Raw genomic sequence first — 276,458 nt, 5'->3', positions numbered from 1 at the left:
AAGGAAAAGCAAAGTACAGCTCCTGCCACAGCAGCATGGAACTACCCCAGTATGAGCCAATAAGGGAGGCTGGTTAAGTTCTGTGGTTCATTATTGCTGTCTTCATTAATCTCGTCTAGCTCAAAGGAATATATGTAAGAACCCTTTATATTCACTAACAACAGCAGTGTCATTGTGGTTTCCACTCTACTCATTTTACTATCTTTATCATGGTTAAGGTGATCTACAGCTGAGTCTTTAATATTAGAATATTTTAAAATTGATTTTATTTATTTAAAGGACAATATTGGGGAGAGACGGAGTGAACTCTTGCATCTGGTGGTATACCCTCCAAACTGCCTCAACAGTCATTGCTGGGCCAGGCTGAAGTCTGGGGCCCTCTGGGTGCCCCAGGTGTCCCCTCTGGGTGGGGTAGGGGCCCAAGCACTTGAGCCTACCCAGCTACATTAGCCAGGGAGCTGGATCCGAAGTGGAGCAGTCAGGACTCCAACCAGATCTATATGGAATGGTGACATTGAATATAGGCCTAATCTGTAACCCAATGCCAGGTCCCGTAGAACTCAAGGTTTTATTTAGTATTTGATCAGTCTTTATGGCAGCACTGGACATGTTTTAATAGCTAAAAAATCAGTAACTGAAAACAATCTGTACTGTTTTATCAACCAGCAAAATTGTGATCTTCATAAAGACTTTGTTACCATTCCTCCTCTCAATCTAAGGCAAATGAATGAAAAGTGGTTTTTCAGAGAGTTCCATTTAACTAGATGAAACTGTTAGCTCAAACCATATTTGAAAGCTGAGCTAGATTTTCACAGTCTGTTTTAAAGCCTATTTTAAAATAACCTGTTAGCAGAAACATAGTCCGTATTTATCTGCTAGTGGTTAAAAGGGTAATAGATTTGCAGATGGCAGCAAAATATCAGAAAAAAATTACACCCAAATTTTGAACATACTAAGTATGAAGTATAGGTAGAGAAGGCCCATGTCAGTAAGATTGGCAGTATGGTGCTCAACTATAAAAGCTTAAAATGATACAAAAAAGTAAAGCTATTTGATAAGAATTGGCTGTGCAAGTAGATGGACATATCTACCTATGTTTTAAGAATTTAGATGTACATTGGTGTTAAAATTAAGTCTTAACTTCATAGTGGGTGATTGCTGTCTAGTATATAATATTGCTTACTTGAAGTTCTGATTCAGAAGCTTTGAAGTACCAGTGCATTTGTTGGCACTTGAAGTTTTACAAAATCCTGAAGCCAGCTCTTAAAAATTGGAGAACAGATGGAAAACTTTAATAGGGAAATGAACAGATAATTCACTACAAGACTTTCACAGATCCTAAAAATCTATTTTAAAAATTCAGACCCAGTGGGGCTGGCTAGCATTGTACCACTGTGGTTGGGCCAGAATCTGTAGTGCCAGAATCCCCTGTGGGTATCAGTTGAAGTCCTGTTGACTGTACTTCTGATCCACTCCCTGCTGACACACCTCAGAAAACAAAAAATGGCCCAAGTCCTTGGGCTCCTGCACCCACATGGGAGACCCGGATGAAGCCTCCAGCTTTGGCCTGGCCCAGCCCAGCCATTGTGACCATTTAAAGACTCAGCCAGCAATGGAATGTTTCCCCCCTCTCTCCCTCATTTTGTTTACCTTTCAAATAAGTAAATCTGTATTTTTAAAATTCAGGCATGAAATGGCAGGTGTTAGTTTGCTATTTATCCCTTTTGTCTGTGTATTCTGTAATAAATACCTTCATATGCATAATTTTACTTTAAAAAATTTTAAATGATGGGACAGACATTTGGTGCAGAAGTGAAGATGCCAGTTGGGATACCCACATCCCATCCTAGAGCTCTTGGGTTCCTCTCCCAGCTTCATTCTAACGCACACCCTTGAGAAGCAGCAGTAATGACAAACCTCCAGCCTTGCCGCCAGTGTTGGGAGACCTGGATTGAGTTACATTGTTGTACGTGGCACAGTCCTGGCTTTGTAGACGCTTTGTAGACCTTTGTAGACCTTTGTAGACGTTGGGGGTGGGGGGCAAGGAGCAAAGGGTGCAGCCAGCAGATGGAAACCAAAAAAATGAAAATGGGTAAATTTTTAAAAGAACTTGTTAAAAATTCTAGCAAATTAAAGCCAACATGCCATTTCTTACCCATGAGACTGGGAAGAACATGAACATTGGATGAGTTGGTAGAAGTGAAAACTACAGCTACCTTAGGGTGGGAATCTTGGCAGTATCTAGCAAAACTGCATATATGCTTAATGTCCCAGCAGTCCCCACCTAGGAATCTCCATGATACTCTCCAAGGATGCAACAACACGTACACAAGGTTACTCTGCAGCATTGGCTGTTGTTGCAGAATACAGTATGTAGAAGGGTGGTTTAATAAGCAATATATAGCTCACATTTTTTTAAATGTAAGCTAGGAAGTCTTATTTCCCAGATATATTCAGTGAAAAATGCAAAACACAAGAATGCAGTTTATTATCCTTTGTATAGGGGGAATAAAATGTATGGAAATATACATATATCTGTCCATTTGTACAGAAGAAATTCAGGAAAAATAAATCAGAAGCTGATTACAGAGTAAGAAAATTGAGACTAGGATGGTTGGGATGAGGAGAAGTGACATTTCTGTCTGTCCCTTTTTTTATAGCTCTTGTTCAGAACTGTGATGATGATTCCCTTACCCAAACAGTTACAACCAAGGTATGGTTGTACGCGTATTACAAATAGATAATGTTGGCATGAGCACTTGCGTGGGTAACTTTGCACAGTAGTATTAGCTATATACTGTAAAGGCCAAAGATGAACTGTGCAGATGGTAGTTAAAGGTTAGGGGTTAGCAATGATTATAATTTTTAAATTTTTATTAATGTTTATTGGAAAGGCAGATTTACAGAGAGGAGAAATAGAACAATCTCCATTTGCTGCTTCACTTCTCCCAAGAAGCCACAACGGCTGGAGTTGAGTTGATCCAAAGCCAAGAGCCCCTTGGGGTCTCCGACATGGGTGTAGGATTTAGGTCATCATCCACTGCTTTCCTAGGCCACAAGCAGGGAGCTGGATTGGAAGTGAAGCAGCCAGGACAGCAACCAGAGCCTGCCGGTACTTGTGAGGATTAGCCAATTTCGCCATTGTGATGGCATCAGAGTGTAGCAATTCTAAAACAGCTATCTGAATAAACTTAGATTGAGCAAATAAGAAAATAACTGTGGGTGACTAAAGGGTCTTATCATTGAGAAAGGAGTTGGAAATAACAAAGTCTCAAACTGTCCTGGTGAAGATTTGAACTTGTGGGTTTTATTGTATGTAGAAATGCAGAATTGGAAATACAGATCTATGAGTACACATACATGCATACATTTCCCAGCTTTGTCCACTGAGAGGACTCAGAAGCAAAAACATCTCAGTAGCAATGAGCACACCTCCTACCCAAATAGTCGGTTTTCAAGTTCATTCTCAACAGATGAAGAGTTCTTTGAAGAAGTGGTAGATATCTGAGCTAGGGCAAAAGAATTAGGAAATGGAAATATCTTTTGATGCCAAGGAAAAACAAGAAAGTACTTATAAAATGACAAAGGGGAAGGAAGATGTCAAAGAATGCAGAAGCCAACGAACTGCTTCATATGACCAACTCTAAGAAAACCAATGCTAGTACTGGCTTGTAAGCCACGGCATGAAATAAATACCGCTGTTTTTATATTAATAGAAATGATGGACTAAGTGAATGAGAAAATTAGAATACTAATAAATAGCAGCTGGTGCTGTGGCATAGTAGATTAAGTCTCAGCCTTCAGTGCCAGCATCCCAATATGCTCCAACTTGAGTCCCAGTTGCTGCACTTCAATGGGCCTGGGGAAAGCCGCAGAAGACAGTCCAAGTCTTTGGGCCCTGCACCTACCTGGGAGATGGAAAAAGCTACAGGCTCCTGGTTTCAGACTAGCCCAGCTCTGCCATTGTGGCCATTTGGGGAGTGAACCCGTAGGTGGAAGATCTCTCTCTCAAAATCTGCCTTTCAAATAAAAATAAATAAATACATATTTTAAAAATACCAATAAGAAGATGGAATGAGGGAGGAAGAAAGAGAATGATGTAAGCAGAAAATTTCCAGTGTAATCATTATTAGAGGGATGGATCAAAGAATATAAAAAGTGGGCAGAATATGTGCAGAGTGAAGTGTCTCCTTATGGGGCAGGCAGCTTATTCTGCTTTAGAGCATGAGAACACCTGGGTCTGAGTTTTCACTCCACTACCAACACCAGCGTCTATCACGCACCCTGCCATGCAGCCGATGATGGCTCAATACCTGGAGCTCTGACCCCACACCCAAGAACACGATTGAACTCTGGCCTGCCGGCTTTGGTCTGAACTGGTCCCAACTGTTACAGCCGTTTGGAGAATGGATGGAAGCTCTCACTCTTGCTCTGTCTCAGATATAAAATAATCAAAATAACTAAAAAAAAAGATAGCTACCATCCCACAAGATACACAAAAGGAAAAATGCTAACTTGATGATAGAAAAAAACCTGGCAAACACCACCTTGATCACATGACAAAACAGCCCCAAAGATAGCACATGCCTCCTGAGGGGCGCGCTGAGGACACAATGTCACGGTTACACCATAGAGTTACAGGCTCAACCCACAGATGAGGAAACATTGGACAAACCCAAATGGGGCCACATTCTACAACTGGCCAGTGCTCTTTACCAATATCAAGGTCATGAAAGAGAAAAAATGAGGAAGAGGGACAAGTTGGAGGAGATAGAGCTATTAACTAATGCAGTGTGTAGTATCAGCTGGATCTGGGAAAGACCCTGACTGGGAAACCCTAAAATGTTTCACCTGTAGACCAACAGCATTTGGTTTTTGATCAGTGCTAATTTCTTAGCTTGGACAGTTGTCTTAGGGTTACATGGAAGTCTAACTTTAGAAGAACATGAATGATGATACATGGAAATTGCTGTTCCTGAAACTTTCACAAATCTAAAGTCATTTTTTTAAATACTTAACTTGTTTATTTAAAAGGCAGAATTAAAAGGAAATACAGAACCTTCCAACTGCTGCTTCACTTGCCAAGTAGCCACAGCAGCTGTGGGATGGGCCAGGTCGAAGGCAGCAGCTTTGTCCAGGACTCGCATGTGAATGCAGGAGCCAGCACACTAGCAGGGAGCTGGATCAGAAATGGAACAGCTGGAACTGGAGTCAGTGCCCATGGGGGATGCCAGTGCTTTACTTAGCCCTCTAAACCACAGAACCAACCCCTAAAGTTATTTTGAGATCATATAAAACATCATGAAGTCAGTAAATTCAGCACTGCATAATAAAATCAGATTACTTCAGAAGGATAAAGGATTCAGTGCAGCTCTGGATGTAATTGTATAAATTAGTGCAAAATTAATATTTACAGCATGTTCAGTGAAAGGTTCTTCCTCTGTGTTCCTGTTGTGGCTTGATTATATTCATTCATTAATCTGAAATGCAAAGAGACAAAAACAAAATTTCTCATCTGCTGGTTTGCTGCCCAAATGCCTATAAGAACTGGGGCCAGCTCAGGCCAGCCCAGGACATGCACAGAAGCCCGACCTCTCTCCATTGTCTTCCACATGAATGGCAGGCATTTAGCTAGTTATTTCAGTCATCACTACAGCTTCCCAGGGTCTGCACTGCAGGAAGGTGGAGTCAGGAGCTGGAGAGAGGAGCTAGAGTCAGGCGCTGGAGTCAGGAGCTGGAGTCAGGAGCTGGAGTCAGGAGCTAGTGTCAGGGAGTGAACTCAAGCATGCACACAGGCTCTTAGCCACTAAGCCAAATACCAATCCCTGGGATGCCTTTATAAAGTCACTTGTGCTGCCAGCATCCTATACAGACACCGGTTCATGTCCCATCTGCTCCTCTTCCCATCCACCTCTCTGTTATGACCTGGGAAAGTAATAGAGGGTGGCCCAAATCCTCGGGAGCCTGTATCCATGTGGAAGACGCAGAAGAAGCTTCTGACTCCTGGCTTCACATCAGCTCAGCTCTGGCTATTGCAGCCATCTGGGGAGTCAATCAGTGGATGGAAGATTTCTCTCTAGATCTGCCAAAAATTAATAAATCTTTTTCAAAAAGTCACGACTCCTGGTCCTGGCACAGTAGCCTAGCTTACATGTGCCAGGATCCTAAGTGGGTTCTGGTTCATGTCCCAGCTGCTCTACTTCCCATCCAGGTCCCTGCTTGTGCCTGGGAAAGCAGTCGAGGATGGCCCAAACCTTGGACCCTGCATGCGTGTGGGAGATCCAGAGAAGGCTCCTGGGTTCAGATCAGCTCAGCTCCAGCCATTGCAGCCTCGTGGGAAATGAACCAGTGGATGGAGGTTTTTTGCCTCTGTCTCTCCTCTCAGTAAATCTAACTTTCGAACAAATATAAATAATAAATATTTTTAAAAAGCAAACCACAACTCTTATCTAGGGTTATACTGCGTGAATGTGTGCTCTGGATTACAAATTCTAATGGGAAACACCATCACTTTTAATCTCTAGCACTTGGCAAACGCTTTGCACACAGTAGGCTTTTCATTCCTGTTGAATTTAATCATGTTGGCATATTGACTGGAATCTTACACTTGGGAGATGAGCCTTTCCAACCTCAATTTCCCCCAGCAGCTTCTCAGCCAGAAGGAGCAGAAACCATATGGTAGGTGGAATCTGCCTTGGGCACTTGACAATAAATGAGAGAACAGCAGAGCAACCCAAAGGCGGTGCTTGCTGGTCAGTTCCCAATGCGAAATGGAGTTCATCCTCTACTGGCTGAGCCCCATGGCCCCAATCACAGATGTTACATGAAAGGACATCTTGTTAATGCCAAAGATGAGAGGCTGGGAGATGAGAAGGAGGAATTCTGTGATTGATGGCAGCAGTAGAAAGAGCAAAAGCATGAATTAAAGTTCATCTCCTGGCAGTGGAAAGAAGGAACAGATTAAATTCCCAGACTGGGGGATAGTGAGTGAGTGTGTGTCTGTGCATAGGGGCATGCTGGAAGAAAGAGTAATTCACAGGTGACTATTTGCATCTTCAGCCCCTGAAAATATTATGGTGCCCAATAAGTCACCAAAGTGCAACAAAGAGGGGTACACAAGCTATCAATTCCAATATTCCTCTTAGAAAAAAAAAAGTAAGACCTGTATCTCATAATTTGACAAAATGTGTTAAGAATAAGTGAATAAGGCCCCAGTATGATAGTGTAGTGGTTAAAGTCCTCGCCTTGAACGTGCCAGGGTCCCATATGGGCGCCAGTTCTAATCCCAGCAGCCCCGCTTCCCATCCCTCTCCCTGCTTGTGCCCTGGGAAAGCAGCTGAGGACAACCCAAAGCCTTGGGACCCTGCACCCATGTGGGAAGCCTAAAAGAAGTTCCTGGCTCCTGGCTTCGAATTGGCTCAGCTCCAGCCGTTGTGGCTGCTGGAGGAGTGAACCATCAGACGAAAGATCTTCCTCTCTGTCTCTCCTCCTCTGTGTATATCTATCTGCCTTTCCAATAAAAATAAATGAATCTTTAAAACAAAAACAACAACAAAAAAAACACACAAGTGAATAATTAGGGACCCAGTATGGTAGCCTAGAGACTAACATCCTCATCTTCCATGCACTGGGATTCCATATGGGTGCCAGTTCGTGTCCTAGTTGCTCCATTTCCCATCCAGCTCCCTGCTTGTGGTCTGCAAAAGCAGAAGATGTCCCAAAGTCTTAGGACCTTGCATCCATGCAGGAGATCCAGAAAAGACTCCTGGCTTCAGATCAAATCAGTTCACTTCCGGTCATTGTGGCCATTTGGGGAGTGAATCAGTGGACAGAAGATTTTCTTCTCTGTCTCTCCTCCTCTCTGTAAATCTGATTTTCCAATATTAAATAAATAATTAATTACACATTTTTTAAAAAAATAAAGTGAATAATTATGTTCTGGTTGAAGAAAGATGAGCACAAAAAATACTTACTTTTATAATTCTATTTATTTGAGAGAAGCAGACAGGGAGAAAATCCAAGCACGACTGTGCACTGATTTCACTCAGCAGATGCTTGCTGGCAGTGAGGACTAGGTCAAGTCCAGAACCAACAACCAAGTGTCCTGCATGGCTGTCACCTTCTCTTCCAGGGGCTACATTACCAGGAAGCTGGAGCCAAAAGCCAGAACTCGAATTGCACCCAGCTAATCCATGTGAGATGTGAGCATTGTAACCACAGGCTAAAAACCTGTTTCACAGAAAACATTTGACAGATCAGCACAAATAAGTAGTTCAACTACTTACTACTTGCTACTTTCAAAAATATATTTGCCTAACTTTTAAAAAAAGCAAGCTTTATTTATTGAGAAATAAGTTTTAGGCTATCTCTGTCTCTGACCCAATCAGAAAGCTAAACAAATATAGGAAGAGGCTAGTGCCATTCAGCCATGAACTTGACATTCCAGGACGGACAGACTCCTGAGAATGTTCTCTGCCCCTCTTACAATCCAGGGCAAAGGTCTTGGCATGGGTCATCTTGTATTAGGCTTGCCCCTAACATGTCCTGTTTGAGCAACCCCATTCATTATCCCTACCCCCAGAAATCTAACACTTTGTCCTGTGCACCAGCATCCTATATTGGCACTGGTTTGTGTCCCAGCTGCTCCACCCTCTGATCGAGCTTCCCGTTATGGCCTGAGAAAGCAGCAGAGGATGGTTCAAGTACTTGGGGCCCCTGCACCGATGTAGAAAAGTTCCAGGCTTCTGGCAATAGATCAGCTCAGCTCCGGCCATTGCAGCCATTTGGGGAGTGAACCAGCAGGTGGAAGACCTCTTTGTCACTCCTTTTCTCTGTGCAAAATCTGCCTTTCGAATAAAAATAAACAGATCTCTTTTTTTAAAAGATTTGTTTATTTTTATCACAAAGTCAGATATACAGAGAGGAGGGGACAGAGAGAGGAAGATCTTCCATCTGAGGATTCACTCCCCAAGTGAGCACAATGGCCAGTGCTGCACTGATCCAAAGCCAGGAGCCAGGAACTTCCTCCAGGTCTCCCACGTGGATGCAGGGTTCCAAAGCATTGAGCCATCCTCGACTGCTTTCCCAGGCCACAAGCAGGGAGCTGGATGAGAAGTGGAGCTGCCAGGACCAGAACCAGTGCCCGTATGGTATCCTGGCGCATTCAAGGCGAGGACTTTAGCCACTAGGCCACGCCACCGGGCCCATAAAAATAAACAAATCTTTTAAAAAAAATACAAAAAGAAAAAACTTTGCAGAAAACCTTCAGAGCTGTTGCATTAGTGGGTTTCAAGCTTTGCAACTTCCAGGTACTACCATCCTCAACCAGAAGCTTTTCTGGCTCCAAACTTCAAAACACAGAAATGGTGGGAAGTACTTTCATATTCTGCATCTCCTTCTTGTTGTTGGCACCAGCAAGTCCTCCAATGAGACAACATCAAGAAACACCTAAAACAGAGAAAATCAAGTTGGCAGAATAGGGTAAGGACACATTTAAACAGATGGAGAAACGTTAGCCATTGTGAACCAGAGATGGCACATTCCAGGAAATACGAGAGGACAGAACAACAGCAGAGGGGCACCTAGAAACTGACAGACACAGAAAAACAGCAGACACAACTGTGGTGTTGTAGTGATTTCAGCTAGCCGCGATCAGAACTATGTCAGCAACAAGGTGGGAAGGGGTGTGCACTGGGAACTCAGGAGTTGAACCCAAACAACTGCCCGTCCTGCTGGTCTGCTTATTTGACCAGGAGCAGAGACAGAGCAGCAGGTCCCAGACGGACAGTGCGGGAACGGGGTGGATTTCATAGCCCAGTCTACCTCCTAGAGCCGAGTTAGGCGCCATTTTGTATAGAGAGGCAAAGGCTATGGGACAGTACTATGCATGCACTGAGCTGGCAGTGAACTCATTTCTGGTTCACTGAACTGTACCAATGTGGCATCCTACAAGTTCCATCCAAGACAGGTTCAATTAGTCCTCAGATCTAACAGCCAGCAGATCAATAACTCTAGCAGTGGCACATCAGACACCATTTTGCACAGTCTGGAAAGACCGCAGGGACAACAATGAGTTATGCATGCCCTGAGCTGCGAGCAAACTCAATGAGCTCAGTGCATTGCATTGGTCCCACAGTGCGTCATACAGGTAACCATGTAATGGAGACTATCATATCCACTAACATGTTATTTAACTTCATGGCATTGTAAATTTTCTTCTTTAATTCCTGTTGTTTATTTTGTATTGTGGCTCTTCATTTAAGGGGATGTATAGTAACTGTGTAATGCAGACTATCATATCCAGATGTGAGGATACAGTGCAGTACACATCTCTATTTCCAGATCAACGATGGACTCCCAATGAAGCTGTTAACAGTATCTTGACAATAGGATGCTGGACTCTGCCACCGTCCATGGCCGCAATGGTAAACATGTGACTGTTTATGAAGAACTATACTATAGCAATAATATAGGGGAACTCAGTGGGGTGAGGGGAGAGGTAACTTGGGGAGGGGATAAGGGAAATCCCAGGGCCTATAGAACTGTGTCATAAAATGATCATTTTAAAAAGTATTAAAAAAAAGAAACACATAAAACAGAGCCAAGCACAGGAAATCCAGTAAATGTCATTAGTAACAAATTCAACTACAGTAAAGGTCCAAATTTCTACTCAGATTATTTTAAAAATAGAAGTGTGTGGGCTTGTGCTGTGGCATATTAGACTAAGCTTCTACTTGAAGTACTAGTCTTGATACGGATAGCAGTTAAGTCCATGCTGCTCCACTTCTGAGCCAGCTCTCTGCTAATGTGCCTGGGAAAGGAACAGAGGATGACCCACGTACTTGGGCCCCAGCACCCACACAGGAGACCCAGAGAACTCCTGGCTGCTGGTTTCAGATAAGTCCAGTTGCAGCTGTTGCAGCCATTTGGGAAGTGAGCCAGAGGATAGAACATCTTTCTCTCTGTCTTATTTTCTCTATGTAAATTTGCCTTTTAAGTTAAAGTAAATAAATCTTGGCATAAAGAAGAAACCAGCCACATACAGCAGAGACATACAGAGAAAGCAACATGCCCAAACCAAGGCAGGGACTAGAATGAGGCAGCTGTGTGCCCAGAACTGCTGGAGCAACTGGCACCTGAGGAGAAGTGAGGAAGGCTGAGAAAGCCCTTCTTCCAAGGGACACGGCCCTGCTGACACCTTGACTTGGCACTTCTGGCTCCTGAACCACGAGACAGGTCATTCCCATGGACCACCAGCTGCCCTTTGTGATGGTGACTGCAGGAATTGGACACACAGCCCTTAGAACCTGAGAGTACAGGCGGGAACCGCCACATGCGGGGGAAGGCTCCGGAAGGCTGGCAGCGGCTTCGCTGTATCGGCCCTGTGAGTTCAGCCTGAGGGAAGCAGAGTTCCTCTCTACCAAGGTGCTTTTCCTAATGTCCAGCCCCGTGCTCATTTAGAATCCAGGATGCTACTCAGAATATCAAAAACTACCACATAGGCAACTTCAAGAAAAATCACATGTACAGCCCATGAAAACTTCTTGACTTTTTGACAACATAATGTGTTATATGGCTCACACTCAAAATTCAATTTAAAATTACAGCAGGGGCGTGCAGTGTGGTACAGTCTGCTGAGCTGCTGCTTACAACCTCAGGAGCTCATATCAGCTGCCTGTCAAATACATACATAATGGTTAATTAATAAGCTAATTAACTATTTAGAGATATTGGCAGTCATTCCTGTAACACCTCTGTTTCGAGAGTCTCTGTTTTCAAAATATGAGTTTTGTTTCGACATTTCTAAATTTAGTGCATTGTAATGAGGGAATTTCATGCTGTTTTACTTTTTATTTGAACAGAACTAAAGCACTTTCCATTAACTTGCAGTTTTGTCAGTTATTTTTATTTACCAATTACTTGGTTTTTCCATGTATATATCTCTTAGTTATCCTTTAAAAACAGCCCTTCTCTTAAGTGGAAAATGAAACTCAAAAATAATAGTAAACATTTGATTCAATATGAACAAAATCCAATGAATACTGGATATCACAAATGCAGAAAATCACAGTAATATTTGATAATATGTGCCATTCTTTCATATTCAGAATGCAAATTGTTGAAAAACCATAATGCTCAGAGTCCTTGTGTGTAGCTGACTAGCCAAGTTTTCCACAGGGAAATCCATGTGGTTTAGTTAGCTCTCCAAGCAGGTGGACTCCGGACAACTTCTGGTAACTTTGTCCTACAGACAAATTGTGCGTGATTGACCATTTAGCTCCTTCCAGCCTAGGCACACTGTGAAGTGTATCCTTTTTTAATTTTTAATTTTGTTCATTAGAAAGGCAAAGACACAGAGATCTGCCATCTGCTGGTTCACCCCCCTGACTACCCGCAGCAACCAAGACTGGGCCAGCCACAGCCAGCTGGACACTCCCTGCATGGCCACCTGCGGCTCTGCAGGGTGCACACAGCAGGACGCTGGAGCCAGGAGAAGGCTGCGACTGAACCCAAGCACTCCAGTGGGTTGTGGGAATTGCAAACAGCATCTGAACCACTGAGCAAAAGGTTTACCCCAATATGTGTTTTTTCTGTAGGCCATCTCCACATCTGCTTAAATGCTTTCAGCTCTTCCATCTTACACCAACTTTCTTGGTCCCTCTGGACCTGGTTCCCACCATCATTCATTCCTTTGCTTTTCTTTTTTATGTCCTTGGAATGTTTACTGCACCAGCATTTGAAATAGCTGAAGTTGGGGCCCAGTGCTGTGGCCTAGCTATTAGAGTCCTTGCCTTGCACATGCCAGGATCCCATATGGGCACCAGTTCGTGTCCTAGTGGCCCCACTTCCCATCCAGCTCCCTGCTCCTGGCCTGGGAAAGCAGTTGAGGATGACCCTGGGCCTTTGGACCTTGCACCTACTTGGGAGACCTAAAAGAAGCTCCTGGCTCCTGGCTTCGGATCTGCACTGCTCCAACCATTGCGACCACTTGGGTGTAAATCAACGGATAGAGGATCTCCCTCTCTGTCTCTCCTTCTCTCTATATATTTAACTTTCCAATAAAAATAAAATAAATCTTAAAAAAAAACTGAAGTTAAAAATAAGTTCAACCTCTCAATAAGGAAATTTTAATACCAAGTTTTAATCTAGTCTGCAACTGATCAACAGAGTGATCTTAATTAAGCAAGTTAATGCTGTTACATCTTGGTTTCCTTAACAAAATGGGGATAACAATAATGCCTGTTTCATGGGGAGATTGCAAGGACAAAAGGAGCCAACACTTCTAAAGCATCACTATGACACCTTATTCACCGTAAACAATACGGACAGATTGCTTAAACTGAGACTTGGGGAGGAGTTGGATCTCATAATCTCTTGATCAATTTGGGCTACAATAATAAAAATACATCCTAAACATCACTTTCTCACAGTTCCAGAGGCTGAGAAGCCGAGACTCAAGGTGGTAGCAGACCTGGTGTCTGGATGGAGTCATTTGCTCATTGTGTCGTGGCCTAAAGAAAAAGCCCTTTCTCTTGGGACTTCTACCACAACTTCATCCAAATCTATCTGGCCCAGAGACCCTATTTCCTAACAGGGTCCCATTGGAGGTGAGCGTGTTGACACATGAGCTTTGCAGGAGGCAGGGTAGGGGAGGAACAAGCATTCAGTCCTAGTGCATGGAACACTGAAAGAATGGCTGTTAGAACAGAGTGGAGGGGGCAGCACTGTGACTTAGTGGGTAGAGTTGTTGCCTGTGTCACTGGCATCCCAAGTGAGCACCATTTGAATCCCAGAGCTCCACTTAAGATCCAGCTCCCTGCCAATGGCCTGGGAAATCAATGAAGGATGACCCAAGCGGTTAGGCCCCTGCACCCATGTGGGAGACCCAGAAGGAGCTCCCGGACCCTGGCCTCAGTCTGGCAACACTGTTATGACCACACCCATTCGAGGAGCAAATCAGGTGGAAAATGAATGAGTGAGTGAGTGTGTGTGTGTATGTGTGTAACTCTGCCTGTCAAATAAATAAATACATTTTTTTAAAAAGACAGACAGTGCTTAAAACATTTTAAGTCTCGGGCCCAGTGCAGTTGCCTAGCAGCTGAAGTCCTCGCCTTGTACACACTGGGATCCCATATGGGTGCCAATTTGTGTCCCAGTAGCCCCACTTCCCATCCAACTCCCTGCTTGTGGCCTAGGAAAGCAGTCAAGAACAGCCCAAAGTCTTGGGACCCTACGTGGGAGACCTGAAAGAGGCTCCGGGTCCTAGCTTTGGATCGGCTTAGCTCTGGCCGTTGTGGTCACTTGGGGGAGTGAACTGACAGACAGAAAAGCTTCCTCTCTGCATATCTGACTTTCCAATGAAAATAAATAAATCTTACAAAAAAATTTTTTTTCAGTCTAGATGGCCCTGTGGAAATTCCCCTCCAACAAAAAAAAAAAAAGGAGGAGGGATCAGAGTTCTGTTTCTAAAATATACTGTTAAGTAAAAAAGTACTTTGAGACTTAAACTATATATAAATATAGATATAATTTAAGGTTCACATGTAATTTACATATCTATCTTTAAACTTAATAATATATGGTATATTTAAGATATAATTTGAAGTTATATATGTCTACATATAAGCAAATTATATAGAGATAAATCCCTTATATAAGTAAATAACTAAATATGTGTGCATCTGTGTACACAAAGAAAACTATATGGAACACTATATTCTGGGCTCTGGTGCTACAGTCATGAATTTCTGGAGCTAGCTGGAGTTTTTATTTTTAATTCCATGCACTTCTATATTGTTTGAATTTTTATGCTTATATTACATAAATATATTGACTGCTTAAGTGGAAAATTATTTTGGGGAGAAAAATTAGCAAAGAAAATGACCAATCCATTTAAAAAGTCCATAGTTCACAACATTTGAAAAGACGTTCAAATCTGAGAAGTAGGGAATGACACCATGATATAGTAGGCTAATCCTCCACCTGTGATGCCAGAATCTCACACAGGCACTGCTTCAAGTCTGGCTGCGCCACATCCAATCCAACTCCCTGCCAATCGCAAGGGAAAGCAGTGGAGGATGGCCTAAGGCTTAGGCCCCTGCACCTACATGGGAGACCTGTGGTCATTTTTTTAAAAATATTTATTTTCATTGGAAAGGCAGATTTACAGAGAGAAGGAGAAGAGGAGAGAAAAGAGGAAGTGATCTGCTGGTTCACTCCCCAAATGACTGCACGGCTGGAACAGAGCTTATCAGACACCAGGAGCCAGGAACTTCTTCCAGGTCTCCCACACAGGTGCAAAGCCTCAAGCACTTGGGCTGTCTGTTACTGCTCTCCCAGGCCACAAGCAGGGAGCTGGATGGGAAGTGGAGTAGCCTGAATAGAATCTGGTGCCCATATGGAGTGCCTGCACTCAGACGTGAAGGATTAGCCAGTTGAGCCAACGCACCAGCTCCATCTCTTGGTTTTGGAATGGCCTGTCTCTGGCCATTGCTGCCATTTAAGGAATGAATCAGTAGGTGGGATATCTCTGTCTCTCCTTCTTTCTTTTTGCTGTAACTCTGTCTTTCCATATCAAAGTTTTTTTTTTTAACTTTTAAAAGCAGATCTATAAAATATAAATTGAAGGTACAAAAAACAAGTTTTGCGAAATTGGCAAAAACAGGTTTTCATTTTTAAGATTTATTTATTTGAAAGGCAGAGTTACAGAGAGAGAGGCAGACAGGAGAGAAACATCTTCTATCTGTTGGTTCACTCCAGTAGTCACCACAGCCAGCCTGGCCAGGCTGAAGGTCTCCCAGAGCGGTGCAGGGGCCCAGGGACTCGGGCTGTTCTACCCTGCTTTCCTAATCTCATTAGCAGAGAGCTTGATCAGAAGTACAACAACTGGGAATCAAACTGCTGCCTGTACGGGATGCTGGTCTCACAAACAGGGGCTTAAAGCACTACACCACAATGCTGGCCCCTAGAAAAATAATTAATAAATCCAAGATGTACAGGTTTACTTATTTATTAAAATGGTGATGACATTTTAAAGAGAAAATTTAATCTATGAATGTGTATGTATATGTGAACAAAATGACCGAATGATCTCAATTCTATTTTTAATCCTGCAGAAATTTTAGCACAAATTCGTGAAGATGAATATATGAAATCCTTATGTAAACATTACTTGTAATATTAAAACCACCTACTTGGGCCCAGCACAGTGGCTAGCGGCTAAAGCCTCGCTTTGAACGCGCCAGGATCCCATATGGGCTCTAATCCCGGCAGCTCCACTTCCCATCCAGCTCCCTGCTTGTGGCCTGGGAAAGCAGTTGAGGATGGCCCAAAGCCTTGGGACCCTCACCCGTGTGGGAGACCTGGAGGAAGTTCCTGACTCCTGGCTTTGGATCGGCGCAGCACCGGTTGTTGCAGTCACTAGGGGAGCGATTCTTCAGATGGAAGATCTTCCTCTTTGTCTGCATATCTGACTTGCAATAAAAATAAATAAATCTTTTTAAAATAAAAAGACCCTACTTTTTAAATGATTTATTTGTTTTATCAAAGGGCAGATCAGATTTATGGCACTTGGAGAGTGAAATAGATAAATTCTCTCTGCATATTTCTCTCTCTGTAGCTCTGTGTGTGTAGTAGTAGTAGATGGAAAAAAACAAGCATTTTTAAATAAATGTGGGTGTAGGTGCAAGGGTGTGTATGAGATCTCTTTGTACTTTCAGTTTTGCTGAGAAACTAAAATTGATCTAAAAAATGAACATCTACTGTTTAAAAGCAAAAGTTTAAAAATTATGCTAGCCATCCTCTGCTACTTTCCCAAGTCATAAACAGAGAGCTGGAGTGGAAGTGGAACAACCAGGACATGAACTAGCACCCATGTGGGATGCTGGTGCTACCAGGCAGAAGACCAGCCCACTGTGCCACCACATTGGTCCCAGTAAGCTTCATTCATGGTTGCCAAAACTTTGAAGCAACCAAAACCTCCTTCAGTACGTGAATGGATTATCAAATGGGTACCTTTGTACTATGGAGTATTATCCAGCTCTAAAATCATGGTAAGCTGCCAAGCACAAAATGCATGGAGGAATCTCAAATACATGGCACTAAGTTCAAGAAGACCCTTTGGAAAGGCAACATATTATATGGTTCCAACAGTATGACATTCTGCAAAAAGCAAAATCATGGAAACAGTGAAAAAGACACAGCAATTGGAATATCACTATTGTGAGTGTTGCTTGTCCTACATTTGTCCAAACTCAGAGCACAGCATCAGAAGTGAGCCCCACTGGCAACTACTGTGTGTGGGTGCTAGTCACGTATCAGAACGTGCTCAGCTGTCCTTATGCATTCTAGATGTTAATAGGAGAAGGAATGGGGAGTCCCCAGAAAGAAGGTGGAAATCTTTCCATAAACCTGAAACTGATGCAAAACTAATAGTCTGTTAATTAGAAAAAATAATAACAAGGGGCCGGCATGATGGCTCCATTCACTAGTGCCCTTTAGGCACTGGGATCCCATATATGGGCACCAGATACTCCTTTCCCAACCCAGCTCCTTGGTTACGACCTGAGAAAACATTGGAGGTTGGCCCTAGTCCTCGGGCCCCTGCACTCACATGGGAGACCCAGAAGAAGCTCCTGACTCCTAGCTTCAGATAGGCTCAGCTCCAACCACTGTGGCCACTTGGGGGAATAAACCAGTAGATGGACGATCTGTCTCTTCTTCTCTCTGTAAATCTGTTCTGCCTTTCCAATAAGAATAATAAATCTTTTTTTTTAAAGAGAAAGAAAAATAACGAGTAAATCTAGTGAGCTTTTTTAAAGGCTAAGCTTGAAGTCCCTGTTTCCCAACAGGTCTCCTGATTGGAGAGTAGTAACTGACAACTCAGTTTGGGTCAGAGGCACACCCAGATGCGTGAAAGAAGCTACAAATGGCAGGCAGATTTAGTGGGTGTCTTCGCATAAGCAGAAGCCCTATCAGAAGTCATTCTTTCAGCTCCTGAATGTTCCCTGCAGGTGACTGACCCCTTGCATTCTTACCCGGCTGGAACCAAACGCTGTTGTCAGACTCTTGTGTGCAGACCTGTTCAGACACCCAAGACCTTCAGCTACTGGCTGAGTCTGTGAAGAGTCCTTTAAGACAAGGCAGCTGCTCTGTTTCCAAATTCCCGTCAGGTTTGTTTCCTGCATGCCTGTTGTAAACCTGGATAACTGTTGGCCTGCCGGGCCATCTTCTTCCTTCAGTCCCTCCTAGGGGGTTCCCAGTTCATTCACTTGGAACTTGACAAGGAGGCCCAGTTTCCAACACAGTTCCAACAGAATTTAAACTCTGAGAAGGCAGCCTGAGAGATTGTCACTATTTTGTACTCTAATGCAAACAGCTCATTTACAGAAAAGTGATAAAAAGTTTGACAAGTGAATAAGAAAGGAAAAATACACAAATTTTTCCAGGCTGTTATTTTTGGGGAACAAACATCTGGGGGAGCTGAATGGTTAAGTGACATTTGGTGCAGCACTTAAGACACTAGTTGCAGGGTCTCAGGACGGGGCATCTTGCTCGGATCCCAACTCCAGCCACCATGTGCACATGGTGAGCTGTCCCTTGGTGGCCAGTGCGCCATTTGGTGCCAGGCTCTGCCTGCTGGCAGCCCGGCTGGGGAGCTCTGGGGTTTGGGTTCTTTGAATCACTGCTTAGGTAGCTCCAGGTTGATCCCACAGTGCTTCTGGGATGCGAGTCAATCCTAAAGATTCCTAATGACAGTAACTCTTCTTTGAAGAACTTGTAATCACTTGACAATGCTGAGCACCAAACACCAGCTCATGCAAAAGCTAAGGCTCAGGGCTTGTCCTGCAGGATATGCTATTACCTGACATGATAATGGATCAGCTGACGGGTCACATTAGGCAGGCCCATGACATTAACTAGCACTTGAGAACCATATCCGGGGATGGATTCTGTGAGGGATACGTGGGCCATGCCCTGTGGAAATTCTAGTCCCACTGGTTAGCTCAAAAGTTTGGGTGGTGATGGACTAAGCTAGGTATAACCAAGGAGCTTGCCATCAATCACAGGTAAAGGAACCTGCAACAGTCTGGACTGGTCAAAGCAGCAGCACCTGAATGTGCATCCTGAATAGGGTATGGGGTGGGCCGGGCTGCAACATTCACCAGCTCATACATGGCCAAATGGAAGGCCAGACTGAGCTGGGCACTGGCCTAAAACCCATTGGCATGTATGAGAACTGAGCTGGGGAGTGGATCAAGTGGAGGAACTTGGGAAATCCCCTGGCGAGTCATAGCTCCTGCTGGTGAACATGTGGTCCAAGACCTGGGGGTTGGACAAGCTGGGTAAATTAGCTCCAATGGTTGGCCATTGTATGAATTAGTAATGGAGCGCGATGTACTGGGCAGGACCGAGCAAGCCTTGGCTTGCTGAGCTAAGCTGAGCTAGGCTGTTGCACCTACTAGTCTGCCTGAGTCAGGGACACTAAGCCACAGTGTCTAAGGCAGAAGTCAGGACAGGTGACAGTCTGAGCTAAGTTGAGTCAGAGCAACCACTGGCATGCGTGTGATCTATGGCTGGGAACAGGCCCGGTTGGAGAGCTAAGGGGACACCCTAAGTGGGTGGAGATTCCCACCAAGGGGCGCATGTGCTGGAATAGGGGCTGCATTCTGATCGGGATACAGTTGTAGTCTCCCTTGGCACAAGTGTGGACCGGGACTGGACGCACCAGACCGGGCCAGACCCCAACACCCTCTGGTGTCCTAGATGACCAGGGCAGATGTAGGACGGACTAGGCTAGGTCTCAACCCTAATGAGCCATATGTGAGCTATATGTGAGTATGGAAGAGCCATGGCTGGGCTGAAACATTCAACAGCAAGAACCAGCTTGGGCTGAAAGCCAGTCAGGAAAAGCCAATGTTCCTGCTAGGACAGGAGGTGAACTGAGTAAGTCTGGCTCGTGGAACCCCTGGTATGCACAAAATCTGGCACTGGGAGGGGGTTCTAATGGAGGAGTCTGGGCAACTCCTCTGGCAGGACACAGTCCCTGTAGGTAAGTGCAAGAAGCATGATAGGAAACAGCCCAGAATAGGCCATGGAAAGTGTCCCACTGGCACACATTTGGCATGGGTCGGGGGAAGACCAGGCTGAATCAGTTCACATCATCCACTGGCAAATCCAAGCACCAGAACAGAGTGTGGGTCAAGCCAGGTTCAGTCGCAACAAAAACCAGTGCACAATAAGGAATGCCAAGGTAAGGTTGTCTGTACTGGATGTGACCACAACACCCAACCAGTACACGTGAGAACCAGGAAGGAAGGGAGCAGAACCGGCAGGAGGAATATGGAGGGTTCCCTTGCCAGACAGCTACTCCCACTGGAGAGCATGAGCTGGGATGGGGACAGACCAGACTAAGCAGGGCTACCACACCTGTGCACCTCATGTGGACCAGATCAGGGAAAAGCCAATCTGGGCTGATTATTCCTACTGGTGCAAGCATAAATTAGAATGGGTGAGTGTTGTTTGGACTTAGCCACAGCATCAGCTGGCAGAAGCTGGCACTGGGGGCTGAATCTATCAAGTCAAACCACAGAACCACCTGAAGAGTGCATAAACCGGGAGTGAGAGAGACCTGGGAGGGAAATAGTGTGCTCTTCCCTCTTGGGTTACCACTCCCACGGGAGGGCACGAAAACCAGTACGGGGGCTGGGGTGGCTAGACAGAGAGGCACTTAATAACATCCATGAGGGCTGGATAGTTGAACCTGGTTAGATGGAACTAAGCTTCAATACCCACTGACACGTACGTGAGCCAAATGGAATGTGGGACAGACTGCACTAGTCTGCTACACAGACTGGCAAACCAGGGTAGGGGGCAGGCCTGGTGAGGGTTATTGTGGGTCGTCCTGACTAGGCTGCAGCCCCCACTGCTTTATATAATGGCCAAGTATGTGCTGGGCAGAACCAGGCTGGACTGCAACACCCACTGGTTCCAGTGGAAGTCGGGTCTGAAAACAGAACCAACCCAGCAATTGCAACCACCAGCTGATCGGGGCGATGGACTGTGCTGGGCCCTGTGCTTGCCAGAATACACAAGAATCTGGTCTGGGAATACCTCAAAGTTTCTTTGGGGATCTCCCCAATCAAAATGTCGGACTCAGAACCCTAACCAAGAAAAGACAGAAGACAGAACAACCCAATCAACCACCTCAGCTATTTGCTGGCAACAAAACACTGGGCAAATGGAGACTCTATGATGGACTATGTCAATTAGTGCATTCTTCAACGGCCTCATCGTGCTTGGAGTGGCGAGATTGGCAACAATTCATAACTGGTGAACTATAAAAACCACTTGAGCAAGTATCTCAGAGCATGCCCCACATCCTGGACTTGGGGTGGGTGGGAAACTGCGTGGGGCTTCTCCCTCAATATCCCCCTTTACCTCAGATGCATGAAGGAAACAATATGGAAACAATAGTCTTACCCACTTCCCTATAGCCCTTGAACCTTTTTACCCTAATTAACTATGTAAAGATTGTCAAAAATATAATTAAAAAATTATTTTGTTAAAAAAAAGGATACTAGTTGCAACAGCGGCATCATGTATCAGAGGACCTGGGCTTGGAGCCCTAGCTGGTCCCCAATGCCAGCTTCCTGCCAGTGCACAGCCTGAGAGGCAGCAGTAGGTAATGGGTCAAATACCTGGGTTCCAGCCACCCCCTTGGGGAATCTGAACTGAGTCCCACACTCGTGGTTTCATCCTAGTCCAGCCTCCACTAACTGTTACAGGTATTTGGGGAATGAACCAGTGGATGGGAGCTCGCTCTCATGTGTGTATGTGTCTGTGTCTCCCTCTCTCTGTAGCTCTTTCAAACAAATAAATAAATCTTTTTTAAAGTTTATGATCCAATATTAGCTTTTTTTTTTAATTTTTGGGATTTTTTAAAACAAAATTCCCAAATCCAAACATACATAACACTCAACTTTCTTACAACTTCATTGATTTGAAAGGGAGGGAGGCAGAAACATTTGGAGATAGAAAAGGTGGGTCTCCCATCTGCTGTTTGCTCTCCTAACACCCACAGGGTGGAGGGGAGGGAGAGGGCATTGGGCCAGGCAGGGTAGCGGCTGAGCCAGGCAGGAGCCAGCAGGACTGAACTCAGCCCAACTCTCCCATGTGGATGACAGGAACCCAGGCACTCTCACTTCTTGGGATGTATGGTCACATGATCCTAGAATCAGGAGCAGAGGTGGCACTCAGTGCAGGCACTCTGATCTGGAATGGGGGTGTCCCTAGCAGCCCCCAATCCTGCACTCAAATATTTGATGAAGAACTTACATGGAATTTGCAAAGCCTGTCTGCCACGACATTGTTGAAGGCCCTTATAGCTTGCACTGTCCTCCAACCACAAACTCATCAATGCTTTCCCTGCCGCTGGCTTCTCCCACTCTGATCCAGTCTCACTTTTCCCCAGTTACATGTCCATATATACATTTGGGTTTGCCCTGGGCAGGGGTGGATGTGTGCTGGGGCAAGTAGCGAGAACCTCCCCTGCACCCTGATGCCCAGTTGGCTGGGCGCAAGTGAGGTATGTCTCCCTGTGTCAGATGCTTGCGGCCTACTGTGGCCCAGGACAGGACGGAGTTTGTGATGGAGTACATCATGCTCCCCAAAGCACAGGTGGATGCCTTCACGTGTGATTGTGGGTTGGGGTGGGGGTGACTCTCATGGGATTGGATTTCTTCTAAAAGGAAGAACTGGTTTCAGAGGCTTGGCAGATCAGGCAGTTCTGGGCTCCTGGCTTTGCACTGACCTAGCTCTGGCTGTCTGGCCATTTGCAGAGTGGCCCTCTCTTTCCACCACTCTACCTTTCAAAGGAATAAGACACAGCTTTTTAAAAAAGGGATTTCCTCAGATGAAGAATAGCTATATTGAGGCATCAGGAATATAAGCTATTATGCATTCTACCAGGCAGTATGAAAGGTCACACAGCCTTCCACTCGTATCATTGAGAAGAAGGGCTAGCCACCGAGGCGGCCATGCACAGTGCTGGGGTGTCTTTAATATGGTCCGTGAGTGCCTCCATGCACACACACTCACACACACATGCACTCCCTCCCCCCTGCACACACATCACTGATTACATTTATTTTGTGGGTTTTATGGGTTTTATTACTGTGAAGAAAACCGCATGATTTGACACTAAAAGCTATTTAAAAGAACAAAACCAAAGCCACAAAAAAAAAAAAAAAAAACCAATGTGTGTATGTATCATTTTTATTCTGGGGACCAGTTTTATTATTTTTGGAACGATTACAAGACTTCTGTGAAACATGTTGAACGTTAAGAGGAAACAGACTCTTGGCAAATGTGGAAAACCAATTACAGAAAACGTCTCTGCTAGAGCTAGAATAACATGAGGGAGAGACTGAGCAGTTTGCCCTCGCCGCTCCTGCTGCCGAAAACAGAAGGGGGAATCCCAGCAAGAAAAATACGGCTGCTCATTGCTGACTTGATTTTTCTCTTTACAAGCAAAAGGCAGTAAAATGATCCTTCTCAGTGTAGTCTACTTATAGTATGGTGGAGTACAACATGGACCTTTTTGGAGAGAGATGGGGAGCTTCCCTCTGCTGCTTTATTGCCCAGGTGTTCAAGGTGGCCTGGAGCTGGGATCCAGGAACTCCTTCCAGGTATCCCACTTGGGTAGCCGGAACCCAACTACTTGAACCATCATAGCTGCCTCCCAGGTCTGCACTAGCAAGAAGTTGTAGTTAAGTACCAGAAATGAAAATCAAATTCAGGCACTCCAGGCCCCGTATGGTGGTGGCTCAGCGGTTAAATCCTCACCCTGTACATGTCGGGATCCCAGTTCATGTCGGCTTCCCATTCAACTCCCTGCTTGTGGCCTGGGAAAGCAGTAGAGGACGTCCCAAAACCTTGGGACCCTATACTCGTGTGGGAGACCAAGCAGAAGCTCCTGGCTCCTGGCTCCTTGCTTCCAATCGGATCAGCTCCAACCATTGTAGCCACTTGGAGAATGAACTAGCAGATGGAAAATATTTCTGTCTCTCCTTTTCTCTGGTGAAATATGCCTTTCCAATAAAAATAAACAAATCTTTTTTAAAAATAAAATAAAAACAGGCACTCCAATATGGCACTTGACCTACTAGTGTCTCAACCACCAAGACAAACATCTACAACTATAATTTGTTTTATAAAAAGATTTACTTATGTTTTTATTTTTATTTTGGAAGACAGACTTTACAGAGGGAGGAAGAGACACAAAGAGAAGGTCTTCTATTCACTGGTTCTCTCCCCAAATGGTCACCATGGTCAAAGCTGAGCTGATCTAAGGTTTGCGGCCATGAACTTCATCTGGGTCTCCCACCTGGGTGTAGGGTCCCAAGCTTCTGGGCTATCCTGTTACTTTCCCAGGCCATAAGTAGAGAGCAGGATGGGAAGTAAAGTAGCTGGGACTTGAACTGGCACCCCCAGGGGGTACCAATGCCATAGGGCAGAGAACCATGCCAGCCCTAAGAATTACTTTTATTGTAGCAAATTTATTGTAGAAAAACAAAGGCCTTTGAAAATTAATATTGCAGAAAACAATTACTTGCCATACAAAAATAAAAAGCTTCAGCATGAGTAACCAGTTTATATCAAATGCTAAAATTCTTGAGTTATAAAAATTATGTAGCAAGCTTTCATGTAAATATTGACTAAAAGCATTTTTTAAAGATTTCTTTTTTTTTAAAGAAAGAACTAGAGGGCCCAGCGTGGTGGCCTAGTGGTGCCTTACCTGTATCAACCCTAAAACATAATTTTATCTACTTACATTATGATATATTTTAATAAATGAGACTTTAGTTGATTAAATTCTGAAAAGCAGAAAGTTGGTCCAGAAAAAGAATGGTGGAAACAAAACTTATTTCCAATAACCATTCTTTTAGAACTTTATGATCACACACCACACATGAGACACGATGCTCTGAAGCACAGAGGCTACAGATGAGCAAGACATGATCTCTAACTTCCAGAAACTTCCAGTTTTGTAAAGGCAAAGCCCCACATAGAAAATGAAATTTGGGGGCCCAGCGCGGTGGCGCAAGTGGTTAAAGGTCCTCGCCTTGCACGCCCAGGATCCCATATGGGTGCTGGTTCTAATCCCGGCAGCCCCGCTTCCCTTCCAGCTCCCTGCCTGTGGCCTGGGAAAGCAGTCGAGGACGGCCCAAAGCTTTGGGAACCTGCACCCGCGTAGGAGACCCGGCTCCTGGCTTCGGATCAGCATAGCATCGGCCCGTTGCGCTCACTTGGGGAGTGAATCATCGGACGGAAGATCTTCCTCTCTGTCTCTCCTCTCTGTATATCCACCTTTCCAATGAAAAAATAATAAAAATAAATCTTAAAAAAAAAAATGAAATTTGGTTAAAGCAATACTAGAAGCAGTGTCATCGAAGCAGCTCAGGAAAGTGCATAGAGCATTCTTTTTTGAAAATGTGGGCCCTGCGTGGTGGCCTAGTCCTCACCTGGAACGCACCGGGATCCCATATGAGCACCAGTTCTAATCCCAAAGGCTCGGCTTCCCATCCAGCTCCCTGCTTGTGGCCTGGGAAAGCAGCCGAGGATGGCCCAAAGCCTTTGGGTCCCTGCACCTGCATGGGAGACCCGGAAGAGCTCCTGGCTCCTGGCTTTGGATCAGCACAGCTCCGGCCATTGCAGTCACTTGGGGAGTGAATCAGCAGACAGATCTTCCTCTCTGTATGTGTGTGTATATATATATATATATATGTATATATATGTATGACTGTGCAATAAAAATGAAAATCTAAAATATTTGAAAAGTAGGAAAAACAAGAGAAAGCAAGCCCACATGCTCCCATTTGAGCTGCCATGGCTGATTTACTCCCCAGTTACCCACAAAACCTGGAAACTGGCAACTCAGTTGAGTTCTCCCACGTGGGTAGAGCACCCCTGCTTTCACATTCAGTACAGTATTTGGTAAAAGACACCAGGTATCCTTTATTATAAGATAGACTTTGTGTCAAATGCTGTTGCCCAACTGTGGGTCAATGAAAGTGTGCCAGGCACACTGACGGTAGCTTGGGCTAAGTCAGTATGTAAGAGTAGGCCAGCCGTAGCCCATGCACTGTTTTAGCTTAGACAGGTTATCATCCCAAACTGAGGAGCATCTATAGCTGGATTTATGAAAGATCAGATGTTAAAAGCTTAACACCTGGAGGCCAGGTGCTTCTCCGTGGTGGGCCTGCAGGGGCACCTCCGCTGCCACTCAGGGCACCACAGGCATTAGGGTCCTGAGCACAGCCTTGGGGTTACCCACCAGCAGCAGTGAGGCCAGCCAGCGACTGTCCTTCCTCCACACTGCACTGACGGCTTCCATGCCAGCATTGCATGAGGGTGAAAAACCCTTTCCTGGCCAAGAATGAGGAACGCTAAGCGCTAAATACAGAGGAGAGTGGGAGCACCGGAGCAGACAGAACATCAAATCCTAACACTGATCCTTAATCACAACAGTTAAACAGCCGCAGCCAACTCAATCAGTGCTAATGAGCATCAGAAATCACACATATTAATAAGTCACAAATGATCCCCTTCCAGAATAATTTTATTCCTAACGTCTTAACTCTCCTTATATAGGCCTTGTAAACACACAGCAACAGGAATGATTTGAGACTGCCCGTCTCTTTTTCTTCCTTTCTTTGGCAAAGCCACAGATGAGCACTGTACTGGCCACAAACCGAAGAGCCAGGACCTAAAAAGATCCAGGGGAATTTGAGCAGCAGCAATACACCAGCCTCGTCTGTCAACACAGATGGACCACTTCTCAACCAAAGGCACAGAGTGGATAAACCAACAAAACTTCTTTAAGGCCCGGGCCTTTGTCAAACCCAAATCCCTGTCTAGTATTGTCGATTCCTCCTCCCTTTACCGTCTTCTCTGAAGATCTGGGTGGTTCTAAGCATCTGGCCAACATTTAAACAGCTGAGAGCACCAGCACCCCTTCTGGGACTGACACATCAGTGCCATCAACACAGCCACCCGGCTGGAGAGGATAAGCAGGTGGCAGGGGGAGGAGAGGAAGGGTTGAGGGACTGGGGGGCAGAGGGTGGGGAGACTTACCCTCAGCACCAGATGTCTGCTTGAAAGAGGTCAGAGAGGCAGATTTGAGGGGGCATTTCCGTTAGGCATTATAGGGATGTTTCACTTTCCGTAGCAAAATAAATACAAGCTGGCAGTCTATTCATAGGCTCTAAAATAGAAATAAATGAGAGGCTAATGCAAAAAGTGTTTGAATGAGTAAGCTATCCAAAAAGCCTAATTATGGATTAATAAACTCTGTTTAAGAGTTCTTTAAAAGGCAGTGTTACAGAGAGGAGAGGAAGAGAGATCTTCCACCTGTGGCTCACTCCCCAAATGGCTGCACTGGCTAGGGCTGGGCCAAGCCAAAGCCAGGAGCCAGGCGAGTCTTCTGAGTCCCCCACATGAGTGCAGATGTCCATGGACCTTTGCCCTCCTCTGCCGCCTTTCTGGCCCATTAGCAGGCAGCTGGATCGAACTGGAGCAGCCAGGAGTTGGACAGGCATCCACACAGAATGCTGGCATTGCAGGTGGCATTTTAACCCAATTTGCCAAAATGCTAGCCGTGAGTAACTCAAATTTTAAAAACAAATCACTATAGCCATAGAAACACACGTGCTTAATAAGCAACTGAAAATGCACGACCACATGGCTTTGAGCAGAAACGTAGGATTTGGGGCTGGAATCCCAGCTTTATACCCAACTGTCTGGCCTGGAGCAAATTATGTACCAGCTAGAATTTCAGTATCCACATCTTTAAAATGGGCATAATAAGGACCAGCATTGTGGTACAGCAAGTAAAGCTGCCCCTTGCGACACTGACATCTACGTTGGAGTACAAATTGAATTCCAGCTACTCTGCGTCTGATCCTCCTCCCTGTTGATACAACTGGGAAAACGGCAGAAAATGAGCCCCACGCTTGAGCCCCACAGGGGAGATCCAGAGCAGTTCCTAGCTCTCACCCTCGACCCTTAGCTTCACCCAACCAATGCAACCATTTGGGGATTCAGAGGATGGAAAATCTCTCTCTCTCTCTCCTGCCATTCAAATAAAAATGTAAATTTTTTTACCTTAAGAAGTAAAATGGAGATAAAAATGATTTTACAAAGATACATAGAACAGTGTTTGCCCTATACCAAGAATTCTGTATTACTTCATGTTGCTTATGCCTATACATCAAATACCAAAGCAAAAATCCTAAGCAAAGGAGTTGCTAGACAAGTCTGAAATTTATTTTGTGAGGCATTCAAAACCTTATAGCCTAAAGGTTCATGCAAAAGAGAATTTACCTTTTTTTAGGTTCAAAAGAACTTTGAAGCCTATGCATCATTCTTATCACACGCTCCACGCACCTTGCAAAGGATCCTTGAATTGCCTGCTGCTTGTGTTTATTAAAACTTTTACTCAGCTTAATCTCTACATGTAATCATGTATTCAATAACAAGTAAAAAATCTGTTTGATCATCATAATAAATGCTCAACGTGTAAATAGAACCAAATTTGCTTCCCCCACACAACTGTTTATGTTTCATTTCCAGGGAGAGCTAGAATCATTATGTTGATTATTTCCGCTTTTTTTATTCCTTTATGATAACCAGGGGGTGGAGCCCAGAAATGTTACATGAGGAAGCCACACAATGTTTTGAATATTCCTTGTAGCTCTTCCGTCTTCACTACTTACAGGGCAAAAGACATATTACATTAGTATAAATTTAAGGAAAGCCTATGAATGCATTTAACATCCAATCTGGTTTCGTTGGAAATTCCTCTTGTAAGAAATGAGGTCATGTCTCTTGCAATGAATCATGTCATTAAATTTATCTTTTTGGAAGCTTTCCTTCCGTCATTTGTTTGTCATTTCCAAGTCTTTCATTCTTGATTACTCAATCAAATTTTTGAGGAAGGCATAAAACTGAAGCTAAAAACATCTCTAGCGGCACAGATCTTGACAGTCTTTTGCTATCGAGCTTTCTGAAAAACAACTGGCAAGCTTCCTCAGGATATCATGAACATTTTCCATGTTTACATCTCCGTTTCAAGTCCCTCTACCTTGCTATCCTTCCACCCCTTTAATCCTGGGAACAAAATAGCGCGCCCAGCTTCTTTATGATCTATGGGATGAAAGGAAGAACCCTCCTCTGCACACCAGTAACTCGCTCATTTCCACACGCTTCCCCCTCATTTTCCTTCACGCCACAATTACACTCTGGCAGATTAAAACTCCAAGTTACTCCCCCATATTTTCAAAGATAACCAGAGGAGACCTATAATCTCATGGACTTTGAAGGTCTTGAGAAGGGACCCAATACGCAGGGTATACATAGCAAGGCAGCCTAGAGTCGGACTTATTTCAAAACTGGGAGAAAACTCTGAAAGCCATCCGGAGGCGCATCCTCCTTTAATAAATGTGGAAATTAAGTCCAGGACAATGAAACGTCCGCGTGTGGATATAATTCCGCTTACATTTTAAAGGACGCTTGAAGACAAAGCTATCTTTGCAACAGTTGGCCCTTTTCCATTTATTTTCAATGTAAATGAAATCTTCATGTCCAACAATGATTTCACTTCCTTACCGAGGACGATTTGGTATTTTGAAATACCACCTTTACGCCATCCTCGGAATCAGTGGTTATTTTTAAAAAAATTTTAAAAGAGTTAACATTTTCCCACCGCTGCTGGGAGCTCGCTGGACACAGAAGGCGCCGCCCCGGACCCCCGCTCTGCGCCCATTCTGCTCCGCGCCAGGAGGGGCCAGGAGATAGGGACGGCCGCGACCAGACAATGTCCTGCATTCACGGCGGCCGCGGCCAATCACGGGCCGGCGCCTTCCGGCCCCGCGCCCCGCCACGGCCCCGGGCGGAGCCCAGCTCGCCCTCGGCGGGCCCAGCGGCAGCCCTCCCGGGCCCAGGCGCGCGGGGCCGGAGGAGGGGCTCGGGGTGTCCCTGCGGGGCAGGGGTCGCTCCCGGAGGGCGGGACGCGCAGCCCGCTGCTCCTCCAACACGCGCTGTCCCTTTAAGACGAACCTCCTCGCGGGCGGCCCCGCCGCGGGGGGCAGCGACATCCGGGCTACCGAGCTGGCAAAAGCCCCGGCCCTTCGGCCAGCTCCCGGTCCGCTCCCGGGACGCTCGGCTCGCTGCGGCTGACGGACGCCGCGCGGCCACACCGAGCGTTCTGTGGTGGGGACAGGACCTCCTAGTTCGGGGCCTCCTCGCCGGCCACGCCCGCCTCTCGGACGCCCGGGCTAGGAACGGCGAGGCCGGCACGCGGGTCACGGACGCTCAGTCCGCGGGGGCGTGCCGCGAGCGCGCGCCCGCCTCGGGGCCGCCCCACCCCCTGCGCGTGCCCGGTGAGGGCGGGGCGGCGCGGAGCTAGCCAATCAGAGCGCGGAGGCAGGGCCCGCCCCCAGGGCCTCGCGAAGCGGGGCGGCCGGAGGAGAAGTTGTGGGGCAGCGCGGCGGCGGCGGCGGCGGCTGAGGCGAGCGGCCGGTGGGGAAGCGCGGGAGCGGCGGCCGAGCCGGGCAGCCTGGCTCCGAGCCGCCCGGCGCTGACTCCCGGAGTCCTGCGGAAGTGGCAGGGACGGGAATGGCGGGGAGGAGGACGCGGGGCGACGCGTGAGAACCGGGAGAGCGAGCAGGTGGAGCGGCGGGAGGCGGGCGGGGAAGAGGGAGGGAACAGGGGCGCAGGCAGGTCCCCGGGATGGGGGTGCTCACTTCACGACCGCGCCGCCTGAGGCTGTCAGCAGGTTGGAGAACTCGGTTGAAGTGGTGCACTCACCCGTGAGGGACACCTTTCGAGGTCTTCCTCCACGCTTGCCCACTCCCCCGCCCCCCATATATATGTGTGTATGTGTCTGTGTGATTAGTTATTAAAAAATTGAAATGACGGTGGCTGAGAGAGAAACAAAATGCATTTGAAAATTCGTGAATTTTTCTGTGCCAACATTTTGGGATGCACATAGGTTTCAGCAACTAGGTGCGCGGAGTTCATTTGTAGGGCGGCAGAGGTGAGAACTATAATTCCTCTAAAGATCCGCAGCCCAGTGGTCACGAGTCAGCCCCCGACACAGAATTCTCATTTTCCCTCAGACTGAGAGCCCTGATCCGCCGCCAAGGTGGATTTCCCGGGGCTTCCTGCCCCCGCACCGCGCCCGCCCTGAAATGCAGGCGGGTGGACCTCGGAGCCTCTAGAAAACTTCCAATTTTCCAGGCCCGCAGCTTCGGCACCTGCAGGGTCTCCCTAAACTGGGTGTGCGGCACCCGCAGCCCTCCCGCCGCCGTCTCAGCCCCGGGACTCTTCTCCCAGGCGTGCTTCTCGTGGTCTGGTGGCCGCCCCTGCCACGCGCCCACCGACCCCACGCAGGCCACCGCTGCGTCCCACCTGCACGACGGCTGACAGCCGCTGCTCGCCGCTCTCCCCGTCCCTGCTCGACAGGGGCTTTGTGTTCCTGTTCAGGTTTCCGTTGAAAAATCTTGCAAGGGTTCCCTTTGTGGTGACCCTCAGCCTACCCGTCTCCCGCGTTCGCCTTACAAGGCCCTGCGCCTCCCGTTTCCGCTTTCGTCCTGGGCTGGATCTGTTACCTCAGGCCACTCATCCCCGCCCTTCCTAAACTCCGGGCTCCCTGATGGCGGGCTTTCGGGTTTGTCCCCTCCAGCCGCTGCAGCCCGCTTCCCTCTCCTCACACGTTTCCTCAGATCGCGGGCTGGGGGCGCCCGGCGCATCCACAGCCCCTGCCGTCCCGTCTGACTGTGCGCAAGGCTGTATAGCGCTCCCCATCGTCCGCGTTCCCACCGTGGTCCTGGCAGTGGAGCACAGTGACCCTTTGAAAATACACAGGGAAAAGTGAAAACAGGTAGGGGCTTTTAGCCATCAGGTGAAAGAATCATTTGGTATTGGCTGAGTATTTTCAATGTGGAATTTCCCCCCTCGCTTACATCGTTTTTCGTTCAGAATCATTTTTTTTTTTTACTTTTTCGAACTTATATACACACACACGTGTGTGTATAGACATAGATGTGTGTATATGTGTTGTGTGTGTGTGTGTATATACATATATATTTGCTACAATTAGCTAGAACCCTCTTTTACAGGAACTATGCCATGTGGTTTGTGAAATGAAATTCTAGAACAGTGGTCCACTGTCTAGCACAAATGAGCAAAAATATTCATTTGAAGGTCAGACCCCGACACTTTAAAACTGAAGTTCCTGCCTCAGGAGAGGACTGGAAAGAAGGGATATCCAGGTAGGAATTCTAGTTCTTTGTGATGACTAACCTCAAGGGCAGCAATTATCAACATGTTAAGAAATTACTCTGATTTTTTAAGAAAAGAAAATCCCAGTGCTCTTCATATTTTTCTTCTGTTTGTGTGAGATGTCACTGTAACAAATTGAAACGCTCATGTGCCTCTGCTCACTCCCAGCCAGCAATGCTAACATAATGTACCTTTAGATCTGTAGTATTTCTAAACACAGCCCTGCTACGCACTTTCCAATAAAGTTAAACAAGAATTCTTTGTTGAGCGATGTAATATTTAGAGGGGAGGATAGGGGAATAAATCTTAACTCCTGCAAATTGTTTCCTAGCAGACAAGCACTGAAGGAGATCCTTGTTGGTTTTCTCATTGCTATACAACCAGCCTCTGCTGGCTTTGTTACACTGTGCTGGGAAGAAGTAGAATGTGGTCGGGGAGAAACGCAGAAGGGATGAGTTTGTTTAATAAAATAAGCAAGCATAAAGTAAATGAGTCATACACAATACCAATAGTAGAACTGAACGAAGTACTCTGAGCTAAAGACAAACTAAAAGAAGTTGTTTCTATGCTTTTTTCCATAATTAATATCAGAGCTAATAATGCCCTATTTTGTTAGTGAAAATATTTAAAGCAGAGGAAATGTGCATCATAATTAATCTTGTTTCTATAGAAAAATATTCTCCAAGTATGGGTCTTATCCGTGTGCAAGACATGCCAAATGACTGTTATAAACAGATGATAAGAGAAAAATAAATGCCAGAGAAATAGCTTCTCTTTCAGATGTAGACTGGAACAGTTGAATTTAGAAAACTTTTTAGACACTCTGGCGTGATCAACATGCTACAAATACAATTTACTTACATTTCTGCTACCTGCATTTTTCACCTTTAAAGTATGTTTAAATTTTGTATTTCCAAATCGGGTGGCAAAGGATTTTCTTTTTAATGTTTAAGGTCAATTTTTTATATAGCTAATTTGAAGAGTGTGGATACAGTGGAGATAGGTTTTAGCCTTATTGACACTTGTCAAACCTGTTTTCATGAGCACTTAAAAGAAACACATGTTTAAGATGAGATGTAAGATTGCCATTTGTTACATTGGTTGATTTTAGCAGAGATTTCGAGTTAATTGGGCATTGAATATAAACCGGCAGCCTGGTCTAGATGCATAGGTGGAGATGCTGGAGCAAGAGAGAATGGTCACAATGGGACGTGAACTGCGTCTCAGCTCCAAGGCAGGCAGTTTCAGTACTAGGCAAGTGATGTCCAGGACTTAGATTCTCCATTTATGCATTGGGCAACAATTTGCCACCACCCTGCTGTGCTGATAGGAGCACCAAATGGGAATAAAATATACCACAAACATGAAAACACTGGGTGAATAGCACTTTTTAACACTATTCTACGTATTCTACTTTAGACTTGAAATTAAGGGAAACCATATAAAATACACACTTATTTATCATAAATAATACAATGAGCATGAGAAAAATTGAAGAAGAAAGTGAGCTACTTTTTCTCCAGCTCTGATTCTCTAAAATTAGTTCGTGCCCACATATACTTGCAGTTTTTACTTGTGGGAAACAGCTGGTATTAGAGATTGGGTGGGGCACCATATATTAAGAAAACCTTCATCGTGATACTTTTGAAGGGGATTTAGTGCAAAGCCTTATGCGAGAGTAAGGTGATATGGGTATATGCAGAGGAAGCTAATAAAAAAAGAAAAACAAAAATAAGGCAAACAGTTAATTAAGTGTCTCTTGTTCGGTGCTCACTGTCAAAGGTTAAGAAAGCAAAATATTCCCTATGGACAGTATTTATTAATCCTTGTTGTCTTCATCCAAGTTTGAAAAGCTTGGCCCGAGGTCAGTCATCCCTTCCTAACAGGCTTTGCTGAGTGTTTACTACACGCAGAGGGGTCTAATCGCCTGTGTGACTGGAAATACGAGCAGAAAGTGCAGTTCTTCTCCAGAGAGCCAACACTGAGTTCCCAAAACAAAACCAAATGGAAGCCCGACAATTGTGAGTGAGCCCCCTCTCCTGCAAAAGGAAGCAGAGCGTGGGTGAGCATGGGCTGAGCCTGGCGGGTGGTTTCTCCAGTGTGGCTCCTTGCAGCCTTCCAGGAAGTCTGAGGAGCAAGCCTCACCCACTCATTCTGCCATTCCTGCGTGAGAGTCTTGTTCTTCTGGCTGGATTTGTAGGATAAGGGAATGCGAACGGTAAAGGAAGAGGGTTGGGGGAAGGACGCTTTGATTGTGTTTACCAGGACATAGCCAGCTGAGTCTGTCTTGTGTCACCCTGGCATGGCACCTGGGGTCCCAACCTCAGCTCTCTTTTTTCTGCCCATACTCTTTGCCTGTCAGCTGAATTCAGGCTCCCTGGGGTGGATGTGACTACCAGAAGGAAAAGGCACCAAGGATCACAGAATGAATGCTCGTTGCTTCTGAGCCACTCATACTTTCTACAGACCTCAGTTTCCACATTATCAGTGTGAGGCGGCACATCGTCATCTTCTGCACTGGGTGTTTCTATTTTCCTTTTAATTTCTCCCATCCACTCTTTTCACAGTAATTAGATGTCTTCAACAGCTGATCTAAAACCTAGCCATCCGCCAGACATGAAAATAGTTCCAATGACCATTGACAGAGAAAGAGATAGACAAAATATGGGTCTCTACATATAATGGAATGCCACTTACCTTTTTAAATTTTTATTACAAAGTCAGGTATACAGAGAGGAGGAGAGATAGAGAGGAAGTGGAACTGCCAGGATTAGAACCGGCGACCATATGGGGATCCTGGCGCATTCAAGGCAAGGATCTTAGCCACTAGGCCACGCCACCGGGCCCATTTACCTTTAAACAAGGAATACTCCAACACATGCTATAATGACTAAGCCCTGTTGTAAAGTGCAACAAATCAGACACAAAAGGACAAATATTGCATGATTCCACTTAGAGAAGGGATTACTTAGAGTAGGTGAAAATCATAGAGATAGGAAGTAGAGCAATGGCAGAGAAGGACTGGGAAGTTATTCTTTAATGTGTACAAGATTTTTGCTTGGGGTGATGAGAAAGTTCTAGAGAACACGGCAATGTCGGGCAACAATGTGAATGTACTTAATGCCACTAAATGATAAACTTAAAATGGTGGAAATGGTGAATGTGGCATTATATTGCCAAACTAGCCAGGAAGTGCACACTGGGCAGCCAGGCTGGGAGCCTGTTCTACGCAAAGCACCTAACGCTCTGCACCTGACTCGCCTGTGTGACTGCCTCTGTCTCTTGCTGGAGGACATGACCTGCTCCTCACTCTTCCTCCAACACCTGCTCCAGGGCCTCCTGTGTCATTTGCATTCCCTCAGCTCTCCTCACACAAAACTCGGTGGTGGTCCTGTGGCCTCATCCTGAAGCCTTCCAACCCCAAGTCTCCTTCCCCTAGGTGCACTGAGGCCGTCCCTGAAAGTGTGCCATTTCTGCAGGTCACCCTGTGTGGCCTGTGGCCATGGCTTCCTGTCCTCCAGAGGGACTGTTTTTTACTACACCTGCTCTCATATGTCACGGAGGCTGCTAGTTGCTCAGCCCCTCTCCTTGCACCTGTACCATTCTGGCACAGCTACATCTGCTCCCCTGTCATACATCTAGCTTCTCGTCTACGAAAACGCTGGAACCTTGTTGGGGAGCTACAGTCTCTGCCTGCACAGTCCCACTGTGTATTGCATTTTGCCACCCCAAGGGAAGTTTATCAGTCCTTTCCTGCAACTCCATGAATGACTTCCTCTTCCACTCTTTTAAAACTTCACACTCTAGGGTCCAACGCAGTGGCATGAGGGCTAAGTTCTTACCTTGCAAACACCGGATCCCATACGGGTGCCATCCATGTCCCGGCTGTTCGACTTCCCATCCAGCTCCCCGCTTATGGGCCTGGGAAAGCAGTGGAGGATGGCTCAAACCCTTGGGATCCTGCACTCACATCTGGGACCCAAAGAAGCTCCTGGTTCCTGGCTTTGGATGGGCTCAGCTCCAGCCATTGCACACTTGGAGAGTGAATCGGTGGATGGAAGATCTTTCTCTCCTCTTCATAAACTTGATTTGCCTTTTCAATAAAAATAAATAAATCTTAAAAAAAAAAACCTCAACCTTCTCACTCTAAAGTTACATTGTGTGAGCCACTTCAATGCTGCAGAAGAAAGCACTCTTTTGCCATTTACTGGCTAGCTCTGCATGCTCCGAAAACTGCTATGTGCCACCTGTTCCATATTCTTGACCCAGCAGCCTGAGGAGGCTGTTTATCTCATTTTTGTCAAACTCCTGTCTGTCCTTCAGGTCTCATTAGAGAACTCAACACTGAAAAACTGACCCGTGGTCCTGTTTCCTGGATGCAGAAGGAGGGGGTGTGTCCACAACCTCCTCTGCTTCTTCTCACTTCCATAGTTCTATTACTTGTTCCCTGAATGTTAGACACAGCCATGAGGAGTAGGGCATTGCTAGAGTCTGATACAGGGCTTCATCCAATACATGTTGATTGAATACGTTAGTAAATAGACTTTTTAAAGATTTGTTTTTATTCATTTGAGTGGCAGAGACACACAGAGAGAGATCTTCCTCCTGCTGTTTCACTCTTCAAATGGCTACAAAAATCTAACTAATCCGGCTGAATTCAGTGGTCAAGAGCTCCATCCAGAGCCCCAACATGTCTGGCAGAGACCCAAGTACTTGGATCATCTTCTGTTGCCTTCCTAGAAGCATAGCAGGGAGTTGGGTTGGAAGTGGAGAAGCCAGGACTAGAACCAGCACTCTAATATGAGTGGCTTAATCCATTGTGCCACAACACTAGCTCCAGTGAATACAGCATTAAGAAGAATCTGTCATAAGTTGATCTAATTGATGGTAACTTGGCTTGTATTTTACTTCTGTCACTTTATTATATTCATACAAATATAATCATTACCAAGTTATACATGATCTGCTTTTCCCCCATGAGTATTTACTTTTGCTACTTAGCATATTAATTAGAATTAAGTTTGGTTGCAAGTAACAAAAAACCCTCAAGTAACATCAGCATGAATACAATTTAATAAGTTTTATGCCAACCTGTATGACTTGAAGGACAGAGCAATAGTTTTCCTTCCCTTCTATTGGACCAACTTTATCATACCGTGGGGGAGGCTGGGATAGTTCCACCTTTGTTCTAGAAAACCAAGGGTTCAGCTGAAAAGTTTACTCATCCAAAAGGAGAGAAGCAAGAAATATTAGGGTATATGTCATGCCTGCATTTTATTAGACTTATTTATTTATTTGAAAGGCACATTGGCAGGCAGCAAAGAAGAAAGAGAAAGCTCCCATCGGCTCATTCACTTCCCAGTCACTAGGGCAAAAGCCAGGAGCTTAGAACCAAATCCAGTTCTCTCACATGAGTAGCAAGGGCCCAGAAACTTGGCCACCATCTGCTTGTCCCTGGTGGGTTAGCAGGAAGCTCCACTGGAAGCAGAGCAGCTAGGACCCAAGCAGGGCTCCCATATGGTGATGCTTCCACACTGCATTTTATAAAACATACATTCCAATCCAGATGACTCTAGATTTCAGACGTTTGCTTGCCAACTCCATGATTCTCTTGTTTTGGAAGGTCATGACACTTAAACTCAGACTTTTTCACAGGACGTAAGCCACTACGTTCCAGAATTTTCCCCCCTCTGGGTAACTAGTCCTGTGCCCTTGTCACTGGAATGAGGCGCAAAGATGGGTGAGCGGTAGTTGGGACTGAGAAGCACTGGACCCAAGGACTCAGCACTTCCCGAGAAAGGCTTTAGATCCTAAACTTCGTGTTAGGACCTCCGGCTGATGAATCCCGCCGGCTGGCCATGCTTTGTCCAGTTTGTCAACTCAGGTCTCCAGGGAGTGCTCCACGTGGGAGCCCTGCCTGAGCCCGCAGTTCCACGCCAGGCAGCTGGGGGGCTCTGTTCCCCCGCGGGCCACTCTGGACGCGGGGTTATTACCGGGTGTCGTTGGCTGCGTTTCATTAATCACCCCAGAAGAGGCGTGTTCCTGGGCCAGAGAACAACCTCCCTGCTGCCCAGGGCGCAGGCGGCCCCCTGGCTCACTGCTCCCACTGCCCGGCTGCGCCACAGGACTCCGTAGGACCTGCTCTGGCTCATGATATCCGGCCTTGTCATCTTGTATAGCCACCGGCCGGGAAGCCCAGCTCTGAGCTCACCTGCTCTGCTTATCGTCTTTCCAATACTTTCTCTGTGTGTGCTTCCTACTGTCCCATCTGACCCGTTCTCTTTCCTTCACATTGGCTTTCACGGTTCTTCCTCTCAGTTCTTCCTCTGGTCCTGTTTTTGTCTACCAGACGAATCCAGTTTAAGCTCGCATCCCAGGTGTCACTTGCAAAGGCAGCACTCTCTTCCAGCAGACCCTTTGCCCCTGACTGGGCGTCTTCCATCACTCTGTAGGCCACTTCCTTTCTTCCTGCAGTCTTGCAAGAGCTCCCTGGCTTTGCAAAAGGGCTTCCTTGTGTTCGCTGCCCTATTCCTTTTCCTCCTTTCATCACCAAATAAGGAGATGCACAGCATCCTCTGCTCCCATTGCTCCGCCAGTGCTGCCAGCTCTATGCCCTGTCATCTGGGAGCATGCACCACATCTTTATGAAACTTGCATGATGATGTCACCAGTGACCTGCAAATGACCTAACCCTCCAGATTACCTCATCGGATGAAGGCATTAGGTTCTTGGATAATAAAACGACCGAATTGCTTTTCCTTGTTTAATATTTTATTTCTTTTTATTTGAAAGGCACATTCACCTAGAGAAGGAGAGACAAAGATCCTCCATCTGCTGGTTCACTCCTCCAGTGGCCACAGTGGCTGGAAGTGAGTTGATCTAGATCTCCCATATAGCCTCCCAGTAGAGGCTTTGGACCATCCTCTACTGCTTTCCCAAGCCACCAGAAGGGAGCTGTGTGCCAAGTGGAGCAGCCAGGACAGGAAGTGCATACATATGGGACGTCTGCTCTGGCAAGCAGAGGATTAACCAGTTGAGCCGTCATACCAGCCCTGACAATGTAGCTCTTTCATCAATTTTTTTCTTGCTGTCCATCACAGTATAAATCTGAATTCTTTCCTTACCTCTGGTGACCATTCCTTTCAGTGACAAAAGAGCGATGCCTATAACTGACATTTAAGGGCCACTTACTTTGTGTCAGCGAGAATACAAGGCACTCACTTTAACATGCACTGTTTCCTTTGACCTTCACGATAACCCTCTGAGATACATGTAATTATCCCCACTTTCCAGATAGTGCAACTGATACGTGGAGGCCTGCACAGGTCAGTGATGTGTCTGAGATAAGCCAGGAAGACTAGAGCCCTGGCCTACGGAATGCCAAAGTGGTTATTTCTCCCCTCAACCCCAGCTTGGTACAAATTTGGCCTCCATTCTGAAAACCTGCTGTTCTGTGTTTTCTGATTTTGCTTTAAATTTGACCAACAGCCCTCCCTTCTGCATCCGCTGCTCACCTGCCTACATGCATTTACTGTCACAGGATGTGTTTACCTTATTGGGGATAAATCCCTTATCTGTTTTCCCCCCATTTTTTATTATGTAAAATTTAAACATACAGTGGTAGGCTTGCCTTTCCCAGAGTCATCACCTGACCCTAACAATAATCTGTTTATAACCAATGTTCTTCACCTGTATCCCACTGTCTGTTTTTTTTTTCTTACTGTTGTTAAAGCAAATCTTTAACGCCTCATGAGTGAATGTGTACATCCTAAAAAATGAATCCTAAAGATTCACTTAAAAATGCCTAAGGAGTCATTTATATGCCTAGAAAAGTGAATACTTGATACGAGCAAATACATAGTTTGATCAAATTTCTTCAGTCATCTCACAAATTGTTTTTTAGTTGGTTTGTAGAGGTCAGGATCTAATAAGATCCATTAATCATGCTTGCTTGAAGTGGTTCTTAAAATCTCTTTTAATCTCTAAATTCTCTTTTCCTTTCTTCTTACAGTCAAATTCTTGTTATTTTAGAATTATTTTACTTATTTGAAAGGCAGAGTTGGAAAGAGAAGGGGAGAAAGAGAGAGAGAGATTCCATCCTCTAGTTCACTCTAAATGACTACAACATCCAGGGCTAGGCCAGGCCAAAGCCAGAAGCCTGGAACTCCATCCAGATCTTTCATGTGGCTGGCCAGGTCCCAAGTACTTGGACCACTTCTGCCACTCTTCTGGGCTCATTAGCAGGCAGCTGTATCAGAATTGGAGCATCGGGGACTAGAACTGGGCTCATAAGGGATGCCTGCATTACAGACAGCAGTTTAACCTCTGTGCCAGAGCTCCAGCCTCTTACAATTGATTTGTTAAAATGCCAGATCATTTATTCTATGTAATATATCATCTTCTGAATCTTGCTGATCTAATTTTCATGATGGTATTGAATGTATTCGTCTCCCCCAAATACCTCATTCATTCACAAATATAGAGGCTTGATTTGATTCAAGTTTTTTTTTAAGTTTTATTTTTATTGCAAAGTCAGATATACAGAGAGGATGACATTCCATCCAATGATTCACTCTCAAAATGACCACAACAGCTGGAGCTGAACCAATCCAAACTCAGGAGCCAGGAGTCTCTTTCAGGTCTCCCACACAGGTGCAGGGTCTCAAAGCTTTGGGCCATCCTCGACTGCTTTCCCAGGCCACAAGCAGGGAGTTGAATGAATGGGAAGCATGGCTGCTGGGATTAGAACCGGCGCCCATCTGGGATCCCAGCATGTGCAAGGTGAGGACTTTAGCTGCTGAACTACTGCAAGGTTTTTTGTTTTGTTTTGTTTTAACATTCTATAGGTAGTATCTATGGAAATTAAATAAGTAGTTTCCATCAGAAAACTCACTTATATTGTGCTTATATTATTTACTTATAAAGCTCACTTACTTGATTTTATGCTAAATTCTTTAATATTTGGTTTTGGTATTCTGCCCTTAAATTACCATGTGTAAAACCAAATTTCTCTCTACCCTTGCCCCTTGGCTCCCCCCTTGGCTCTTCTCTGCTTATGTCCTTTCTATTGCTCCTTGAAGCTGTGTGGACTCAGGCCTCAGTCATCTCATCCTGAGCTCCAGGATTAGACCATTAAGATACCAGATCTTTCTCTGCATCTTGGCACCTTCTCCTTTCTCATACACACTGCTCTGGTACAACCTCTCCAAGCCTTACAAAGGTCTCTCATTCATCTCTTTTTCTTCACTTCTATCCAAAAGTTGCTACTTCACCAATTACCCATGGAATCATGTGTACTTTTTCATGCACCTCCCAGTCACAAGCTTTCAATGACTATCCAGTACCCTGAACCAAACTGCAAAGTGCTGAGCCCAGTTCGACACAATCTGCCACACACCGTGAGACTAAGCATCACAGGTGTTTTCCATGGCGTGGAAATCAAAGGACTTGAATATGTTTGGTCCCATGTTACATATGACATCCTATGTTAGTGGTGACTCCAGGAGAGCCAGATGAGCTCTCCAAAATTCTAATCCTAGAGTAAGGCAGTGCTTCTCTGCAGACAGCTCCGATTTTCACTCAGGGAACACTAGGGACAGGGAACGCCTGACATCTGGCAAAACACTGATTACTACCTCCCTCAACTTTCATAATAGGATGTTCATACTCCTTCCTGTTTAGCTGGTTCCTAAAGCATGTGTCTTGCTATGGACCAACAATGCAGAAAATCAACTACCTGGGCTTTGCCCTTTTGCCATCCACCCTCTGGCTCTGATGACAAACTGAACACACAAGTGTTCAGCTGCACAAAGAACTCCCAATGCAGAGAGGTCAGGGACAGTACTCCAGGAGACATGATACTCATCCACACTCTTACCTTTGTCTAGGTAGACCAGGGGTGACTGTGTTCTGGAATACCTCTCCTCAGATGTCCTTGAGTGCAGCTGGCACCCTGGCACAGTAATTAAGCCTCTACCTGTGGTGCTGGTTTGAATCCCAGTTGCTCTGCTTCCAATCCTGCTCCCTGTTAATGTGCCCAGGAAAGCAGTGGGTGATAGTGCAGGTCCTTGAGCCCCTGCACCCATGTGGAAGACCCAGAAGAAGTTCTGACTCCCTGTTGCCATTTGGAGAGTGAACCAGCAGGTTAAAGGTCTCTCTCTGACTCTCTATGACTCTGCTTTTCAAATAACTAAAACGAATCTTTGAAAAAATAACCTCATGTTGCTGTTTGTCTTATAAAATGCTTACCATACATTTGGTGAAGAATTGCTGTGTAGATTCAGTAAATAAGATACCATCACATTCCTCCGCCCAGGCAAAGTCAGTTGATTACCTCATGAGACTCCAGGTTTGTGCAGAATATTAAGTGTCTTCTAATTGAACTGGTATCCTGCCAGGCTCTTCTGCTACTCCTCCCTAGCCCTAAATCCTACGCATGCTGTATAGGTCATTGAAAGACCTCACATTTCTTCCATGAGTCTCCTGTCTGCCCCAGCCTAGAGCAAGGCTTCTGTCCTCTGAGAGCCTCTCGTAGTTTGCACACTACTCATTTAGCACTTATCACATATCATTTTTCCTTGTGAATTTTATAAAATTGTCTTAAATTTTGAAAAAAAAGAGGATAGCTGCAAGAAAAATATTCTGTCACCCACAATCTTCCAACCTAGAGGCATCGATTTTGTCTATCATTCAAACACAACATATATACCGACCAACATGCATAAATAAATTCCTCTACATATATGAATATACTAATTTATGAGAGCTCTTCAAAAAAGTTATGGAAATTGGCTTAAAAGACAAATTTATTTCAGTGCAAAAAATTAAAATCCAAGCAGTTTTTTCATAATACACATTTCTATTAATTTTCTGAAGATTTCCAAATTTTTCCAAGAAAATAAACTCTTAGTTGAATTTTCTGTGAACTTTTTGAAGTACTATGATATGTGTATATGTACTTCCTGTTTTAAACTTTTTTTTTGGAAAGGCACAGAGTTCCCCACATGTTCTGATTCACTCCTCAGATGCCCATAAACTGCAGGGCTGGACATGCACTGAGAAGGCATGAGTCTGGAACACCGTCCAGATCTCCCATGTGGGTGCAGGATCCAGCTACTTGAGTCATCAATCGCCTGCTGCTTTGTAGGATGGTCATTAGCAGGAAGCTGAAAGTCAGAAATTGAGCTAGGATGCAAACCAGGGACTCTCTGGAGGGCAGGCATTCTAACCGGCAGCTTAACTGTTGGGCCAAAGACTTGGCCTCTGTGTGTGTGTGTGTGTGTGTGTGTGTGGCCATCAGCTTACCATATATATTTTTTAGCACCAAGATTTTCCTTTTTTTTTTTTTTAACAGTATAGCTTGTCTATACAACCACATCAATACATACATGACTAGTGCATTCTTTATTATACCTGTATAGTTTCCTTTGTGAAGGCAAATCAAACAGTATTGGTTAGTTTCGCCGTCATGGCTTGTGTTATCTCTCTGACTAAATGAATTCTTTCTAAGGGCAAAGGAACAGATATGTGTACATGTCCAGTGTGGCATTCTCCACCAAAAAGCCAAATGAAGTAACGTGTCTTTTTCTAAAAAGTATTTGTTTATTTGAAAGGCAGAGAAAGAGAAAGAGAAAGAAAGAGATCAATCTTCCAGGTGATGGTTCACTCCCCAGACGAGTGTATCATGTTGGGAATGTGTCAGACTGAAGCCATGAGGAGCCAGAAACTGCTTCCAGTTCTCCCATATACGCAGTAACAACTCAAACACTTGAGTCATCATTCATCCCCTTTCAGGCGCATTAGCAGGAAGCTGGATTGGAAATGGTAGAGCCAATTCAAACTGGCTCAAAGACTTGGGATGCCAGCTGCTGGACTTTCTACCATTGTTGACTATACCTACAATGTCATGATACACTTAAGTAGCAGAATCATGAACTCATGACTGTTGCTGAAGGAATGTGGTATCGTAATAATACTGTGAAAATAGTGGAGGGGGTGAGTGGAATGGAGAGGTGGCAGGGGAAATCCCTGTACCTATGGAACCACATCATGAAAATAATTTTTTAATTAAAAAAGAAAAAAGATTTGGAATGCAAGCATCACAAGTAGCAGCTTAATCCACCGCACCACAATATTGTTCTTCATTTGACAATTTTTGTCAGTAAACAGTCAAGTACCGTATTCTGTTTTATAACATTTAGGAATAATCTAAAAGAGTGTCACAGTCTTATCAATCAACCATAATTCACTGAAGTTGTCCAGGTTATAATGTACCTTGGTTATTATTGACAGTATGCATCAGAAAGGCTTGACCTTGGGACTTGGTGCGTTTGAGCACCTCAGTTTATAAAGAACAAGGTGGATATCTCTCTCCCTCTTTTGAGAGGCATCCCGTTGCCCAGCTGCTCTCCGGAGGTGCTTTCCCCTTCTCTCTCCCTTTCCTGCTCACCGGGTCCCTTCACAAATAAACTTTTCTGACTGCAAATAAATAAATAAATACAAACAAAGAGCAAGGTGCAGCCTGAGGGGCATGATGCCATGTAGTGGCTTCCAGGAAAAGCAACAGGTCCAACAGAGACAGGAGCAAAATCAAGAGGCTCTCTTCAAGGACAGAGAACAGTGGAGTACAAGAAAAGCAGTCCTGATTTTGTGTCACCACGGAGTGGGCAAATGGACAAGGTGAGCTGAGGTGAACCAGTGTCAGAAGGAAGAAGTTACTAAGTAGCAGGACCACGGGTGGCTGGATCCTGCTCTAAGAGGCACAGGGCCACCCCCCATGCTCGTAAGAGAAAGTGGAAGCAATCTACATAGCTATGGACAGATGGATGGATCAACAAAGGGGGTTATATACATCCAGTGGGGTAGTACATAGCCTTAAAAGGAAGAAAATTTTTAGCCATACTCCTGCGTGAATGAATGTTTAAGGTATTGTGCAAAGTGAAACAAAGCACAAAGATCATGTATCAAGTGAATCTACTTACAGAGGTCTCTGAAACAGTCAAATGCATTAGAGACAGAAAGGAGAATGTTGATTGCAAGGAACTGCAAAAGGAGAAATGGGGGGATTTTGTTTAATGGGTATACAGCTTCTATTTGTAATGATGGAAAATTCCCAGGAAGGCATAGTTGTGGTGGTGTATTTAATGCTACTCACTTGCTCCACTTAGAAATGGTTAACATTGCATATTCTTATGTATTGTATATTTATCTGTTTACTACAATAAAACTATGAAGCAAGGGAAACACATACACTGTAGAATCTAGTGTTATTTCTCCAAATTCAGTCGTTTTTGGCCACTGTCTTCGTTTCGGCCACCTCTAGGTCCACGTGTCCTACTTAACCTTCTGTGAGTCCTATCTTGCAATATCACATTTTCTTTTCCTGGGAGGCAATAAGCGAGTATGCTGTCAGTATAACCATACTTAATGGTTCAGACCCAGGTAACTCAGGGTGAGTGAAGGGTGATGATTTGAGAGGCTCCCATAAACAGTGACCATGAGGACTGGGATGGAATGGAGGGTGACAGTGTGTAGCCTTACACCTGAGTCAGATTCTGCCTGTTTGAGCGCATGAAGCTCTCCCACGTGAGCCGAGGTTATCAGCACTATCATGCATCCAGAGATGAGCTTAGAAAATGTCTACTATGAATCTATGCATGCTTGCTAAATGAAAACCCCAGTAGAGCAGCCCAATCATATTATAAACACATTATAAACATATTAAAAAGTAATTACTTTGGAGGAAGTTAACCACGCTAAAACACAAATGAAGATAAAATTAGGAACATTTCTACTTCCAGATGTAATTATACACAATATTTTTTTAAAACAGGACTTTTGTCTTTTTATTTCCAATCATTCCAGCTCCTAAATGCCACATGAGTGTATGCCCACTGCCTTCTGTAGATCAGGCTCTGTGCTAGGTGCTGGCACTGGACCATGTGGGTGCCCGTGTGGCCATAGTTCAACATGGAGCAGTTAGGCAGAGCACAGTCAGTGTTTCTACCCAAGAGAAGGGATTCATCATAGTTGTTGCATAATTCTCAAGTTGGTCTGATTCTGAGCAATGGCCCAAGACAAGACTTAATGGAATCAAAGTGCAGCATATCTGTTGAACGTAGTCTTCCCCTCTTAAAGCAGATGGAAGTATTAAACAGTTGGTTGAAAAATTGATCCACTTTATAGTGGAGTAGGAGGAAGACATACAGCCTCTGGTAGTTATTAGATTTCTGCTTGAGGATGAGTTCTGATCAGAGGATTAGAAGACCTAGGTGTGGATCCTATTTTTGCCATTCACAGCACAGGATGACCTGGGACGACTCTAGTCTCACAGTCTTCTCTTGTAAGTGTGCAGGATACTTAAGAAAGCTCATGGAAAATGAAATAGAAAGACAGTGGGATTTTTCTGTGGAAATACATTTTGAAATCCATAAATATATTTATATGCACATTATCTGCAAAAATAAAATTCAATATTGTATCCATTGTGAATATTTTGACTAAGGAGTAAGGAGCCTGGAGTATCATGTGCTAGCAAAAGATAATGGCAAATATCTCAACCAGAGTCAAATCTAGGAGCATCAAGATATCAAAAACATGAAATATGAAATGAAGCAGGTTTGTGGTTGGCATTGTGATACAATGGGTTAAGCTGCTACCACCAATGCCAGCATCCCATCTTGGTTCACTGATTTGATCCATGCGTGCTCTGCTCCAACAGCTCCCTGCTAATGTATCTTGGAAAGTCGTGGAAGATGGTCCTAGTGCTTGGACCCCTGCCACCTATGTGGGAGCCTCCTGATTTCAGTTTGCCCCATCTCCAGCCATTGTTGGAGTGGACCAGCAGCTGAAGAGTCTCTTTCTTTTGAATAAATAAAATATTTCTTGGAAAAGAAATTCAGACAAATTTATGTTATGTCCTATTCATACCTTTACATATCAAAGCACAGCTTTGAAGCTGGAATAGCTTGACCTAGAATTATCCAAGAACTTACAGTGATGCATCCCACTCTATGGCAAAGACACAATGAGTTCACTGGTGCAAAACAATGTGGTGTGGCTCACATTGGCCACCATTTAACCAAATGTGTCAACCAGTCATCCTGGGACGAATGGAGTAGAAGCAACAGGAATATGTGTCATTATTCATTTTTTCTGCTAACACATTTGTTTCCAAAAGGTGCCAGAGGAAGGTGAAGGTCAGCAATTATTATATATCACATGTGCATTCATACACAGCTCACATTCACTATTTAAACTGAGGATACATGATTGTGACTACACCTTTGCTTTAAGTAACAACACAGCTCTACTGCTGTGGACTTTACCCTGTCACTGGCTATGTGGCCAGCAGTTCCACTGGGACTCTGAAGAGGGGATCATCTCACCTATTTCTGTTTCCTCTTTCTCTAAAAGAATTCTTATCATTCTGGCAATTAACTATGGATATTCCTTTTTTCCCAGAGGGCTAACTTCACTTAGAAAAGTTGCATGATAGGGGCCAGCATTGTGGCACAGAGAGCTAAGCAACTGCCTGACACACTAGCATTTCTTATGCGCTCTGATTTAAATCTTGGCTGCTCCACTTCTGATCCAGCTCCCTGATAATGCATCTGGAAGAGCAACAGATGATCATCCAAGTACTTGGACTTTTGCTACTCTCTTAAGACAGTAGATGGGGAAGATCTCTCTCTGTCTCTCTGTTACTCTTCCTTTCAATAAACACAGAAATCTTAAAGACTAGAGAGATTTGCATGATAACTTGGTACTGCTATCATTTCAGCTCAGAGTTCAAGGAAAGTCCTTTTGCTTTTTTTTCCCCCTGCAGCCTCTTCTCTTAGAAGTTTCCAAACAGGAAAACTTTCCCCTTGTCTCCTGATCTCCCAGCACATTTTAAATTCAGAGGGTGACGAGCCACTGAATTAACAATGAGCAACTACTGTCAATTAAGTTGCTTAACCTATTACTAGCTCTCTTCACACCAACTGCTAAGTTCATTGCCAATTTCACTCACCTTTTTTTATTTCAGAAAAACAGGTATCACTATTCTCACCATCCCTGCCCCGGGGCCCCAAATCTTACAGTCTTAGGGACTTGACCCCTGCCTGTCTCTGAGTCCTTCTTCCTCTGAAAGGACGCTGATTACTCTGACATAAAAACAATCATAAGAAGATAAAGGCAACTCCCCAAAACTGGAGGTGGCATTTTGGCACAGCATGTTAAACAGTTACCTGAAATACCAACATCCCACATGAGTATTGGTTCAAGTACCCACTACTTCTACTTCTGATCCAGCTCCCTGGTGATCAGAAGGCAGTAGAAGATGGCTTATGGGTTTGGGCCTCTCCGGTCCACATGGGAAGCAAAGATGGAGTTGCAGGGTCCAGACCTCACTCTGACCCAGTCCTGCTATCATAGCCATTTGGTGCCTGAGTCAGCAGATGGAAATACCCCACTCCTCGCCACAACTTTCAAACAAATAGCAAATAAATATTTAAAATAATAGTAATAAAACAAAAACACCATACTGCTATCCCTTCTGTATAGGCTTCTCAGATACTGCCTCCACATCACTGTTCATTTCCACACCAACTGTCTCCAAGTTCTTCATTCCCATTGCCTTCATACTATTCAGCAATCTAACTTCTGCCCTCAACACCTGAAAGATTGACAATGACCAAGGCCAATGAAGACTTTTCATTCATTCCCCACGTGTTGCCTTTGTGATCTTTGACACTGCTGCTCCTTCCGTTCTAAAAACTCTTCTGTTTTTCTTTTCAGATTGATCTGGGAGGCTTTCTTTTGATGGCTGCTCTTTTGATATCTGCCTTTCTTCTTATTTGTTTCTGTCTGTCTCTTAGAAGGTGTTTTACAAGGATAAGTAATATTTCTCAGTGCATCAACTGTCTGGGTGTATTCTAATCTCTTATGTGGTGATTCTGGACTTGACTGTAGGTCTTGTTTATGCCAGTGGAACATCAGCAAACCTGAAGCAAGCAGAAACCTGGTACGTCCTGTGTCCTGGGCTTGCCTTTTTGGAGCATTCCTCACCTAATCATAATGACAATGGGGAAAAACCAAGTAAGAAAGAAAGAACTAGCTTCCAGCTTCTCCAACTGACTCTAGTCAACCCATAAAATGAATTATAATGTTATTTTAAGTCATTAAATGTTGGAGTGGTTTGCTAAACAATGCTATGTAACTGGAAAAGATTTCGTTCACATGCTTTGCTCAGCAATGTTATCTGTTCCCATGGACCTAGTGCCAATGAGACTACAATTCTTACATCTACATCTCTAAATCAATCTCCTAAACTTTCAGCTCTCAATGAATGAGTCTTTCCACAAATGATCTTGAATCTTGCGCTCTGCAAAATGCTATGTTCCCATTTCTTTATCTTGCTTAGTGATGTAACTGGCTACCCAGTTAATATAAAGTAGAAGACTAGAAATTAATTTTCAGTTCTTCTTTCATTCCTTTCCAAATAATCAGTTCCTCACTAAATCTTTTTTTTTTTTTAAGATTTATTTATTTTTATTGGAAAGACAGATCAGGTTTATGGAGAGGAGAGAAAGATCTTCCATCTACTGTAATGGCCGGAAGTGAGCCAATGTGAAACTAAGAGCAAGGAACTTCTAAGTCTCCCACATGGGAGCAGGGTCCCAAGGCTTTGGGTCATTCTCTACCACTTTCCCAGGCCACAAGCAAAGAACTGGATCAGAAGTGGAGCAGCCAGGACATGAACTAATGCTCATATGGAATCTTGACCTTGTAAAGTGAGAATTTAGCCATTGAGTGATTGTGCTGGGCCCCTTCACTAAATCTTACCATATATGTCGTACATAATATCTTTTCTGTGTTCCTTTGTCCCTATCGTTCCAAAAGCTTCCTGGTCAAGAGCCTTGTCTTAGACCATTATTTAAGTCTACACAGTAAAGTTTGATCCACAGGCAATGCATATAACTTTGAGTTGATTTCATAAAGTTCATCGAAAATGGAATTAGAACAAAAATTTATATTGCTATAACATTTCTAAAATATATGAATAGTTTTTTAAAATAATTATTTCATTTGAAAGACAGAGAGAGGTAGAGAGAGAGAGAGATCTTATAACAACTGCTTCACTCCTCAATAAATGTAATTGCCTAGGCTGGGCCAGTCCAGGATGTAGGAACTCAACGTAGGTTTCTTTTATAGGTAACAGGGATCCAAGTACTTGAAACATCATCTGTTGCCTTCCCAGGTGCATTAGCAGGACGTTAGATAAGAACCAGCACTCTGAAGAGAGATTTCAGTATCACCAGTGCTGGCTTAAATGGTACAACGCCAGCCCTTGAAAAAAAATTATATTAAAATAAGCGTATCTTTTAATTCCATCCTAATGGATGGAAGTATGGATGTATTTGTCCTGATTGTTTTCCTGCTATGTTTTTGTGGTTCTTGATGACCTTATGGGCTAAGATAAATAACTTTAATTGCTACAAAACCCTTCCACCCGCACTTCCTTCCCTCTGTGTACCATGCTCCGAGCCAAATTACTCATAGCACTGCTGTCAGCCATCTGCCCCATGCATGTCTCACTGGCTTTCCTGCCTGGTGGGCCTCCCTACCCCTTGCCATCTGCAGAGTTCTTCAAGGCTTGGTTGAAACGTCATATCGTCTGTGAAGCTCCCCTGCCTCTCTGGACACAAGCAGAATCATTCATGTCTCCTGAGCGATCTCTGTACCTAATAATACCTCAAGTGTGTACACTTTGATTATAATGGCATGCTGAAATGTCTGCCCCCACCCAAGAGATTCACAGAGCTCCCATCAAGGCCAGAGTGTGCTTCATTTTTATGTCTGCAATCCCTAGCCTGCTGCATAATGCACACAATATATACAATAACTATAGAATGGATAATATACCATATTTGACTTGAAATATTTTTTTTGCAAAGATCTATTATTATTGTTGGCCAAGCGAGTGACACAGTTTTCCACCCGTTGGACTACAACTGAAGATAATGAGAAGTATTAGGCATGCCCAGTATTGCTTAGCATGAGTTGGTGATTCCAGGTCACGGAATATTTACCTGGTTCTGCAGGGGATGAGGTTAGGTGGCTCAATACAGGGTAGTGGCAGCATCACTAGGGACTTACTGCTACAAGTACAGGTCGTAAGTTGTAACTAGACAAAGCACTGCCTTTCTCCACCACAGGGTGCAGCAGTTTATCATGTCTGCCTCCTTTTCCCCACTGGATGCAGGCCACCTTCCAAGTAATACCCAGGTAGCATGGACAAGTTGGCAGTTACTTTTATATTGTTTCTTTCCCCATTTTTAAGGGTCCTCTTGGGGTAGACATTGGTTAAGGTGCTACTTGGGGTGGCTTACTCCCACATCTGAGCGTGTGGTTCAAATTCCAGCTTGGCTTTTGATCCCAGCACCTTGCTGATGCACACCCTGGGAGGCAGCCCACAATGGGCCTGGGAGGCTCCAAGTACTTGCAGTCCCATCACCCACAAGGGTAAGCCAGCCGCTTTCTGACTCCTGGTTTCAGTTTGACCCATTCCTGGCCATTGTGGGTATTCAGGTAGTGAATAAGTGGTTGGAACATCTTTTCTTCTTTTATTCCTTCTCTCTCTCTCTCTCTCTCTCTCTGACTCAAAGGTTTATTTCTTTACTTGAAAGTCAGGTAAGGGTGTGTAGGAGAGAGCTCTTCATCTGCTGCTTTACTCCTAAAATTGCTACAATGGCTACGGCTGGACCACATTGAAGCCAGGAGGCCGAAATACTTGAATAGTTATCCACTGCTTTCTCAGGTGTGTTAGCAGGGAGCTGGATCAAAAGTGGAACAGCTGATAGTCTTATGGGATGCTGGCATCACAGGCAAAGGCTTAAATAGCTAAGCCACAGTGCTGGCTCCTGGCAGATCTCTCTCTCTCTTTCTCTCTCTCTCTCCTCTGTCACTCTCTTTGTATACTCCACACCAGTACACCTTTCAAATAAAAAGAAACTAAAAAATGTTCCTCACATTTTTCCTGGTCTTGAGTGTAGTTCTGCACAATCTTGCTCTTATCTGAGAAGAATCATTCTGTGTGCAGATCTGACTTTTTACTCTCCTTTTTTTAAAAAAAGATTTATTTTTATTGGAAAGTCATATTTACAGAGATAAGGAGAGACAGAAAGATTTCCATCCACTGGTTCACTCTCCATGTGGCTGTGATGGCTGGAGCTAAGCTAATCTGAAGCCAGGAGCAAGGAGCTTCTTCAGGGTCTTCTGTGTGGGTGCAGGGTCCCAAGGATTGGGGCCACAAGCAGGGAGCTGAATGGGAAGTGGAACAGCTGGGACACGAACCGGTGCCCATATGGGATCCCAGCACATACAAGACAAGGACTTTAGCTATCAGGACACTGTGCCAGGCTCTCTATTCCATTGTCAAAGATGGCTCAGTGAGTGACTTTCACCTTTAGGGAGAAATCTAGAGCTTTACTTTGCCCTTTCTCCGCTCCCCCCGCCCCGCCCGCGCCTAATGGCTTATTGTTTTCTACTGCAGAAACTTACTCCAAAAGTAAGCACTGTGGATCTCTGTGATACCTGAGAGTGCTGAAAGGTAAGACACAATTATTGGTCTCAGTTACTCACAACCCATTGAGAAGAGAGGATAAGGCTTACCTTACGGCTCACCGTAAGCCTGTACTGATGAAGAAGGCCGTTTTGGGAAAACAAAGGAGGAACAGCAGAGCCTTGCTGAAGATCAGAGAGTACTGGGCAAGCAACTCGTCCTACCTTCACTCACGTTCCAACTGTGAGTCGCTGCTCACAGTAACCTGGACTTCTTGGCTTTGGGATCGCAGGATCTCAGTCCTCTGTTGGCAGTCCTGCCTGCCCCGCTGGTTCTGATGGCTTCCTGTGCTGCTCAAGACCCAATGCCTGGCTTCTGCAGGCAGCAAAAATCACTCACTGTTTATGTGGCCATACCCTTTGAGAACAGGGACTGACCGTGTCCTATGGAGTATAGCACACTGTAGGCATTAAGTATGTTGGTTGGAACTGGTGTGGCACAGTGAGTTAAGCCTCTAGCTATGATGCCAGCATCCCATATGGTAGCTTGTTTGAGTCCCAGCTGCTCCACTTTCCATCCAGTTCTGTGCAATGGTCCCTGGGAAAGCCTCAAAAATGGGTCAGGTATCCCTGCCATCCACCATAAGTACTTAAAAGCAGCTCCTGGCTTCTGGTTTTGACCTCTCCCAGCCCTAGTACTGCAATCTTGTGGAGAGTGAACCAGTGAATGGAAGATCTCTCTCTCTCTTTCTCTCTCTCTCTCTCTTCTGTCTCTCACTCACCCTCTGTTTCTGCCTCCCTCTTTCTGTAACCCTTCCAACTAACTAAATACATCATTTAAAAATACACATGTTTGGTTAAAGAATAGCTAAAACTTAGCTTAACTTGCTGTTTTCTTTGGGATATACCACTTGGAGGCCAAGTCCAGCCCAATGGCCTTCCTTTCCCTGGGATCCTGACCATACTGACTTTAGTTAGCAGTTGCCAGTGGGAGCTCTCAGTAGTCTGAACTAATAGAGACAAATTGTGAATTTCATCTGATGATTTCTAAGACAATATATTCTCTGCTTGCTTATGAGAAACTGGGGGCTGACTGCTAAGAAATTCCATACCATGTATGCCTGGTAAGTGCAAGAACACAGGAAAGCATCCCAAGTATAATTTAAGCAATAAATAAATAAATAAACAAATAGATAAATAAACTTAGAAAAGTGATTAAGTCAACTCATATTCATATGCTATCTATGCCAGAAACCTGGAGGAATAAACCTAACAAAGAAGTAAATCTTTATGCAAAGTAACCAAAACAAGGTACACATTCATTCGCATAAGAGTTAGTACACAATAACTTGAAACCAGTGTGACAAATAAGGAAAAAGGAGAAGCTATGGTTTTGCACTATAAAATAAAATGAAACTTTTGAATATAAAAAAATGTGCCCCATTTTCTAACAACTTTATCTGCTACTAGGTTGTTCCTTTAATAATAAAACTGACAGGATCCAATTATACCATTTCTGTGATGCCGTAGCATGGGTTTAGACTTTTCATTGGGTACTTTGTTTAGCATCTATAGCATTCTAAGCAGCAGTGCCTTTATTTTCCTTTGATTCTTAAATATTAATAAATCTTCATCACTAGCAAACATCACTGGGTACAAATTTGATAAATGAGGAAAAAGAAAACAGTCCTCGGTGGGGAGTGGGGGAGAGGAGCATAGGGCCCCAAATAGTTATATTCTAGAACTTACAAGTTAGTTCTAAACACAGTTTCAGAAGTCAGCTTCTAAATATGCTTCAAAGCTTGTTCTCAACACTGAAATTAGTGTTTATATAACATTTCTTTTAAAGTTCAGGCATTGGAAAAAGATAGGATTTGAGTTAATAAATGTTCTCAAAGTTTAATGTTTCTCAGTAATTTCAGATGGCATCTTATTCTGCCCTCTCCTGCAAGTGTTATAGGACTTACACATTACAGATATTTTCCCAGAAACACTTGCCATTTAAGCTGTAAAGTAGTAAAACTGTGGGTCAGTTAGCATGTCTGAGAGTTCAGAAGACCATTTCCATTCGCTCCATAGGGCGTGGAAAATTAACATAAATAAATATTCAAATTCAAAGACATATTCAAATACTATAAAACAGCTGTAATGCATAAAATGTTTGTTATAACATAATAAACATATAAACAATATATAATATATAACAATATATTTTAACATATCATATATTAAAATATATAAAACATATTCCATATATTTTATACATATTATATATTTGCATATATTTTATATAGTATGTATAATATGTAATATTATAACATATATACCTAATATATTATATATTAAAAAATTAAAAGAGTTGGTAGGGTACAGAGAGACAGAGAGAAGGGTGAGAATTTTTCATTCTTGCGTTTACTCACCAAATGGCTACAATGGCTGCAGCTGGACCTATTCAAAGCCAGGAACCTAGAGCCCAGAGCCTGGGGCCTGGAGCTTGGAGCTTTTCTCAAGTGGGTACAGGGGCAGAGGCCCAGGCATTTGGGTCATTTTCCACCGCTTTCCCAGGCATATTAGCAGGAAGCTTGATAGGAAGTGGAGCAGCCAGGACTCGAACTGACACCCATATGGGATGCTAGTGCTTCAGGTGGCAGCTGCTCTGAGCCATGCTGTTTCTGGTATTCACTGCTTTCTGCCTGTGTCCATGCTGACCCCTAGTGCCCACCCCCTAGGTCCCCAGGAACTCTCTACTGCCCTCTGGCTCCACTTCAACTCTGCCCCATTCCCCAAATACTCAGACTCTAAAATGGATCGTTCTCTCACGCCCCTAAATGAAGATGACCACCCCACTCGACTGCACGCTCAATGAGGGTGGGGCACCTTGCCTTCTTCGTTCACTACCGTGTCTACAGTCCCACAGATCCGTGCTGACGGTGTCCCTGGCTTTCACTGCTGAGTGCGGGACTGCGTCTGCAAGGTGACTCTCAGCTGGGTGTCAGGGGGAAAGTAACTGGAGGAACTTATTTGCAGTGGCCTGTGAATAACCAGGAGTTCCTTTTCTCACCCTAATGCATTTGCATTTGGAAAGATAAGGCTTGTGCATTCAAATCAGTCTCTTTGGGACTTGCTTCAATGGTGAAGCAAATGGAGAGAAAACATTGCAGGCTAGAGGGTAGGAGAACCGGGCTTAAATGGGCCCAGGAGTTTGCCCCCAGGCTTTCCTCCTCTCCAGCCCTTCACTTTCTCACCTCCCTGCTCTGTCTCTAACACTTAGGGACTTCTTGATGGCTCTGTATGAGGCTCGGCATTCAGAGGGGCAGTAAGTCGGAGGGGCCTTAAAGGGCTCTTCCTGGGCTGAGCATGCACTGTTATTTCACCACTGATGGGGTTTTTCAATTGGAGATGGCCCAACTTCTCATATGCACTCAGGCACCAGGTGAGCTACTCGCAGTCACTGAATAGCATTTGTTGATAACAAGCTAACAGTAGTATTAATCTCTAACTATATGTAGATGGCTTTTTCTCCCCCAGCTTGCAAATGGCCCTGAAATAGACGTACTGTTGACAGTGAATTGAGGCATCATGGAAAAGAAGTGATTTCTTTTATGCTCACACTATGATTTTTCAATTTACTCAAATACAACAAGGCATTGGTGATTTCTTTTCTGGATACTTTGCTTCAACACCCCTCTCTGTCCCTCCTGTTCTCTCACACTCTCAGAAACAACCCCATATACTTTGAGAGAAATAAAATTCAAGGCAGAGATGCCTCACATGTTGATCATTGGTTCATACTATGAAGCTAAAAAAAAAGGGGAGAAGTGGACTGAAGTATCAGTCTTCCTGCTGGTTACCTGTAAACTCTTTGATTAAAACATTCCTTTGCCTTTAAATTACAAATGTATGATGAAGGAAAGCTAAAAGCAGTACACTTTAATAAACTACAATATAATGTAACAACTCTTACAAAAATGTTACTAATATTAGGAAATGCTTTTGTGCTTAATTCTGAAAAAAAAAATCACCAACTCCAAACTTAGTTATTGAATAGTGCTGGTTATAGGAAAGAGATTTAATTTTTTGTCAAAATAGAAATATTGTGATTATAGGCTTAGCAGTTTAAGCTGTGTAACTATCAAGCAGCAAATGTGATCGCGTTGGTTTTCATTTTCTTTTTATTTTGGAGTCCCATGACATCAAGACTCTATGTTGTTGGACAGAAGTCCTTTAACCCAATAAAGTTTACATTTGCTGAGTTTTAAAAATAACAGTTGCCTAGTATTTTGCATGCCCAAAGAACTCAACGTTTGTAGCTTTGTGTCTGAAAAGTGAAATTAGTTAAAAAACAAAAACAAACCCAAAACAACAAAACAGCCATTTTCCCCGAGTTGAATGCTCTTTTCGTATCAGGAGAATAAGAGATCACGATAGTTAAGGATCTTATAAAAGTGCCGAATTGGCCAAAGAATAATTAAAACATTCTAGTCTTGACACGTTTAATAATGGGCACACATCCTATTTCTTTGTTTCATAACCACTACGCTCTCTCCCCTCTCTGTTTGGCATGGTAACAAACCTAACAACAACAAAAAATCAACGCCACCTAGCTAAAACTTTCTGATTTAGGAATGGATCTGGCGGTCCTATCACAAAGGATGTAGGAAAAACAATGTGGAGAGGCAGGCAGGGATCTATCTGGCAAAGAAACGCGTCCGGTCTCCATGCTCTCATGTGGGAAAATAATTTCAAGTTGAAGGATAATTGCAGAAGAGGCGTCCAGACACCTCGGGCCGCGCCGCCTGCGCAACGCGGGACGTGTGTGTTTGTGTGAGAACGCGGCCGGCTCCCAGTCGCCGTTTCCTGCCCCGGGGCGGCGCACCCTGACGCCGGGAAGGTGCCGCGCGGGGAAACGTGGCACCCTGCGCACCCGCGCCCCGGGCGCCGCGGCCGAGCGCTCCGGGCAGCCCGGCCGGAGGGGCCGCCCCGAGGGACGGGAAGTGGCGCCCCGGGCCGCCCGGCCGCCCGCCGCAGCCTGCGGGGCCGCGAGCCCCGCGCCGCCTCCTTTCTCTCGGCCTCTCCCTCGGCCTCCGCCACCCCGGCCGAATTCTTGCATAAATTATGCCAGGCGCGCCTGACGTCAGGTGGCGGAGCGCGGGCGCGGGCGCGGCGCGGAGGGCGCCGGTGGCGGGGGCGCGCGCGGCCCCGCGGCCTCGGGCGCGCGCAGGCGTGCCGGGCGCGCGCAGGCGCTGGCGTGCTGGGGCCGCGGCGGCGGCGGCGGCGGCAGCGGTGGCGGCGGCGGCGGCGGCGGCGGCGGCGGCGGCGGCGGCGCAGGGGTTGAGCCGTGGTGGTGCGGACGCGCTCGTGCTCGGGAACTATCGGATTAAACTTGAATCGAGTGAAATTACACAAAGGAGCGCCGCGGAGGAGGCGGCTCGGCGACCCGGAGACCCTGAAAGTCGCCAGTGCCCGGATCGCCCCCGGCCAACTCCGTGCCCGTGGATTTCAGCGCCCCCCCCACCCCCCAGCGCCCTCCCCGGCCGCGGCCGCCGAGCCAACTCCGGAGCCCGCTCTCGCGTTTTGTTTTCCCTTCGGCACAGGGCGAGCGGACGAGCCCCACCGATCCACCCGGTGAGCGCCAGAGTTGGCCGTGCGCCCCCCGGGAGGGGCGGCGGCGGCGGCAGGAAATCGCTCCGGGCCGGGGCCGCGGCCGCGCGAGGAGTTGGGAGCGAGGAGTTGGGCGTGTGCGGGGCGCGGGGCGCGGGGCGCGGGGGGCCGGCGCAGGAGCGCAGCACGGCCCGTGCCGTGTCGCCGCCCGCGGGCTCCGAACCCGCGCCCCGAGCGCCGCCCGACGCCCCAACTTTTGCCTGGCGTCCGCGGTGGCGGCGGCGGGGGCGCGCGGGGCGGCCGAGGGTCACTTCCTCGCATGTAAATGGCTTTTTGTTGTGCTGCCGGCGTTGGTGGTGGTGCTGGTGGTGTGTGTGTGTGTGTGTGTGTGTGTGTGTGTGTGTGTGTGTGTGTGGGGTGGGGGAGGCCGGGGGACAGGAGGGAGCGTGTCTGCGCGCGGGGGAGCGCGAGCGCGTTTCCTCCCGCCGGCGCCGAGCACGAGTTGCCGGCTCCATTCGAGAGAGAGAGAGAGAGAGAGAGAGAGAAAGGAAGGAGGAGGAAAAAAAGTTGGGCTGCAACTCAAGTGCGAGCGGGGCGATGGGCGCGCGGGCGCGGGGCGGCTGAGCGGCTCGGGGACGGCGGCGACCCCCGCCCCCCAGCCCCCGCCCCCCGCTCCGGACCGACCACGCCGCGCTCGCCGGGAGCGGCGGCCGCACCGGCGTGAACAAAGTGCGTCCCTGCCGGCGCGGCGGCGGCGCCAGCCCGCGCGGGGACGGCCACCGGGCGAGGTGGGTCGGCGGCGGCGGGGAAAGTGCGCGGGGCGCCGCGTGGGGCGGGGGCGGCGCGAACACGCGGCGCGGGGCTTGGCGGCGGGGGTGCTGTGTGTGTGTGTGTGGGGGGGTGCCCGTCCCGGTAGCGGCTGGCCACGGACGCGGAGTTGCGAGCCTGGCTCCCGGGGGGCTCCCGGGGCTCCACGGCGGCTCCCAAGTGCGCGAGGTGGAGAAGAAAGGAGCGGGGCCGGGACGAGCGCGGGGAGGCGCGGCCAGGAGGGGGACCCCACCTTTGCCGAGCTGGCCGGGCCGCCGGCGGCTGCGGTGTTGGTGGCTGCATAATAGCCACTAGAAGCCCCGGACGCCGCTCGGTTCCCCCGCCTTCCCTTCCTCCCCCCGGCCGGCTGGGGGTCAGCGCCGGCCGGGCGGGCGGGCGGGCGGACGGGGGGGGGGTGTCACCAGGTGGCCCCCCGAGTTGGCCCGGCTGCGCTCAGCCCCTCGCGGGGAGCCGCGGCTCCGAGCGCGAACGGCCGAGGTGGCTGGAGGCCAAGCGGTCAGCGGGGAGAGGAAGGAGGGCGGCGGGGGACGCGTTGTTTGTTTGGTTCGCACCGGGGACTGGGCTCACCGGGGGCGCGAGGCTCGGGCGGGGGCGCGGGCACCGGGTGGGCTGCGGTGCGGGGCGGGCGCGGCGACGGGGCGAGCGCTGGCGCGGGAGGGGCGGCAGACCCCCGGGCAGCGGCGGCCGTACTGGGGTGTGTGTGTGTGTGTGTTTGTAAGGAGGGGGGTGGTGGTGGTGCTGGTCGCGAGGCTCCGGGGAAGGAGCCGCCGGCCCCGAGCAGCCATCATTACCGAGCCGCCTTTCTCCGGATGCCTCTGCCTGGAGGAGCCCCGCGCCGTGGGAGCGCACCCCAAACTCCCGGCCGGTCGCCCGCTTTGTGAGCGCCCCCGGCTCGCGGACGGCGCGGGGAGTGCTCCCGCTTCTGGGTCGGACTGTTTTCTCGGAGGTCACTTTTAGAGAATGTTCACACCTCGGTTTTAAACTAGTTTTCCCCCCTCCTGTTCTGAACAGACAATGGACAAAAGAAAAGTAGCAACCCACATGGAGAGTTTCCTTTTGAATTGGTAGAATTAGAAACACTATCCAGCTCTCCACTTGCCTAGTCTACTTTTTAGTTTCCCGTTGTATATTATCTAGCAATCGATTTAAATTACTTGGCTGAAAATGTGTTCGTCCTCTGGGCTTGATTTCTGGCTTACGTTTTAAGTGTCTTAATTTATTTTTTAAAGGTTTATGTGAAGGCCTTGATTTTTATTTTGTAAAAAAAAATTTCATTTTCTCTATCCTCTTTCAGCTCTTAAAAAAAAAGATAGTGACACCTTTCTCCAAGGGTTGAGTGTTTTTTACCTCTCCCCTCCCCCAGATCCTCAGTAAGGGGAGTGAGTGCTCAGGATATGTAGTAATCAAGTCGGGGAAAATACGTCTCTTTATTTCTTCACAGATCTGTTCTAACGGTGATTAAAACGCAAAGCAAAACCAAACCAGAAATCTTAGTGACTGGGAGCTTACCGGCATGGGTACCTGGCTTGTCCCAGTTATAATTACGTTGTGATGGTGGTGATGTCTGTGCGCGAGGTAATTCCGATTTCAGAAATAACTTGAGCCGTGATTCCGTGGAGTTGGGTCCTCCCCCGGCCCCCAGAGTACATCTGTCGCGCAGTGTTTTTGTCTTGCTGTTGCACAACAGAAGCCCTCCAGTCTTTACCCTAAAATGGCAGCTTTCATTTGACTGGGGCCCATTCATGGAGAATGATAATAAAGAGGCTGAAAGCTAGATGCTCGGGGCACGGAGCCCTGTTTGCCCTTCTAGGTGATAAGCAGGGAGACATTTTATGTCTTCCACTTTGCTCGTGAAAACTTTTTTTTCCCCCTCCTCTGAAAAAATCCTCACTTTAGAAGACAGTTAAACAGTAAAATGGGCATTTGGAAATGGAAGAGGGCTTGAGCAGCAAATTTTAGCAACTAGATTTTTTTGTTTTGTCCAGTCGTGAAGATACAGCACTGTACCACTTCCCCCTCTCCCCCTGCGTTTTTGGGGCAATCTACTAATCAAGGAATGCAATTGGTTTTTTTGTGGGCTTGTAACAGGTGAATTTCCTCAGCTTGGTACTCAAGAACCTGGGTTGGTTTGCAGCACCATGAGTTGTATTCTTGCCATGGCTTCCTTAAATTTTCTGTGTTAACACCCTGTACAAGTCACTAAATTGTGGCTTGATGAAGCCTATTCTGGATTAGGCTTTGAATATTTGAACGAATTTTACCACAAGCAGTGGATTACTGTGGTGAAAAAAGGGTGGTGTGAGAATTTTGAGCTCCAGTAATATTGCTTGTTGATGAGTGAATTTCTCTTCAAATTAGTGTTTCATACTTCTTAAAAACATACTTCCTTCTCTGTGTCTTGGTGTGGAAGGCAGAATAGAGTGAGTGTATAGTCACTGGTTTAAAACTCAAGCAGTATTTTCCTTTTTGAAAGAAAAACAGTAACACTTTCCAAACTGAAAATGTATATGAACCTTTCCAAAACTTTTTTCCTTGAGCGTCTTCTAAGCTAATCTTACATTTGCCAAGTTAAAACAAATGCTCTGAAAAGTACCATTATACTATTGTGTAAAGAACATTTCCACTTTCTCATGCAGCCACAGAGCCAGGACTTAAATGTGTACAGTTTGTTTTTTAGCAATTAGGACAAAAACAGGAATATTTCCACCTGTGGGGGAGTCCACTGCCAGTGTCCCTGTGCCTGCTGGGTGGCACAGCGCACACATTCCTAGTTTACGGTGGTTATTTCAGACCAGGCTCATCACATTTTATTCCTCATGCTTGAGAATGTTTGTTCACCCTCTATTTTCCTTTCACTTAGTTGGTTTTGATTCAGCAAACCTTGACAAGCCTTCTGGGTGTGAAACACCACAGAAGCCCAGCTTTCCTTCAAGGAGTTTGGGGCAGAGTGCTATGGGTAACCAGGTGCTTGCATTGGACGTTTAAGAGTAACTTTGGAAGTAGTAATCTTTCATTCATCGTTCAAAGACAGCTTTTTGGGTCTGATAGTAGACACGTGGCCGATTTATAAACATCTGCTATAAATAAGACATTGCAAGAATAAAAATGCCTAGTCAGGGTTGAGCAAAGTGTATGACAACCAAAAAATGGCTTTGAAGACAGATATTGTAAGAAACAATTCATTTACTTCACTTCAGTATTTACTTCACTTCAGTATTCAGGTAATTTCCATAGGTAAACAGGTAAACATACTGGTTGCATAGCGAAATTCACTGAAAAGACAAGAGAATTGTGTAGGTGATACTGAGGTGGTGGTTCTGTGTGTCTGAGTAGTCTTGTTCATTTATCTGGACACTTGCTTTAAAAAAAGTGTGTTTGTATCAATAGAAAGTCAGAATTTAGCATTATTTTGTCTTAGCAGGTTCCTGAAACCATTGTAGCTTCATTAGCCTGAGAGGTAAAATTTTCCTTTTTATTAGAAAACTTTATTTAGTCTTCTGCCAGAATGTTGACATGCACAAATGACTGAAGGTGTTGTAACGTAAAATAGAGAGGAAACAGGCCCTTAGCTCTTTTCCCTACAAACTATAAACATGAAATGATTTACTTCAATGTTAGCATCACTTGGGTTGTGATTATAGAAGTTGATAGCTGAATTTGGTGGTAGTTACTAGAAAGGTGATTACAGACACCGTCTCACCACTCTTAGATATTTTTGTGTTTGTCAATATGTGAAAAATTTAAGTGAAGTCATATCTGTTTGACAAAATAGTAAATTGAAATAGAGCATAATCGTACTGTCCAGTAGTAATTCATGTTATTGTGAGAGAATCTTTTAGAGTGAGGGCCGTAGTGGGCTGGGTAAGTGTTCTCACTTGGCTGGCTAACGTCCTGAAGCCCAGGGGAGCTGAGCAGGTGAACTGCCCTTGGCCGCCAGCCGGTGATTGCCGAGCTGCCCTCAGTCACGGTCACCATCCTGGTGCCTAGGAAGATGCTGGTGCAAGGAAGGCGCTGAGTTTGTCCACGGGATGACTGGGCTAGCTCTGGAACAGTCGACTTAGAAGGGCCTTCTTGCTCGAGAATCCTTCAGGGTAGGATACCATTGCTCCAATAGGTGTCCTTAAGCATTAGTGATTTGCCTCCACCGTTTTTGGAGTTTGTTGTCTTTATTTTTAAAAACAGAAAACCAAAAAACAATGATTATCCATCTACAAAAATGCAGAGATAATTATTTCAAGATTTGATTACTGTTTTCATTTTAGAAGCACGTATTCATTACCGTAACTAGATTCATGTACCCTTTAATGTTGGGTGTCTGCAAACATGACTGTTTTCTCACAAAAATATTTGCAGGGGGGCGTGTTTTATTTTTATGGACCCCACATTTGACCAGGGCGTTCTGTTTTGAAACATTAAAACATAAAAATAATATGAAATGTTAGTGAAGATCCATTTTGGTAGTGATGAAGTTGATTTGTGCTTGTGTGCCACTGGAGTGTGCAGTCTGAGACAGCCTTTAGTGCTTTTTGAACTTGGCAGTACCTCTTGGAGGTGCTGGACTTGGCTCTTATGGCAAGTGAATTGGACTATGATTAGCTTTTGTGTTCTGTCCATTTGGTTGTTCATGAATTCATCTGCATACTGGATATGTACTGCCTGAATGTGACGGTGTTAACAGTGGAGAACGAGTTGAGAACGTGAGAAGGCGTGGTGGGCCCACTCCAGGAAAGGAAGCTGCTCCAGCACTGTAGACCACGCAGTAGTCACCCGGAGGAGTGAGAGTTTAGGACTTGAGGACTTAGCCTGCCATGTGGGGCATTACCCCTGAGAAAACGGCTTTCGCACTGCCAAGCGGAAAAATGGTAGAGGAAGGCTGAGGGCATCCTGAGCATCGCCAGCTGACTTGAAAACAGGCTGCGTGAGGGCTGCAGAGAGCTGTGAGATGAGACGGGTTAGGCGGTATCCAGTTTCGGCAATGCTTTTAAGATAAGGATTTTGGGATATTTGATGAAAGCAGTAGGAAATCACCGATGAGTTTTAAGCAGTGTTTGGGCATGAGCAGGATTGTGGTTTTGAAGGGGATTGAATTGAGGAGTGGAGAAAACAACTTGTGCACAACGTCCTGCTACTTTCCTTGGGAACTATGGAATGGAGAAATGGCAGTGCTTTGGGCTACGGTGGGGACCAAGAGGATAGAGAGAAATGCATGGGTTTGAGCACTGTAAGATTTTGTCGTGTAGGGCTTGGTGATGTCCTCTTGGAGACATGGTATGGGCGTCTGGCATGTTTTCTGCTGGGCTGGCAGGCACTACTGCTATGTTCATAGGTAGGGGGCACCTGACAGGCATCCTACTGGAGGAGGAGGAAGATCTTGAATTCTTATAATTTATGACTGAGGTAGCAAGTAGTGGACCATAATACCATTGTTTTAGCTTCTGTCTGTTGCTAATGTTTCACAACTTTATAATAATCTCTAGCTCACTCCGAAAGATGTTGGTTTATTCTGATTTTGGCATAGATTGCTGATTGTTCAATGAAATTGGAGTGAAGAGAGAACTTTTGGAACTTGTTTAATATGTAGCATTTTACTTGTTACTTGTGTGATATGCTGCACTTTGCACTTGTCTCCTGGAAGACTGCTTGCAGAATCCCGTGAAAAGCAAACCTAGCCACATTCAGTACTGTATCTCAGTTTCTTCCCGTGAAAAGCAAACCTAGCCACATACAGTACTGTATCTCGGTTTCTGGAGGCTGCTTTCTACTGTTGGTTACATATTGGGACAAGGTCCTTGTGCTCCCAGCAGATCGGCAGTGCCTGCCACATGCCACGTGCTTGCAGTGATTGGAGGCAATACACTGTGTTTCAGAATGTGGTTACAGTTGTGCATTAGGTGTGATACAAAGGATTGCATTAAAAAATATAATTGTGGAGAAAAATGAAAGCTTTGGTCAGGATACCAGCTAGTTTTTAGTGAAGGATGTATAAACTAATTTAATATGTAAATTGTTTTCGGAGTTACTTTGTTGAATTTTATAAAGTAGATTATACAGTGTGATTTACTGGTAGCAAATGAGAAATGCCTATTGATAAGTCAAGGAAAGCTTCTGAATTATTTTAATATTATGTAAGATAATTGATTATGAAAATCCTGAACAGTAATATTGAAGCAGTTGTTTTGAGATGAGTGATTTTGTTTTTGCCAGCTTATGTAGGTAATAAAATTGTCCAGTTTTGGGTTTGTTAAATAGGTTTGGCTTTGTTCTTGGTTTTGTGCAGAAAGGTACCCTTGCTGGGACCCAGTGGCTTTGGTCAGGGCTCTTCCCTGCTAGGCCTTCCTGTAGGGAGCTGCGATGCAGCAGGGTCTCTGGAGGTGGCAAGACGCTGTGCCCTCATTAGGCATCCTGTTGGTTATAGGAACATGATTCATCTGAACGTTTTACCTTTGCCTTTAATGGGCCTAAGTGATGATTTGAATCCATTTCAGTGCAGGGAGGTAAAGTTTCTGGCGTGTGGAATATTAGAAGAGTTGATGGGCTGACTTCAGTTGCAGATGACGTCATATCAGTGCCTCCCTAGCAGCTTATTTCTAAGTGTTCCCTCAAAGTTGCTAACCCTTCAGGACACCTTCTGTTGTTGGATCTGGTCCACAGCATGTTCTTATGGTCTAAGAGCTTTTCTGCCTCAGCTGCAGGCGTTAAGTGGAAAGTTGCATGCCCACTCTACAGGGAATAGGGGTGTTGATTTGGGGCTCGCCTCCCCTCACTTCAGTGCGGCCAAGGAGGCAGCAGAGGTCATGTGTTGGCTTTGAGTTTTCCACATCCTATTGCATCAGTGTGGGGGATGGGAGCAGGCAGCAAAGCCTGCTTCAGAGCAGGGACTGGACTGCAGACAGCCGCATTTCCACACCCAGCCTGTGCCTAGGAAGGACAGGGCTTCCACACGTGTGTTGATTATTACATGACAGCTGCTCTCCCTGGCATCCTCAGCTGAAACCAGAGGTTCCCACACTGTTTTTTCAGAACATCTACCTTGTTAATGAATATTCTTCTAGTTCTGCAGCAAGTTTGGGGGCAGCCAGTTTAGAGTGTACTTTGTCCTCTTTATTCTTTTGAAAGAAGCCATAAATGTTTATCTTGGAAGTCTGGTTTGGTTGATATTGAAAGCATAATTACAAATGCACATACTATTTTGATACACCTAAAAACCACTAAACCTTTTTAACTTGATACTAACTAGGCAAATAGTGAAACATTGCTTGAACAATTACAAGTTTGTCTTTAGTTACCAAGGCAGACCTTGCCAGTGCACTAAATGAATATAATAAAATCAATTTGAGCACAGGTACAGAGTAAAAACAATAAACAAACAAATAAAAACCCAACATAAGAATGAAAGCCAAAAGCCTTATTTGGTGGTGATATTTTAAAGTGTATGGGCCTAGCAATTACTTGCTGATGGGTAGGACTGGAGATATATTGAATCAAGTCTAGATCCTTAGGAAATTGAACTTGTATTATTGTAATATTTTATACTCTCTATACATGATCTTATTTGTGTTTGAAATTTTTTATCTTCTAATTTTATTTAATAGAGAGACAGCAGACAGGGAGATATCCCCCATATGCTGGTTTGTTTCCCACATGTGTGAAATTACTGGGACTGGGCCAGGTTCAATCCAAGAGCTGGGAATCAATCTCGGTTTTCCTTTGTGGGTGACAGGGCTCCAGTCACTTAAGCCATCACTTGATGCTTCTCAGGCTGTGTACCAACATGAAACTGCAATAATTGGGTGCAAGACTGGCACTTGAACTCAGGGGCTGTGATTGGGATGCAGGTGTCCAAAATGGCCTCTTAACTGCTAGACCAACTGTTCTGTGCCTGTGATTAAAATTTTGCTTAGGGATCACCATGATGGTATAGCAAGTTAAGCTGCTACCTGCAGCACCAGCATTCCTTCCAAGTGCTGGTTTGAGTGTGGGCTCTTCTAAAGTTCAGCACCTTACTAATGCACTTGGTAAAAGAGTGGAGATGGCTTAAGTACTTGGGCTGCGGTCACCCACGTGGGAGAACTGGATGGAGCTCCTGGCTGTGGTCTCACATTCTTCTGGACCTTTAGGCCTTTTGGGATATAAAAAACAGGTACAAGATATCTAACTGAGCCTTTGAAATGAATAAAATAGATCTTTAAATTTTTGTTTATTTTGAACAGTTGTCTCACTCTGAGAATCTTAAAATCTTGGTTGAATCTAGATTTTCCCCAAGTAAGAGTGTGTTGAGGCAGTCAATTAAAATAGTAAAAAAAAAAAAAAAAAGAACAATTTAAATAGAACAGTAATAACCAAGCATATCTAGCCAACCATTATTGAGCATTTCCAGTTGGCTAGATATTAAGTTGGGCTGTTTCATTTACTCAGTAGAACAACTCTAGATAATAGGAACTTTTGCAAAAACAATTTCATTGATTGATTTATTTGAAAGGTAGATCACTAGTGGGGAGCAGGGTGGGGCAGGGGAGAGGATGAATGAGTGAGTATTCAGTTATATATCTAGTAATTCATTCCCCAAATGGCTTCAAAGGCATGGCTAGGCCAGGCTCCAGCTAGGAACCTGGTCCTCCATTTGAGTCTCCCACATGAGTGTCAGAGGTTTATATACTCTCGGGCCAGCCTTGCTGCTTTCACAGGTGCCTTAGCAGGGAGCTAGGCTGGAATCAGAGTAGCTGTGATCAAACTGGTGCTCATGTAGGATGCCAATTAAGTGACTTAATTTGCTGTATCACAATGCCGGTACCAAATCAGTATGTTTCTGTCCATGCTTCCCCTGTCTGTGCTTTCTGAATTTGTGAGCTCTGTGTCTTTGAGTGTCTTGGCATCTAAAATGACTAGGGTCCTTAGCTTTTCATCCATCGGGCTCTTTCTTTCCCACAGAGGGAGAAAAAAAAATTGTTCCCATGAAAATTTTATTCTCTGGTTGCTGAGAACTTAAGTTCTGAACTCTCATGAATCAGGGTGTGAATTGTATGTAAGAAGGTGAAAATGCTACCAGCTGCTGCCCAGGGTGATGGTGAAGATTAAGTGAGCTTTTTCTACTGGAAGCATTTGGTATAAAATACAACACATTTATTGTAGTTCCTGTTTACATTATCTAGTTATTTGTCATGGAACTTACCAAACTACTTGTCTTGATTCTGTTTCTAATTAAAAAGTCCTGCAAACCATAATCCTAAACTGTGATTGGACAAGAGTTGAGTGGCCTGCAGTGGTGGTTTTTCACTTTTGCCCAGGAGTGGACATCTGGAGATTAAGATCTGTGTACACTATTGTCCAGTGATAGAGCTTGATGTCATTTACCTTATCCTCTTGCTAATTCAGATGTCCCTTGTACCCAAAGTGACCTGCCCAAGGGGAATGTTCTTTGTAGGTATCAAGGTGTGTCACCTGTTACTCACGATTTAGTGGCTGTCCCAGTGACCCACTCATCCTTCCTGTAAAACAGAGATTGTCCAGGCCTGGGGTGAAGCTGTGCTGGAGGGTCCATGTGAACCTCAGCCTGGAGACCCAGGGTGTCCTCATCTTACAGGAACACCTACAACACCTCTGGGGCTTCCAGCTTCCAGATGTTTATCTCAGTGCTTTCCCCCCAAGTCTGTTTACTGTGCAAGGAGTAGACAAGTTCTTGTTTGGGATCTCTCGCCAGGGTAGGTTTTGGGCTAAAAACATGAAAAGGCTCCTTCCCCAGGAAAGGAAAGACTCGAGTCCCTCTCCTGAATCCTGCCCCCTCCAAGACTGGCCAGGAAGCAGAAGGAAGGGTGCACAGATGACTTGCATCACTTTATCTTCTTTACACTGAGGGAATAATCAAATAAATGGAGCATAATGTAAACAATTGGTAAGGGAAAGAAAACAGTGACTCGACAAGATTGATCCCAGTAGCTAACTTTTGTGCATTGTGGACTTTGTGTGAGTTACAATTTGGCTAAACTGCTTACTGGATCTGTTTTCACTGAATCCAGCAGTAAGGCTTAATCAGAATGCTGAGGTTGGAACATAGCAACCAGTTTATAGGTGAGGAAATGTAGTTTTAGAGATTAATAAATTTGCCAAAGGCCACTGCATCGAGGGTGCCATTGGAACTCAAAATCGGCTCTTTTAGCAGCTGACAGCATTAGCTGCTCTGTAGAAATTGCTCTGAGTGGACCTGTCAAAATAACTCACATTGGAGAAGGATGGGAAGGGCATATATCAAGACCTTAACACACCTGTGACTTCTAGACCAGCTCCTGGATAGAGATGAGAGGTTGAAAGCTGTCTATTAATGGATAACCATCATTGAGGCTCCCTTTTCTCATAGGCCATTGTTTTACCAACTGTATATACTTTCAACGTGAAGGACATGATGTTTGCAAAATATACTGGTGTTTCAATCTTGCTTTGAGTTGTCAGTGCAGGACACCTGCAGCCTCAGTATTTAGCTTTTGGACTTGGTCTCCGCAGTTTCTCCCTGACACCCAAGATCCAGTTCACTTAACATCTTTTTCTCACTTCATGGGATTAGAGCTGTTATGAAGACACCAGGATGTTATGTAGGCTGATTACAGCACTGATTCCCGTGTCTCCTGGACGATGTATGGCCTTCATAAGGTACTCACAGACAATAGCAGGCTCTGCTCTGCAGCTGTGTACCCTGTCACAGATACTTGTGTGATGCATAATATGTTTTGCTGAACTGTGGATCACATGTGGTGTGGTGGTACCTTTAAGATTAGATTGGCTTTGACATTGTATCCATCCTAGTTGATGTGAAGCACGCTGGATGATCATCACTTAGGAATAACATCACAGTCTTTAGAATGTTTCCGTCTTGTGAAGTGACACAGGACTGGAATGAAGTAAGTTATAGAATTCAAACTGTAAATCAAAAGACTTTTTATATACCATGGGGTGTGTAGATGTTTCCTCGCTAAAGGCTTTGAAACAATAAAATCCCAAATCCTAATACTATTTCTGGATTTATGCATTTATACTTTTTTCCTTCACAATTGAGTCAACTGTAGATTAGTTAATTGCAGTGAGTTTCTAAAACAAATTTTGCTCTTTCTGATGTTCTTAACATTTTCATTTTTGTCTCAGTTAAGTTCCAGAGTTATGCTTACTGCCAGAATTTAGCATTTTAAGCTCCCCCTCCCCCAAGTCAATAGAAGACAGAAACAAAAATCTGGGTTAGTGTGTGAAACTGACCTGAAGTTCACGAGGAACTTTGTGGTTAGTCTGGGATGCTGGGAGCCCTCCCATGAAGTTCCAAGGGGCCAACAGGAATAGAACTCTGTGCTGTCCAATAACATGACATAATTCAGTGAGGAGTGTAATGTTCCCAAGCTGTTGATCACATGACGATACTAGAGCTGAGCTGCCGGTTAGTTGGCCATGCTGCTGCCATGCTATTCTGTGCTAGGGAATGTGTGCCTTTGCTGGTGAGCTGTTGCCTTGGTGTGGTGGGTGAAAGGTGGATGGCCCGTGTTTACGAGGCATGCAGGCAGGCCATCCTGAGCAGGATGGTGGTCAGTGGGGACTGCCTGTCGTACCCCAGCTCAGGATTTGCGGAGCTCAGGGACATTTCCATATTGGTGGTATTTTGCTGGATGGATCACTACTGTCTTAATAGTAACAGTAACATCTTTATTCGAAAAGTGACTGCGTCTCTGTAACAGACTTGGCTTAAGCCGGATAGTCACCCACCACTAAAGTGAAGTGGGAATTGAATTTTTTAATGTAAGGCATATGGGCTTTTATTTTTTTGAGTTGAAGATAATATTTGTTTTTAAAATCATGGGGAAAGAAAGCAAGTGAGAATATCTTCCATCTGTTGATTGGCTACACGACGGCTACCAATAGTCTGTGGTGGGCCAGGCTGAAGTCAGGAGCTTCATTACGGTCTCTCGTGTGTGGCAGGGCTCCAAACGCTTGACCTGTCTTCTGCTGCTTTTCCCAGGCCGTTACCATGAGCTGGATCAGAAGTGGAACAGCTGGGACATGACCTGGAGCCCAAGTGGGGTGTCGGTGTTGTAGGTGGCAACTTTACATGCTGTGGCACGGTGCACACCTCAGCATTTGTCATTACCAACTTTACTTGCACATTCCTACTCTTCAGGTACTTGGTGTTAGGAAGCTCAACTCCTTGTCTTTCTGCTGTTTTGAGACAGTTTCTCAGACTGTGCCTACTCAGTGTTTACATGAAAAGATGAAGTCATAGCCGCTCCTTGGGTTGGTGAGGGCGGAGGGAGCAGGGATCCAGAGCCGAGGTTTGCGTGTCCGGCCAGCAGTATCTTCTGCTTTGCCAGGACTGGAGAGGTACAGTGCTGATTTGCAGAAAAGATATAGCTGAAGGTTAGGATGGTGAGCTGTGTTGAGGTAGCTTTGGTCTGTTTGTCCAAGGAACCTGTAAAATGGGTCTGCTGCATAGTTGGTTTTAAGGATCTTTTGTGATTTCAGAAGACATTCTTCTGGTGAACTTAAAATGACAAAAATAAAAAGAGATTTAATGTTCTTTAGAATAAACACAATCACAGTTCTTGTTAAAAATGCCAGTTGAGAGCCCGGCGTGGTAGCCTAGCAGCTGAAGTCTTCTTCTTGAATGTGCCAGGATCACATGTGGGCTTTGGTTCTAATCGCTGCAACCCTGCTCCCCATCCAGCTCCCTGCTTGTGGCCTGGGAAAGCAGTGGAGGATGGCCCAAAGCCTTGGGATCCTGCATGCACGTGGGAGACCTGGAAGAAGTTCCTGACTCCTGGCATCGGATTGGCGCAGTACTGGCTATTGTGGTCACTTGGGGAATGAGTCATTGGATGGATCTTCCTCTCTGTCTCTTCTCTCTGTGTATCTGACTTTGCAATAAAAATCTTGTAAAAAAAAAAAAAGCCAATTCAGAGCCTGGCATGGTAATCTAGTGGCTAAAATCCTAGCCTTGCATGTGCCAGAATCCCATGTGTCCTCCAGTTTGTGTCCTAGCGGTCCCCACTTCCTATCCAGTTCCTTATCTGTCGCCTGGGAAGGCAGTCGAGGACAGCCCAAAGTCTTGGGACCCTACACTTGTGTGGGAGACACGGAAGAAACTTCTGCCTCCTGGCTACGGATCAGCTCAGCTGCGGCCATTGCAGTCACTTGGGGAGTGAATCAACGGACGTAAGATCTTCCTTTATGTCCCCCCTCTGAATATCTGACTTTGCAATAATAATAATAAAAAAAGTGCCAATTCAACCCTACGCCAGATTTGTACAATTAAAATTGCTGGGTGACATATAGTATTAATTTCTCTCTCTCTTTCTCGCTTAAGATTTATTTATATTGGGAAGGCATTTCTTCCATCTGTTCGTTCACTCTCCAAATGGCCCCAATGGCTGGAGCTGAGTTGATCTGAAGCCAGGAGCTTCCTCTAAGTCTCCTGTACAGGTGCAGAATCCCAAGGCTTTGGGCCGTCCTCTACTGCTTTCTCAGGCCACAAACAGGGAGCTGGATGGGAAGTGGAGCTGCCAGGATATGAACCAGCACCCATGTAGGATGCTAGCATTAGCCCACAGAATCCCTGCACCAGCCCCAGAATCTCAATTTCTCTGTGTGTTTTGAGATACTGGGAAGTTTAAGAGGTCACTTGTTTGTATCAGTATGTCTGTTGTTTAGTGAACATACTTTGGAAATACGAGACATTTAGAAAACGGTAACACATAAATCCTTACAATGTTGTTTTTACATTTAATGAGTACCACTGGCTGGCATATCACCTGCACAAAGTGAAGGAGGGTTACTGCTTAAAGGTTTGGAACCATATTTTTTAAAGGTAGTATTGAAGAGATTGAGGGCAGGTGGCTTTTATTTATCTGTGGAATTCTGTTTTCATTCCCCACACTGAGTAATTGTAAACTTGTTTGATGCGTAGCTTTGGCTTCCATGGTTCCATGGACAAATGTAAAGCTGATAGAGTTGATTAGCAGCAGTAACGATTTTGAAGTGACCCATTTCAAGCCAGTGTTATTTCCAAGGGCATGTGATGGATGTATTCCAAAGCAGAATCTTTATTAAGGGAATTTCTTGGATGGCTTGGTGCTGCTGTGGAGGACTAGTTAGCTGAGTTCTGTATCAGGACGGTTGTAAGCAGAGGATGCTCCTGTGATGACGTTAAGGCAGCATGTGCCCCTCCCTCTGGCCTCCTCTGACACTGGCCATCCTGCACTGTGGCACAGACGTGTTGTGTGCCTGCTCTGTTTGTCTTGGATGCCACTTTTGTTCTCTAGTTTCTTTTTCTCCACAGCCAGTCTGTGCTGAGGGGTTTGTTCTGTGCCATCTGTAGGGTTTGGGTCACACCTGTAGCTTTAGGTCTTGTTGCTGTGAGATTAACTCCTGATCTGTGTTTCCATGTCCAGTGTCATTTCAAATCTCCTATCCTTAATACACCCAGCCTGTCTAAAACCAGTCGTTGCAACTGTTCCTCCTTGGTACAGAAGTGTTACAGGCTATGAAACTCCGTATCCTGAGTCCTCATTGATGTTGGTACCTTCTGCTGCCCCAGGCTGTTGATCCTCTCTTGCTTTGGGCATGCCATGTCCCTGTGTCCTGGCATTGGATGTCCCTGTTCCCTCCACTGTGTTGCACCAACATTGACACTTGGGAGGTGGCTGTTGGAGTGCAGTTCCATGTGTGGCAGGCCAGTACTGATTCCACGCTTTGAGAGAGTAGCGTGTGCTGAGCAGTGTTCATGGTAACCTCCCTTTGCTCCCTTCCTGCTCGCTTGAGCAGGGAGTCTTCCAGCAGTCTTAGAACTCATTGCGCTGTGGCTGTGAAGTTCCCGAGAAATACCCAAGCACTTTGCCAAGTGATACTTCTGCTATGTCTTCAGAGAGGGCCCCTGCTTCATGTGCTCTGGGCAGGCCTTGTAGTACAGCCTCCATGGGGAAGGTCTGTGTATGCAGTTGGCCCAGACAGTTCAGCGCGGAGGTTCTCCTCAGGCAGTGTGAGGTCACCCCGGCCTCCGCAGTGACAGAGGTGGCCGCCCCTGCTTGATCCTTTCACAGATGGTTCAGAATGTGGGCAGGGAAGAGGAGGTTAGTTATTCTAGCCTCCTAAAGTCCCATTACAACATTCCCAGCATCTGATGGGGACAGGGTCTCCTCTTGTTGTGGTTAGGTACTTAAGGGACACCATGAGTTAATCCTGCACTTGTGTGGGTTAGGGCAGGAATGTTTGTATTAAAATGCCATGATGGAGGGAAACTATAAACCAGCAACTGCAGACCTCATGGGGAGTTGCTGCTTGCTGGAGGGAACATGACCTGAGGAACTGTGTGAGATGTCAGAGCAGTGCAACCATGTGATGACACCATCATTGGGACAGACACCTGCCTTGCTAGCAGGCTTTCAGGAATGAGTTTCAGAGAACTGGGCCTTTCCAGATGCATGTGTGAACTTACTCATGAAAGACCGTGTCTAAGAAGGACAGTAACGAATGCGAAGGCATGGCTGTTAAACACAAGACATGTTTCAGATCAATATCTCTAAAGAGCAAATGGCAGTTTCACTGTGAGGCTTGTAACAGTCTTTCTGGCTGTTAGCAACCTTAATGTGTCTGGTGAAAACTGCTACATTGTTTTATTTATTTATTTATATTGGAAAGTCAGATATACAGAGAGGAGGAGAGACAGAGAGGAAGATCTTATGTCCATTGATTCACTTCCCAAGTGAGCACAGTGGCCGGGACTGTGCTAATCCGAAGCCAGGATCCCGGAGCTTCTTGTGGGTCTCTTATGTGAGGGCAGAGTCCCAAGGCTTTGGGCTGTCCTGGATTGCTTTCCCAGGCCACAAGCAGAGAGCTGGATGGGAAGTCGGGCTACTGGGTTTAGAACTAGCATCCGTATGGGATCCTGGTGCGTGTAAGGTGAGAACTTTTAGCAGTTAGGCTACTGCGCCAGGCCCTACATTATTTTATTACCCTTCCAAGGTGGATGTGAATGAGTATGCAAATCTTTGGGATGTCCTGGCTGAAGTTTTGATGTGACTTGAGTGTCTGTAAAGGTGTACTGCTGTGCCTGCCTTTTGTGGGAGGTTCTGAACACATTAACCCGTGGAGAACCAAGGTTAGCACAAAGGAGGGAACTTCAGAACGTTTATGAGAAGTGGAATTGAAAGGTATGTTTATTTTGGTGTAAAGCTTTTGAATTCGAGTGTAGTTTTTTATAATGTGCATTTTTTCTTTTTGAAAAAATTTTTAATTTTTATTGGAAAGTCAGGTATACAGAGAGGATGATATTCCATCCGTTGATTCACTCTCCAAGCAGCCTCAATGGCTGGAGCTGAGCCTATCCGAAGCCGGAAGTACGGAGCCTCTTCCAGGTCTCCCATGCGGGTGTAGGGTCCCAAGACTTTGGGCCGTCCTCGACTGCTTTCCCAGGCCATAAGCAGGGAGCTGGATGGGAAGCGGGGTCACTGGGATTAGAACTGGTGCCTATGTGGGATCCCAGCACATTCAAGGCGAGGACTTTAGCTGCTAGGCTACCACACTGGACCCTGTAATACGTATTTTTCACAACGTCGTCTGAGAACCCCTTTTGTGACTGCCTGGATCAGGACAGCACAGTATGGACTTGGTGCTTAGGAGGCATAATGCATGGTGCTCAGTGTTGTGTACATGAAAGGGCATAAACAAGCATGCCCTCCGCTCCCCAGAACAGCCTCCCCTGTCCAGAGCTGTTTTTAGGGGCCAGGGCAGGAGGGGGCTGGACAAGGGCTCAGTTGGCCAGAGAGAAGAAGTACAGCCACTGCTTCACCCCTGACTCCTCTCCTGTCACCTGTCAGCCCAAGGAGCCACCCTCCAGGTCAGGAGTGCAATGAGACTTAGAATGGGAGAAGGGTGGTGGGTTGACTAGGTGGAGAGAGGTTGGACCATAGTGAAACAGGAAGATCGAGCCTGATTGGGATCCTGACTTACATTATGTGATGGAAATGGAGATGAAAGGTTAGTTTGGCAACATGTGATGGATTGCAGTTGACTGCAGGCAAAAAGTCAGAGGCTGTTGAAATAACCCAGCTAGGAGGTGGTGGGGCTTTAGCTAGGTCAGGAAAATAGAGTGGGAGAGGAGGAGAGGCAGCTGTGGTTGCCCGGGGAGAGCCAGGGCGTTGGGAGGACACAGTGCCGAGCCAGCATGAGGGGCATGGAGCAGAGATTACCTTAGAACGCCTCTTCTCAGGATAACTGAGAAGTTGTTATTTAGGAGTTAGATTTGATCCAAAAAGTGCAAAACATTTTAGCAGGACAAAATGAATAGATACCACATTAGGACTATCCCCAAGTCAGTGCACTTCATTGACAAGATTGTACAACTCAGAGTGATGAAAAGGTAAAATATTTAACATAAAAAAAAATCAAGGTCAGGGTGACATAACATGATTTTGGAACTATGTTCACATGTAATTCGACTTATAATTAGCATTGGGTATAGTCAGTAATATGGCAGAATCCCATCGAATGGTAATATTATATTTTCAAGAGTCCAAGGTTCCAGTGACAGTTGAGCATGTGAAAGGGCTATGCTGTATGGTTAATATAACCTCAAGTTTAGCAGTTCGCTGTGTTCCAGTTTCTTTTGAATGTGTGGGTTCTGACATTAGGAAAGGCTGTCTCATGTGTTTTGTACTTTGATGACTCTAATGCTTGCATAAGACTCTGTTAATAAAAAGTCACTGCATACTCAGAGAGATGCAGTAAGCAGTGCAGTCCAACAGGAAGCCAGAGAAGGACAGAAATAGGTAATACACAGAAGGGAACTTGATTGTCAATAAAAGCAAGGGTTTCCACATTAGAGAGTAATAAAGAGAATGCAGGCTGAGGTTCCTTTTCACCTTCTTGTCACTATCAGACTTAACAGATATTCTGCACGCTCTGTGAGTACTGTGAGACCTGAACCCTTATGGCGACCTTGAGTCCACTAAGTGCAGACATTTTGAAAAGAAATTAGGAGGCTGTGCTTAATGGTTTTTAATAATGGCCAATCTGATCATGGGAAAGATCTATCCCAGAGGAAAATCTGAAATTCTGTCAGCTGTTGTGAATAACAAGTCATGACTTTTTTTTTCTGACAGTGAAAAATTGAGAAAGGTTACATTTATGCTGGATTTATACGTAAGACTATTGTGTTGCACTACAGCAGGTTCATTGCATCTGAGAGGGCCACAGGTCATGTCAGACAGTTGCAGTGTAGCTTCCCACTGATGCTCCTGGGAGGCACAGGGGGTGGCCCAAGCGCTGGGACGCTGCTGCCCTCAGGGAGGTGTGGCTGGAGTTCCTGGCTCCTGCCTTCTGGCTTCTGGCTTGGCCTCTCCGTGGCCATTCGAGACGTTTGGAAATTAGCAGTGAAGGGAGATTGCGCTGTGTTACTCTACCTTTCAAATAGATGAACAAACATAAAGAGGTATTGTACAAGCATTAGAAATTATGTTTTTGAGAAATGCAAAGCTTAAAAGAATGGAATGCAAAGCAGTGTCAGTTGTGGTTCTGTATAGTTAAATTATGGGAAAAGATGGGAGGGTGTATGTCAGTTTTGAAAAATGGTTGGTTCCAGGGACTGGCAGTTTCACTTGGTCAAAAAGCTTTGACTTCAGAGTTAAACACATCTGATTTGAATCCTGCCTGACCACTTAACTACTTTTATGAATATGGAAAAATGACATATTAACTCTGTGACATATTAGTTCAGACTTAATTTATCTAAAGACTGATTTCCTTCAGCTGTGACATAGGACTAACAGTTCATTTTCTCATAGGTTTATGCAGATAAAGTTAATAATGGGGGGCTGGTGTTGTGGCACAGCACAGTAAGTCACTGTCTGCAGTGTCAGCAGCCCACAGAACCCTGGTAATGTAGATGGCCTAAGTGCTTGGGCCCCTGCATCCACTTGGGAGACCTGACCAGGATAGTTTCTAAAAATTTTAAAAATACGATACTGATTGATAAATTCTACAGAGTGTGGAACAGTTTGTTGGATTATTAGTGTTTAGTAAATGTTAATGGCTTTATTTCAGTTTTTTTTCTTTACATTTTAAATATTTAAAAAAAACGTTTTATTTATTTGAAAGACAAAGTGACAGAGGGAGAGGGACAGATCTTCTGTTTGCTGGTTCACTTCCCAAATGCTTGCGATAGCCAGGGCTGAGGTAGGCTGAAGTTAGGAGCTGCTAGCTCAGTCAGGCATTGTGAAATCTGAGAAACTGACAGTGGAAGAGGAGGGACTTGGACAATTTTTCAGTATTTTTGTGAAGTTAACAAGGAAATTAAACGTTTGTCATGCTTTTTTTTTTTTTTTAAGAGTTACTTGTTTTTATTGGAAAGGCAGATTTACAGAGAGAAGGAGAGGCAATTATCTTCTGCCTTCTTGTTCACTCCCGGGTGGCTGCAATGGTCAGAGCTGAGCCAATCCAAAGCTAAGAACCAGGAGCTAGGAACTTCATACCATTTCTGGGTCTCCCACTTGGATGCAGCATCCCTAAGCTTTGGGTCATCCTCTACTGCTTTCCTAGGCCACAGGCAGGGAGCTGGATGGGAAGTGGAGCAGCCAGGATGTGAACCAAAGCCTACATGGGATGTCAGTGCTTTAAGGGGAAAGATCAGCTAATTGAGCCATTGCACCGGGCCCATGCTCTTTCATTTTTATAAATGCGTATGTTTATTTGAAAGGCAGACATACACACATCCACCCACCCACCTGCCTTCCATCAACTGCTTTACTCTCCAAGTGTTTACAGCAGGCAGAGTTGGGGTAGACTGAAGCCAGGACTCTGGGACTCCCATCCTTGCCTGACAAGACAGTGGCAGGGAGTGAAGTACCTGGAGCCATCATCTTCCTTATCTTATTTGCAGAAAGTACTTTGATAAGGAGCTGGATGAAAAGCTAAATAGAAGGGACTTAAACTGGACTCTCTGATGTGGCCGTTGGGTATCTCAAGTGTCAGCTTAGCCCACAACACCTGCCCAAGAAGTTTCTTTTCAAAAGCACTTTAACCATATATATGAAACAAATGTGTACACATAAACACACACATCATATATGAAACAAAGACTTTCAACTCTTTCCTGTTAGGATTTTTTTTTTCTAACTCATAGCAGTATTTGACTTATTTTTCTTATCACAGAGAAATTTCATTCTGCAGCTAGCTGAATTTAAGAGGAATGCTTCAGCTGCTGGCTTATTTATTTGTCCATTTTCAGTTGTCTGAAGTCAAAGAATGCAGGGATCATTTTTAAAAAGTGCAGATGAGATGTGAATTTTGGTAATATTAATTGCACATTTAGCAGTGGGATTTGAAACTTTTTTGGTGTTAGCTTCTGTACATTGAAACTAATTGTTTAAATATGTGAGCATGATTTTGGTATTTGGGAGATGGCAGAAAAAGCCCTGTTTGACTTTGAGCTTGAGTTAAAAGGCTTACTGTGTCTTGGGGTAAGTTGATGTGGGTCAGTGGGAAGACTTCAGCATCTGGAACTCTTTCACCTTGGAATTGCCTCTTCCTCGTAGAAAAACACACTTGGGCTGCGTGCAGCTTGGCAGAGCTTATAGGCTGTATTTTCTTCTTAAGAGGGTCACAGCTTTGCACTTAAAATAAAATAGCTTGAAAGTTTTTGTGTCCTTGCAGATATAGTACCTTCAGTTTACTCTCAGTGTTTGGTGTGTCGTTGCTGACAAACAGCAGTAAAAACAGAGACATTATTAATGGTGTTCCTTAAATTGTCAAAAAATCAGGTTGAGGGTAACATAAACCTTGAAAAGTACATGCAGCCCTGTCTCATAATTGTATTTTGTAAAAAATACAAGTTGGTGTCATTTATAAAGTCTTTCTTATTTCTGGTTTATTGAAATGTTTAGGAAGATTTTTTTTTTCTTTGAATTGAGAAATGAGAAAAAAAAAAAAGGAACACAAACGTTTTCAGTTATCTGTGTTTTCAAACTTGGTGGAAGGACAAGGAAGCTCAGCTGGAGATATCTGAGGTTGGAACTTAAGCCTCAAGGCTTTAGCAGGGAGGTGTCCCAACTGGACCCCTGGGGCCATGTGCTACCTTGCTCTCTGCATCATGCACAGCATGTAGATTACAGCATAGATGGCCTTTCAGAGTGACCTTGCTTGGCTCCTGGACTGAATGTAAGCGGACATTGGGCCATTTTTTATAGTATTAATCTGCCAGACTGCTGTCAACACTTTGGGTACCATAAAACAGTGTCACTAGGATTTCCACAAGAGTGATGCCAAAATCCATTAAAACTCACAATAAAACGAGAAATATGCTGGTCACCACTGACAGGCTAGCTGGACGGAAGTCAGGTACAGCTGAGTGTAGATTCTGAGCTTAACACCATGTTAGCATCCGTAGGGTAGTTGGAGGCAAACATAGGAAAAGGAAAGTTTCCTCTTTATGGATTTTTAGCTCCCATTGTTCAGGTATGTAGAACCAGGCAAAGCCTCCCTTAATTTTTTGTGTCTGGAATGATTTGAGAGGATTTCTCATCAGGTAGTGTGAGGCCAGGACAGACAGAATACGGGTGAGTGGACTGCTCCAGGTTCAGATGTGGACCAGTTACAATGACATCCCGGCGTCCTCCGGCAGCCAAGGGGAAGGATAGTCACACTTTCAATGACAGCAGTTTAAAGGTTTATTTTTTGTATGCTTTTGTTTTTAACCACAGTTGTGGAAGAGCTTTTCATTTTAAATAATTAATGACTTTGAGCCTAGTGCGGTGGCCTAGCAGCCAAAGTTCCTCGCCTTGAATGTGCTGGGATCCCGTATAGGTGCTGGTTCTAATCCCAGCAGCTCTACTTCCCATCCAGCTCTCTGCTTGTGGCCTGGGAGGGCAGTTGAGGTTGGCCCAAAGCCTAGGGATGCTGCACCCCTGTGGGAGACCGGGAGGAAGTTCCTGGTTCCTGGCTTCGGATCAGCACAGCTCAGGCTGTTGTGGTCACTTGGGGAGTGAATCATAGGACAGAAGATCTTCCTCTCTGTCTCTCTTCCTCTCTGTATATCTGACTTTGCAATATAAATAAATCTTTAAATTAATGACTTCACAATTCATTTGAGACATAATTCTTGGAGCTATACATATGGAATGCATAAAATCAGTTTTGTGTTGACAGTAAAAAAAATAACTGTTATCACTGGTTAACCCCCAAATACCTGTCATATCTGGGACTGTGCTGGACTGAACCTGGGAGCTGAAAACTCAGTCTTGGTCCCTCATGTAAGTAGCAGGAACCCAGCTGCTGGATCCACCATTGCTCCCTTCTAGGGTCTGTGCTAGCAGGAAGCAGCCAGAGCTGGGTGTTGGACTGAGAAACTGATATGGGAAGCAGGTGTGTCTTAACTGATAGGCTAAATGCCTGCCCCCAAGGCTTCTACAGTGTGCATTTAGAGTAAGAAGATAGTATGGCCAGAAGTTTCCAAGATTGACTATCTGGTTGACAACTTCCAGGTACCCCGGCCAAGTAACCTTCTGTACCTTAGTTGTTCATAGGATTCATCATATATAGCAGCTTCCTCAGTGCTTGGCATATGCCAAGCATTTGTTAAATTGAGCTAGCACTACTGTTATAAAGGCCTGCTTTGTTTCTTCATGAGGAGAGCACAGGCATGAGAGGTGTGAAAGCCTCGCAGCACCGTGTTCAGTGGTAGCTAGCAACTGTGGAGCTTTCACCTAAGGATAGTGGAGAGTGCTCCGCTTGGTGCGGCAGTGAGCATTATGCAACTCGAGACAGATCAAATATTAACTTTAAAAGCAGAGATTAAGGGGATGATTGTGGCAAGCATTGCAAGAACACTTTGCTTATAGTGTCTTGTGCAGTGTTTTGGATTTCCCCGTGTCATGTGGTTAGAAGTAGAGTGGTTTCAACACAGTGTGGATTTAGGTAGTAATGATGTTTAGGAACTGTGCTTTGTACAATCGGACAAGGGCTTCTCTGTTTTATTGCATAGATGCCTGTATTGTAGGTGATATAACCAAATATGTTAATATCACCAACACCTTGAATAACTATCCAGAGGAACTGCAACTGCTTTAACATTGCCACACAGTGATATTTTAACTGTTTTGGTTCTGATCACCTCATGTGAATTGGGGCTGTATAGTAGGCTGCAGTTGGGCTTTTTAAGGCCTTAGCTTGTTTTGCTGTAGCCAGCCCAGTGTCATTCCCCTTGCCATGCAGCATGCCATAACATTTCTGTTTTCTTTCCTGGAACCTTGCTTGACTGTTGAGCCAGGTAGAGGAAGGCACAGAAAATGAGAATAAGAAACTGAGCAAGACTCTATGGAGCATATATAGATCATCTTCTGCCCATGCTCCGCTGACTTCAGGGATCATTCTACAGGATCTGCTCTCTCAACTGTGTAATTAGGTAAAATGTTTCCTGGTTTCATAGGTAGAGATTACTTCTATGGAAATACTTGCAGTTCCAGGCTGCCAAATTTTGAAAGATCATCAGGAATAGAACTAAGTAGTAAATTAACAATTGACGATTACTTGCCCTAGACCCATCGTATCCGTGTTGGCAGCGTTTTTTCCTTCACATGTTGTATCCACAATATTTCTAGCTGCTGACCGTTTCACAGTATTTGAAACTGCTGATGACTTGAAGCGGGTAAATGTTAACTGGTGCTGAGACAGTGTGCTGACCTGAGCACCAAGGCTTCCTTCATATCTCCATCCATACTAGCTAAAACCAGCCTTAAAGCCAAGGGACTCAGGACCATACCGTTTAGAAGGACTAGATTTTGGCCTGACATGAAGATGATCCTATGTGAAGTGATCAAATAGTTGTAGAACTTTCAAAGTGTTGCCACCTTGTGTGCTGGCCACATACCTGTCTAACCAGTTGAATTGCCTATAAATGACGGTTTAAACGCAAGGTCTGGTGTTGCCAGCCGTTAGAGGCAGTATAAGCTAACACTTAAGAGCATGAGTTCTGGAGTTAGAACCTGGTTCTAATTTAGACTCCTCCGGCTTCCCTGTGACCTTGGGAGGCTGCTTCAGTTCTGACGAGGAGAATAAATGCCAGATGCACATACTCCAGCCAGTGAAGACGATGATGTTGACAATGTTGAGGGTGGCAGGATTGCAGCTTTTTTTTTTTTTTTTGGTCAGGCTTGTTGCCTGAGAAGTTAATACCTTTCAGAAGTGGTAGACTGGTTTCACAGATTAGAACATTCTGGTTATTTGAGTGAGGGCCTAGATTTTGAGCTGGGTGAGGTTTGTGAATAATGTGTGTTAAGGCTGGAAAACAGTTTGATGGAAAATGAAGACTGTACACACCGACATGAACTTGTGTGAATTCACAGTGTGTTTGTGGTCTTAACATGTTGCAGCAGTTTGAGCAAATCTTCAGGCTGAAGGTAAAGTGAAAAAAAAAAAAAGCAGAAAAAAGCAGTCCCAGTAAGCAGGCATTACCAGGCGAGGCCACAGTGCCAGTTTAGTCAGCGGCTGTGGGAGAACAGCTAGGATGCCCACAAAGTCGGACATTCCTGAGGGCCCTGTGAGCCTTTGTCCTGACGGAAGACATTACACTCGTCTTTCTCAGTCCTTTGGATTCATTCTTCTAAGAGACTCTTACGGTCTTTTTTTTTTTAAAGATTTATTTTTATTATTTTTTCATTGGAAAGGCGGATATACAGAGAGGAGAGACAGAGAGGAAGATCTTCCATCCGATGATTCACTCCCCAAGTGAGCGCAACGGCCGATGCTATGCCGATCCGAAGCCAGGAGCCTCTTCCGGGTCTCCCACGTGGGTGCAGGGTCCCAAAGCTTTGGGCTGTCCTCGACTGCCTTCCCGGGCCACAGGCAGGGAGCTGGAAGGGAAGCGGGGCTGCTGGGATTAGAACTGGCGCCCATATGGGATCCCGGGTGTGCAAGGCGAGGACCTTAACCACTTGCGCCACCGCGCCAGGCCCGAGACTCTTACGGTCTTAACGTCATTATTTGAGGACTGTCCTTTAGATTTCCCAAAAGTCAATTTAAGTCTCCTATGGTTAGTTATTTTTCAGTGCAGTTGTACTTGGAGGCTTGGTTGGAACTGCCAGGGATGTTCTAGAGCAGGTTTTTGTTTTTTAATGTTATACAGTGGCTTCCTACATATATAACTATTATAGTGTGGACTGTTTATTGATTCACAATCCTTTTTCCTGTGTAGTTGTCCACATTAAATAATGAGCGTATTTTTTTAATGTAATGATTTTCTCTTGGAACAACTTTTTATCAAACTCTTAAAATACTGAAATTTTAGGGGAAGGGTAGATTTGGAGGAGGAAAAACTGCTTATTTGATGGGCCTAGCGGTTAGGCCTAGCAGCTAAAGTCATCACCTTGAACGTGCCAGGATCTCATATGGGCGCCAGTTCTAATCCTGGCAGCTCCACTTGCCATCCTGCTCCCTGCCTGTGGCCCGGGAAAGCAGTCGAGGACGGCCCAAAGCCTTGGGACCCTGCACCCATGTGGGAGACCCGGAAGAAGTTCCTGGCTCCTGGCTTCGGATAGGCATAGCATCGGCCGTTGTACTCACTTGGGGAGTGAATCATCGGACAGAAGATCTTCCTCTCTGTCTCTCCTCTCTGTATATCTGACTTTCCAATAAATAAATAAATCTTATAAAAAAAAACTTGCTTATTTGAAAGTTTTATATTTAGCAACAGCTCCAAGTGAACTTAGGAAATAATTTTAACTTTCCTGAGAATTAAAAAAAAAAAAGCGAAAAACAAACTCCAAGGGGGCTGACTTCGTGGCATACTGGTTAGGCCTCTGCTCACACTGACAGCATCCTATATGGGAGCGTCTATTCTAGCCTTGGCTGCTCCGATTCCTCTCTAGCTCCCCGCTAATGTGCTTGGGCAAACCGCTCAAGATAACCCACCTGTTGTGTCCCTGCCACCCGTGAGGGTGACCCAGGAGTTCCTGGCTCCTGGGTAACCCGTCCCTGTCCGTGGTGTTGCTGCGATTTGGGGGGAGTGGGAGCAGTGGTGGTTCTAGCAAATGGAAGATCTAGCACATTCTCTTTTTCATTCTCCTTCCGGCTGTTTTTTTTTTTAAAGATTTATTTTTATTATTTTTTTTATTGGAAAGGCGGATATACAGAGAGGAGAGACAGAGAGGAAGATCTTCCGTCCGATGATTCACTCCCCAAGTGAGCGCACCGGCCGATGCTATGCCGATCCGAAACCAGGAGCCTCTTCCGGGTCTCCCACACGGGTGCAGGGTCCCAAAGCTTTGGGCCATCCTTGACTGCTTTTCCCGGGCCACAGGCAGGGAGCAGGAAGGGAAGCGGGGCTGCTGGGATAAAACTGGCGCCCATATGGGATCCTGGGCATGCAAGGTCAGGACCTTAACCACTGCGCCACCGTGCTGGGCCCTCCTTCTGGCTTTTTTAAAGCAAGCAAGTTAAGCAAATAGATTAATTAATAAAGAAAATGACTTCCCCACCCCTGCGAGGAGGTGCCCGTGGCCAGGGGCGTTTTTAATTTCGCTGTGAGGAGTGTACCTTGGTGGAGGGACATTTACTGCCCTTGTTCTATCCTCAAAGTGATGGCCTGTACTTCCTTCCCTGCACTGTTATATTTTGGAGATAGGAAAAAAAAAAAACCCTGAAAAAAAGCAAGGACTTTAAAATGAATGAGACCTAATATTGAATACCAGCTACTTTATTCACAGATATTGTGACGTTGATGTCAGTGTTGTCATCTGCATGTGGACAGGGCGTCACTGTAGGGATATGAGGAGCAGAAGGTGCGTGTGTTGGGCAGGGAGGTTAAGGGTGTCACAGTGACAAAGTACTTGTCACTGTGAAATGGTAAGTGCCCTTCCCCCACCCCCATTTTAGTGCCAGCTTTCCACGTGTGATTGGTATATAAGCTTTCAGGCTAGGTAGTACCTTCCTGACTTTTGTTAGGTAAATGATGCACATCACATCACGTCTATGTGTTGTAGCTCCTGTTTTGTTTCCTCTTTAGCTTGCTTGTTCCAACTGCCTGGAACAGTTGGAATCCACTCAGTGCACCAAGTAAATGAAAGTTTTTATACTGAAGCCCTTTAGTGACAAGTTTGTGAGAAGGTGGAGATTTTTAATTTGTGTACTTAAAATTCCCTTTTTTTTTTTAAATAGAGAAGCTTTTAAAAAATTATTTGAAAGAGTTATTGGGGGTTGGGGGTGTTGGAGAGAGCACGGGTGAGTGAGCTTCTATCTGCTGGTTTACTCCCAGTTGTCTGCAGTGGTCAGTGTTGGGCCAGGCCAAAGCCAGAAACCAAAAGCTTCATCTGGACTTTCCGCCTGGGTACAGGGACCCAAGTTCTTGGGCCATTTTGTGCTGTTTTCTTAGGCAATTAGCAGGGTTCTAAATTGGACGTGCATTAGCTGGGACTTCAACTGGTGTCTGTATGTAATGGCAGTTCTATAGATGGTGGCTTAACAAGCTGTGTCATGCTGCTGGCCACCAAACAAAATGTCTTACACTGATGCCCTCCTTGTCAGGCTTTTAATTTGATGGTGAATGGAATGTGAAAGTGAGAAGAAATTTGCTTATACTTTTATGGATATACAGTAGAGTCTCCTAATGAATCTTAGTTGTTTGTTAATGTGTAAAAATTTATCCTGATACCTGGTAACTAAAGTCATCTATTGGTTGGGATTTTGTGTGATGGCAATTTGGACTGGTCTCAAGTGGACTCCTTCTGCAGGTCTGGTTAACTGACGATCATTGGCCTCACTTAATTGACTGGCTGTTACTCTGTGTGTGTGTGTGTGTGTGTGTGTGTGTGTGTATGTACATTTGTGTCTGGTCAATCTGGCAGATTGGCAGGCTTGTTGAAATATAGTGAGGGATAATCCTCCAGTGCTTGGGCACTTTGAGAATGTGTTTGCCTGAAATTTGCTTTTGTCTGTCTGGCCAGAGTGAGGAGGCCATGAGTGCACTACATGCATGGTCAGGTAGGAGGGACTGGACTGCTCTGGGAAGTGTAAACATCTTATCACAACAACCATCTTCCACAGTGAATATCATCATGATTCTCTTTTTCCTCTCCCCCTATTCTTTTTTTTTTAATTGTAGTAAAATACACAATATAAAACTTGCCATCTTAATAATATTTAAATTTGAGGGGTCTTCAGAAAGTTTGTGGAAAAGTGAAGTTAAAAGATTATGCAATTTTTCCATTAGCTTTTTGAAACAGCCCCCCCCCCCCGCAGTTTGGTGATATTAATTACGTTCATCATGTTATGCATCCATCACCACCACGATCTCTGTAACTCTTTTCATCTTGTAAAACTGAAACTTTATACCCATTGCACACTAACTTTCCATTTCCCCCTCCCCATGTGCAGGTCTCAGTTCTATAAACTGTCTTTGACCAGCATGATTGGTCATAGCACTGAAATGAAAGGTTTGTGGGAGAGCGCGTTGAGATGCATCACCTTCTCTTCCTCTCGTTGGTCAAGGGAGTGTTCTGAGTGGGAAGGAGAAGAAAACCAGATGGGGATGGAAAGCCATTTGGTCATTCATTTTCCCCATCATGGCACTTAATTTTAGAAGCCATTTTGGAAGAACTTCTTGTTATTTTGTGTGGTTAGCGCCATCAACTGAAGTAATAACCTGCACTCCCCTCTAGGGAAGAAAGCATCACGAGGACCTGGAAGCTGCAGCCGACTCAGACTCTCCTTGGTTAGTGGCATTCTTCTCTGAGTGGAAACTGAGCACACTTTGTGGAAGGACTGTTCTGTCAAATCAGAACCCTCTGACGTCCGTGTCATTGTGGACGGCTGCTCCAGGTTATAATCTCTCAAGCAGCTATTCTTCCCTTGGCTCAGCCCTTATCCAGCTTTGGCTGCTGTCTGCCCGGTCTCTGAGACAGTTGTAAACCCCTCTCCCCCCACCCTAATCCAACTCTGTGCTGCCCAGCTCGTCTTGATCTAACCACGTCTGAGCTCCTGGATCTGTGAAGTGAAGCTTGCACTGCTTCCTTCAGGACCCTGTGCTGCTGCCCTGGTTCTTCCTGTCCTCCCAGCAGCATCACTTGCACCGTTATCTGAGTTGGGCCTGATCTTGGCTTTTTTCCTGGTATTTAGCATTTTACTTTACTTTTATTTTTGTAAAGATGACATCAGTTTGGGGCTCCTTATATCTCTCTCTTTTTTTTAAAGATTTATTTTTATTTTTTTTTTTTATTAGAAAGGCAGATATACAGAGAGGAGAGACAGAGAGGAAGATCTTCCGTCCAATGATTCACTCCCCAAGTGAGCGCACCGGCCGATGCTATGCCGATCTGAAACCAGGAGCCTCTTCCGGGTCTCCCACGCGGGTGCAGGGTCCCAAAGCTTTGGGCCGTCCTCGACTGCTTTCCCGGGCCACAGGCAGGGAGCTGGAAGGGAAGCGGGGCTGCCGGGATAGAACTGGCGCCCATATGGGATCTCGGGCGTGCAAGGGGAAGGACCTTAACCACTTGCGCCACCGTGCTGGGCCCGGGCTCCTTATATCTCTTAATGAACTATCCTCCCACCCCTTAAATTTTTTTTTTTTTAATTTGAAAGGCGGATTTACAGAAAAAAGGAGAGACAGGAAGATCTTTAATCTGCCTATTCACCGCCCCCAGAAGGCTGCAACAGCGGAGCTGAACTGATCCAAAGCCAGGAACCAGCAGCTTCCTCTAGGTCTCTGACATGGGCACAGGGTTCCAACAACGCGGACCATCCTCTGGTGCTTCTCAGATCATAAGTGGGGAGCTAAATGCGAAGTGGAGCAGCTGGCACATGAACCAATGCCCTAATGGGATGCTGGCTCTTGAAGGTGGAAGATTAGCTTGTTAAGCCATGATACCTTTAATAGAAAGGCTTTCATTAGAAGCACTCATAGGAAGACTTCTCCCTTGTCTGAGGTTCTTCAGTACTTGTGCTCATGTACACACCCTTCCTAAGACTGGCTTAGCATCAGTTTCCTGTTTGTTCATTGGTCCCAAAGAGTAATTATGAGAACAAATGGGCTGGGGAATATGTTGAATATAAAGAGGTGAACAAAATCGTGCCATGTGCCCAAGGCTAGTTTGCTAGATGAACATTAATCAAATAATGGCACAAACTTGTAGAAGTGGAGCCAGAATAATTGGGGGAAAAGGAACAGTATGTAGTAGTCTGTAACTAGTAGCAAGCTTTGGCTTAGTTCAGGAGCTGCAGAAAGATTGGCTTCCCAGAGGATGGTAAGCTTGAGTGGGGTCCTTCTGCCCAAGATTCTTTTGCTGTGCTGGGAAGAGGACAGTTATGATTGCACCATGCACATGGATTGGAGGAGGCTGGGACACATAGTTGTATAGTCTAGTTTGAGAGGTGACACAGTGGCGTGAGGTAGTATGATGACCATGGGTGCAGGCCATGAGTAGTGGGTGGATCTAAGCAAGCTGTAGCAAGCAAAATCAGTAAGATTCACTGATGTATTGAGTATGGGGAGCCAGCCCACATAGGAACATGTCTTCTGCCTTGTGTGACTCTCAGAGTGCTCATTTGCCTAGGTGGCTAGTGAGTGACTGATGTTTCTGGGGCCAGCCCTAGCCCAAATGGTGCCTCTGCAAACTAGCTGTAGCTGCTCTTTCTCCAGGACCTGTGGCCTGGCTGGGAGAGTAGTGGATGGATTTCTACAACCACTTGCTTTCTCCAGTTCTTTGTGTGATAAAGGGGCTGTCCGCTCACACCTGACTGCAGTAGCCCTCAGCCAATCACAAGGGACAGCTTAGTTTCTTTTCTCCTTTTAAGCCAGGTGAGATTTGTCCACTTTTTTTTTTTTAATGAAATGACAGAGATTTATGCGTGTTAAAGCAGGCGTGGAGGATCCAATTAGAGAGGTGGCCTATAAAAGACTCTCTAGTAAGTCTTCAAGGCTGTAGGATGATTGAGGGAATGAGTTCTGAAAATGAGAGAATCTTGGAGCCCAAAAGTGGAGGATTGGGTCTTAGCGGTAGGAGCACCACTGCCCTGTGGCAACAAGAAGACAGGAGGCATGAACAGTGCAGGTGTGCATGGCACTGTGCGTTTGGCATTAAAAAAGGCCTGCATTTAAACATTGAAGGTGCCCTGTTTTCTCTGCAAAGTGGAAAGTGAAAGTACTTAACCTTTGTCTTGCCCCTCTGACCAGTTCTGTAGAGGAAAAAGGGATATCTGTATATACATGCTTATTTGTTCTTGGATTGCATTCATTTAATGGTTACTTACTAGTTGCAGCTGACTGAAAAATCAGACTCACTGAAAAGTAAACTTCTTCTCTGAGGCTAAATGTGAAATTGTATTCAAAAAGTAACTCAGGCAGGTGAAGGTTGAGCCACTTGTTAGAATGCCTACATCCCATAGACAAGTGCTGGTTCAGGTCACAGCTACACCATGCTTTTGATGCAGCTTTCTGATCACACCTCTTGAGTAGGAGCACATGATGGCTCGAGTGTTTCCTAGTAGTCCATCCTAAGTGGCAGCATTTGTTGGCTCAAGGGCTTGGATCCTTGCTACCCAGATGGGGAGACCCAGATGGAATTCTAGGCCCCTGGCTTCAGCCTTGTTCAGCCCTGGCTGCTGTAGGCAGTTTTGGGAACTAATCAATGAATGGAAGGTCTATCTCATTCTTGCTTTCTTGCTGTCACTGAAATTGAATAAAATTAAACATTAAAAAATGCTGATTCGTTTTGTTTTCAAGTATGTAGAAATACTAAATGCTGTCAACATGGGTCATATTTAAATATTCTGTACTTCCTAAATGATGCAGACTTAATTGATAATAAGATATCTGTAAGTAAGTCTCAAAGAATAAAAATGGGAGAATTTGTGAAATAGCTTTTGCTTGAATTTTTGAGAGATGCCCACCACCCATTCTTTGAGATTTAGAAATAAAATACGGTTATTGGTGACACGTGTAGAAGAGAGGAAGAGAGACAAGCCATGTGGCATTTGGCTTTAGTTAAATCCCTGTGCATTGATCAGCATTAACCAATAAAGGAATCTTGTTTTTAGTGTGCCTTATTCCTTACTGGTCCTGTAGTACAAATGATACTGTAATCTATAAAGGCAGGGTGCCACTATATAGAAGAAACTGGGCTTCTGCACATGGCGGATGGCTGAGGCAGACCTAATTCTGGGTCTAAGGACCATGGGCATCCCCAGGTCACATTTCTCTAGTGAACCTTCATGGTACAGTTCCAGATAACATGGAGAATGTAATGGAGGCACAGAGACCCTCTGACACTGTGGTAGTGGTGATGCTCCTTTCATGTGATTGCTATTGAATGGCAGAGCTGGGCTTTTGTTTTAAATTGGCTTTAAAATTGGAATTTGGTGGGAGAGTTGAATTGTTATGAATTGCTTAGTTTGAGTCATGTAAGTAGTTAGGAATAATTTACAGAATTTACTGTTTTATACACTTGATAAAAAATAGTGAGTTTTATGATGCCAGAGAGTATTTTTGTGCTTGACTAGAATTTTGCATTTGGTTTGAAAGATAGGTGAAGGAAGAGCAAAGGGTGGTGCCAGGCCACTTGTTATGTAATTGTGGGCTAGAAAACATCTTGTTAAGGAGGGTCTTGCTCTGATTTGGAAATTCAGCACAAAATAAGAAGTAAAGTTGTAGCATATAAAAAAGATGAATTAGAGGGCTTTGGATCGGCGCAGTAGCGGCCGTTGAGGTCACTGGGGAGTGAATCATCAGATGGAAGATCTTCCTTTCTGTCTCTCCTCTTCTCTGTATATCTGACTTTGCAATAAAAATAAATCTTAAAAAAAAAGATGAATTAGTAAGCCAGTTACCCTTATTATAGGCACAGGACTATAGTGTTTTATTTGTGATTTGGTAATTTCAGAAATTTTAGCTTTCAAGATGATTTGAAAGTCAGTGTCACAGAGAAAAGGAGAAACGGTGATCTTCAATCTGCTGGTTCATTCTGCATATTGCCTTAATGGCCAGAGCTGAGCCAGGTCAATTCCAGGAGCTTCTTCTGAATTTCCCATGTGGGTAGAGGGGCAGTGAAGGTCTTGGGACAGCTTCTGCTGGATTGGAAGTGCAACAGCCAGGGCCTGAACTGTACCCATGTGGGATGGCGGTGCTGTACTTGATGGCTTAACTTTCATCCACTGGTTTACTCCCCAAGTGGCTGCAACAGCCGGAGATAAGCTGATCCGAAGCCAGGAACCTGGAACTTCTGGTTCTCCCACAAGGGTGCAGGGCCCCAGGACTTTGGGCCATTTTCCACTGCCTTCCCAGGCCACAAACAGGGAGCTAGATGGGGTGTGGAGCAGCTGGGACACCGTATGGGATTCTGGAGCTTGTAAAGCAAGAATCTAGCCACTAGACCACCGCTCAAAGATCTTTATGTTTTAAAAACATTCAAAGATGCTACGATAAATATGCGTAGAGGCTCCAAACCTGACATAAAATCTGATAAATGGTAATTAGAAATGCCTTTTGGTGCTCTCTGATATAGCTTTGAAACTTGTTTATTCCTGTATCCACAGGGGCAGCAATATACAAATATTGACAAAACTAGATTTATTGATAGTGATTTCAATTAAAATGTTGAGTTTATGCTTCCAGTAGCCCTGCTTGACTGGCAGCTCCTTCTGTGGAAAGGAATTTGACTGCTTCCCAAGTGGCTCTTCTAGTCCTGCTAGATTTGAAGATAATAATTTACTGTCCTAAACCTTATGTCCTTCACTTGTTCCCAAGAAGCAACTACAACATGTCTCTTAATGTTACAGACTCATTTGTTGATTAATAGATTATCCAAAAAAAATTTACAAATTGCCTACTGCAAGACTGCTTTGAGGGGTTTCAATAATTGTGAATAATGGCTTATTAGAATTGGGCTATATTAGCTAACCTTCCACCACTGAGGGGAGGGCAGGGCAGGGCAGGGTGTCAGGCCTGTACAGATGGAGACTAGTGCATGTGTGGTCTCAGAGCACGGAGGCCAGGTTTACTGTATGTGGCTGGTTGAAGTACAGCGATGAGGCCCAGGAGAACTAGCTTTTGTGCAGGGCTGATGGGATATGTGCTAGCTCGAGACAGGGGCTGTGGCGGCAGAAGTGGGTCGGCACACATGAGAAAACCATCAAAATTTTAGGAAAGAGGAAGAATTGGGAGTGAAAGAAGAGATTTGAATGAGCCTAGGTGTAGGCTTACCATCGTGGGAAGAAGGGTGGTGGTCGAGCTCTGCTTTCTGTCCCACATGGACAGAGTCCCGTTCACTTTCTCTGCAACTGCCCTCCCCATCTCCCAGGAATACAGTGGCCACTGTGTGACTCAGTGTCCCCTTGTTGCCCTCCGTAGCTGGAAGGCTGGCTGAGGATTGCATTTCCCTGGTGTGGCCCTCATGGCCCTGCCCACCTGTCTGTCTGCTGAGCTGCTGCCTCATCTTCCCGCATCCTCCCAGTAGTACTGCGGCCGGTCCTGCTTCTGCCCTGTCTCTTCACCCTGCTCTGTGCCAGCATTGCCTTCTCCTTTCCGAATGCCAGGGAGCCTGCCTCTGCCTGCAAGCCTGCCTCCGCCTTCCCTTCCTGCTGACCTCTCTTCCTGTACTGTCTGTTTTTTTCCACATATATCCCTTCATTGCATTTCTCTGGATTATTTGTGGCACCACACACAGTGGTCCCCTCTTTTGTGCCTCTGTTCTTGCTTTGTCCTGTTTCAAATACCATTTTGTCCCCTCACATTTTGCTTATGAAGATCTGCCTTTTCATCTGGGTCTCTGTCAAGTACTGTCCTGTCTGTCTGTACACAGGTCTGGTTCTTTTCTCCTTAAGGCAGCTTCCTCAACCCATGTTTTCTTTTGAATCTAGTTAGGGCCTGAGCCGCCAACCTGCACACCCCCACCCCAGCCCGGTGAGGGGGACCCCAAGGTGAATAAAGTAGCACCTTGCTGGGGTTGAGGGGAAGGTGGGGGCAGTGGGGACCCATGTTGGCCGTTGCCATACTGAATCACCTGCATGGCCCGGGGCTCCTCGCCTCTCACTGTGCCCGTCCTTTGGGAGTATCCCTGAGTCTGTGCTGCAATTTGTTATCGGAGTTTCTGTTTTCTCCTTTTGTGTTATAAGGTTTTGAAGGCAGCCTGGATTTATTTTAGTACTTTTTAGTTAATGTTTTCTTATTAATGGTTGAAGTATCATTTCTGAGGAAGAAATGTGGTTGCCTGCGTTACTTGATCATTACTGTACAGCTGTAATATTTTGATTCTTTTGAGGAGGTGGTGGATTCTCTTAAAGAGGAATCCTTTGTGTGCTGGACTGGAACTCAGGCAGTTGAGAGGGAGGCAGGGAAAATAAACACGGTGTAAAAGTAACTGAAGCTTGTTAACTTTATTTTTTGTTATATCAGCTAGCAAACAGCCTAGAGTAGTAGTAGGTTTACAGGTTTTGTTGGATTGAAACTTACCAAAAATAAAAAAAAGTTGAAGGAAAAGTTAACTTGTTACTAACTTACCGCAGTAAATTACATTGTATCATTATTCATTTCTTTCTCTGAGGTGATTGAGTTCATTCAGGATGTCTTTGTACTCTGAACACCAATTTTGATACATTGTCTGCACATTGGAGTTCTGAAATGGAAATTGAAACTGAGGGTGAAAGAAAACCTCAGTTACAACTTACTCCTACCTCAAAGCAAGGTGGGGGCAGGGGAAACTATGGGAGGCATTATATGTAGTAAATTGTTTGTAGTAATTATTTCACTCTGTGTACCAGGCCTGAGTGTGTGTAAGTGCTGTGGATCTTAAACACATGCCAATAGAATGATAGTAGAGCTGCTTTTGCCCCAATCCCAGGGCAACAAACCCCTTCTCCCTTTGTTTCTCCCCTGACCCCAGATGGGGGGGCGGGGAGAGGGGGAATGGTATTAGTGTGGAAACTATGGTCTTACCCACACACACACACACACAAAATGATAGTAGAAAGTGACATTCTAAAGTGACTGTTTTGCTGAGTTTGAAGTGTGTCTTTGAAATGTGTATGGGAAAGGGCATTTGGCACAGCTTTTATGCTCACACACTCTCAGAGTGCTTGAATGCTAGCTCTCGGTTCTGCTTCTGATTTCTAGTTTCCTGCTAAAGAGCAACCTGGGGAGGCATTATATGTAGTAAATGTAGTATATGTAGTAAACTCTACCTGCCTAGGCTCAGGTTGAGTTCTGACTGTGGCCTGGCCCAGACCTGGCTGCAGGTGTTTGAATGCAAGATCTCATTTGTTGTAGGCAGTTGGTGAAGATCCTTCTCTGTCTCTGCCTTTCAAACATGAAAATAAGTAAATTCGTAACTTAAAAGTATAAACATTTAAATGTTTACAGTTGTTATCACTAGTGAGGTGTTTAAGACTGGAGATTCACAAAGTTGTGTTGCTGGGAATGATTTTGATTATTATTTTAAATTTCAAAGTTTAATTCTTTAGTAGCATTGTTTATGATAGCTGTTCTTGGAATGATTACATAAATTCCATTTTTGGGAAAAGAATTCTCCCAATACCAATTTTTTCTTTACATATTGTTTAGTTGAAAGGCTTCCCTCTGTGCAGAAGCCTGTGTGTGTGGCAAGCCCCTGAAAGAAATTTTCCACATCAAGATATAATGTTCTTAAATCATTGTACTTCTCCTGCACTTCTTGATCACTTGAGCTTTTCTTTGTCTTAGTCTGTTGCAGCAGCATTCTTCCCAGGAGCAGGAAACAGTGCTGGACCACGTACACTCTGCCTCTTGGCCTTGTGGAGACAAACATCTTTTCTTGTTCACTGTCCCAGCAGTATTAAAGCTAGCAAAATATTCTGACTGACATTGGTTTTGCTAAGCTTCAAGTGAGGTTCTAATTAAGGTTCAGAGATTGCATCTTTCTTGAGAATGTAGATCCATTGCTGCTGCTTTTTGGGGCCGGGGAGAGTGTTGGGTCTTTAAATATATATATATATATTTTTTTTTTTTTAATTTTTATTGGAAAGACATTTACAGAGAGAAGGAGAGACAGATAAAGATCTTCCATCTGTTGGTTCACTTCCCAAGTGGTCACAATGGCCAGAGCTGAGCTGATGCCGAGCCAGCAGCCAGGAGCTTCCTCCATGTCTCCCATGAGAATACAAGTTGCCCAGTAATTGGGCCATCCTTCTCTGCTTTCTCAGGTTACAAGCAGGGAGCTGGATGGAAAATGGAGCAGCCAGGACATGAACTGGTGCTCAAATGGGATCCTAGTATGTGCCAGGTGGGAATTTAACCCAGGCCCAGATCCATTGCTTCTTGACTCTGTCAGCGATTATGCATATAACATCGCACATAGTTTCTTAATCCTGGGTTATTTTATGTGTGAGTAATTGTATCATGGACAGTTCATCTTACAATCTCTTCGGTTTAAAAAGGATGCGTTTAATAATGAATGGAGTGCAGTGTGTACCACATGGCAGTGTGGATGGCAGAGGTCAGTGACAGAACCGTGCTGGGGAACGTTTGCAGCTGAGTGAAGCTGAGTGTCTACTTTCTATGTTCCCTGCTATAAAAAGGAATGGGAAGCATGTGATGAACGCGTGTGTGTGCGTGTGCAGGCAAGGAAAAGTTGCACTGGAACCTGGATTGAGTTCATTATCTTTGAAAAGTAAGGATAGAGAGGTAGAAGAGGAAAACCAAATGTACTTGTCAATTTATAGTCATCTCTGCTATGTTGTTCCTTGTTATGTCACTGATTACACTTGGTAAAACATGCCAGTTGACATTTGAGCACAGCGGGATCCAGTGCCTAGCATTCTGTTGTTTTGCTCTTTTGAGTGGCACCCCCAAAGTTGTGTGGATATAGTGGAGCTATTAAAGACTATCCAACTCGAAATTGTTAAACTGTGTGTTTGAGGGCAGGGTAAGTCCTTGCTTGGGACTTCCACCTCCCATACTTGGCTTGAGTTTCTAGCTACTGTGGTTCTGACCCAGCTTCTCAGCAGTGCCCATCCTAAGAAGCAGCAGGTGTTGGCTCATGCCTGCCACCCATGTGGGGGACCCAGGTGGAGAGCCAGGCTGCTGGCTCCAGCCAAGCCCTGTTGTGGTTACTGACAACATTTGGAAAGAGAACCAATGGGCAGAAGATCTCTCTTTCTCTATTTGTCTCTCTGGCTTTCAAATAAAAAAGAAAATGAATGTTTTAAAAAGGAACATTTACTAGCAGACTTGTATATAATCCCACATTACAGAAAAAAGAAAAAGTAACTCCTGTAAGGGAAAAATCCTTGAGACCTGCGGAATTGCATTTTTTTCCTAGATGAGAAGATTCTAATGGAGTCCAGAGCAGTTTCAAGGCAAAGAGTAGCAGCCTCATCAGATGCAGCGTGGCGGCCTCATGACTTATAATGAGGGTGGCATGTAATTAGAAATTGTCCCTGTCTTTTCTGAGTGCTGATGAAAACCATGGCTCAGAGGTTAATTCAAATAATAATTAATATTGGTCTCTGTCTGTACAGGGTGGTAATGAAATCTTCCGTTATTTGATGACTTTGACTTCAGATGTTGAGCAAGGAGTAGAAATGGTGTTACTCCTCACACTTCATTGTGGGGAAGTCCGATAACGACACAGTATGGTAAAGTGTGCTATTTGTAAGGTGTTGAGTAAAAAATTTCTTAGTAGCCAGTAAGTTCCTGCAATAGAAACTATCATTGACATAGAGAGATTAGCATCATTTTATTTCCTGAAGTGATATATTTTTAGGATGAAGTATTAGAAGGGCACTGGTAATTTATCCTGCCCTTGTGGACTAAGGGAACTTTGGTCCCTCCTGTTTTCTCCTTAATGTAGTGTGCAGGACTTTAAATCACCTGTTAAATCTTAGCCAATTACACATGCACATTACTTTAGAACCCAAATCATCAAAGGGCTGGTTGACCAGAGAACCCGGGGTGTCCTTTTCAACCCGACATTTGGTGATTGTGTGTGTTTGAGCACCCTGGATGCTGAAGATTTTTCATATGTGGAGGTGGGAATTGCAGATGATGAAGATAAAGAATTAAGGCAAGATTATTTGGAAATGTGTGAGAATATGCTAACACAAATCAACTGTAGCTTTGAAAAGCTGTTTGGCCAAACCAATTTTGTAAAAAGATTTATATGTATTTTTAAAAGTTTTTAAGAATTATTTTATTAGAAAGGCAGATTTATAAGAGAGAGGGGAGGCAGAAAGATCTGTCAGCTGATTCACTTCTCAGATGGCTGCAGCAGCTGCTGAGCTGAGCTGAGCTGAGCTGAGCTGAGCTGAAGCCGGGAGCCAAGGTTTCCCATGTGGTGCTGGGTCCCAAGGCCTTGAGCTATCCTCTGCTGTTTCCCCAGTCCTTGGAAGGGAGCTGGGTAGGAAGTCTAGCACCGGGACATGAACCACTACCCATATGGGATGTTGGCTCTTGAGGGTAGAGGATTAGCCTGTTGAGCCATGGTGCCATTCCCTGACAGAACAGTTTCATTGGAAGATGGATGGTAAGGCAGAGCTTAAAACAAACAAACAAACAAAGCAGTCTTAATTACTTCATAGACTAACTCTAAAATCACCTTTTAAAAAATGTTTGTTGACTGCAGTTACTGCTGCAACTGATTTCACACAGTGCTGTATCACTTAAGCAATATCATCTTTTAGAGGGAAAAACAGTAAGATAAAAGAAGGGGAACTCAGATTGAGTACTTTGAGATGCTGCACAAACTGGAACACCAGGCTCTGTCTGACGTGCGGCAGGAGACAGAGTAGCTGGATCAGCCCTCCTCCATCCTCACCAAGACCATCAACTGTGGCCAGTTTTACTTAGTTCATATCTTCACTGGCTTCCTCTCTGGTCAAATTTGGGGTAGCACTTGTGTCACTAAGGGGAAAGAATTCGTTTCAAATTAAATTGCTAAAGAAGTTTGTGTGGGCACTTTAAGGCTTTAAAAAAATTTTTAATTGAAAGGCAGACCTATATTTGAGAAGGGATTTGCAGGCATGTTTTCTCAGCTAGGATAGAGTGGGTGATAGGCAGTTGTTGAACAGTTAGGATCAGTGGGTTTAATTTGATTTCCGGAGCAATCAGAGAATTCTGAAATGAGAGTGATGGGGTCGGAGCAGGATTTCATCTCTGTCTGGGAGGTGGTCAGCGGCAGTGCAGAGGTGTTGGGCTGCTGCGCTGTGTGGGGGCAAGGCAGCACCCACTGTGGGGGGCTGTTGGGGACCAAGCACTGCTGTCACCCAGGGCGCTTCTCCCCAGTGCACACGTGTCAGCCTCTAAGTGCCTTCCTACAGGCCAGGAATTTCAAAGTGATCGCCTTTCTTTCCAGAAATGCACTAGTAGTTGAGAATCTTCAATAAAAAAGTATATATTTTTTCTTAACAGCATATCTTCCTTCCAAAGTCTCAGATTCAGGCCCCAGGGATACTTGAGGGTAATGCTATGTACCACGAAGCAAGGCTGTCTCAGGTGGTGATGGTTTAAGGAAGCTGCGTAACCATGCCCTGAGGTCAGCAGGGGGTTCTTAGCTAGTGAGGGGTGGAGCATGAGGTGCCTTGAGTGTCCAGGCTCTCTTGGGACAGAGAACTCAGGCATTGTGCTGAGGAGGCCAGCTCTGGAGGAGGGTCACTATGTCATACAGATGCCTCTGGGTCATCGCCAGCCTAATCTCCCGCTCTGGGGATCAGGGTCTCCCTGCCCCAGAAGCTTAGTGTGGAGCGTGAACCTGCTGCCTGCCCCTCTTGGTCAATCCAGGGCTCCTCAAACTTCCTGGATCAAAGTGTGCTGATGCCAGGAGGCCAGACAGGTGGGGAACGAGACCTTGGACGGTTAGGGTGATGGGTGGGACCATCTGTGCTATCTTAAGGAGGCAGCTTTGAGGCAGGCAGTCTCGAGCTCTGTGTCACCCAGCTCGTCCCTGAGGATGGCTGCATTCTCCTCCTCTCTGGGCCCTTGCTCTGTTCTTGGCCTCTGGTGCTGTAGAGGCAGCTCCTCCTTTCACAGCCTGCCTGCTTGCTGTCCCTCACCTGGCTGGCTCCTGCTCTTAGCTTATTGTGGTCCTTCACCGGGGCGCACTGTCTTGGATGCAGCCCTGGTCAGCTGGCCTCAGCAGCTGGCCCTGCCTTTGTGGTCCTGTAGCCCAGTCATTGTGTATTTCCACATCCGACAGGGAATGGATTGGATTCAGAGATCATTAGAGTTTTTCAGTAAATGAATGGGTCACCCTCTGTAGGAGGACAGGAGGGAGCATTTTGCTGGTAAGCAACAAAAACTGGAAGGAGACAGAAGTTTCCTGAATCAGGCTTATTTTCTGAATTGGTGAGGTAGTGAAATGGATACATCCTTTGATCAGTTGGGAATTTCATGGATGATATTAAGAAAAAAGAAAAACTAGCAACATTGACAAAATTTGCTTCCTAGGAGAGATTAGAAAAGGGCTGACAGCTTTGGGCTAAATTTTTGAGTGAATTTTTTATTTGTTGAGAGGGATAAAACATTACTGTTTCTCCATTGTCACACGTATCCTTCACAGAATCAAGCATTTTCTTGGAGAACTTTGCGTAGCGCCTTGTCTGTGCTTGGTTTCTGTGCTGCCAAAGCCACTCTTGTCTGGGGCGGTTGCTGTGTGAAGCTTGGTGAAACAGCCTGGAGTGAGTCTCCCTTTTTTGTATGTGCTAGTCCACGGCCTTGGAATAGAAACTGGAAACCTTTCAGCAACAGCCACAGGACAGAGCGTAATAACCCCTAAGCCTGGGATGGGAAGTCTCCGCTTCGCTTTTGTCTCTGACACCACATCACACAGTCTCTGGACATAGAGCCCCACCATTCGAGCTCTGAAGTCCCAGTTGGTTAAAGTTGGTGACGCTGCCCCTTCGCAGCCCACGTCAGAACACTCTATTGGAGCAGAAGCAGTTGCTTTTGGTTTTTACGGGAACCCTGGAACCATCCTTGATTCTCCTCTGTCTTAAGCGTGGTACATTAATATTTGCCCTCAACTCTTGTGAGCTCTTCTGTCAACAGGTGTACAGGGCTGTATCTGCTTGTTCCACCAGGCACCCTCTGGCCTGTTTCCTTGTTCACTGAAGTCTCACTGCAGTAGCTGACTGGGCGCTTGAGCTCTGTTCAGTCTCTATCTCACACAGGGTCAAAGTCCCAGTCACATCCTGTCCTTGGCCGACACTTGACTGCCTCAGCCTCACCAGCAGGGACACCACACCCTTTGGATGCTCTTGGCTGTTCTTTGAGTGGGTGCAGGCCTGCCTTGGGATATTTGTTCTTAAAGCTGTCCTGTCAGGTCCTGCTGGGTTTATTCTTCAGTCCCAACCAGAAGCAGCATCCAGTCACCACCCATTATAAAATCACGTCCCCACTTCCTCCTGGCATTCGTCACTTGGGACATGCATTTGACACAGCGGTTAAGACTCACATTCCAGCTTCCTGCTAACGCACGCACACTTGAGAAGCAGCAGATGATGGCTCAGAGACTTGGGATGCTGCCACCCACTTGGAAGACCTGAGTTGAATTCCCAGCTTCTGGTTTTGCCCCAGGGCCAGGCCTGGGTGTTGTGAAACTTTGGGGAGTGGAGCAGCAGATGGAAGATCTCTTTCAAATAAAGAAAAACACACACACACAAACAAAAAGAAAAACAAAAATCTTCTGATGACCTTCGGTCTTGTCTTTCCTCTTATACTTACTCTGATTTGGTTACTTAGGTGTTACTTATTTTGGAGCTCTTCTCCCTGGAATGTAAGTGAGCTCTGTGTAGGATAGAGCTGTTGTGTGCAGTGCTGGCTGTTGCATCCCAGGTACCTAGGACAGCCTGACTGGGAGGTGTTGAGTGTACACCTGTTGGCCTGAAGCAGTGGAAGGAAGTTATCATAAGGAACACATCTTCAAGCCTCTGCAATACTTACTCTTTGGCATTGGAGCTGAGAGAAGCAAGCAAGGTAACAGTTGGTTATGCTGTAGTGGATTTCAGAAGCGGATGGCAGCTTTTCTCGTTGTGATAGTTCTAATTAGCAAATCAGACTTTTTCCTCAGGACTGGATTGAGCTTGAGCCCTTTGTGGCTGCACCAGGGCTTGGGCAGCGATGTTTCTTCCCTCAGGGCAGTGCATCAAGGCGCATCCCCTTGTCATGTTCATTAGTGAGGTCTAATTTTGACAATTTAGATGTTATTCATTGTCTCTTGGGAAGGAAATTAACAAATTTCTGTTCATAACCCCAGTTTTTCCTCAAGGCAGGTTTGTGGTGATTTGTGTGCTTGAAAATTGTGGAAAATAACAGTATACCATGTTTTCATTTGATTAGTTGTAAGGCTCAGTATACAGCCTTTCTGAACGCGCAGGTTATCTCATGCTTGTTACTTCAGCTTATTTCCGGCACTGTGTAATTTCTTTACAGTGAAAGTAACAGGCTTTTTGTGTAGATGGGTCCTCAGCGGTGACTCAAGCTTGTGCGGTGCTAGATTTTTAAGCATTTTTTATTTTAGGGGCTGTGGGATGGGGTCAGTGATGCCCACAATGGCTGGCGCCCATTCAGTTTAAAATAAGGAGCTAGGCACTCAGTCTGTGGTTATCCAAGTAATCAAGTCATCGCCTGCTGCCACTCAGGTCTGCAGTAGCAAAAGGCTAGCTCGGGAGCCAAAGCAGAACTTAAACCAAAGAATTCCAGTGCGGGATTTGATCCACCACACTAAAGGCTTGCTCATGTACTGACACTCTACTTTCCTTGGCTACCTAGTTAGGCGTTGGTGATGTGTGGTCCGGGTAGGTGGAATGAGTTGAAGATGTGAAATAAGTAGTCCTGCAAGTCGATTGATTTAAGTTTGTGCGTTCATGGATGGCAGTAGCCTGCCTTTAGAGCTAATGCCTGAGGGATGCATAATACTATTTAGATATGGGAAAGAATGTTTCACCAAGAGGATAGGGAGTTCTACAGATGGCTGGTTTTCTTTCTTCAATCAGATAGTTCTGAATTATGATTTCAAATGTGGGCTGAAACTGTTTTCTAAAGCTCCAAAGCAAGAATATAGGGGGGTTTTTCACATCCTTCATTTTGAACGTCCACAGTTGCATAGACACTCCAGTAGGTGCATTGGTTTTGTGACTGCAAAATGTTTGGAGGGGCAGGCATCTGGCCTAGTGGTCAAGGTACCCCTTCGGACACCCACACATTCTATTGGAATGCCTAGAGTTGAGTCATGGGTCTGCTTCTGATTCCAGCTCCTTGCTGTTGCACACTGTGGGAGGCAGAGGGTGGTGATGGCTCCTTGTCGATCACTGAATTTCAACTCCTGCTTTTGGGTTGGTCCAATGCTGACAGGCTGTTATATGTATGTGGGGAGTGAGTCAGTGAATGGGAGATAATCTATTTCTCTCTCTGCCTTCCAAATAAGTAAGTAAAATTTAAATATGACAAACCACTTTAGGTGGTAGGTAATTAGGGAGGGACAAATGGTGAGGGGTATTAGCCAGAAATACGAAATTTGGAGCGTGTGCGAAAGTCCAAAGATTTATAAGTGTTTTCTCCAAAATTGCCTTGAAAGTAAAATGTATATTGGTTTTGGACCCATAATACTTAGGAGTATTGATTAAATATGTGAGAAACTTACTTTGTCTTACCCATAAATTACTGATGCACCAGGAAGTGTAGGGCCCTGGGGTGGTAAGGGTGCCTGGGCACACCTTGCACCAGAGGCCTTGGGAACCCTCCTCACACACTCAGGGGAGCGCTCTGACAGAAAGCTGGGGCTCTTTGAGAGCAGGTGGGCAGATACTCTGTCTCCTAATCCCACAGGCATCCTGCTGCCTGCAAGGAAGTCCAAGCTTTGTGAGCAGGTTTACCAGCCAGACAGACTTGGCCAGAAGCCAGATCTGCTCGGCATAGGAAAAATAATTGTAATGATTTATTTTTCTAACATCTGGCTGATTGTAAGTATGCTTCTTTCAAAAATATTCAAAACCATAACACGTTAATAAAATAGTAAGCGAAAGCCTCTGCACCCACCCCTTCCCCAACACACACACACACACACACACACACACACACACACACACACACACACACACGCATAAACTCAGGTGCAGTAATTATCCTTTGAGACTTTGGTGGGAGAAAGGGTTCAGGATGTGTTTTGTAGATGTGTGACTCTTCTCTTTGGAAACTGTGGCTGATCTTTTTCTGTTCATACACAGAGCTCCAGTTTATCTTTTCAACTAGTCAGATAACTATCCCATGTAACTTCACTTACGTGTCCATTTTCAGTGGGCATTCAGATCATTTCAGTGCTTTGCTGTTAAAAATGATGCCAGCGGTTTATGCAGTTCTCTGTACAGACTAGAATGAACTCCTAGAAATAGTGATGTCACGAGGTCCCAGACTGCGTGCTCGTTTGGTGTCTGGCATTTGCACTGGCGTTGGCTGAAGAAAGGAAATATCTGTTCATAGTCCTTTCAGTGGTATAGGTGGTACCCATACCAAGACTTTGGATGGTACTGTCCTTGTCCTTCGCCAGTTGGTGTCACCAGTGAAGCTGAATGTTCCACGTGTATTTTTGGCCTTTTCTATTTCCATAAGGTCTGCCTGCCTGTCTGTAGTGTGGCGGTGTTATCTGGCCCCCAGCTCCTGGGATGGCTTTCTGTTCCTGAAGATGGAACCTGAACCCGGGTGACAGTCAGGGCTAAGATGGCTCTGAAAGCAGTCTGGGGATTATTCTCACTGCTGTTCCTTGCCAGCAGTGGCTTCTGGACAGGCTGCTTCTCAGCTTGTAAGATTCAGTTTCCATTCCTGTAGTGGGGACAGCGGATATGCCTGGAGTCATAACCTGGCGCCTGTGGAAGTGTGCACTTAGTGTTGGTCCTTGTCAGCGACACACACGAGTGGACCTCTTCCCCCTCCTCTCCTGTCTGTAGGGCTCCCGCGAGGTCTGCCAGCTGTTTTGGCTCTATGTCCTGGAGCAGCAGCATTGCCGTGGACTCTGAATCTTTCCTTCTGGTTGATTTTTCTGTACTGACTTGTGCTCCCAATTCAGAGGTTGCATTCCCAATCCCAGCATGCTTATCTGGAGCTGGAGGCTTTATGGAGGTGACTGAGGCTAAAGGGAGTCCTCGGGATGGGATCCTGATCCATTGGGGTTGGTAGGTAGTTTTGTAAGAACTGGAAAACTAGAACCTGGCTCTCTGGTTTAGAAGGAGGAAACCATGTGTGTTTACTCTGAGATGCCAACTGCCTACCAGCCAAGAGACGAGGCCACAGAATGAAATCCACCTTGCCAGCACCTTGGCCTTGGACTCTCAGCCTCCTCGGGTGTGAGGATAAGTTTCTGTGAATGCCTCACTGCCTGATGCTTTCTTAGGGTTCTTTAGTAGATCAAGGTCCGTGGAGGGCAGATGGAGGGGGCCTGTCTTGTCTCTAGACCAGTGGTGTGTGTATCAGGACAGTTGATACAACATAGTTGTGCTTTGGACTGAAGGGGTCTGGAGTGGTGTGAGAAGTTGTGTTTGTACCCAGTGTCCTAGTGCGCTGATGCTATTGGTGCCAGAGTATATTTGGGGAACCACCTTTGGTTTCCAGCAGCTCATCAGACTTGAGTTAGGGATATTGGTTTTTCTCACCCAACCACAGAAGTCCTTTAGACTCTCAGCACATCTGTTCTCCCTTCTGTAAGCTGGAGCTAGTATTTATTCTGCTTATCTTGTAGTATTATTGAAGCTAGATGCTGGATGAAAGGTAGGTCCTCTATGAATCTTCAGCAAGGTTAGGATGAGTTAGAGATGCTGTGTTTATTTGCAGAAGAGAAGCAGTGGATACCAGTATTCTTGATATATCTTATACTACATATTAAATCTGAGAAGTTGAAATATATTTAATCCATTTTAAAATAGCACTGTATCCATTATATGTCAATGCAAGTTACAAATTGCATGACTTTTGACACAGTCATTTTTCCAGAATGAAAGTTTAGTGAGAATGAGTGACATTGCTCTTTATTTTTGTAGATCTCTTTACTTTTGTATTCTGTCTGTTGCAAAGTATTGTTTGGTTGAAAAACATGAAGAAAAAAATCTGGCCTCATGCACACATGAACTGAAAAGGGAGAAATACTTCAATAGCCATTCCAGGTAATTTGACACCACACCAAAATTCTGAAAAGCGGTAGTTTCTTAACTGCAGATTGGTTGTGCTGCAGAATCTGTGATAGCGAGTGAAATCCCTGGTTGACTCAGAAATTCACGGGTCTTTCTTGCACTTGGACTGGATCATTTATCCACTCAGAATTTTGTAATGTCATTTGTCGGTAATTTGGGAAAATATTGGTTCAGTGAGTTGCATAAATATTTCAACTCCTGATTTACTTTACATGCTATTGCTTAAACATCATTTGTTGAGGAGACATGTTTATCCTGATTTGAATATTACACAGTGTACATGTATTGAGATATCACCTGGTACTCCATAAGTTTATATAATTTTTATGTATCAGTTAAAAATGAAAAATCACAGGTGTTGCTATCATCACCTAGCTAATCAGAAGAGCCTTTAAATATTGGAAAACTGTCACATTGATTGTAGTGGAGACAGATTTTCCAAAATTCTGATACTCGCTTGAATGCTCAAATGTTATCATTGGAAAGCAGAACTGTCAATTGTTTTTCTTGAAGTGACAGATTATTTTGTTCATTTTTGAAATGCCTGCCAAATACTCATGTCTGCATAACCATAATGTGTCATTTTTTTTCAAGTAAGAATGGTGTTTTTCCTTTTTTTTAAAAAACAAGCTTGCACCTCAGTCATTCATTTTACTTGTAAATTCCTGAATGGAGTGATTTCTGCAACTAAGCACTGTCCAGAGGGAAGCAGGGCAAGTACCCAAGGACGTTTTAGGGAAGCGAGTACTCTGCAGGTTAAAAGAAAAAAAATCCTCAAAGCTTAGTTGACTTTAGTACACTCCATTTGCAGAAATACGGGAATGAATCTTGTCTCCTTTATCATAGTGATCTTGGAGGCAGGATACAGCCAGTGACAGGTGTGAGTGGTGCAGTGTGTTTTGTTTGTTTTTGCAGGATTTATTTGTTTGTATTGGAAAGAGTTACAGACAGAAGGAGAGACAGAAAGATCTTCTATCCGCTGATTCGTTCCTGAAGTGGGTGCAATGGCTGGCGCTGAGCGAATTCAAGGTCTGGAACCAGGAGCTTCTTCTGGGTCTCCCATGTGGGTTCAGGCTTACAAGGCTTTGGGCCATCCTCGACTGCTTTGCCAGGCCACAAGCAAGGAGCTGGATGGGAAGTGGAGCAGCTGGGACATGAACTGGCGCCCATAAGGGATTCAGGCACATGCAAGGCGAGGACTTTAGCCACCAGGCTACTGCACTGGGCCTGTACAGAGTGGTTTTTAAGATGCCATTTTATGACATCTGTTCGAGTTAAACTTACATGGCTTCAGGTGTTAGCCTCTTCTCAGCTACGCTTGTTGAGTTGTCCAATCTGAACACCGCTGTTTACATTATGTAGCATCTTGAGATATTTCTTAATCACAGGAGGACCCAGAGATGAGGAGTCCTAGCCTCTGCTCTTCCTCTGATCAGCTGGATGACCTTGAGCAAAGTATTTTCTTTCTCACTGTGAGGTCAAGTAAGTGGCTAAGGTTTTCCGTCTTTAAGTTCTCTTGTTCTGAAATTTGTATGTTTCAGTTGCATGAAAACAGGGTTCCTTGTTGATCTGAAAAGGTGGCCCCACTGGGGGCTTGCTTTGCAGCTTCCTGCCCTTGCAGCCAGCCCTGTCTTCGGTCTAGCAAGGCAAGAGACTTCCTGTGGTTGTGATTCTTTTTTTTTTTAATATCCATTTTTTCTTAAATTAATTTATTTATTGGAAAGGCAGATATACAGAGAGGAGAGACTGAGAGGAAGATCTTCCGTCTGATGGTTCACTCCCCAAGTGAGCGCAATGGCTGGAGCTTAGTCAATTCGAAGCTGGGAGCCAGGAGCTCTTCCAGGTCTCCCATGCGGGTGCAGGGTCTCATGGCTTTGGGCTGTCCTCGACTGCTTTCCCGGGCCACAGGCAGGGAGCTGGATGGAAGCAGGGCCACCAGGATTAGAACTGGCGACCATATGGGATCCTGGCGCATGCAAGGCGAAGCGAGGACCTTAACCACTATGGTATGATTCTTAATGGGAATGTTTGATTCTTACTGTGGCCCCAGGGTTCAGAATTTGGGACAAGTACATTTGAGTCTTGTAAACTGTCAGCTGCTGTAGTTGCAGCCAGTATGTTTTGGGAACAAGGAAAGTTGGGCTGTTCATCGAGGTTGGCGTGACACAGGGCAGAGGACACTGTCAGCCGTGCGCAAGGCCTTGTGTGAATGGCCACTTGTGAGAAATCCATGGAAGCACGTCTGAGCAGCCCTTCCAGTGAGGTGATGAGATGGGAATCTTCATAGGAAGCTGACACTTCGAGAACTGCTGCAGCTTGCCTCAGGCGGGGAGTGTGTTTGGGCCAGATAGCTGGCCTTGTCGCTGGGTGTCTGCAGGTTTCTGGAGCCTGCTTTTTGCTCCCCTCCCCCCCCATACACACAAACGCATGAACGCCGTTTCTTGTCTTGTTCTCCCCTGTGGCAGTTTTAAGCTTTTCTGAAGTGTTGGGGGTGTGCTGCCATCGGAACTACTGGAACCATCACTGTTGCCTCCCAGAGTATACAGTAGCAGGAAACAAATCAGGAGCCCCGCTGGGACTTGAAGCGCAGAGGTTGAGCTGGGGGGCTAACCCAGGTGGCATCTGAACTGCCAGGCCAAACACCCACCCCACAACATGCTGCAGTTTCTTGATGAGAAACCTCTAACGTCTGTGCCAACAGAATTCTGAGACAAGGAGTCCATCGAGACTTACATTGTTGAGCATAATATTTTAAAAAATGTTATTAACAATACTTTTAGTAGGAATTTGATGTAATTAAGTCATACTCAGCATTTGTGGTAATTTTGTTGACACTAACCTCTTCTGTTATTGGAAGAAAGAACTTCTGGAGATTATATTTCTCCCAGTTGGTCATCAGATAAGTGGGGAATGGTAAGAACATGTTTGAGGTCTGGGTTTTCAGAGTTTTCTCAGTACAGCCAGAACTTGTGTTTTGCACCCTTGTGTTGTGATGGGAGGGTTGCAACCGTGTGGCAGAGAGCTGCCCGTGCTGCTGCTCAGGGAGAGGCTGTATGGGATGCAGGTGTCCTAGGCCTTCTCCCAGAGGTGCTGTCTGCAGGCTCCCGGGCTCCGACTCTCCTTTTCTGTAGGTGGGCTGCAGTGGAGGGATTTCCTCTAATGTCCCCTCATGGGATTACAAGTGAAAGTGTTCTGAGAAATGATGCTCTCTATGACAGTTAACATCAGAAGTACATGATTTTACTACGAAAACCAGATGGTAATTTAAGGAGGAGCAGTTACTTTAGAATTATTAATAGTTTCCTGATAATTTTACATTTACAACAGGAGCTTTGTGAAGGAGGGTAGGAGGGACAAGGGGGAAAGAGAGAGGGAATATTATTCTTAAAAACTGTGTCTGAACTATATTGAATCTGTTAAAGCTAAAAGAAAAACCCTAAAATAAATCGCTAAACCACAGGATATTCACTAATTATTTGTATAACCTGTACATTGCAATTAGCAGGAGAGTCACTTTTTATCAATTATCTGTATGTCATTGTTTTTCTATCCCTGGGAGTGTGTGGATTTCAGATGAACAGCAACTATATTTAGAGCATTTTATGTCTTTTAAATTTATTTGTGTCTGAAGGGCAGAAAAATAGAGGAGGGAAGATGGGATGGGGGAGAGGAAAAGAGAGAGAGAGAGAGAGAGAGAGAGAGAGAGAGAGAGAGAGATTGAACTTCCACCTGCTGGTTCACTTGCTAAATGCCAGCAAGCACCAGGGTTAGCCAGGTCTCACATGTGTGTGGCTGGAGCTGAGCTGCTTGAGTCACCATCTGTTGCCTCCCAGGGCAAGCACTGGGAGGAAACTAGAGTGGAGCAGGGCCCAGGGCGCAGCCACTCCAAAAGGGGACTGAGTGTCTTACTGCTGAGGCAGAAACTTACCCTACTTAGCATATTTCTAATGGGGAAGCTAAAGCTAGTTAACATCTTAGAGTGGAGGGACTTTCACCATCCTTTTCAGCCCCTTCTCTACCTCCCCTCTCTACACCTGGGAAACGAAGTGTCCGAGAAGTTAAGCCTGGCTGATATATTTTGCATATGTGGAAATTTCAGGCTAAAGCAGAAAGTGTTTGATCGTCTGCACTAAGAGTTAATTATATATTAGGTGCTGTGGTAGGTGCTTTATGTACACAATCTGATTTTATCCTCAATTAGAAGTAGGTGGTATTATTTGTATTTTACAAATGAGAATAGAGGGTTCTAGGGGTGACTGAGTTACTTTAAGTCTGTTTCAGCCCCTCAGTGGGTTTGTAGCATTCTATGTGATTCTGTTCTCTAAAACACATCATGGCCACTGCCTGCCGTGAATCATCGATCAGCATAGTCATGAGTGACCCCACAGCCACCGCCTGCTGACGTGGTCCGTGTGGCTGTCCTCGCCGCCCTGCTTCCGCCGGCTCCGTGCCTCGCTGTTCACACATTGGTTCCCTGGATTATGCCCCTTCTTTCCATGCCCTTTTTATTGTTCTTCCTCTCTCTGCTTACTTCTGTTAGTGTTCATTTGTGTGAGAGCACTCAAAAAGCTTATGGAGAGTAGAATTAAAAGGTACATTTATTCTGGTGCAGAAAAATAATCTGAAATCCATGGCTAGTTTTTTCCTAGAGCTCATTTTCCATGCACCTTTTGAAGTGCCCTTTTGTATACTACCTAACAAATGCTTATGCAGTGCTGAGTGGCAGGCACTGTGCTGACTGCTTTACAAATACTAATGCACTTAATTCTCTTAATAACCTTCTGAAATAAATACTGTTATTATCCCTGCGTTACCTGAGGCACAGAGAGGTTTAGGAACGTGGGCAGGGCTCCCTGGCTTGTGTGGGAACACAATCCTACTTGCTTTATGTTGAAGAAGCAAATGTTTCTCTCCGTCCTCACCTTCTCAGCTGACTGTGCGGAGTTACTGATGGTCGGCTCCTTGTCGCCTTTCTCTCCGCTTCCACCTCCACGGGTTTTTGGGAACTGCTCTCAGCAGAGCTGATGATAACCTACTTTTTGAACCTGATGGATTCAGATTTTCATTTGAAAAGCCGAGAGATAAGAGACAGATCTTCCATCCAGTGGTTCATTCTCCAAGGACCTCCACCAGCCAGCGCTGGGCCGGGCTGAAACCAGGAGCTCCGAACACCGAACACCGTCTGGGTCTCTTATGTGGGCAGCAGGAACCCAAGTATTTGAGCCTCCAAGAGTAATCAGAAGCAAAGCTCAAACTACTACTGGGTTACTCAAACCCAGTACTACCGTATGGGATGTGGCTGTCCCACGCTGGCTTAGCCACTCTGCCAAAAGCCCACCTGTGATGGGTAATCTTTCTTCATTCCTTATGGCCTGTGCATCTACTGAGCGCTCCCTCTTTGAAACTCATCCTCGGTGTTTGCCACCATGTTGGGAGCCCCACTGCCTGCTCGGAAGCTTTAAGCTTTTCTCCTGTCATCCACAAGGTGTTCCCTGGGAGGATGGCATCTACTTGGAGGCTTTGTCTTATACTGTTGATGAGCATTTGAATGTAGCTAGTGATAGAGGAATTGGATTTTAAAATCTCAAGTTTAAACGTTTTAATTTTTCCTAAGGGGAGGTATAATGGAAGCGCAGCGGAAGTAAATATGTCCATAGGCAAAAACAGAAGTATATCCCCCTGCTTGCAATACAAGGATGGTCTCACAGTGAAATGACAGATAAGTCTCGGCATTGCTGGGAGACGCCTCAGTGTCAGTATGTTGGACTTCTGAGGGCACTTGGAAGACACCTGGTGAAAGACTGGAGAGGAGAACATGGGGGGGGAGAACCCCAGTGCCTATTAAACTGTGTCATAACATAAAGAATTTTTAAAAAAATTTAATTTGCATGTTTTTTCTTTTTTTTTGAAAGGCAGGGGGGCAGGGGCAAGTGAGGGAGAGAGAGAGAGAGAGAGAGAGATCTTCCATCCACTGCTTCACTCTCCAAATGCCTGCCGTGAATGGAGCTGCTGGGTGAGGCTCGAACCAGAAACCAGAAAGTCAGTCCAGCTCTCCTGAATGGGTGGCGAGGATGGGTGAGCAGGTGGCCACCTGATGTCTCCTAGGGTGTGCAGTGGTGGGCAGCTGGAGCTGGGTCTGAAAACTAGGCACTCTGGAACGGGATGTCCGTTTTCCAAGGGGCAATGTAGCCACTGAGCCACATGTCTACTCCACATTTTATTTAATTTTATTAACTGACTTCATGGTGCTGAGCACTATGGCGGAGGGCTGCCTTTTCTGTACATGATATGGACTATTCAGTCTTCGGTGCCTGGTGTCTTTTTTCAGCATTGTTTTTTTTTTTGTTTTTTTTTTTACCAAACACTTTGTCCAAGAAAAACAAAATGTCTGGTAGAATGGAGATACCAGAAAATTCATAGAAAGTGAACTTAAAAACTCAATTTTTTTTTTTAAAGATTTGGTTATTTTTATTGGAAAGGCAGATATACAGAGAGGAGGAGAGAGACAGGAAGATCTTCCGTCTGATGGTTCACTCCCCAAGTGAGAACAATGGCTGGAGCTTAGCCAATTCGAAGCCAGGAACCAGGAGCTCTTCCGTGTCTCCCACGCGGGTGCAGGGTCTCATGGCTTTGGGCCATCCTCGACTGCTTTCCCAGGCCACAGGCAGGGAGCTGGATAGGAAGCAGGGCCACCGGGATTAGAACCGGCGACCATAAGGGATCCCAGCATGTGCAAGGCAGGAACCTTAACTACTACGCTATTGCACCAGGCCCTAAAACCTCAAATTTTAAGAAGACATAGTATATTAGTTTGCAGAAACAATCATTTTTACTAAGATTATTGTTTTGTCAAGAACCATTCACATGGTTACTTGATTTATACTGAATTGCATCAGAAGTGTTTAAAATACAAAGCATGGACTACAGGGCCGGATGAAATTAGAAGTCAATATTTATTTCAAGCATCTTACTGTTTAATCATGCCAAGTAATATCTAAGTTTGTTTTAATGACAGTTGATAGGGGTTTGTTAGCACAGGTTGGTGGGGCTTAAAAATGGGCGAGAAAGCTGTATGTGGAGAACTTTGGACTTGTCATGAGTAACACGTTGCACCTGAATGCATGTTCCTGGGTGCTCTCAGGTAAGTAGAAGAGAAAGTGGAGAGGTGAGGTTGCCATGTTCTCTGGCCTGTTGATAGGAGGCACCCCAGGTTTATTCTAGAGGCTGGCAGGCCGTTAAACCAGCAGGGGTGATACAGCCAGAGAGCTGGTACCAGTGCATAGTTGCACTGAGTGACACTGGACAAGTGGAGAGGTGCAAGATGCTTTAATCCTTGCCACAGCCAGAAGCTTTTCTTCTCTTGTGTGAATAAGGCTTGAACTAGGACAGCTGTTGATCCTGCCATGATTTTATTGATGGAAGGGGAGGTGTTAGCAATACATTGAGATGTTATGGGAGGCTGATTCCACAGAGTTTTTCTGTTTTTTTAAAGATTGATTTATTTTTATTGGAAAGACAGAGGAGGAGAGGTGGAGAGGAAGATCTTCCGTTCATTGATTCACTCCCCAAGTGAGTGCAATGGCCGGAGCTGAGCCAATCTGAAGCCAGAAGTTTCTTTCTGGGTCTCCTGCAAGAATGCAGGGTCCCAAGGCTTTGGGCCGTCCTTGATTGCTTTCCCAGGCCACAAGCAGGGAGCTGGATGGGAATTGGGGTCTCCCAGGACACAAATCATTATCCATATGGGATCCCGCACTTTCAAGGCGAGGACTTATGTTGCTAGACTACCGTGCTAGGGCCTCTTAATTCCACAAACATTTTTAGGTACTGGGTCTGACATTGAGGGTATGAAGTGACAGATACAATATGTAAGGCATTCTTTGAGGTGCACTCATCTACCTGCAGCTCCTGGAGGACATGTGAAGTGGTTCCTGATAAAAGAAGTATTGAAATATAGTATGTATTTACAGGCTAACTTTTATAAAATACATCATTTGTTCAAGGAAAACTGGGAAAATGGAAGCGATTCAACAGTAAAGTAATGGAAAATTTGCATTTATTTTCTAAATATGCTATGCATGGGACTGGATAAAAGATATTGTCATTTTTTAATTTTAATTTTTATTTTGAAGTTTGAATTTTATGGTACAATTCCATAGAGTCTGGGATTCCCCACCCCAAATTCCCACCCCCCCAACTGATTTTCCCCATATTGTTACAATAGTAAAGTCCTTCATAAGGAGTTATAACTTCATCAGTCTGTTATTTAAGTGTGCCCCAACATTGCAGGTACAGACAATGTCAGACATTCCAGCATCCCATTATCTAGATATGTCCAACAGTTTCATTGCAAGTCCATCTTTGATTTGGAAGTCTGGATGCATGTTGCATTGTGTCTTCACATGTGGATATGGTAGTCTCTATTACTCCATATTTGCATGGTGGTTTCATTATATTAGAGAGACCAGATGGTATTTGTCTTTTTGGGATTGACTTATTTCACTGAGCATAATGGTCTCTAGTTGGGGCCATCTAGATGCAAATGGTACAGTTTCATTATTTTTAATGGCTGAGTAATATTCCATGGAGTAGATGTACCGCAGTTTCTTTAACTACTCCTCTTTGGATGGGCATCTGGATTGTATCCATGTCTTTGATATTGTAGATTGTGCTGCTGTAAATATAGGATTATAGATCCCCTTCTCATATGCAGTTTTCATTTTCTTTGGGTATATTCCTAGGAGCAGGATTGCTGGGTCATATGGAACTGCCCAGTTTTTATGCAGCCAGTCAGTTACTTGGGTCCTGATGGTATAAGTAGTTTCTAGGGCAGGGTGGCATTTAAGAGCTTTTGCATTGGCTCTCACCATTGCAGTCTGGCGACTTTGTCCCCTCAGGGCTGTGGCAGTGGAGTACACAGAGCTCCAGAGAAGTGCCCAGGCAGAACACAGTACTTGTCTGAAGTAGAGAATTGATGTACTTGGCCTGTTGGGGGAATTTCTGCTCTATCCATGTGTGGGAAGTACTCTGGGAAACAAATCGTAGGCTGTCTCATATTTTATGGGACACTTTTATTATACACGAAATTTTTGAGGTTGATTTAGAAAATTTGAGATCTCTTTCTCATAGCGGTTTGTCTACAGGCACTTAGTCACATAGAAGTCTTGTTTATATTCCTTGCAATTATTTTATGGGTAAAAGTGACTATTTGCAAATTATCTGAGAAGTGGGGAAATGTATTTTTAGGGATGGTGCTACAGGAGGATACTTGAAACCATAGGGCAAGCTCAGTGTGTGAATACTATACTGGCGGAAAATATGTAGGTGTTTAAAGATCTGGGGCTTTGTTTTGTTAGTAACCGGTTGGTAGCAATTCAAGCTGTTAGGACCATAAAAGTGGGCAAGTCCAACAGTCTGAGGCCGTGGTAAACTCTGTACTCTCCAGCTGAGTGGGGCCTTGTCCTGTTTTTCACTTAACCAAATACAAAGTAGAATGATAAAGATTCACAGTAGCCTTAAGTTATTTGGCTCCTCCTCCTTACATGAAACAAATGTCACTGGTGGTAGTTCTAGGTCTTACTTTCCTTACCTTTTCTAATAGTCTCTTTGAGGTGTTAATCATTAATTATTTAATTACTAATTTTTACTAATTTTATTAATTATTAATAGTTTGCTTACAGATTAATTATTAACCTGTGATCAAAATAAACAGAAATTAGAGATTTGTGACTTCTTAAGAAGGATCTGTTTTCAAATAGAGGTACATGGTTTACCTAATATCAAGAATCACGTGTACTCCTGTATAGCTGCTTAAAATTAGAATTGGCTGGTCAGATAAGTCCCAGGAGAATGCATGAAGCTGACACATGTGATTACAGCAGCTTCTAGTGACGTACGGTAGAGCAGCATGGTGGCATGGGAAAACAAGGGTTTGTGACAGAAGGTACTGCAACGTTTGTAAAAATCAGATTTGGCGTGTGAGGTGTTTCACTAAGTCACCTTTCCTTACCTGAGGAATGGGTGCACACTCATTCTGGGGAGGGGGAAACACAGATTTCTGGATGAGGAGAAAGGTCAGTTTAAGAGTAAGCCTTTTCGGGCCCGGCGTGGTGGCACAGTGGTTAAGGTCCTCGCCTTGCACGCTCGGGATCCCATATGGGCGCTGGTTCTATCCTGGCAGCTCCACTTCCCATCCAGCTCCCTGCCTGTGGCCCAGGAAAGCAGTCGAGGACAGCCCAAAGCTTTGGGACCCTGCACCCGCGTGGGAGTCCCGGAAGAGGCTCCTGGCTTTGGATCGGCATAGCATCGGCCGTTGCGCTCACTTGGGGAGTGAATCATGGGACGGAAGATCTTCCTCTCTGTCTCTCCTCTCTGTATAACCGCCTTTCCAATAAAAAAATAATAAAAATAAATCTTAAAAAAAATTTTAAAAAGTAAGCCTTTTCTGTAGACGTAGGAAAATCCTGAAGTTGCAGAGTTTACGGGTAGGGTCTTTACCTTTTATTAGTTTGATTCACAGTAACAGGCATGTGCAGCCTCAGGAAACTTAGTTTTGATCGTGGTGGTACTGTCACACCCACTTGTTTTTGTGTTCATCGTCAGTACAGAAAACATATTTTCCAATTTGATTTTAAGTTGAAGTGATTTTCAAATAATCGGTGTGAGACTGTATAGATTCCAGCCTCCATTCCATGTTCAGTATTTTTAAGATTCATTTTTTTTTTATTGGAAAGGCAGATTTACAGAGAAGAAGAGACAGAAAAATCTTCTATCTGCTGGTTCACTCCCCAAGTGGCTGCAATGAATGGTGCTGAGCCAATCCAAAGCCAAGAGCCAGAAGCCTCCTTTGGGTCTCCCATGCAGGTCCAGGATCCCAAGGCTTTGGACCATCCTCGACTGCTTTTCCAGGCTGCAAGCAGGGAGCTGGAAGAGTAGAGGAGCTGGGACACAGACGGCCATATGCATCCAAAGCAAAGATTTCAGCCACTAGGTTACTGCGCTGGGCCTCCATCTTCATTTTTAAATATAATTTATTTGAAGCACAAATTTAACACCGCAGTCACTGAATAAAATACTAATTTTATTTTTTCACCATTCTGTAGATTTATCTTATTGATATTATGTGTTGTTTTCCAAAAATTCTTTCCTCCAAAGGCCTCCTCAACCCTCTTTTACAGTTTGGTTTCACTGTTTTATCACTTGATTCTCTGATGGCAATTTGAATTTTTATGATTTGTGTGTTTCTTTTGAATGTGATAGGGCATCTTAACAGGCACGCCTCCTGGAAGAGCCTTCCAGTCGGCCACGTGACCCTTGTCCACTGTGTCTTCTTACATCTACCTTTTGTTTATTTTTTTATTTTTTAAATGCTAGACAAGGCCTCCTCTCGTCATAAATGTGCTGTTGTATCTAAGAGAAAAGACAGATTATTCTCAGCTGCCATGTTGCTCAAGAAGGTGGTTTCTTTTTTCCTCCTGTAATGAAGAGAATGCAGGCCATGTGTCTGAGGAAAGACTGCTTGAGGGACCCTCTATTCCTGTCTTTGAAACCAGATAGGAACCAGTACACTGCGAAACTTCACCTGCAGTATGGAGGAATGAAAAATCTGTTTTCAACTTTATAGACCCTTTTGACACATTAAAGAATGTAGGAAATTGTTGTACCAGTTCATCAGTGACTGCTGCACTAAGGGTACAAAGCACATGGCTCTTAGGAGAGCAGTGGGCCGTGGGCTGCTGTCTATCGCCTCAGCAGGTTGTTCCTGCCTCATCTTGACCATCCCCAGCAGGTCGGTCTCAGCTTTAGCGAAGCTGGTGGTTGCTGGGGAATCGCCAGACACAGTGTGCTGGGCACAGCACAGTCCTCCCTTCTCTTTTCTCTACACACACTCTTTCTCTGTCAGCTAGACACTGCCCAGATGTTCCATGCGTGAGTGTTATCAAGCCAGTAGCTTGAAATAGGTCTAGAACCAATGGGAAAAGCATTTGCTAGTGGAGTTTTTTTTTGTTAGGCTAATAAACATGTGGTGTCATTGGCCTTTTTATACTCATCAGCTTTCATTTGTTTAAAATATCCCAGGATATTTTACTGTATTTTGCATGCTACATCCTAGTGGTCTGTAAATTTATATTATTCTTCCATCAGTCTGCACTGTAAACATTCTTGCCAGGTAGGTTGAAGCACAGTTCAGAAATTTATCCTTTTCCTGTTCCAAATAACACAACTTAAAAAAATCACCATTACTTTTGACTGGATCTGTCTGTTTATTTACTTTTCCCTTCCACCATTGAGAAACTGAAATTGATTAGGAGAATAGTAAGAGGTTTGGAATGGATGCACATTTTAAACATTTTATACATGTTCTTTATAGACATAAATGATATAAGCAGATACAGCTGCCTTTGGTGCTGAGTGCTACAGTGTTATCAGAACTGGAGCCAGTGTGTGTTCAGCTACATTAAGTTGTGTATAGGACTACGCAGGATGTGTTTTCCTGGTGAGCCCTGGGGCCGGTGACTCTTAGGATCAGGGTTCTGGCTATTGGTGGGCTTACTGTGCATAAGAGTTAGCTTCAGGGAGTGATATTTGAATATTGAGTGTCAGTGCCTTTGTCTCAAGGACGTAATATCTGTGATTTTTCAGCTTAGTGGTACAACTTACATGTTCGGCCATAATACTTACTCCTTTTGATCCCATAGGTTAGAACCATTAGTACTGTAGCATAAGCATGTAGCCATGTGTCATGCCATTATTTGCTTTGAAAGGAAGCACATGAACTCCAGGACTATGTGGAGGAAGGAAAACATCTTTATCTGAAAGGTAGCTGAGAATATGCAGACTCCTTAAGGTCATGTGGAAATAACTGAAACAAATTCTGCAAGAAACCGATGAAATAGCATGTTATGTAACATACAGCATTAGATATTGAGGTTAACTGCATTTTTTATTGTATTGCAAAAATGATTGGCAAACAGACGGGCATATCTTTAAGCCACCTTTGGAGGCCCACTTCTTGTAAACCATTACAGATTAAAATTTGTCACTAAAGGTATTGTTGCTTACAAGTGCAATTATTACCTGTCCTTCTTGAAGTGCTTTTTTTTTTTTGTCACTTGACTTTTGTTTCTTAGGGACAAGTCTCATTTGTTGTTAATGACTCCTCTTGTTGATGGTGTGGTCAGTTGTAGCCACAAAATGGGAGGGCCTCAGAATCTGAGAGCAGAACTTAGCAAGCTTCCACAGGCACACACGTTGTTACCTCGGGCCCTTCAGGTTCAGCAGATCGGGGCGGGTCTAGGATCCTGCATTTTTCATGAACTCCCAGGGAGCCGGTGGTACTATCCCAGGATCACAATCTAAATGGCTTCAGTTGACAGAGAGAGAGAAATGCAGGTAAACAAAGAACAGTAGTGTGCTTGGTGCTTTTGTAACTCTTGTGTGGCAAGGGCTTCAAAACGGGCTTGAAGAGGGAGGGCTTGAAGGTCAGGAAGCTTTCCAGACAGACGGCTGGTAACAAAGAACTGCCTGGAAAAAGAGGCCAGGTTGCACAGTGAGGGGCCTGGAGTAAGGAGGCCAGAGAAGAAGAGAAAGCAAGTGTGAAGGGCCGGAAGGTATGAAAAAGCAAAGAGATGATTGAAAAAACTCGCAGTGGTTCACTGTCCCTCCCGAGGGTACTAGTGAGTGCTCCAGGGAAGGAGGGCAGGGAGAATACAAAAGGTCTTTACCCACAGTTGGAGCATTTGGACTCTGTCCTCGAGGTTATGGGAAGTCTTTTAGGGATTCTCATCTGGAAGGGACACGATTGCAATCTGCTTTAGAAGGTCATTTGATTAGCAGTGGTAGGAGTGTTGAGACCAGACTTGGGAGAACCAGTTAGACTCCTTTCTCTTGTTTTGTTCTTCACTGAAGGGAAGGAATGACTACATCAGAGATAGTGTGAATGGGAAGAAAGGGGAGATAGGAAGTATTTAGGAGACACCAGTAGGGCAATGAGTCAACTGTAAAATACCTCAGAGGGGACCCAGCATGGTAGCCTAAAGTTCTCGCCTTGCACACGCGGGGATCCCATATGGGTGTCATTTCTAATCCCGGTGACCCTGCTGCCTATCCAGCTCCCTGCTTGTGGCCTGGGAAAGCACAAGGCCTTGCCTGTGGTCAGTGCCTGTTAAGTGCTTTGCCACAACCAGACACACATGAAGTATTTTTTACATGAATGTTGTTTGGCTAGATGGAAGGAATAGCTAGAAACATCCTTCGCTGCCATAGGGGGTGCTGACATAAATGGTAGCATTTCTCTACACGATTCAATTCAAAGCATAATTCTCCCTACTAAAAATATGCCTCTTCAAGGAATGTCAGCAAATGCAGAGGTGATAAGGATGGAAATGGAAGGTTATCAGTGTAGTCTCTTTTTAATTTTTAACTAAAATTTTTAATATGACACTTTGATTAACCTGGATTTCTGAAAAACTCCATGTTATACTTTTTAAGTATTTATGAAATTTTGTCACCAAAGACCTGATAAAAATTATTTATTATGGTTCTGGTGTGATGACTTAGTTGGCTAATCCTCACCTTGGAAGTGCCAACATCTCATATGGGCACTGGTTTGTGTCCTGGCTGGTCTACTTCCATCCAACTCCCTGCTTGTATACTGAGAAAGCAGCAGAGAATGACTCAAAGCCTTGGGAGCCTGTACCCATGCGGGAGACCTGGAAGAAGCTCCTGGCTCCTGGCTTTGGATTGATTTAGCTCAGCCATTTTGGCCTTTTGGGAAATCAATCAGTGGACAGAATATCTTCCTCTAAATTTGGCCTTCCAATAAAAATAAATACATCTTTAAAAAATTTCATTAAAAGTAAAAGTATATTTTGGGAGATATTAAGGAAAGGAGAAGTATAATTCTCCTTATAGAGTTACAGAAGTGTAATTTTAACCTTAGAGAAAGGTTAAAAGTATAGGTAACGTAGACTGGACTATATGGGAAGCAGGCTACCTGTTTCCTCATACATGGGTAGTCAGGGGACCTTTGAAAGAATATTCATCCTCAAGAGAAAATATGTTTCATGAAAAGAGGTTGCTGCTGTTTCATGTGATCTTTGAAGGTGTCTCCTTCAGGAGATTCTTGTTGGTGCCGCCAGGAGAGCTGTCTGCGTGATGGCAGACTGTGCACGGTCCGCTAGGTCATCACCAGCCACGTGTACCTGTGGAGCACTTCCGGTGTGCTTGTATGAGAAAGGAACAGAATTGTAATTAATTTAAACAGCAACATAGGGGTGGTGGCTGCTAAGGAGGGAGTAAGTGTGATCTTGGCCAGGGAGTTTGCAGAGGGCAGCATTTGGTCCATGAGGCAAATCTGGACCTTCACTGTGGTGAGCTGGTTCTCTGATGCCGGTAGCTCCTGGGGCCTCATTGGTTGTATGGATATCAGCAAGCATAGACGTTTGTCATCTTGTCCCTCTGATGGTTCAGCGGCTGCGGTGGATACTGGCTGACAGGGCTTCCATTTGAACACAGTTTAAGCAGTGTATCTTTTTTGGTTTTTTTTTTTTTTTTTTTTTTTTTAGGATTGTATTTTTTTTTTTTTTTTACGATTGTATTTTATTTTAATCTGAAGATCAGATTTGCAGAAAGGAGAGAGAGATTTCTCCCAACTGCTGGTTTATTCCCCAAATTCCCACAACTACTAGAGCTGAGCTGGTCCAAAGCCAGGATCCAGCAGCTTCTTCTGGGTTTTTTATGTGGGCACTTGGTCCAAGAACTTGGGCCATCCTTTGCTGCTTTCCAATACCATAAGCACAGAGCTGGATTGGAAGTGGAACAGCTTGGACACAAACTGGCACACAGATGAGAGGCTAGTGCTTGAAAACTTATTGAGCCATGTTGCCGGCCCTGCCCTTTATCATCTGTGTCCACCTGTCAATATGTGGATCTTTACTCTGCTCACTAGCTTGTTACCTGAATGAGTGAGCAGTGTCTTCGCTGGGTGGTGAGGAGGTGTTGTGCTATTTTTTTCAATTTTAGATTCTTGGAAATTCTGATATGTACTTCACGTCTCTGGAAACAGTGTCACAGTCCTGTTCTGTGCCTGTTCTGGAAGGGGAGAGGGAAATTGAAGGAGAGCAATTAAGAATTGAGCAATATAATAATAGAATAGTCTTTAGCATCTAATAGTTATATGTCCCATGATTTCATGCTTGCCCTTGTGTGTTGCAGGTTTATGAGTGAAGTTACCTTTTTTTTTGTGACAATAAAAATCATTTTTAAGCCATTTTAAAACAGGATAGCTTAGAGATATAAACTATTTGCAATTCTTGTTGTGCCCCAACAAGGTTCATATAAATACTTTCTTCTTGCTTCCAGAACTTTGTTTCCATTATTAAAAAAAATCCATGATAAATTTGGGAATCCATTCACATAATATATACGATGCACTTAAAAAATTTGCATGGACTTTTTTTTTTCTTTTTGTGTCCCAGTATGAAGTACAGTGCTTCCCATGGGCTAGGTTGTCAATACTCAATGACACAGAAATAGCCAACACCAGCAATCTGCTCTGGGTAGACTGGGCAGAATTTCTGTACTTGCTGGCATCACCATGGAATTCATGGTCTTCAGCTTTGCATTGATGTTGCTTTATCGAGTTATCCTTGGGTGAGTAGGGATACCATTGGGAGGTGATTCATGGTAGAGTGGCTGTGTCTCATGGCCTAGGCTGTTTCCCAGAACTCTCTTCCCTGTATGCTTCCAGTTAGTGGGGCCACAGGAGGCACTGGCCTGGGAACTGGAGGGCAGAAGTGAAGCAGCAGCATACTTTACGCGTGGAGGGCTGGTGCAGTTCCTGCTGGCTCACCTCGTGGCTGTGGGGCAGCAGTCATGTCCACAGCCAGGCCTCAGCTGCTTCACCCTCCCCAGGATCATGAAGTTAGCTTTGATAGCATCTTATGAACATAATTTGATGCAGAATGATTGAAGTATGGGAACTATTTTGCAGAAAAATCATGTTGCATATTCACTATCTTCTTGGTAGTTTCCAGTGCATTTTTGTGACACAAAAATATTGTCCAGCACTGTGGTGCCAGATTGAAGTCCTGCTGCACAAATGCTATTCTACTTTGAAAAGATTGCAACAGCTCAGAAGTGCTTGTAATCTCTTGAGGGGACAGTAGTTCACTTCAGTATGTCTATATATAAATTTACATCAAACATATAATTTAATAAAGGTTAAATTTTAATTTATAATTTGATAGCAAGTTATCTTGTTTTTTTCAAGATATACGTATTTTATAGCTTATTTTTTTCTCAGTTTCTTGTGCATCTATTTTTTTTCTATCCCCATTTTAAAATTTTTTCTTTGTGTCATTTACTTATTGGATTAGCTGCTTTTCATCCTGCTGCTAAAAATTCACCAATTCACCAGCTTGATGCTGAAACATGCTTGTTTCCCAAGTTAGGTATAGTATAATTTTAAAATGCTTCTGTTTAGTGATGGCAGCAACTGTGTCAGTAACCCATCCAGATTTCATGTAGGCTTTTAAGATTTGACCCTCACCATTCAGCTGCCACTATTTTTTTTTAAAGATTTATTTTTATTGGAAAGGGAGATTTAGAGAAGGGAGAGACAAAGATCTTTCGTTTTCCACTGGTTCACTCTGCAAGTGGCTGCAATGGCCAGAGCAGAGCGGATCCAGAGCCAGGAGCCAGGAGCTTCTTCAGGACTCCCACATCTTCTAGTGCTTTGTGGGTCACAAGCAGGGAGCTGGGTGGGAAGTGGAGCAGCTGGAACACAAACCAGTGCCCACATGGCATGCCAGGGCATGCAAGGTAAGGGTTTAGCCTCTGGGCTATTGCACAGAGACCTATTTTTATTTCCTTGAAAGGCCTAGGAGGAGTGGCAGAAGGGAAGGGAGAGAGAGAGAGAGAAGAAAATCCTTCATCTGCTGACTAACTCCCCACTTGGCTGCAAATTCTAGGACTTGGCCAGACCGAACCCAGGGTTCTAGAGCTTTTTCTGGGCCTGGCTTATGGGTGCAGGAGTCAAAGGATATGAACCCCACCCTCTGCTACTTTCCAAGGCCATTTGCAGGGAGGTGCATCTGAAGTACAGAACCAGGACTCAAGTGGCATTTTAATGGGATGCCTGCCTTGCAGGTGGTAGCTTTACCAGCTATCCCACAATGCTGGCCCCTGTTCCATCCATTCAGTTCTGTCATTTTGGGAATTGTTCATCGCGAAGATACATTGTACAAGATATTGAGTTCTCTTATTCTATAAACATCTCCCCCATCTGTTGAATGAAGAGGAGCTTGAATTAGAAGGCGTTCAGATTACATGCTAGGTCTAAAATATTTGTAACTGATTTTACAGTGTGCATCTGCATATGGGGTTCTGTAGTTAAACAGTTACATTGTGCCTCCTCTTCCCCAAACACATGCCTTACCAACTGTCAACTTCAGCTCATGTCTTAAATCACACTTGCTAGTAGGCATTGTGTAGAAGTTCCAATGTCTTCCAAGAATTGTGCTGTTTACTGAATGAAATCACATCTGTTTAGACCGTAATTATTATAAATTGTCAGGAAGTATTTGTAGATTTGTGTCAGGCATTTGTATAACATCACATCTGAGATCCTACTTCTCATTTGAGAAATGGATATTTACGATTCAGTTTGCTGGAAACCCTGTGAGGACAAGAATTGTCTGTGCGATTTTACTCACTGGTAGCACAGAGACCCTGACCTGGGTCACAGGAAGTACTTGAGACACATATATCCTAAAAAGAGTAAATGTGGTCTAGGCCAGGCTGGAGCAGGAATCAGGAGCATGATCCAGATCTCTGCCATGGGTGACAGGATTCAAGCACTTGGCCATCTTGTGCTGTCTCCCTAGGCCTTAGGAGGGAGCTGTATCAGAGGTGGAGCACCTGGCTGTCAGACCTGTGCTGTTATGGAAAACCAGCATGAAAGGTGGGTGGGATAGCCCACTGTGCCACAGCGCTGGCCCTGAGAGTTAAGTTGACTTCATATCAAGCCAAGTCAGGTATAAGTGCAATTTGAAAATTTATTATCCAGATGATAATTGTGAGAATTATTTGACCGCTGTTAATTCATTGTTCCTGTTTCTTGTTTTTTAACACGTTTTATGGTAGACAAAAATCCCGTGTGTGCATTTTTCATGTGAGACGTATAAAATGCATACTAGGTTTCAAAGACTTACAAAAACCTGTAAACTGTCTCATTTGTGTAATACCGATCACGCGCTGACATAGCAGCCTTTTGCATTTTTCGAGTTACATAGAAATTACTGAAATCAGTTTCAGCTCTTTGGGGCTATATTTAAAATGTAGCTTTTAGAAGCAAAATTACCTTTGTGGCTCTCATTTGTGGCCCATTGAATGGTGTTGGTCTTGATGTGCAAAACACAGGCACAACACGTAGAGAAGGGAGAAGCCTTCAAAAGGAGTTTTAAATTTGTGTCCTTTATAAAATCACAAAATTATGTGTTGCAGCTGTGACTTGGGAAAGTGAACATGCAAGAAGTCTTTATCAAATAAATGAAAAAGACCAAAATAATTTAATTAGATTAGCCCAAATCAGAAATATGGAATGCAGCTACCAGATGGATTCCTGGCATAGTTGCCAGCCGGGCCTTGAGGTCAGAAAAGGGGCAAGAAGGCGTTGGTGGCTGGCTGAGTGTGAGCGATTCCTGATGACAGATCATTGACAGAGCTGCAGGTTTTTAATTTCTCTGTCTGGGGCTCACCTCGGAGTGTGGTTGAAGTTGGGGTGTGGTGACATGTTTTATTGATAGCATGTAATACCATTTTTTGTCACGGCTACAAGAAATGGGTTCTTAGCAGGAAGGACTAGGGAGATGGAAGGCTGAAGCGAGCATCTTGCCATCTCTGAGAGCTATCTTTCTGTCCCTACCAGTGCCTGTAGGCAGCTTCTTTCCCCCTAGTTGCTGCCTAATAAATTTCCATCGTTGCTTCTTCAGGCTGGCACTGCCCCTACCCCTGACTCTGGGCTCACAGAGAGGACCACTGAGTCAGGCCTTCCTCCCAAGGGAACAGGTTGGAGCCACTATTCAGCCACTATCATTTCCTGGTGGCCCTGGAAAATGAGGCCCATTTTCTATAAAATAAGGCCACCCAGGACATATAAGCAGGCATTATTTTCTTTAAGGTGATTTGAAAGTTTATGTTGATGAGTTATTTTGGCTAGTTTAAGCTACTGTCATTTCCATTCCAGTATTTGTTCCCTTGAAGGTCAGAATGAAATGAATACATTAGGAGTGACTCCTTAGGCTTTGTAGGAGTGAGTTTTATTTGTAAATATTTGTTGTCTTTAGCTCTGGAGATTTCTACTTCTTCAGTTTGGATTTTTGAGCAGTTGAGTAGTAAAGCAGCATGTTTTTAGTAAGACGGCTTTCATACCCATCTTATTTTCATCCATCTGACCTCTGTATTTGGAGGAAGTAGATCAGAAAATTTGTGGCAGTTAGCAGCGGAGTGAGGAGACCTCTGGCTCCAGCTGACAGCTGTCACCTGGAAACTGCAGACCTGGAGACCCTCTCAGGTGTTAGGGCTGTAGTCCTGACAGTGAACAGGGATGCTGTTTACATTTTCTGTAAGCAAAACTGCCCCCTTGTTAGGAAGATGTTTGAAGAGGGCAGGCGGAGAGGGAGTTTGTGTCTGTCTGACTGCTAAGTCCTCAGCAGTGTTGGTTAGCCTGTGCTCCTGTGGAAGCGTCAGGGAATTTATGACTGAGCCTGTTTATAACATTGCTTTGGAAGTTCTTCAACAAGAATTTTTTTTTTCAAGTGGGCTAGTTTCACACAATACTTAATATGCTTATAAAAGAAGAAGAAAATGAGTTGAATTCCAAGGATGTCTAAGATTTCAGGCATTTTTTCCCCCTGTGAATTAGTTCTTTATTAGATAGATGGTTGATTTCATTAGCACCCTACAAACACACTTGGATTGTTCTGGCCCTCTCCACATTGGTTATTTAATCTGACACACAGTCTGTTAGGAGGAGTTTGAGTGCAGTATGGAGTGTGAACCGCTAGGATGCTGAAGGCACCGGCTCACTTTCTGTCCACCTGAAAGGGGTCTGGATTTTCTTCGCAAGAGCTTAGGGCAGCACTGAGAGTTAAAATATTTTGGCCTCGTTGGGTTGGGGGACAGTTCTGTGCTTCCACTAATGAGAATAGTCACTGTGTGCAAGTGTGCATCCAGCAAGAGTTTCTCTGAGTGGTCACATGGGCTCCTGGTCCATCACCAAAGCCCAGCAGGCCTGTGGGTGAATAATGAGACTGGTGATTGGGCTGCTTCTGCCGGCAGCACAGATTGGGAGTGTGGTGGGCCTGGAGCCATGAGAGAAATTGGTCCTCTTGGAGAACGAAAGCTTTTCTTTTAGTCTCCTTCTGAATCTTGTGTATTTCTGCCATTAAGCATAATGAAGTTATGAATTTATTATATGGTCCTCAAGCTTGCTTTTCACCCTCATTACGGCACCTCCTCGTCAGATGCCTCTGTTGCTGTTACATGGATTCTATGTGGGTTGTAAATATCTAATTTGTACAAAATGACTGATTTTGGAATTTATATAATCCTCTAGTCAATTTAACTAAGTTGAGCTTTTCACAGTCCTCGGTGCTCTGCTGCTCATCTGATTACACTGCTCAGGGGAATAAGGTTAAGGGCGGGCTGTTGGTAACCAGAGCATTTCCAGGGCTTTAGTTCAGCAGATGGGCTGCTTGACTATATTCATACATCTGCTTGCCTGCTGTGGCAGCTGCTGCTGCTTCATGTTGTGTTCTTTTGTTCTGTTCCATCCAAGAATGGAACGCTAGGAAGTGTAGTGAATGGATTAATTTAAGGTTAAGGTTAGTGTTTTGCTTGCTTTCTAAGTAACCGATCATAATAATGCTTCTGGTAGAAGCTAATGAGTTTCTCTTAAAGTGAACTAGATTTATAAAATACAGCCCAGCAAGGGGGCTAGATTAGTATTGTTGATGGGAACCAAATTCAAATGTGTAAAATACAGGCCGTTTTTATCATTTGTTCCTAATTCTTTGTTTTCTTTCTTCCTCCTCCCCTCCTCCCACTACCTTCTAGGACCTATATCCAGACTTTGCCTGACACTGCAGGGTCCAAGAGAATTAAGGAAATATGGAATGACATGAAGAAGATTAGTTAAGGATTAAAGGCTTTGAGGACAAACACCTCAGTGAAGTGAAGCACAGACAAGCTCCTGAGCTGTAGTTTGGAGGAGCCGTGTGTTGGAAGAAGATGGCGGATCCAGGAATGATGAGTCTTTTTGGCGAGGATGGGAATATTTTCAGCGAAGGCCTGGAAGGCCTTGGAGAATGTGGTTACCCTGAAAATCCAGTAAATCCCATGGGTCAGCAAATGCCGATAGACCAAGGCTTTGCCTCCTTACAGCCATCCCTTCATCACCCCTCCACTAATCAGAATCAAACAAAGTTGACCCATTTTGATCACTATAATCAGTATGAACAACAAAAGATGCATCTGATGGACCAGCCTAACAGGATGATGAGCAATGCCCCTGGGAACGGACTGGCGTCTCCGCACTCGCAGTACCACACCCCTGCCGTTCCTCAGGTGCCCCACGGGGGCAGTGGCGGCGGTCAGATGGGAGTCTACCCTGGCATGCAGAATGAAAGGCACGGGCAGTCTTTTGTGGACAGTGGCTCCATGTGGGGCCCCCGGGCTGTTCAGGTACCAGACCAGATCCGAGCCCCCTACCAGCAGCAGCAGCAGCAGCCACAGCCGCAGCCGCCGCAGACGGCTCCGTCGGGACCCCCTGCACAGGGCCACCCTCAGCACATGCAGCAAATGGGCAGCTATCTGGCACGTGGGGATTTTTCCATGCAGCAGCATGGGCAGCCACAACAGAGGATGAGCCAGTTTTCCCAAGGTCAAGAGGGCCTTAATCAGGGAAATCCTTTCATTGCCACCTCAGGACCTGGCCACTTGTCCCACGTGCCCCAGCAGAGTCCCAGCTTGGCACCTTCTTTGCGTCACTCGGTGCAACAGTTCCATCACCACCCCCCTACTGCTCTCCATGGAGAATCCGTTGCCCACAGTCCCAGATTCTCCCCAAATCCTCCTCAACAAGGGACTGTTCGGCCACAAACCCTTAACTTTAGTTCTCGGAGCCAGACAGTCCCCTCTCCTACTATAAACAACTCAGGGCAGTATTCTCGATATCCTTACAGTAACCTAAATCAGGGATTAGTTAACAATACAGGGATGAATCAAAATTTAGGCCTTACAAATAATACTCCAATGAATCAATCAGTACCTAGATACCCCAATGCTGTAGGATTCCCATCAAACAGTGGTCAAGGACTAATGCACCAGCAGCCCATCCACCCCAGTGGCTCACTTAACCAAATGAACACACAAACTATGCATCCTTCACAGCCTCAGGGAACTTATGCCTCTCCACCTCCCATGTCACCCATGAAAGCAATGAGTAATCCAGCAGGCACTCCACCTCCGCAAGTCAGGCCCGGAAGTGCTGGGATACCAATGGAAGTTGGCAGTTATCCAAATATGCCCCACCCTCAGTCGTCTCACCAGCCCCCTGGTGCCATGGGAATCGGACAGAGGAATATGGGCCCCAGAAACATGCAGCAGTCTCGTTCGTTTATGGGCATGTCCGCGGCACCGAGGGAGTTGGCCGGGCACATGAGACCAAATGGTTGTCCTGGTGTTGGCCTTGCAGATCCACAAGCAATCCAGGAACGACTGATATCTGGCCAACAACATCCTGGTCAGCAGCCGTCTTTTCAGCAGCTGCCCACCTGTCCTCCGCTGCAGCCCCACCCAGGCTTGCATCACCAGTCTTCACCCCCTCACCCTCATCACCAGCCTTGGGCACAGCTCCACCCGTCACCCCAGAACACCCCGCAGAAAGTGCCTGTGCATCAGGTAAGGGGACACTGAACTGCCCTCATTGCACTGTAAAGTTCAGCATGGCTGACTTCGTCTAAAAGAATTTCCTTGAACCTTCAGGAAAAGTCTTATTCATTATGAGTACCTTCATTTTCGTCTTGTAGGCTGCCTCAGGATCTCATTTCCCCCATTACTCCCTTTCTTTATATTCATTCACTTATGTGCTTATGCATTTATTCATTCATTCCTGAATTCTTGAATTCTCCCGTCCCACGAGTTATGCTAGATATTAAGGATCTAGCTGGATGATAGTTCCCTGAAACTGGGTCCCTGCCCACAGTGGACTCACAATACACAAGTGATTTTTATTTTCTTGTTGTTTCTCGCCCTACCTACCTTCTTTTAAGAACATAATGGAAGTTTGGTTTCTAGCGAAGTATTAGATGTTGGTGGTAGTCTGCCATATCTCTCCTTTCATGTTATGCTTGTTTTTTTTTTTCTCTTGAGGGAGTTGTAGTATTCATTCTTATGTACTACTAATTTTGTTATCTGCTGAATGTTTGAAACATAAACTGTGAGTTTAAGTTGCATACCATAGGAAAAAAATCACAGTACACAGTAGTCTACAGAAAGAGTTTGATCTCAGTACAAAGTACTGAAGGAGTTGCCTTTTTTTTTTTGTAAATTGAATTTTTTGTTATCCTTCAAAGCTTATAAGAATATGGATTAAGTTTTAAGTGATAGCATTCTCAAAGATACTATCTCATTGTAAGTTTTGGTGTTTGCACTACAGATCCGTGGACATTTAAATTGCTTTTAAAATGTACAAGTTGTTCTGAGTGCTGTTCAAGAATATGTGTTGATCATTTGCTAGGATTGCATATTTGGTTTGGGATGGCACAGTGAATGATTTTAGAGCTGCAGGCATAGTGTTTTTCCTTTAAACATTAAAAGAAGAGAGAGAGAGGTAGATAGATATGGGGTGCCCATCCATAGGTTTCTTGCTGCAAATGCCTATAACAGCTGGAACTGGGCTGTGGCAAAGCTGGGAGCTGAAAATTCAATCCAGGTCTCCCTTGCGGGTGACAGGGACTCAATTATTTGAACCATCTGCTGACCACAGTCCTGGAAGACGTTTCTGGTGGCTTACGTGATTTTTCTACACACATGTTGCAGTTGATCTTGATGCACAGAAAAGAGATGCAAGACAGGCTTCCATTTGGAAAGTATTGGTCGGGACCAGATGTTGGATTCTTGCATTCTGTCAGCTTACAGGATAGATAGGGGAGCAATAGTTGAAGTGTGAAGTGTGAACCTGTTGTCTATACTAACAGGCATGGTTTAGGTGTGGGATCAGCTGTTGGGAGCAAAAGGGGTTGAAGCAGAGTAACAGGAAAAGTCAGAGAACAGGGTCCCTGGGGCATCTCAGTGAAATAGTTCAGTGTAGGGATTCTGAGGTTTCAGTCTCAACCTTGCCTGGGGACATGAAGGTGGCAAGTTAGGCAGATAACTGTTGACACACTTGTGTATTCTCAGAGAATCCGGAAGTCAGCTCTACAAGGCAGCAGGAGGGCTCTGGGCGGGACCTGCACTGTCCGGGGCAGAAGGGGAACACGCGTTTAGGTTCTTGGGGAAGGACTACTGGGACCTTTGGCCCAGGCTGTCGTCAGGGCTTGCTGGGAATGGTGGGAAAGGCAAAGGGGCTGGTCGGCTGCGCAGGTGCTGCGGGAGAGGTGGTCTGGACATTCGGTGTGGATTTGGTTCTTTCATGTTCACCTCGGGAGGAACGACCCTCCTGAGAACAGACTGAGTGGTGTCATGAAAAAATTGTGATAATTTACAGGAATTTCTCTTTTTGTATTGCTTGAAAGTTCCTCACTAAGAAGGGATTTCCCACAGTAGCAGGTTCTCCCAGTTGACGTTCCAACACCTCTTCTGTTCTCCTGAGGACTGGTGCAGTTTGAAGTACCGCAGGATGAGCACCGTGGCTATCCCCAGGCCTCATGGGGTTTGAGGGTGCGGAAGCCTCCACTGCGCTTCCAGAGGTTGGGTGTGAACTTGCAGTCTGTGCTTTAGGGGTACCATGCCACAGTTCCCTGTGGGCGCCCTGGGAAAACCCGGGCGAGGTGGCTACCTTGGAGAATGAGTAGTTACAGACAAACTCAGAATTCGTAAAGGAGCGTAGACAAGGACATTTGAAGGATTTTCGTTCTAAGTACAGTTACATTTTCTGTTCTGTCCATGCTATTTGTCTTCAATTCTGGCTTAATTTGGCTTCCTGTTCAGATTTCGAAGCTTTGAAAATAATACTAGAAAGAGCACGGACTGACATTCGAAGGATGTTTGAACTCCAGCACCACTACCTACTAGCTTGGTAACTTCAGGCAGTTGATTTGGGCTCTTTATCTGCAAGATGAAAAGAATAAAACCCATTGTGAATAATGTTGCCACTAAGTGGGGTGGCGGATACTGCATCCCCACAGTGGTGTACACTCAGTGGTGCACAGGCTCCTCTTCCTCTTCCTTAGTTTCTTATTTGAACTGCAAGCAATACTTTATTATCATGTCATCTCACACATAGATGCAGTGGAGCATTTATTTTGTTTTTAAAGGAATAGGTTAAATATGGACCACAACCTCAGGGAGTATTAACTGTGATCTGTGGAGCTGTCTCCTCCCTTTCATCCATGTGGCCCAGTGTGCAAGGAGGATGACACGGGTAACTCAACATGCCAACACGCTGAAAGTGTCTCCTCTTTCTCCTAAAAACGACGTACACTGTACTCTAGTGGATCTACCTAGCCAGTGATATTTTTGTGCTATTAAAATTGTCTTATTTTTCATATAAGATAAAATGCTGACTCCAAACTTTGCTAGCTAGCAGGGGAACTGCTAGAATAGGTTGAAATACCCATGGAAGTTTTCTAAGTGTTTGCCACATTCAGATAGGCGTGCTTACTGTTATTTTCTTAAATTTTTTAAAAAATACAAGATACGTTTTTGTCTTAGGTTCTGAAACCCAAGTTGTGTTTTGTTTTTAAGATTTATTTATTTATTTAAAAGGCAGATTTACAGATGAAGAGACTGAGAGAGGTAGTCTACGTACAGTTACAGAGAAAGAGCAAGACTGAGAGAGGTCCTCAAATGGCCAGTGTGGCCTGGATGATGCTAATGTGAAGCTGGGAGTCAGGGGATTCTTCTGAATCTGCCATGTGGATACAGGGGCCTAAACATTGCCAGCTTTCACTGCTTTCCTAGGCGCATTAAAAAGTAGCTGAAAGCCCATATGGGCTACAACAATGCAGATAGTAGCTTAACTCACTGTGCCACGGCAGTGGCCTCAGAACACATATATCTTTAAAGATAAACTTAACATTTTTTTTTAATTAAAAATTTCTTTTTAGTAATGAAAGAGACAGACCATCCAACTGCTGAGTTTTTCCCGAAATGCCTGTAACAGTAAGGGCTGGTCCAGGCGCAAGCTGGGAACTTGGAACCCCGTCCAGGTGTGTTTCCTGGGTGACAGGGCATCATGTGTTACCTGCCCAGCTTGCGCATGAACAGGAAGCTTGACTGGGAGCAGAGCAGCTGAGACTGAAGCCAGGTCCTCTGATACTGGATGCACATGCTGCACAGTGGCATCCTCGCTCCCCTGCCAAATGCTCACCACGTTGAGCTTCTGTCGAACAGCCAGCAAAGGGAAAGCTCAGTAAAAGGCCGAAGTTCATTGAATCGAAACACTTAAAACTGTTCGTTTTGCTTTGTGAACGTAGTCTTTCGTGGGAGCTCCAGCCTTTTGACTGAGGAGATTTACAGAGAAGCGGAAGCAATAGCTGGTTAGAATGGTGGCGCTTAAACTTGTTCATTTCAGATCCCTATGTGTTCTGAAAAATTACTGGCGAGTCCAAATAACTTGTGTTTGTGGGGGTTATGTGAATAGATATTTACTGCCTCAGGAATTTTGACTGAAGAAAGTTTAAAATATTGATTTGTTAAAATAATGAATCATTGTATGCTAATATAAAGAAAAATTTTAAATGGAAAATAAAGCAAAGAGTTGATGAGGTTGTTTTGTCTTCTCAAGTGTTAGATTCTCATATCTGCTTCTGAATGCTGTGTGTAAGTCATGAACTTCTGGAAATGTCCACTGTCTGTTCACAGGGAATGAGCATGAAGGGCAAATAACATTTCAGTGTCGTGTAGGAATAGTTGTGGCCTCACAGCCCTTCTGAGATCCTAGGTCGAGGCTTTGGAGTCCTAGCTTTTCAGTGGAAGTACCACTAAATGATTGCCAACCTGTTGACTTGGGGCAAGTCATTTAGCCTTAGGGCATCAGTTTTGTTGTCTCTGAAGTAAGGGTTTTAGGTGAGGTTGGCAGTAACACCTTTGAAGTCCTTAAAGTGATACTCAGAGACGTGATGCTGCTTTAATGGTTCAAGATGGCCTGTTTTGCAAATCCTTAAACATAATCTTACCTTATTTCAGTGTCAAATATCATAGTGGTTTGACTTTGTTTTCCTGGCTTTCAGGAACATTTATCAAATATTGAAGTTCCCCATAGCTTCCTATTTGGGGAGAGAGAACAGTTTTGCTGGAACTTTGGGAATAAAGTGCCAGGGCAGAATGTGCTATGAAAAGTCCATAGCAGATGCCAGCAGTGGGTGACCCTGTCTTAGGGGAGATGGAACTGGGGAATGGGAAAGCTTGTACTGGGGGAAATGGTAGTGATATCTTTGCTGAGATGTGAAGGATGAGAAAAGTGGGAGGAGTTTGAAGTTACTAGAATTGCAGGAGCTAGGTATGGACCAGAAAGCTCCTGGTCCTGCGCCTGTGTCCTTGCACTGGGAACTTTTCCTCCCTGTGGGGCATCCTACAGCACCCAGGGGTGTAAAGAGAGGAGTGGGACCTGGTATCTGTGTACTGTGAACTTGGATGAGAACAACCCTAAAGGAAAGCATAGACTATGGCATTTTGTTCATTTGAAGGGTTTATCTGAAGAAAGAAAGATTGATTAAGTGTATTGCCCTTCAGGTTACTGGCAAGTTCTTAGGTTTCTGAATAAATTAAGCTGCAGAGTGTACATAGGGGTCCCAGTGTTCATGGACTGCAAAGCTGGCATCCTGTATGGGTACCAGTTTCTGTCTGTGCTGTCCTGCTTGTGATCTAGCTCTGTGCAGATATTTCTGGGAGAGCTGTGGAGGATGACTTGCGTGCCTGGAGCCCTCCCACCTGTAAGGGAGACCTAGATGAAGGTCCTGATTCGTGGCTTCTGCCTCACTGGGCCAAGCTGTTGAGGCCGTTTGGGGAAGTGAACCAGTGAATGGAAGATCTCTCTGTGTCTACTTGTATCCTTCAAATAAATGAATGAATAAACAAATAACAAAAGACCTAGAAGAACTGGTGGTTAAGTTTTCAAAACTGTGCTTTCCACAATGTGTAAACATTTTTACAAATAGTTTTTCTGTGGAAACCCTCTCCAAGAACATTTTGAGTAGAGACAGAATTTGAAGTATTGAAGTTGACTGTTTACTCAGTAGAAACAGAATTCCAGGCATGCGCAGTCATTTGCAACAGGTAGGTGAGCTCAAGGAAAACAGTGGGCATGCAACGTAAGCATCAAATGTGCAAGTTGTGATCAGAAAGAAAAATGCCTTCTTTATGATACTAGATCATTCTAACTTATTTTCCTCCTAAAAACGTATTTATTTGGGCCCCAGCACGATAGCGTAGTGGTTAAAGTCCTCACCTTGCACATGCCGGGATCCCTTATGGGCACCGGTTCTAATCCCGGTGACCCCATTTTCCATTCAGCTCCCTGGCTGTGGCCTGGAAAAGCAGTTGAGGATGGCACAAAACCTTGGGACCTTGCACACATGTGGGAGACCTGGAGGAGGTTCCTGGTTCTTGGCTTTGGATCAGCTCAGCTCCAGCCATTGGGCACACTTGGGGAGTGAACCATCAGATGGAAGATCTTCTTCTCTGTCTCTCTTCCTCCCTGTATTTCTCCTCCCTGACTTTCCAATAAAAATAAATAAATCTTTTAAAAAGTTATTTATTTGAAAGACAGAGTTACAAAGGAGAAACAGCAATCTTCTATCCATTGAATCACTCCTCATTTGGCCACAGAGGCTGGGGTGTGCCATGGGCTAGGAGCTTTATTCTGGGTTTCCCACATGGGTAAAGGAGACCAAGTGTCCAGGCCATCTTTCACTGCTCTCCCAGCCACATTGGCAAGGAGCAGGATCAGAAGTGGAAAAGCTGGCACACTCACTGGTGCCCCAACCAGTGTGGCTTAATGCATTATGCCATAGCACTGGCCTCTCATCTCTGCCTTTGACATCACTCACACTTTGACACTGCTGAAGTTGTGTTGGGAAAATGAGGAAATAAAGAAGAGGGACCAGGTTTCATCTAAGATATTGGAGGTTTTTCCGTATGCACCTTAGAAAACAGGCTCCCTAGTTTGGACTTTTGGGAATGGAGCACCCCTCTTGTGCTCACAGAGAGAAAATCTCTTCCTGCTGCGCTGGTGACTGCTATATGTACTTCCTGCAGTTTTGGGTGATGCAGGCCTCCCAGCCATTAGTGTTCTTCATGTTGGGTCAGTCACTTCTCAACAGTGCGTTCTTTTTGATGGAAGCTTTGCAGTATTTCCTCCAACTACCTCGGTTTGTGTGTACTACACTTAATGCATTTCACTCTTCATTTTCCTTCAACATAGTTGGTTTGTCTTCAAGGTCAGTATTTCCATAGGTTAAAGCAGAAAATATCAAGTGTGTCATTAAAGCAGTGGAAAAACTCTATCTGTCCTTTCACTTCAGGGTCTGAAAGCATGCATGACCTGCACCATAGCCTTACTTTTTCTACCGCTTTTCTTTGGAAAGCAGTGTTGCTTACTGTGAGCATAAGGGATACTGTTGGTGATAAAAATTTAGTGTTTTTCTTTAAATATACATATGCTGATTTGAAATACAGAGTTAGAGGGTGGGGGAAGAAATACAGAAATACAGATCTTCCATGAATTGATTCACTCCCCCATTGGCTGCAGTGTACAGTACAGTACAGACCCTTTCAGTACTTTTGTCTTTAGTCAAATTGCTTCTGTTGGTTCTGCAAAGGTAAGAGAGAAAACCTTTGTTTTTTTTATTATGATTCAGGCCTCTTTTAATTTTTTTCCCCTTTCACTTTCTTCTTAGCTGCTCTTGCCTTCCTTTAACACTCATTCAGAAAGGCAGGCTCTGGACTACAGAACCATAATTGACAGAAAAAAGATAATTGTGAAATGAGTTGGGGGACTGTTGGGGAAAAGGCATTGCTGGAACTAATCTAGAGAATTTAGTCTTGACATCTTAATGTTATTCTCCATTCTCTGTGGTTACTGCTGTAAATCTATAGATAATCTCCAAGTAACCACAGAAAGATGGCCTTCATTTTTCCTTTGTTGTCGAACTTGTACTTTTGCTTTGTAAAACTTGAGCAGGTGACGATGTGTCACTAGGAGTAAGATTTTTTTTTTCTTCCCCTAGTGTGAAAAAAAAAAAGATACAGGCAAACAGCTAGAACTAGCTGTAGATGCATTTAGACAGTCTTCTTGGAAATCCAGGCAGATAAAATCTTACTTAAATAGTCTTATCTTTTCCATGCTGTAGCAGAAGTAGGAGCAAAAGTAGTAGCAGAGAATTTAAAGGAAGTTGACAAAATGACAAAGAATTGACACCATTTTAAAAAGTCAACATAGTTACAGGAACACTCATCATCCTGCTTGTTTTTCTCTTGGCCAGTTTCCAGTATGAGAGCAGTGGTCAGGGAAGGCTGCAAGGCGTAACCTTCCCTCTGATTTTAACCACTGCAAGGCAGTTATTTGAAGGAAACATGTCTATTTTGATGATCCTTAAAGAAGAGCATAATGTTTCTGATCTCCTTTAAGGTATGTTTTCCCTGTTTCCCACTGCCTCCTGTGTCTGATTCTAAAGTTATGTATCACAGGTTTCACGAGAATTCCTGGATTTTTTACCCTTAACTGTGCAACACAGTCGTCTCAAGGTATAAGCAGGAGTGACTTACCCCAAGAGCTCCAAGAGCTCTTGTTTTGTTTGTTTGGGTGATGACGTTAAGAGTTGAGGAAGGGCAAGTAGTGATGCTGGAAAACTTTGTTGAGAGTTTCTTGAATGGAGGTGTTTTCACTTAGCTGCCCTTCCCATCTCATCCCGGGCTGGCTGGAGCACTTTCTGACATTAGCATTTGGTGAGCTGTGAAGTCTCTTGTCAGCTGCTGCTCAGTGTAAAGGTTTAAGAAGTTGCAGTGTGCATTTCTGTGATAGTGAATAGGCAAGAAATTTCATCCTTTTTCTGAAACTGGGTTTTGAAGGAACACATCTCAATGTGCTCCTTGATGTAGGGGGAGTATACAGATAAACATCGTGATTATAGGACTGTTTAAAAATTCAGCTGTTCGCTCATGCATTTGATAAATTTTCTCAACAATTTTTTCTTTTATTATTTTCGAAAGATTTATTTATTTTTATTGGAAAGGCAGATTTACAGAGAGAAGGAGAGACAGAAAAATCTTCCACACACAGGTACATTCTCCAAGAAGTGAAGTTGTAACAGCTGGAGCTGAGCCAGTCCGAAGTTGGGAACTCCTTCTGGGTCTCCTACATGAGTGCAGGATCCCAAGGCTTTGGGCTGTCCTATGCTGTTTTCCCAGGCCACAAGCTAGGAGCTGAATGGGAAGTGGAGCAGCCAGGACATGAATCCTCAAGACAAGGATTTCAGCCAATAGGCTATCACGTGTGGCTCGTTAACTTGAACATTTTCTCTCTCTCTCTCTTTCTCTGTGTAATTATGAAGTTATTTAGAGTTATGTGTTCGTTTCAACTGTTAATTTTAAGAAAGCTTCTGAATACCTGTCAGTCTGTAGAAAGTCCAACCTTAATACTACTTTGGGGGCTGCCAAAAATGGACAGTGAAGAATGAACTTGGAGAATTTACCTTAGTTTTAATGTCTTAATGTTACTCTTCATTCTCTATAGCTATAGCTGTAAATCTATAGTTAATCTATAAGTAGCCACAAAGAGAAATGGAACTGGAACAATAAATAAGTAGATGTGCTGACTTTGCTTTAAATTGCACCATTACTGAGCTGACTCCATTTTTGGCTGGCAGATACAACAAAGGCATTTCTGTGGAGGAAAGCTATTGAAATGCATGGAGCATAACTTGTCTTTAAGAAGGTAACTCAGTTGTTTAGGGAAAATGCTTGATGATTTAATAAGTGAGTAGTATTTTATTTTTGTCAGCTGTTCCTTTGAATATCTTCTCTTTTCACTTTAAATGTGTTCATCCAAACAATGGGACATGCCAAGAATCTGGTCCTCTTTACATCAGATAAGATGCTTGGCATCCCCTGTGCTCAGCATCTCGCCTGACTTGACCTCTGAATCAATAAGGTGTGTGTTTTATTTGGAGACAGCGGTAGAAGACTTAGCTCAAGACTTAGCTCAGTCTAGGATAAGATCTATTCTTAGCCAAACGCAAAGCTTACAGCTTTAGTTTTTGAAAGAAAATTAAAAACCAGTGTTCATATTAAGGTCCTTAAGCTAGGGTAACAGGGGTAAGATTTAAAAAAAAAAAAAAAAAAGCAGTGTGGAAATGATTACTCCAGCACAGTGGAGTATCAGTCTACTCCTGTGCCCTGGGATACCAACATCCCATATAGGCACTGATTCATGTCCTGGTTGCTCCACTTCTGACCCAGCTTTTTGCCTGTGGCCTTGAGACTCTGTGTCCATTTTGGACTCCAAGAGAAAGTGCCTGGCTTTAGATTAGTTCAGCTCTGGCCATTGTGGACATTTGGGGAGTGAACCAGTGGATGGAAAGCCTCTCTGTCTGTCTCTCTCTCTCAAATCTGCCTTTCAAATAAAAAATAAGTAAATCTTCAAGAAGACTAGCCATTCCTTTATTAACAGAACAGAAAGTGTCAAATTATAAAATTTGTTTAATAAATTTTTCATGTTGACTACTTGAGGCATGTTAAATACTGAAATGAGGAATAAATAAATGGTTAAGGGATGAAATATCATCAGTATATTTCATTTAGTGTTTCACAATTTTTTAAATAAAGTTTGAGAGACAGATTAGAAGGCTCCAATCCTTTGGTTTACTCCCAAAATACTATAGCTAGAACTGTGAGCTAGTCTTACAATCCAGGTGGCTTCATGTGACTGGCACGGAGCCAACTATTTGAGCCACTGCCTTCCTACATTTTATTATTATTATTTTTTTTTTATTGGAAAGGCGGATATACAGAGTGGAGAGACGGAGAGGAAGATCTTCCGTCCGATGATTCACTCCCCAAGTGAGCACAACGGCCAGTGCTATGCCGATCCGAAGCCAGGAGCCTCTTCCGGGTCTCCCATGCGGGTGCAGGGTCCCAAAGCCTTGCGCCGTCCTTGACTGCTTTCCCGGGCCACAGGCAGGGAGCTGGAAGGGAAGCGGGGCTGCTGAGATAGAACCAGCGTCCATATGGGATCCCAGGCGTGTAAGGCGAGGACCTTAACCACTTGTGCCACCGCACTGGGCCCAACCTTCCTACATTTTAGCAGGAAACTAGAATCAGAAGCAGAGCCAGAACTCCACTTGGGCATGCCATTATGGGATACAGGCACCCTGACTAGTTGCTAACTATTAGGCCAAAAGTCTTCTCATGCCATTTTTTCTTTTTCATTTATTTAAAGCCATGGCAATAGAGACACAAAGGTAAAGATCTTCCACATACTCACTGATTCGCTGTTCAGTCTGTGTCTCAGTTATCTAGAACAGTGGCTTCGCGCGCAGTACTGCGATGACTGCACTGCGTTCTCTGCCTTTTTCTGGCATCCACTGGCGAGTACTGTCAGGTTCTTCCGTCTGTGTTGGCACAGATTGCTAGGGAAGCACTAGGTAGAGTTGTAAAGACCTCAGGCTTCATAGGCACTGAACCCGATTTGCATAGGGTCTTCCAACTTTTTATTTAGTCATCTTGAATACTTTCTTAACATCCTCTAAACCTTTGTTTCCTGAGAATAATAATTATACCAATTGCACAGGATTATTATTGAGAATGAAGCAAGATAATGGCTGCAAAGTTTTTAGCACAGCGTGTGGTGTGTGATAAGTGCTCAATAAATGTGAAGTATTTTTATAATAACTGCGGTGACAGTGGTTGTTGAAATAAGGTTTTGGAATGCTTTCTTTTTCATTTTCTACCCTTATATCTACGTTGAAAAGACTTTATCCTTATTTTGTGAAACAGGACATTATCAGCGTTTTAAAAATCAATTAGTCATGTTCTCCATAAAACAAATAAATGTTAATCATGTTTTTCTATTTGAGGAGGGAAACAAAAATTACTGTCACATTGCTGTGTTTCTTTTGAATTGTATCTCTACAATCTTACTAGGTGTAAAATATTAACTGCTTTCTCAGTATTTAGTTTTTTCCTAATTTTAATCAAGGTGAAAACCATCAGTTTTCAGAGATTTCAGGTGACAGATCAAGTTGAGCTCTTGCTTAATATGATGAATAAAAATTGTCTCCAAAAGGTAAACTTCACATATTCAAAATGAATGTAAATGGTCTTCTTGGCTATTTTTAATTTTGCTACCAAATAAAACTGTAATAATCCCTTACATTTGTGTTTGTCACACTTTGAAACAGCGGAAGTTCCTTTTTATGGGGAAAAATTCAGATTAGGGTAAAAAAACAAGAAATCAGAAAGATCTAAGCAGTGCAGCCTTCCCAAATCCTGCAGCACAGTGCCGGCGAGTGGGAAGCCATTCCCTGCACGAAAGGGCAGCAGGCCGTGAAAACACAGGAAGGCACTGGGAACTAAAAAGTGAAGTGGGTCACTGGATTTTTAAGGTTAACATCTGTAACTTTAAATTTGCATTTAACAAAGCAAAAGCTTGTTTGTGTGACTCCACTAAACATACTGTGCAATTTAAGAACTAGGAGAGACCTGCTGGAATTGAGCTTAGAGGCCCTAGTGATGTTCTTTTGAAAAGAGCGTAGTTAACTCTTTGCTGTTAAATATAAGGGGAAAGACTCTTGCACTCATTATCATCCTTATAATCATCTTCACTACATTTTTTAAATGTATGTTCATATTTTAATGTATTTTAACATTTAAATATAAATGTGTTGAAGAAAAATAAGGTTGAAAACAAAATAAATGGAAAGCCTGCTTGTTATCTGATATCCATCAGATGTTACATACTTACCAAATATGGATAGTATTTTTCTGTATTGCCTTATTGAACCATAATCTATACATAATGTCTGTATAAAGTAAAGTTATTCCTTTAAATTTGTCAGAAAGCTCTTATTTCTTATGAATATTTCTTATGTATAGGCAGAGCTAGCAGGAGAGACCAACAATGTAAGGACAAATGAGGATACAGAACAGAAATTCAACCACTGATTGGCTCTCCAATGCCTACAGCATCCTGGGCAGGTCCAGACTGGATGTTGGTATGAAGATCCCAGTCAGCGTATTAAAACTTTGTTCCAAATGCCCATCCAAGTTATTTATTTATGTATTTATTTATTTACTTACTTACAAAAAGGTTTGTGTGTACTTTGTTATGCTAATAATGACTGTTTGTGCAAAACGTATAATGGAACACTCAGTGTCAGTGAACTTTCTGTCATGATGAAAATGTTCCATATTTGTCCTGCCCAGTATGGTAGCCAATAACAACTAAATGGTCTTTGAAATTGGCTAGTGAGACTGAGGAACTGAAATTAGTGACTTCCTTATAGAACCACTCAGGTGGAACCAAACAAGACACACTAGTTAACTTACCAGAATATACAAGATGCAGCACACAAGCAAAACTAGAACACGGGGTTGTTTGTTGTGTGGGTAGCCAGTGTAACCTTTATGTTTCTGCTTTTGTTTTCTTCCCTCTCTTACTGAGGGGTACCTCTGGCCCATTAGCCCTGCCAGACTATGAAGGATACTGTGTTCTTTAGGTAACACTAATTCAGCTCATTTTTAAAAGTTTGGAACATATCTGCTATGTCAATTTGTACACATTGCATACTATTTTAAGTAATAATCATTTTAAGATGTAAATGGTATTTTTCAAAGTTATTAATCACAAGTCATAGTTCAAATACTTCATACAAAATATTTAAAATGCCTTGGATTGCATTGCATGTCTTAGATAATATCAACTAGCTTTTCAACCTAGTAATTCTGCTACAAACAAAACAACAGTTAAAGTAATTTGACAAATTATTTATGTCTTCAAGAATCTAAATTATTGTGAATATATTAAATGGCTCTAGATGTTCCTTTCAAAATACTTAATATAATGTTTATGAGTTTCAGTAAAAAGATTTTAAAGGACCAGATTTCATATCTATTTGCTCGAGAGAAGAGCTTTTTCTCTTGTTTGTTTGTTTTGGAAACCAGAGAAGAGGATTGTAAAGTGAATATTCTGTTTACAAAGTTGAATTCCTTCATTCTTAGAAATTTCCATCTTTGCTGGCAATGGGGCCATACCACTGACTGTAGGTAAATCTGGGACTTCTCTTGGAAAGGAATTCCCTCTTTTAGTGAGTCAAGGTTCCAGAGTCCCTCAGACTGGTGGAATTTTATGGCATGATGGAAATGTTTTCTTTGCCACCCTAGACAGTAGCTCATAGCCACTGTGGTTAGCAAACTGTTGAAATGGGAATTATGTAATTGAATCTTATTTAATTTTTGCTAATTTAAACTTAATTAGCCATATTGGGCTGACTACCACTGTACTAGATAGCATACTTCAGGTGTCATGGAGTCATAATTAATAGAGTAGAAATCTCTAAACATTATTGTCTTCAACAGAATCTTTAAGTCCTTTAGAAAAAAAAAATGGAGCTTATTTTTCACTTCATCGAAATACGCTAAAATGCATTTGTCTGCATGACAACCTTTTCACACAACAGGCATTTCTCTCCTAGATGAATTGAAGCACTTTCCTGTGAGGCATTTCTTACTACAATCCCTGCTTTGCTTCCACAAGACTTCTGTTTAAAAGACTAGTGTTCCAGAAGTTTTCATGCTCTAGGGAAATACACTGTAATGAGATTTGAAATGGTAAGGAGAAGTGATAGTGACAGGGAATGTGGAAATAAAGGAGAAGCAACAACTAACCAGTAAACTTGAGTAGGGAGTCGTTGTGGTTCTTGGGAAACTGGAAATGATTCCAAGTGTCCCTGCCCCTTGGAAACTCTTCAGGGTTCTCTTATTTTCACTTACCCTAGTTGGAAGACCCATAGAGTGGTTCGTTTCAAATTTTAGTATTGATTCTTAATGTCTTCTGTACACCAGGATCACCCAAATATTTTCTAATCTCAGATACCTAAGCTGCTGGCTTCGTCCGTATTTTGAAGGTCATTAGTTGATTTTGATGTGTGTCAGCAGCTGTGAAAGCTACTTTAGTGCACAGCGAAGGCAGTTTTGGTGTTTACATACTTTAGAGCAAGGCCACCAGTTGCTGATCTTGGTGGAAAATCTAGACTAGGTGTCCTGTGGATTGTTTTTGTTTTCAAATTAATTGAAAAGAAAATGAAAGAAGGGGAAGCAGAGCAAGAGGGAAAGGAGAGGGAGACAAGAAGAAATGGAGGAAGAGCAAGTCATCTTGCATGCAAAGATTCACTGTCCAGATGCCTCCAGTTGAATGGCTCGGGTTGCTCCAGGCTGAAGCTGGGAGTCAGGAACCCCATCTGGATCTATCACGTGGTGTAGAATCCCAAGAACTAGGGTCATTATCTGGTTTCTCAGGTGCTCGCACAGGGAGCTGGATTGGAAGCAGGCCAGCTAGAACTCAGACCAATGCTCTGCATCGAAGCGTGCATCACTGGCTGGATTGGATTATTGGATTGTTGACTAGTGTTTTTTGCTAGCACCTTCATCAAGGTGAGTTAGAAACCAGAGCCAGGTAACTGCACAAATGGACTTACTAAGGAAACTTAGTATTGAATTAAAGACTAAGTGTTAAAAGACAGTGTCAGTTCAGATAGTGTAAATTTTGAACTTTTGTCTTTTGACATACACATACCAAAATACCATAATCAGATGAAATTTGAGCCTAAGGATGCTTCTATGAGGCAGGGATGCATTGGTCCACATCACCAGTGCTTGTGACAATACTGTCCTCTCTCACAGCCGTGTGTTGTTTACCATGGTGGTCCCCAAGTGCTTTGGCTCTACAAACTTGATGCTCTTTATTGATAAGCTTATAGCCAGTGCCATAGCGTATCAAGTTAATCCTGTACGTGCACATGCCAACATCCCACATGGGTGTCAATTCTGGTTCCAATTTCTCCACTTATGATCCAACTCTCTTCCTAGCCTGGGAAAACAGTGAAGAATGTCCCAAGGCTTTGGGTCCTTATTCCTCTGTGGGAAACCTGGAGGAAGCTCCTGGTTCCCAGCTTTGGATCAGCTCAGCTCTGGCCACTATGGCCATTTGGGCAGTGAACCAGGGGATGAAACACCTCTCCCTGGCTCTCCCTAAGCTTCTCTTTCTGTAACAAAATCTTCTTTTGAATAAAAATAAGTATTTTTTTTTAATTAAGAATTGGGCCTGGCGCTGTGGCCTAGCGGCTAGGGTCCTCTCCTTGAACGCCCCGGGATCCCATATGGAAGCCGGTTCTAATCCCAGCAGATCCACTTCCCATCCAGCTCCCTGCTTGTGGCCTGGGAAAGCAGTCGAGGACGGCCTAAAGCTTTGGGACCCTGCACCTGTGTGGGATATCAGGAAGAAGTTCCTGGATCCTGGCTTTGGATCGGCATAGCATCGGCTGTTGCGCTTACTTGGGGAGTGAATTATCGGACAGAAGATCTTCCTCTCTGTCTCTCCTCCTCTCTGTATATCTGACTTTGTAATAAAAATAAATGAATCTTAAAAAAAAATTGGGAATCCTAAAGAGCTTTTGATTTTTATGATTTTATCTATTTATTTACCACATCAGAATTTAAGGCTGATGTGTAAAGCTTTGTTAAGTAAAGATAACAATAGTAAATGTTTTTAAAATAATTTATGTATTTTACTTAAAAGTCCATTACACAGAGAGGGAGAGAGATCTTCATTTGTTGGTTCAGTTTTCAAATGGCTACAATAGTCACAGCTAGTCTGGGAGCCAGGAGCTGCTTCCTGATCTCCCACGTGGTTCCTAAAGCCTTGAGCTGTCCTCTGCTGCTCTCCCCAGCGTTTAACAGGGAGCTGAATAGAAGTGGAACAGCCAAGGCTTGATCCAAAGCCCATGTTCGATGCTGGTGCTGCAGATGGAGGATTGGCATGCCATCCCTGCCCTGGACACTGATAAACTCTTACATTAGCATGAGTGATATTTTGAAAATAACAATTAATGCTTTCAACAGAAATGTATAGAGGAGAGGAACACTGCCTGGTGTGTTTGCCCACTTTTAATGTCCAGCCTGTTACGAGACAGCTGGATCCTGTGTTTATTGCATGATTCAGTCTGCTGCAATATGTTGTGTTAAATGGTGTATATGACCATGATCTGCTGTCACATGGAGAAAATGTTTTTAAAAAGAGGAGCATTTTAATTTTTTTTTCCAGAAAAATGTGGATTGTTTTCTGTGACATTTGAGGTGGATTTTACTGAGAGTCTGCTGGTTCACTCTCTAAGTGGCCACAATGGCCAGAGCTGAGCTGAGCTGATCCAAAGCCAGGAGCCAGGGATTTCTTCCTGGTCTCCCATGTGGGTGCAGGATCCCAAGACTTTGGGCCATTCTCAACTGTTTTCCCAGGCCACAAGCAGGGAGCTGGAAGAGAAGTGAAGCAGCCGGACCATGAACTAGTGCCCATATGGGATCCTAGTGCTTGCAAGGCGAGGACCTAGCCATTGAGTCATCACACCAGACCCTATAATACTGTGTTTAAAGAAAAAAAACATGAGTACAGTATTAGCCTACCAAAAATTCTTAAAAGATTAGGAAATTTTTTTTCAAGTTCTTAGTTTTCAAAATTTTGATTTTTGCTTGAAAGCTCCTAGCTTATTGTTCAGCATAAACACTGTCAGTTCCCTTGAAGTGACAGCCTTAGTTTGTTTATTTCAAGAGAAGTACTGCCAAATACCAGAATCTGAGCGACTGTGGTTTGTTTTTCAGTTGTTCTTTCAAGTAAAAATAGTGTTCCTTGAAAAGAGGCAACTAGTTCAACTTACAAGTCCAGACAAGTGCTTTTCTTGGCCACTTTTTCTGGTTTACAGAGAAATTCATTTGCAAAGTTTCTTTACAAATTTATAAATTTTTAGAAAAAAATCTAAGCTGTTTCTGGGAGTCAGAAGGTAAAGTGAAATTGAGGTGCTGGCTATCATTTGCAGACCCTATATTCTTTTCCTTTTTAAAAGATGCATTTCTTTATTTCTTTTGAAAAATCTGACTATATAAAGAGACAGATCTTCCATTTGCTGGTTCATTCCTCATGGCAGCGGTGGCTGGTATCGGGCCAGGCCAAAGCCAGGAGCCTGGAGCGCCATCTGCTCTATATGCTGCTGCTTTCCCCATGTGTAAGCAGAGAAGTAGAGCAGCTGGGACTCAGACCTGCAGTTATATGGATTGCCAGCTTTGCAGGTGGTGGCTTAACTTGCTTCACTGTCCCCTTGGATCCCGTCTTGAGCTAGACAGAGGGTAGTGCCTGTAAGAGAAGGGGGCAGATGGATTAGTGTTGAGGAATCTGTAGGCTCTGATGCTGTCTGCTTGTGTTACTTTTTTAAAAAATAGACTATTTTGATTCTTTTAAAGATTTCTTTTTCTTTTTTTTAATGGGAAAGATTTACAGAGAGAAAGAGACAGAAAGATCTTTCGTCCATTGGTTCACTCCCCAAGTACTTAGCTGCAGTGGCTGGAGCTGAGCTGCTCCAAAGCTTCTTCCTGGTCTCCCACATGAGGGCGTGATCCCAAGGCTTTGCGACATCCTCTGCTGCTTTCCCAGGCAAGTAGCAGGAGCTGAGTAGAAGTGGAGCAGCCGGGATACAAACTGGTGCCCATATGGGATTCCGGTGCGTGCAAGGTGAAGATTTAGCCGCTGAGCCATTGTGCCAGACTCATGCTTCTGTCACTTTTTAAACTGCCTTTTGGTAAGAGAGGTTTACAGTGAACATCTTACTATAAACTGGACCGTTGGACTGAGTAACTGGGAAGTGTTTCTGTTACTTTGCAAAGGTGAGCCCTTCTCAGGCATGTCTGTCTGTGGTCATCCCAGGGAAGTAGAAAATGCTGTGCGTGCTTCTCAGGAAGTCTCTAGTTAATTCTGGAATTGAGTCTCTTAGTGACAAACATGTGTTGAAATAACTTGTTTAAAGCTAGAGTGTGAAAAATAAGGATGTTGAGAAAGATGGTCCAGCTGGCTGTTAATATCGTTGATTTGTTTGTTCATTTGTACGACCATCCGTCCCTCCCTCCCTCCATCCATCCACTTATCCAGTGTTTATTGTCACATACTGCCAGGAATTTGAGTAACCTGAGGACTGAATCTTAATCAATTTTGGTTTTAAAACAACCTATTCTGCATTCTTACTGACTTGCCTACAACAAATAAAGTCAGCTCATTTGTTTTTGTTCCTTTTGAATTACAGAATTCTGAGTTTGAGGTTGCAGTTCACCAGGAGATACTTAAAATAGCACCTGTCGTCTTTGATGTACCTTGCTGTATTTGCTACTGAGACACAGAAAGAAATGAGAACACCCCTGTAAGCTTCCCCGGTTTGTAGTAATCTTGGGAAAGATTTGCAAAGTGGTTTTGGCCATTGTGTTTCCCACCTTCCTACTGTGAATACAAAATAAGCAAGCAAACAAATAAGTTTGGCTGTGTGTGGAGAGTGTGTTTTGTGGTGCTTGAATTGACAAACATTTCTTTAAAATGTCACACTTCATCTTTATAGTGAATATGAATTTCCCCATCGACTCAAATATGTCATCTTTGCTTAGCTGTGAAATTATTTATCCCTCTGCTACTTCAGATACTCAAGACAAAAATTCTGATGCTTTTTTGAATTGCCCTTGAATATCCCTTGGTATATGTGCTGAATATACTCTGGGGCTGTGCTCATGCTGGTGGTTTGTAACATTTGTATTTGACAACCTTGTAAATTAGAAATCTTGTTAGCATCCAGAAGTAGAATTCATTTAAAAATATAGACCTCAGACAAAGTAGATAAGATCCTCAAAAGGCTTTCGCCAGTACCAGTAGAGATCATCTGACTGAAAGTTTCTTTAGAAACCTGGCATGCTTGGGTCTCCCCTTGGCAAACTACTGAGGCTTTGGCTGGGCTAGTCAGTGTCAGTTGTGAGGATTAAAGTATTCCTTTCTCCATCTTTGTGTTGGAGAACTGACTTCCTATTTTTTATTTTAAATATATATTCACTTACTTGAAAGAGAGAAAAGAGCAAGCGAGCGAGCAAGCATGTCTAAGTGCTGGTTCACTCCGCATTGTCCACAACAGCCAAGATTGGGCCTAGCAAACCCAGTCCAGGTGATCCCTGTGGATGGCAGGACCCCAGCTGAGCAATCACCACTGCCTCTCAAGGTCTATGTTAGCAGGAAAGGAGAGCCAGGAGTTGAAGGTGGGAATAGAGCCCAGGAACCTTGTAGAGCACAGTCTTCTTCCCAGTATCTTAAGTGCTAGGTTAAATGCCCAGCGCCAAGCTCCACCTTTTTTTTTTTTTTTATCATTCTTCTCATCAAGCTCCAGTATCATAGTTTGTGTCACTTTTTCATGTGCATCTAGCATCACGTTTGTGAGCAGGTCTTCTCAGAAAGTTCTGAATCAAAGATAAACTCTTTTTCTCTTCCTCAGGCAAAGTGAACTGATTTTATTCTTCACAGTCTTTTAACGTCAGAGTTTTTGGCCCCAAACATGCAGCATTCATTTAGAAGTCCCTTTGCAAGACCCTCCTCCAGCAAGGATGGAGCTTGCAGTGCTGTGCTCTTTGGGTGATGATCACTTGTCAGCTCAATGTGGAGAGCTGCACAATACAGTGTTGAGGGGCATGGCCCAGGAGCCCTGCTCCTTTCAGTTAGTGAGCTGTGTAGCTCCTTGGGCCTTAATTTTCTCCATTTTAAAATGGGAACCATAGGCCCAGCACGCTAGCCTAGCAGCTAAAGTCCTCACCTTATGGGCACTGGTTCTAATCCCATTTCCCATCCAGCTCCTTGCTTATGGCCTGGAAAAGTGGTCGAGGACAGCCTAAGACCTTTGGACCCTGCACCTGTATGGGAGACCTGGAAGAGGCTCTAGGCTCCTGTCTTGGGATCAGCACAGCTGCAGCCGTTGCGGCCACTTGGGGAATGAATCATCGGATAGAAGCTCTTCCTCTCTGTCTCTCCTCTGTATATCTGACTTTCCAATAAAAGTAAATAAATCTTAAAAAAAAAAAAAAAAAACGGGAACCATTCTCTGACTTACCTAATAGCATTGTTAAGAATATCAAGTGAAAAGTTCTGTGTAATGCCTAGAATAACATCTAGTAAAGAGTGGTTAAAGCTGTGCTATTACTATTTTTACTGCTGTGGGGACTGTACTTTTGCTGGTGTCCTTTACCACCTATTCTATTTTAAGTGGAATGAGCTAGGAGCCATTATGTTCTCTGTTGTATCCCCTGTATGTTGCACATACATTTTATAGGTATTTGTTGGATGTGTGACATATTCAGAGGTAAGGGAACAAAGAGGAATCTTGAGGAGTTTGAGGATAAGAGTGATATTTAAGGATATTTGTTGGAGGAGGTTATCTTCTAAGAAGTTCCTGATGGCTGCGAGTGATTCAGGACCAAGGGTCACCTTCATCAGCTAGGAGGGCTGCTGAGGAAGGTGGTTGGATAAGAGGGGTCCACAGAGGTAAGGCCAGCAGGTCTAACCAGGCAGCAGCACTGTGCCCTGGGTACACGGTGTGAACTGTGCAGGCTGTATAAAACTGTCTAGTCACCACACTAAAAGAGCAGAAATAAAGAAGCATAATTAATGATAATATATTTTACCCAATGTGGAATATTCCAGAATACTGTTTTAATATGGAATTATTTGAGTATCATTTCAAACAAGAAATAGTGTAAAAGTATTGATGAGCTATTTTTGTATCTTTTTAAAAAATCAAATCAGTTAGATATAGTGTGATCTAATACAGCATATTTTAGTTCCAGCCGGATGCATGGCATGTGCCTGGAAATCACATGTGGCTGGTGACGCTAACAAAGGCCTTGGGAAAAGATGCCTGGTGACAGGACTTGAGTTAAGACAATGCCTGTGTATTCTGGAGAGTTCAAGGAACCTAACTGAACAGATTAACTACAGCATTTCTTGATTGCTTAGTAGACAAGTGGTGGCTTCCAATTTACGTGAAAAAACACTGGGGGGAAGAATGCAGGGATTATTTTTGGTTTAGAATAGAGGTGTAGGAAGGTAGAGAATGAATTAAGTCTTAGAGTTTGAGGTATCAATAGAACATTGAGGTTTGTTGATATGGAACTTAGTTATTAGTTTTGTGATCTTGCTGCCTGGGTAGTAGAACTGATGCTCTTTAAACTCAATAGAGACACCGTGGGCTTTCCCATCCCCTCCTGCCCTATTGCTGTTTCCACCTTTCCTCTTAGAGTATCTTAGTGTCTTAGCTACATAATCCTCCCCTGATCCATCCAAAGTTGGTCAGAGGAAAAAAAAGACAAAAATCCTTGATTTAAAATGACTGGAATATTTCTCAGATCATTTAACATTTGAATTTTAATCTTTAAAGTTGTATACAGTAAAAGCATAAGCCATATTTTGATTTTAAAAAAGCATAATGAATGCAATTCAGCTATTATTGGAAACCATCTATACTTAACATATTTGTTGAGGCCAGATTCTAGTATGCTTTTCAGGTCTGTTTCTAGGAGGTGCTTTAGTTTGACAACTTGTTTTGGGGAATCACATGAGTAATCATAGTTAGTTCACAGTAGGTAGGCCTGTTGTTTCCTATTCAGGATAGTAAAAAAGGCAAGAACCTTGTTTATCTGTTGATTCTTTTATCAGTCGAAATTGTACATTTACAATGTGCCAGTTGCCATTATATAATATGCCAAAGCTATAGAGATAAGCTGTTGTTGTCCTCCTTGAAGAATTCCAGTTGCCATGCGTTGATGTAACTGTAATGAAGACTTACTTATTTGCATAGTCAGGAAGGTGTTGCTTCAGATTATTATTTTTGGCTTAGGTAAGAGGATGACAGACAAAAAATCTGTGCAAACATGGTACAGAACATGTACTTTTAGAGGATGGCACACATCTCGACATTGTCTTAGACTACTCACTAAAATACGTCTCCATCTCTGTATGCATTCATTAGCTGAACAATAAATAAACTGAAGGCATTGGGTAGCAGTAAGGTGCTGTAAGGTGTAAATGAAGGTGCTAACATCTCTTTTTCTAGAACATAGTGCACATGAACAACTTGCTGTGACCGGACTGAGGATGCCATGCTATCTGTCATGATATTTGAATATATGGAAGACTGAGATATTCCACCCACAATTATTAAGCTGATGGAACATGTCAATCATGGTGTTGGGGAAGGATGGGCGTATTTAAATATATGTACACACACATACATTAGGAATATGACATGCTGCTGTCCTTTAGGGGCTCACAGTCCAGAGAACCAGAGGGTTTAGTAACAAACGGCAATGTGACCAGTGTAATTTGGCCTGTAACAGTCCCTGCTCTGCTGGAAAGATGAAGGGAGGTCTCAGGAAATGGACTTTCAAAGACTGAGTAAGAATTAACTGAGTGAGTGGAAAAGAGTATTCTGGGAGAGGCAATGATATTTACACAAGCTTTAAATTTGGGAAAGAATGAACTGCCTTTATGTGCTTGTGGTTGTTAGACTTGGGCTCAGTCGATTATGGAGATGTGGGGCAAAGAGCTGCAAAGGTGGGCTCAGGGCAGACCCTGAGCAGCCATACCAAAAATTTCAGTTTTAGGCGTTTGTTCATAGGGAATCATCACTTAAATTGTACAAGATCATAGACAATCTGAGATCCAGAAGAGGAGATCAGTGGGAAGAAGTCCTTTGTTACCGGCCCAGACTGGAGAAACATAACCAGGGGAAACCAGACAGAACCTCTGAGAGGATCTGAAGGGGGGCTAGCTTCAACCGCCAATTGAAAATGAGGTTTGTATCTTGGTTGGGTTGACTGGGTATCATTGTGACATTATTAACCAAGGTGGAAAGATGGAAGGGGGACGGACACATTGTAGTATAGCAAGTAAAGCCATGACCTACAGTGCCAGCACCCTAGGTAAGTACTGGTTAGTGTCCCAACTGTTCTGCTTTAAACGCAGCTTCCTGTTAATTGCCTGGGAAATGCAATAGATGACCCAAGTGTTTAAGTCCCCGCCACCCACATAGAAAACGTGGATGAAGCTCTTGGATCCTGGATTTGGCCTGACGCAACCTTGGCTTTTGTGACCATCTGGGGAATGAACCAGCAAATGGAATATCTCTCCTTTCCCTATCTCTCTGTAACTCTTTGAAATGAAGTAAATAACCCTTGAAAAATGAAGCAGAACAGAAAATGGGAAAGTGTGAGGAGATGTGGGCAGAGAGCATGTGAGTCTTGAGATGCCAAGAGGAAGCAGTGCAGTCAGTGGTGGAAATAAACATCCGTGTGTGTCCTGTTGAGAACAGGATTTTGAGGCCACTAGAATCAGAACATGAGAAAGAATGACGGAAGAATGCTTGGTGACAGGCATAATATGGAATAGCAAATAATTTTTCCCCTCCTTTGATTTTTAAAAATTTCTACTTGAAGGAATAATACACTGAACACCTTGATTCTCTTTTGCCTAGAACCAACAACTGTTGATATTGTTTCCCATTTGCTTTCTCTGCTGCTCCTAAACCTGCCTGAAGGAAGCAAAGGTCATTGCCATACTGATGTTTTGGAAAAGAGCTCATGGAAGAGGTGGCCCGTGTGGAGGCCCTCAGGTAGAACGAAGTCTGTTTTGTTTCTTGATAAAGCCCGGCATCTGTGTGCTGGAGGAGAGGACAGCAGTGGGATCATAGGAGACTATTAAGGAGGAAGCAGGAGTCCATATTGCTTAGGGTCTTGTAAGCTGTGATAAGAACTTGACATTTTCCTGGAATGAAGTGGGAATGTAAGAAAGCTCATTAAGAGAGACATGGCAGGATATGGTTCACATTTGTAAAGGATCCCTCGGATTAGAATGCAGGTGAGACTAGAAACCAGGAGAAATGGAAGCTGTTTCAATAGTCCAGGCAAGTGCAGTAGTGGGAGAAGGGTATTTTCTCTTGGGGGTGGAGGTGGAGCTAGCATGATTTACAGAGTGTATTAAAGTCAGACAGGACTAAGTGGAGCTCATGCATGATGATGCCAGGTTTTAGCTTCTGCTGCTCCTTGTAGAAATGGAGTTGGGTAGAGAAGTTCAGCAACTGTTAATGTACATAAAGCTTGAGAAGCTGTCAGGCAGAGATTTGGATGAGAACTCAAGGTGTAGTGGTCTGGGTTGGAGAAGGCACTGTTGTAGGGCTCATCATCTTACGGTGACTAGAGTGTGTGCACTGGGAGCATGCATAGAAAGGGGACCCAAACAGGTCTGAAACACCACACATGAGAGATGAGGGAAGAGAGTGGAGGAGAGGCCTGTCCTGGATTGTCCCTGTCCCAGATGGAAACAGAGCAGCTGTGTCAGCAACTGCTGGTAAGTCAGGTGAGGTAGGAAGGACAAAAGAGATCCTGGGAGGTCACCTTGATGTGAGCCATTTTTAGAAATGATAACGTTGTTAAAGTGAGTAGATGAGGAAGTGACAACAGTAAATATAAGAATTCTGCTTTGCAGGAGAGCAGAGAAGCATGGCAGCAGCCAGAGAAGATGTGTCTGGAGAGACTCGATAACTAGTTAGGGTAGCAGAATAGTAGATGGGGAGAACTGGTCAGGCAAGAGGCAAAAGTGGATTAGTACATCAGTTTGGAGGAGATGGTGATTTGAATTATTGTAGGAAGCAGACTTCTTTTAAAGAGTGGCACGGTAGAACAGAAAAGGGAAACTTTTTTTGCCCAGGACCATTTGGAGGTTTATAACATGATTCACAGGCTCTACAAAATTATCATTGTGAAAATCAGCGTGCTGTAGGTGCACTGAATTTCAGGTTCCACCTGCACCTATGGTTACCTTGGCACGGCTAGCCTGAATGATTTCCCAAACCTCACACTGCCTGTGGACCCGATGAACCCCATCCCTGCTGTGTTTGGGGCAGCTGGCAGCTGGTGCTGGCACAGACGTGGCCTTAGTTGGTGTTCTGAGGCTCATGGCCCCGTGGTCCTGAGTATCTGAGCCACATGCTCAGCTGTGCTCTGAGGAATTTTAGTCCCTGCAGGCTTCCTCGCCCTGCAGTCAGCCCTGGCTCTCTGTCTGAAGTCCCACAAGACCTTTTGGTGTTAGACTTCTGTCCTATGGCCCTCGTGGCTGGTTTCTTATGTGTGTTGGGGGCTCACACTGGTTGACTTCTGGTTTCTCTTCTTTCTGCCCTGCCATCCTGTATTTTTCCTTTGTTGCTTATTTGTTATAGAACTTCAGAGGCTTGCAACACACGTGAATTTTGTGTACCTGATATTCTGTACAAAGTGAGCTTATCTAATGAATATTATTTTATGACATTATATGACACATTCATTGGGGACTGAAGTTACTCTGAGAAAGAAAATAGACGTTAGGTTTCTGTGAAACGAGATTATGCAATATTGGAATGCTTTGGAAATTTTCCTTTTTAATGGAAAACTGTATTTTAAGAATTTATTTAAATTTTATTTAATAAAATTATTATTTATTTAATAAAATTATTTCATTTGCTTCTTCACATCCCCAGGTTTGTGCAATAGCTGGCCAGTTCAAAGCTAGGAACTTAACCTGGCTCTCCCACGTGAATGAGAACCTAGTCACCTGAGCCGCCATTGCGGTCTCCCCAGGTCTGGGTTAGCAGGAAGCTGAAGCTGGGAGCCTAGGCTGGGAGTCAGTCCCGGGTACTCTGAAAAGAGAGGTGGACATCTTGACTTGTAGGCTGAGGCTCTGCCGTCACATTTAAATGTCCAATTCTGTTGTATTTTTATTTAATTGGAGATTTTCAACTCAGTTTTATTTATGTTTTGTAATTATCTGAGGACTTGTTTGTTAAGATTTATTTTTATTGGAAAATCAAATATACAAAGAAGAAGAGAGACAGAGAGGAAGATCTTCCGTCCCATGATTCACTCCCCAAGTGGCCACAATGGCCAGAGCTGAGCCAATCTGAAGCCAGGAGCTTCTTCCGGGTCTCCCATGCAGGATGCAGGTGGTGCAAGGTCCCAAGACTTTGGGCCATCCTCACCTGCTTTCCCAGACCACCAGGAGGGAGCTGGATGGGAAGCAGGGCTGCCGGGATTAGAACCTGCGTCCATATGGGATCCCGGGCGTTCAAGGTGAGGACTTTAGGGGCTAGGCTACTGCTCCAGGCCCTGAGGGTCTTTTTTTACTTCCCTCTGAAATTGTTTGTCTTCCCCACCCTGTTGTACAAATGCCTCATTCATCGCTTCCGTAGACATATAGGCTTGTTATGATTGCAGCAACACTGAAAGCAACTCTGGGAGACACTTTATAGATTGGCTCATCTAACTTGTCTTAAATGAAAAACGGAGGCTTCTCAATTCCTCCCAAACCTAATTGTTCTCCGAGTTCTTTTTTGTTTTCCCTCGTGTCTGTCTTAACAACATGTCTAAAAGACACTCCTAGCGCATAGAAAGGTACCCCTGCACAGGAGTGCTCTGCCCAGTCCTTGGGTCAGGTAGCCACTGACCGTGCATCCGTGTGAGGACTCGGCAGCGTTCCGGCCATGTGGGCCGTGGCTGCTGTGAAGCGGCCCCGATCTGGGTTGCTTTCCTCCTTCCTAATTGGAGGGAAATCTGTTCTTCATGCTGTTTCCTGTTTGCCAGCTGTCCCTGGGGGTGGTGGTCGTGGTTACAGGTACAAAAGCCTGTGGGATTTTTCCCCAAATAATTTGTTTACATTTGTAAGTTTGCTGTAGGATAAACTAGAGAATATCTTTAGGTTCTTGAGTTTAGAGAACTGTTGGACTAAATACTTGATATGTGTTGAATTTTGATTTACAGAGCTTATTCTAGTAACTTTGAATACTAGTGGTAAACTACCATGAAAAAATTGCTTTGTGCTGATGCTCATAGATACGTGTTGTTATAAGTCATCAGTTACAGTCTTATTAATCATCTCTAACTCATTTTTAGTTAGGATTTTAGAACATAAGGATTTGTTTTTATGTAGAAATGAAAATACTCTGCCACAGGTGATCAGAAGCGGTATTTTGAAAACATAATGAATTTCTTCTTTTCCTAATTTATTTATTTGAGAGGCAAAGTAAGCATGCTCCTGTCTGTTGTTTGACTCCCTAGATCTCCACAACAGCTAAGGCTGGGCGAGGCCAAAGTCAGGATCCTAGCACCCTGTCCAGGTCCGCCTCGGGAGCTGTCATCCTTGCTTCCTAGATCTGCATCAGCAGGAAGCTGGGGTTGGGAGGTACAGCCAGGAATGAGCCCCCGCGTGGGAATCATGTGCTAATATAGGAGGGGGTGTCTCAACTCCTGGGCCAAAGGCCTGCTCTAAATTTTCAGTGTAACAAGTTGGAACAGGAACAAATAATCTGAATGTAAATCTTCGTATAATTACATCTCCATAGTGTTTTCTCCAAGTGTTTTCAGAGTCGTAAGTATTTAGGAACTCTGAGGAAGGTGTCTGATACTAGGGCCAGACTAAATCACACAGCTGTTTAAACTGAAACAGCTTAGTTCAGAGGGTACTGCTGTTTTATAACCATATTTAAAAATCTGTTCCTCTTTTACTCCCTCAAACGGAGTTCAGAGATATAATGGATCCCATTATAGGTAAAAGGTCTGTGACTCAGCCATCGAGCTACTCAAACTCTTGGCTGTTTTAATTGCCACCATTAAAGCTTTAGTACTTTTATCTCATAAAAATAGATATCATTGATGTAAAATGTGTGCCTATTGAAGATACATGTGTACCTCTGCCCTTAGAGTTAGCTAATCAACCATTTGAGTTTAAAGGTAGTTAGGTTTTATGCAGATAAGAACATGATAAAGATTGCATATTTGTTTAGATTTAGTCATTTAATTAAGAAAAACTCCATATAGTAATAGGACAGTGTCTAGCTTTAAGGTCTCCTAAGAAAAAGCTTTTTTTTGCACTTTAACTACATTTAATTGATGGAATCATGCATTTTTACTGAGGTCTTTTTGAACTCAAGAGAGTAGTGTTTCCTAGTCGTAATACTGTGATTTCAGTAGCCAGTCTTCAGTTGCTATTTCGACACATCTGTTTAAGCTTAAATATGCCTGTTGGACGTACTTCTCTGCCTATGTTCTGGTGTGTATTTTAGAAACAAAACAAAACAGAAACAGAGCCCTGGAAAAGGAAAAAATATATGTTGATATGTGAAAGAAACTGCAAAGAACACAATGATGAAGGCCTCATGTTAAAATGTAAAAAGTTGGTTTGTTCTGGACTTTTGGTTCTAGTATGCTAAGGTGTCAGAATCATTGGTTCTTCTTATTGTTGTGCACAAACAAGGGAAGAGATCTAAAATGAGTACCTTTCCAGAAAGTTTAGGCTTCTGCTCACTCTGTATGTTTGTATGTGAAAATGGGTTAGCACACATTTGGTGGGGTACTTCATCAAGTCTTGCCTTTGTCCAGTTGTAATTCTGGAATTCTATTCAGGTAGAAGCCAAACAGAATCTGAGTGTGAAAGAGACTTCCATCTCAGCATTTGTGAGATCCCTATCTGCCCTCGGAGCATTTCAGTTAACATACGTAGCCGGGCTTCTGTTCTTGCCCAGCTGTGTAGATTCAATTATAATAATTTTCTCAGTTGCATAACATTGCTGTTTGTTTATTACTGCGTTATTAGTCAGTGAATGAACCTCCCTCTTTTTGACCCCTCTGCAGTGTTTATAAAATACTTAATTGCATTGATATCTCTGTTTCATGTGCAATTCCAGCTGGAAGGAGTCATGGGGACGCAATCCTTTTAGGTGTTAAACTGACTGTTTCTAATGTGCAATAAACTTACTTTTAAAATAAGTGTCAGGAACTCTTAATATTGCTGAGAGCTCAGTTTCTTAGATTTTTATTTTTACACTTGGGAAATGGAGACGTTTCTTTAAAAATTTTCTCCCGGTGGTAGTTGAAGTGGTAGGTAACGTGAAATGTCTTGTACCCTGGGTTTTTAAGCAGTGATTTGCCTACAGGAGGTCCTTTCTCTCCTGGGCTCTGCCTGTCCCAGTGAGTCACGCCTCTGTCCAGTTGTTACCTCTTCCACCTGCTCTTTGTGCCATTGCATCTTTTAGGGGGGAGAACCTTTAACAGAGCCACATGAGCCACAGAGATTAGGTAGCAGGCAAAATAGTTACAAGTTGGATTTTGCAGAGAGATTGCCTGGTTTGTACCCTGATTATTATTAGTCTTTCTTTTCTATTTTTTTAAACAATTTTTCTTAATATACATCTCTGTTGAGTTGGGGCATATTTCTTCACCTCTCTGAGTGTCTTGGTGTGTCTGTTTTTAGAAGCGGATAACTTCATAAGGTTGCTATAAACCTGGAATGGTAGTGCTTGGCACACCGCTGCTGTGTTCTCTTCATGTAGAAAGATCATTATCTTACTAGGAACGTGGAATCCTGTGGTTGTTCTTGCTGTTTGTAGGTAAGGATTTGAGCATAGTTCAGCAGATGTGCTGGTCAGTGGTCAGGACCTCAGGCTGTAACTGTGTGTTTTTAGGGCTGTGTTCACAATGGAGTGTCGACTGGGGAGGAATCCACTTATTGGTCCATTCAAGTTGCAGACAGATTTCATTTCCTCTCCTATGTGACTGGGGAATTGGGTGCTTGCTGGTGGTTGTCGGCTGCCATCAGCTCCTGGAGGCTTGCTGCCAAACCTGATTGTGTTGTGTTCTCCACTGTAGTTGGTGCCCCAGGAAGCACAACCTCCACTCTTACCTGAAACCTTCCCTGGCTAAGTCTTGTTTTGTCAGTCTGAGATCATCACCCCTTGGAATAACCCTATGCCTTGATCATATCTGTGGATTTTGTTGGTTTGAAGTCACACGTGCCTCTTCACTCATAGCTAATGGGACCATCTTAGAGTTCTGCCTCCCACGAGCTGTGAGTTTATAGGACTGCAGCAGTCTACCAGTAAGCATTTATTGCAAACCAAGTTTTCTAAATTCTCAGCCCCCGAATCTTGAAGAACTTGCCTGAAGTGTATAAATTAACGTTATCACTGAGCTTTTTATAAATTGATTTTTTTCCCCCTCATCAAAGATTGCTCTGTTCTCAGTTCTGTACAAACCCCTGGGAGTGTTCGGTGTTAAAGACTCACCTTCTTGTCAGTCTTTGAGATTTGGCTTTTTAAGTTCATAAGAACAGCGTAGCAAATTAGGCTTAGTGTTGACCTTTTAAAAGTAGTAGAAAGCTAAAGGTAAATGTGGTATAAATTACCTTTCTAGAGCCCAACTGTACGTTTTGCCTTTCTAGAAGTTTAAAGATCATACTTACTTCTGAAGGACCAGTGTTAGAAAATAAAATGCTAAACGTACAGAAAAAAATTTACATATGGCTGTGGGTGGGGCCATTGTCTTCAGTATATGTGGAATTTGTGTGTGCAAGCCATTTTGACAGCCAGGAATCCCTGTTGTCTGTTAAGCTGGGTAGCTTCATGTGTAAGTGGCCACTGCTGAATTCAACCTTCCATACTTGCCTTCAAGGGTAGTAGAACCTTAGGCCTGGGTTGAAGTAAACAGGGCCTTTTTGTGCAACAGGAATTGGTTCTGTAGATTGTCATTCATTGGTAGTTTTTGAAGTAAGCCAGCTAAGGGATGGTGTATATATATATATATATATATATATAGATAGATAGATAGATAGATAGATAGATATATGTATGGTATATATACATATGATTTATATATATACATATACACACACACACACCAGGTAATGAATAAAAGGAAGAAAAAAGAAAGGAGAGATAATAAAATTTACCTGATAAGTACCCCGAACATATTATCATTGCCTTTTTTACATCTAGAAAGAAGTACTGATAAAAGACAGCATTTGCTGATTTCTACCCTAAGAAGCATAGACATACATAACTATTAAGAGGGTGAGAGTATGACTGTCGCTTGGACAGATCCCTCTGATGGTTCAGGATTTGGTTTATGTGCTAAGTCTGAGACATTCTGATGTTCATGCTGTGGATCCTGTGTTTGCTGGGAGTATTACTCTTAGAGGGGAATGGGCAGGCAGGCCTGCTGCCTAGAGGGAGCTTCCCTATTGCTGTGGCGCAGCTGGCCTAAAAAGCTATTCACCAACACTGTGCTCAGTGTTGAATTGTGTTAGATTCGTGGTTGCTCTTGTTCCTCCCCAGCTCAAAGTAGTGATGGATTTTTGTTTACCTCTCTGTGTTTCTCCTCTTATTCAAGACCAGGAACACAGTGTGATCACCAGCATATACTTTTTAAAAAAACTAGCACATGTATAAACATCATTCAAGCCTCTTATAAACAATTAAGCTAATTTTTCCAAGCATTTATGAAGTAATGGAGGCACATCAAGCAGCACATACAATTTAACGTCAGTTCAACTTTATGCCTCAGGGTGTGTGCACAAACAGGCTTTTTCAACTTTGTGACTCCTGCCTACGAGCCTACAACTTCTGTTGGTTTTCCTCAGAAGAGGTGATTGATCTTTTAAAAAGCTAGAGAAAAGGACTAGTTAAATGGGGCTGGCATTATGACATAGTGTGTTAAGCTGCTGCCTATGACATTGGCATCCAATATCGACTCTGGATTAAGACCTAGCTGTTTCACTTTGAATCCAGCTCCCTGTTAATATACCTGGCAAAGCAGCTAAAGATGGCCAAGGGCTTGGACTCCTGTACTCACATGAGAAACCTGGAAGCAGCTCTGGGCTCCTACTTCCGCATGGCACAGCCCCACCTATTAATGCCATTGGGGAATGAACCAGGAGATGAAAAATCTCTCCAGCTCTCTTTCTCCCTGCAACTACCTTTCAAAGAAGTAGTAGAAGAAGAAAATAGCTAAGTTAGAGTCCTTGGGATTCACTTGTTCAATAAAAAGTTACGTGAGGGTTCTTAAGAAGTGGTTTGTGTAGTTTTCAAATAGGGCAGGATTAAGCTTATTTTTTTCTACTTTTTGAGAACACAAGCTAGTCTCTGGGACAAACTAGGAGTCTTAAATGCTTTCTCTTGTTATTGCAGAATACCTGAAACTGGGTAATTGAAGAACAGAGGTTTGTTTAAGCTTATGGTTTTGGAGGCTGGGAAGTTGAAGATCATCTGCAGCACCATAGGATGCATCATAATGTGGTGTGTGACGTCACATGATGGGAACACGTACATGAGTACCTGCAGATGCTTGTGAGAGAGCTTGGGTGGTGTCAGCCTATCCTGGTGCAACATGCTTTACTGAATGAAGTTCTCATGACCTGATTACCTCTTTTTTTTTTTTCTATTTTATTTGGAAGGCAGACAGACTGACCCACTGAGATCTTCCATCCATTAGTTCGTTCCCCAAATGCCTACAACATCCAGAATGGCCAGGCCAAGACCACAGACCACCATGGGTAGCAGGGACCCAAGTATGTCAGCCATCATCCGATGATGTACAGTAGTAGGAAGCTGAATTGGAAGAGGAGTTGAAACGTGAATCAAGACTGTGACAGGGGATACGGGCAGCCCAGATGCAGTCATAACTGGCTTGCCACAAATCGCACTACTCATTACCTCTTAAAGGTCTTGTTGTCTCTCAGCCTCATGATATCAGAGACCCAGCAGATCTCCAACATATGGATTTGCGATGGGGAAGGGTTAAAACGTGTTGAGATTACAGCAGTGTCTCGGGAGTGGTTGAACTGAATTACAATTCTATTGAAACACTGACCGTGAGAATTAGCATCTAAAAAAGATGACAAGAATGTCAGTTATCTACTTTTTTAATATTTGGGGGAAAGCCCATGATTATTAGAACTTTTCCTCCAACCTTTCACCCTTACAATTTATTTTTTCTTAAATTAAAAGCATCTTAACTGGAGGGTTAGGGTCTTAGAACTTAGAAGAACCTAGAACTTACTGGTGTTGGAGAAAGACAGCCAGCTGCTCCCCACTCTATGCTGTGGCCACAGCCACCGCCTACAGTGGTAGATCCTACCTGTGCTGGTTGTGTCTGATCACATTCCAAAGCTTCTTAGCAGAGGCTTGGTAAAATGTATGAGTTTTGTAGCCACATGTCTTGGGTTGGAATTCCAGTCTTGCCATTGTCTAGCTGTGTAACTGAGTACATTAGTCTTAAAGCTTCAGCTCCCTCATTTTTGTAGTATCATTCACTTTACCATTCTCCTGGAGTTTTTACAGGGACTGAAGAGCATATAAAGCACCATATCACGTGGAACATGAAGTAACTACAAGAATGTTTGAAAAAAAAATGATGCTCAATGACCGAAATGGCTTACATCTTTTTTTTTTTTTGTCTCTTTTTTTCTGTCTTTTTTTGAGGGGTTCGGAGGGGGGGGTCTGTCACAGCAGGTGTGTGGGCCTTCAACTCCCACTGTCCTGAGGAGGCCCAGCTTAAAGTAGCCCCACTGGCCCTGTAGCCTGCCTCCTTGTCTACGAGCTGGCCATTCCCACGGGCAGATCTAGGGCTGCAGTGCAGCATGCAACCCATTGTGTCCAGCCCGGTCAGAATTACTAGCAGCCAGAACAGCAACTTGTAGTGAAGGACCTGCGGACAGACACCCTGTCCTCCCGCACAGGAGGGAGCTGCTCTGGTTAGTTTCTCAGGCACATAGCAAAGCATTGGTGGAATTTCACTGCTGTGTGACTCCAGTCAACCTGGCTGCAAAATAGCACAATGTTAATATTTTTGCACTAAAAATGCTGTTTGTTTTAGTTTTAGTTTCTGTGGTATAACTCCTAAATATGTAGAAGATGCTTACTGTTCTAAATCTTTATGAAACCATTTACCATCAAATTGTATGTGACTGCTTGGCTCATGGTATGGGTTCATGGAAAAGTTCCTGGAAAATGGGGTTAAAGAAGTTTATTTGGGTGTAAGTGTTTTTGGAAATGCATGCAAATGAGGAAGGGTCTTCAGAAATTTTATAGAAAAATGCATTTTAATGTAAAATATTCATAGATTTGAAAACATTTTGTACCGTGTAAACTTAACTTTACTTCCACTTTTCATGGAATTTTGAAAAATCAGTGGATATGTTGAAAGCATTGCTCACTGTTAACATTTCATGGCTTTCTTATTCTGTTTGACACTGCTAATTAGTTGAGGTTTCAAGACTAGAATTAAGGCAAAACATGGTGCAATAAGATAGCTCTTTTAAGTCAGAAAATGTTGATGAATTTTGGTAGTAAAAGACGCCTGAAATAAATGTTTAACTTTGTTCTGTTTTCTTTTTCTTCTACTGGTGCTCCTCAGCGTTTGTGACCAGGCTTGTTTAAGAGCACCAGAGGGGCTGTTGTCCTACCCTTCCCACCCTAGCTCTTTGATTAATATTCATCCTCTCGATTTTGCTGTTTTAAATTTGTCTGTCTTTTTCCTAAATGTACATCTTCTGTCACCTTTATTTATTCTTTCAGTATCACTCATACTTCTTAAGTTACAGAATTTTGTAGTACTATCCTTTTATATATTGTGTTTTCCTCCAAAGGGCCTGTATAATTATGATTAAAAAATATATCAAGCAAAATGTCTTGTAAGTTGCGTTAAAAAATACCTTTGCTGTGATACATTTTTCCATGTTTGCTGTAGTACATGAGAGGTTTCAGGAATATCCTGTATGGTAATATCAGATGTTAATGGCATTGATTACCTGTCAGGCAGTGGGAATTGATGGGAAATGTCCACTGTAAAATTAAATAGCATTGAGAAGGCTGTGCTGCGCGTCTGGGCTGGGGAAAGCACAGGTGGCTGGGATGGGGCACTTTGTCAGGGTGTTACTGGGAGCTCTGGGTTTTTTTCCCCACATGATTAAGGCATACCATCTGTTCTTTGTTAAATGTTTACAAAAACAGCTTTTCTCTAGAAGATTTAAGGAGATGTAGGTCTGGTAAACAGTAAGATTTCTGAGCACCTTTTTCGCCCTGCTTCAGATAGTGCTGAAACACAATTCTATTGCAGAGCAAACACAAATAATACTTTTTTTTTGTATTTAATGTTTAATTTTTTCTCTCCTTATAGGAGATTACATTTTTTCCTCAGTTACTAATTGATGACTTAGTTTAATACTAAAAGAAGCATCTAAAATGGTTTGTGTGATGAACTGTTGCAGATAAATTTTTAGTCTTTTTGCGTTATGCATTTTTATGTTTTTTATCATTCATAAATGTGTACCGTAGCTGTCTTGTTGGAAACTGGTGTTCCTTTGCTGGAGTTAGTGTCCTGCGGATTAAGGAAGGTCTGTACCTGCTGTTGATTGACCATTTTAAATTTTAATCATTGTTCAGGCTTCCCTTTTTTCTGCTTTTTCCAAGAATATCTTTTTCTTCCATTTCTTGAAAGATATCTTCTCCCAAATAATTTTTACATCTGTGTCCCTTGCAAAAAATATTTTTTTCCTTTTAAATCACATTAGGAAGTAATATGTAACGATCAGATTTGAGCAATTTAAAGATAGTAAAGCAATCAAAACCTGCTAATATTTCAGTAATGATAATTTGAACAACACATTAGTTGATATTTATGAGTATTTGTGAGGGAAATATAAGCGCAGGGAGCAGCTTTATCAGGGTATGGTTGGCTGTGTCCTGCCTGTGCAGAAATCTGCCTGAGAGAATTTGTATCTGTGCACTGTTTCCCAAAGTTGCCTCTCTTGTCTCTAATCTGGGTTCTTAACTCTTTTTTTGCATTCATTTTTCTTGGTCATACTCTTTGTGACCAAGAAAGAGAATTAGATGCTTAAAAAAAAAAAAAGATTTGTTTTCATTGGAAAGACAGATCAGATTTACAAAGAAAAGGAGAAAGATCTTTCATCCACTGGTTCACTCTCCACATGTGAAGCTGAACCAATCCGAAGCCAGGAGCCAGGAGCTTCTTCCGGGTCTCCCATGTGGTTGCAGGGTCCCAAGGCTTTGGGCCGTCCTCGACTGCTTTCCCTGGCTACAAGCAGGGAGCTGGGTGGGAAGTGGAGCAGCTAGGACACAAACCGGCGCGCATATGGGATCCCGGGTGTGCAGGATGAGGATTTAGCCACTGAGCCATTGTGCTGGGCAGAGAAGTAGGTACATTTGAAGTGTTTCAGTACTGCAGAATCTTAAAGAAGACTTTATAAGTCAGCTGAGTCAAACTCTTCATTTTGCAGGTGAAGTTAGACACCAGATTGGTGAAGTGATTTCCCCAAATATAGCTTATGATAGGGTCTATATTACAATTTTAATCTCTTAACTCAGAATTTTAGGCTCTTTATATGAGGGAGTCTACACAAATGTAATGAAAATCTGTTTTATAAAAAAAAGATATATGAATTAAAACAAAATATTTGCACCAAAATGGTCTTATTTTTAATCCTATTTTTTACATTTATTTTATATGTTTACGCGGTTGACACGCATGGATGCCCATGAGGACCTCTGATTAGGATGGGGAGGATCCGGGCATAGGGGAAGGTGGGTGGGATAAATGCTTCAAATTTTTTTTCCTTCCTTTTGATCCTGTATTTGGGTATTGGGTTTGTGAAGGAGGGGTGGGCGAGGGGACTGCCAAACTACATCAGTACATGGGGATGGAGGATGTCTGTTTGATGTCATGTTAGAAGCCTTGATGTTGAGAAGAATATTCTGAGGGTATTGCTTGAGTAGTTAGATAATGCTGAGGCTAAAACTGTTGGTTTCTTTGCTTCAAGGTTGAGAAATCCTTTCAAGGTCCCAAGGCTGACAGATTCCTCCCCAGTACATTCCCTCCTCAGACACTTGCTGCCAAAGCTCAGCTGGGAGGTTTGTCCAACCTATTCTGTTCGGCTTCTGGCATGGCATGCACCATCCTCCGCAGCACAAGTGAGGTGGCCATCTCATCACCCATATGCACCTGGGCATGCTGTCCACTGCAGAGGCATCAGTCATCAAGAAAGCCCAGTGTAACCCAGTCCTTTGCAAACTTACTGGTGCTGCAGCCTAGCCCAACCCAGCATGCCACACTCCAGGCCCTTAGGCACACACACAGCAGGAAGTAGTTGGGGCAACCTCCAGTAGGCCCCACCAGGCCGACCCCAGCCTCGGTTCCTTCACTTGCCAGTATGTACAACAGACTAGTCCAGTCTATGCTGCATTTCAATCAGGCTCTAATATGCATCCGTAGGTGTTGCAGTTTAGCCCGGCCTACCCTACTATACAGCCCAATTCCATTGTATGCCATTGGGCGCTACCACCTTGTCCAGCCTGGTCTGCCCCCAGCCCTTGCTCTTATGCTCTTATATTCATGAGCAGGAGCTGGTGCTCAGTTTCCCTGCTAGCCCCAGTTCAGTCCTGGGTATTACTCTTTCCAGGGGCTCCTGTGGTCCAGTCTGACATGATTTTCTTTCTGTCCTGGCACTTGCCAGTGGATGCTGCTGCCAAGCCTAGCCAGTCAGCACTTATTTTGGCTCTTACATGTGTCAGTGGATGCAGTGGCTTGACCTAGCCTGACCCTCCCCCAAAACCCAGCTCCCATGCAGCCCTGGCTACCCCCAGTCCCAGCTCTAATGCTCACCAGTGGGAGCGGTGGCCCAGTAGGGGAGTCCCCTGCATCCCTCCCCACCAGCCAGGTTTGCTCCTGGCCTGGGGTCTTGTGTGTACCGGTGGATGCTGTGGCTCAGTTAAGCATGGCCCATTCTTGCCTTGGCATTTGTCAGAGAGTGCTGCAGCCTCTCAGTCTGGCCTGCCCCCAGTCTCAGCTCAGCTGTGGGGGTGCTGCAGCTTAGCCCAGTTCAGCCACCAGTCCCTCCCCTAAGGAGAACTGGTGGGTATTGTACCCTAAACTGGTGTGGCCTGCACACCGTACTTTCTTGGTACCTGCCAGTGGATATTGCCAACTGACCCAGCCCAGCTCACCCCACAGTATCCAGCAGCATGTATGCCAATAGGTACTGTAGCCTAGCTGGCCTGGATTGCCCAAAGCCTTAGTTCTCATACTCGCCAACTGGAGCTGCATCTTAACAGGGGAGTTCCATAAGCTCCACAATCAGACCAGCTCCTAGTCACAGATCTTGCATACACTGGTGGGTGTTTGGTTCAGCCTTGCTTGGTCCACCTCTAGTCCTGATATTCAGTGACAGGTACTACAGCCTTGCCACACCAGCCCATACCTGTTTCAGTTCTCTCTACTGGATGCTACATCCGAGCCCTACCTGACCCACACCCAGACCAGGCTTTCATTGTATCAGAGGGTGTCATGATGTAACCCAGCCCATCCCACATCCATTCTGGCTCTTGTGAGCTCCAGCAGGTGCTGGAGTCTAGCTTAGTCTGGCAAACCCCAGACACAGCTCACACGGATGCCGAGGAATGTCTCAGCAGTGTTGAGCCTGGCACTGCTGCATTCTCAGCCCTCAGGCTCACCAGTGAAAAACCACAGTCCAGCATAGAGAGGGGTCACCTTAGTTCCCATACCAGGCCTATTCCTAGCCATGGATGTTGCACTTGTGCCAATGGTTGCTCTGATCAAGCTTGGAATGGCCTACCCCTCAGCCCTTGCCATCAGATGCTGTAGATTGGCCTGGACTGCCCTGTTCCTAGTCCCAACTCCAGATGGCCCTGCCCAGCCTGCCCCCTTCCTTAACTTTCATGTAAACCAGTAGGTGTGGTAGCCTAAGTCAGCATGGCTCGCACCCCAACCTGGCTCCTGTGCATCCCAGTGTGCTACAGTTTGGCCTGGTCTGTCCCAGTCTACCCTCGTAAGCCAACCCACACACCTGCTGACAAATGGAACAGCCTTGACCAGCCTGGCCCACATCCATCCTTGACTCACTTGCTCACCAGTAAGAGTTACAGCCCACTAGGGAATTTCCCCAAATTCACCTACCAGACCCATTTTCAGACCAAAATTTCTCATATGCTAATGAGTTCTAGGTCCCTACCTGACATAGTCTGCCTCCCAGTCTTGACTTGTGTGTGTATGTGTATGTTGGTGAATGTTGCAGCCCAACTCTCATGTGGATCAGTATCCCAGTGCAGTACTTGGGTGGGTCTGTAGGTGATGCAGCCTGGACCAGCCCAGCCTTTTCCCAACCCCATTTCCCATGAATATTGGTGAGTTTCATGATCATGCCAAGCTTAGCCCATCACCACCCCTAGCTCTAGAGCAAACCCACAGGGTGAGCCCAAAAATGGTCCACCGGATCTGACCCAGACCTGATTCTCTCACATGCCAGTTAGTGTCCCAGCCAAGCCTAACATGGTCTACACACTCCTCCTACCCCTCCCCCAATATCCACTGGCAGGTGCTGTGAACCACCCTCTCAAGCAGGTCCCCCAGCCCTAGCTTTCGTGTGTGGTTATCGACAGTGGTTGATGCTAACTAGCCCAGTTCAGGTCTCTCATGTGGGCAGGTGCATTGGTTTGATCCAGAAAGGTGCTTTGGTTCCCCTGCTCCAAACCACCCAGTCTCAGCTGTCTCGTTGACCTGCAAGTACAGTGTCCAGATCAGCCACTTCTTAGCTACTGCGCCATCACACCAGACCCAATTGGCCACTTAAAAAATATATATTTGTATGCTGGCATACTGGTATAGTTAACATAAATTTGGCATTAACTGGGCCTAGAATGCCTGCCAGCTATTGGCTACTTTTCTCATAGCAGTGTAACAGTTGCCTAATTATAGTACTACCTAGGCAGTTGCCTACAGCTAGGATTAATACTAATTTTCTTAAAAAAGATTTATTTAATTTTTTTTATTGGAAAATCAGATATACAAAGAGGAGGAGAGTCAGAGAGGAAGATATTCGGTATGATGCTTCACTCCGCAAGTAGCCACAATGGCCGGAGCTGAGCCAGTCTGGAGCCGGGAGCCTCTTCTAGGTTTCCCACATGGGTGCAGGGTCCAAGACTTTGTGCCATCCTCGACTGCTTTCCTGGGCCACAAGCAGGGAGCTGGATGGGAAGCAGAGCTGCCAGGATTAGAACTGGTGCCCATATGGAATCCTGGCTTGTGCAAGGCAAGTACTTTAGCTACTAGGCTACTATGCCAGGCCCGATACTAACTTTTCATTAACTTTTTGAAGCACCATTATACTAGTAAAGCTGGCAAATCAAAGTAAGTTTCTTTGGTAATCACAGCAGGTTCTACTGAGGATAACTGTCTTCTTTTCAGAAGATTTACTGTATATATGAACAAGCAAGAAAAGAAACAAATTATTTTTGGTTGACTGGACACATTGGAAATTCAGTGAGGCCTGTACCACCTTTGTCAGTAGGATGCCCATCTGTAAGAATCTGTAAAGAAATGGACAAAGTTGGCAGGTTCCAGAATTTGTTGTCACTTACCATCTGTACCTTCTTGGGCAAATAACTACATCTTACAGTGTCAGTGTCCTAAACTGTAAATGTAGAAAAATAACCATATGCAGCTCTTAAGGCTGTAGGGGGGGATAAATGATATCTTGAGTATGAAGAATGTTCTTGGGGCCCAGCGCAGTGGCCTAGTATCTAAAGTCTTCACCTTGAACACGCCGGAATCTCATATGGGCACTGGTTCGTGTCCTGGCAGCCCTGCTTCCCTATCCAGCTCCCTGCTTGTGGCCTGGGAAAGCAGTCGAGGACGGCCCAAAGCCTTGGACCCTGCACCCATGTGGGAGACCTGGAGGAAGTTCCTGGCTCCTGGCTTCGGATTGGCTCAGCTGCAGCCATTGCAGTTACTTGGGGAGTGAATCATTGGATGGAAGATTTTCTTCTCTGTCTCTCTTCCTCTCTGTATATCTGATTTTGTGAGAAACAAATTAAAATAAATCTTAAAAACAAAAAAACCTCTCCTGGTACGCATTGGCATTGTTTATGCATATCACAGTTACTATATGCCAGGAAAAACTCGTCAAAGGGACAGAAAATGGTGACATTCATAGGTTTTATGTTTTCGGGTGTTTTGTTGCAGTACACAGTTTTTATTGTCTGTAATTGAAGGTGTGCTTGATGAGCTAGTTCATGCCCTGGCTGAGAGTGTGAGTGGTGAGACCAGCATCTAAGGAGTCCCTTCCTCTGATGCAGGCTGACCACCCACTCTCCTATCCCAGTCGCTGTTTTTGTCTGTAGTGTTGGAGACAGTCTCTGAGAATATTCTAGTCAATGTCGAAGTCTCCCTCATGAGCCATGTCATAATAACTGTTTAAGGGCCTTTTTCCCCTGGTGAGATGTCAAAATGCAGAGCTTTAAGAGCTTAAGGAAAACACGATTCTCAGATTCAGCATGAGAAATTTATATCCAAAATCATTAAATTGGATATGTGAGTTTTTAGAGATTTCCTTATTTTTATTTGAAATGTTTTGCATTGAGAGAAGTGTAAACAGAGACAGAGGTCTTCAGCCATTCGTTGATTCATTTCCCTAATGGCTGTAGTGGCCAGAGCTGAGCTATTTGGAAGCTGGGAGTCCGGGGCCTCTTCTGGGTCTCTGGAGCCCAGGGTCTTGAGCAATTCTCCTTGCTTTCCCAGGTCATAAACAGGGACCTGAATTGAAAGTGGAGCAGCTGAGACATGAACTGGTACCTATATGGGATGCTGACACCAGCAGACAGAGGAACACCTTGCTATGCCATTGTACCCCTGGATATATGTTTTTAATCTACAAAATGGCTTGTAAATCAGAAATGACCTGTGAGATTTATGTTTTATGCTTACACTTTAGTTTTGGACTTCCTTGTTACTAGAATCTTCTAGCATACAATATTTGTGTTCTTTATAAGAATGCCCTAATTGTATACTTTTGACTTTCCGTTGCCACCTACGGAGAAAAACTCCATTAGCTATATCTTCTGTAATTTAGTTTTCGCTTCTTTTGTGTCTTTACTCTTTCTCAAACACACTTTTTGAAAAAGGGATGTTACATTCAAGTGAATGAGAGTTTTTCCTTGCAGAACTAAATTTTAAAAAGTTGTATTTTTAAGTTGCTGTTTTCATTCTCTTATTTAAAAGCTTTCCTCTTCAAGATTATATTCTTCAGGTATGAATAAAAAAATACGTTCTGCAACTTTATAGTAAGTAAATTATTTGCCTCCTTGAGAATAGAATACATTTGAGAAACCTTCAGCTGCTGACTTTCACTTCCTTTCTTCACTCCAACGAATGATAAACTAATTTCAATTCCTATTTGTGTTTCTCAGCATTCTCCATCGGAGCCCTTTCTAGAGAAGCCCGTGCCGGATATGACTCAGGTTAGTGGACCGAATGCGCAGCTCGCGAAGAGCGATGATTACCTGCCGTCGATAGAGCAACAGCCACAGCAGAAGAAGAAGAAGAAGAAAAACAACCACATCATTGCAGAGGATCCCAGTAAAAGTTTTAATAAAGAGGACTTCCCTGGTGGGGTTAACCAAGAACTAACTAGGAACTCACTTGATGGGTCCCAAGAAGAAAAAAAGAAAAAGAAAAGGCCGAAGGTGAAAAAAGACCCGAAGGAACCGAAAGAACCTAAGGAGAAAAAAGAGCCTAAGGAACCCAAGACCCCAAAAGCCCCTAAGATTCCCAAAGAGCCAAAGGAAAAGAAAACAAAAACTGCCACGCCAAAACCCAAATCCAGCAAGAAGTCAAGGTAGGCAGTGGGCAGAGATGGCCTCTGGGAAACAAGGATAGTACAGAAATGGCTTGGTGGGTTAGCAGGGGTAAGCTGGAGGTGACAGGCCTTCGGTTGTCATCATGACTGTGAACTTCATTTTCTAACAGCCAACTGAAAATGCCAATGCCTTCTGAAATGTGGACTCTATTATTATATTCTATTGACTTAGAACCTCAATGGGTAAAAAATTATTTTAAAATTTATATTTATAAAAATTCATAATATAAAATTTATATTTATAAAATTATTTTAAACTTTATTATTATGAAATTTTATTTTATATTTTGTGAAAAAATGTTGTTTAGTAAATAGAACCAGATTGACAGCAGAGTAGTGAGAATAGACTAGCAGCCTCCTGTTCAGTGATCCTGCAAAACTGCACAGGAAGGATTACGGAAGAAAGAAAAGTCACCTTTTTCCCTAGGCTTTCAGAAATTTTAACATGGAGAATTAATTCTTTCCTCTTGGCAGATTGAGCCTTTCAGGGGCAGGGTTGAATGAAATCCTAGTGGATAACATGGGAGAAATCGAACAGCACTTACCCATTAGATATGCATTGGATAATAGCATGGATTTTAGAGGTTCTAAGAAAAGACTTCCTTTACTCCATACTTCCACCACTAACTCTAACCCAGAAGGTCTATTTATTCAGTAAGAAAAGCTGAGAGGAGAAGACATTGAAGACTAATTTTTTTCATTTGTACTGAACATTTCTAACAACTGTTCTGAACCAGTTCCAAACATCTGAATCTGTTTTTCAGAATATGGCTCATGTTAGAAAATATAGTTTCCAGATGGAAGTATGGTCAGAATTGGTTAATATGAACCTGTTTGCAAACTCCATTAGAAAACATGCTCTGCCTCCTATCCACGTGTGCATGTAAACACACGTGCTCGCACACACTGAGCCCTGCGGTTTGCTGAGATCGTGGAGATTGCTGGCTACAGACCTCTCACGTGGAACCTGCTCTGTCTTTGTTTAGGTCCACAGACACAGTAAAGGAACTCAGACCTGTGGTTTGGGAATTTTCCCCACTAAGTGAAAAGAACAAACTTCAGTTTTCAACCTCCATCCAAACAAGTCACAAAAATGTCATTCTGTGATGTTTTAAATCATAGTTTGAATCATAGTCATCTAAAATTTTTTCCTGCCAATAGATTTTATTGTTCAAATATTTGAATTATATTCCATAGTCATTCATAAAGGTAATTATTGTTTGCATTTGTTGAGGAGGTTTTTTTGATGCCCCACTGTATGGTCTCTTGTTTGAAAACCTTTAGTTTTTTTTCTACTTTGACAGTTATTCTAAACCCATTGCCAATCATGAAATCTGTTTTCATTTATTTTAGGAGAATATTTTATTACATGCTTATTACTTATGGAGATGCAATGTGTAAGGAATGTGATGTTGAGCAAGGTAGATGTGGTTAGAATTTCAATCAGACTTCATGAGGTGGCTTTTACAATATAAAATTTTGTAAATCTGACTATTGTGCTGTTGGTAGGAATAAGCATATATTTATCTCTCTGAAGGAGAAGGAAATCAAAGAAAAATCTTAAAAAGAATGTATTGTTTTTCTTAAAACATTGGAACCTATGTTTTCAAGAAGTATTCTGGAGCTCAAAAAAACATATCACCATAGGTTTAATGTCATATTTGGCTTCAGTTTTCAACCTGAATTTTTAAATTTGTCATCTAATAGTAAAAGTTGATTTAAAAAAAGAAACAATACCACCTCTTTGAGTTTTATCATAAACTTACAAAATGTATTCTTTGGCGCTGTGAGTCTGCATCAGACTGGCTCTGTCTTGAAAACCTACTTCAGCATAACCTGACCTCCCAGAAAGAATTTTGGGAGTTAGATATTAAGATACTATTTTTAACAGTGAAGCTTGTGAAACATTTCCCTAATAACCATAATCAAATGTTTGTAACTTGGAGTGAGATACGTGGTCAGTCCTAGGCCCATAATGTTTTATTGGTAGACATATATGGACCGTCCATTTATCCACCAGGGCAACATCCAGTGCCATCCATGGACACCATCTGCTATTCATCCTCAGATGGGAGCCGTGTCTGTGCAAAGTCAATGTTTTGGCACTGCTGAGCCTGAGTAATGACTTCACACTGAAATCTTTGCCTTTGGTAGGAAAAAAAGGAGGTGTTTTCTCCCATGAAAAATGTTTAATTATCACCCTCACCCATGTCCTAGGTTGCTTTTGATTGATAGAGTGCCTGCTATGGGCAGTAGCTGTGCAGTTGTGTTGAAAATAATTGAATGGTAATTTTTGATGACTGGAGATGAACAAAAGAAAAGGGAATAGGATATAATATGGCCCTGTACTTCAGGAGGTCACACTGGAGGGCACCTGGAGTTTTGGCAGCACTTGTGCTGCCTCTGTAACTTGACCAACTTACATGGTGGGCTGGCAGAACACTTGCTGAGTGTTTTAGTGACATTCCTTGTGGTCAGATAGGGATGGCTGTACATGCATATGGTATTTGAACTAGAATTATTTTTAAAGATTTATTTATTTTTATTAGAAAGGCAGATATACAGAGAGGAGAGACAGAGAGGAAGATCTTCTGTCCTATGGTTGACTCCCCAAGCGGCCACAACGGTTGGAGCTGAGCCAATCTGAAGCCAGGAGTTCTTCCGGGTCTCCCACATGGGTGCAGGGTCCCAAAGCTTTGGGCCGCCCTGCATTGCATTACCAGGCCACAGGCAGGGAGCTGAATGGGAAGTAGAGCCGCCAGGATTAGAACTGGCATCCATATGGGATCCCGGTGTTCAAGATGAGGACCTTAATGGCTACACTATCATGCTGGACCCATTGAACTGGAATTTTTAATAAATTAACAAGCAGCCATTATTTTGTTGAACCACGTTTGTTTCCACTGGTCAGATGAATTGAGTATGTTGAGTTGCAGTCTCCATGCACTGTTAAGTCTAGAAAGGAAACAGCGCCCTGAAACAAGGATAGCTAGAATGCATACAACTACATGTAAATTCTGAGTAGCATAGCAGAATAATTATGTAAATTGAATATGCAGTGATGAAGGTAATAGGGGGTTTGGATTATGTTAGTGCTGGGGTTGAATTGCCATAGCAGTTTGCTTTTAAGTACTGAAATACAACAGTGGCAATTTTGTTTTGCAAAATGTTATGCGATACCAGTTATTTCCATCCTTGAATAAGTTAACTTGATGAATCTGTTTATACAGAAAATAATTTCCCTACAGAGGGCTAAAACATGGAATAAACAGAAGTGAAATGAAAAATTTAGCATAGAACTATTCACACAACTTTGCTGTGCAGCCCTATACCATATCATTGATGCAATTCTACATGCAGATGCATTGTCCCTGAAGGACGGTGGGAAGTGACCTGCTGATGCTCTGGCTCCTTCTGTGTTGTGTCACTGGAAGGCATCAAGTATGGTCTGTGTTACTCATGCACTTTGAAAAGATAAAGGACCTAAGGAAGGGTGGCTGCTGCTGAGGCTGACTTGCCTTGGGTGCCTCCGTGGCAGTCTCCTCACTGCCCCGTTTCCCACCTTGATTTGTAAAAGTGGCAGAAACTAAATTTGTGGACATTTCCTAGAAAACTGGACCTTCCAAATGGTCAAGATAAAGTGGCATGTGTCTTCTATGTGTGAAGAAGCCTGAAAGAGTCGGGCCGTGTAGAGGTGTACCTTTCCTCCCTTTTCTTGACTTCAGCCATATTTTTTTTTCCTACCCATTTTTTCTTGTGCTGTTCTCCAGGTGTCCTTACAGCCTTGAAGTATTGGCTGCTAATGCTGAAAATAAAAGCTGAGGCCTTTGAGGGCTGACCAAGATGCCATTTTGCATTTGTAGGGATTCGTGAAACTTAAATATGAGAATTTGCATTCTTCTCAGTGCATTTTCTGTTGGGCATTCATTGGTCTTATGAAGCAAGGGAGAATTTGGAAGAAGTGCTTCCTCTGAATGACTTGTACAGGATTTAGTGGTCCATTTAGATATATAACGATCTTAAATGTACAGAAATAAAGGAACTTGGTCAAAGATTGTGACTTCATTGCTGAAGCTTAAGTTAAATGAAGCAATCAGTGTAGGCTTCCTGCTAAAACAGCTTAGGAACACATTTGTTCCTTGCTCTATTTTCCACCCCTATTGTTAAATTTAGTACAAAACTAAAATATTATTTTTCAATTAAGAGAAGATATAGTTTTATTTAAATTGGAAAACAAATATACCCATCTCATTTTTAAAAAATACAAGTACCAAAAACATGTACGGTGTGCTTTTTGCAAGCTCTGTTATCATTAACAGTTAAACGATAGTTAATATTTGTGTAGCAGCTCTGTTAGAAGGAGCTTACCTTTTGAGATAAATTTATTTTTTTCACTTACAATCAACAAATCCAGTGGTCATATATTTTGGTAAACTAATATGTATTTTATTATGTATTCTTTGTGTGCAAAATTTCTCAGTAGAGCTCACACAAGAGCAAACCATTAATCCAGCTTTACTAATAAGTGCAAATTCCCAGATAAAAAGATGTCTTCTGTCTTCTCATCAGATATATAGATAATAAAACAAGCCAACTGCTTTTCTTCTTTTACTCACATGGTGATTTTTCTTTAATGCAAAATGTAGGACAAGTGGAAAGGCAAGTGTTTGGGATGCTAGGCCAGAGGAATGGTGTGTGGATTTCTTAGGTGTGTGATTATGAAATGGACTGTGAGCCCTTTCTTTGGCTTTGATTGAAGAAAAAGTATCTATGAATTTCCTGTAACTTTACCTACCAATCTGTCCTGCCAGCCTTTGTGAGTAGGAATAGGACCAGGTGCCCAGCTTCTTTTCCCCTCATAAAGGGAACATGGGATTTAATAGCTATTTCAGGGCCTTTCCATTACCAGTAAGGGGCCCACTGTGCCCTCTGTCTGCTTGTTCATCTTAAATCAGCTGAGTTAGCAGGGGAGGGGAGTTGTTAGTACAAATCCTGAGATCTTTTGTAACATGTGGTTTAGTTTATTTCCATTGGAAGAAGAGAATGCTTAACATTGTTGACCCTTGAAAACAAATTTTGCTGGCTTGTGCTCTATTTTGGATGCAGGCATGGACCACACTGGACCTGCAACAAATTGATTTCAGCTCACTCAGTGAGCTGCAGTGAACTTCAAAGTAAGGCATGCTGCCACCTTGGTTTGTGTGGGAGAGGGTGATGTGTATCCCACTTTTAACTCTGACCACACCCATCAAATCAAAGTTGAGAGGTGAGGAGGCCACCGGTAGCAGTGGGATGTTAAAGGGGACATTGTTCTGGAGACTCACACCTTTGAAGTCTGTCTGGAGTGGACTTTTAGGTGATGTGCATGTGGCTGTAGTAGATGTGCTGGTATTAGTGTTGGGAGGTAGAAGGAATCCTAGGCTGGGTTTTTTGTTTTTTTTTTTAACTAAAGGGCACATGTAAAAATCCTTCTGAATGTGGGAAATTTCTTGCAAATGTGACATTTGTCACCTGATAGGTAGAGACCTTGTTGCTGGTTGTCTTCTGCCTATACAAAGCCTCTGGGGTCACCAAGTTCTCTGGCAAAGCCATAACCAGACATAAGTAGTCTGAAATGCCAGCTGTCACCTCAACCACTTTTTAATAGAAGTCTGTGTTGTCTAAGTTTAATATATTAAATTTAAAACTTTAAAATATTAAAAAAGAAAGATACCATTCTTTCTTTTTAAAATAATGATTAGAAAGACAATACCCTTAATTTGCATTAGAGTTTTAATTCTTGGTCCCTAGGCCAGTGATTAAAGTCCTCACCTTGCATGTGCCAGGATCTCAGATGGGTGCCAGTTCCTGTCGTAGCTACTCCATTTCCCTTCTAGCTCCCTGCTTGGGGCCTGGGAAAGCAGTTGAGGATAGCTCCAAAGCCTTGGGACCCTGCACCCACATGGGAGACCTGGAAGAAGCTCCGGGGTCCTGTCTTCAGATTGGCTCAGCTCCAGCCACTGCGGCTACTTGGGGAGTTAATCAGTGGATGGAAGATCTGTAAAGACCTAATTCTGTGTATAGCCCTGAATTCTGTAGGAACAATATAATTTCTTGGAAGTTGGAAAGTATTTTGTCCGTTGTTGACTTATCACTCAGTCTATCCAGTTCTCATCTTACTTCCAGTGCCTGACTGAAGTGTGGGATGGAGAATACAGCTCATGTGCTTTATCAGCCTCCCAGACAGATCAGAGAAGGCATTAGGAATTTAGTGAGTGGAGCTCTGACTCCCAAATACATACCTACTTTTCTCTCCAATCTGAATCATGGAGAATGCTGTACATGAACAGAAGTGCTGTCTAAAAATGTGATAAGAATAGCCAAACATGAATATGTGCCTTGCAGCTTGGCACTTAGAAGGATTTACTATGGTAGAAATGCAGGAGTAAGTCATGCTTGTTTTGCATTAGCTTTGAATCGTTTAATTTTTATATTGTATTGCAGTATGAGGCAGGCTCACATAACCAGAGTAGCTAGTGTCTGTTGTGCTGCTACAGTGAGAAAACATATCAACTGACAGATTTCTCGGTTATTTCTGATAGAGATTTACAGTCTGTAGGACTGTAACTTGAAGAATTTCTGTGATAATACTTGACTGCATAGTGAAAGCTGTTTTTTCCTCTAGAATATTTTCTGTATTAAAAATGTATTCATTTTTTTTCCAGGAAAGCTCTCTACTGTGATCTTATTATTTTTTTTTATCTGTAGCGTTGTCCTTTGTAAAAAACATTTTAAAAGTAATTTAAAAAGTGATTATAGTCATCTTAAGGACAGAGTTCTGATTGTAACAAGAGAATTAAATTTACCTTGTGATAATCCCATGTAACAGAAAAGTTCACCTAGAAAGTTTTCAGAGTCCTAAAGAATACTAAAGATATTCTTGATATAGTGATGAACTCTGCAAGAGAAAACTAAGTTGCCTTAGTGCCCGACTCAGGGTTCAGTTGTGGGATCCCCCACCAGGGGTTACTGGCTCAGGACCTAGGACTGCCACATTTGGTGGCCAGTGCGTTGGCTTCTCCATCCTACGTCCGTCATATATTTAGTCATAAAGTACAAAGGCAGGCATGTTAAACTTGAAATAGACCTGAAGGTGAATTAGACTTCTGGGTCTTCTCTAATTTTCTTTGCTAAAACCGAGGATAGTTAATGTAGTTAGGAGTACTTAATTCTGTAATATAGGTACTTATGACAGCAGTTTATGTTACATTTGCTGCCTTACAGGTATCTTATTCATTGATTTTCAAGGAACTTAATTGTCATTGGAATCATGTTTGTCCATAAGCAAAACAGAATTAATTCCTCCTTTCCTTCATAGCTCTTCCTCTTTCTCAGCTGGATGCAGAGAGTGTGGGTACAGATTCTGCTGGATGCAGAGTGTGTGGGTACAGTTTAAGAGATGGAGGTGGTAGGCACCTGCTTGGAGTAAAGCCTGCGTGTCAGACCCGAGATTCAGAGTGCTGAAGGTGCATGGGAGTAGGTGTACAGAGTACTGAGGGCCTTGGCCTTGGAGGTGCTGAATGTCTTGTCCTGAAGGTTTTACTTTGTTACTTGTCTTTCAGAATTTATTTTACCTCTTTTCTTATTATATATACACATACACACATATATATGTATATACACACACGTACAAAAATACTGATTTATTTGAATGGCAGGATTAAAGAGAGAATAGAGACAGAATGCGAAAGATCCTCCTTCTGCTGGCTCACTCCTCAGATAGTTGTAACCACTGTAGTTTGGGCCAGTCTGAAGCCAAGAATCAGGAGTTTCTTCCGTCTCTCACATGGGTAGGAACCAAAGCACTTGTATCCTCTTCTGCTGCTTACTGGCACATGAGCAGGGAGCTGGATGGGAAATGGAACAGCTGGATCAATAACCTTGGGGGGTGCTGGTGTTGTAGGCAGCAGCTTTACTCGCTGTACCATAGCACTGACCCAATGGCTTATTTTATGTTTCGATTTTTTTTTTATTTATTTGCGAGAAGGATGGGGACAGGGAGGAAGAGAGAGAAGGAAAGAGAGCAACAAGATTCTCCATCTCCTGGTTCGCAAATACCACAATGATTGGCCTCCCATATGGGTAGCTTGGTCCCAACTACTTGAGCCATTACAGCTGCCCACCAGAGTCTGCATTGTAGGGAAGCTGGAACCAGGAACTGAAGTTTGAATTTGAACCCAAATTCTGATATGGGATATGGGTGCTTTGGCTAGTGTCTTAGCCAGTAAGGTTGCATTATGTTATAGGCACATCCTATTTGGCCTTCTGTGCCACAAGCATCGAACTTTTAAAAGATTCACTTTAAAAAAAGAAGACTTAGTGTATAAATTATAAAAATATCTTAAATACCTTCCTTTCTCCAGTGTAACATTTTGGGGGAACTTGACTCCTTGAAATTAAAACTAATAATCTTCGTAACATAAACCTCAAACGTAGTTTTTCTGTAACAGATGAGGATTTCACTAACTTAGCTGAAGGATCTGTTATCCAGCTGTGCTCATTAACTGACTGTATTCCTTTCATTACCTTTGGTGCCACAATATGATTCCTTGACAAATTTTCTTTCTGTTGAGAACTTTTCCTTTTAAATTGCTTTTAAAGATTTATTTATATATCTTAAAAGGCAGAGTTACAGGGAAAGACACAATCTTGTACTCAGCAGCCAGGATTCAACCAGGCTGAAGTCCAGAGCCTAGAACTCCATCTGGCTCTTCCCACATTGGATGGCAGCAGCCCAATCACCTGAACTGTCTTTCACTGCTTTCCCAGGTACATTAATAGGCAGCTGGTTTAAAAGTGGAGCAGCTGGGATGTGAGTTGGCGCTCATAGGGGATGCCAGCGGTGAAAGTGACTGTTGAAACACTGTGTCACAATACTGAGCCTGTTGCCTTTAGATTGATACCAATCTGTGTTTGCTTTCTATTTTATGATATGTTGGGACAGATACTTGATTTTCCAGTAAGTTTGGAACCTTTGCATAAAGCCAGAGACCTTGCATGATGGCTCAGTGGCTAAAACCCTCATTTTGCATGTGCTGAGATCCCATAGGAGCACATGTCCTATATGCGTTCATGTCCCAACTGCTCCACTTCCTATTCCAGCCTCTTGTTTGTGGCAGTAAAAGATGACCCAAAGCCATGGCACTGTGCACCCACACAAGAAGCTTGAAGAAACTCCTGACTCCTGATTTCAGATCAGCTGAGTTCCGGCCGTTGTAGCCATTGGGGGATTAAACCAATGGAAGGAAGATCTTTCTGTATCTCCTCTCTCTGGATCTGCCTTTACTATAAAAATAAACCTTAAAAAAAAAAAAAAAGCCAGTTCTCCTTCTCAACAAAAGCAATCATTGGAGACTTCCAGCCAGTCCTTTGAATAGTAATAACACTCGGCTTTTTTTCTTGGTCTCTCACATTCATAAGCAGACAGTGAATGTTCCTCCATGTGAGAAACGCAGAAATACTACTATCTAAATACAGAGTGTGTTCTAAGAGTTCTCAGCAAGATGGTGTGTTCTTTGATGAGATCTAGAATAAAGGCAGGACTTCAGAGCTTAATCAGTTAGCTGTGCACTCTGAACACATCCAGGGGCCCAACAGTGTAACCTCATTCTCAATGAATCATAAATGTAACGCTGATAGAGGAACACAAGTAATTCGCAACTCCAGTAGCATTGTCCAAAGATGTCCTCCTTCTGAAGTCGCAAGCCCTTGTGCAGCTGGAGTAGTAGGTGATTCTGGGTCTCGGTCTCCATTCTTGTGAGTGTGATTCTGGGTCTCAGGCTCTGTCTTCATGGGCAGATAGCTGTGTCTAAGTCTCTGTTTTTGGCTACATCAGTGATGGTGGGAGATGACCATCAGGGCATGAAAAATAGTTGCTTTTTCATGAACGTTTTTGAAGGGCTTTTATATATTGATGACATTTTTCTGTTGCTCTTAAAAAAATTGTGTGGTCTTCTCTATTTTAGTAATACTTTTTTTAGTGCCATTTTTACCTAGGTTTGTGGGTAGTTTCATAAAAAAGGACACTGGGTTTTCTTAAATAGGAACTACATAGTAAATTTACTTCTTGGTACTTGCACTGTTAAACTAGCATGGTAGGAGGATCTTCAGAGTTCACTAAGATTTTATATTTTGAAATACTGCATAGATTTCAAAAATTTTGCTCCAGTGTAAACTTACCTTTTGATTTCTGCGTTGCAGGTTTTTTTTTTTTTTTTTTGTAATATCCTGGCCATAAGTAGGCTGCCTGAGTAGCCACTAGGAACAGAGATGCATGTGACCTAGTTCCTCTCCTTCTTAAGCTTATTAAGTAAATAATAGCTGAAGAAAGACTCCACACCACTTTGATTGTATTTTTGATACATTGCAGTAATGTTATTACTGAAGTATGTATTTTAAATATCCCCTTTATGGGGTTCATTGTGAAGAATATGGGTGGAACAGGATTATGATGGTCAGAAAATACTTCTTAAAATGAATGGTTATTGGTATCTAAGCTAAGTCTTGCAGATGAGTGAGTAGGTTGGGACAGAAGCATAGGAATGGGAGACATAGATGGCTGTTCTGCTAGGAGTGTGAGAAATAGAAAGATGAAACTAGAGTTGCTGGTTGAACAGTTATGAAGGTGTTGTCCTAAATATTGAGAAACTTGGATTTTATGCCAAGAATGACCCAGTCAGATTTGCCTTTCAGCTGACCACTCTGGAGACGTGGAAATGGGCTGCAATTAATGTTTGGGTGGCATTACCATGATAGCAAACTGGGAAATGCATGAGGCAAGGCAGGGTTAGGAGATGGTTGACTGCAGACATTATTTCTTTAGGACTGTTATCATTCAGGGATAGAATTTGAGTTCTCAGCACATGCCTGTTTTTCTGGTGAGTCCACTCTCCAGTGATATGTGGCAACCAGCCTTGGCTGTCAGCCCCATAGGTATACATTACTGCAACAGCTATGAGAGTACATGGAGGTGGTTTTTTGTTTTTGTTTTTTTAGATGTGTTTTATTTGAAAGGCAGAATTACAGAGAGAAGACAGAGAGAAACAGGCCTTCCATCTTTTGGTTCATTCTCCAAATGATTGCAAGAGTTGGAGCTGGGCTACTCAGAAACCAGGAGCAAGGATATTCTTCCAGGTCTCCCACATGGGTTCAGGGTCCCAAGGCTTTGTTTTCCCAGGCCTTATGCAGGGAGCTGAATTGGAAGTGGAGCAGCCAGGACATGAACCAGTGTCCAAACGGGGTGCCAGTGGAGGCTTAGTTTACAGTGCCATGGTGCCAGCCCCACAGGTTCTATCAGGGTCAGATGGCTCAGTGGCATCCTTCTCAATGCTGTGGTATTGGTTTAAGAGCTGCTGACTTGTTACCAGCATGTTTGTCCTCCCAGTTGGAAGAGCTGCCCTCGTTGTACATTTGTTTTTGTTGTGATTTAGATGAGTCATATATGTATGGCTTTGCTTTGGGCTTTGACTTGTAAGAGGCCAGTTTAAACTTTAGATATTTTGAATAGTGCGTATGAATGTGGACTGTGTGTGCTCTCTCACATACAGGGTGGATCCTTGGTAGCCTGTTACCATAACCTGAATGTGCAGACTAAATCAGCAGAGGTGAACAATTGGGAAAAGTGTGCTGTGGCATTGTGTACTTGCTTATTCCTTCCGAAGGTAGTTGGGAATTTTCATGAAGGATTTTTCCTCCATTTGTATTTCTTAAATGGAGCTTACTCTTGCTAAAGGTGGGGTCCTGCCTGTCATGTCTGCTATTGATGTAGCCCAAGTGTGCCTGAGCCATGGCCAGAAATGACTTCTTAGACCTCTCTGCCACAGTGTGTGTGAATGTTAACCATCTGTGCCTGACAGTGCCTTGGCTGTCTTCCATTATCATTTAAACTTCCTAACAAATCTTGGAGGAGGGTGTCCTTATAAACCTCATTCTACAGATAAGGAAACCGAGGCTTATGGAAATTATCTAGGGTCACAGGCTATAAAGGACAGGTGGTGCTTGAGCTAAAGTGCAAGTGACTCTTGCCCACCGCTCTGCTACCTTCCTTTATTACAAGAAAAATTTTGACTTTATGCTTTTGGGGTCAAGGCAGTTTTAAAGTACTGTAATTGAAAAGTCTAGATCAGCTTATTGCAAAAATAGTAGCACAGGCCAGTTCATTTAAATAATTGTTTTGTCCTTGATTGTAATGTCTTTAGGTGGGACTGAAAATTTTCTGGCTTTTATTATTTTTGGTAACTTGTGGTGCTCTTCAGTTTGTATAGATTCACAGAAAGTCTTAGCTGAACATTAATAGTGCCAAGTCTGATGAGTTAGGAATCTTTCAGTAATCAGATCGAGGGGAAGTGCTTCCCGTGGCTACAGGCTTTTGGTCTAAGCTTTTTGGAGAGGCCCTGTCTGACTTTCAGCCATCTTGGAGCTTCCATACAGTTCGTTCTTGGGAAGGGCAGATGCAAAATCATTAGCAATTCTCCTTCAGCAAATTGATGTTTCCTCAAATCTAGGCTCTGGTTGGCTTCCAGACAGTAAGCCTTTTACTCCTGTAAGACAGTGCATGCAGGGCCCGGCCGGCAAACCCCCTACATTAAAGTGTGCTTGTCTTCTGTCTAGTATAGAGAGGTCACCGTGAAAGGCACGAGCTGCCAAGTCACTTTACCTGGCAATGGTTCAACTCTTTGACAGGCGTACCTCTGATTTAAACAAATTTGAGAAATATGTAAAGTTTTGGAAGCAGTTTTGCACTGATTTGATAAAAGAAACCACAAAACACTGCAGCGCAGGTGTTGAGAATGTTTGAAAGCTGATTGAGGGAAGCAGATGGCTTTAGTCAGTGGCATCCAGCCAAAAGAGCAGGTGCTGGTCATGTGACCGCTGGTTACCAGGGTAATCTGATTGCTCTTGGCGTGCAGATGAAAGGAAAGGGGCCCAGTGTTCAGCTGTAGTATTGTATAATTTGTGGCAGTTAGAGCGGAAATAAATGCTGGAAATGGAGCCTCATAGTAGGGGAGACTTCTGTCCATGTGTAGCGTAAACACCAGGACAGTTGGATGAGGAACTGTTGTGTGCATTTTTTTTATTTTAAAAATATTATGCTTTCTGTGGATCTTTTGAGGACTTAGAAGTTTTTAGGACACTGCCTTTTAGAAAAAAAAAAAAAAAGATAAATGAATAAAAAAAACTCTTTAAACCCAATTGCTGTTGGCTGTAAACTTAAATGGTTTTAAGTTTTTTCTGTATGTGACTCCTTACTGGTAAAATGTTAGCAAAGCAAAATAGAAACAGACTGTGAGCATTTAGGAATAATTCATTTAAGATGACCAGGTTTTGTATTTATTAATTGAAAAAAAAATAAGTGTTACAGGTGTGATTATTGTCGGTACTTCTGAAATATTTTTTGTGGCACTCGGAAGCATTCAGGTATCTTGGCCTTTTTTCTAGTGCTGGGATTAAAACGTGCAGTTTAATTACATTCAGCACAATTTTCCAGGAAGTTATAAACTTCAATAAATATTTCTGAAATACGTCTTTCTTTCAAAATTTAATAGAATTGAGAAGCCCTAGAAATAATAAAGCATTCATTGATGGTATTAGATTATTTTCAGTGTAAAGAGTGAAAATTAAAGCTGAAAAATCATGGTGCTGTCTGGAAAACTGCAGTGGAAGGGTAGTGTTGAGTATATTCTAGAAGAACGTCCAATTAAATGTTCTAGAGTTAAAAGTAATTTCAAATACTATTTTTAGGGTTGATTTGTATCTTTTGTCTTATAGGACATTCAAATCCTATTAATGTTTTTCAGAAACATACTGTGGAACATGTAAATTAATCATTGTTTCACTTTACTGTATTTTTTTTGTGTGTTTCAGAGACCCACATTTTGCATAAAATACTAGTTGTGATTCTTTTTTAAGCTGCCACTCCAAAATGAGGCTTATTTTAAATTACAGATATAACACCAGATGAAGTTATGTTCAAACGTAGCTGTATGTTTTGAATATATAAGGATGTAGGTTAGATAAAAATGTCAGTGGGTAGCATAAAAGAGGACACCCACCTAGCAATACTGTTCAGGGATGGCCTAACTAGGAGAATAGAAAACTAGCTGCAAGAGTCCGAGACGCTCATGATGTTGAAGTTGTTCATGACAGTTTTTTAAAAAAGAGTGTCAGCATCTTAAAAACTTGATTGCAAAACTGCTTTTTGTAATCTGATTTTTAATTGCAATTTGGTGTGTTGGCAGGAGTTTGACAAATGAGTAAATGTACCATGTGTGATATTGGGATATTTTGCATGTAATTTATTTTGAATTAGGTCAGATATTTGCTAAAGGTCTTCAGTATGGAATTTCACTCCTAAAAACTTAACTGACAATGTCATTTTACTATAAATATCCAACATGTGTTGATTTATCAACTGTTCTTGGTGTTTTAGGAATATTAATGTGGGAAAATAAACTATGGGGACATGTGGAAAACCACATTAAAAAGTGAGCACTAAGTGATCCACTTTGAATTCCAGTAATAAGAAACCTGATTCAGAAGCAAGTGCTTTGAAGAAAAAGGTCAACAAGGGAAAAACAGAAGGTTCTGAAAATTCAGACTTAGACAAAACACCCCCACCATCTCCTCCTCCTGAAGAAGATGAGGACCCAGGTGTTCAGGTAACTCCATTATTCTGGTTCCCCAGTGTTGGTTGTTGAGCATGGGTAACCTTAACTGCACACCCGACAAACCTCCCCTGTGTTTGTTATAGAGATGCTTTTGAAATGTCTTTATTGTCGAGCATTAAATCCACAGTGATGACAGCTAGGGGTGCTGATGTTAAGTTAAACTCCTGATCAGAGCCACTTGCCATTCTCGATTCCATGATTCATAAAACGGAGAATCTTCATTTATTTCCCAAAGTGTATTTTACTTTTTGCATGTGTTATTAACATACGGGTTAACAGTAATAATTGAATTGGTTCGGTTAAAGTTCATATGTATTAAAATTTCTGTTAAGCTTGGTGGATTGTCAGAGTTTTGTTTCTCTCTTTTTTTTTAATGTTACAGAATAAAAAGCCAAATTAAATCTGTACCTTTCCATAGAGTTTCTGACACCTGATGGTCTAAACTGGGTTTACTCAAGTAATATGTTTCTCTGAACAAGTCAATGGCTTTCGCAATGACAAGTAGGCATAATTTACTAATGCCACTTTTTCCTGACTGTCGGAACATTTTTATAGGAATGTGTTGAAGAACTGTCCCTGAAATAAAACAATAGAAATTTGGGTTCTGTATGTAAAGCACATGACCTTCACTCATTGGGCTGTGAGGGACCCTTACACATGACAGTTAAAAATTGCTTCCCTCCTAGGTCCCCCTGGAAGTATGCCAGTGTGGTCCTGTGCAAGGGCTGGGAATGTGACGTGTGTGAATGACATCTAAGTTATCAGGGAGCAGTTAGCAGGGAGTTCTGCTGGAATAGGAGGCCAGCCTCTGTGAGCTTACGAGATCTTTTCTAATAGCTTAGTGCTCACTCAGGACTCTCTCCCTGTCTCCTTACCAATTAGAAAGAAGATTGGCAATAGTCCTCTATTTTAATGAATTTCAGATAGCTTTGGTTATTTCTCTGTGTGTGTGTCTCTGTTTGTATTTGTTTATTCATTTTAGTAGAGTTTTTTGATATCTGTAATCTCACAGAAGGTCTTAAACTAAACATCCCATAGAGCAGAGGGGAAGGAGAAGGAATGGTACTGGGTGGATTGTGTTGTGTTTTGATTCGGTGTACAGCTGCAGTGGTGAGTTAATTATATAATCTCCTTTGATTTTGTATGTCAATGAAAGATTTTGGAAAGGTAAGTATGTATCTTTTTTAAACTACTTAGGGAGTTTTAAACTTAAAATATTTAAATGATTTGAAATTTTATTTTTATCCTAAAGAATGTTTTTGTCCTGATTTGTGTTTGCTTGAAATAGGAACTTTAGCACTGTAATATCTGGACCATAGTTAAGATTTATTCATAATGCCAAGGAAATTCTATTCCCTTTTCACAGTAACTGCTGCTGTTTTTTAAAAAGCCTTCATTATATTAATTTAGATTCTGTGGACTTTATGAAACACTGGTATTTGGATTTTTTCCTTTGCACTTCACTGTAGAAAACAGTTTGTTACAAATGAGCATCAGTACATCCTTTCGAATTGGCTGGTGGTTAACTGTTACGGGTTGAGTAGCTAAATTAAGCAACCACAAAGGAGACCTGACTTTGAAGACAGTACTTTTCTTGCTGTCTCTGACACAGGAAGTGATGCTGACCGGTTGTTTATTATGTTTCTTCCTGTAACACACATGAAGGTCTAGAATTAACAATCTTGAGTTTTGTGATTGACTTGCTGAAGTAAATGCCATATATTAACAACTGAAAATCTTGTCACAGTATTACATAGTCATGGAAATACATTTAAATCTATTCAGTGCACCTGTTTTAACTATAGGTGTCTTTTCTAAAGCAATGCAGGTTTAAATGTTGACTCTTATTTTAGGGTCAGCGCAAATGTTTTGTTGTAATTAAAAGAGCAGTTCTTATGTTTCCTTTGGATCCACAAAACACTTTTCAGATAATAGTAATTTAAAACAGGTTATAATGGAAACATATAATTACTCAATCAACTTTATGTTGTAAAATTGTGAAAGGGACCTTGATACCCAAAATAAATGACTTGAAATCAGTTACTGTGTAGAAAGTAGAAAAGCAATTTTAACATTTTAAATTTTCACTCAATTGGGATCTAATTACATTTTAGGGTTGCCATTATAAAAGTTGTATTCATCAGTACATAATTTCTGTTTAAAAGAAAAGACCCCCTTGTTTCCTGTAACATTTATTTCCTTTAATATCAGAGTGAGGTTTGGTCAAGTAAGATTATCTTAGACCCTCTCCAGGCCCTTAGGTTGGAAGAAATCTGTGACAGCGTGGCCTCCAGCATGGAAACCTGGTAAAATATCACAGTGTGTCATTAGCAGCGCATTCCTCTTTATGGTAATGGCATAAAGATGGAAATATAAATTACTCAATTTCAATTTACTTAAATTGACATATCAAATGAAATACAGATAGTACGCTAAATTTCACAAAATTAAAACATTGTTCTTGGTAATGGCCTTTTATGGCTTAAAGAAATTGATGGGCCAGAAGTGAGGAATGGTGAAGTGGGCACTAGAGCAAAGGAAGTAGGTCATCCTTGGGAAGAGGGAAAGGAAGCTGTGCAAGGTAACTGGGCCATTTTTCTTTGGAAAGCTGGAGCCGAGTAATGATGACTTTAATCCTACTAATTGCATTTCACAATGCTTTGAATGAATTCCCCTATGTGATCTCCATAGTATTTGCCCGAGGTCATTATTGTCATTAACCCCATTCTACAGAACAGGACACTGAGGTCCACAAAATAACTCATCCAAGGTCACAAAAGAGTCAGTGCTAGTTCAGACACGGGCACACAGCTGTATGACTCATGAGGTCAAACTGTCTCCTGTGATGTGGGGAAGCATTCCAGATAGCAGAACCCTGCTGGTTTCTCTACTGCCTTAACGGGGTTGTTTGTTCTAGGGGAAGCTTTGTCCTAGAGAGGCGAATCTGAGGAACCTCTCCCTCACCTAATCTCTTCTGGCCTAAGCCACTAAGGAGTCTGTCGATAAGACATTACCCTGGCTGGCTGATCTGTGTCCAAAAGTTGCTTTGTGCCCCTATAGCCATGACTGTGTTGGCCTTGGATTTGTTAATCATACTATTCTGAGTTTGTATTGTAAACTGTCTCATCACTTTTTGACAGCAGAGAGAACAAAAACTTAGTAAAATTAAAATCGTTCTCACACTGGGGAAAGTGCTGGGACTGAGTTCTGATTTGGGAGTTATCAGTATCTTTTGTGTATTTTGTGCACTCAACAAATATTTTACTTGTCTCTACGTTACTTTTCCAATACTTCTGAATTCCTAGGGAAAAGTTCCTATAAAATGGTAGTCATCTCAGTATTCCTTGTATTTTCTGTGTGCTTTGGTACCTCTCTGATTTTTAATATTCTCACATTAACAATGTAAAACTTACATGTGTCATTTTCAGTCTTAGATTTCATCACATACAATAACAAAATGTTATTTCTGCACATTTTAATTATTAATCAGACATTTCTTTGTTAAAAAGTTCAAGCAATATAGAACTATTTTGAGCAAAATGTAAAGTCTCATGTTATACTCCCTTTATTTGCCCCCAGCATTAATAGCTACTAACAAAAAAAATCTGTATGTCTTTTCAGATTTTTTTTTCTGCTTTTGAAAGCATGCACTAATATATTTGTGTTCTGGACCAGTATTCACTGAGGCATATGTAGGTGATGCACATACCCAGATACGCAAGTTGTTTTATTTATCTGGAATAGATCACAAACTTGTTTACTGTTTTATAATTTCCTTTTTGCTTATCAATTTATGTTGTAAGTAGTATCAGGTCTGTAGCCATCTGGAAGTGGAATTACTTAGACAAAGGATTGACATGTTTTAATTGTTGATAGGATTGTCCTTCAAAAGCTGGACTATATTGTATTTTGACCGTAGGATTATGAGAGGAACTCATTTTGCCATTGATTCTGCTGCTGGCTGTTAATGTTCTTTTTCATTTTAGCCAGCATGTGAAGCAAAATTTTAAGTAAAATGACTTTTTTCCATAGTCAGTCATTGTGACTTGTCATCCAGCCCCTCGTTTCTTCAAAAACACTTCTAGCAGGTCTTTCGGGTTGCAAGTTAGGAGGCAAAATGCTTACAGTTAAGTGATCTTTGGAAACAGTGTGCATGTTAGATAAGGCTATAGCAGCATTTTTAAAACATTTATAGCTTATAAATTATCTTCTAGTGCATCTACTTATTTTGAACTTTTTATGGAAAAGTTCTCAAACACAAAGGACAGGAGATAGTATTGTGAATCCCTGTAATACCTTTACCCAGCTCTAATTTGCCATCATTTTTTGGTACACTGGCTGAGAGAGGAGCAAAAATTTGTGGGTTGTTTTTTTTTTTGTTGTTGTTGGTTTTTTTTTTTTTTTTTTCGATTTTCTAGATGAAAATGAAGGGTGTGTAGCTGTGGGTGGCAGCATGACAGCTGTCCCTAGCATCAGAATCTGGGTTCCCTACTTGCTGTTTTGTTTCCACAATAATCTGTTTGATTTTTACAACATTAAATGATCAGCTTTTCTTTAAGATTTTTTTGATGTCTTTTACCATTCCAAGCTGTCGTGAAGAGAATCAGTGCTTACATTTTAACCGTCTTCTCTGTCCACCTGCTTGTTGGGTTTGTATTTTAGAAGAGACGGTCCAGCAGGCAGGTGAAGAGAAAGCGCTACACTGAAGACTTGGAGTTCAAGATTTCTGATGAGGAGGCAGATGATGCAGATGCTGCTGGGAGAGACTCCCCGTCCAACACTTCACAGTCAGAGCAGCAGGTTAGTGGCCAACATTCAGGGGTATGCCTGTGCATTCCCAAGATTCACTGCAAGTTTTGTAGCCGGATCCAGGAAGGTCAGCGGACTTTCAACAGGGGCGTTGTTCATAGAATCTTGACTAATGCACTATGGGAAATTAGTTGTTTAGCATTATCTTTTAAAATACCCTGTTCACTAAAATCTATTATCATGCAAGTCTGTGATATGTAATTTAACAAAATTTTGGAGATTCAGTGTTCTATACTGAGGAAGATTCAGAACTGTAATACAAGGGGGCTGAATTTACCTTTGAGAATTCAATGCTGTAGCTCGTGGAACCTGAATTAACCACTCAAGCTTGTCTCCTGCTGTTAGGCACCATCAGACCCCTTTATGAAATTACTGCCTTGTAGTACCCAGCAGGGCATACTTTATTCTGTATGCAATGTAAATGATGGATAAAATAGTTTGTATAAAAAATGGGTAATAATGTAGCATTGATTATTGTAAAAACCTTCTGTTTAAAAAAAAAAAGATAATTTTTTTAACTACTACTCTACCTTAGTTAACAAACCGGTAACCCATTGAAAAGTATATTAAATGCAATTTTGTTTTACTAGGTAATTTGTTCTATGTTGGTTATATAACACTTTCTGTGACCTCCATAGATAAAAGCTGCTTACAGTAACAGAATGAGGATCGTGTTTACCCCATGGGCCTAGAGAAGGAAAAGTTATATTTTTGACGGCTGTCATGCAGATTTTTTCTCTTGGCAGCTGGAGTTACTGAATGTTCTCCGGCTTCAGGGATCTATTTAGTCTGTGTAATTAAGCCACCTAATCATGAAGTGATGTGCACAGACCTTTCTGTAGGGTGAGATATTTGTTCTTTTCAGTTACATTTCTCACTGATAGCTTTGTACCTATTGATTGAAAGGGTATGGAGGTGGTGGCAAAGGGGCCTGGTGTCTTGCTTGTATAGCTTACAATGGAATATTTTCTGTGTGGATAGATTCATGTGACTTGTGTATTTTAGGAATCTGTTGATGCAGAAGGCCCCGTGGTAGAAAAAATCATGAGCACTCGTTCAGTGAAAAGGCAGGTAAGCACCTTTTGGAGTGTTCAACATTCGTGAGGTGTGTACGGCTCTGAAAGGATTTTGACTTACACTTTTATTTAAGATTTGCAGCATTGGAAAATACAACTTCTGGTGATATTCCTAATCTTGTTTCATTTAACAGCCTAGTACCAACCCTTGCGATATTTCACTGCAAACGAAATAAAGGTGTATCAAGCAATCAGTGCTTTATGATGCTTTTCAGAGCGGGCAGGAAAACCAAAAGTCTCCAAAAAATCATATAGGAATTTTAGCACTCTGCTATAAAAATCATAAACACGAACTTACATCCCTTGTAGGAAGTTTATCCCAGTTCAGCATGGTAGAGTGGAAGTTCTCTTGGTCATCTTTGCAAGCAGATGTGGAGCTGTATGTTTTATATGAAATTTTCATGTACAGTTGAGGTATTAATATGCTTATTGCCGAGGCACAGGTGAAAGTGCTGCTTTCATTGTGATTTTTTAAAAAATCATATGATTCCCTCTTCAAAATTATTTCAGGTTTCTGTTAATGTGCAAAGATGAACTAAACTAAGTGCTGTCACAAGTCCAGTAACCTCATGGAGGGACTCTTCCAGGAGCACTGCTGTTTTTACTCGGAGAAATTCTGTTTCTCTTTCCAACTACACCCTTCATTACCCAATTGAGAAATGCTTTATTTAGTTTGAATAATTGCATAGACATCCAAACCCATTTACATATTTCAAGAGGGAACGCTCAAAGCTTCTACAAAGTCTTGTCACCTTCAGATATAGTTAGCTCAAATCTTTGTCAAAGGCCTGTTCATTCTTTTTATTTGTAAAGGCGGGTGGCAGTGCATCTTCATGTTTGATTTGAAAAATAAACATTTTTAGTAAGATAATGATATATGAAGTGGAGCTTCCCATTGAGGGAAAAGAGGATTGGATGAATTATGGGATTTGAAGTGAGCTCTCAGGCTTACCCAAGAGGAAGCCTTTACTATTCAAATATTGGTTATCAAGAGACTGGAAAATGTTATTACAGTGGAAGTAAGTTCCCTTATCCATCCTTTTCAAATACTGTGTGATTTTCTGTTGTGTAATTTAGGGTAAAGGTTTTATTAGGAGATATACACATACACATACACACACACACACACACATATATATACATATACACATATACACATAAATACATATATACATATATATCCACATACAACTCAGTTCATCTAAAAGTAATCTTGAGCAACATATTTTTACTTTTAAACTGAACAGGTTGGGAGTGAATGGAGTGTCTACCTGAATATGAATATTTCCTCTTTGGATCAAATGATAAAATCTCATTGGGATTTTTCCACCTGTTCAAGCATAAATGGGCACTGTTTAATTCGATAGAAAGGTTGCATTTTTGTCCTGCTAATGGCTCTAGAATTGTGATTTTGTGAATTGGAGATATATGGTAAAATTTAAATACTTGACATGCTTTAAAGTGTAATTCCCTTCACTAAATTGAAGTGACTTGTTTGAGTAAATAACCTGTCCTTTGGACGGGCTATACTAATTTTCATTCAGTTGATAGTACTTCAGATGGCATACTCAGTAGGTCTGGGGCTTGCAAATGTTAATTAGCTCCATTATTCAAGGGGACTTAGACTGTGCATTCTTCAGAACATTGCCGTTGCTTTCTGTTTGGCCCCCCTACCACCTCACCTTATAAACACTCTATGAAGATAGGTGATGACCAGGTTAACTTGTCACAGGAAACTAGAAACCACTCTAACTGCTCAACATGAGGACAGAACATTTGTTAAAGGGTGAGTTTGAGGATGGAGAGAATTCAAGAAGTTTCCTAGGCTCAGTATGGTGGCCTAGCAGTAAAGTCCTCACCTTGCATGTGCCAGGATCCCATATGGGCACCTGTTTGTATCTTGGGTGCTCCACTTCCCCTCCAGCTCCCTGGTTGTAGCCTGGGAAAGCAGTCAAGGACAGCCCAAAACCCTGGGGCCCTGCACCTGCATGGGAGACCCAGAAGAAGCTCCAGGCTGCTGGCTTTGGATCAGCTTAGTTCCGGCTGTTGAGGCCACTTGGGGAGTGAATCAGTGGATGGAAGATCTTTCTCTCCTCCTGTGTTCTGACTTTCCAATAACAAGAAAAAGATATTAAAAAAAATTTTCCGTAGAAAGGGAGGTGAACCTTGAAGTATTGATGTAAAGTAATAAAGAAATGTACAGCATGATTGAGTTGCTCATTGAATCCTCATATTGCTTAAGTGGCAGTAAACCAGTAGCACAACCTTTGGAATGGGATATTTGTAATTGGGAAGCACTGAGTATTAACAGGTGCTTTTTAACCAGGCTACTGCTCTCAAAGTAGTTACTTTTTGCTATCAGCCTTAATAACATTGGAGCAAAGCGTTGCATGTGGAAACAAAAGAGATTTTAAGATTTTTCTGTGGTTGTAGCCATCCTGCTGGTGTGTTTCCCATTACCATGAATAATTTAAGAGTTGGCAGTGAGAAAGTAGTTTTGTCTCCCCCTGGCAGCACTGTCGAAACTGGCCCTGCACTCTCTGGACTTCTGCGCAGTGCTGACCCATGTGGGGACTGCGTTGTTTGAAGTCACTTGACCTCGTCACTGTGGACTAAGAGGGTTGGTGTCCCACTGAGATAGAGTTGTGCAAACTTACACAACTCCTCCGATAGCAGCCCTCCTAGTTCACACCTCATGATTGACAGGGACAGCATGGTCATTTGTGTTATAAACTCAGGTTAATGTGCAGGAGAAGTGAAATGGGCATAGTGGGTACTAGTGTTTGGTTAACTATTTCTTTCCCATATTTAGTCATCCTGTATGCCTTTCTCCTTTAAACCCCCACCTTTGGATAACAATTCAAATCCTTCTTTTATCAGAAAGTCAGAAGTATTTTAAAAGTGAACGCTGACTGTATTCCCCCAAAGTCTTTCTTTTAGATTACAAAGTATTTATTTTCATTTTCTTTGTTTGAACCCAGTTTTTAGAAGGAAGGAAGAGTGGAAGGAAAGCAGGACCTTACTTGCATTCGTTAGCATAGCCTCTCCTTCTCCCTAGGGGAACTGTGATTTGGTATTTCTCAGGGAATAGATGAAAGGTTGTCAACCTAGTTTTCTCCAGTGTTGCTGCTTAATAATAGAATGCTTAGGAAAGGTCATTCTTTCACGCTGTAAGAGTGTCATTTGATGCCTGGCTGTTTAGAATCCAGGTGGCCAGAGGAGTCAACATATTGCCTGGTCGAGGCCTCTAGTTCTTATGAGCAATAGGATAATTATGGCTTAATATTTTTGGAACTGTAAGTTTCACATGAATATTAAGCATTGTTTTATAGTGTAAAGAAAAGATAATACACATTTCTGGGAAATCTTGTACTAATTGTGCAAAGGTACTTAGAGGACTCTCAAATGTAGCTATCCAAGAAATAAATTTGAGAGAAAGTGTGTCTGTGTGTGTGTGTGTGTGTGTGTGTGTGTGTGTGTGTGTGTGTGTTTGTGTGTGTGTGTGCGCAATGGTTTACTCAGTTATTAATTAGAAGTGCCCATTATAATTTCTCATAATTTCACTAGGACGGGGGGCGGGGTATACCCACTTAGCTGTTACCTGAGGTTGGTCAAATTGCCATTTAGTGAGTAATTAAAATGGTGCTCCTGAAGGCTTGTGAATTTACATACTTTTAGAATTTGTTTAAGTCCCAGTAAAGCAAAAGAGGTCCTCATGACCATGATCCTATAAAAGGACAGGTGAAGACCAGTTCTGTTGATAATTCTGAGAGCAAGAAAGTGGTGATCCGATATGTGTGCTAAGTCATCAAAGCACAATGCTGTGTTTTGAGACATGCAAAGGGTACAGGTCCTGGGAGAATTCTGCACCAGTTCCAGGTACTGCTGAATGAATTTTTACAATCTTCTTGATTCCTCTTAGAAAATTCTAGACTGTCTTATTAGATATCTTTATGTCAGGTTCCCAGAGGAATAGCTGATCATGATAACAAAATAGACATTGATGAAGGCTGAAGACCGATACAGAGTTGTTAGAGTCAAAGCTTTCTGGAAACAGAAATGCAACACAATGAGAACTATATATCTGCTCTTCAAGATTGGATCCTGTGTGCTTTGGCATCTACTGCAATTGTGGGATGCTAGTATATTTATTTGAAAGAAATAGAAAGAGCATCATGGGGAAAAAATGAAAGAAAATAATGGCACACAAAAATGATAAACCTGGTGCTGTTATTACCTCAAAGATACAGAATCTTACAAACTTCCTTAGAATTGAAGGAAATATGGTTAGTATTTAAGCTGTGACATTTGAGTCCCATTTTAGGTTTGAGTTTCCTAAAATGTTGTGAAACCCCTACAGGTCTAATGTGTCATCCTTGATTCCCATTTTCTTCAGTCATCTCCTGTCTCATCTTTTCCCTTCTCCTGCAGTCTCTAGTCCTACAGAGTGGTAATGCTTTGGAAATGAGTATAGAATGGAGAAATATCTGGAGTAGGAGAAAATGAGATGGGTTCTGGATTGATTGCCATTTAAGCTGATGAAAAGTTATCTATAGATGATTTATGGGTTTATATTGCTAACCCTTAAAGACAGCCAGATGTTAAAATTTTTGAAAGTTTGTGACATGGGCAGTATTTTGAATAATTGGTTTTAAAAACTTCCCTATAGTTATCACCTTTCATAGATAAATTAAGGGTACAGTTAGATATGGCTGAGTGTTGGCTGCAGTCCTGAATATCTTGTCTTTGTATTGGGGTCTCAACACAGGTGAAAAAAAAAATCTGCTTAAAATTCTGGTTTAACTGACACACATAAGAGTTTCAAAGAAAAATTTGATTTCCCAATCCGTGACAAGAGTTTGAGGATTAGAGATAGAGAGGGAAGTATAGTGCCTTTGAGCACATACACGCCAGTCTATTATCCAGCAAAAGTCTTTGCTCTTTTATTTGTCTTCTGCCATGTTCCTACTTGTCTTAATTTTCTTCGAAGCATCTCAGAGGTGGCTTAGCAGCTATGTACGACCCTCAAGGCAGGCTTGGGGGCTCTTGTAAGAATGTAAAAGCAATCCTGAAACTTCTGTAAGTAGTGTTTATGTTTTACATCTCTGATTTATCTGATCAAATGTTCCCAAAGAAAATTACATATTATGACTTGTTTAACAGCCTAATATCCAAAGGGAAAAGTGGCTTTAAAATTGTAGGAACATTTCCTTTGCATAGACTACAGCATGTTGGTCAAGGGAGATGCTATGGATGATATTACCAGTGAGAACTCCTGATTTGGCTGCATGTATGACAAATTTAACCTCACCTAAATGTAGTATTTGGCGTGTTAATTTTATTTGGCTGCTATGTATGTGAGACATCTTGTCTGAGAGATTTTAATTATACCATTGAGTAAAACTAAAACTATAAGTAGTGATACACTGAAATTACAGTATAAGAACAAGGTTTAGTTTTATATGGTTTTCTTGTTTAGAGTTATTAGCTATATGGAGAAATAAATGTCTTTTAAATATTTTAAAACATTACAAAACCCACAATGTAAAGTTGCCATGAGGCAGCCAAAAATAATACATATGGCATTCAGGAGAGCAGTTGCTAATTGGCTGCTGCCTGAGAAAATGGTACACTTGGCGTCTACTTAACACTGTGGGTTTGGCAGAGTGCCAGATTTGGGGTCAGGTTGTTGTGAATGAAGCTGCGTGTGGTTAGGGAGGAGTTAAAATGATTCATGTCTGAGACACTCCAGCACGTCAAGCAGAGCGGCGCATGGACCTGAGCACGCAGCGTGTATCCCACAGGCGCCCCACGCTCGCAGCAGGCGCCTCTCGGGAGCATCCTAGGTTGCTGCTGGCCTGCTCTGTGCTCCAGTGGGAGGAAAGCTTTACCTCTGAAATCTTTTAGTAGGTGGTTGTAAGTATATGCCTGACAATGTCTTTTGTTGCAGAAGGAGTCTGGAGAGGAGGTAGAAGTTGAAGAATTCTATGTGAAATACAAAAACTTGTAAGTAAATTGTGATTTTTTTTTTAATGAAGGAGATTTATCTTTTCAAAAATTGGGAATTAGGAAACTTGGGGATGATTATACTGTTTAGAATGCCATTTCCAGCTTTCTTTTTCAATCCTTGCTACTTTATGATTTTCATTTTCCTAGAGCAAACACAGTTAATACAAAAGTTGCCTTTCTTCTGTAACCACGAAGTTTTTTTGAGAGGGGATGAAGCTTCTGCAATATGAAAATTGTAAAATCTGCAGTAAAAAAAAAAAACATGTAAAATAGTACCTAGATGTCTTCAAAGAATGATTTTGACTTTTCCTCACCTGTGCGTGGATACCTACACCCTTGAATGGGAATTCTGCCATGGGACAAGGACTCCAGCAGGGGTGGGGGACCTTTTTTCCTCCAAAAACCATTTGGATATTGAAAACGTAGTTCACAGGACATATGAAATAGTCAGCTTAAAAATTAGCCTACTGTATGTTTGTTGAATTTTGAGGTCTGCTTGAGGTTATCTTGGAAGGGATGTATCAGATGATTTCATGGGCCTCATACACTTACAGGCTGGACCTTCCCCATCCCGGTGGAAGTCTAGAAATCATGCCTTCAGTTGACTTTAAAGTGCAGTAGCCTGTATGTTTGTTTCTAACATTTGGTTAGAGTTTGAATTGTGTTAACTTTTAAAACTCTGAACTGAAGAATGTAACAAGTTTCTATCTTCCACGATGTTGTTTTACGGGCACAGAGAGTACACCTGGTCCACATTCAGGTGTTGGTGATCCACTGTGGTTTTAAGGATCAGGAGAGATCTGAGGAAGGCTAAGACTTTCTAACCGAAGGAACAATCAAAGAACAGGATAAAAATATGTGTTGATTGTGTAAACACTACCCCCTTTGAAACACAGAGCTGAAGCATCCTGTTCATAAATTCTTGGGTTTTTAAAGGGAAGCTCTTGGGAGTTGCTATCAGAATAGCGCAAGAAATACGGTGCTCCCTAAATAAATTAAAAAAAAAAAACTGCTCCCCTAGAAACTGTAAACATCAGGTGCCATAGTTCTGTCAGTATTTTTTGTTGGCCTTGTGTTAATGAACTGGTATCTTTAAATCCTCTTACCAAAAAGTCTTTTATCAGTCTTATATGAGCTCATTGATACATAGTCTGAAAGTTTGAAAAAAAAAAAGTACTCAGCTAATGTCAGCCCTCATCATTTTGTCATCAAAATATGGGTTTATATAAGCAGAATTTAAGGGATGACTTGATTTCCTGTGACCTTGCAAAGAATGTATGAAAATATGAAAATAGATGAGGATAAGGTAAATTAATAAGCTGAAGAGGGACAGTTTTCTTGGAGATGTAGCACTGTCAGCTGCCTAACCATGGCAGGCACCTGAATCTGTGGCACAGAGGTCGGAGGAGCCTCCGCATGGTGCAGCCTGCCACTCCAGAGAAGGATGCCGTGTGCCCGGTGCTGGCTGCTGTCGCAGCCAGGAGCACTGGTTCTCCCTGTTGGTCATTTATGTTCTAAAAAGTAGTTTCTTGTCTGATATGATATAGATCTAAGGGAAAACAACATTTTTCTTGTGAAGCTGATAGTTAACCTTAACTTTTTGTTTTGACATAATTTCAGATTTACAGAAAAATTGTCAAATTTTTATAAAAACTTATAAAGAATTATTATAAAGAATTATTGTTTTCTTTCCGTATTTATGGGTTTTCTTCTAGAAAGAGCCTTCAGACTGTTACGGTTGCAGAATAATTTGCTCATTCGGTCTTTCCTTCTGAATTTATCAGTTGGGTTTCTTCTATGAGGAAGAGCTTTACCTTCGTGGCCATATGCTAATTTATCACTGTTAAGACTTGCGGATTCTCATTTTATTCATTGGGTTTTAATTCTTAGTGATCATAGTATAATTTAGTTTGCTTGCCTTATCCCAGGTTTGCTTATCACCAGCCCCTCCAGTCTGCCTCCTCCATCCTTCTGCTGTGTCCATACTTGTCTGAGTGTTTCCTTACTTCTCTGGCATCATACAGTATTCTGGGCTCAGGTTGTAATTTTCCTCTTTCAGTGCTAGAATGAGTTACTTGTCCAAGGAGCCATAGTTGTTAGTGGAGATAGAATTTAGAAAGCTAAGACTTGAGCTTTGGGTGCACTCATTACTGCTAAGCAGTCATTTCTTCTAGTCCCCCCACTCAGTGATAAGACATAGGGAAGGATGAGCACACATGTTACACAGGATGCCTTCCTTTTCCCTTTCAATGCTAGTAATTCCCTTCTATGACCATAACAAATCTGGTTCTTAATTGTTTTTATTAACCTATCATTTTTACACATATTTTATGGGGTACAGTGCAATATTCCCACACATGTATACAGCATAAACTGATCAAGCCAGGTAATTAGTATTTCTGTTTCCTTTTCTCTGTTTGGAGTCTGCTAGCTCCTCTTACCTAGTTCTTTGTACAGTACAGAATACATTGTGAACTGTAGCTGCACCATCATACTATGGACAGAATTCTGGAATTTCTTTGTGTGGTATTACCCATTGTGCAACCTTCCCTCCTCTCCAGTCCCCTAACCCTTTCCTGGTAATCTTGTCTGATTACTAGGTGATTTATTTTTAAATAGGATGGCACTGGCATCTTGTATAGGTGCGGTTCAAATCCCAGAAGAAGCTCTTGGCTCCCAGTTCTGAATCTGCCCAACCATGGTCATTATGACCATTTGGATCAGTGATTTAAGATCTCTCTCTCTCTCTCTCTCCTCTCTGCCTTTCAAGCAAAATAGATCTTAAAAGAAGAAAAAAAAATTTATTTAAAAGGCACAGTTACACAGATGAAGAGACACACAGATGTCCCATCTGCTGGTTCACTCCCCAACTGGCTGAAATGGCCACAGCTGGGTCAGGTTGATGCCAAGAATCTGGAACTCCATTTCGGTCTCCTATATAGGTGCCTAAGTGCCTAGGGATTTTTTGTTTTTTTGTTTGTTTGTTTGTTTGTTTCCTGTAGTTTTCCTGGGCAGATTAGCAAGGAGCTAGATTGGAAGTGGAGCAGCTATGACTTAAACTGGGGACTCATATGGTGATCAGGTTGCAATCAAAATGCAGGTGCATTTAAAAATAATGTATAAAATTGGATTTAGTCTTAACATGTAGAAGGTGTATATAGAGCACAAATGAATTGCATATTTAAGTTGGCTCCCATGCACAAGATATTTCATTACGTATATTCAAATAGTTAGAGTCTAAGAAAAATCTGAAATTCAAAACCCCCCTTGTTCCAAGTATTTCAGATCGGAACACTCAACCTGCTCTGATTATCAATCCCTGTTTTCCTAAGTCTTAAAACCAGTGTGGGCATTAAATTTTATCAAGTTTTTTCTTTCAACATTAATGGAAATAAAATTATGTAATTTTCTTCCTGAGATATATAAATATTGTGTGTTTGTTAACAGGTTCTCTGTAGTAAAACAGCTTAATGTTTCAGAAATAAATCCAAGTTAGTTATGACCTGTTATTTACCTAATATGGTATGGAATTACGTTTGCTAATATTTCGAGTAGAACTTTTTTGCTGATCTGCAAAGGGGTTATGGTCTTCAGGATTTGTTATTGTTGTTCTGTGTTAGCATTAGGTGTAAATGTTAAACTTGCTTCACAAAGATAAGCCATGTTTTGTTTCCCCAATTGACAGTAAGACTGAGTACCAAATTATCTTGTATTAATTTCATACTATGTTCTTATAATTCATTTCTTCATTACATTTTCCTTATATCTTAATGCTACTCCGTGAGTAAGAATCAGTTTATTCTTTAATTACCCTGATTCTGAAAGAGATATGTATCTAAGCATCTATTTCTTTTTCATGTCATCACCAAAAAGAAATAAGACAGTTGAGGCTATTGGAGAGAACTTAGAACATGGTGATACCAAAAATATATATGTGTATATAAATATATATTGAAGTACCAAAGAACAACATCACAGGCTTCTGTGGTTCTGGGGAAAGGGGAACAAAGTTGGGTGAGGAAAGGTGCACATGTGCTCCTTGCAGTGAGCCCAACAGGGAGGGGAATAGTGGAAATCTACCCGGGACCGGGGCGTCATTTCAGGGCTCCTGGAGTTCACGCTGAGAAAGAGGAACTGATGTGGAACCATGAGGATCTCGGCTGGGCATCAGGCTGCTCCAGAAGGACTAGGTTGGAGTTAGACTTACCTGTGGTCCAGTATGATAGGCCTTCTGTGCATCCAGGGCACACTAACTATACCCTGTATCACCAAGGAAATGGCTGTTTTTAATTAGAATTCTTTGGTTTGATAAAAAAAATCTCTTTATTTGTCAATAATAAATGACTCAAAATGTATATTCATAATTAAGGCTACTTTGTAGTACCAATTCTTTTATATTGAGGTGTAATCCATTCATTTGAATGGGTAGGTTACCATGCTATTTTCTGTCTTTTGTTTTGTTTTTGTTGTTGCTTTTTTGTTTTTTTGGTCCATTATTTTGCTTTTTTATGTGTAATAGGTCAAGAACTAGAGTCTTAGGAAGGAAGACAAATTTTAAGCAGTAGTGTTGATTTTTTTTTTGGTCTTATTTTCAAACATTACTAGTTCTATTGAAATGTTGCTTAGCAGCCTTTATGAGTAATTAAGTGGGTCATTTTCTTAATGATCCATGTAGTTGATTTTTCAAGTAATAATACATATTTAATGCAGGATTAATTATTTTTTACATGTTTCAAGGCTAGTATTTTTTTTCCCCAGCTCTTACCTTCATTGTCAGTGGGCTTCTGTGGAAGATCTGGAGAAAGATAAGAGAATCCAGCAGAAGATTAAACGATTTAAGGCAAAGCAGGGCCAGAACAAATTCCTTTCAGAGGTATGAAACCTGGTTAATTTCTAAAGCATGTTCTTTATATGTTCCAGATTCTGAGTTTTATTGCTGTAAGGTATTAACAAAAACTAGTTAGCCTCATTTGATGCTGTTACTTGCATATTAGTAACTGGTTATTGCTTTAAAAATTTGTAAACAGGAAATTTCTCATTCTTCCTGTTGCTTAGTCTAGAAGATACTGTTCCTCATGATATTGTGTGGAAACAGCAGTGGTGGTGTGATTCACATTTCTTGTAATAAAAACATACTTAGCACATAGTGAAATAAATAAGTAGACAAAATGCTGTTGGGTTTCAGCAGGCTCATTGTGAAGTCTTGGGACATAGAAGCTCAATTTCTTTTGATTGTTTGGCCGATGTGTGTTTTTCAAGTCGATGCCTGATCACAAGGAAGTCACCAAACTCATTTTCCCAATGCTGTGTCATTGTACAGAAGCTGGTATCATTTCTTTGCCCAGACCCCTCTGTACAGGGCTGTCCGTTGCAGAAGGATAGCAATAGCTACAAGAGAGCAGAAAATCTTTGTTTGCATATGTGCTGGGTTCCCTCCCCTTCCCCACCCTAACATTATCTCTTACATTTCAAAAAATGCTTTCACAAGCTGCCTGATGGGGTCTCTGGACTGTTGATCACCAGTTTGTTTTTATTTAAGCCCTAATATGGGAAAACAAAGAACTCTAACATTGAAAGATGAGACAAGCTGATTTATCAGTTCCTCCTCCCCATAAGAGCAGGAAATAAAGTATGAAATCTGATGCCTAACACCTGTCTAACAACCTGCCTGGTGCTGCTGCCCGTTTTTGGAGATGAGAAGGGTGGGGCATATGAGGGCTTTGTTACTTCTGTGTCATAAAATCTATATTATTTAAGGTGACGGGTCTGTATTGTCTTGGGATCTGATTTCCTTCATCTCAGTGGGCAATACCACATTTACCTTAGCTAGGAGATCTTCTAGTTGCTCTTTTCCCAGACATGTCTACGTCACCCCTCTGTTCTGCGAGATTCAGGTTTTGCCATGCAGTTGTTTGCATTGAGTGCCACGGAGTTACTGAAACGTGGCTCTGTTGTTACATCTTGGACAATATTAAGATGCTTCTTTCTTGGAAAGGATAATTTCAAGGAGAACACTGTGAGGTTGTATTTGGTGTGGGTTACTTAATGAAACTGAAGTTAAATTTTGGTGACATCAGGTGAATTGAAGTCATTGGCTTCCTTTCATAAACACTCCATTTGTGATGTGGGGAGGCACAAAGGGAAAGTCCAGTGGTTGTTTCCCATGTCCTTAAGTCCTGATCCTGTTTATTAGATTTATTTGAACTCAGAAACGTTACCTGTGATCACAAGCCTGCCCCTGGCTGTGTCCAGCCCATCTTTCTGAGCCTGTCATCTATGTGTGACCAATATCATTGTTGAAATACATTATATTGCCAGTAACTTGGCACCTGTAGATCTTAAATTTTGTGCTGTGAAAGGAGACTCCCAGTCACCTTCCTCCATCTTACACAAGCACCCGCATCTGCGCTGGTTTGCTTTCCCCTGTAGATGACCACAATTACACAGCTTCCTTGCTTGGGAATTTCCAGTTGCAGTGGATTTTCTGTTCTTCCTTTCACTTTATGTTCCATAGCAGTCTGCTACAGTTCATCAGGAAGAACATTTAGGTCAGAAACTGCTTTTATAAATATTTATTTATTCATTTTGAAAGAGTTAACAGAAAGAAGAAATGAGGAAGGGGGAGAATCTTTCACCTGCTGGTTCATTCCCCCAGATGACCACAGTGGCAGGTGCTTGGACAGGAACTTCCTCCCAGGCTCCCACATGGGTGTAGGGACGCAGAGACTTGAGCCATGTTCCACTGCTTTTCCCAGTCCATTAGCAAGGACTTAGATCAGTAGTGGAGCAGCTGGAACATCCTTATGGGATGCCGGCATCGCAGGCAGCAGCTTTAACTACTGTGCTGCCGTGCTGGTCCCTGGACTAGGCATTTCATTGTCTACATGTTGGCATAGATTACTCACTTAACATTGTAGTAACATAGGAAACATTTAGCATTGTATCTCAGGACTGAGTATGAAAGCTTACATTTAAGAATATGTTATCTTAAAGAGAACTTTGGCTATCAAAATAGGTTTGTGAAAGATTTTACTGTTTACATTGTATGTAAATAACATACACACACACACATATATTTATTTTTTTATCTAGAGCAAGAAGCTTTTAACAAAGCCAGCGTGTTACTATATTAATGTTTTAGGGAACTCTACATTTCAGTGTTGTGTTTTGTTTTTACCTTGCTGTTACCTCTTTGTAGAAGCTTGAGGCTGTTGAGACATATTTTGTATTTCTGCATTTTGTTTCATAAGTCACAGTTCGAAGCATCTGAAGTGTGCATTTGAAAGGGAGATAGTGGCCTAGAGAATGTTTGTTCCTGAGCAGATTGTGACTATTTATCTTTTCAACCTGCAATTCAAGGGACAAAAACGTCTAAGTGACTAGTAACAGGCCTTTTGCTGAATGTTTTCACAGTTAAATTATTAATGTTAATCTTTGAACAAGCCTAATATGTAGTTTTTGCTTTATAACATCGAAAATGTACTGGATCCTGACTTCTTTCATGTGTGATTAAAGCTCATAGCTTCCGGTGCCCCCTCCCTTTGTAAGATTTATTTTTGTTTTTATTCAAAAACTAGAATTTACAGAGAGGAGGAGAGACAGAGAGAGGTCCTCTGGTTCACTCCCCAAGTGGCTGCAATGGCCAGAGCTGAGCCAACCCAATGCCAGGAGCCAGGAGCTTCTTCAGGATCTCCAACACGGGTTCAGGTTGCCCAAGAATATGGGCCATCCTCCACTGCTTTTCCAGTTCATGACCATGGAACTGGCTGGGAATTAGGGCAGCTGGGACACGAGCCATTGCCACAGGTGGACGATTTGCCTGTTCTGCTACACTGGCCTCTCTAGCTTCCTTTTAAACTGCATTCTTATGGGTTAGATAATTCCATTATTTAGGAATCAATTCTTGTATTTCTTTTCCCCACTCTGTTCAGTACAAACAAAAATCATTCGAACACTTAGATTAATGATAAGACTTTTCCTAAATGAGGTGCTGATATTGATATTGATTGGCAAAAACTGTCAAGCATAACCTGTATTCACTCTAGAAAATGAATTCCATTGGTCTCGATGTTTTTAACTTTTTGAGTAACATTCTCTAAGTGTTGGTCTAAAGCATCAGACAACTCCAGGGCTTATGAGACTCCGGTAGCATTATTACTATGCATGTTTTTGATTCTTTATTGCAAACTCTGGTTTCAGAAATGCTATCTGTGTCACATGCCATAGCCTTTTGAATTGCTCATTAGTGAATTGTAATTTCACACTTCATTTAAAATATCCTTAAACATTCTCTCACAGTAAAAGGTTTCGCACAGTAATTAAAAGACCCAGTTAACAAAGTCTGAGAAGTCTTGATTTGGTCATGGTTAATGGTTTCACTAAATTGTTCCATTTCAATTACTAGAATTTGCCAAATATAAATTTTGTATTTCTGTGGCTCAAAATACTATTGATGTTGCAAAAGTGAAATAGTGGTTCCTCAAATGAAAGAAACGTTTTGACTGTTTCTCTTTTTTCCCTTTTGATACAGATTGAGGATGAGCTTTTTAATCCAGATTATGTGGAGGTTGACCGGATCATGGACTTTGCACGTAGCACAGATGACCGGGGAGAGGTAACAGGAAATCATGTGTTTTCCGCAGCGGTGCTTCACGCATCTCCTGTGTGCTCATGGACGGGGGGAGAATCCTAGAGCTGGTCCTGGCCACAGCCTTGCATTGTGGTCTACATTTACCTGAAACTCGTTTGCTATGATTTAATAGTGTTAATTTTTTTTATGTTTAGTAGGAGACTTAAAAAACAGTTTTCAATATGAAGTGTATATTTTGACTGTTGCCTTGATTCTAGAATTTGATCAACAGAGAATTCAATATACTTTGGTGTATATCTATCACATAGCATGATGTTCCCATATATGTAATTTAGAGCGGTTTTCTGGCAGAATGGAGTTTGATGTTATTTAGAAGTTGGTGGACTTCATTTGATGTGCACAGAGCATAACAAGTTACTTCTGTTTATGAAATCAGAGTCTTGCCATTTTCACATTGGTTTGCAGAACCTATAAGGAAGGAAGAATAGACAAATTAGTGAATTCTGAGCATTATATATTACAAATGATATGCTTACCCAGCGTGAATTCTGCTATTATTGGCTTCTTACATTGGTGGCATTTTGTTTGTAGCTTGGATTTGCTCATCTAGAGAGAGTCTGGAAAGGACTTCCATTTTACTCCAAAGCGTGTGTATATGCCATCCTGTGAGGTTTCAAAACCACTTCAGTAACATCATCTCTGCTTTTCTAGTTTTGCTTAGCTGTACTTTTAAAAAGTTTGTTTCATGACATATTTTATAATATATAGCAGTTACTTTTACCATCATGATCAGTGCGTCTTGGTTCTGAAATGAAGGTCAACAAATCGAAATGTTTCCTATGATAAAGAAAAGGGGAATCCTACTAATCTATATTATTCAAAATATTTTGCCTTTCAGTCTTTTGGAGTTCATATAAAGATATATTATTTTAAGAAATAATAAATTTTATTAGGCAGCTATCCTAATTTGTTTCTCATTTTTAAGAAACTATCCAATTATGTATACATGTTAACAGTAAGTTGATTGACTAAATAAGTCTGAGTCAGACACTTGATAAATGAGTTGTACAGGCAAAAGCAAGGTTTAAATTCAGATTTGTTATCTACTAGTTATTCCTTTCCATTGTGTAGCTTTTGAACATTACCAGTGATATTTAGCTAAAGAGTTAATTTTTTCTAATGCTGCAGTTTTCAGGTTAGGCTTGAGACAAACTGTTAAAAGAGATCATAGTTTTAAAATCTGCCATTTCACTCTTCCTGATGTTGGTGAAGTGTCAACTGACAAAGTAGAACACGTGTTTTTCCTTAATATTGACATGAATTCAAATGAATGCAATTCTGGTTTCTTTAAACCCGGCCCAGCCTGTGACTCACTATCTGGTGAAGTGGTGCTCGCTTCCCTATGAAGACAGCACGTGGGAACTGAGGCAGGACATAGACCAAGCCAAGATCGAAGAGTTTGAGAAGCTCATGGCCAGGGAGCCGGAAACAGAGCGTGTGGTAAGAACTGGCTCGTGACAGAAGGTTCAGTTCGAAAAGAACATAGTGGTGGTCCTTGGGAAACCACTAATGGGGTCTACTACTATTTTTGAAACAGGAGCGACCTCCTGCTGATAATTGGAAGAAATCGGAGAGTTCCAGGGAGTATAAAAATAATAACAAACTCAGGGAATACCAGTTGGAGGGAGTAAACTGGCTACTTTTCAATTGGTACAACATGTATGTACAGCACTTTTTTTTTCTTTACTTTTAAGAAAATCTGTAGCTGTTTTCCTCTGCTATCATTAAAAATATTAAATATTTAAGTTACAAATATTGAATATTAAAAGAACATAAATAGTATTTTGATATCCTAAACATTTTAATATGAAAGTAGTCACTAAAAGTATGCTTAATATTTATTAAACAAATATTATTACAGAGCTTGATGGAAGTATATAGAAATAATTTGTATTCGTCAGGATTTTTTTTAAAATATATTTTGTTGAGTCTAAGATAACATGTAAAGCTATGTTACTGTATGTTTGAGGGCATAGTAGTGCGTATTTTCTGAAAAGACAGCAGTGTCTGATATTTGTACTCATTATATCTTCCTTATTTTTTTTTTCCCCTTCCAAAGGCGAAACTGCATTTTAGCAGATGAAATGGGTTTGGGAAAAACCATCCAGTCTATTACATTTCTCTATGAGATATATTTGAAAGGAATCCATGGCCCTTTTTTAGTAATTGCCCCATTGTCCACAATCCCCAACTGGGAAAGGGAATTCCGAACCTGGACAGAGTTGAATGTGGTTGTGTATCATGGGAGTCAAGCTAGTCGTCGGACCATTCAGTTGTATGAAATGTACTTCAAAGATCCCCAGGTAAAGCCTTAGAAGTTGTATTCTTTGTATTTATCATATGTATTTGAAGCCGTTGAAAATTAAAGATTTTAATGGTGAATGGGTTACGGTAGAGTGAGAAAGCTGGGGACAGAGAGGGCTAGATTTTGCTAAATTGTTTTTTTTTTTTTTTGCTATTTCTTACCCCGCTCATATTTGTATTAGCTTTATATATTTTTAATACTGATATTTAGGTTTGCTCATTCTGATTATTTTATTAGAAGAAATGTTTTTTTTACCTTGTATAATGATTGAAATTCTTTTTAATAGCATATTAATTTCATTTTGTAAATGTTGAAGAATAGAAATATTAAATGTGAATGTAAGGAATATCTTATATTGTTACTCAGAAGTAAAAAAGTTAAAAAGAAAAATCTTTGATATGCATGAAATATTGACTGTAATACATCCAAAAAGGAAGAATTTATAGTTCACCCCTTAGCAGCAATTCTGTAGATTTTTCTTACCCTAGTTAGCTATGCGAAGTGGTTGTGTGATATTTATAGTCCAGTATTACACATGATAGGATACGGAAGCAGTACATGTGTTAAAACATGTTAAGCTGTAGATAGTAAATTATAGTCCTGTAATTGGATATGGGATAGTCTTATTTTATATATAAATGTATATATATAGCTTTTATATATATGTGCTTTTCTATGTAAAATTTGACCTACAGTTAATGAATTTTACAAAAATATTAAAATCTTTGTTAGTATTTATATTTGGGTTTGGGGCATTTCAAGTTCTATCTAAAATGAATGCTTTTTCATTTAAGTATTTTACAAAAAGTTTCAAAAGCTACACAAAGTTTTAAAAAAGAAGTAAAATGGATTTTGTTAAAGTTTGGCACATTAGAGTCTGTAGCATGTGACTTGATTGGGTACACTTAGAATTTTACTGCGTGTGATCTGTAAGGCAGTTGTGTGCAAAATTTTATTAGCCATTTTCTAATTTTTTTAATTAATAAAAGAATGATTTTTAAAACTTTCACTGGAAGAATCTAAAACCTCTAAAATATCTTGAGAACAGAATGTGTTTTCACATTTTCACAGACCTAGAAGGAAGAGGTCTCAAGGGATACATACATGTTTTGTTTTTGCTATTCATGCCACCTCAAAATAATTAATACTGAATAATTCATAATTTTTCTTTCTTGTAGGGTCGAGTAATAAAGGGGTCCTATAAGTTTCATGCCATCATCACCACATTTGAGATGATTTTGACTGATTGTCCTGAGCTGCGGAATATTCCATGGCGCTGTGTGGTCATTGATGAAGCCCACAGGCTGAAGAATAGGAACTGCAAGCTGTTGGAAGGTCTCAAGATGATGGACTTGGTCAGTGATCCCATTGGTGCATAGAATCATGAGTGACTCGGTAGTTCTGTTGCTCTTAATTTGACTGGGAATTGTGAAGGGTATTTGCAAAGCCTGCCTAATTTGCAGGTATATTCTACTAAACTTTAATCACTCTTAAAAGCCGTTACTTTCCTGATTCTTAATATTGTTAGCTGGTATCTTCATTGAAGTTGTTATTAAAGCAGAAAATATTCATGACTTTTTTTCAATGTTACTTTAAAGTGAGTTTCATTCACAAATGCTGTCATTTCATTAGCTCTTGAATCAAGCTTTACCCAGAGTTCATCAGTTTTGTCATATGCAACCAGTAGGATTTGTGAATTCAAGTTTCAGTAAAGTAGTACCGCTTACCTGGGATTACTTTATTTGGCACAGACATTTCAGAGTTTGAAACAAACTTACCAAACAGCGGATTCTGTCTGGAGTTTTGCATATACTGCCTGCCTCATGCTCTGACAGTTTTACACCATTTGATCAGGTCTTCTTCATTAGGTTATCTAGATTTTTTTTTTTTTCCCCAGGAGACATGCCATGAAATAGCATTGTAGGAGTTGTCAGTGTTGCTGGATCTTACATTCTAGACTACTTTGTGTGTGATTTCTGAGCAATAAATTACAAACCTCAGTCACTGTAGTGCTTCACTCCAGTTGCATGATGGTCATGATTCTTCGCTTTTTGTTGTTAGTGTGTGCTTTCAAGGCAGAGTTGTTATTCAGCATGCATTGACTGATTTGATGGGTTTTAGAAAAGTACAAAAATCTGTTTTAAATTGCTTTGATGCTGACTTATGAGTTGATTTGACCTCTTTTAATTGGAGTTTAGGATGGGAAGGACTATTTTATAATTTTTCTGTTAACCAAGAATGTTATCTTGATTATTATGTTATTTTCAAAGTAAAATGTGTTATCAGAGTTAGGATATAATTTTTTAAAGGTTTGTTTATTTTTATTGGAAAGGCAGATCCACAGAGAGAAGGAGAGAGACAAAGATCTTCCATCTGTTAGTTCACTCCCCAAATGGCAGCAAAGACTGGAGTTAAGCCAGTCTGAAGCTGGGAACTTCTTCCAGGTTCCACATGGGTTCAGGATCCCAGGAACTTGGATCATCCTCCACTGCTTTCGCAGACCACAATCACGGAGCTGGAATAGGAACTGGAACAGCAGGGCAATGAACCGGTGTCCATATAGGGTCCTATTACTTGCAAGGGAAGGATCTAACCAATTGAGCCTTTGTACCAGGCCCCAGAATGTAATTTTATTTGTCCAGCTTTAAGCAGTTCATTGCCTGATCTTAAAAGCTTCAAAACACACTAGAAGAGCCTACACACTTACCACTACTTACTCTTCTTTCCTAGAATAAGTCATAGTCAAAATCTTGAGTAGAAATTGTTTCCATCTGTAGTGCAGGTCACAAGGAACAGCTCTTTCCTGTGTTATACTAAGTTTAGATGCAAATGCACTGGGTAATGTTTTTTTTCAAGAACATTCTCTAGAAATGAAGGCCAACAACACTGCTATCCAGACTTCAGAGGTGTTTGTGGAGTTTACACATTGAGGAGCAGGTACTTCCCTCACAGACCTCCTCGATGGAAGTGCTCAGAAAGCGGAGCCATCAACTTATCCCTCACTGACATGGAAGGGATTCCTTATGGGTGGCTCATCTTCGATTCTGTCATCTCAGCTCACAATTTCCAGAGGTCCATACAAATGAAAGCGTCTGCTGATGGGAAATTAGGTGGATACCATTCCATCAGAGCTGAAACAAATCACTGACTGTTCAGGGGAGAAGCATGGGTGCTGGCTTGACCGAGCTAAGAGGTGATAAGCTCAGTGGCTTTAATCTCCTATGTGGTATTTTGTGATACTGTATTTTTAATTATGGATCTCTTTAATCCTTACTCACTTTCAGATTGAAACTTGGTTGTTTTCCATGACTCATACACAATAAAAGGATTGCATATATTTCATTAGCAGCTGATAGTTGAAAGGAAGCAACATAAAGTCCTTTTCTTTTCTTATAAGTAAATTTTGAAGTTAACAAAAGTATTTTTAACTTTAAAGCATGTATATTCAGAATTTAATGTAATACAACATCTGGGAGAAAATCATTGCAATATCAATAGAACTATATGACAGTAACTCTTTTTCTGAATCTACAATGGTACACTAGAAAATGTTCTTAAAGTATGTCAGTAATTGTGGCCCACCTTACCCACTAGTAAGGTTACAAATGATCAGAACCTAGATTTGTATATTTATTACTCTTATGAATTTAGTCATTCTGAAGGTGACAGTGTTCCTGCATTATCTCCCAGTGACCTTTCCTCAAAGGGGAGTAAAGAAGGATAGAAACACAATGAAAGGCTTCACTTCTTTCTCAGAAGGCTTCGTTAATGGATAAGACAGGATAGAATGCTCTGTTGTCCAGTGTTTACTGAGCATACATTCTGCTTGGCAACTGAGTCTTCTCAGATTCCAAGTCAAGTCACAATATTGCTTTCGAAGCTACTGGAAGGTAGTGATCACTTTCTGAAATAGTTTGACTAGCTGTGCTGTTCAAGTAGAAAATGATAAGACTCCTAAGATTAATAACATACTGTTGTTAAAGGCTGGCTGTCATGAAACAACTCCTGTGTGCTGCATACACAGGAGGAGGATAAGGACATCTAAGGAAAGCTGGAGAAAGAGCTCGAAAACAGGAAGAATTAATTAATAAAATACTTAACTTGGTTCAAACAGACAAAGTTAGGAATAGCCTCTGGTGTTTTTTAAGGTGATTGTGGTATTTACAGCAAAGCTGACCTCTGCCAGTTGGAAACTTTTGCAGAACAAAATAGTTTTTCATAAGCTAGTGTATGTAGAACTCCTTTTGTCTCTAAAGTGAGTCATGCAGGAAGCAGATGGGAGAGATGAGGGCATTGTTGATGTAGAGCACAGAAAGAAGCATGTTAGGTTGTATCTGAGCTTGGGAAATTTAGGGGAAAAATTGGGGAAAAAATCATTTAGACTAGGTACTCAGAGAGCTGTAATACTAAAACACTGACCTAATGCTCCAGGGAGAAAATAAACAGTGGCATGGCACATGTAAGAAGGCTGCAGAATTCTAGAACTCTGCCTGTCCGTCTGAAGCAGGAGCCATGCTCTTCCGTGTCCATCTTCATGCCTGATTTCTGTACTTTGCACCAAGTGGATGCCAATCAGCATGGAGGAGGAGGAGAAGTAAAAATGGTCATCTGGAGAGAGGCTTTCTTGTTGACAGCCTTTTGTTATGATTTGGTCAGTTGCCATTTTGCATCCCGTAGGAACACAAAGTGCTGCTGACAGGAACCCCACTGCAGAACACTGTGGAAGAGCTCTTCAGCTTGCTTCATTTCTTGGAACCAAGTCGCTTCCCTTCGGAAACCACCTTTATGCAGGAATTCGGCGATCTAAAAACAGAAGAGCAGGTACTTAGCACCTCCACTGTGTTGTCATTGCAGAATTAATGATTCATCAATGTAATGGCAAAACATTGGTATTTAAGTATTTTAAATTGTAAATTGTTATCACAATTTTTTGATAAGATATTTATGTGGGTTTCATCATTATGAAGATTGTCTTGTTTGTTTGCTGTCCTCAGGAGGTATTGATTTTCAGAGAGGTGATATACCCTTTGGCAGACTCTTTGGAGTTTGTTGCTAGTTTTGCTGTGTGTGCTGTTAGGGATGGTTTGAGAAGCCCCTTAAATTTGTAGAGCAGTTTGCTACTGGAATTTTCAGGCTCTATTCCTAAACCTTGGACTCAGTCTAGTTGCTTGCTTCTTCAAGCCTACAAGTTTTTGTTTTAGAAACTTGGGACACCCCTATCATATGGGATTTCTGTGAAAAATAAAAAGAATTGTGGCCGAAAAAAGTTGGCTTTTTTAAACACTGAAGGTTCTAGGATGTTAGTGATAATGTTAGGGATACTGATGTGTTTGAAGTAATCATGGAGCTCTCTTGAAATCTTGATCTTCCTGTGCGTCTTCTGTAGCTCATTGTCTGAAACCCTCAGCTTAGTTCAGGGTGAAGTCAGTTTTGTTTGTTTTTCTCAAACATGGTCCTTTTTTAGGTGCAAAAACTTCAGGCTATTCTAAAGCCAATGATGTTGAGACGTCTCAAAGAAGATGTAGAAAAGAACTTGGCTCCCAAAGAAGAAACTATTATTGAAGTTGAACTAACAAACATTCAGAAGAAATATTACCGAGCCATCCTTGAGAAGAATTTTACATTTCTTTCCAAAGGTGGTGGACAAGCTAATGTACCTAACCTTTTAAACACTATGATGGAATTACGAAAGTGCTGCAATCACCCGTACCTTATCAATGGTAAGTCTGCTCCTTGGTGAACTTGCTGATTCAACCATCATTGCAGCTTCAAGTTTCCCATCTGCCCCCAGGTGGGAGGTCTCCTGGTTTATATCCACTCAGTGTGAATTTCCCCAGCTTCCTGTTCTTAGGATTCCTTCTTCTGTGGTTGCAGAAGAACAGTGACCACCACTCGAGCTTTCTCCTACCTTCTTAGCTTAGAAAACATTCGTGCTCCCTAGCCAGAAACCATCAGACATGTTAGCAGCCTGAAAGAAATTAGCTCTTGACTGAGGTTTTGTGGGTGGGATTAAAGAGGAACTCTGGTGTGGGAAGGTAGCTCTCAACTGTCTCAAGTCTTTCTAGAAAGGGTACTCATGTTCCTCATTCTGGTGTCCTTCAACCCTATTCCATGAGAATGAGATTATCTTAAAGCCTTGGTCAAGTTTGTCGCTATTACTGATGAAAAATTCATGACCCTCTTGTTGTCTTAACTCAGATGCGTATTATGTGATTCATGGGTGTTAAAAATTTTATTGCCTATTTCCAGAAATTATTAAGGGACAAGGGTTCCGCCTCTTGGTGTGTGTAAGATGCTCTGGAAAGTGCAAGGTAAAGGGGCATTCTTCCCAGGGAGCCTCCTGTAAGCAGTGGAACCAAGATTGGCAAAGCCCCTGGAAGAACCTGGTGTTTAAGGCAAACCTTCATGGACAGAGAGAATTTTACTAGGATTGTTGAAATAAAGGCCATTTAGGCTCAAGTCCTAACTTGGGCAAGAGGAGGGAGGCAGGAAAACAGAACTTGTCCAGGCATCAGGCTTGCATCAGCTGTCATGCCACCATAGCACCTTCAGTGTGCTAGGACCCTGCTGCGAAGGCCTCAAATGCTGCCACGTTAGCCTTCTGCTGTTGACTTTTAGAGAACCATGGATGGCATGTGAACTGAGCAGTGATGATAAATTTGATTTATGATGCTCAGTCAGGTAACACTATATAAAGAGGGTGAGAACAGGGAGGGAGGGAGCGACAGGAATACCAACTTGGGGGCTCTTTGTTGTAGTCTGGGTAGGGCTTAACCTTGTTTAAAAAAGCTGGTAGCAGACTAATTTGAGGTACAACTGACCAGCGATGCAATAGGTTCCCCTCTAGGTCAAATGAAATAAAGCCTGTTTCTGCCTCCATCACAGTCCATGAGATTCGAAACAAAAATAGTTTCTAGTCTTTCCCCCTTTTGTGCATGCCACCCAGGATTCAGAAGTACTCTTTACACTAAAGGACAGAGAGCTCCAAGCCCGGAAGATGTCCTCAGAATCCAAAACTGAGGTCATCACTATGATAGGCATCAGTGAATTAAAAAAAAAAAAAAAAAACTTGCAGAGAATAATATGTGGTAACTATATAATTGTCATATGTAATGTGTTCAACAGAATGTTCAGGAGCTTTTCTTTTTAAGGTTTGTTTTCATTGTCAGATTTACAGAGAGGAGGCAGAGAGAAAGATCTTCATCTACTGGTTCACTCCCCAAGTGGCCGCAACAGCTGCAGTTGAGCTGATCCTAAGCTAGGAGTTTCTTTTGCAGATGCATGGTCCCGAGGTCTTGGGCCATCCTTGACTCCTTTCCCAGGCCACAAGCAGGGAGTCGGAAGGGACGTGAAGAGGCCAGGACGTGGACTGGCGCCCATATGGGATTCTGGCACCTGCAGGTCAAGGACCCCAGCCACCAGGCCACCACACTAGGCCCCATGAGGGTTTTTTTTTTTTTTAGGGTTTTGTTTATTTGTCTGAAAGAGTTATAAAGAAAGGCAAAGTGGGAGGAAAGAGGACATGGGAACAAGAGCTCCTCTGTTTGCTGGTTCACTCCCCACTTTTCTACAAAAGCTGAGACCATGCCAAAGCTAGGAGCCTCTTCCAGGTCTGCTACGTGGGTACAAAGGCTCAAGTACTTGGGCCATTCTGTCATGCTTTCCCAGGCAAATTATCAAGGAGCTGGAGCGGAACTGGAACAACCACTACTTGAACCAGCAACCATATGGGATGCTGACACAGCAGGCTGTTGCTCAGTGAGCTGGGCCCCAAGTTTACAAGTTTATGTTGAGTTAGGGTTAGTCAGATGGTTGGTGGTGTGGTGTGGATGAAGCATATACATGCTCATGCATACATTCATACACACACGTTTTGCATTTAGTTTAATAAAAAGAGAATAATACCAAAGGAGAACGTGGAAAGACGTGTTGCCAGTAGGATATTTGTAAAAGGAGAAATTGCAGTGATGTTGGTTAAATGGCCACTCACAGTGCCATCACATCCCATTTAGTCACATGTTAACAGCATTCCTTAAGCATTGTAGAGAGGTTTTCCCCAAAGTATGATTAGTTGGCCAGATCTTGTCCAGGGTCATCCTGTGTAGATCTTTTGTTCCCCGGGACTTTTAAGACTCCCTAAGACTTGGCATTTGTGGCAACTGTTCTGGTTGGTCAGATCTTCAAGTTAGGGAGTTATGTGTTAGGCGGGCATCCCTATAACTTTTTGGGGGTACTTACAGTAAAAAAATAGAAGCATACATAAAACATAATGCTGTTCAGAAAACTTAGGTTGACACTGTGTTTCAGAGGTTGCTCCAGTGTACTTATTGCCCTATTACAGTCTCTTTGCCTTTCAAATAAATAAAAATTTTTTAAAAGATAAATTGAATTTGAAATAAATCCTGATTGAAGAATTCAGCAGTAGCTTTTGCCAGATAAGAAAAAATGTGCCCATGTTTTTCATTTTAATCATTCATTTAATCATGAGAAATTATTGGAAGGGAAGAAAAAATGTTCTCATTTACGAATAATACGCAAAACAAAATTTTTAAAGGTTTATTTTCATTTACTTGAAAGGCAGTTCTGGAGAGGAAGAGAGGGAGAGAGGAAAGACTGTCCATCTATTGGTTCACTCCCCAGGTGACCACAGTGGACCAGACTAAAACCAGGAGCCTGAAGCTCCTCCTAGCGCTCCCACATGGATGGTGATGGCTCCTTGCTTTTCCCAGGTGTTTAACAGGAGCTGAATCAGAACTGTAATATCCTACACATGAACCTATGGCCACGTGAAATACCAGTGTCACAGGTGGCTACCTAATCAACACATCACATTGCTGGCCCCAAAACAATTAAGTTTTCGTGCTGTTTGAGTTATTTGTAGTTTCAAAAATGTTTCCTGAAATGATTCAAACACATCTAATATTTGTCAAAATAATTTTGCTAGAATAAATGTCACTTCATAAAACATTAAAAAACTGTATTTTCTGTTAGTTATGGGTTTATTGATAATTTAAAAAACAGTTCTTCAGGTACTGTAGAAGTAATATCTTACTTCTGAATTGCAAGTAGCTTACAATGTATTACAGAATAAAGACAAACTTCCTAAGAAGAGCTACTATAAACTATGGACATAAATCTATTTCCTGTCCTTGTGAGGGCCTTCTCGTTCTTAGAGAACCTCAGTTTTTAAGTTTTATGTCTTAAAAAAATCCACCTTTATTCAAGAACATTTCTTGCTAATGCTTTTAGAAAGCATTTTGTTCTTTTTTTTTAAGATTTATTTTACTTTTATTGGAAAGTCAGATATACAGAGAGGAGGGGAGACAGAGAGGAAGATCTTCTGTCCAATGATTCACTCCCCAAGTGAGCGCAACAGCCAGTGCTGCGCTGATCCGAAGCCAGGAGTCAGGAACTTCTTCCAGGTCTCCCACGTGGGCGCAGGGTCCCAAGGCTTTGGGCCATCCTTGACTGCTTTCCCAGGCCACAAGCAGGGAGCTGGATGGGAAATGGAGCTGCCGGGATTAGAACCGGCACCCATATGGGATCCCGGCGCTTTCAAGGTGAAGACTTTAGCCACTAGGCCACTGCACCAGGCCCTCATTTTGTTCTTTAACTCTTCCTAATAAAACTGCAGTTTTTTTCTTGCTTAAAAAATACTGAACATAAGCTTTTTTATTCATGTACAAAAGGGAATGAGGAGCTGTTAGTTCTGTGACTGGCACTTGGGTCAGGAGCCTTTAAAGAAATGCTTTCTGGAAGGCCATAGCACTTGGTGAAGACTCTCAGGAACTAATCCACTCTCAATTCAGTGTTCATTAATAATTAACAGATTGTATTTCTGCATATGAACATGTCATGAGGTAACTTTCACAATCAACCTTAAATGAAAATAGAACTGGGCTTCCGTTGCATCTAGTGCTCCTTGGAGAAGCACCAGCTAAGTGGCTGAAGTGGCCTGAAGGTGCCTTCCACACGCTCCTGAGGTTTATGTGTCCCCACCTGGTATTTTAGTCATTTCCCATATGTAAGACCAGTGGTAGGAAAAGTACTTTAAAGTTTTTGGTACGGTTTGTTCTCAGGAGCATCCCATTGGATGAATTCATTTGTGTTTTCCCAAAAATCGGTGAGCACTGTGGCCATGCCCTAATTAACCCCACAGGCTGCAGAAGGCCAGGCCGGAACTACATTATTCTGGTTAAGCTGCCTAAGGGCTGAAGGAAGCTTAACCCGCTGCTCCCTGAAGAAGCATGTGTGTGAGGTCAGGGGAGGAGGTGGCAGGACTTGATTGCTTAGGAAGCGTCATTTTCTTGAAGTTTCTTTCTAATGTAGCTAAGGCTATGTGAGGCTGTTAGATAAAGCAGGTTAAGCGCAGGGTCTTAAAACTTTGACTTTTCTCAAATCTATAAAAGACTTGTGTCTAAGGAAGTTATCGAATGGAAATGAATGTGAAAGGAGATTTAGAGACTGTTACCAATAATTTATGTTCCGATTCCCTATCTCAGTAATCTGTGCAAGTTAGTCCTGAAAATGAATTCCATGTTTCGAAGGCTTTTTGCCTATGTTAAAATGTGTCCATAAACCCAAAATAATGCCCTTACACTGCAATTGTTAAGACTCGATTGCTTTATTTCTTGGTTTCAGAACAGATTTGTTATTTGTGTTTATATTCAACTTGTAAACAATTCTTCATATTTTTAGCAATTTAGCTTCCAAATTTTCTGTAGGTATCTGGCCCTTGGCTTGTTTCTGCCACTTCTGACTTGACAGTCTGTTGTTGAAATTCAGTTTTTACAGACAGCAAACATTTGTTTGTTGAAAATGTGATTTTCCCCCAAATGCCTCAATGTGTGATGCTTATAACTTTGATCCCTTTGTGAATACACGGTTTTGTGTGTGTGTGTGTGTGTGTGTGTGTGTGTGTAGCCTCAACTTTGATAAAGTGGATGGATTCTTGTTCATAAACAAGAGTGTGGTATTCTGGTTCCTACAGTTTGCAGGGGGTTTTGAAAGCAAATTCATTGTTTTTAGTAATAAAAAGCTTTTACAGTACTCACATTATGCTGTCCAATCTCTGCAGGTGCTGAAGAGAAAATTTTGGAAGAGTTTAAAGAAACACACAATGCAGAGTCTCCAGATTTTCAGCTCCAGGCAATGATCCAGGCTGCTGGCAAGCTAGTGCTGATTGACAAGCTGCTGCCGAAACTGAAGGCTGGTGGCCACAGGGTGCTTATCTTTTCCCAGATGGTGCGCTGCTTGGACATACTGGAAGACTACCTCATTCAGAGACGGTGAGGGCCACCGTATCCGAATAATATAAAGCAAATAAAAAATCACCCTGCACAGGGCTCTGAGAAATTCACCGAGAATTGACATCTATGAGGAAGGGGATAGAATGGGGAAAATGTGACACATCTCTGTTTCAAAACTCTTGATGTAGATAGTAGTTACCCTGTGTGATGGCTACAGGGAGACAGTGGGTACCTTCGTAGGTAGTTTTTTCATCTGACTATGGGAGAATAGTTCAGTTTATCTTACTGTTACAAGTGTCAGCTACTTTTAGAGATTAACTATTCTACTGAAGAGGAAGTAAAATTTGAGTATTTAACCAATTGAATGAAAAACTTCTAAGAAATTTTATCTGGTGCGAAATTATTTCTGTTAAATCTTTCTGCTAATGCATAACCCATATTATAGTTCTTAAATGTAATAATGAACAATTATGTTTGAGTTCTTTGTCAGGCCTTCTTTGTTATAGTACTGATATTTTTTAGGTACCCATACGAAAGGATTGATGGCCGAGTAAGAGGCAACCTCCGCCAGGCAGCTATCGACAGATTCTCCAAGCCAGATTCTGATAGGTTTGTTTTCCTCCTGTGTACGAGAGCAGGAGGCTTAGGCATTAATCTCACTGCTGCTGATACCTGCATCATCTTTGATTCAGACTGGAATCCCCAAAATGACCTACAGGTAAACACAGAAGAAAATCTTCCTGATGCCTCAAAAAAGAAAAACCATCATTCTACTGTGACAGACAATCTGTAGCTAAACTATAAGTTGTGTGTCGCTTAGACCATTCCCATGCTTCCAGGCAAATCAACCAACTGGAAACAAATTTGATAATAATGTAGTAGGAAATTTCCTATTTCATTAACTCTCTTCTGACTACATCTTTATTTATTGGAATGTGTGCCTTTATAACTGGCAGCTGAGTCTTGTCTTTCTTAGCTCAGGCAGGCTCCAATAACCAAGTTGTTGGTTGGATGACCCAGGTTGGATGACTTAAGCCGTAGACATTCATTTCTTACAGTTTTAGAGATTGGAAGGCTTAGATCAAAGTGCTGTAAGGGCTGGGTGCTTGGTGAGGCCCTCTTCATGATTTACAGGCAACTGTCTTACAGTGTGTCCTCACGCATACTACAGAGAGCACTAAGCGGTTTTGTGAGATCTCCATCCTCCTGACCTAATTACTTCCCTAAGGCCCCGCCCCCACACACCATCCAGCAGGATCCAAGTTGCCACTTAGGGATTTTGTAGGTACACAAACATTCACTCCATTGTAACAACCCTTAATTTTCCTTTTCTTGTAGGCTCAGGCTAGATGTCATAGAATAGGACAGAGCAAATCTGTGAAAATCTACAGGCTGATTACAAGAAATTCCTATGAAAGGGAGATGTTCGACAAGGCTAGTTTGAAGCTGGGTCTGGATAAAGCTGTGCTGCAGTCCATGAGTGGAAGAGAAAATGCTACCAATGGGGTAAAACAACCTTCTCCAAATCCTTCTCTTCATACGGGTCCTCCTTGTTTAACTAATACACAGCATCAATGGTTTAAAGCACATATTGTCCTATTTTTCTTTGCTGTCAATTCATTTTTTTTATTAGTCTATGAACACATTATTTCTAAATTGTCTTAAATATTTTAAATGTTTCTCTAACAAACCAGGTACAACAGCTTTCCAAGAAAGAAATAGAGGATCTTCTCCGGAAGGGGGCCTATGGTGCGCTCATGGATGAGGAGGATGAAGGCTCCAAGTTCTGTGAAGAGGATATTGATCAGATTCTCCTGCGGCGGACCCATACTATTACCATTGAGTCCGAAGGAAAGGGTTCCACATTTGCTAAGGTGTGAATGGATTCAAAGGGGCCGGACTCTCCACAGAAAGTACCTTGTAGAACCACTCACTTGAGATAGGCATGTTTACTTTGAATTAATTAGCTGTCAGGTCCCTGAGGAACCCTTGGTGTACAGATGTTCTTTGTATCCTGGGTTCCCCTGTCGGTGTGGGACATCAGAAGTTGCCTTTGTCTGTGCTTTTGACCCCATCCTCTGCATTAAAGAAAGCCTGTCACATCATCACCTTCCATGTCTTTCTGCATCCTGACTCCTGAAACCACCTTTATGAAGTGTATAGTCTCACTCTTATCTTTCAAAATTTTATTCCTTCTAGCCATGACTCTATTATTCTTAGTCTCATAACTAAAATTCACATGAAAATAATCCAATTGAGCTGTCAGCTAACCGCTCTTTTGTAAACTTTCAGCTTGTACTTCTCCAAAGTTCTGTCTTTACTGTGCTGGGCCAGGCCCCTGTCCAGCACCTGACCATCTCCTTTTCAGCCCCTTCTGAGGCTTTGTGTACATTTTGTTCCAGACAGCTGCAGCAAGACCTACTGTGTACTTTCATTTTTAATAGCTTTATGAAAATGCAACTTACCATAAAATTCACCAGTGTTAACTGTGTGTGAATCACCACCTCTTGTATTACAAATGTGTGCAGCCATCACCCAAGACAAAGTTGAAAATTTTTCCATTATCCAGAAAATTCTGAGAAGTTTGCCGTGGGTTTCTAGCCTTCATGCCTCTTGAACCCAGCATGGTCTGGGAAGCCACTTTATTCTGCTTTGTTTCTGTATGGATGTACATGAGGCAGTTCCTCCAAGTGAAGTTGTACAGTGTGTGATCTTTTGTGCCTGACCTCATTTGTTTAACATAATGTATTTGAGGTTCATCCATGTGGTAGCATATGTCAATAATTTCCTTCTGGTCGCTGAACAATATCCCTAAATGGAGATTTACCAATTGCTAGTCAACATTTGGGTTATTTGTCCATTTCACTAGTTGATAATGAAATTTGGATTGTTTCCACCTTCTAGTTATTGTGAGTGTTGCTATTCTGAATCATTTGTGCACATATTTTTGTGTGGACATATGTTTTCATATCTCTTGGATAAGTACCAGGACTGAAATTGGTGAGTCACATTTTAAGTCCTTTGATTAATTGGCACACTATTTTCTAAAGTGACTATGCCATTTTTCCTCCCTACCAGCAACATTTGAGAATCCATTCTTTGCAGATCTTCAACAGTACTTTCTATGATCTAACTTTTTAGTTTTAGTTATCTAGCCGATATTAAGTGGTATCAGATTCTTGTTCTGCGTTTCCCTGGTGACATTGAACACTTTTTCAAGTGATTATTGGCCAAATCCTAACAGTTCTTTGAATCTTCTGGTAAACTTTCTATGTCAGATAATATGATTGTAGATGTTCTGATCTTAATTGTTTAAAACTGCTGTATCGATTTCTTTCATTGCTCATGTTTGGTACATTATTTGAGATGAGATCAGAAAATATGCTCCTGTTTTCTCCTAGATTTTGCTCTTCCATTTAGGTCTGTAATTCCCCCGAGGGGGGTTAATTTTTGTGTGTGGTGTGAGGTAGGAATCCAACTCTTTTTCCATGTGGACCATCAGTCGTCCCAGTTGCTTCAGCCTGGAAGGCTCTTCTCACTCAGTGGCCCTCACCATCTCCTGCACTCCTTCCAGCCATTTTCAGGCTCCTTGTAGTCCATGAATTTCACTTTTTGAAGAATGTCATTATGGCCTGTCTCTCTCCTCTGTTTTTACTAGACCTGTTTTTGGTCCTTGTAATCTCTTCCTGAAGCCACAACAGGAGCCTGTGGTGCTATTTTCTCCCGTCCATGCTTTCAACATTGGTATGTCCTTCCTGACAGGACATGGGCATGATTTTGTCCATCCTGAGATGACTTCTGTTTTCAGGTAGTGCACACTTCCTGTAGCATGGAGTTTTGTTTTAATATTTATTTACTTGAAAGGTGGAGTCACAGTGGTCGAGGGAAATAGATGGTGATATCTTTCATCCACTACATGTCTTCCATGTGGATTCACGGGCCTAAACACTGGCACATTCTTCTGCTGTTTCCTGCACCCCTTACCAGGGAGTTGGATCAGAAATAGAGTAGCCAGATCACAAGCTGTCAATCAGGGGTGCTGGCATTGGCTTTACTCGCTATGCCACAGTGGCACCCTCAGAGTCAGACTCTGTTTAACAGCATATGCAAGTTCTGCTTGGCCTTGCTGCCACCTCCCTCCAGCTTAGTCCTTGCCTAATCCTCTCTGAATACCACTATCCCCTTATTCTACCTTGTGTCCCTGCCTTCCGAAAGTGAAGAAAGAAGGAAGGAAAGAAGAGGATGGAAGGGAGGGAAAGGAAAGAAACAAAGGCTTTGTTTTCATGTCTTTATTTGAGAAAGTAGAGAGCAAGTGAGAGAGTGAGAGAGCTTCCATCTGATGGTTCACTCCCCCAGATGCCTGCAATGGTTGGAGCTGGGTGGGGCCAAAGCAAAGGGCTGGAATGCAATCAGGTCTCCTGTGTAGGTGTCAGAAACTCACTTACTTCAGCCATCTCCTCTGCCTTCAAGGGCACTCAGTAGGAATCTGGATTCAGAACTGTTGGAGCTAGGAGTCAAACACAGGTGTCTTACTCACTAGGCCAAATGCCAGCTCCTCCTCCATGCCTTTTCATGAGCTGTGCTAGAAGCATTGCCACATGCTTTCCTGTTTGGTGAGCCTATTAAACACAGTCCTGGGTGTATCTTCTGGGAGAGTCTGTTTTTATTTGTTCCCAGCAATCCCCTGCCCTCATCTGAATATCATTTCCATGCATACATACCTTTGTTACCTGTCATTACCTTGCTGCCGTGTGATCCCCTGTTTCCTGGTGTCTCAGCCCCTGGATGGTGAGCTGCCTAAGTTGTATCCTGGTCTTGTCTTCTGCAGCTCTAACACAAGTGGAGAAAAATAAACTGCTGCTGCTGCTTGGAATTCGGCCTCCGAAAGAAGCCTCGCAAAGTAATGCATATTTTTTCTCCTTTAGGCTAGTTTCGTTGCGTCCGGAAATAGGACAGATATTTCCTTGGATGATCCAAATTTCTGGCAAAAGTGGGCTAAGAAGGCTGAACTGGATATTGATGCCTTAAACGGGAGGGTGAGTGAGAAGTCCCATTCAAACTCTGATCTAACCCATGGCCATTCTTTGAGAAATTTCACATGCATCTGCTTTTGTTGTTAGAACAACCTGGTGATCGACACTCCAAGAGTGAGAAAGCAGACCAGGCTGTACAGTGCAGTGAAGGAGGACGAGCTGATGGAGTTTTCAGACTTGGAAAGCGATTCTGAAGAAAAGCCCTGTGTTAAGCCACGACGCCCCCAGGACAAGTCACAGGGCTATGCCCGGAGTGAGTGCTTCAGGGTGGAGAAGAATCTGCTTGTCTATGGGTAAGTCAGCCCAGTCATTGGTAACAGTTGTTAGGTTTCCCAGTTGGTGTAGAACAAATGCTTGATTTGAATTTGTGTGGCCCACCCTCAGGAGTCAGATGAGTGCCTCTAAGGTGCATCTGTCAGGCAGGTGGCTGGGTTAAAGTGCTTGGATCCTCACAGATTTGGAGAGGTCGCCTGAGGTTAAGGGCTCTGCTCTGTGCTTTCCAGATCCAGTTTTACTTGTTGATTATTAATAGCTCAGGAGAAATCTCAGTTACAAAATCTCCAACTACAACAATTCTTAATATTTTCCTGCTGTATGAAATTGGCAAAGACAGTTAATTTCATTTGATAAACTCTTTATCCATGAGTGGGTTTTTGAACCTTGTGGGAGCATTGTGTTTCTCCCATGGGACTACAGGTTCCTGAGAGGCAGGTCTCGTCTCGAGGTCATTGCTAAATCACATGCTGACCCTTTGAATGGCAGGTGGTCATTAAATAAAATTTTCTAGCAGGTTTTGGACTGTAGGCAAATACAGTTAAAAGTTTAAAAAGAAAAGATACTGCCTCCAAAGCAATCTGCAAATCTAGTGATGTCCTGCCTTTAATGTCTTCCTCCGGCTGACCAGTGCTTTCAAAATGAATACCAGCTTGGTGTGGCTTACAGAACTCTCAGCTAGTCCTTGTCTTTCTCATGGGAAATCCAAGCTTTTGTGGGGAGGAAACCTTCCTTTCCTTCAGTGTGCCTGTCATGTCTCACCTGTCTTTGCACAGACCTTTCTCCACCTCCCACATGCACATCTGCCTACCCATAGGCTTGATGTGCGTCCCATCTGCTTTCCTGGGACAGCCAGCATAGGCATCACTTTGGCACTCCACCTGCTTCCCTTTGTACTTATGTCATTGTTCTACAGCTTGAACTCACCTGCCCCTCCTGCAAGATTCCAGTTTAACACACTGCGCACTTGGTACCCTAAAAGTGCATAGTGTGTTACGAGCAGACACACAGTGCTGAATTGGAATGTTTGTCTATGGAAGCAATGAGGTTCAGCAGCAGCCCATCCTCTCTCTCTCTCAACAGCTCTGTAGCACTGCTCCTCATCAGCTCTCCTCTCCTTTCTGTGCTTCTGTGGGACAGAGACTCACCCCACCCTAGCTGCTTTGCTGCTTCTTTTACCTGCTTCCATGTTTCAACTTGATGATAGAATGAAGGGCTTCATTGATTTCTTTGAAAGTGGACTGTATCAGTAACCTCTGAAGCAAAGCAGTTTGCTGAATACATACTGCCTTTCAGTTGAGCCCTCTCTCTTTGCAGTCATCACTGTGCATTGAGCACCTACTATGTGCTGGGCACTGTGCCAGGCTACTCTGTGACATGTGGGATAACTGCTCTGAGCAGCACAGGCATGGTTCAAGCCAAGCTACTGAGCCAGCAGCAGTGGTGGTGACCTGAAACGCAGCTGGGACAGGGAAGCACTCAGTGCCCCACTGATAGAAGTACACCTATGAGCCATAGTTGCACTGTGACCCCCCCCCGGGGGGGCTAGAAGGAGGGAAGGAAGGAGGTCACCAAAGATGACCTGTAAAGTTGAACTTTACGGTCATGAGTTAGCCAGGGTAAGCACTATCGGGGGTTGCAGCAGGAAAAGAGTACCAGAGAGAAAGTGGAGTGTCCAAGACCTAGAGGTGACAGAGATTGGGAGAGCTGAAAGAGGTTCCCAGGAATCAGAGAGGACTTGGGTATGTCAAGAAAGCTAACAGAGCAAGACAAGCCCGAGAGAGAAGACAACCCAGCTCTGTTGTCATAGAAAGCCACGGAGACGCCATTTTCCCAGTGGCTTGGTTGCTGTCACCTGAGGCAGGTCATGGCCTGGGCAGTCTGCAGTGCCTCTCCCCTCCTCTCTTCCCTACTTCACCCTGCCCCACAGGTCCTAGCTGCAACAGTGCATCAGTGTTTATGTTGGGATTAAAACATGGAATGGGTGCTAGTGTTGAGCAGTGTTTTATCTGTTTGGTTCTGCCCGGGGTGCTTTCTCCTGCCCACCTTGTTCTGGGGCCTGAAAGATTAGTGTCTTTCTCATGAGGATCCTTTCCACTCCGTGTTACAAAAGAAACCTCACAGCTTCTTACAGTCTTGCCACTTACTGCGGCACCCCCTGGAGGGATCCCTAGCAGTGCACGCTTAATTTTAGAGTCATCATACCTGCCTTGAGTCACCTTTCATCTCAGGTGGTTGGTTAGCATTGAAACACACAAAATGTGACAAAGTAAAGCTAAGTGTGCCATTCCCAGGTCCCCAGGTTGTAGTCACACTGTGAAAATGGCACCATGGCCTGTCTCTGCCGTGGTGAGCATGTCCTTTGCCTGAGCTGCTGCAGTTCAACACCTGTGCTTTGCAGTGGTGAGCTGATGGATGGCCCATTGTGTAAGGGGCTTTGACTCTTGTCCCCAGGATTGTTTTGTATCACTTGTAAAAATATTGCTAGTCAGGATTCAAACTGAAAGATGGCAACTGCGTGTTCAATGTTTGCTTTGTAGCTGGGGACGGTGGACAGACATCCTTTCCCATGGACGCTACAAACGTCAGCTCACTGAGCAAGATGTTGAAACCATCTGCAGAACCATCCTGGTGTACTGTCTTAATCATTACAGAGGGGATGAGAATATCAAAAGCTTCATCTGGGATCTCATCACACCCACGGCTGATGGCCAGACTCGAGCCTTGGTCAATCATTCCGGTAAATCTGCTTTTACAAAACTCGTTGTGCTTTGGGGGTCACAGAAAGCCCCCAGAAACCTTTGTGACACCTCTGATAGAGTTGTGGCAAATGGCCTGTATTATTTCTCTGCATTATACATTAAAATGTCTGATTCTGACATTAATTTGAAGCATAAAAGGCTTCCATAATGATACTGATGCTGCTTCTAGGTTTATCAGCCCCAGTGCCAAGGGGAAGAAAAGGGAAGAAGGTGAAGGCCCAGAGCTCACAGCCAGTGGTACAGGATGCAGATTGGCTGGCTGGCTGCAACCCAGACGCCCTGTTCCAGGAGGACAGCTACAAGAAGCACTTGAAGCACCACTGTAACAAGTATGTGACCACAGCATGGATGGGCAGAGCCAACTTCCTGTTTGTTCTTTAAAATAACATATTGTGGAGACTTAAATTGTGTAATTACTTCCTTTGTATAGCCTTATTTTTCATGAAATGTGCCAAGTTACAGGACTGTTAGGTGCTGATCATTTCTTTAAAATGGAAAAAACTATCTTGCATATTACTTGTCATGTCTGAGTGGCATTAATTGTACTCACAGTGCTGAATACTCATTACAGTTGTCTCTGGCCGAAACATTTCACTGTTCCCGGTGTGAACTCTGCATCCATTCAACAGTCACTTGCCATCCTAAGCCTTGGCAACTACCATTCTCTGTTCTGTTTCTATCAGTGTGTGTATTCTAGGTTTCTCATGAGAAGTCTCATGCAGTATTTGTGTTTCTGTGTCTGGCTTATTTCATTTAGCATGGTGTTTTCAAGATGTGTACCTGTCAGAATGCCCTTGCTTTCTGTGGCTGAGTGGTATCCCACTGTGCATACATCATATTTTGCTTAGTCATTCATCTGATTACACGTGAGTGGTTTCCAACTTTGGCTGTTAGAGGTAAAGCTGCTGTGAGCATTGCGTTTGGTATTTGACCAGTTTGTGTTAGAGAAGTAGTAAACTTTACAATCTCACCTTCAGCTGCTCTCAGTGAAAAAGACTAGGAAAAATGTGCATAGTTTTGGCTTAGCAGTATCTCAGTTAGTGGGCTCATTGTTCTACCTTTGGGCTTGGCCACCTATTCCTTTCTTACTTTTGATTCCAGAAAGTAACGATAGGTGTTTGAAGAATAATGAATCTGAATCTCTTTCGTTCTAGAGTTCTCTTAGCTATCTGCCTGCTAAACTGACCTCTGCATTTGTTGGTGTTTCCTTACTCTGAGTGTACATTTTTCAGCATCGGTAGTAAAGGCAGCAATGTGTTACAACAGCTTTGCCTCCTCCAAGTTTTGCATAAACCCTATAGGACTGAGTTCCCTTATGAGTCAAAAAGCAACAGCATAGGATAGATGCTTACACCTCACGTCAGAGCCCTGCAGTGAGCCTGGCTCCCAATCCCAGGTGCCTGCTAATGTGGACCCTTGAAGGCGATGGTGATGGCTCAAGTAACTGGATTGCTGTCCTACATGAAAGACCTAGATTGCATTTCTAGCTCTTGGCTTTTTCGCAGGCCCAGCCCTGGCCACTGTAGGTATTTGAGGAATAAATCAGCAAATGGAAACGCCCTCTGTGTCACCCTCTCTGTGCTTCTCAAAACAAACAAAAAGTGGTAGCAACCAAAGTCTGAGTACACAGTAACTGGCAGTTTAGCAAGAGTTTTATGTGCATTATCTGTTTGAGTTTTCTAAGATCACTAATGCTGTTATATTACCATAGAACTAAGGAAACTGACTCAAGTTGAGTAACTCATTGACAGTTTCTCAGCTGTTCAGGGGCAGGGGCAGGTTTGATCCCTAGAGTAGACACAGGCAGTTCCCTTATTTTTGACCACTGTGTTTCCTTGACCGCCTCATCTCACGTGTCTGCTGCTTCCTTGAGGCTGTTGTAAAAAGCCTAGGAATCTTCAAAGCTCTTCTTGAAGCTATTTTGCCACTGATACAACATAATCATTCTCTAGAATCCTACACCACTTACAACTATTAGAAAACTTCTGTGTCTGTATGGATTATAGCCTTTCAAACTGTGAGTTCAAGCAAATGAAGTAGTTTAGTGAGGAAACAGGGACTCTTATTGCCTGATGCTGGTGTGATGGTGGTGGCTTTTATTTTCATTCTATTTTCAGTGCCAGATTTCCATACTATATCCTCCTTAACAAGTATGTGAGAAGTAACTGGTCATCTTCATGCTTTTCCACTCAGTAGGAAGCCTGTTGCTGCTCAGTTGCCTGTTGCTAGTATGTCATACCATGAGACTTTTAGCAGCATCTATGATGAGGAAATATTGGTAACTATTTATGTGTAAGTGAGATCTGCATTGAGTGATGACAACAGGGTAACTAGCTGCTTTTCTGTGCAAGTTTCAAGCCCATAAGGGACGGTAAACTGTAGTGCTGTGCATGGTCTTGAAACGGAGGCTGGTCCAGAAAACTGTCAGTAGTGTGACAAATGGAGAAATGTGTAGGTTTGAAGATCTGATAACAACAGTGTCTGCTCCTGCTACAGGGGCCATGCCCTCGTCATGTTTTTGGCTAACATAATTCATACTTCAACATGCTAGTGGCACTAGTCTGAATTTTTTCATGTAGAAGAAAGATGATATTCACATTTTTCTCGTAAAACTACACACAACTACAATCACCCCTGTAGTGCAGATCTTGAAGGCCAGATGCCGTGTATTATGGGATAGTGTGAGTGCTCTGTGTTCAAGGTAATTTGTGTGACCTTGGAAATGTCACCTGTCTTTTGTAGCTATTAGGCTTTCATAAACAGATTTGTTTGTTTATTTGGAAGGTAGAATGACAGAGGGAGGAGGGGAGAGATCTGTTTGCTGGTTCACTCCCCTAATGCTGCAATAGATAGATGTGGTGGGAACCCTGCTGCTAATGCCATCATCTGCCAACCCCCAGGCACATTAGCAGGCAGCTGGGTTGGAAGCCCATTTGGGACCCAGTCCCAGGAACAGTGATGTGGAACACAGGCATCCCAGTTGGCAGCTTGACTCACTGTGACAAAATCACCTCCCATCCATGAGTTTTCAGTTCATAAACTGGAAATTGCAGCTTACTCCACTTAATCATAGGTTACTTGTAAAGATCAAATGAACCAATACATGTAAATATGATGCATTAGTTAACAGAATGTTGCAGAAGTATATGATGGGATTGTTCTGCTAGGGAAATAGTGCTTGTCAAAATACTTCACTCATGGCCAACAAGGCCCTGCGCTCGTGAGATTTGAACAGACCTAGGCCTTTGGGATTTACCAGGTAGATGTCACTGAAAGAATTGCGTTTTAGCTGTTGAGAAAATGAAGGATTGAAGACTGGTGCCTAGATAAATCCAGGGGTCTTTTTCTTTTTGCGGTGATTATTTGAAAATGCTGTGAATGTTGACAAATTGGACACATCTTAATCTTTTCATGTTTTTAAAAAAATTTTTTTAAGCTACCCCTTAAGTTCCTAGGTGATACAAACTGAAAAGAGTAAAAACATTGAATATTCCTTAAGAAACAAGGCAGGGGGCGGGGACCCACCTTCCACCCCTCCTCCATTGCCACTTCCCTTCTTAGAAGCAAAGTTGTATAATATGAAAAAAACCTGACATTCCATATTGAGGGTTTATTGTAAGGTAGTAAAACCAGATTTTATATCTCGTTTATTCCTACAACTTCTGATGTGCTTCCAAAAATGGTATTAAGGCAGCAGCTGAGGAAATTTTATGAGATAATGAAGCAGAACAGTTACTGAAAGCCATCTGCTCAGTTGTTTACAAACTTGCTTCAATACTTCAGAGGCAATGGTAGGGGACGTGTCTAAACTTCACAAGCTGCACTAGGTAGAACTAAATGAAGTGCGCCTGGGCTGGGCTGAGCTTGGTCCCTCTCTGTGCAGTGTGAGCGGTTGCCAGGCAGGCCTGTTGGAAGCCAGCAGAAAGCACCACACAGAGGTGATTATGTGCCACCATCTGTCACGCTTCAAGCCTACCATACAGCATGGCTAATCAGCCTTGGCAGGATGATGGATGAACAGCAGCAGCTGCCAAAAGCCACTGTTGGCAAACAGTCCTGAAGTTAAGAACTTTCCCCCCTCTGTCTTCCTCTCCAGGGTCCTGCTGCGTGTCCGCATGCTGTACTACCTAAGACAAGAAGTTATAGGAGACCAGGCAGATAAGATCTTAGAGGGTGCCGACTCAAGGTTGGTGCAAGCGTACATATTTGTTGTCTCCCTCCGTGAGCTAATCCAGGCGGTGAGGAAACATCATGGATTGTGTTCCAGCGCCCTCACAGACCATTATAACTTATCACCCTTTTTGCGTCTTGAATATGGTGTTTGTCCTCTGTGCTTGGGGGTGTGTTTAGAATCGGGAAAAGAGACTGCTGTATTTATGTTTAAAAGGTATGGACTCAGTTATTGGTATTCTGATCTGAGCTTTTAAGTGGGACACCCTGTAATAAAGTTTTTTTCTGGTCATGGCTGAGGGCAACTGCCTCGTGCCCTTTCTTTTAACCTTTGCTGGTTCCTCTGCGCCAGGCGCAGGTGTTTAGTGTGAGGAGAGAGCATCTGAGTGTATGTATCATAGTCATTACTTGGAATGCTTTCCGAATACTACTACTGCTCCTGAATATTGTTTAAATGGTTGTCTTTTTTTAGTGAAGCAGATGTTTGGATCCCTGAACCTTTCCATGCAGAAGTTCCTACAGATTGGTGGGATAAGGAGGCAGATAAATCCCTCTTAATTGGAGTGTTCAAACATGGTAAGTGACGGTGCTGTTTGAATACATCCCAACTGTATGGCTTTGTCTCAGTGTAGAACTCTCTGCGCACTCTTTCCAAAGTCATAATATTAATGAGGACAGTTCCAAAGGACTCTTGGCGTCTACCATTTTCCTGTACTAAAAATCTAATATGAACTGTAAATATCAGATGCTGTTTTTGAATGTTTGTTGAGTATTTGAGAAGAAAACACTTCTTTCTTGGCTGTAAATAAAGCCCAAACCATATTTGTTTTAAAAATAGCCAAGTTGTACTATAGCTTTCCCTAAACTTTGCTTCCAACGCAGCTTCTCTTGCTAACTCTGCCAACCAGTGTCAAAGTGGACGGTGGGCTTAACCTCTGCTATTAATCTGTACAAGTGCCTCCTGGGCTTTGTTCCAAGCAATATTTCACAAATGTCAGTGCTGAGAACTCGTGGCTCCCCTGAGTGGGATGCAGCCTTGTTAACTTTGAAAGGCTGGGGATGCAGAACTGGCATGATATATACAGTGAGCGATTCCTGATTATAATCCCAATTCTCTGGAGGTTGCGGAGGTATTCTCAGCAGCCCAGCCTGACTAAAGGGGAGAATGATGGCTTATAAAACCTTTCATGATTACAGTTTGGCTTGCGGCTCTACAGCAGTTAGGAGCGGTGTGTTGTAGTACACATCCTAATTGAATTGTGCTGTTCTGCCTGTGTACTGCAGCCGTGTTTGGTGAGCTCAGCCTCAAAATCATTTTCCCGCAGTGCACTGTTGGGATCTGCCATTTTCCATCTAGTCAACTTGGGCAGTCAAAAAGCAAATTGCGGTTTGAAAACCATAGAGAGAACAGTGTCATCTTACTGACATGCATCATCCTAAACTTAATAAGACAGGTTCGCTGGCCTTACGTATATGGGAATTTTTTCACCCAGCCATGCAAGTTCCTGCAGGACTGAAGCTATTCATGAGAAGCATGGGGGTGCATACAGAGCACCCTGGCAGAGGTCATAAAAGAACATCATGAAGCCTTTTAAATGTCAAGCAAAATTAGGTCTTGGGAAAAACAGGGTCAGAAATGCTCTCAGGCGTCTTGCAGTTATTCTGCAGCTATTTTTCTGTTAGTATTTGGGGTGAGTCTAATAATATCACTGAAGCACAAGTTGGTCCCCAAAACCTTCCTTGGATGGAGCATCCCATAGAATGCTTTGACAGTACAAGGCCCGTTAAGCCTGGCATGGCTGCAGGTTGGTTTCTGAGACACTCACACTGTGGTGGGCCGTGGCAGAGCTATGATCGTGATTGTGACGGTGCCTTTCTTTGTCTCTCTGTGTGTCCTCTGTGGGCTGGTGGGCATGGCAAAGGCTATGAGAAGTACAATTCCATGCGAGCTGACCCTGCACTGTGCTTTCTGGAACGAGTTGGTATGCCCGATGCCAAGGCCATAGCTGCTGAGCAGAGAGGAGCAGACATGCTAGCAGATGGTGGTGACGGGTAAGAAGGACATTTTAAAATTTTAATAAACTTTCTGCCAGTGTTACATCTATTGGCAAGGTTTGATTCTTACACCATGCTATGCATTAGATTGTGTCTTATATGAACTTCATTGATGCTTATCAGTATACCCTGTTTGTATATCACAGTGAGTGTTTAAACTAAATGTAATATCCAGGTAACTGGAAACATGTTTTTTTCCAAACATTATCCCTATCGGTACCGTGGCTGCATGATTTAAATACTGCTAGAGCCACTTTTTATGTCAAACGTAGAGTTTAAAAAGTAACATTAGTGAGGTAATTAGCTTGTTCTGCTTTTATTTATCAGAGTAATTTAAACAAATTCTTTTACACTTTACTTAGGGGAGAATTTGATAGAGAAGATGAAGACCCAGAATATAAGCCAACGAGAACGCCATTCAAAGATGAAATAGATGTAAGAGCTGGTGTATTGACTTTTACAGCACCGTTAAAATCTAATGTGCCTGTATAGGAATTGTTCATCTTTATAGATAATGTCCTTTTCTTTCATTGATGAGGCAAAATGAGACTCCACACTGAGATAGTTCTGTTTTTGATTCGCTTTCAAGGAATTTGCCAATTCTCCGCCAGAGGATAAAGAGGAATCCATGGAAATCCATGCCGCAGGTAAGCCTGCAGCAGGGACTGCGCAGGAGCGCAGCCACGTGCGGGGTGCCCCTCCGTGGCATCTGCTCTTGTGTGCTGACCCACCACCACGGCGAGGAATTTTTGTTTATGTTTGAGTTTCCATTACATTGAGTTTCTTTGAGAGAATAGCACTTATCTCTTTATCACAATGTGTTTGCATTTTATGCTCATCAGTGAAAATTTTCAAGCATCAGTTTCAAACACTGTCAGTTGGTTTAGGATACTGACCTTTGACCTGCTATAAGGTCGTTAGGCAACAATGACCTATGTTGTTTTTCATGTTCTGGGTTATTGTTGGGAGTCCCTTGTAGGGAGAGCACCGTTATCACGGAGTCCTTGCTACAAAGTGTGTTTACATCAGAGTGATAAGCAGTCTCCACAAGGAGTTACCAAAACGGTTTATAATAAATTCCATACTAATATTATTCTTTATTTATGGTTTTTAAAAGGAGGGTGCTGAGATGCCCTTTCCCACACTGTCATTTGAATGTTAATGACTCATCTTGTTTTGTTGGAAAATCCTGATATTGCAAGATTGCAGGCGACACATTTCAAAAGTGTTTTTTCCACTTCCCCAGGCAAGCACAGTGAGAGTAATGCTGAGTTAGGCCAGCTGTACTGGCCTAACACTTCAACCCTGACTACACGTCTGCGCCGGCTCATTACTGCCTATCAGCGCAGCTATAAAAGGCAACAAATGAGGCAAGAGGCCCTAATGAAGACTGACCGGCGCAGGCGGCGGCCTCGGGAGGAAGTGAGAGCGCTGGAGGCGGAAAGGGAAGCTATCATATCTGAAAAACGGCAAAAGTGAGTGCCTCCAGGGTTTCCCTCGACTCCTGGTATGTCCCCTCTTCTCCACTCTTATGGTCCCTCAAGACACAAAAATCGCTTCAGAGATGGTGATTCTCAGAGAAAGGCCCACTGCACCCAAGCAGCCTGTTGTTCCGCATGGAGGGCCTCGGGGTGTTAGGGAATGAATGGTGAACTCTAAGCCTTTTGCTCAAGTCCAGTGTCTTCTCTCTAACAGGTGGACGAGGAGAGAAGAAGCTGATTTTTATCGTGTGGTGTCCACATTTGGGGTCATTTTTGACCCTGTGAAACAGCAGTTTGACTGGAACCAATTTCGAGCCTTTGCTAGACTTGACAAGAAGTCTGATGAGAGTTTGGAGAAATACTTCAGTTGTTTTGTGGCCATGTGTAGGCGAGTGTGTCGAATGCCCGCGAAGCCAGATGATGGTAGGTACATTTAGTCGCAGAGTTCTCTGCCAAAAGCCAGAAAGGTGAAAAATGGGAAAGTGTACAGAACCCTCCAGTGCTTCCCAAGTAAACGCAAGTGCTTCTGTGTTCCAGAGCCGCCTGACCTCTCCTCCATGATCGAGCCGATCACAGAGGAGCGAGCCTCCAGAACTCTGTACCGCATCGAGCTGCTGCGGAAGATCCGCGAGCAGGTCCTGCACCACCCGCAGCTCGGGGAGAGGCTGAAGCTCTGCCAGCCGAGCTTGGACTTGCCCGAGTGGTGGGAGTGTGGGAGGCATGACCGTGATCTCCTGGTGGGTGCTGCTAAGCATGGGGTCAGTCGGACAGATTATCACATCCTCAATGACCCCGAGTTATCATTCTTGGATGCACATAAAAACTTTGCTCAGAACAGAGGGGCAGGTAATATATCTTCCTTGAACCCACTGGCAGTTGGGTTTGGCCAAGCTCCTCCTGTCATCTCATCGGCTCATATTCAGGACGAGAAGGTCATGGACCAAGCTGAAGGCAAAGCAGAGGAGTCTGACAATGCTGTTGCCAAGGAGAAGGCTGACGGGAAGGATGAGGAAGAGGAGACTGACAGTGGAGGCAAGGCCAACAAGCAGGAGTGTGAGGCTGAGGCCAGCTCTGTGAAGAGTGAGCTCAAAGGGGCGGAGGGCAGTGTAGACCCTGGGTCCAAGTCTGTCTCAGAAAAAGGTTCTGAAGAGGATGAAGAAGAAAAGCTGGAAGATGATGATAAGTCGGAAGAGTCCTCCCAGCCTGAAGGTAATTCCTGCCTCTTGGGGCTGTCTACTGATTGCACAGCAGCTTACCGTAGGATGCAATCCTCCCACAGAGCATAACAAGTGTTTTTTGCAGAAAAGCAATTGATGCCCGTGTTGTTCTGTGCAGCAATCATTTTTTAGTTACATTTAGATATTTTACCCTGACACATTACAGCATGTAAACATGATATTTTGAATAGCAGAAACTCTAAGTAAGGAGTCATGCACACATTGGTAGCATCTAATTTAAACATCAAGGTGGGTATAACCGGCAGAGTAAAACCAGGACATCACTTTGTGCCATCCTCCTGTTGCTAGGACCTTCAGCTTGACCAAAACATTGGCCTTTTTTCTAGTACGTAAATACATTGCCTCTTGGGTCAGACATGGTTTGCTTTCAGCCTCTCAAGATGTACTTAGATGGTGCCAAATGGCTAGTGAGGTAACCTCTAAACCTCCATTCCTTCACCTGTTAAATGGGCTTAGCACCTGCATTCAAAGGCATTTAGTACAACTAAGATTTTTTTTTTAAGATTTATTTTTTATTTGTATTGGAAAGGCGGATATGCAGAGAGGAGAGACAGAGAGGAAGATCTTCTGTCTGATGATTCACTCCCCAAGTGAGCCGCAACGGCTGATGCTATGCTGATCTGAAGCCAGGAGACTCTTCCGGGTCTCCCACGCGGGTGCAGGGTCCCAAAGCTTTGGGCCGTCCTTGACTGCTTTGCCAGGCCCCAGGCAGGGAGCTGGATGGGAAGCAGGGGCTGCCGGGATTAGAACCAGCACCCATATGGGATCTCGGGCATGCAAGGCGAGGACCTTAACCACTGTGCCACCGCGCCAGGCCCAACTAAGATGTTTTAATACCTGATACCATTCTAGCAATAGTAGGTACTCAATAAAATGAAGCAGATTGACATTCAAAATTCTAATTGTATCCTGTTTTAGCTTTGGTTTCAGTAATATTCTGGTTGTGAGTAATGCACATTAACTTGTTTCTCAGCAGGAGCTGTCTCTAGAGGGAAGAATTTTGATGAGGAAAGCAATGCTTCTATGAGCACTGCTAGGGATGAAACCCGAGATGGATTCTACATGGAGGATGGAGATCCGACAGTAGCTCAGCTCCTTCATGAAAGAACTTTTGCCTTCTCATTTTGGCCTAAGGTTGGCAGGTTCTCATTGCTTTTGCCTTGCTAACCAAAATGGAATGGCATGGGGGAAATCTTTCTAGCTTTATGTTTCATGTAATTTTAAAGCAAACTTTAACACTGTGTGTTTTAAAAGGTCATCTGGAAGGTCTGAAGAGGAGCGTGTGTAGGAAAGTTTCAGGTTAGGAAAGGTCACAGGAGACATGGGGCATGTCATGTAAAAGAGGTTTGTTTCTGTACTCGGATGTTTGGCTCCTTATGGTTCTTTTCGGTTAGTCCTTCAAATGCTCTTGGTGCAGTGTTGTCTCGGTGGATTCATCTGTTGGCAAAATAAGATGTATGGACCATAATTTTTCTATATGAAACAGAGCTTTCAGATTTAGGACAATTTCATACAAGTTTGGAAGTCTACCATCTTCTTCACTTTGGGAGAGGGTGGGCTGTTGACCCATTTACTCCAGTGTATTATGACATAATCCCAAATGTAGTTAGCTGTAACCAAAAGCAAAATGGAAATTGCTTTTTTGGCTAAATAGCATAATTTTGCAATAAATCCCTATTTGATTTGGGTCTGTTTTTCAGGGTGGGGAAATAATCATCATAACAGAGTTGACTGGTTTAAAACAAACAGCACAGAGGTTTGAGTCAGCTCATCACCAGGCAGATCATCCAGCGTTAGGGTTGTTCAACAAATACGGTGAAGCTGTATGACTCAGGAATACACTTCTCAGAGGCATTTTTGTTGTTACATATATCCTCTCCGTGCCCCTGGCACACTCATTTCTCTCATGGAGTCGGGAGGGAGTTTTCCAGCTCAGTCAGGTTTATAGTAGCAGGCGCTTTTAATCTATGGAAACTCGGCCCAAGAGCTGTAATTAGAAAATTTTAATGTACACGCTTCAATGAAATCCGAAGTGATAATAGGTGGGAAATGCAAATTGACATTCATTAGGTGTTCCTAGGTTGGTGCCCATTTCATAATGCTGAACTTTATTAATAGTGACGCTAATGATGTCCCACTTCCTGGGACACAGTGCGAGCCAGCCTGTGGCTCCGATGGGTCAAAGCATCAAGATGTTCAGTGCAGGTTGCATTGTCATCCATGGAAGTCTACCAGAAGTTCTCTGTGGAGCCTGACTATGAGTGATGTTTAAAATGGGCTGTTTTCAGAGGTGTGGGCTATTAATAGTCTGTGTGGCCCAGTGTTCATAATGGAAAAAGAGTTATGTTTTCTGTGTTGGGGCCACCCAAGGACCTTCCACCAGGAAAATTTGGAAAAAAAAAAAAAAACAACAACATTTTAGTTAATTTTGTTTATTTACTTGATTGTTTGGATTTTCGCTCTGTTTTGAGTTTTATTCCTCACCACTGACTTTTAAGTATTTTTTTTGTTCCTTAGATAGATATGTTTGTCTAGTAATTTTAACCAGGTCTTTGTTAAAATTTCATGTGACTTTTCTTCTCCCTCCAGGATAGAGTAATGATAAACCGATTAGATAACATCTGTGAAGCCGTGTTGAAAGGCAAATGGCCAGTAAATAGGCGCCAGATGTTTGATTTCCAGGGCCTCATCCCCAGTTACACACCCGTCTCCATGGACAGTCCCTTGCAGAAGAGGAGCTTTGCCGAGCTCTCCATGGTCGGCCAAGCCAGCATCAGTGGGAGTGAGGATATCACCACTTCTCCTCAGCTGTCAAAGGTACATCACAGTCATTTGCTCTTGCAGCTGGGAGGGGAATTCTCTTCCGCTCAAGCTTTGCTCGGGAGCCTGTGTCTGCTGGCCCCACCTAGACTGTTCGGCAGTCCCGAGTGTTTTCCTTCTTTGGGCTTCTTGTTTTTGTGCACTAAATGCCACCCTGTATAACGGACAGAGTTTCGGTTCACTGCAACTGTCTCCTGTTGGAATTTTTCAACAGGAAGATGCGCTCAGCCTCTCTGTGCCCCGCCAACGGAGGAGGAGGAGAAGGAAGATTGAAATTGAGGCCGAAAGAGCCGCCAAGAGGCGAAATCTCATGGAGATGGTTGCTCAGCTGCGAGAGTCTCAGGTGGTCTCCGAAAATGGACAAGAGAAAGTTGTAGATTTATCAAAGGCCTCAAGAGAGGCAACAAGTTCTACCTCAAATTTTTCATCTCTTACTTCAAAATTTATCTTGCCTAATGTCACAACACCAGTATCTGATGCCTTTAAGACTCAAATGGAACTGCTCCAAGCAGGCCTTTCGCGCACACCCACAAGGCATCTGCTTAATGGCTCCCTAGTGGATGGAGAGCCTCCCATGAAGAGGAGGCGGGGAAGGAGGAAAAACGTGGAGGGCCTTGATCTGCTTTTCATGAGCCACAAACGGACGTCATTGAGTGCAGTAAGTTGCGGAGCTCAACTTGCATTGTGTGTGCCTGTGTTGCCAGCCAGGGCCCCGTGCTGCTGGCGACACTGAGCGCCGCTCCTCTCAGCAGCATGGTGGAATTAATGAGGAACAGAGTCATGGTTCTGATCTAGACAATTGTGTTGATCACTGACAGAGATCACTCAGTCTGAACCAAGTGTAGCTTTAGGATTTATTCTCTCCCAAGTCCTGGTGCATTGATTGCTCTTGGAAGAATAGTCTGAAACAAGCGAAAAAAAAAATGCATGTTCTTGTGAGCCCAGAATTGTTATCTCTGAATTCTAGAGGTGGAAAAGCTTCTGCTCTTAAAAATATTGATGTGTTTTGGATCTGGTATTTCTTACAGTCCCATAAATGTTTAGCTTCAGACCTAACATGCACTGTTCATATAAAAAAACAAATTGTTAGGACTCTCTCCACCTCTACAACTCAATCATCTTTCCTAGTTTAGATTTGAATATAATGTATGGGATATCAATTACGACTTTTTATCAGTTGAAAAGAAAAGAATGCTCTAGAGTCAGCATCATTCTTCTTGCCCCATATGCTTCAATCCCACCAGCTAAAAAATGTTGCACCTAACTCACTGATGGCAGAGACTTGATCCCCAAGAACCCACTTAGTATGAGCTGTCATCTTACAGGGCTAACTGGTATTAGAGTTCTGAGTTTGATTTCCTATTGCTCTGAAACCCAGTCGAGAGCGGGACCCTGCAGCTTCTAGTCTATGCCTGTGAGGAGATGTGCCCCAGAGAGCTGCACTGGGCCTGGTCGACAATGGGGCTTTGCTGTGCACAGCAGGACACGTAGAGAAATATGATATTAAGAGAAGACGATTGTTCCAACATGTATTTTCTTGTTTTGCCCATACTATTAATTTCTCATTTCCTATTTCCTGAGACTAGAGAAAAACTGAAGTCACTTAAAATGGCAGAAAAAGGGTCCCCTATCCCACCCCTGTCCCCTCCCCACAAAAAAGCCATGACTGAGTAACTGCTGAATTTACTGAAATTTGTTTCCTTCTTATGGCACTTGATTAAACAGGTGCATCCATCCAGGTGGTTAAGAGTAAATTTTCAGTACTGATTATAAGTGTATCAGTCATAATATCATATTTGTTCAACATAGGACTGTTTTTGGAAAAAAATACACATTTATAATGAATCAGCTGTGACAGTTGAGGGTACCATAAGCTAAAATACCATTTCTAGGGATTTGGCCCTCAGCAGGGGTGTACCACTAAAATTAGTCTTCTTGCCAGAGACTGTCCTCAACAATTCAGTAAAAGTTGTTGATTGAGCAGTCCCTTCTCCACGAGCATTATCAAACTGGGGAGTTTCTGTGGCTGCTACTTGTTTTGTTTACTGTTATGTTTGATATTTGAATCAGAACACATGCTGGTCTGTGGACCAGGTGTTAGGAATTAATTATGCAACCCAAGTGCTGTTGTTCTAATATAAGGATGTATCCCATATTAAATTTTAGGGTGACATTATGCATTTCATATATTTTAAGTGATTACAAAATTTTGATATTTTCCTTTTTCTGAGGTCAGATGTAACAGCCCATCTCAAGCGTATTAGAGAATAGAATGAATATTTAACGTTCCCCATCACTCTGGTCAATTCTGGAATTTGGGGATTGCCTGTTTTGTTGTGCATGCATGTAAATCACAGGGACAGCAGTGGTTGACATGTGAAATAACTAGGTAATGGAGAGGTTGAAGGTCAGCAGTGTCGCCTGCCGAGCAGAGTAAATTCTAAAGTGAAGCTGATCTTCCCTGTGCCATACACTGGAATTCAAAGAATAAGGACTAATGGGTGCTTCAGTGAAAGAACTCAGCTTTTAAGTTGTAGTAATAGATAAATACAGATTATAGAGTCCTCACCCCAACATAAAAGTTGTGATGGGTCATCATAGTCAGATACTTTGAGATTGTCGCTCTAAGCTGTGTGTATAAGGTATGTACAAAACATAGATGAATCTCATGAGTATATGTAGATTCCATTTTTAAGATTTCTCATTTTCTACATGTAAATAATTCATAAAACAAAACAAAAAAGAAATCCAAAAGACATCTGGTCCTAAGTCTGTCTATCAGATGAGGGATGCTCACCTTTTACTGTGACATCATTGTTGTGTGTGTGTGAGGGACCAGAGCACCCATGAAGTTAGTGAGCCCCAGGAAGGCTTAGCGTTGAGGGAAGATGACATGGGAGAAACTGATGATGTTTCCCTACAGATAGTCATGCTTTAGTTCAGTTTTGAAGTCTGCATAGCAACTGATCATTTCAAAGAGTGGGTGGAGAATCAGTACAGAAGGCCTAAGACAAATGAGAGCCTCTGGTGTTGGGGGAGTGGACTGTTTACTGGCTAGAGAACTGGGTCAGGAGGCAAACCTCTGCAGAGATGAGCCTGGAAGTACCAGCCATATTGTGATGGACCATGATAGCCACGCTGATACACTTGGATTTTATCCTGAAGGGATAGAAGAATGATAGGATATAAAGTTTTGAACTGTGAAGAACTACATTTTATTTTAAGATTTATTTCTGTGTTCATTTATTTAGAAAGGCAGTTACAGAGAGAGAGAGAGAGAGAGAGAGAGAGTGAGCTGCACTGTCCAAAATGGCTACAGCAGCCAGGACTGGGCCAGGTAGAGTGCAGGAGCTTGGAACCGGGTCCAGGTCTCTCACATAGGTTCAGGGGGCTGCCCATTCCACTGCTTTCCCAGGGATATTGTAGGGAGCTGGATCAGAGTGAGGCAGCTAGGACTCAAACTGGCACTCATGACAACAACCCAGGGGGCAGCTTAACCCACTGTACCACAACACTGGCCCCTGAAGAGTGCATTTTAGAAAACTCAACTCCAGCATAGCCATTGTGGAAGCTGTGTTGAAGAGAAGGTAGAACTAGGATCCAGAAGGATCATTGAAAACATGCCAAAAACATGGACCAGTGGCTGGATAATGGCGGTGTGTAGGTTTCAGCTGGAATTGTTCTTTCCAACATTGCCCCAGATGGTTGGCACAAACATGGCACAACCACCAAAACTATGCAGTGCACGGAGTGCCATTCATTTACTTGTACACTGGTTTTTGGAATATTCCTTTAAACATGCGTTTATCTTTAAGTGACATTATTCAAGGTTTCCTAAGAGAGATTGGGCATCTGTCTCCGCCTACCAGGTGCAGGCTATGCTCCCTCAGCTGTTTTCTTGCAGTCCTCCACAGGATTTCAAGGAGTAGAACCCTGGTGGACTGTGAATTACCCACCTAATGACTAATCTGCAGAGTAAAGTCTGATATGGAAGTGTCGTCTTGTGAGCTAACAGCTGTTTCAAAACTGGCATCCTTTCTAGTAATGTTTTTCTCTTTTGATGAAAGATCCATTATGCTCAGTTAGCATCTTCTTGGGGTAGAACTGTCAGATTTTCTCTCTTCATGTGAAGATTGACACTGTTGTCAACTTTCTGCAGGAGGATGCTGAGGTGACCAAAGCTTTTGAGGAAGATATAGAGACCCCACCAATAAGAAACATTCCTTCTCCCGGACAGCTGGACCCAGACACTCGGATCCCTGTTATAAATCTCGAAGATGGGAGTAGACTGGTGGGGGAAGATGCTCCTAAAAATAAGGATTTAGTTGAATGGTTGAAGCTGCATCCTACTTACACTGTTGATATGCCAAGTTATGTACCAGTAAGTATTGTGGAGTTGAAGAGTTCATAGGCACCTCACTGGACCAGTCCTTTGTGTTCTCAGACCCAGAACTCCTTGAGAGCCTGTCCCTTTGCCTTTTGCTTGAATATACCCTGGTCTTCAAGGCTTCCCAGTCTTTGTATTGTTGTATCTTCTGTACCAGAGAAACTAGCCTCTGTCTGTCTTACTGAAAGGGAGCCTCTCAGTTATTTGAAGATACCTGTCATCTATTCTCTTTCATTCTCCCACCTGCTAATGGACATCATTCCTCCAGTCATTATTTACATCACATGATTTCCACATCGCTAACCATTGGGGCAGTAAATGCATTTTCATGGGTCTCTAGGCAAGGCTGACCAATCCAGAGTACCAAGAAATTAACTTGCAAAGATTCAGAGATAAGGCCAGGTAATACTGCCTCTTAAGCTGCTAGTACTTATGCTTTACATTAAACATGAGAACATTAATATCTCCAGGTAATGTGTCACATAAGCTGTTTGCTAGCTGGCAGTACATATTTGACTTCGTATACTTAAATGATCTATTTTTTTTAGCTTGAATGTAAAATCTGCATTTAATTTTGTTGGGTTCACCAAGTATTCCTCCTATTCAGAATAAGGTCTCTTCCAACACCCTTCCTGCTAAAACTCTGTACCTCTTAATTGGTTCTCCTCTCACACAATCTTGTGTCTTCAAGTAGATACATCCATCTCCATGTTCATTCAGATCACTGACAAGAAAGTAGTCAAAAACTATAGAAAGTTTACCATGATTTAATTCAACATTTAAAGGAAAGGTTTACATGGATTTATTTACAGAAAAAATGAAAAGCAAATTCTCAGTTTATGTGTTCATGTAGTTCCTTAATGGCTAGGGAGGAATGAAGGAGAATTTTTTGTTTGGTTGGTGGCTTCTAATAGTAAAAATGGTTTTTGAAACCTCCATCCATTAGGAGTTCATTTTGGCATTTCTGTAGGAAAAAATAAGTACTAAATGCAATCTTCCTGAATGCATTTTCTTTTGCAGAAGAATGCAGATGTGCTGTTTTCCTCATTTCAGAAACCGAAACAGAAGCGACATAGATGTCGAAATCCTAATAAGTTGGATATCAACACCTTGACAGGAGAAGAAAGGGTGCCTGTGGTCAATAAGCGAAACGGGAAGAAGGTAACTACAGGACAGGGACTAGAGCTCCAAGCTACGTCCTACCCCAGGAAGAAGCCTTTTTATCCTCCATCTTCTCTAAGGAAAAGCAACTCGTTCCTTCCAGGATGTGTTAGAGTGGGGTGGGGGAGATTTCCTGTCATTTGAATCCTTTGACAGAATGTCTTTTCCAGATGGGTGGAGCCATGGCACCTCCAATGAAGGACCTCCCCAGGTGGCTGGAAGAAAATCCCGAATTTGCAGTTGCTCCAGACTGGACTGATATAGTTAAGCAGTCTGTAAGTATAGACTGCCTTTCCATTAGGAAAGGTAGCCGGTTTTCCCGAGTTTCTTTTCTGTTACCATTAATTATTCAGTTGTAACTTATTCTTAGCTTAAAAGAATTCACATAATGGATCACTTTCATACATCATTGTATACATCGCTAATACATCATCATTCCTTATATCAGTACATCATTAATCTGAAGGGAATTAATTTGTCAGCTCCTGTTTGAAACATGCATTACCAGTCTTACAGGTAGATCTAGGGGGAGCACCCCAGGTAAGTCTTCTTAACAGCGTGTCTGCGGAATGGGAATTTAAGTGTTCAAGAGTATTATGATTTCTGATTTTAAGATGGATAAAAACACAATGATTCTGCCTCAAATGTTTTTCCTTGTTAATTCCCTTTTTAAATGAATGACAAAGTGGTTTTTGTAAGTTTGTCTTAATCACACAATAAAATTGTTTCATTAGTCCTTTGGTATACAATTCTGTCAGTCTCAACACAGGTGCGTTTTCTTGAACTGCTGTCATAACCACAGTGGGGTTCCATCACCCCTACAGTTCTCAGGGGTTCTCCTCTCCCACACATCCCCGCCTGCCATCTCTCGAGTTTTCTCTCTCTGAGAAGATCATAAACAGAAGCATAAAGTCTGTAAGTCTCTGAGATGGCGCTCCTCCTCCCGCAGCTGGGTGTGGGTCAGGGCGTGCTCCTTCCCGTGACTGAGCAGTGCGCAGTGCATGGCCGGCCTGCTGCCCGCCCAGAGCTCTCCCTCTCCCTCGGAGGGACAGCTGCGTTGTTCTCAGATGACGAACAGAGCTGCTCAGACATCAGGTTACAGACTGCGGTGTAAATATAAGTTTCTGTTTAAGGGGGTAGGTAGGATACCAAAATATAATTTTAATTCAGTTTTCTATATTTCTTCATTTTTTTCCTATCCTTTTAAGGTACAAGTTTTATTTCATTTATTTGGAAGGCAGAGAGATGGAGGGAGAAAGACAAAAAGTGCTCCTGTCCACTGATGCCTTCCCCAAAGGCCCTCGCAGAGCCAGGGATCCAGCCCAGGTCTCTCAGGCAAGGGGCGGAGCCCCAAATCCTTGAACCATTCCTCCTGCCTCCAGGCTACCTGTTGGGAAGCAGGACTGGAGGCAGAGCCGGGACTTGAACTTAAACACTCAGATAGGTGATGTGGGTGTCCCAAGCAGCATGGTAACTGATAGGCCAAACACCCACTTCATACTTCAAAAGATCTTTTTTGATTGACAGATAAAAAGATGATCGAGTAATAAAAATTGTGTCTATTCAGAGTACACAACTTAATGATTATACGGTTTGTACCAGTCGTCAGTAATCAGCTGCTTTTTAAGGCATTTTTTCAAATTATTCATGGATGCAGCTAACTCTACATTTACCTCACAATGGAGCAACTTTTTAACAATTGTTCTACAATTCAATATACTTCACCAAGTTAATGTTATGATTAGAAACAGCTTCTGTGAGTTTTATCATTGAGCTTTTAGGATGGAAATAGCTGCTGAGGTATTTGAGTTTATCACAAAAGCCACCCAGAAAGTAAGCTCCCTCAGCAAGCTGTTCAGTCGTGTCCGTCTCTCCCCTTGCAGGGTTTTGTTCCTGAGTCGATGTTTGACCGTCTTCTCACTGGGCCCGTGGTGAGAGGAGAAGGAGCCAGCAGGAGAGGAAGAAGGCCCAAAAGTGAAATCGCCAGGGCAGCTGCTGCGGCTGCTGCTGTCGCCTCCACTTCAGGGATCAACCCTCTGCTGGTGAACAGCCTGTTTGCTGGAATGGACCTGACGAGCCTTCAGAATCTCCAGAACCTCCAGTCCCTCCAGCTGGCAGGTCTCATGGGCTTCCCTCCAGGACTGGCGACAGCTGCCACCGCCGGAGGCGACGCTAAGAACCCTGCTGCCATGCTGCCCCTGATGCTGCCAGGCATGGCAGGCCTGCCCAACGTGTTTGGACTAGGCGGGCTGTTGAATAACCCTCTCTCAGCTGCTACTGGAAACACCACTACTGCTTCTAGTCAAGGAGAACCGGAAGACGGCACTTCAAAAGTAGAAGAGAAAGGAAATGAGAACGAAGATGAGAACAAAGACTCCGAGAAAAGCACAGATGCTGTTTCGGCTACTGACTCTGCGAATGGATCTGTTGGTGCTGCTACTGCCCCGGCCGGATTGCCCTCCAACCCGCTAGCCTTCAACCCTTTCCTCTTGTCCACCATGGCCCCAGGCCTCTTCTACCCATCCATGTTTCTACCTCCAGGACTGGGGGGATTGACGCTGCCTGGGTTTCCAGCATTGGCAGGACTCCAGAGTGCCGTGGGCTCCGGGGAAGAAAAGGCTGCTGATAAGGCCGAGGGGGGCCCCTTCAAAGATGGAGAGAACCTTGAAGGCAGCGATGCCGAAGGGAGCCTGGACAAGACTGTGGAGTCTTCCACCTTAGAAGACGAGGCTGCACAGGGCGAAGAGCTGGACTCACTGGATGGGGGAGATGAAATAGAAAACAATGAAAACGATGAATAACCAGTACCAGTTCCAGTTAAAGTGTTTAAAACTTTTGACAAGTGGTAGTCCTACTGTTTACACTCACAGTTAATGTTCATACCTAGTTTTATAAGCTGTTCTGTAACATAGTGTAGCAAAAAAAAAGGAAAAAAAAAGTCCAAGTCATGTTATACAGGTGTGTCAGAAGGTATCTTGGTCATTAAGTATTGTGCAGTGCATTATTTATTATCCCTAGGAGAAATGAAATTTGAGAGGTGATCATGTCTTTTTAAGGAAACTTAACATAATGCTCTGCTTTCTTTCCTTTTGGTACCATTGGTGTTATAATAAAGAGCAATTTGTACCCGAGTGGCACTAATGGAAGGAAGTGCTGCTCAAAGGAAGTATGAAGTTATATATTTAATTTTTTAATTTTAACTTTTAATTTTTTTGCTGTGAAGGTCAAGATGAAATTTACCATACATATCATACTTGCTCATTCGGTTCCCTTTTTGACTGTACGGGGGTTCCCACACTTGCGCATGTACACACACATCCATACACTCTGACAATCTCCACGTTAGTGTGAACGCCTCTGTCCCGAGGCGCAGCAATAATAAGGCAGCTGTTGAATGTGAAGGGTCCCTTTGGAAAAATTAGCCTACTGGGAGGGTTCTTGCCAGACAGAACTACAGTTCCATTGTCTCGTGGTCTTGTAATGCACTGGTATAAAACAAAATAAATAGAAGAATAAAGAATGAGAAAAGAGAGAATCAGGTACCTTTTTTAAATTAAAGGACTTTGTTACTTTAGCCACAAAGCTAAAACAGCATTACCTCAGCTCTGAACTAGCCTTGAAGTTTACAGACATGACTTTGTAAATGTATTGTTTTTCTTTGTTGTGATGTCCTTTTATTTTTTCTTTGAAAACTGCTATCATGTAAGATAAATTGTAAATTGCTGCCAACTGTAGTAATGATGCTTTTAATAAAAGTGACCCATGATATGCAGAGATGTCATTATAGAATGTAGTATATAGGGGAACTGGTATTCACTCTATTTTTTTGTATTCTCAAAAGATGCAAATACAGCATTCTGGCTTTGGTGCGGTTTCTTGATATATCCTCTTACCTTGGAGAAGCCATTAGAAACGTGCTAGACCGATTGCCTTCAAGACCAGACAGGAAGGAAAACCTTGAATTACCTTCACATAATTCCACTCCAGATAGCTCAACAAAAATGTACACAGTATCCCCCATCTCTCCCTCAAAAGGGCATCTGAGACTGAGAATACTTGAAAATGTGTGCTGCCTGTGATAATGTGGTACACTGAAGAACAAAAGGGCAAAAGAAAAATGAGGCTTTAATAGGCACAATATCTAGGTCATTTATCCTTGGTTAATGGGTAGAAAAACACAATGCAGCAGTGTCAGCAAGGAACACAAAGGCACTCTGGTGTCCTGCAGACCCTGCTTGATGCCAGAAACCAGTGTGCGGAAAGACCCATGTGGCATGAAAACAGAACCACTTAGGCACGCAACCTGCGTGTGTGCTCACACACACGGTCTCAAGAGCTGATTTGTGAACCCCGTTAAAATTTTTAGCCTTTGAAGTTAAATGTAACTTGAAATCCATTGTTATCAACTTTTTGAGCCCCCTAAGGAAGTACAAGGCCATATTTCTATCCAGTTGAAGGGAAAGCAAAGTGGGGGAGTTTGTGTTACCTCCTCTGCCATACCCACACTGATCAGTATGGCACAAGGCAGAGTTGTCTAAATCCACTGTAAGGGCTGAGACTCAATGAAGCCACACCCCAAAAAGAAGTTAAACATGCCCACTGCAGTGTTAAAACTCCCTGAACCCTCCACCCTATGCTGCCATTACAGTCTTAAATAACCAGAGGGCCAAATGGTAGGAGGAACCTTTTAAATGAGGCATAAGAAGGTCTTCCTCTAAAACTTTTGTAATCCCAGATGTTTTTGGCCTTTATAAATTGAGAAGGCAGGGTGGTCTTCAGAAGTAGCAATTGCTGGTGGGCTGGAGGTGCCTTGAGTTGATAGGTCAAAGGAAATTCTTTGATCCAGGGTTCATCTATTAACATGGCTCTAGTCATTCAAATTTCCACTTTGGGAAAAATGCATCTTTATTTCAGTGAAAATAATGAGAGATCTTGAGTCTACAAGAAAGTACTTTCAGTGCTGTCTGAGCCTGACACTGGTTCTGAATGCCTCCCTAGCGGTGCTGCTGGTCATGCCTGAGGAAACCCTGTTCTTTATGATGAAGCCGAGATGTGGGGTGCCTAAATTAACAGCGTTAAACTGCAGATGTTTGAACCCATGCAATCCAATCATAGCCTACGTATGCTCTGAAAGCTCTGCACTCTTGGGTCTTGGCAAGAGGAATTACCCAGTAGACCTCTCCCATTCCCTCTTACCTGTAGAAGATAAGTTCCAATATCCCTAATGGATGCCAGAAGCCTCAAAAAGAACTATATGTATTCTATGATTTTCCCCAAAAATATCTGTAATGAAGATGAAGGCACAACACTGAGAAAGATAGATGCCCTCACAGTGGCCAAGACTTGTCCAGACCAAAGCTGGGAGCTTTACTTAAAGGTGGCAGAGACTCAACTGCTCAAGTCATCACCTGCTACCTCCCTGGGCATACATCTACAGGAAGCTGGAGCCAGAGCCAAGCAAGAACTCAAGCCCAGGCACTCTAAATCGGGATGTGGGTATCCCAACAGACATACCCCTTAAGACAAATTTTTCAGACTACAGTTGTCTCTGAGTAACTGGAACCATGGAAAGCAAAAGCCCAGGTAAGGGGAGGACTATTGTATAAGGATGACCTAGAGTGTCTATGTTGATACTGTTTCCTTTAAGTTTGTAGTCGGGAATCAAAGGAAAAGCTATTGAGTTGAAGTCTAGAACAGTGTGAGCTCTGGCTAGGTAAACTTGAGCCCAAGTTAACCCATTACATTTGAGTTTCTCTCACCCTAAAAGCATTTCTACTTTATAAAAGAAATCAGAGACAGTCAACTGCAACCCTGGCACTTGAACCCAGATTGATCAAACTCTAGGGCCCATGCTGTTAACCTCTTGGCTGGTGTATGCTGCATTCACCAACAAACTGACTGCTATACTAGGAACATAAAGAATAATAATAATAATAAAAAAGCAAAAAACAGCCTCTACCATCAGAGAGCTTCCATTCTAGTAGGAAGAGATGGATGCCCCATTTGAAGTAGAACATAGAGTAAGGAACAAATGAGGTTAAGTGAGGGTGACAGGGAAGGTGCTTTATAGAGAGAACAGCCTAGTTCACACCTTGAGAGATGAAAAGCAATAGGATAAGTAGGCTAACACTTTGTTAGCAAATATTCTGCATATGTGGAAAGATCTTGCATAGAGTTTGGAATTTGAAAATAATTATTTGGGGGCTGGCAGCAGCAATCCTCTGCCTACAATGCCAGCATCCCAGTGGGCTCCTGTTCATGTCCCAGCTGCTCCACTCACCATCCAGCTCCGTGCTATGGCCTAGGGAAAGCATGCAAGATAGCTCAAGTCCTTGGCCTCTGTACCCTTGTGGGAGACTTGGAGGAAGCACCAGGCTCCTGGGGTCAGATTGCCTCAGCTCTGGCCATTGATGTTATCTGGGCACTTAACCAGTCTCTCTTTTTCTGTAATTGTCTTTCAATTAAAAATAAGGTAAATCTTTGAACATATATTTACATTAGTATTTATTTGAATCAGAGAGAGGAAGAGACAGAGTGGTATTCCATTCATTGGTTCACTGCTGCGGTTATACTGCCAAACCAGGAGCCAGGATCCTCCTCTGGGTCTGCCAGCCCCCTCACCAGACTTTTTTGAAAAAAAAATGTTAGGAGAAAAAATACTGAAAGCAAGTTTTTCCCTTTATGTCCTGTTAAAAACCTATTTCTTTTCCATTCAGTGAAGATCACTTGTTGATCATCTGTGGATCAAACTTGTAGAAATTCCTTCTGATACAGGAGGAATGAGCGTCTGAGCATTGCTGAAATAATGTGTGTGCAGTGAATGTCTCTGTCTCTGGAGTCATCAGTACCTTCACACAGGGAAGCAAAACAATGCAAATGACTTTCCTAACAAAGTTAGAATAGATTTTTAGTCAATATGGCTCTCATGAGCGATTTTATGCTTCTTAGCACAGGGAAGATTGACTACAGTTCTACAAACCTAGTAAAATAAACTCTATTTGCCAAAACAGATGCATTCATTACTTTGCAGCATGTTTTACCCAGTTTAAGACTCCTTCAGTGAAAAGCATTTCATCATTGAATTTTTTAGTAGGAGAGTCACTCAACTTGGGGATTTCCTGGTAAGTGATAGATGGTCATTTTTAAAGTAATTGCTGCTGTTTCAGTTGTTTTATATGTCACAGCTCCACCCTTCTAATGGGTCTGGTGATCCACAAATTCTATTTTTTCCCCATCAGTGTAGAATTGACTTTTATTTTGGATCTTCTTAATCAAAAATTGATCATGTAGCTTAAATGAAATTTAAAAAACTATTATTTTGACAATTTCAGATATACTTACATCTGATATCTTTATGGTCACAACAATTTACTCATAATTTGGTTCCTAAACAAATTGAAGTTAGTGGAATTCCACATCCATGCACTCACAGGCATGCCATGTAAGTGGCGTGGTGCCTCCTAACAGTAGGTTCTTTCCTGTGAGCCTCTTTCTCGTGGGGTCTTCACCAGGCCAAAGAGAAATCTGTCATGATGAATTTTGAGTTGTAGCTAAAGGATAGCACCTACCAATTCTAACATACAATAAAGTAAAGCAATAAAACAAAACATTAATTAGCAACCACTTTATACTCAAGGTGTCTCCTACTCTCCCTTCACAGCCTCTGCAGTTGGATATGAAACTCGGCCTCAAAATTACAATGAGAAAAAGTCAACTCCTTTCTGTGATGGAAACCAGGTACTGCAGTGGCTGCACATTCTTTGTAACCCAAACTCCGTTCAAGGGACTTACCCTGGATGTAGGCTGGATGACAAACCTAAGCAGGTTGCACATTACATGGTGTTCGAGAGAATGCAACATTTTAAAATACTGTTCAAAATGTCTCTTCATGTTTACTTAGGAGTCACAAAGCTCTATTTTAGAATTCAGCGTTTTCATTTTTGATAGACACCTGTGAGTTGATTCATAGCACACCCTAAGAGGTGAGGCCAGTGTTGCTAACCACCCATGAGTAAGTCTGAGCCTTTTGCCTAAGAAGGGTTGGGGGTCAAGACAGGAATTCAGACCTCCAGTGGACAGGGTGGATAGCTGTGGTCCATCTGTCTTAAGCGTGAATCTGACCTTAATGTTCATTCAGGCCTGTACTCATGAAACAGAAAATAGTTGTCAAGTTATAAATTCTTTCAGAAGTGTCTAGAATCTCATGTTGCAAGACAAAAATGGTGCAAAAAGAGATGTAGGAAGCAATGACAAGCATGCTTCACATCCACACTAATGTGGTGATGCAGCTAACTACCTCAATATCTTTTGTGTTGTTGAAGCCGGTTCCCCAGGAGCCCTGGACAGGAACCATTGCCCATGCATCTTTGGCCACCTTGCATCGGAATGGCTCTGAAAGGCAGCATCACCTCGCAGAAGAGGAGATGACAGGGTGGGGAACTTTTGGTTCCTGAGGAAGATGGCAAACAACCCCAGCAGCATGCTTGGCTGGGCTGCTGTGGCTCTGGCAAGGGATTTGCATATCCGTAGCTGCAGAGCTGATCTGGCCTCACTAGGCTCAGGGGACCCTGTGAGGCAACTCCCAGGTCTTCTCCATCTTATTGTCTGAGTGCTTGGAAAATGAGAAGCATTGTTCTTCCCCAGGCCTGCTTCTCAGCTCCCAATCCCACCCCTTTAGCCCTTTGGGCTGCTGGGTCCTTTCACAACAGCCTGGAGGGTTAGCTAAAACCATTTAAAAATCTCCCTTTCCCCCTTCCTTTCTAAAATGGAAAGTTCCCATACCCCTACCCCCACCCCAATTCTGCTTTTTTTTTTTTTTTGGAGTTCCCTTTTGTAAAGGGACGTGTGTGTTCTGAAAGATAAACTAGAGGGAGTTCCCTGGCCAGGGCCACTCAGCCACAAGGTGCTGGACTTGGGCTCCAGCCCACCTGAAGGGAAAACTCCTTTGGTCATCTCAGTCCCTGGGGATGGGATGGGGAGTACAACAAAAGCTGAAGATGCTACTCTTGATTTCCATCAAATAAACTCTTTCGGTGAGAGGTGTTAGGGTGTCAGTTGTTCATTACCATTGAAATCTTCCTGTTGGGCATATTTACTGAAAAGACTTACAACACAGTTTACATTAAGGAAATAAAAGCTTTTTTGTGTTTGTTTTGTCTTAAAATGTGATTTGGAGACAGGCCCAATGAGCAAGAGAGCAGTGTTCCCACACTGGGAGAAACCCCATATAACATTTTCTAGGTGTCTAGTACATGCAAGCAGAAAGGCAGCTTGAAGAATTACTGAGTTTCCCTGGTCTTTAGAGTTCTAATGAGCAAAGGGCTGAACCTTCATTTCCGGTTCAAGCATTTCCAAAGTGCTACTCAAAAAGCTCACTCTAAGTAGTTTATGGCTTTGTATTATAGAGAAATCCAGCTTCAAGGCAGAAAGGAGTGTTTGGACCCCTTGTTTGCTGGTGATGCTGTGCTAGTGGACTCGCACCCATGGATTTAAAGTGTGTGTTGATGGGGCACGTTCGTTCTCAGAGATGACATGGAGCCTCTCTCTCTGCCAACCAGGAGACACTGAAAATCAACTAGAACTTGAAAAGGTATGGAGACTGGCTGCTTTCGTAACTGTCCTAGTTACACGCGATTCCAGCCAGTTGATTGTCAGCTGTGGCTGTGTTGAATAATTAAGTAAGAAGTTGCTGAGCCCAGATACCACAGGAAAGGGCTCATGATCTGAGCTGTTGTCCTAGGCTTCCTGTAATGTAAGCTTCCTGCTCTCCTCACCTTACTCAGAGCAGGAATAGCTGTCTATTCATTTTGCTTTAAGAGAGCAAAATCTAGAGGCTGGTGTGATGGCTTATTTAGCTAATCCTTCATCTTGCAGCACCAGCATACCATATGGGCACTGGCTCATGTCCTGGCTGCTCCACTCCCAATCCAGCTCCCTGGCCTGGGAAAGCAGCAGAAGCTGACCCAAAGCCTCGGCATTCTACCTATACCTGCGTGGGAGACCTGGAAGAAGTTCCTGGTTTCCAGTTTTGGATCAGTTCAGCTCCAGCCATTGCAGCCATTTACATGTGAGATCTTAGTCTCTGTAAATCTGCCTTCCCAATAAACACAGATAAACCTTAAGCAAAAGAGACCATCTAGTCCCCTAAATTATTTTTAAAAGTTGAGAAGCTTTACTTAATCCCACATCAACCTCTCCTGCATTAGCACACTCAATATGCCACTCTGTAAAGGCGCCGTTGAGACCAAAAAGTAGTTGCAGCCATCACATAAGAGTGGCAGCCCTGCTGCCAGTGCCCACTAGCCCAGTGCCTACAGGCTCAAGCATTCCTGCTGGATGCGTTACATGCAGTCTTAATTCATTTATTTGCTTTGAGCCTCCCTATGTGAAGCTTCTTAGGGACAGGTGTCTTGAGGTCTTTCCATACATTAATTAAGGATTCCCCTACCTTTTTTTTTTTTTTGACAACGTTCTTCATGCTAAACAAAGAGGATTAGATAGACAGCCTTGACCTCAAGCAGCAATCAATTGGCAAATATTGAAAGTACAGTGGGCGGGTGGATCAGCAAGCAGGTTGAAGCGGAGAGGCTAGAGCAAGTCTTGCTCTTAGGGCTGCCGTCTGTTGCCAAGGCAGTCACTGTGACACTGCCTATCTGCTTAACCTCATGCCTTCATTGTCTCCACTAAGGTTTGCTACTTTGAAATAGCTGAGTGAGCTGTGACTTCAGATCTTAATGAAAGTAAGGTTCAGCAATGCTAGGTTAGCAAGTGACTCAGGGGCATCTTTTTTTTTTTAAAATAAAATTTTATTTTGACATTCTTTACATAGTTAATTAGGGTAAGAAGGTTCAAGGGCTACAGGAAAGTGGATAATACTAGTATGTTTTCCATATTGTTACCTTCATGTTTAAAGGGGGGGTATTAAGGGAGAAGGCCCACCCATTTTCCCACCCTCCCTAGGTCCCGGATGTAGGGCATGCTCTGAGGTTCTTGCTCAAGTGGTTTTGATATTGCAACAGTTATGAATTGCTGTCAATCTTGCCACTCCAAGCACTATGAGGTCTTTGAAAAACCCACTGATTGACATAGTCCATCATAGCTGAGATGGTTGGTTGACCTGTTCTGTCTTCTCTCTTTTCTTCATTAGGGTTCTGAGTCCAGCATTTAGATTAGGAAGATCTCCAAAGAAACTTCTTGTATGTGCTAACAAGTACAGGGCCTGGCACTGACCATCGCTCCAATCAGCTGGTGGTTGCAATTGCTGGGTCGGTTCTGTTTTCACTCCCGACTTCCACTGGAACCAATGAGTGTTGCAGTCCAGCCTGGTTCTGGACTTAGGGGCATCTTTACAGGCAGGTCTTTGAACCCTAAATCACACAATTTGGTCCTTCTGTTGCAGGATGATATGAGCCAGGGAGACCTGCGGAGCAGCAGTTCAGGTACTTTCACACCTCACTGCTTCATCTGGAAATGGGGAATGCTAATGAAGTACATCAATTGCAGTCATGCCTTAGGGTGTGGCAGGAGGTTTAGAACCAGAGCACGTGCAAGGTCCATCTGGCCCTGAGATGGCACTCAACAAATGAAAACTTGAAAACTGTCAGTATTGTTGTCCTCATCTGATGAGTTCTGAAGAAGACATGGGGAGGCTGGTATAAAAGATGGAGGAAGCGACTGGAGTAATCTACTCTGCAATGAACACTCTGCAGGCACAAAGTCTGTTCTTATTCTGAAACACGCCAGTTCTCAACTCACAGAGCCATGCAAATGTGAGCCAGCTGGGGGTGAGTGCCGACTTCTAAAAACCCTAGGGAAGAACACAACGACAGGAGGCCCCTGTGCACAGTACAAGTTGTTTTTCTTTTAAAGTTTGATTTATTTGAAAGGCAGAGAGGCAGAAATAGATCTTCTAATGGCTGGTTCATTCCCCAAATGCCTGCAGCAGAGCTAAGGCTGAGCCGAGTCAAAGCCAGGAGCCACTTAGGTCTCCCATGAGGGTGTCAGGGACCCAAACGCTGGGGCAATCACCACAGCCTCCCCCAGGGCACACTAGCAGGAAGCCAGAATCAGCAAGGAAGCTGGGACTAAAACCAAGCACTCTTGGTGTGTAGACTGTGCCAGATGCCCATCTCAGGAACTGTTTTCAAAGTTTCAGAAAATATAACCTATTCTTACATCCTCAAATATAGGCTGACATTTTACATTCTATTGTATTAAAGATAAACAGACAAAAAAAAAAAGTGACCATACCCTTTTATACTAAACTATTTCATGGTTGGTGGCCTGCGCTTTGGAGGATCCTGCTTTAAAACTGGCTTGTTGCCCTGGGACTAGGAAGGGACATTGTGGGAAAGGAGTGAGGCTGGACCCAAAGGAACTTGGGTGCTCCATTTTACACCAGCAGATGTTTTTTCTGGACAGAGCTCCCGCCCCGCGCCCCCCAATGGCCTGTGGTGTTTGGAGCTCTCACGACCCCCTCTCTGAGAGGGGAGGGGGAAAGTAAGGCAGAAACGCAGCTCTGGCTTGAGGTGGGTGCAGCCTCCATGGGCTGCAGCGGAAGGGTGAGCTGACGTGTGGTCTTCCGCAGCATGCTGGCACGGAGCGAGCACTCTCACAATGCTGGCCATTGTGCGTGCCGGCCCTGCGTGCTGGCCGTACCACGGCAAATGCTGTCCCCATTGTGTCTGTCCAGGCTAGTGCCAATGTGTGTCTCCAGGGTGGTGAATAAGTCCCCTCATCCATGGGCACAAAGAGAGTCAGATAGAAATGCAAGGGCCATCTAACTAGACCCGGAGGCCCTTGGCCTCAGGCCCCAACAAAGCCCGAAGACAGAAGCGAGTCCTTGCCTCCCGTGTGGCTCCTGGAAGCTGGCCACACGACTTGTGCCGTGTCCCTGCCAAACCATGCAGGTTCCTGGACGCCCAAGGTGTGCCCGCCCCTGGCAGATGGCAGACAGGCCCCGGGTGCCACTCCCTCCGCCCCAGCATGCCCAGGGCTTCACTCCCGTTTCTACTTGCCCTGGTCTGAAAAACCCAATCCAAACAAAACAGAGTAGGCCCTGGAGAGTTGCCCTCAGCTTCCCGGCTTGCAGGGAGGAAGCGGCGCTGAAAGGGCAATGTTCTGCCGGTGGAAAGCGCTCCTTCGGCGCAGTGTGAGTTCCGGTGGTCTCCCTTTGTGAAGCCCTGATAGCCGCTTTGCCAGGACAACTGACACAGACACTCGGCAGTGAGGGCCACACCCCGTGGGGCAGGGACGTCTCTGGGTGCAGTAATCAGCAACGGGAGCAGATTCTTGCTGCGGTGGGACAATCCGGTGGGGGCTCCATTCCCAGGAGACAAGGGCCTGCGCGGTGTGGGCTCCGAGGTCCTTAGCCAGGTGCCACCGCTCTTCTTTTGCAAAGTTTCGTTGAAATAACCACGGTGACAATGAGCTGCCCTTGACCCGTTTGCGTGTGATTGGGCGTGTTTAGGTGTAGGTTTTCCCAAGAGGAAAGGGCCATATTGTGTATTAGTGGCTGAATTGTATCCTCCCACATTCTTCTGTGAAGCCCTAATTCCCAGAACCTGGGCATGGATCTGTATTTGAAAACTGGATCTGGAGGGAGGCAATTACTTGAAAGTAGGGCAGTGAGGATGGGTCCCCACCAGCAGCACCGGGACTGGTGTCCTTAAAGACCAGGAGACAGAGTTCACAAGCAGGCAGAGTGAGAGGGACTCAGGGACTCAGGGGTAAGTCAGAGGAAAGCCTTACAGGAAACAACCTGACCTACTTCAGGTCCAAGCTCCCCAGTTTCTGACCTACCTTCCTGCTCATGCGCCTCCCTGGAGGCAGCAGACAAAGCCCAAGTCCTTAGGTGCTTCTCAGCCACTTGGGAGACCTGGATGAAATTCCTGGCTCCTAGTTTTGGTCTGGCTTTTTGGCCAGAAGACCAAAAGATGGAAAAAATCTCTTTCTGTTTCTTCCAAATAAAATGAGAGTCAGTAAATAAATAAATGATTTTTTTGAAAGATTAATTTACTTATTTATTGGCAAGTCAGATTTACAGAAAGAAGCAGAGACAAATCTGTCTGCGAGTTCACACCCCAAGTGGCTGCAATGGCCAAAGCTAAGCTGGAGCTGAGTTGATTTGAAGCCAGGAGCCAGGAGCCCCTCCTGGATATCCCAGGCAGATGCAGTTCTAAGGCATTGGACCATCCTTTGCTGCTTTCCCAAGCCATAAACAGGTAGCAGAGTCGGAATTACAACAGCTAGGACACAAATCAGTGCCCACATGGGATGCTGACAGTTTCAGGTGGAGGACTGGCCAGTTAAGCCATTATACCAGCCCCAGTGATTGATTTTGTAAAAAGGAATCAATGTAGCTGACATTCTTATCTTGGGCCCCAGCTCAAAGAACTCTGAGAAAGTGAGAAAGAGTGTTTCCATTGTGTGAAACAGAGTGTGGCACTTTGTCACAGCAGGACCAAGGGACCATCTCTGTTAAGACACTGACCAGAAAAGGAAAAGGGCAGAAATGTCACCTGAACTGAGAGGCGGCATGATGTTGTGGCTGGCCTGGTCTGCTTGAGCCCCACTCAGCCCATCCTGGATGTGGACCTGGGTTCCCTCCCTGGACTTGTTTCCTTAGATGCAAAAGCAAGAGAGCTGTTGATGCCTGTTTTATAAACATAAAGTGAGGTTCACAAACATCAGGCAGGCACTCTCTAAGCAATTATTTTGTTTTTATGACAAACCTGAGAGCGGTTTCCAGATGTGGAAACTTGGAAAAGCCACCGCCTCCTTGGGGCTGCTTCAGACCGCACTGTGAAGGCCACAGCAATGCCTCCAGACATTTACGGCTCCAAAATTTTATTTATTTATTTATTTTGCAAGTTTTGTATTTGACAGAGTGACAAAGAGAGAGAGACACACATGTGCACAGGTTCATCCATGTGCTGATTTGTACCCCACCCTGCCTGGCACCCCTGAAAAGCTCACAGCAACCCAAACTGAGCCAAGCAGAAACCAGGAGCCAGGAATTCCATCTGGGTCTCTCAGGCAGGAAGGAACCCAGGTACCTGGGCCATTGTCTGCCATTTGCAAGGTGCGTTAGTAAGAAGCCAGATCTGAAGATTAGAAGCAGAGGCAGGCCTGGATCCAGGCTCTCATCTCTCTCTTTTTCAAAATAATTTTATTATTTTATCATATAGTTTCATAGGCTCATATTCATATTTTATCATATAGTTTCCCAGCTCCAGGCCCTCTTATATGGGTATTGGCCAGTATCGATAAGGCTTAACCCAATGCATTGCAGTGCCCCATCCCGATACTTGATAATCCTAATGAATGTTGGCAGCATGAACCATTCTTTGTAGGGACTGGCATAACATCTTTGGAGATTTTGTCCATGGCTGGTAAACTCAGGTATATGAGAATACCTCTAAGACACCTCTCTTCAAAGGATCCCCTTTAAAAATCTATGCCCTTGACTCTGTAGGCATTACAAAGTGAGGGCTGGGGGGAGTGCAAACTTCTACTTTTAAGCAGTACAAAGTGACTGCAGTAAATCTGTTTAGGTATCATCATGTTTGACTTTAAGAAAATGGCTGAGCTATGGGCAAGGTAATTCAAGAAGATATAAATGGCTGCATTATAATAAGCAGACACCTATTTTAAGCATGATCTATGTTTTTGAGAAAATTCATTACAATAAGTCTTACAATACCAACCTCTTCAATGAATTTTTCATGTCTGCATACCAAGATATATATAAAACGATCGTAATCATGTACCTTTGGGGCAATGCTGAGCGCCAGCTGTTTCGGGGATGATTTATGGGTTGCCATGCTCAAGGTTAATAATCAGGAGAAACAGGTTACGGTAGGCAACGTATTTATGTCAGGTTAGAAGTTCAGTTAGTGGAGATAGTATGTTATAAGGAAGCACACACACTTTTAATTATTTTCTACTACCCCTCTCCATTTCTCTACAATAAACTAAAAATAAATGATGTTTTACATAGAGAAACTTCTCTGCTGAATAGGGCTTCTGGTTACTGCTGGCTTTATTTAAAGAGAAACCACAGCTAGAACTTCGAAGCTGCACATGTGAAAACACAGCTGGAAGATACTTAAACATCTGTGCAATGGGCCGACGCAGAGGGTCTGATGGAACCTTAGAAACATTGAAGTAATTACACCCTGATTGAATTTCAGTGTTTTGCTGTCAGCAGGGTTTCTAGCAGGAGTTTTGAAGGCATGGCATATTCAAGATTCATGTCAGTCTCCAAAAGTGCTGGTTTAGTATGTCTCCCCTAGGCCATGATTGCATCCAGTTTTTACACTTTCAGAAATGCTCCCTTGTTAAGTTGAGATGAAGAGTTTATCTTGTTGAACTAGGAAGTTATTTTTATGCTAATGAGAATTTTTTTCATAGACAAATTAGTTCATTGTGCTCCTTGCATTCCATCCTTGGTCCAGCCAAGTTTCCTTCTTGTTCATTTCACTTCTTTATTCTCTTTTACTCAGGTCTAGTGCCTCAGCTGCTACCCCTATAGTCCACCCAGTCAGACACCTGCTTGCTTGCTTTCAAGATTTATTTGAGAGACAGTGTCACAGAGAAACAGGGTGAGATGAAGACCCCTTCCATCCACTAGTTCAAATCTAAATGCCCTCAACATCCAGACCTGGGCCAGACCATCAGCAGAAGCTGAGAAATCTGTCCAGGCCTCCTACAGGAATGGCAGGTGTCCAAGTAACTGTGCCATCCTCTATTGCCCTCGCAAACACATTAGCAGGGAATTGGATTGCAAGTAGTGCATCTGGGGCATGAACTAGTGCCCACCTGGGATGTCAGCATTGCAAGCAGCCATCTGACCCACTATACCACAATACCAGCCCTTATTTGTCTACATTGATGCCAATGCTATACTGTTTTGAGTACTGTGGCTTTATAAAAAGCCTCGAAGTCAAGTTATATGTATCTTGACCTTCTTCTCTTCTAAACTACACTATCTCTATTCCTTTGTATTTCCACTTAAGTGTTATTTCTTAAATCCCTATTTATTTGAAAGAGACAGAGCGAGAGATCTATCATGGGTTGATTCTTTCCTCAGCTATGTGCAGCAGCCAAGGTTAGGCCAAACAAAAACTGGTGGCTAGGAATTCAATCTGGGTTTCCCATGTGTGTGAAAGGGATCCAAGAACGTGTGCCAGAGTGTGAATCAGTGGGAAGCTGAAATCAAGAGTGGAGCCAGGATTCAAATCCAGTGGATCCAGTGTGAGACATGCCATCCTAACTTGTGTGGCAAGTGTCTGCCCCCATATAAAGCTTTCAATCAACTTGCCAATTTTTAAAATAAAGCCTACTGAACGTTTGGGTGAGATTGCATTTACACTATATCAATTTGGGCAGAATGACATCTTAATATTTTATCTTCTAACCCATGTACATGATGTCACATTAACTATTTTTTGTAGCATTGAAAAAAATTAATAGTATGTTGCTATACAGAGATTTACTATATTACTTCTGACTCTTGCAGTCAGAATTTAGCATGTATTTTCTATTGTTACTATAACACATGATCCCAAACTCAATGATTACAAACAACAATGTATTCCTAATATTCCTGGAGGTCAGAAATCTATAATCAGTCTCACTGGGCTAAAATTAGAGTCAAAAAAACTGGTTCCTTCTGGAAGTTCTAAGATGGGAATCAGTGTGGTTACCCCTTTTGGTTGCTAGTGGTCGCCTGTGTTGTCTGACTGTATATTTACCCTCCTCTATCTTCAAAGCCCGTTTCTGCCTCTGATGTCACACCATCCTCTACTATGTGCTCCAGTGTCCTCACTGAGCCACTCAGATAGTTCAGGATCATCTTCCCATCTCAAGATCCTTTATCACACTTGAAAAGTTGTCTTTGCTGTACACAACAATGTCTACAGATTCCAGGGATTGAAAAAGGTGGGCATCATTGCTCAGCCTGCCGCTCAGCGCATGCATCTCTCATATTTTAGGTTCCCATTTTCCTAGGCCTGGATACCACCAGTTTGGCCCCTATTCTGCCACTACAAAGAATGTTGCAAAGAACATTCTTGTTCTATATCTTATTTTTTTAAAAAGATTTATTTATTTTTATTGGAAAGGCAGATATACAGAGAGGAGGAGAGACAGAGAGGAAGATCTTCCATCCAATGATTTACTCTCCAAGAGCCACAACAGCTGGAGTTGAGCTGATCCAAAGCCAGGAGCCAGAAGCTTCTTCCAGGTCTCCCATGCAGGTGCAGGATCCCAAGGCTTTGGGCTGTCCTTGACTGCTTTCCCAGGCCACAAGCAGGGAGCTGGATGGGGAGCGGGTCTGCTAGGATTAGAACTGGTGTCCATATGGGATCCCAGAGGCGTGTTCATGGCGAGGACTTTAGCCGTTACACTATTGTGCCAGGCCTGTTCCACATCTTCTAATGGACTTGTTTGCAAATATCCTCAGGTTTTATTCCCAGGGATGAATTGGTGATTGGTTGCGTACCATGAGACTCAACCAGTCTACCCTCTCCCAGCTGTGCTTGAAGTTATTCTGTGTCTGCTTCCTCAACAACATTCACTACTACTTGCTTTTTAAATTGTTGCCACATATCTATTTACTTTATTTTGTTCTCTAATTACAATAGAGTTTGTGTGTCTCTTCACGTGTATTAATCACTGAAATATTCATATACTTCCTATTTCCTGTTTAGCAATTTTGCTCATTTTTCTTTTTAATTAAAGATTTATTTTATTTTTATTGGAAAGGAGGAGAGGAGAGGAGAGACAGAGAGGAAGATCTCCTGTCCGATGATTCACTCCCCAAGTGAGCGCAATGGCCGGTGCTATGCCCATCCGAAGCCAGGAGCCTCTTCCGGGTCTCCCACACGCGGGTGCAAGGTCCCAAAGCTTTGGGCTGTCCTTGACTGCTTTCCTGGGCCACAGGCAGGAAGCTGGATGGGAAGTGGGGCCGCCGGGATTAGAACCGGCGTCCATATGGGATCCCGGGCGTGCAAGGCGAGGACCTTAACCACTGTGCCATCGCGCCGGGCCCTCATTTTTCTAAGATTATCTTCTCTCTGTCTCTCTGTCTCTCTCTCCCTCCCTCCCTTACTCTTATTTAATAGGATTTGATTTAGAAACTCAGTCTTCAGCACTGAGTCAAAAAGGTCTTAAGTATATTTAACCTGATGGTTTTATTTTTAGATTTTTTGTTTCCTTCTGATGTCACCTTTGCATATATTATGCATAAAGATGCAGTGTTATCTTTCTCTGTAGATGCCATGATTCCCATGGTCAGCTACTAAAAATTCTGCTCTGTCTCTATTGGTTTTAGTGTTACCATTATCATATATTAAGCTCCTCTGTGTATATGTGGGTGATATTCCATTAGTTTGTTCTTGTACCAATCTCACACTTTTATAAATTACTATGTCTTTATGGTATGCTTTTATTAACAAGTGTGGAAAATCTTCTCAACTATTTTCAAGATGGGCTTAGGAGGTTTGTTCTTCCCTATACATGGGAAATAAGCTTGAATCCCTCCATTATTGTAATTTCTTTTGAATGTTTTCAACACAAAGAAAAATGACAAGTGTCTTAGATTATGGTTTTGCCAATCACTTTGATATGATCATTACACATTTTATAGAGCTATTGAAATGTTGCACTGTACCCTGAAATATTTGTAAATACAAGTCACTCAATTTTTAAAATACAAGTCACATCACACATTTTAAAAAATGTGCCTTATGGCTATGATTACTATTGGTTGAAATCATGGATCTCTCTCTCTCTATATATATGTTATTAGGTCATCTATTTGATGGCCATGGGATACTATCTCATTTAAAAAATATTTATCCATTTGAAAGTCAGAGTTACGGGAAAGTAAAGAGAGAGGGAGAAAGAGTTTTTTTAATCTGCTGGTTCATTCCCTAAATAGTCTCAACATTTGAGGCTGAGCCAGACTTAAGCCAGGAGCCAGGAGCTTCTTCCAGGTTTTCCATAAAGGTAGCAGAGGCCTAAACACTTGGCTCTCCTTTCATGCTGTTCTGAACACATAAGCAGGAAGCTGGATCTGAAGTGGAGGAGCTGGAATTCAAACTGGCATCCCATGGGATGCTGGCATCACCGATGGTAGTTTAGCCCACTACACCCAAAACTCAGCCCTATATTGTCTCTTTTTTTTCTCTGTCCATCAATTTTGTCTACAGAAGACTTCAGAAATCTCACTCAATTCATAGATATTTTTATAGATTTTATTGTCATTATAATCTTGTTTTTAAAATTCTTCTCAGATATTTTCTAGCAGAAAAAAATTATTAACTTGCTAGGTTGATCACACTGGCAACCTTGCTTAACTCTTAACTAGCTTTTAACAAAACTGATCCAGAACCAGGAACTTCTGGGTTTCCCGAGTGGGTGCAGAATCTCAAGGCTCTGGACCATTCTGTGCTACTTTTCCAGGCCACAAGCAGGGAGCTGGATAGGAAGTGGAGCAAATGGGACACAAACTGGCGCCCATATGGATGCTGGCATCATAGCTGGAGGTTTAGTCTACTACTCCATGGCACCTACCCAATTCTTTTTTGTAAAATAGATACCTTTTTTTGAGATGATTCTTATTCATTTCTCAGGATTTATTTGTATTTAAAAGGTAGAAACAGAAGGAGAAACATAGAAAGATCTTCCGGGCCTAGTGGCGTGGCCTAGTGGCTAAGGTCCTTGCCCTGAATGTGTCAGGATCCCACGTGGGTGCCGGTTCTAATCCCAGCAGCTCCACTTCCCATCCAGCTCTCTGCTTATGGCCTGGAAAAGCAGTTGAGGACAGCCTAATGCTTTGGGATCCTGCACCCATGTTGGAGACCTAGAGGAAGTTCCTGGCTCCTGGCTCCAGATCAGCACTGCACTGGCCATTGTGCTCACTTGGGGAGTGAATCATTGGACAGAAGATCTTCCTCTCTATCTCTCCTCCTCTCTGTATGTCTGACTTTGTAATAAAAATTTTAAAAAAGATCTTCCTTCTGTCAGTTCACTCCCCAAATGCCCATGTAAGTCAAGATAGAAGCCAGAAGTAGGCTGAAGCCAGGAGCCAAGAATTCAGTCCAGGGTGACAGGAGCCCAATTCCCTCAGTCCTTACCAGTACCTCTCAAGGTCCCACTAGCCATGGCTTTTTTTTTTTTTAAAGGCAGGCATGGAACATGCTGTTTGGTAAAGCGAACAAATGGTTTGCAATGTTTGAGAGCGGCACACATGCAAGAGGAATGTGCTATCTGAGTCTGTATGACTTCCCAGAGTTGTTTTAGGCATTGGCTGTGTTGTAATTTATTCAAAAGATCTGATCCTTAGGGCTGAAAAATATTTGCAAAGGAATGTCATAGGTTTGGTCCTATAAAAACTGAGATCTGAATTCATTCTCATTATGCCCTATATCACCGATCAACTTCCCCATCACAATACATTCCTTGAGAGGAGAGTGTCCAGCAGCTCATGCAGAGACTAGAGATGGACAAAATCTCTCAAGCTTCAAATGGGCAAATTAACTCCCAGCAGCCCACTCAGCTAGTGAGACAGGTAAACTAGCCATGGGGGCACGGACTCTCACCCCATTCTTCTCCCACCAACACAGTATCTTTCTAGGTAAAATAGAGAAGGAAAATAATCCATCAATAATATACTGGTAAGATCTTCTTCCTTTGTCATTTAGCAAGGCCACCCTTGAGTTGGATGTGACTATTTGAGAGGCAGAGAGTGATGGAATGAATTCTGCATCCACTGGTTTATCCCCCAAGAGCCTAAAACCGTTGAGCTGAACCCAGAAGTCAGGAATTCAATCCAGGTCTCCCCTTGGGTGGCAGAGACTGACTCAACTATTTAAGTCATCGCCTGTTGCCTCCCAGGTATACCAGAGAGCTGGCATCAGGAGCCAGAGCTGGGACTCAAACTCAGGCAGTTTGATGTGGGATACAGTGTCTTCACTGGCATCTTAACCACTACACTGATTGCATATCCAGGGGTGAGTTTCCAGCAATCTCTTTCAGGTCAGCACCTACCTATTGCTCAAAATCACATATTCACGGATCATTTTTCCCCCTTGATAGGTCTCCCCCGACCCCCTAGTGAAGCCTAGGCATGTGTGAGAAAAAGGACACAATCTAGTAGGAGGCTGTGGATGCTGCAGATGGCTCACACCATTCCCTCATGCTTTCAGAATCTGCTTAGCCTAAATGAGATGCTTCTGGGAATGCCTGGATTTATGACTGAGGGGATGAGATAAACTCACAACATGATGTACAGTTCAGGTTCACCTGATGTTCTATGATTAGATTTTCAACATCCATCAGAGTCCAGTGAAATCCCTTCTCAAAAGAAAGATAATTCTTGCCAAGAGCTTGTGGCTTTGCTCCTAAACCCCCAAGCCTCTGCTGTGATCCTCTGCGGGGCCTGGCAGAGGCTCCACACAGCAGCCACACCTGCTACACACAGCTAGGGCACCCTTGGGCCCACTGTCATAAGGCTCAAGTGGACAAGCTACCATGGACTACTCCAGTTGGAGACTTTGGAACTGTCTTTATGGCTAGTAACCTCTCAAGTTACCTGGCACAGGTGGAGAGCAGCAATGCCAAATGTGGCATATGTTGCCTCCCAGCTCCAGAGAGCTTCACTCAGTATTGTGTTTCGTTCCTGGGGGCTGCAGGCTGTAACAATTAGTTCTTCTCTGTTGAAGAGGTAAGTTTAGACTCCTGTTGCTTTCCAGAAACCTTACTGATGCGGCCTCTATTTTCACAGAAAGTATCTGATACCTTTGCCTTACCAAAATACATCTTCCCAAGTCACATATAGCACCTGCTACTTCCTGTTCCTTGAGCAATTGTCATAATGATGTTATCCCTGTAGTAGACCAGTGAGATAGAAACTTTTAGGGAAAGAGAGCTTATCGATAGCCTTCTGGCAAGACAGGGAGGTGGTACCAGTACTAAGCTAAGCAAAACATATTTCATTTCCCATTTTCTACTTATTAAGATGGAGACAAGGGCCTGGTGTGGTAGCCTAGTGGCTAAAGTTCTCACTTTGCACCCCTTGGAATTCCATATGGGTGCTGGTTTGTGTCCTGGCCACCCTGCCTCCCATCTGGCTCCCTGTTGTGGCCTGGGATGGCAGTCAAGGACAGCCCAAAGCCTTGGAACCCTCCACTTGCATGGGAGACCTGGAGGAGATTCCTGGCTCCTGGCTTTGGATCAGTTCAGCTCCGGCTGTTGTGGCCACTTGGGGAGTGAATCAATGGATGGTAGAGCTTCCTCACTGTCTCTCCTCTCTGTGTATCTGACTTTCCAATAAGAATAAAATAAAATAAAATAAAATAAAATAAAATAAAAAGATGGAGACAAAAGGCATTTTTGAGATCTGAAGTCACATGGAAATTATCAGGGACTGAGTTGGTAGAACAAGACATGTGGAATAATGAGGGCAGCCATGTTATTACCCTTAAGATAATCCACTGCCACACCTTCTACTAGGTCTATCTGCCCCTCTGTCACCATGAAATCTGTTACCTATAACCACATTGGTTCCAATTCCTTTGTCAATGAGTATGTTTGTTCAGATGCTACTGAAACCGGCTCCGGCTGATTTGTGGCCAGCACATGTGCCATTCAAGTCTTTGGTAAATGAACCTTTCTCTGCTATGGCCCCAGGGAGATATCACAGATTTTGATTTGCTGTTTGCTGGAAGCCAGAAGGTTTTCATTGGATTTTTCCACTGCAGCCAACTTTACTGTACCTCTGAGTGAGAGTCAACAGGAAGACTCTGTGACTTGTTAGGAAGCAGTAACTGGGGGCGCGGGGGAGAGTGGGAAGACTCAGGGTTCCATTGAATCCCCTGGGAGAGGATTTTGACTTAAGCCCTGTTTCTTTGCTCACCCTCCTAAAGTATTCAGTTTCAGCAGAGGGCTACAGTGTTGTTCAGGGTCTCCAGGAATTGGTACTGGCAAAGAAAACCAGTGGCCCACCCTTTCAAAAATGGAAGCCATGCTGCTATATAAAACTGTTCTCACCCAGCCCATGTGCTTCTCCATGCTTTGGTAAAGGCAGAGGATCTTAGGAATCCCCTTCTGGGCACACAGTAAGATTTGAGAAACTGTGTCTCAATTATTCACTCATGAAAAATCAGTTTTCATCATTTTTCTCTTTCAAACACTTGAGTCATCAAATTCCTTCAACCTTGTTTGGTCAGCCAATGTCTGGCAACCCAATCTCATTCAGCAGTAACTATCATTTATTACTATTTTAGCTAAGGAAAATGAATAAACAGCTGAAACTGCTCATAGCTTCCTGAGCTAGTTTAATGATTCCAGACTCCTTAACAAATACACCTGTATCAGGCCCTGCATGATGGCTTAATTGGCCAATCCTCCACATGCAAGTGCTGGGATCCTATAAGGATGCCAGTTTGTGTCTTGGTTGCACCACTTCCCATTCAGCTCCCTGCTCATGGTCCGTGAAAGCAATGCGGTTGGCCCAAAGTCTTTGGAACCTACACCTGTGTGGAAGACCTGGAAGAATCTCCTGGTTCCCAGCTTTGGCTCAGCTTTGCAGAGGCGGCCGCTTAGACAGTGAACCAGCAGAGTGAAGATGTCTCCTTCTCTCTGTAAATCTGCCTTTCCAATAAAAGTAAATAAGCCTTTAAAAATATATAACTATATCACATGAATTCAGTTCTATTTACAAATATGCACTTCCTACCATTTTTCAGAATATCTCCAGATTTCTTAATTTCCAGATTTATGCTGTAATATTAGCATGTGGGGTGCGTTTGTGTGTGTTTATCTTTTATCTTTTCTGTTCCAGTTTGGTAGTATACTTGAACTTCCTGAATATTGTGGGACCTGATTCTAATTATGGAGCTAGTGAGACATCCCAGAGAGGTAAGTGTGGAACATCAGGATGATCTGAGCTCAAATGAGATAGGAAGGGTCTTCTACATGACAGAAGTGGCCTTGTAGAACAGCAAAGATAAACTTCTTGGCCTATAAGAAAGACTTAGGGATAACCAGTGCATCCTCTGGCTAAACCTGTAGGGAGTGGGGTGCCGAAACTGCTCTAGGGATTGGGAGGGGCCATCACAAGATGGTGGCTGGCCCAGGGCTGGGGGGCGGAGTTGGTCTAGCCAGCAGATAAACAGGAAGTCACAGGGATAGGCGGTTGCCCTCGCTGCAATTATGTCATTGCTACTGGCCTATCAGGTAGTGCCAAGTGGACCCATGGGGAGAAGTGATTGGTGGAGAGCAGTATAAAAGCAGCCGTTAAAAGCTAAGAGAACCCAGATGGGGAGAAGAATGAGGGCCGGAATGAGAAAAATGGGGCAGGAGAGGAACAAGGGATGGAACAAGAAGAACGGGGCAGCAGAGAGGGGTGGAAAAGCTGGGATCTTCGGGAGGGAAAAAAGCTAGGTGTATGGGGAGAGAAAATGGAGAGGGGTGCAAGGGCAATGAGACCTACAGGAAGAACAGGGCAGCAGACAGCGGTGCAAAAGCAGTATAGATCTATGGGAAGAAGTATGGGGCAGCAGACAGGGGTACAAAAGCAGTATAGGCCTACGAGGAGAGGAATGGGAAGAAAGGTGGCAGAGAGAGGGCTAGAGAAGCAGGGAGAAAAGCTAAGATCAACAAGGAAAAAAGCAGCGGAGAGAAGTGTATAAACACAGCCGCTTTTGGCAATAAGGGGTTCGGTTGTGGTTCCGGCTTTTCCCAGACCCTCAGGAGTGTGCCTCGTAGGTAGTGTCGCTGCTGGGTGGCGACATAAACCTGTAGCCATTTTACTTTTCTTAATGATCTAAATTTTACACATAAGACCTAGTGAGGCCGTTGAATTTATCAGCCTGCAGGATTCAACACTGACTATTTCTTTTGACTTTGTCAGTTCCTGTGTTACCAAGAATAAAGGTTTATTTTCATAATACAAGTTTATAGGCTGTGCTTTGAGACAAGAACAGATGTACTGGAGCTTTCTTTAAGTTGCTCACCCCAGTAGACAGCCCTCCACCCTTCGATCTAAAACTCCTCTCAACCCTTATACCTTTATCGCCAAAGACCCAATGTCCCCCTGAGGCCTGCTGTGAGTGAATGGACATGCTACTCAAAGCATCATGGAACAAGATGAACTACATTGCCATCATGTCAAGACACCCGACAGTTTGTTACCTACACATTTTTTTCTGTCATCTGTCCCACCAGGCCTGATAACCAATCCCAGATTTCCTTCATTATCTGAGATCCTATTCTAATCTCTCCATCTGTGAGTATTAGTGGGCACAGCAGAAGCTTATTGTGGTTGAGTTAAGCAGAAAAGAAACAAACTGAAAAAAAAGTCATGAATCTCAGACTTTCTTGGAGGGTAAAAAGGACAAGGAATAACACTCCCAAATTAAATCCAAAAATTTTTCAATGAAGTGACCGTTGTCTCCTACTCCTCACACTATTGGCCCCAGTCACGAGTCATAAGAACAGCAGTGTTGAGACTTGACTTGCTACAATTATCACTGTGCCAGGGAGAACTTTTTGTTGTCCACACCTCTCTGTACCACTGTCTCCTGATTCCTAGTGCAGGGCATGTGTATCTCACATACACATGGAATCTAACAATGGGCTTGCCTTCCATCAGGAAGACCAGGAAAGTATCCACCTCATAGTTTCAGCTCTTATGTTGGGTACTGGCCACTTATAAAACTCATTGGGTGGGATATTGCTAAAACTAGGCAAGGCATAATCCAAAGTTTGATAAATATCCATTTTATCAAGGGCATGTGAGACACCAATAATTCAACAAATCCTCAATGAATATCTTGGAGATGGATATCTGAACAACATGAAGTTTCTGAAATGATGGAGTTTTGAGTCTTGTGTAAGAAATTTGTCTAAATAGCTATGAAATAATGCAGTGTATCTTTAGAAGCAGCACCTAGGAGAACCGAGAGGAAGCAATCACTAACTTTGACAGAAATGATTATGGAAAACTCGATAGAAAGAATGATATTTGCATTTCATCTTAAAGACTAAGGAAGGGCTCATTAAGGAAAATTGAGGAGCAGGAATGGGAGGGAGCAGAAAGGGAAAGAATTGCAGAGTGTAAAATTTATTACATTCAATGGCGTATCCTGGGAGCTTCAAGAAGTCCAAAGTTAGTAGGATAAATCAAGCTGAAAAGGCAAGATTGGGAATAGATTTTGAGGTCTTGAAAGCTAAACTAGTTATTTATCCCCTAGGGGCAATCAGCACAGGCATTTTGGCAAGCAAGACAAAGTATGAAAGTTCTGTTTTAGAAAGTTTTGGGAGATGGTTTCAAGTAGGAAAGAACTTTAGCCATGAGACCAATTAGTAAGCTAGTGTCACTGTCAAGAGGTTATATGTGTTGGAAGCAAAACCTGTGATAATGGATAGTTGCTGATTTGAGAGTTCTTTGGAGGCACACTTGATGAATATTGGTGAAAAATGTGTATGAGGTATAAAGGCAAAAAAAGAATTCAAGATAACCTTGACATTTCTGCTTTGAGTTTCTGAGCAGACATATCTTTAAAGTGGGAATCCAGAAGGAAGGGCAGGTGCAAGCAGACAGAAAGCATCTGGTTCTAGTCTTTTTGAGTTCAGGGCATTTTGAGTTCAGGGCATTCCATTTGGAGGATTGAGTCTAGAGACCAAAAAGGTTATGTGGTCTTAAAAGAAAGATTTAGTATTCATCAGCAAGAGAGTAGAGATTGCTGGCCCAAGAGCCAACAAAGTTAATAGGAAGTCAGGCGGAAGTGATGAGTGGACTGCTGAGTTCGTTGCATGTATTTTTTGTAATATATGGAGATAGATGGAGGGAGTGCCCATCTGTTTATTCACTCTCTAAGGACCCACAGGCCCCCGGTGAACCTGCGGCCAACACCAGGAGCCAGGGTTGCAATCCAGGTTTCCCAGGTGTGTGACAGGAATGCAACTACTTGAGCCATCACTGCTGCCTCCCAGATCTGCCCTGTCCAGGAAGCTGGGTGTTGGGAGCAGGACAACAAACTCAGGCACTCCCATGTGGAACAAGAATGTCTTATCCCCTAAGCTACAGAACTGCTCCCAATACTGATTTTCTAAATGGGTAAGGACAAGAGAAAGTGGGTGGAGAGATCAAAAGGAAAGCAATAGAGAAGTTTTGTTTGGTTGGTTGGTTGGTTTTTTTAAGAGTATAAGGAAGAATGGGCCCGGCGCAATGGCACAAGTGGTTAAGGTCCTCGCCTTGCATGCCCAGGATCCCATATGCGCACCAGTTCTAATCCCAGCAGCCCTGCTTCCCATCCAGCTCCCTGTCTATGGCCCGGGAAAGCAGTCAAGGACAGCCCAAAGCTTTGGGACCCTGCACCCGTGTGGGAGACCCAGAAGAGGCTCTTGGCTTCAGATTGGCATAGCATCAGTCGTTGCGGCTCACTTGGGGAGTGAATCATTAGATGGAAGATCTTCCTCTCTGTCTCTCCTCTCTGTATATCCTCCTTTCCAATAAAAATAAAATAAATCTTAAAAAAAAAGAGTATAAGGAAGAAGTAGGGGTTAAGAGAGTCACATGACCAGAAAGTTCAGGCAGGGTGAGAACTGAATTAATCCTCTGTGTTAAGCCAATGGGCAACTGGGCTCCATTTTTGAGATTTCAGTGCATTATTATTGGCAGAGCCCAGACTTCAGCAAGTGGTAAAGGACAGAAAGGAAGCAAAGAAGGGGAGCCTGGGAAGATAGTCCTACTTCATGAGTAACTTGGAGAAGGACTCAGACTATAGTAGTGTCCCTTCTATGTGGAATAAGTTCCAAGACTTCTACGGATTTCTAAAATTGCAGCTAGTACAAACCCCTGTATAATTTAGTCCCCTTTCCATCTTAACTATGCAGTTTGAGGTACAACCAGAAAAGTAGCACATTTTCTTTTTTTGGTTCCTCCTTCATAT

At 43.2% G+C, this 276,458-nt stretch overlaps 1 protein-coding gene across 3 annotated transcripts; it reads left to right on the top strand.

Moving 5' to 3' along the window:
• The first annotated feature begins 58,121 nt into the window (after positions 1-58,121).
• CHD7 (chromodomain helicase DNA binding protein 7) lies at positions 58,122-251,266 on the top strand. Of its 3 annotated transcripts, none has more exons than XM_040995066.1 (38): positions 58,122-58,512; positions 128,572-130,416; positions 172,863-173,290; positions 187,866-188,007; positions 192,679-192,816; positions 193,831-193,896; positions 199,852-199,907; positions 204,669-204,783; positions 208,441-208,524; positions 209,863-210,000; positions 210,098-210,219; positions 210,620-210,863; positions 212,044-212,220; positions 215,543-215,686; positions 216,330-216,585; positions 221,943-222,153; positions 222,637-222,832; positions 223,453-223,620; positions 223,809-223,988; positions 227,040-227,150; positions 227,235-227,440; positions 229,961-230,160; positions 230,352-230,511; positions 234,279-234,368; positions 234,825-234,928; positions 236,275-236,404; positions 236,770-236,842; positions 236,997-237,054; positions 237,654-237,882; positions 238,103-238,311; positions 238,426-239,097; positions 240,100-240,260; positions 241,716-241,943; positions 242,161-242,604; positions 246,106-246,327; positions 247,354-247,494; positions 247,665-247,769; positions 249,378-251,266. In XM_040995066.1, exons 2-38 carry the CDS (start codon positions 128,746-128,748, stop codon positions 250,293-250,295), a joined length of 8,997 nt encoding a protein of 2,998 aa, XP_040851000.1. In that variant the 5' UTR covers positions 58,122-58,512; positions 128,572-128,745; the 3' UTR covers positions 250,296-251,266. The 3 variants fall into 3 exon arrangements, with proteins under 3 accessions (XP_040851000.1, XP_040851006.1, XP_040850990.1); XM_040995072.1 differs by having other exon boundaries at positions 58,201-58,512; positions 240,103-240,260; XM_040995056.1 differs by lacking the exon at positions 58,122-58,512 and adding an exon at positions 59,170-59,276.
• The last annotated feature ends 25,192 nt before the right edge of the window (positions 251,267-276,458 follow it).

This window comes from Ochotona curzoniae, unplaced genomic scaffold (genome assembly GCF_017591425.1).
Source record: "Ochotona curzoniae isolate NIBS_2020 unplaced genomic scaffold, NIBS_Ocur_1.0 contig_1071, whole genome shotgun sequence".
NCBI lineage: Eukaryota > Metazoa > Chordata > Mammalia > Lagomorpha > Ochotonidae > Ochotona > Ochotona curzoniae.
The sequence above is the reverse complement of the archived record's forward strand: the minus strand, read 5'-3'. Positions and strand labels throughout refer to the sequence as shown.

What these genes read in the sequence shown, in the direction of transcription:
- CHD7 (XM_040995066.1), top strand. Translation starts at nt 128,746, where the DNA reads ATGGCGGATCCAGGAATGATGAGTCTTTTTGGCGAGGATGGGAATATT. An exon ending in TATGTGAAATACAAAAACTT is followed by an intron (nt 199,908 to 204,668) that starts GTAAGTAAATTG and finishes TTTTTTCCCCAG; the next exon opens with CTCTTACCTTCATTGTCAGT. An exon ending in AGAACAAATTCCTTTCAGAG is followed by an intron (nt 204,784 to 208,440) that starts GTATGAAACCTG and finishes CTTTTGATACAG; the next exon opens with ATTGAGGATGAGCTTTTTAA.